Genomic DNA, 240,405 nt, shown 5'->3' with positions numbered 1-240,405 from the left:
CGCCAAGTGTCAACGCAGCCCTGCTGCTAACCCCGGCTTTGCCTGCCGCCTGAAGCCTCAGTCAGTAGGTCTGCTCCAATCTGGGTCGGACGGGTTTGCTGGGTCGGATGGGTTTGCTGGGTGGGTTTGCTGGGTGGGTTTGCTGGGTGGGTTTGCTGGGTCGGATGGGTTTGCTGGGTGGGTTTGCTGGGTCGGATGGGTTTGCTGGGTGGGTTTGCTGGGTCGGATGGGTTTGCTGGGTTGGATGGGTTTGCTGGGTTGGTTTGCTGGATGGGTTTGCTGGGTCGGATGGGTTTGCTGGGTTGGATGGGTTTGCTGGGTGGGTTTGCTGGGTGGGTTTGCTGGGTCGGATGGGTTTGCTGGGTTGGATGGGTTTGCTGGGTGGGTTTGCTGGGTGGGTTTGCTGGGTCAGATGGGTTTGCTGGGTCAGATGGGTTTGCTGGGTTGGTTTGCTGGGTTGGATGGGTTTGCTGGGTTGGATGACTTTGCCGGGTGGGTTTGCTGGGTCAGATGGGTCGGATAGGTTTGCTGGGTTGGTTTGCTGGGTTTGCTGGGTTGGTTTGCTGGGTTGGATGGGTTTGCTGGGTCAGATGGGTTTGCTGGGTCGGATGGGTTTGCTGGGTCGGATGGGTTTGCTGGGTCGGATGGGTTTGCTGGGTTGGATGGGTTTGCTGGGTGGGTTTGCTGGGTGGGTTTGCTGGGTCAGATGGGTTTGCTGGGTCAGATGGGTTTGCTGGGTTGGTTTGCTGGGTTGGATGGGTTTGCTGGGTTGGATGACTTTGCCGGGTGGGTTTGCTGGGTCAGATGGGTCGGATAGGTTTGCTGGGTTGGTTTGCTGGGTTTGCTGGGTTGGTTTGCTGGGTTGGATGGGTTTGCTGGGTCAGATGGGTTTGCTGGGTCGGATGGGTTTGCTGGGTCGGATGGGTTTGCTGGGTCGGATGGGTTTGCTGGGTGGGTTTGCTGGGCTGGATGGGTTTGCTGGGTTGGTTTGCTGGGTGGGTTTGCTGGGTTGGTTTGCTGGGTTGGATGGGTTTGCTGGGTCGGATGGGTTTGCTGGGTGGGTTTGCTGGGCTGGATGGGTTTGCTGGGTTGGTTTGCTGGGTCGGATGGGTTGGTTTGCTGGGTCAGATGGGTTTGCTCGGTTGGTTTGCTGGGTGGGATGTGCACCGTCAGCCAGAAGCGCAGCTTCGAAACAGCGAAGGGCAAACGGTCCCGGTGCTGCCTCGCGGAGAGGTTTCACAGGCTTGGCTTCGCCGCTGCCGGCTCTGCGGAGGAAAGCCGGCGTAGGCAAGCAGAGTATCTTCACCCTTGTCATTTATTCTCAGTTTCGCAACAGTAATTAAAAGCAAACAATGCAAATGTCAGCTCTCGAGCAAAAATATGTTCAAATATTTTCTTTACAGCTTACAAGAAGAAACAATTCCCCTGGGCGTGCAAATTGAGCGTTTTTCCCTTTTGCTGGCTTCCAGCGGTGTGTTTCGAAGCGGAGGTCACCTCCCGGGCTCTGGAAATTGCCTTCCCGTTAGGAAGCCCTGGCAGATCTATAGCTCCAGGTTCGCAGCGGGGCTGGAGGCGACCTGTCTGCGGGGGCCGCTGGGGGCCGGTGACGGTGGAGGAGGTGCACCTGGCAGCTGCCCCCTCGGCTGCCCCTGCCCAGCCCCGCGCCCGGCCGCTCGCCCACGCGCCCCTCTCTGCTCGACACCGGCCAGCGTCCGGAAGCCTTCTTGGGATGCCTTGGGCGATTCACCTCTACTCAGCAAACAAGAGCAAGTCTCAGCACGCCCGTACTGCTGAGGAGGAGCGGTTGCTGAAATTTGGCCATGTATTTGATGCCGGTAAATCAGCTTAAGAAACGCGAGCTCCAGAGCTGCAATTTGTGAGGCAGACGGCGGGGGGGACCCCCGGGAGACCCCGGGCCCTCGCGCTCTGCGTTTGCACGGCGGGGGCCGCCAGACCTGCCCTGCTGCAGCAGGAGCCGGTTCCTGCGGCTCAGCCTCCCTGTTCCTGGGCATCGCCAAGTGCGTTGCCAGCCGGCTCGTGACAGCCTCCGAGCTGGCGGCCAAGGAGCGAGACCAGCTCCCGGGCAGTTGTGCTGCTTGCGGCGATCTGCGGCACATCAGGAGGCAAGGCATCGGCGAGCGCAGAGCGGCGCGCGCCCAGAGCTCTGCGACGCGGCCGCCGCGCGGCGCCGTCCTCGAAACGCCCTGCCTGGCGCCCAGCTGGGCAGGCACCTTGGGTGGGAGCCCAGACGCTGTCTCTCCACCAAACACAGACGTTCCCGATTTTCCCTAGCACTCGCATGTTGTAATAGCAAAATGAACGCCCGGCATAAGCGAAGGGTCCCTTGACCTAGCTGGCAAGGTCAAACCAGAAAAGCCAGCAGTAGGACAGCAATATTGAAAAAACAAAAAACAAAAATTAGATGATCCAATTATCAGGACTTTCAGTAACAAAGTATTGACTTTGTAATGGCAAACTCTCTTGTCCTGGCATGAAAATAAGTCTGTGGTAAGCAGAATTATGTTCCTCGGACAGAGTCGGCAGGAAAACAAACCTTTGCTCAGCTCTGGTCTGGGTTTCGTGTCCTACAGCAGTTTCCCATCACCAGGAAGGTTTCTGCTGTGGCACAGCCCGGACTTCTTTCCTCCACGGTGAGGAGTCTCCCCGATGCGGGGACGATCCTGTGGCCAGAGCATCGGTCTGAGGCTCTTGAGGCAGAGCTGAGTTTCCTGTTTATCCCAAACGCCTGGGGCAAGGGATTCAGCAGCTTTGTGTTTCAAAATCACTATGTGAAACAGGAAATTCTTCCTAACTCCAGAGTGTGGGTACAGGAGGATAAACTCTAAAGTGTCATGATAGGTGGGAAATGTAATAACCTTTGGGTAGGTTTTACAGGCAGGCAATCACGTGTCGACAGTCCCGTCTCTTTGGTTTCCTCTCATTCATCGATCCCTTCCGAAATCCAGACCTCGTCTGCGGCCACCCAGAGATGCTGCTGCAGACGTGGAAGAGACGTGCTGCCTTCCTATCGCTCCTCTGCCTCCTGCCATTCCCAAGAGTCGGGAGCCTCTCCAGAGGATGCACAGCTTAGGGTTTACTTCCTTTTCTTGAGGGAAACACCCTGAATTCGCTGCTAACACACCAGACCAGAGCTGGCTTAATTTGAGCAGCAGCTGTGACGTTCGTTGCTCAGTTCGTGCCGCAGCAGCAGCCTTGGGAGCTGATCTGGGCTGTTGGGAAGGTTTCAGTTACTCCTCTTTCAGCCTTGCAGCAAAACAGACAGGGTGAAAAGGAGGAGAGGTCACAAATTCGCTTTTCTTTTCGTTCCCTTCTTTCAGCACAGCCTGCCAGCAGCTGTCCTCGGCTCCAAGACCACTGCGGTCGTGCGGGTGCTTGATACTGGTTTGCTGGCCTGAAAACATGTAGAAAACATCTTACACGTTCCCTTCTTTGTGCCATCCCTGCTGGCTGTGGCACCATGCTGTTATTTGTTTTTTATAAATTTATTGGGAATTTTGCCGTTTCTGAAAGGGTCAGCCAAATCAAGCGTGAAGCTTGCTTTGCACAAGACCAAACAAAATTCCAATAAACAAAAAGTCAGTCTCTCCTAGGACAAGATCGACTTCCTAGCAGAAGAGTCTCAATGGGGAACAGAGCGAAGCACCACTGACGGAGTGATGCTTGGAAATTGGTCTGGACAAAGAGGTACAATTTACCCCGGAGAGAAAGAAAGGTGACCTACCAGGCCTCTTCGTTCATAGTACCTAGCAGTCTTGAACTACTGAGAAGATGCAGAGGGAAAACCCCCAGAGGATGAGGCAAGTAATACCAGGCGAGAAACACTATGTTATAAATGGCCCCACCAGATCTCCTTTTGTAGGTTTGGTATTTGGAAGAAGCAGCAAAGGCCTGTGAGAGAGCTCTTCCCCCCCGACCCAGCTGCATCGGTTTCCCTCTGACAGAAGGAGACCTTTGGTCAACGCAGTGGACTATTGGCCAGGAAGCAAAAGCTATAGTTTGTGCTACACCCCAGCGTATATAAATGCTGACACAGAAGGGTTGGGACAGCGTAGGGCAGTTTGAAACCCGCTGCCCATTAACCTTGCCAAGGTTACTAGGAGGACAGTTAAATCAATCTTCTAATTATACATATATATATGTTTAAAAAACCCACCCAAACCTGAACAGAGCCTACCGCCAAGTAGCTGGACTCCTCTGCTTGCCCTGGCGCAATGAAGTCCCATGTGGACGCTTAGCACCAGTTACGGGAGCAGGGGCAGCGCAGGACCTTCCCCTGGGCACGTCTGACCCAGGAGGGGGACTGGGACCTCGGAGTTACTCCACGCAGCGACCCAGTAACTTTCAGAAGAGTCTGAATCACTTTTGGCTTGTCAGTACCTTTTGGTGTTTTGCCTCTTGGGACTACAACCGATGGCTAAGCTATTGGGTCACAGTATCCTTTGCAGGTGCAAGACCATGAAAAGAGAAAATAAACAACCAGGATTAATAATGGCTGTGAAAATTTAACTTTTATTATCTGTTCACTGTATACAAAACACCATTCTGCATAGTGATAACTCATTTGTTGTACAGTTGACAGTGCACATCAACAAACAAGTGTTAGAGAGGTATACACTTAATGACAGGGCAGTGATGGCCAGTGTACATCACACGCTAAGGACCTGCAACGCCAGCTATATGCTTTAGAATGGAGAAGTACCTTATCACCACTCAATACTCGAGTAATATAATGGGATAACAAGCATCTACCAACGAACCAAATTAAGAATGAGGATGAGGAGAGGAAGCAGAACCAATGCATCTGATGATACACAATTTCCAGAATGATGAAGAACGTTTACAGAGGAAGCGGAGAAGGATCCATATTTTTTCCAACATTTCAATCTTTAAAATTGTTAAAATTTAATGATAAATAACAGAATCTCACAAATCTTTAGGGGCAAAATGCTCCACATTTATTTACATATGAAATGTGTTTAATACAGTTATAATGGACGTAGTGTATAATAACTTCTGACAGCAGCAAGACTTTTAAGGAACCAAACAATTACTACTGTATTTCATGCAGCTATCTATATATACACAATTTGTTTTAAAAAAAAGTACAAAATTTGTTTAGGGATACATACAAGGTATAAAATGCAAAAACAAACCAAAAATATAACTCTCACAGAGAACTATATATGAAAGGGACAGTATGGTACCATTTCTGCTCTTTGTGAAAGCATAACTAGCGATATCAGATAGTCTTTTGAAATGGCTGAACTAGCTTCATATGGTCTGTGCTGAAGTCGAAAGGCCCAACCAGACCTACCCAGGCTGGTGTGGTAGCTTCTTGACAGTTGTGGTTGTACGTAACACTGAGCACCAGAACATTTGGCATTCACATACCGAGCTGGGAAATATCAACCCCTGCAGCAAGGGTTACCTGTTTTCTTTCCAGAACCAGAAAAAAAAAAGGAAAATACATAATGCTGCGTACTCACTTCTATATAATGTTTAATAAATTACATGACATAAAACATCATAATTATAAACCTAGTCCTCTAGTTACATCTTATTTGTTTAATCCAGAGCAGCCCAGCCCTTTTGTAACAACTTCAGCTTCATCACGAGCACCGGATGGCAAAGCCTAAAAAATCACTTCCTGACGGAGAGTTGTGCAATTACACTTCTCAGAAGTACGTCGTCGTTCCAAGGGGTCTGCCCCTGCTCTGTTGCTGCTGCCTAAAACCAGCACTGCACTCTACGCATGCAGTGACAATTTTTTAGAGAGAGTTTAAAAGCTTCCTTAGACATGTGGAAGCAAAGGTCTGCTGGAATTCAAAACCGCCCCTTCGGCTTGCTGGCCTTTTTCTGCCCCCCGCGCTGCCTTGCGACGCGCTCTCGCGACCTAACCGTTCCTCCCGAAGCGCTCGTGTAAGAAACGGTTTAACGGATCCCACGAACTGCCCCAGCATTAAGAACTCCGTTTCAAAGAAACTTACTACAAAAAACAGAAACAAAACAAAAACAGATTTCCCACTAGATACCAATACAAACACGTAACAAAGAGTATAAAAGTTATTAGTTTAAATATATACAAACTCTTTTCAACTCAAATACTGCTTCAATGGTTTTGAGGGTATAGACAATGAGGTGAAGAGGACACATTTATGCAGAATATATTGCAACAGCCTGAACAGTACTGTTAACGCTATTATATTGTGAACTTTCTGTAACAAAAATGTCATTAATATTCCAATGTGGAGAGAGATTTCTGCGTCCCAAATAATCTGATCACTTTTCAGCTGAACTCATTCTTTTTGACTTAATGAAGGCCATGCCATGGGTTCTCATGTGAGTATTTAAGGCCGCTTCAGTTTCAAAAGTCTTTGCGCACACTTTGCATCTTCTGTCCGATACCGTATTGTCAGATGATTCATCCTCATGATTGGGTTTGTTTTCTTGCTGATTATCTTCCCCAGACCCGTTTTGTTTTGATACTGGTTGAGGCTCCTTCAGCTTATGTACGATGAAGAGATGTCTGGAGAGAGACACGTGAGATGTGTAGCAGAGTCCACATTCCCTGCACTGGTACGAAGAGCCATCAGACTTATGCTGAGGAATATGTTCATGAAACTGGAGAAGATTTTCTGTTGTAAAGCCACACACAGCACACTTGTGAACTTTAAAAACATTTATCTTTAGCTTCTTCAATGGCTGAGTGATTGCACCTCGCGGAGGCCTGAACTCCAGTACGGGTTCTTCCAATTTACGCTTTGGACTAGGAACCTAAAGAAGACGTATAGAGTATTTCATGTAACCTTAAATATAGGGTTCATTTCATAACTGTTTGTGACTTGCAAACTTCAAAAACCTTCCCAGGGGAGATGCCAGTAAAACTTCGATAAAGGTAGTATTTGAAATCATACAAGCAACTACATATTGTAGATATTAGAAAAATAGTTGGGGTTTTTTTACTATAAATTATAGGTAAAATTTGTTTTGTCAGCTCTGATTGAGTTACGGTATCCAACGCACTGGATGAACGTGAATAAACGTTTGCCAGTGTAACTTCATCCAGCTACACGCCGAGACCGCAATTGCGTACATAACGCAGCATATCAGTTCTCCCAGACTATGAGAACTCTTTAGCACTGCCTTCAGAAACTACATTTTAATTGTATTTTTATGTCATGCAGAAAGTTTCACATGGCAAATCATCTCCTGATTGTTAGCAGCTAGACTGACATATTGCCAAAGAATGACTCAACATGTGCAATCTTTATTACTAATTAAACTGATTGTTTTCTATTCTCCTTGTTTCTGCTCTGACATGAATATTTCTCAGGAATCCTCTGCATCCTCTTTAGGGCACATATGCCCTATGACGTTTCAAAAAGACAATGTATATAGCCATATTTTTAACACTTAAATAAGCAGACAATATGTTGCGTTGAAAAACAGTCATGTAAAAGACAACAAACAGTGTATTTTTAAAAACGGCTGCGCTTGTGCCTCTCCCGTCAGCTTTGGCTATGACATCACAGGTGAAAGTTTTCACCATACAGAGCCTGGAACCCTTGAAAAACACTGTTAACAATCTCCCCACGTAACAAGTTTTTGCACAGTGCTGTCTTTTTACAACACTCCCCTAACACGCTTCCTCCTAACGAGCCTCGTCAGATTGAAAGCAATTTCCCCGTACGGTTTGCGTCCAGTAAACTGGATGCTGAGGCACACGTTCTGCGTCTCTGGAAGAAACTCACGTTGCTTATACGTAACCTGCAGCTTCCTACAGCTATGAGAGGACTTGGTTGCAGAGGTTTTGAAAGATGGTCTTAAAACAAATCACCAGCAGAAAAGTTATATACTCCCTCATTCAGTGACTAAAAATCAAACAATGTCTTTCCCAAACATGCTCGAGTTCAAGCATGACAGAACTTCTTGCAGCAACCTCTGAGATTTTGCAGGGCTGCACTTCACAGGAGATGAGACTTCTGCAGGATCAAAATATCTGTATCTATTTTGAAATCCTCAACGTGTACCTACAAATAACTTCACTCTTTGTGCCTGAAAGAATTTTCTAAGTGATTACCTTTGTATCTTCTTTTACTTCCCTTTCTTCCATATTGGTTGATTCAGTCATTTCTTTTACATCAGGGTCTTTAATGCCATGCATTAGCTGAATATGTTTTTCCAACATCAAACGTTTGGTAAAAGTACGTCTTGAATCTGGGCAGTGCCTACATAAACACAAAGCAAACTGATTCAAATGCCTTCCTTAAAGAAAAGGAACAGCGTTCTGACGAATGTAAATAGGATCTGTAAATAAGTCCAGACAAGAGTACAATCTATTAAAGACAGCACCAATCTTTTTCCAATCAATTGCACAGATAAGTATTATATACAAATGAGCATAATTGCAAAATAAATTTAAAATGTTTGAGCAACTGAAACTTAGAGCAAATGAGAAATTCTTTTGAGGTAATATCCAAAATTGCACGTTGTGTGGGTCAGAACAAAAGCTGGGAGCACCCGAGCTTCTTTTCGGCACATCACCAAATTGTGCATTTCTGCTAAACCCTTTCCAGAGTTCTCCTTAATCTAAATCTCAGTGGAAAAACAATCATCATCCATGCAGGATGAATGCTAGCTTCAAACGTCACCTAATTCTGCATTCATGTCTGAGCTCTTTATCTGCTTGGGACTAACAATCCCTTCTCAGCTCCCTTTCCAACCTCAAACTAACCAGCAGAACAAACTTATCTTTCACAATCTGATTTGTTCTCCCACACAGAACCAGCTGCAGCAGTTCTAAACCTCTCACATGATTTTGGAGGGTATGTGGTTTCTCCTGGGCTCTAACAATGCTACAACATACTGGGTAGGAGGTATCGTGCAAGTGTCTGGAAGAGGGATGGCCAAAAATAACTAAAAAAAAAATGCAGGGAAGAAGTCAAACTGCAGTACTCTCTTTCCGACTTTCTCTCCTGAGGTTTTAAGTTAAACAAAACAGTAAGCATTACAAAAGATAAAAAAGTCAGTGTCTTCAGTTGTGTGAAACAAACTGCGGGGATTCTGAAATGAAAACAGAGAACTACAATACGCTTTCGACTAGGCTCTTGCTACTCGCCATACGCCAAGTGAAGACGACGGCGTCTCGGCTAGCCAGCGCAGGCAGGGCCAAGCGCAACTTAAGGGGACAACAGAAACGAACGGATACAGAGGCTGCGTAAAGCAAAGACGGTGCTGGGAGAAAGGCGGTTATGTTGCGCTGTGTTTGAACACTAGGCATGGCAGCGCTTCAAGTTTCCACACCACCGGGTCTTTTGCCTTCCATAATAAAGCAGAGCTGTACGGAGGCAGAGGAGGGATTGTCAAGATCTCAGCCACAGCGAACGGCTGCAGCTTGCAGCCCCGTTTTCATACCTTCAGACAGTTCCGCTACGTGCAAATACACACAAGACTAAGAAGGAAGAGATACAATAGAAAGTTTACATTATCTATCTCAACTGATTGACGTATCCTTCTGCCAAATTATGCATCACCTCTCCAGGCACTTAAATTTGATTAAGCATTTTTAGACGTTACAAATTGTTTTATGTTAATACTGGCTTCTGTAGACTAGCAGAGAAGGTTGTGCATCTGAGAGAAACCTAATAAACAAATTCACCACTGTAAAACTATGAGCCATGGAAACTCTCAATTCAGTTAAATTTCTCATTTGCTTGTGAAAGCACCTGAAAGACAGTAAACTTTATTTTATGTACATGCATTCTGAGTAGCTTGCTATGCCTAATGCATGCAGAACAGCCCAAATATTTTGGCCCATCTGTGTATCTGTAAATAACTGACTCATCTGAATGAGTGACAAGCTTTTATACAATCAAGAGGAGAAATTCAACGAAGAACATTTTATGGTGGTTTCTTCTCTGTCTCTATGGATCTTTACAAAATAAATAAAAGTAGAACTTACGAGCATGTATAAACCTTCCTAATGCCTTTGTGTTTGATACGATTGTGACGACATAAACTATGGGATGAACTGAAAGATTTGTCACATTGTCGACATGGATGTTTCTTCATTTGCTTTAAAGAGGGGGGGAAAAAAGAAGAAAAATATATTAATTAAAAAAGGTAAGTGAAAGTAGCACAAGTGTTCAACCCTTTAGTAACAGGAAGGAAGCATCACTTACCAATACCTGGCATTGTATCTTCAAGCACATATCCTCCCTACAGCGACACTGTAGGAATCGGGTCTCAGACCACTTTCAGAGCAACAGGAGTCACGCACACACCTTCCACCAATGGTAAACCAGTACCACAAAGTGTGGACGAAGGGACTTTTTTCCACCAAGGAAGCAGCGAAGATCAGTGCACTATTTTTGGATCAGTAAAGGCTGTATAGTGAGCGATCTGCTCTCACTGTAAAGTAACCTCTTCTTTCCCATTGCCAAACTAGTTCTGCACGTGCTGAGAGGGTACCAGTCACCCACAAGAGGAGGGTGAAGGCACCTATTCAATAGGGACTAAAGCACAACACTAACGGGGCTCAGAAAAGTCAGGAGGAAACGAGAGATACGGTCTGTTGTCAACTTGTGAGCTATCTGTTTGGGGAAATCTACTGGTTTTATATTGCAGTTTATTAAGCGGAAGGAGAAAGAAAAGAAGGGGTGAAAAAGATGAGTGGTCTCTATCTACGGCATTTCAGCTGGAACAGGCCACAGGAGCTCTAGAGTCTCAAGAAGTAACACGTCTGCAGAAACGTGGCCCATAAAAGCCTCAAGAACAAATGACACGGTCCTATCCTTTAAATCACTAGCGCATCCTCAGTCGGAGATCTCAGAACTGAGTTCAGACGGCCTGTCCCATCAACCTGAGCAGCTGCAGTAAAGAACTGAAATATCTCCTATCACATTTCCTGCTTCCTTTCACACACAAGTAGATTTTTCAAGCTCAGATCTGTAATTTTCTGCTGTTTTGGACCTACTATGGGAATAAGCAAATCCAAACAGTAATCAAAAAAAAAAAAAATCAAACTTGGACCTTTCAAAATTACTTTTCAACAATCTGGTCAGGGCCAAGATCCTGCACTCACCATTCAGCATAATGATTCCTGCCAGACTCAAGGCTTCCTGGGTCTGAAGAAGAAGAAATGGATTTTACTGGAAATCCCTGCGAGAAATTCAGATCACTCAGACCCAGATTTCAAGTATTCTAGTCTGAGGGAGGGCTTATGCTTGCTACTCAGGTTCAAGTGAAGGAATAGCACAGTCTCATGCAACCAGTCAAGTGTCTAGAAGGAAAATCAAATTTCTTGGATTGCTTTTTCCTGTTCTAGCAGACATGGTATTTCTTCCTTCATAGTGTCAATAACCTTCTCTTTCCTGTGTTTATTGGAAAATTAGAAAAATAAATCATATAATTTTGTTTCACTATTCCAGCTGAGGTCACTGAGCAAAAGACTTAGATCAACGTTTAAAACCGGACCCATCCTGACTCTTCTAGAGAATCCATCCAACATCTGCCCCTATGCTACAGCTCCAAGGCACTCGATAGCAAAGGTTTTCCTCAGAGAACAACATTTAAGGTTTGGCTCATTTATTCTTGGCCTCTGAAGAAGTGACCGATTCCTAAACAATGGAGATGTACAATAACCCACATGGACGTTTTAATATGACATGAGTCAGTCTCTGTGCCTAATCTAAATTAATAGCAACAATAAAATCCTCATTTCTGAATACTAATAAGCTCAAGCCCTATAGGAATGTTTAAGGAACTGAAAAAAACTTTTCTTGTACTTGTTGTCTGAATGCTGCATTTTATGTTGATGTTCATATTCTCCATAAGGGCTACACGGCTCATGAATAGCTACAGCATCTATGAGGCAACAGAGATCCGTAGTGATGACCTCATTTCTGAAAACCATCATTTACTTCCAAGTCTGGAGTGAATGGTGGAAGGTTTGTACAAGCAAAAAGTGATCGCTGGAATGACTAAAGGAGTAAATGTAAAAGCAGTTGCGGTGAGCCCTCTTATTACGAAGACCAAAATCGTATGGGAAGAAAGGTAGTTTTGAAGGCTCTTTTATGCAAATATGAAGCATCCCAGTTATTAAGAACCGTGATACGGCAAACTTACCGGAAATAAGTGGGGACAGTCCTTACCTTTTAGAAGCACAGTACTGCTCAACCTAGACGTCCCTTTTATGTTTATAGGCCAATTAAATAAAGAAGGAAAATCAACATATTTCTTCCTTCAATTGTTAAAGGTGAAAACCTGATACTGTGTACACAGAGCACATACTCATTAATGTGAATGCATTAATCAGTACGCTTTGCAGTACGATTTTGAAGTATGCTCACGACTGCAATTCTTTGGGAAGAACTTATAAAAGATTAAATTAATATCTAAAGGCATATGAGGGCTTCTCTCAAGAAATAGCACAAATGAGGGAGAAAAACGACTTATGCTTAACATACTTAATGAAAAAGTACAGCATCTTTTAGAAAGTCTCTATTTAACAATAGTTCCTCTTTCCTAACAAGGAGCTAGACTGAGGCACAGAGGATACAATACTGGCACAACAGAGCATGCAACGCTGCCCACTGCAGCATTCCCAAGCTAGCTCTGAAGCTGGAAGCAGTACACCTCTGCCACCACTATCCTATGCCAGAGCTGCATGGTTTTTTAACACGGTAATGATCAGCACGTGGCCCTGCACTATACTGTACAATCATACCAGCTCACCCAAAGCAGCTCAGGTATCTTTGCCAAGGCCGTTGTACAGTGTAGACGCATCCTCAACCACTTAATCAGAACAGCAGCGGGAGGGAGGTCTGTGCTCTGCAGGACACAGCCCCTCTCAGAAGATCAGGAACGCTACCTGGGGACACCATCCATGACACTACCCTTTTTTTAAATTTGCTGGAACGATTCTGGGTAACAACCCAAATAGGACTCTGGACACTTCACTTTCTGCAATGGCAGCCAAAAACAAAAGAACAAAAAAAATAGCTAAAAACAAGCGAAAATATTAGTATTTGAAATTAAATGAAAACAGTGAAGAGAGATACTACCATCCTAGCTTGTATAGAGAACTAGGATGCACTTCATCTTTCCACTGATGCACTTTACCTCCAAGAAACTCTCTATAAAAATAGGTATAAGAGAAAGAAAGGTTTCAGGAATGGACAATGAGAATGACCAGTGTCATGAAAATAAGTGGATTATGAAGATAAATCAGAAAGATGGGCTTTCTAGGAATGAGTAAGAGGGAATATCATAAATAACAGTTCTTGTGTTTTAACATGGAAAGACTGCTCTCTCAAATAAGCCAGACAGAATCCAAGGTCGGGGAATAACCTCGGGAGAGAGGAACCAGAAGCGGGGGAACCAAGAGGTAGTCTGAGCGGGGAAGGAGTACAGGGGAATAGATACCTCTGTTTACTCATAAATATGTAACACGCGACATTGCTAGTAGGCAAGCATTTGATTTTTTTTAATAAGAAACCCTGCATGTTTTCTGCGTGAAGATACAGGTGTTGCTATTCATAATGAAACCCTCTCATAAAAGGGCTCAGGACACTAAACAACAAGAATAACTTTTCACAACGTGAAAGCATTTCACTCTCAAAACTACTGCACAGAGATGAGCACAGATAAACAAAGAAGTCCAACCGAACAGCAGTTAGCCATACTTTGAATATTTGTTTCTCTGCTTTAATCAGGGAAAGGTGAAATAAACGGGATTTCCGGTGGACAGCAAGACCCACAGAGTTAGTGGTGCTGTAGCAAATTCCCAAATTCTTACATGCATGATGGGAGGGACCTTAAACACTGGTTGGTATCTGAGCACAAAACAGGTCTTGAGGATGATTAGGCTGCTCCTGTTCACAGTGTCACGCACCAAGACAGTTAATTTAAATGTGCCTTGCCGCTTACTAGGTCCCCAGCACAAAGAGAACAAAATAGGCTAAATATCATACCAACAGGTCACACTTGTGATCAGTCATGCTGCTGCACTTTGAAGAAGCTGCGAGCAACAGATACGCCTTGCTGACAACCCAGCCAAAAGCAAACTGAAAGTAACTGAGCAATTCCCTAAAGGGTGATTCCAGGCGCCGGTGAGGCAGGCAGGCAGGCTGGGAACCTCCGCTCTCCCTGGGGATACTCAGAGAAAGCGAAAAGCAGAACATGCAAGAGGCAAAGGGAGGGAACGCCTTCCTACTCGAAGCACAACTCAGCTGGTCTGTGCATCTCACTGACAGGAGTCCACTGGCACCAAGAGCTCAGCAGAATTCAAACTGAGATGCAACGTTTTATGTCTGGCAAAAAACCCACAGAGTTATACTACTAAGTATTTAACTCTTGGAGTGTTACATAAATTCACATGCTATTATAGGCTGGCATGCTAAAATGTTACTAGGGGAGTTAGTTAGATGTTGAGCACAAATCTATTAAACTTCTTTAAAAATGTCCTTGAGACATAAGGAAATCTGTAACTGATGAGCAGCCCTCCCTGTAGGTAAAGTATTCTGTAACTAGGTGCAGCAGGACCTCTTGTACAGCATCACGTCTTAGCTACACGAAGAAAGAGGTTAAATTAGATGAACTGCAAGTATGAATCCGCAGGGCAATTCCTACGTAGAAAACATCTGCCCTTTCACAGAAACACACCTATGCACAAGTCCTAAGGAACTAAGCGTATTTCTGCCCAGCTGAGTGCAGACAGACATGAACCAGTTTCAAGCCAGGAGTCGTACAGCCCTTGTTAGCACCACCCTTTGTGTGGGCTAATAACTTGTTTTCTTTTTTTCTTTTTTTTTTTTTTTTTTTAAGGAAAATAGGGCTTTTACCACCAGGTAGAGTGACACCAAGGTGGCTACAGGTCTTCCTACCCTGCAGCTGGCTTCTCTTCCTGAGCTGGTGGAAGGTAACAGAGCAAACGCCAATCTCTCTGTACCCGTCTGCGTAGGCATTTCCCAGTAAGGTCTGGAAACTCAAGAATCTGTCCAAAGAGGATATACATGGCAATACCTCTCCTGTGTCTCAATAATCCAGCCTGGGATCAGCTAAAAAGGGTTACAGCTCCAGACTTTTACTGTGGACCTGCAAGAGCAGCAATTAAAAGCGTGAAACTAGTATCTTCCGATACCTTACAGGGCAACGGATTCTGCAAACAGCTCGTGAGTTGCTTAATTAAAAGTTTTCAACAAACCTTCCCCACAGACCCACTGAGTGCACTTACCCAACCCCTAGCATACTGAAGAGAACCAGTCTATCAATTCATCCCATAATTTATTGGACCCGTATCACATATTTTGTTATCTTATCTAGTCTCTCTACAGTAAAATGTATCCTTGAAAGTTTAATTATTGAATACAGTCATTAAAAAAAGCCAACAATTACTGACAATTTCAAGAGGTCTGGAAGAAATGTAGCAGCTGGTCTTTTGCCAACGGTCTCTGAAAGACATGGAGTTGTATCTCTATTCACTTATATATATATATATATATATGCCTCCCACTTTACCCGAAGAACAATTTTAAGAGCGATAAAAAAAGTAAGTACGTAAATATAAGCACTGAAACAGTCCTTCAGACCAACACCTGAGCAACAATAATTATCTAATGTTCCATAATAAGGGCTGTTCTTGAGGCAATATTGCACATTCCTCACTAAACATCAGGTTATTAAAAGACTAGTATTCAAAGCTAGTATTGGAAAAGCATTGTCAGCACGGTACTAGCCTTGCTCTACTGCCTGCTGCCGTTCTGACGTGGGTTGATGAGACTGGCTGTGATTCTCGCTCGCTCTCCAGTGACAGTATCACCGGGACGTTGTTTTGCTTTGTTTTGTTTTGTTTTGAAGAACTGCATCAGCGTAAACCGTAAGCGTATCTGGGCTTAAACCTACTTCTGTTTGCCAGTGAAAGCATCGGGGAGTCACCATCCGAACTCGCAGACTAAACAGAAGGGGTCAGTATTTTACATGCTGCTAAGGAGACTGGCTTTGGCAGAGAGTTAGGCTAGGCTTGGGCGGGCGCTGCAGCAGGGGACGTAGGCATCCACGTCGCAGGCACGCTGCAGCGGCTCCGTCGCGTTTGGCCCAGTTTCTCTACAGGCCCCAGCGTAGCAGAAGGGTCATGATCGAACCTCTCCGGCTCGCAACCAAAACAACCAGCAGTTCCTTAGGAACTTCAAGGGATGCAAGCGCAGAAACGGGCTTCTAAAGCAACAGGAAAAAGAAAAAGGGGATCACGTGATCTCAGCCGGCTGGGCTCATTTTCATGCCCTCAAGCTGTAAAATGAGAACCAGGTGAAAGAAAACGTAGTTCTGAGAGTCATAATCGTGGTTTGCTTTTGGGTATTCCTTCCCAAGGGGACTGGGAACGTGGCTGCGCAGCCTGAACAACAAGCGACTCCTTACAGCAGGAAGGCAATGCGGCACAGGCACAGCTGGGCAAGAAGGGACAGGGAAACAGCCTCCTTTCAGACGGGCTTGGATGCTCTTCGCTTGTAGTTGTCATAAGAAAATTAGAGATGACACTCAGTAGTCTGGTATTTTCAGCTTTTTGAAAAAATGTTTAGAAACAGAATAAAATAATTTGCCCAACTGGGAGTTTCAGAGATAAGCACTGTAATTTGAAGGGACACAGAAACCTCTGAAAACATTCTGTCATTTATTATATCATATTAGCATCCTGAAAATTACAGATTTTCACTCAGGATGAGTCTTTTCCACCTAGACAAAATGAGTCTGTTCTCCCTTCCAGTTCTGCTCTTTTTCCTCGGCGCGGCACAGAGCTTTAGCCTGCTTAGTTCCCTGCTTCTCAGCGGAGGAAAGCATCAGAGCGCTCCTGCTAGCGCGGAGGGAAGGACAGGACGGCAAAGCAGACAACTGCTGCGAGTCAGCGTCCGCCCAGAGCCGGCTGCAGTCTGCCTCGTCAGCGGCTGAGGATCCCAAGAGCCAGGGCCCGGCCAGGGGAGCGGTGAACCGGTGCGATCCCCCCGTGGCCTCCCTCCATCCTCCCCTCGACCTGAATCCTGCCTGTAATACCGACGCTGCGAACGCTGCCTGTAATACCAACGCTTGGCATCTTTTTCTTCCACGCAGCCTCTAGTCGTTCTAAATGCTTGGGTCAAGACAACCTTCAGCTCTCCTGGGTCCTAATCCTGGCTCACCTCGACTTTGAAAACCGCCTCCTGGCTCCAACCCTGCTTCTAGGCGGGCACAACATTGCTAACACCGGCAGGAGCTCCAATGTAGATAAGGCAACAGGAAGCAAAAAACAAAACACAGTAAGGGAACTGAAATCTAAGCCTGTTATTCAGTCCTTCATTTTAACTATTGTGTCCTGTTTGCGCGACAGTTAAGTATTTTGGCCTCACTCATGCACTTGAGTGACCTCACATACACAAATCACTAGCGTTTGCTAGGAACAGCAACAGAGGGCCTGATTCAAACTGAATCAACCCAAAGAGTCTCACTGACTGCACCGAACTTTGGACCCAAATCCAGCATGATGTTATAGGCAAGTATAAAGTCTGAACTGAAGATGGATAGCTCCTCCTAAATGACAAAATTGCTCGCTTTTTTGCTTTGCTCTAGCTTGCAGCAGCGCAGTGTATGAACGCGGACTCCTCAGGCTCCGTCACTGTAAAACACTGAATGTGCTCTTGTTGTAAAACAAATTGAATTGCTTCTGTAAAATTCAGATAGTAGCATCTTTGAACAGACATACAACCATAAAAGACTTACTGCACAAAGTTCTCTGTTAAGCAATGCTCTTCTTGGTAGCATCTCAAAAGGTATATGCTTATTGTATCAGGCTGTAAAAACTGGCTTGTCCATGATGAACATCATCTACTTAGGCATCTGTCTTCAAATATTTAAGCTGGAAGTCAAGGAAAGTGTAAGGAAAGGCTCCCCCTGGAGATTTAGAACAGGAGTCTAAATTAAGTACTTCAAATTGGGCTCTGGAGGAGCCTGTTCCTCACCCTTCTCCAGAAAAACAGTCTAGGGAGACAAGCCTTCTAATTTTAGGAACCTACAGCTAAATGCCTAATGAAAATGGTACAAACACACCTCAAAATCTGATATATACTCCACTTTCCCATGCTATACTTTCTTCATCCTAATTTCCAATACCTAATACCTTTGTATGGCAAGCTTTCTATTCCTCTGCCCTACTTCTGAAAATTATTTTTTACTTCTTACCTGTATGACAGAGGTAACACACAACTGTGCAATTTTTTTTCAGTTCTGAGGAGTTTTGTTTGAAAAATAAAACCAAATAATAAACTCATGTGCTATACTGCTAAAATTGGCTTTGCCTGCCATTTAAGGCACCACAATGCTATCCTGATTCTCTGTTTTCCAGCTTCTTTATAGAAAAATTCTTTTAACTGTTTCCTACTTTGCTGTCTATGCTACTCCCCTTCAAGAGCAGCAGACTCATGCTGAAATTACAAACTCATCTTAAAAAGCACAGAAACAGTTTGCTCTGTAACATAATTGATATTGTACTTTTACAAGCACATATGTTTTGTTAAATGTGTGATATCCTAAAGCGTTTTCTAACTCTCTTTAGAAAATCTTTCATATTCATTCACTGGAAGAGAATAAAATTTGGTGAAAAGTTTTGACAAAAATCTGTTCACAGTTCCTGTCTACGATCATCAGGAATTTGTTACAGATTTCACACAGAACCCCAAAAGATTACTCATGCAGTTTCTGGCATTCACTTCCCTGTTCTTACATTTTAACACCAGGTATCACGGAAAAATGAATGGTTTTTAACGCTCACAAAGAACTTACGGAGCTGCTAAGGGCCACTGCCCAAAGACTGTAGACATTTGGGAAACAATACCAAAGTTGAACATTTTGCTAATAACCCGGCACACACTGTTTTCCCCTTTGTTTTTAAAGAGCTGCAGTTGTTTCAGACATATTAACACTCTCCAGGTGCCTCCTCACTAGAAGACCAAATTTTACCAGGGACTGATTAAAAAAAGAGCATTCACAGGGATCAGAGGCCATTATCATTCTGTGTCTTATCTCCATCAATCTACTTCCACCTATAAGGAGAGGAGAGGAGGCTGGATACCTATCAGGATAATCTGCTAAATGATGAAAAAGGGAAGAAGACTGAATCAGCTATGAGGTTATATTTTTTTTACTATTCTTTTCTTTTTGAAGCCAAATTTAACAAGTCAGCGTTGCAGCGCTCTTTCCGGCAAGCAGTAACAGAGGAAAATTGTTCCGTTCCGTTATTGCTCACCTGTCCGTCTTTTTAAAAAATTTCACTTACTTGGAAAAGCTGTGAGCCGCAGCAAGGCCATCAAACTGTCTTTGCTGACTTGAGAATACAGCAGTCCCATGTTTTACTTTGAATTAATTTAAAGAAAGTTATCTCAAATCTAGCTCATTTAAGTACAATTTCAACTTGTTCAGCTAAGCTGACTTGTTGACAGAACCTGCAAATGTAAGAATTAGAACAATGAACTGACCTTAGAATGAGTCTACATTTTAAAATGAAATTCTATTTGCCACTCATTGGGCCAGTAAAACAAGATTTCAGTCCCTGGATCAAAGAGTTAATGAATTTTCAAGAGAGAAAAGGAACTAATGAAGGCACAAAGGAAGAAAAAGAACCTGGATCCGATTAGATGACTCAGAAGAAACGCTGGAACATCTTTCCCTCTTGAAGAAATTTTTGTACCAGATGAACAAGCCTACAATTAACAGAGAACGTGTGGATTTTCTCCCTATGTAGAAAAGGACAAAAGCTAAGCAGCGTAAAAGAGAAAGATGAAATAGATATGAGAAAAGAGAAGAATAATGATGGAATGTACAGGAACATCTGCAAATACACAACTAAATTGGAAGAAAAATGACTTCATATTTCAGGTTTAATTCACTTTTCTGTAATTTAAAATTACTCATTTACCTTTCCATGTTCTTTCCTCATGTGGGAGATGTAAACGTCCCTCTGAGTGAAGAGCCTATCACACTCCCAGCACGTCCAGCCGGGATTAGTAACTTTTTTAGGCTCTGCTTTCTTTATGGGAGAAGGAGATTTCTTCTCTAACTTTTCTGTTCCGTTGACAGATTTTGCGTCCTCTTTGTTGTGACTGGCTGAGTTCTGAGTTGTAGGTTTAGTACTAAGAGGCAAATTTATCCCCAGGTTTGGTGGCCCCTCAACACTTTTCAGAGTTCCATGCATAGACTACAATAAAAAATAAATGTAAAAAAATTAGCATAGATGTCAATAGTTGCATTGACAAAGTGCAGACCTCCATTTCAAAGTGCAAATTCAGACCTCTGAACCAAAAGCCTTCACTTACTTCATCATTATACTACAACGCAAGATCACATTCTTAAGTTAAAGAAACGATTAAGTAAAAGCAAGCTCTAACATCAACAGAAACTAGCAACAGTAACAGACACCAGACACAGCCGGAGAGCGGTTTTCTTCAGTGATTTGGTATTTTTACAAAAAATGAGACTGTTTATGTGAAGTTTAAACGGCTGTTTAATAGAGAGGGGGGAAAAAAAGGGCTAAAGCCCTTTATGTTAAGTTTAATTTCTCACTTTAGTTGCCTAATCTAGTTAATTGAGCATCCTCATTTCAAACTATGCTCTTAGAGATTTCCAGAGAGCAGGGTTTTTTCTAATGACAAACTTTGACTTAGCACATCATGAAACGAGACAAGAAAAGGCAACTCTGAAAAGATCAGGCAACTATCTTTACCAGGGCATATTAATGCTTTATGTCAAGCCTGGGTTAAGCCCTACCTTACTGCACACAGGGTGCGAACGCACACGGCCAACACAGTCCTCAGGATCGGAGGTCGGCAGGGCGGACGGGGGCCCCGAGACGGGGACGTCCAGGAGGTGGCTAACAAGCTGTTCTCAACAGCCTGCAGCTGTTAGCTAGCGCTCCATCCTCCCTGCTTTACTTCTCGAATTTAAGGTTAGGTAAACAACCAGTCAGGCGGGAAGCTCTCTTCTGCCTCCTTCCCCTCCCGACTCGGAGCGCGGTATCACACGGCGCTGCGATACCTGCGCCTACAAGAGACATGACCGGTTGGGGCAGAGCCGGGGGCTTCACCTGAGATTCAGGTCTGATCGCAGACCCAACAGGAGTAAGTCAGCATGATTCCGGGCCAACACGGGTGACTGACGCCAGGGAAACTTAACGGGTTGCTGAACGCACAGGCTCACGGTCAAGGAGTCTCTTCCACCCCAGAAGACGTGCCCGTCGCGGTGGCAGCGTTCTGACGGTCTCCTGCGCTGCCCTTCACTACCGCTCTCCCGACTGCCTGTGCAGGCCTCCCCCCAAGCACTAGTATTCTTCCCACAAGCGACCTCAGGCACCAACAACATGCTGCACAGGCTTCATTCAGGGAATGTAAGAATACTGTAAAGTCCTTTAAATATAATCCTTGAAATTTAATTTCTTACTTCAACAAAAAAGATTGAAACATAACATGTATGACTGGTAGAACTGGGAGCGTTACATCCGCAGTCCAGACCGTCCCCACTTGCTCTAACTAGCTGTTAGCAAGTCTCTGGTAGCTAGTGGCCATTAGAGGAAAACGAGACATACTTTTTGCCAAGAAGATACACTCCCGTCTACAGGAATTATTCTAGGTTATTTGTGTAGCTTTACGTAACCTGCTCCCGAGCACCTCTCCATCCCTTTCTGTTCTGTTTCCACGCAGGTCTTGGCCCTGCTGGTTTCTGCCTAGCCACGTCAGACGGCTCCTCCTGCAGCTGGGCTGAGCTCTGCCCTCACCCCCCGTCCTCCTCCGCTCTCACCCGCAGCCTGTTACTGCTGTTTGCTTCCCTCCCGCCCGCTCCGATTTACAGGTTGTCCCTGCTCCCGTACGCACATCCTAAACGCCAAGACACTAGCATTTCTGAGTAAAAGCAGTACTTCTGATTCTCTAATTTTGTCCTCACAAACGCCTGAATCAGCTGCAGTGAAACACGCTAAAAAGAATACGGGGCAAAAGTACAAATGCTGCCATGGAAAACTACAGCCAGCACAGGTAAAAGGCACCCAAGCTGTAAGAAACTGAGAGTAATCTTATAAGGGAAGATGCTGACGAGCCCTAACTTGCGTAAGCCCAGCTCCTAGCTCTACCTACAGCCAGATCACACTCCTGAAAACAGCTGTTTTCTGGTCTTAAAGAAATAAGTATATACAGATATAACAATAATGTTACCTCCGAATCAAAAAAACTAACCACACAAATAAGGCATACATCGCAATACATGGAATTTGCCTAATTACTTAAAAAAAAAAAAAAAGAAGCAGCAATTACAAGTAGATCAAAGGAAACTGAAAATAGGACTTTGCACTGCTGTATGAGAGGGCCAATTAAGGTATCTAAGCAGAAATTAAAGAAGATTCTTCAAGTAAATAGGAACTAGTTCAAAACCAAAGAAAATATCTGACCACTGTATTTCCGAACAGCTTGGGTCTGCCCTCCCCTACCCCTTCCCAGTCTTTAAAATCAGCCAGGACTTCTGGTCTTGTTTTCAGTGTAGCCTCAAAAATCACGGAGGTTGCAAGTGCCACCGCTGAGGCTAAAATGCACAACTCTGGTTTTAACAAACAAGAAGAGGAGTCTGATTTTCTAGTATGTTGCATATTCTACTAAGCCTTTTATGTCACTGCAAGAGAATCCAACTCAATTAAGCGCTACCATTCTGGATTATCATACTTTGCCATGGTGTCAATAACTTCAACTGTTACCCAGCGTCTCTTGATCAAGCTAATAAGGTATAAGAAATTTCAGCACTGCTAACAGATTTGATGTTTTTAAAACAAGGTTATCAGAGTATATTTAAAAATATATAGCTAACCAGTTATAGCCGTGGGGACTGATGATTCTTAATAACATAATTTGCAAGGAAGACTGAAAATGTTCCCCAGTAAATCCATTCATTCGGTTACAAGGATATTTATGAGATAATCCATTAAGTTTTTTTTCAAAGCATGCATGTGTTCAGCCGTGTGCACACACACACACACACGCGCGCACACACACACACACACACACATATATATAATTTCTCTTTCTGTTCCAGAAGCATACTTGTTCCCACCACTGAGTTCTGAAAATCCAAGGCTTTATTTTTGTAAGGTACTCAGCATCATCAGCTCCTAACAACTGCAATAATGATACTCAGAATACTGTAAATAAGGCTCAGTACTTACTAGGATCGGACTAAATTACTTCACGATACCTAATATTATTTTTGATAAAATGACATACTGAATGCAATGCACTGAGCTATTACTACTGTATCAAAATCGATATTCATATAGAAAAACTTCTGTGCCTTTTTACAGTATTTTCTGAAAGCACGTGATACATGACAAATGGCATCTACGAATCAAACGAGAAAACGCCTACAAACCTTTATATGATCCATCATAAGCTGCTTCTGTGCATATAGCAGGGAACAGTCTGGACACTTGAAAACAGACACCTTCTGGTTTTCAATGTGCTGATCAAAGTGGCGATAGAGTAAAGGTTGTAGAGTAAACACAGTGTCACACATAGAGCATTTATATATTATTCTAAAAACAGAAGTACAATAAATAACGTCAGTTGTGTTGATGATCTATTTGCAAGAATAACGTTAACTTTTTTCTCAGCAGAGATAAGATTTGACATGTTTAAGTAACCATTTCACATTGTCTGGAAAAATGTTAAAATGAAACTAATTCAAAACATCCTCAGATTTCAAAACAAAGGAGCAATCAAAAACAACAACAACAACAAAATCACTAAGCAGTGCAAACAAGAAACCAAAAAACACCAGTATATGCCAGTTACATAAACAAAGCCACCAACCGCTGAAGCGGCTGTGAAAGTGGAACATCTTCAGTTCCTGAGCTCACATTGTAACTACAGGACAAACACCACAACCGTTTCAGGTGGCAAGGGCAATATTTTGAAGGAGTTCTTGATTTGATCATAATCAGCAGAATACTTCAAGATGAATTTATTTTCGGAAATACTCATGGTTTTGAACTTCCTGAATGCCAAGTCTAGACTCTCTCTCAGCCGTCTGAAGCTGCAACTTCACAGGATGATAGTTCCCTGTTTTGCAACTACAATCCTTTAAGAATCTGGCTGTTTCTATCAAAGCAAAGCAGAAACACCACAAAACCACAATTTCCTCTCTCAGAGCTTATGCAGCTTTTGAAATTAGCTACCTACATCTCCCATTCTGATTGACAACACTCTAATACAATTTGTAACAAAATTTATTTCTGTTCTAGTTGCTGAGTAAAGGCTGGAGCAGTGCATTAATCTAATTTTAAGTGCTTTAGAAACAAATATGCTAGTTAACAAAGAACTAGGTAAGTACTGGACATTAACAGCACAGTCCCTGCAAGCGAAAAACGATAGCCAAATTTCTGTATCACAAAGTCATAAGAAATTAATTAAACAATCTGAAAATAGTTGTATTTTTAGCACATCTTGGTCAAGTGTCTGACCAACAGATAAAAAACAGATTGAAACCAGAAACTTGGTTAGTCATCTGATCTAAACGCCGTAACAGCTACCAAGTAACAACAGTTTGAAACTTATTTCATTTTGCTGATGATTTTATAACGGAAAGTTAGTTTAAATTGTACTCTAGGCAACAATCTACTTGATATACTGCTTGTTGATTTTGCTTATCTGTATGTTTGATTCTGTTAGGAATTATTTCACTGCCAGTTTCATGGCCGCTGCCATGGGACGAGAGGTAAGTCTAAGCCACCAGCCACCAGCTCAGGTAGCACCCAAGGACAGCCCGGCTGCTTCCTCTGCGGAAGCGCTCTTCCTAATCTCCTCGGTCAGGCCGATCTCTGTCCTGAAGAACGCCTTTGTATTTAAAAAAAAAAGAAAAAAAAGAAAAAAAGATCCTGCTTGTTACAATACTGAATTTTCTCATTATTCACCTAAATACTCAAAATCCTTTCTATATCCTTCTAAGCAGTTGTCTTCCAAGGTATATTGTCCAAAAGAGCTCTAAAGACCACTGTGCACTGGGCTTTGAGAGAACCAGGAGGACAGGGACCGTGCCTCAATTTCCAAGCTATTCGGCGTTTTCAAATATTTCAACGTTCTTATACTCCTAAAACGTAGCTTCACCTCACATATCTCACGTCAACAAAAACTCACTTATGCCTTGCTAGTAGTCGTAAGAGACAGCTCATGGGGGGGAGGAAGGATCACCGCCCGGGCAGATCAGCTGAGAAGAGCAGAGACAGAACCGGAGAGTGAGCCTTCGCCAAGCGCGGCGCTAGTAGGGGCTCGCTCTACGGGAGCGCCCGTTAAGCTCTAAGGTACAGAAAGAGCCCAAATATTCACTTTGCAGTGGATCATTTCCCTTGGCCACACAGAGCGACTGAGCAACTACACACACTCCACCAACATCTTGGTCACACCTCCGCAAAGCGGCTAAAGGCAACTTAAAGCAGCGATTTTACTCACAGCCGCCTTCACTCCATCCAAGAAAAGACAAAATTCCCTCAGAAAAGCACCTGATACAGTTCTGTAGCCAATCTGTAACGTCCCAAACTAATGAAAACCTGGAAGACTTCTCTTTCCACAGAGAGCTGCTATCAACTGCAAATATTCCCAAGTTCTGCAGTACCAAATATTTGCATTTTGTGACTTGACCGCTGTCTCTTAGAACGCTGCCTTACATCTCCATGACCAACTCTGTCCAAAAGTCAGCAAGTGTCCAAACCGATTAATACTATCCAAAAAACTGTGGCACAAAACTCTGTATCAAGACCTTGCCCTTGGCAGAGGGATTTTCACCCTTCTGGTTCATCACGCACACGCCACCGCTAACAAGCGGTACTCCGGACTTCTGGTGCCTGCTGCTAAGTGCTACAGCCCACGGTTAGGCTCCAAAGACAGAGGAGTAACACGACATCGTTCCAAGTCAGCGAGCTGTGAATAAACCCCGTCAGAATTCCAAATAGTTCTTTGATTATTTGATATATTTGATTATTTATACTGCTATTAGAATCCTATCTTGGAAATAATTTAGACACCTAAGAAATCAGAAAACCTGTTTTATCATCTGTGGTGGAACTAGACTGTGATCTCAGTTGGAACTACTTCAGGTCTATAGTATACGCATTTATTGTCATAAGCTTACATAATTTATCAAACAAACTATGGCATATTATTTGCTTCGGCTTCTTCTCATTGTATCTGAACTAAATCAATCCCTAAACGATCACACTGATCCTTGAGTAATGCAGCACTCATTATTGATAACAGCAGCTACTGACAGGAGAAGGTGAATTTGCTACAAAGAAATCTGACATCATTCCAAATTTATTGCAAATAAAATTTTATCTTAAAAAAAAAAAGTTGCTGTATATTCCTATTTCTATGTAAGCTACAAAGTCATTACTCTGCTTTCACAGAAGCACAAGAACTGCCTGATAGAGACCCAAGTTTCAGAGTTAGCTCTCTGAGAAGAAACTGTATTAATTTACATTTATACCAACATGCCTAATAGTATGTGCTATGGCTATAACCACTTCATTACAAAGTATTACTTTCAACCACAGTTAAAAGCATGATTTTCAATGCTAAACACGTGCAACTGAGTGTGCTGGTCTGCTTTACAACTGTGGTAATTAGTATTTAATGTGTAACAGCTTAAAATCTTGTCCAAATTCTAAAGGCAGTTGTGCTCACTCAGGACAAAATTTATGACGGCCTCAATTCAACAAGCCACTAGCGTAAGGCAGCTAGTCCCACGGTAATCACAGCACCGCGGCTCGCGAGCTGTTCCCCCTCCGACAGTACACGCCAAAGTAGGCACGGTGCAGGCACTTTTCCACTTTTCAAAAATATGGTTAATATACCTTTATGTGTTATCTTGGAATAAATACACAGGTATTGCAGGGGGAGATACTTTCATATAACATTAAAGACGTTAAGCATTTTAAAGGCTTCTCCACTAGAGCATGGTATTTCTCCTTCCTACAATTTATTTAAAGAAATGGTACCTGTGGGATAATACACTGTGCACCAACAGTACAGCATAATCTGACTTCATAAACAAGAATTTCTCCAATATCCAAAAAGAGAATAGCCATGAAAAATATCTTAAAGCTGTTCCTAAGAACTTAAACTATTTACTAAAAAAACAACAAAAAAAACCCCCTGTAAGCTCTGGTTTCCCATTGAAACATTTTATGTATGCTACAGGAGAGAGCTGAAAAAGTTGAAAGAGAAGATAGTCATCCATTTCCATACATTAAAATAATCTAATTCCATCCCATTGAGATTCACTGCTCATAACTTCATTTTTTTGTAAGGCTAATTATTTACTGTATCTATTTTGACAAACAACCACTTGTAATATCATCATAAATCGTACTATTCCAGTAAATGCCAGGGGCACGCAGCCATTTACCAGCCAGCCTAATTCCTGTAAACAACCATGATATGAACAAGTAAAGAGACCCTCGGGACCGGGCTGGCCCCAGCCTGTTTACAAGACAGAGCTAATACATCTTCCCCAGCTGCCCTGAGCTGGTCGTCCCACTGACACCTTACGTCCCGAGGCGTCGCTGTGACCTCCAGAGGAACATCTAGGCCACCCGGTTCCTGGTTACCAGGTTCCACGGTCATGCAGGAGTTGAAAAGCGTTTGCTTTTGGGGGTAAGCTTTAAAATTCATGTTTAAAAATGTGAGTGTTTAAGTCTTCCTTCTATACACCCAGTGTGTATAAATCTCATCAAAGGCGTCACATTTTCAAACATAAAAGGCTACTGTGCACTTCTTGGATTTGTTTTAAAATTTTTACTTCAGAAAAATAAACATTCAGCCCAACTTATATAATCATATCTACTATGTTATATACTTGCTTCTCTTCAATTGTGAATTTGTTAATTTTTTAGAACATATGCCAGCCATATGCAACAAGACAGACAGGTAATACGACAGAGAGAAATCAGTGGTGGCAGACTCTTCAGCTGTGCACATAGTTCTGCAAATATAAATACAGAACATTATAGCTGATGAAGCAGAATTTGAGCTATGTCACAAACACCTGATGTCACTCAATCAATATATTTTAGAGAGATCCTCAGAAACGAACTAATGTAAATAACATAGATCACTTCCTTTTTAATTCGCTACTGAGTAGCATGAATGCTTTTAGTTAATTCTGAGGAAAATCACAGATCCTGATAGCTTGAAATAAACTTTATTAAAACGGTGAAACAGCAGTCAGTGCACGCAACTTGAGTGTTGGCAGTGACACTGTACCGCCTACACGTGCTCCTGAACGGGAACCAAGTCACTCCAAATGACGTGTAGGCTGGGAAAAACATACTAGTCATTCAGCATGAGTTTAAGAGAGCAACTTGGTTAAAACTGGTAAATTTGAAGAAAATCATCGTATCTTAAGAAGAGCACTCAACTGCGAATTCTGTCTGTAATTTACTACAATACAATAATATTTCTTAAAATGTTTAGTCTTTTATAAACAAAACAGATTTCCAGAAGTTCGTAAAATAATGTAATTACAAGCACATCTATATGAAAAGGAAACTAATGCAAAATATTTAATACACAAAGTCGACCTCAAAAAGTTCAAAAGATCCAAATACAAGTCAAGAAATCTTCTGCACTTCTCCTATGCGAAATACCTTATACAACTGACGATTTTAATGTTCTGTTTTTTATATGATGAAAATTGTGGAAATCTGAAACAAGTTTTAGATTAAATGGTGGTATTTCTGAGCCTACTACTGAAGATACCACCCTGAAGTAAAAGGTACCATTTGTCATCACTGAAAATATGTTAATTTAGCGTCAGAAACGGTAAGTTTGTTGCTATTTTGCTTTGATGTAGGTTTAAACATCCTGGAGAATGAAACCCCTGTTAATATGCTAGAAGAAACACTGGTAAGCCAAAACTTTGTGAAACCTCGTGTTCCAGCACATGGCTACCCTGTCTCTCTCGCCTGCCTCTTATTTTCTTGAGTCTCCTAGCTGGTAAAACGTGCTAGCGTGTTCTGTGCACTTCAGAGAAACAAAATGGAACAAAATATTTGAGTATTTACTCTCAGTACTGCATTTGTACCAGGCAGAGGAGAAACAAGACAGAAGAAAAGGGCCTGGATTAGAAGGCACTGGGCTATGGCTGATGAGATTTGAAGCCTAATTTTCACATATATCTGCACCTGCAGCTCCCACTGACTTCAACCGAGAATCCGAGCGTTCAGCATTTCTTACGCTTAGACCCTGAAACTGAATTCCTAATTGCCATAAGATTCTTTTACCTGCTTCAGTAAACCGTTTACTGCGTTTATGCCTAATGCCCTAATTGCAGGACGGGAACAGTTCTGCCTTAACCCAGGCTGGAAAAGGTTTAATGGCAGGCACCTCACTTCATAACATACTAAAATAGTCGTCTGGAGTCATGAGAGTCTTGGGGAAGCAAAAACCTGGTCCCCAGCCTCAAAACTTGTGGCTATCACTGAAGAAAAAAAAGTAGGCAGCGGGAGGAGAACAGGTCCTGCAGGGTGAACGCCACTGGCAAGACAGCAGCTACCTAATCAAAAGAGCGCGCGCGGCCGAGAGCTCGACCCCGAGAGAACCGCCGGAGGCCGGCCCAGAGGAAACAGCGGGTACTTCTAAAACGGTCTGCCGCAAGCACATACCCTCCCTCGCGCCGGTGAACTGAGGGCACTGAGAGAACCACGTTTTTGCTGTTCACCTAAGTAACTCTCTGTAAGCGTGTAACAGAGGAAACCATTCTTTCCTGCCTTTTCAACCAGATGTTATGAACATCTCTACCTAAGTGCTGAGGAGTCCTAGCAGGTCCTTTTGGAATCACTTTATCTTAATTCACAGGAAAATGCAGGTGAGTTAATTAGATTAAAAATAAGAACGAGCAACACAGACCAGGAGCTTTCCTGAAACGTTTTTTGTAGTTACTGTATTACTGCCCTGTAGCGCTGTGTTTAAAGAACTGTCATCACTATGCTCATGGAAACCAAACCTTCGCCAAACACATTGCCAGCTAAAAACTCATGACTATACAACACGGACTTCCACACATTACCAACAGGATGACAGTAAGCACAGTATGTGACTTCTGAGATCATTAAATACAGGAGAGAATGCAATTTCACAAGTTATTAAAAGACAGGCAAGTGCAGTAAAAGATTAGTTTTGCTTACTTTGGTTCGCCTATCTTGATACCCGGGTGTTGTGTATAGGCATGGGAGTGTGTGCTGGGAGCAGATTTAAACGCCATGGGACAGATAGGACACTTGTAAAACACTTCACAGTGAGAACCTTGAATGTGAGACTTGAGAGCCGCCACATCAGAGTACACGACATTGCAATGTACGCAGCTGCAAAAGAGCGGAAAAGAGTCAGTTCAGCCTCGCAAAACACAGCATTAAAAGAAATGGAATCAACACTGATTTTCAAGCAAGTGGAAGAGGTAAACCTATATATACAAATGGATAAAACTACACGATTCTGTCAATTTAAAAGTATAGACAACATAGTAAGAATCAACCACAGATTTGTATATCAAAAAGGAGGAGAACAGAAGTTACCCAAAGACAATTTGAAAATCGAAGAGATATAAAGTCAGAGGTCGTTTTTATGGCATTACAACAAACAGATTAAAGGGTCAACAGAGGAATAGTGCATTGATTGTAAAAAGAAGGCTTAAATCCTCTGCAGATTTGTAAAGAGATTTTACCAAATGCATTTTTGTCACATGCAACGGATTGCGTAAAGTACACCACAGTAATTTAGAAACTACCACCAAAATGGAGAACCAGTCAGCCAAACATTCCTACCATTTCCCTTACTTAGGTTTTCGGAAAACATACTGATAACGATTTTATGGACAAGTGATCAAATCAGTGCTTGGATTTGAAACAAAAGACAGTACATTTTAATTCAGGACAAGTAAACTGGAGCTCTATGATCACATTAACATATCAGGTTGGATTTCTGAAAATATTTTTCAAAAACATACTTCTGCAATGTCGAAAATTTGTGACCTTTCCGCATCTATTCTAAAATAAAACAATTAAAAATGGAATTAATATTAGAACGTAGAAATTTCTATACACAATGGCCCCTTTTATGCCACCCATCTCCAGTGCTACACGCTACCAAAAAAAGCCCCAAAATACACTGCAATAAGCAATTACAAGATAGTCTGTCAAATGAAAAAAATTCTTATTGACCAGTGTTTTTCAGTAAGAGATTTACAGCTTAAACCTAAAGGGCTTCTACCCTTCAAAAAACTGTAATTTTGGCTTATATCATGGTAGTATTCTTGTTGTCATATAAACATCGAGTCATTTTGGGTGTCCTGTTCTAATGCCTCGATAATGGCCATAAAGCATGAAACCCAATTATATACTGCACACCGGAATCCTGTTTTTCTTTCACACAGTGTATCACCTTTGATGTTTGTGAAATGTCACCCCCTTTTTTTAAGCACTTGATTTACATTCTTAATACCATCGTCTTATACACAAACCCCCACACACTCGACTACCTTGTATCCACTTACCAATACATGCTCTAAGGTAAACGGCTGTCATCTTTTCCGGATCTGATACAATTTTCTCTGCACATACAGAGACGAACACTTCTTCACAGTGGTACAAAGCGTGATCTTCTCTTCACAGCGGGTCTTTACCAGTTCTGCGCCTCCCCTATCACCTCAAGAGAGCTGGGCTCCACCGCCTCTCCCTCCCCCAGGCCAAATCCCATCTGGATCTTAGTCTCTAGTGACGTTATATAATAAATGACCCTCGGCATCCGCAATCCACTTGTATATTAACTCAGCTCTTAATGCCCGAGCCTTCCTTTCCCGGACTGTTACAACAGCTTTCTTGCTCCCAACTAGCGAGGATGCAGCTAAACTTAAGGTTCAAATTTTCAGCTGAGTTAGTTCAAACAACTAGCCTGAACCACTGAAATCAAACTGGCCTCACACAGGCCCTCTGGAAAGGCAAGAAGGGCTAAGCTTTTCCTCAGAAGTATGCTCCCACAGTGATAAGAAAATGAGGAGGCGTCCAGGAAGTAAGAAAATAATTTTTCTGGATATTGCTTTTCCTTGCCTATGCATTTTTGGTTTAGTTTTGCCATATAAAGAAATTTTGACTTAGTGTGGCGTGAACTTTTTTAAAATAAATCTTGAAAAGTTTAGTAACACTATCATGATTCACAGTGCGAGGTTTATGAGTCTTCCGGTGTTACCGGTACAGGCCAGGAGTCCCCAAACCCAAGAGATGACACAGGCTAGAGGGAAGGGGTGGTGGAAGGGAGGTAACAGAGACGTAAGAAATTTAGGACAAGGAAGATTATTGCTTGAGAAAAGAATGAAGAGAAGAATCCAAAGAAACACTGAAAGAGCTCAAAGTTGAATCCATAGCCTGATACAATCTGAAAACAGACTGCCAGGGCAGCTGGCTCGGTGCAGTAAAAACGCTTTCTTCCCTCAGCAGAAGATTTCACAGCCGTCCTAGTAAATGAACTGCAGCGCCTTGAAGGGCAAGGATTTGCCTACACCCCGTTCCAGTCAGATAAGATGAAATGGAAGTGTTTGAGGAGCGTGAGCGAAGCCCAGCTCTACAGGTTGCTCTTCTGGACTGCTGCTGGGCTGCCATTCAGTGCCAGTAGCATTCGCAGATAAAACAGTCTTTCAAGCCTTTCAAAACTTAAAACTTCCATGAAACGTCTCCTATCCCCATTTTCTCAGGAAGTGGCCATGGGGGGGGAAATGCAAGACTAAAAGAGGAACTGATGAGTAACAATGAAGAACCAAAACAGCAGCCTGTTTGAATGAGAAAGGGTAACGGGCAGGGCAGTAGCCTAGAGCTGAGGAATCTTGACTTCCAACATCAAAAAGAGAGCAAAAAGGACTCAAACCGAGTTGCTTTAGCGATGCTAACAACAGAAGGTGCAATATACCCATCAGTATCTTGATAGGAAGTTCTACTAGCAGTACCTACTGAAAACAACTGTTCTACCAGAGAGAGAACAGTCTAAAATTCAGTGGACGAAAAAAGTTTTAAGAACCTGAAATTAGGACAATACATCTGAATTCTCTAGCTTAGAAACTGTGAAGTCCTGAATCTGACATTTTATGGCTGGGTGAGATTAGCTAATACTCTGATTTGGTAACTCAGCGAGAGCAGATGCCCAAAACAAAGCTGAATTCGAATGCAGGATTTATTCCAAAATTTGTAGTACTAATAGCACTGTTGCCATGACAACTTTAAACCACTGAAGCCATATTCTACAAACAATGCTTATGAAAATGGGAAATTACTTTTGAGAGCATAAATTATATATAAATTGACAACGAAAGTAATCATTATACTGACCGAAAACCAACTCTTCGTGTATAATGCAGGCAGTTCTTAGTGACATGAGTCTGGAAGTGGACAGATCTGCAGATTGCTCCACATTCAGGACACGTGTATGGAGATTTATGCTGATGAATTCTCTGGTGTGATGCAAAACTGCACTGGTTAGGAAGCAGCATCTGGCAGATATTGCATGTCTTCTAAACGATAAACCAAAATAGATGAAACAAAAGGTTTGGTTCAGCTACATATAATTTCTTGTAATATATTAAATAAAAGGTTAAATGTTATGACTGTGGCATGAACCAGAAGAAGTAGGCAAATTCTAAATGCAGGCTCTACCGACAAATCTTGTAGGACAGAGGTGGCATATCAGACATACTGGCATTCGAGGCCCAATTCTGATACAACAAAGCTCTTTCATGAACACTGGTCACAGAAGATGCCATATGGTTAATGTAAATTCTATTTAGGCCCCCCATAAGATTACCTTACTAGTGTAAAAATCCTACATACAACCTGCAAATCAAACCGTATGGTTTTAACTCAGTGCACCATAAGAAAAAAAAAAATCACCAAATATATTATATTATATTTACTTTCTTTGATCCTTGCCCCTGATGAATTCTAATGATAATATCCATAAAACCAGTGAACAAGAATATTATCAGGCAGAAAGTGCATAGATAATATATTTCTTAGGCAAGACTACATCAAAACATTGTATATTTAAATAGTAACTATAGATATGTAAAACAACTACAAAACGTTTCTTTGAAAATGTGTAAGTTATTTCCTAAACTATTCTTTTCTAGGATTTTGTTACACAAAAATAATAAAAAAAGTCTTCTACAACATGACCATCATTTGCCAAATCAGACACACTGAAATTTTTAGGGTGCTTTGTGCCATTCTTGGGATGAAATGCAAATGATGCAACCCAGTGTAAACACAGGCTTCAGTTCAGCTCACAGTTGCTTTCCATCACTGGAGGGCACAAACAGACAAAGAGTACCTGTAAAACTGTTCCAGAAAATGTTTCATTTAGGGTAATGCATCTCTAAGATCTCTAAGCAGATAGTTGACATCCTGTATGGAGCTATGCTTCTGTTTAACTTTGATCATGGAAGCTGCTTCATTAATGGAAACAGTCAGTCTAAAAGTCAAGCACACATACAAGTCTTTGCAGAACAGGTCTTTAACTCAACTTCATTTCAAACGTATATTCCACTGTCGGGTTTTTAAATTATTTTTTATATATGGGAAACAGATTACAAGCAAAAAGTAGTATTTTAGAGTTATCTAGGGCCAGAAGTGTAAGCCCCAAATCAATGCCTAAAATAAAAACTAAACCAGCAAATCTTATATGTCCTAAACAGTAATTCAAGATCAAATAGAGTTTTGGTGTTTTTTAGCATTTTTTTAATAAACTTAGAGGAGTTCATTTCCTACGAGAAATTAGAATGTCACTGGCTGAAAAAAATGTGAGACTTTTAAAATCATTATTATCGCTTTTAGTTTGGGCTTATGAATCTCTTTAGTGACTTACAAACACTTAGAAACAAGACTGAGGCTCCTTCATGACATGGGCATTTCTGATCATGAGATCTGCACGTACTTAGAAATGTTATACTTAAGAGTCTTGCACACGTAGCGAGGCATACGTTTTGCCAGAATATGGAACAAAACAAAATCTCCAGAGCTGTATTATAAATGTTTTACTGAGCTACGTAGAAAGAAAATATGATATAAATAATTAGGACATAATGCTTTTTCTCATGATAAAACAGTTTCTTTTTTTAAAGATGGGAACTTCATGACAAGTTGCCTCCTCCTTCCAATTTAGGCTACCCCTTTAAATCTCCTTTGAAAAGCAGCAAGATTCAAAGCATGTAATACCAGAATCAAAACTACCGCTGTCAAAGAACTAGTAGCGTCACGAACAGATTTCATAGGAGCCTGGCTTACCAGTCCTGGCAACGACGCCAGTCCATGCCTACAAAAACTAACCTGTTCCCATTTAATCAACAGGAGACAGATATTGACTCCAAAGGCAGAAAGAAAAAACCTTTACTAGTCACCATAAAAAAGGATTTTTTCCCCCAAACAGAACTCTCTCTAATAAAGACCTAAAACGAATTCTTAAACAGCTTAGTAGTTTGACAATATTGCCGATATTCTAAGAACCAGGATATTTTTCTCTCAGGCTCTGCACGCTTTGTTTTTTTCTCAAAATATCTTGATCTCAATGCTTTTTTGAGGCTGTGTGCAAACACTCTCAAAAAAAGTGAATAATTTCAAGCAGAAAAAAAAACACTAAACACCTTGAGGTCCCTTGAGGTCACACATACTGAAGCAAGAAGTGTATTTTTATACAGTTCACTTTTAATGTTTCTTTTGTGATCACGATGGCCTGATGTGTTTGAACACAGCCTCCACCCAAACGCACTCCTCAAATGTCCTCCCAACAGCAAGATGGTAAAATACAAAGCATTAAAATAGAGACGTTAAGCAAAGAAAAACCTATCATCACTCAAATTCAGATTCAATATTAGCACTACAGCCAGCTTAAAATAGTAGATGGCATGACTATATCTACCACCCTTGTGGAAGGCTTTGTTTGAGGGTAATGATCCGTGGGGATTTCGGACCGTCACCCTGATTAGAGCCTTTGTGACACAGTCCAAGTCCGAGACTGTGCTCACACACATATAATATTCACTTTGAAATGCCAAATATTTATCCTCAATTGACCAAACAACTATGGCCTGAAGCACTGACTCATGATTTTCAACACTAAACAGACCTGGTTTGTGGTGTTAACTTGGTGTTCAGCACAGGCTTAAGGGCAAAAGCCTCACTAACCATAACTCCATTTAAAATGCGCTTACCACATCTATTTGGCTTCAGTACCATTGCCATAATTTATCTTTTGCCACCTATGAATTAATAAGCAGTAAGACAATACTGGAGAATCTGGAGCGCTCTTTCATTACCTAAGAAAAGGGCAAAACAAAACGCCTTATTCTAACAACAGAAACGTAGGGGTCTCCAGCACCACAAACAAAACCTGGATGCTATGCCGCAGAAAGGCCGAACGCCATGCCAACCCCAGCCAGGTTTGCAACTAGCAGTCTGCAAGATCCATCCACAGGGCTCGTAATTCAGACTGACACAAAATGAAACTATTCGTTAAGGTCACCCGCTTGCTACTTCGACAAGTAGAGTAAAATGTTTATTTGTAACTGATTACAGGAGAACAAGAGCAATCTACTGTGAAATCCTACAATTCAGCACTTTGGCTTACCATTTTGGGCTTTACGTGGCATTAACTTCCAGTTCTCTCATTCCGACCCAGACCAAAATAAAACAGTGAATTTATGAAAATCATCACCTGCCTCCATTTAAAGTCCAAGTGCCAGAAAAAAGAGGGTTAGAAGAAAACAAATAGTGGAAGTGGAAAACAAAGATATACAAGAATTATGAATATGAAGGGAAATGAGCTAGGTAGGCTCTATGAGATATACCCTTATACCTGCAAATAAGACTAACAGCAATATGAATTAGCCCAGGTTCACTGCTTTTTCTCCCCTAAGAAGTAGGTGAGGCTTCAGCCAACGAAACCTGTCAGTGAGCAGGTCCAGTCCTTTCAATAAGACTATTAACACAAGTAAAATTATTTTGCAGTATCTGAGCATTCGTTATCATTATTTTTATGGCAGATATTACAAAAAGGTAATAATTTTGTAGGGGACATCTTTCAGCTGCTAGGGCTGTTTTAATGTTGTTTATTTTAAAGAAAACATTCTACCTTTACAAGAGCTTAAAAAGAACAAGAAAGTAACAGCTACTTACTGCTTAGACTCAACGAAGTCACCAAACTCTATGCAATGGCTCTCTCAAGAACAATTTGGAGGGCACTAGGAAGAACGGTCAGCTGCTGCAAATAACACCTAGCTATATTTTCTACTATTTGTCTGCAAAATCAAAAAATGTATCTCTTCCTTCCTTCCTCCCCAAATAAACCCCTCGATTTTATCTAACCTTCCAGCCTCCTTCCCCGCAAAATAACGGCAGTTTTACAACAAAAAGCCAGTGTGAAGCACTAAGAATCACAAGAGAAATCAAAGAAGGTGCTTCTCCTTCAAGCTGAGAAGTAACATAGAAGGAAAAAATATTGAAACGTTTATTAATAAAGCGCCTATCCAGAGTCTTTCTTCAGCAAACAGTATTCTCATAGCAATGCTTATGCTGACTGACGATGGGACAAAATGATAGCTTGGCAGGAAAGTAGGATGTACGGCTCTCACTAAAGCAACTGCTCAGTTAACCTGCTTCCATGATGGGCGTTTTGCTATGGCTACAACACTACAGTAGGTAACATGACATAAAAAACAGCAGTACAGAAGTGAAAACTGATTCTTGACATGTGAAAAGGACAAAGAAAAAAATGTAATTCATTTTTAAAAGGATATTGCAACAAAGGAGTTTCAGAACATTCACAACTGTATTTATTAGCAGAGGTCTTTTAAAATGAAACAACATGAAAGTTGCTTCCCCTCCCTGAGTGCTTTGCAGCAACCTGGTGCTTCCCCCCCCCCCCCCCCCCCAATCTGGAAATCTTTGGCCTAATTAGCAGATATTAAGGCTTTGTGGACACTTCAACTCTTAAAAGACTGTAAGCATCCAGTACGAGATAAAGACACATTGGTAGGCAGCGGCAGCGCAGCCTTTCTCCGGACGCTCACAAACTCTCCTCCCTTAAACAGCAGGACCCGCGTCTCCGCACTTCCCCTCCTACCTCCTCGCTGCCACGTTCTGGCAGTCTGTGAAGCTCTCACTTCCCTTCCCATAGTAAGTCACCGGGGTAAAGGACATCTAAAAGGACATGCATACAGAATAAAAAAAGCAGCAACAGGGCAAAAGCACAAGGAAGTGGTAGGAGGAAAGGGCAAAAGCGGTTCCTACAAACCCGGCGAGTTTACCTATCCACACTGGGGCCGGGGCCGGGGCCGGGGCCGGGGGGAGCCCCACCAACAACCCCCCGCCAGAAAGCTAGCACAGCACTTTTTATCTTTGTGCTTCTCTGTTCAGTTTTGTTCACTTTGTCCTTACCTCGTCGTCCCAGCCTATTCTCACTGCATTTGTCTGCCTCCTCCGCTTGCTCTGCCCTGTAAACTCTCTGCTTTCGGACTGCGGTCTTAAGTAGTTGTTTTTACAGTGACAAGCGTGACAGGGTTTTCACATGGACAACTGGACCTTATCATAACACACATGAAAATTATGGACCTATTACAAAAAAAAAAAAAACCAATCTAACACACCCGGATAGGAGTTGGCTAAAAAACCAACTACTGGGTATCAAGCAACCTGGGTGTTGGCGCAGAACGTGTTCACGGCCAGCCGTCAGAAACCGTTTAAAACTGCAGCGAGCTCTAAGGATGGAATATATTGCACTAACTTCTTTCCGACACAAAGCTTAAACAAACTGTCTTTATGAAGGCGTTATCTATAGTTTTCCAAACAGCGGTTCACTCACACGGCATTTCACTGTGAGCCCCGGCTACTTCAGCCTGGATCTGCCAGCCAGCTGGCGAAGCAGGAGCCGAGGCAGAGGCACACCACGGACACGGCCAGCGTTACTCCACTTCCAAAGCTCTTTAGACACGTGACTACGCGCGGCGCTGGCACAACGTGTCCGCCTCAAGGCTCCGCAGAAGCGCAGAAAACTGTCTGCACTTCTACTAACCAGTGGTCTTCCTCCTGGACTAGAGGAAACGGTCGTCCTGCTCCCTGCTGGGACGTTTCCAAGAATACTTCTGGGACGTCCCCTCTCCTGACCGGCCTGAGCACGTTGGCAGGCTTTCAGCTTCCCACCGAGCAAGAAGCTGCAACGTCTAGCTCAACTGAATGCTTTGAAATACGTCAGAATCCCTTTTAATTGGCACGCCCCAGTGGAAATAAATCCAAGTATACCGTTTAATTAACGATCTTAGCTCTGACAGGATAATAAAATAAATTGCACACTGATTAATATTTATTTTTATTGAAAGATGTATTTCTTTCAGATTAGGCAGCATACAAACCATTTTAAAATTCTTTATCAAAGTAAGTTTAACTCATTAGCAATCGTCAAGGGGAAAAGACAGCCAAAACAAATAAACAAACGGTCACACAGCAAGAAATGCATGCTAGTGAACACCACTTTTCACTTCTATTTAAGAAGGACCTGCAGAAAACAGCATGCATATCCTTTCCATAGGATCAGTGTGCCATTTATTCCTTGCCTGGAGTCCCTGTAGCTACAGCAGAAATGCCTAGCTCATGTATGGTGCTGTATAAAAATAATAGAAATTAAAAGTCAAATCAAGAATGAATCACTTAAAACTATCATTCAGATTAAATAGGTGTGCTGTTAATGAGGGTGCCAATTAAGCGGATTCCACTGTATATTCAAATTCCAAAGCACAGAACAAACCATTAAAAATTCTTACTAAAGACCGTTATTAACTTCAATATTATAAAGTTCAGCTGCAAGAGCTGATGTTCAATCTTAATTAAAAATATGCATCAGTGTAAATTTTAGACTTCAGGGCCTAAAAAAAATTCTAAGAAAACTCTTAATTTAAAAAATGTTGACATTCGCTATGTAAGTGCTTGCAAGACTTTTTGTGGTTTTAGTTTATAATTTTAATCATGGAGGTTCAGACAATTAACATCTATATGAAAGAAAAAACATCCAAAGTCCCCTAGGCTTATAGATGAAACATTGGAATTTAAACGTATGATACTCTACTTGTCCACTTGTGTCTGCAGCCTGCTGGAAATGTGTAGCAAGCGATGTCTCATCTTGGAAAACTTCATTACACTCCAAACACTTTAGACTATGTCTACAAAGTTTTGAAGGATCTTCGTCTAGTGGCATAGCTGGAATGATAGGTGTACTCGCTGGGGCTGATATTACTGTCCCGGTTATGCCAGACTGTATCTTTGTTACAGTATGCGTGCCAACTCCCACAGGGCTTTGAAGCAGAGAGGATGTGGCAGTATTGCTTGAAGGAGATGCTATCATTTGATCTGCTGGGACTGGTTTCAAAATCAAGTGGGAACACTGCATTACAACTCCTTTTTCCTTGTGTCCACGAGCATGCGAAAGAAGACTGCACTTATTGTAGAAAACTAAATTCTTTGTACAATGATTACACGTCACTTCAATTCGCACACTCCTCCTGTCATAGTGCTGGGTCAGGCTCTTCTCGAGAGCAAACGAGTCGCCGCACTCCAAACACTTGTAACCTCGAGTTGGTAACGTTATGCCGGCATTGGCAGGGGGGCTGAGGTTTGGGATGTAAACTGGGACAGGATTGACACTGCTCAGCACCTTATTGAATGCTTCCACTACAGAACTCTGTAGAGATGACACCACCTGGACTCGAGACACTTTTTTAGAAGGCTGAGTAGCTGCTGCGGAAATTATTGCCTGCTTTATTTGTTGCTGAGGTTTTGTTAGCACTTGACGGAGTTCAGAGGTGGTTTGAGCACCTTGAGGCAGAAGATTAAGGTTGGCAAGATGGACCGTCTTTGGCACAAGTTTAGCACTGGCAAGGCTTGATGCTGGCACCACAACAGTCTGCTGCTGTATAGCGTTGGCAGCCTTTATAATGGCGCTACTGGCACTCTGCACTGAAGCAGCAGATATTACAGTGGCTTTCACTGTAGTATTGTTAGCAAGCTTCAAATTAATAACTTGTGATCCTGCTGTTTTAACCGCTGAAACTGGGAGAAAGGCAGTAGCCACAGGTTTGATAGTGACCTGTTTCGGTGCAAGTTCTGCAGACGCAACTGCATTGGTGACAACCGCGGACTGGAGAGGAGCTCTGGGAGGGGAAGAAAGAACAGCAGCAGAAGTTGATGAGGACAGGAGAGATGTCATGGAAGTTACCATAGAAGCAGTCTGCTCTAGCTTTTTACCAGAGTCCAAATCAACTTCTGGCAACACTCTAGTAACAGTTCTCTTGATCTCCCCAGAGGAAGTCTTGATGGTTTTTATTCGAACTTTAGGAATTGCTGGTGTCGACCCTGCAGGAGAAGATGGAGACCCTTTGCTACTGTTTTCACTTGATACACTCCTGGGACTATCAGGTTGTTTGATAGATGGTTTTTTAGCACCATCAATGAGACTCTGAGGTTCAGGTGATTTTTCAATAGCCCGGGGACTTTCACTCATGTCTTTTGGTAATGGAGAAGACTCTCCAGAATTAGACTGTAAATCCTTACCGGTGTCTGTAGCTGCCTTTTTAGCACTCAGTGCTGCAATTGCAGCAATGCACGAAGAAAGCTTTGCTGATGACTTGGCTTTGGACTGTGAAATGCTAGCAAGATTTGCTTCACTTTTTTCAGCACTCAGTTTTCCATCAAGTACCCTGTTTTCAAGTAGCTTGTCAGAACTGTCTTTCAACAATTTGTCCTCTACCTTTCGAGGTTTAAAAGGCTCATAGACACTTAAATTCACAGAGTTTGTCTCTGTCTCTCGTTTACCAACTTTACTTTTATCCATATTACTTGAAACTGGGATTCCAGCTTTAATCAAGTTCTCCCCTCCAAGTGTCTTTAGTTTCTCATATTCCTGCTGAGATACAGATCCCGTCAAGACATTTGCCCTGAAATTTCCACGCATCTCTTCTTTATCCGGAGGATCATCTACCTCAATTTTTTCATCATCATCAAATTCTTCAGCACTAGAGATTGGGCTAAACTGATTGAAAGCCGAGTCTTTCAATGTAGTCTCAGAAGCACACCCATCGTCTTTGAGACACTTCCCTTCATCTTTACTGTAGCTATCAAGAGCTGATGATGTTAGAAAACCATTATGCAAGCCATTGCCTGTGGAATGGTGGCCATCCTTGTCCACTCCTTCAGAAGAATCAATAGTACGCACGTTTTTCACAATGACGCTCACACCAACATCAGATGATGATGGCGCATGAGAATCTTCATCTGCGTGAGCATTTTGTTTTATGTGGCTTTCATGATCATCATGTCCAGACTCAATAGCTGCTTTTGGATCTACCATGTCTGGTATGTCAAAGGCTGCAAGAAGGTCATCAAAGTCTGGGGTCTTCATATCCCCCATGGTCATGAATTTGATTGTAAGCAAATCTGTAAAATAAGCAGAAAGTCATCTCAGTATTTAAAGCTCTAATACCACTTTTATACAACATAAACTCATGCTCGCGTTTGTTATGTAAAAAGGTGTTAATGCACTCTTCAATTCTGAAGCAACATTTTCAGAAACATATATTACAGAACAGCAGTTCAAGTGCAAGTGTACAGTCAAATCACTACAGCAAGAGCTATAAGATCCACCAGCTTTCAGAGGTTGCATCTACACTATTCCTAAGAGATGTCTCACCTGCTTCTGAAGAACCCCGTAACAGACTCTACAACCTCCAATGTAATTTATTCCAGTCTTTCACAATTTTTTGTGTGTCTTGCATAATGTGACTCCTTCCTGATGCTATCTGAATGAATTGCACGTTGTTCTCACCTGTCCTCTTTGCAACAGCACTTTAAGCCGAGACCACTATCTCCCTTCAGTCTTCTTTTTAGGTTAAACACCACCAAGCCTTTAGGTTTTTCTTCACAGATAACATTTTCCACATCTTATTCTTTTTGCTCTCCACTGACCTCTACCATGTGCTCTTCCCCCCCACCCCCCCAATTCCAAACCCAAACAGATAACTCAAACTTAAAACCTTACCAATGCTGTGTAAAAAGGAAAACTAACTGTGAGCATACTTTTAGTTTATAAATCCCACTATGATATTTGCCTTTTCCACAGACGCTTCAATAATATGCAAGGGTGTGCTCATAAATCCAGGTGAATCACTTATCTAAAAAAAAAAACCAGTAAGAAACAGCCCAGATGGACAATTTTCAATTCTCTTTCATAAACATGCACAAGTATGATTTGTACTGTTGTGACAGAGCTGATTTTAATGTATTTCGACTGTTCAGAATTTGTAAGGCCTAAGTCAGTGCTCAACGTGAAAAGGTATGTCCCCAATTCAATTTTATTGTTAGAAAGTGCCCATTGAGGGAACACGCTGTCTGTCGTCCTGCTTTTGTACCGCTACTAAAGGACTGAAAAACATTCCTATCATACAGCTCCATGTTTTGTCTTCAGTATCACTTAACACAGCATGGGCTATCAGAGACCCAGCGTTACTATCTGCGGCAGCGCCCTCTAAGCTCCAAAAACAAGTTCAAGTAATTGAGAAAATACTACAACATACTATCCATGGCAAAAGGTTCACTGGAACCCACTTGCCAATGGAAATACCTCCTACGACTTCAGTAGCTCACTTCCTCCTTCTCTTAGCGCGTCCTTTTGAGCTCTGGAGAGAAATTACTCGCTGACTGTTCAATTCAGCTGTATCAACACCAAGAAAAACTAATTAAAACGCATATAGGTATGTTTAAATATGTATTTTATGCAAATTACCATGGACAGCATTAGCTCTTCCACAGAAAGATGCAGTATATTACAGCGGCATAATCCCTTCACTTGAGAAAAATCTGTAAAACTTATGTTTGTATCAATACCGGCTACCTGGAAGTAATTATGGATTCTAACTCATTTCAGATAACTGAGGAAAAATTCTCAAGGATGGGACAAAGATGTAGGAACACATAATGACATTTCATATAACAGCTTCTATAGCACAGGTTTGAAAATTGCTTACACGACCCACTTAATGGTTGTCTTGCTTTGTTTAACGTATTAACTCATTCTCATTACAGTATGCCTGCTAACATACTTAAGACATGCCAAGTCCTTCCGCAGAGCCGAACTCACAATGTTAGTCTTGGAAAACATGAAAACACCATTGCAACTGATGAATTTCCTCTCTTTAATTAACTCATAATTCCTTTACTCAATAGACAACATTGATTATCAGAGCAAATGCTCACTATCAAGACTTACTTTTGTAAAGCATATAGTGTGCTACAGAATATCAATCAATTAAAACCATACTTATCAGACAGAAGATTGTTTTGTAATGCTGACAATTCTGGTTTTAGTGTGTATTTGGTGAATTATAAATTTTAAAAATTCATTCATTCAAAATAAAGCTTCCAGCCCTTACGCATTTAAAATTGGTGATCAGGATAAAATCTTTATTGTAAAATAATAAAGATTTAAGGAAAGTAACTAGACAAGTTACCAATACAGCTCAATTCTTTTTAGTATAATTAGAACCCAACCCATTGCGTTCAGCACATGACATGGCCGCTGCCATCTTCCTATACCAAAGCGTGATGATCAGCACACTTATCCACAATGCCAGAGACCTGGATTTTATTCTACCCTCCGCCTGAAGGATTTCGGGTTCCTGAGAGAGGGCCGTAATTACAAAGGCAGTTATCTAATAAATATGACAAGTCACTGGAGCAAAGACAGGCAGTCAATATGGCTGTGGCGTAGACCTGCTAAGATTATTAATTCACTTCTGGAGCCATCTTAACAGTGAAACAGAACTGCTATAGGAAGTTCAAAGAACATAAAAAATGAGAGCTTTGGGAACACAATAAACCTACCACAAACAAGAACCAAGACTTCACAAGGCAGGCAGAAATGGCCAGGATCACACGTGTGCGCAGCTGAAGATTTTTCGTCTGCCCCTTGACCATGCCTGCCAATTCAGTTACCGTAAAAGGAACGTTCCGGGCAGAGCTCTCCTGCATAACGTTATATCCTCATATAAAAATCATTTTGATAATGATATCAAGGCTCATTTTTTGATTAAACTTTTAAGAGCGCTTTTGGCTTTGCAGTCACCCATCACAGTATTTAAAAATCACTAGCTATCAAAAATAGAGAATGCTATATTTATAAGTCCACAACAACACCGTAAAAAGATACCTTCCTGTATTGCTGGTTATGTCCCAAGATCTTCAGATAAACTAGGCTTTAAAAATGCACGCTACTAATTACTTATATAGGTTACTGGTAAGATACAGAGACTAATTCACTAGGCTGCTAAATTTCTTCAGAAGTATTTTGTTTCGGTAGCAAGCTCCATTCTGTACAGGTCAGGACTCACCATTCTTCCCCGGCCGAGTTCACAGGATATGGGCAGGGCAGGGAAAGAACAGTAAGTGGGAAGTTATGACAATTTATTTTTTGATGACTCCAGTTGGCAAGAACCACCGCTGTCGATTCTCAGGTCACCTAGGTGAGTGGCATTTAATGCTGCAGCCAACAAAGGACGTCAGTGGAAGGCAACAACACACTACCTGATGGTTCGTTTCATTTACTGCCTCCTGAAAGCTCCCAGTGGGTAGTTTTAAGAAACTATTTGTGTGATCCAAGAACTCTTTTACCACAAATATCCATTTCCTTTCTGCACGCAGCATGTATGGGGCCACGAGGGTTAACATGGAGTCCTACGCAGCCGTGACTTCAGCAGTTCTCGCGTCCCATTTCAAATCTCCTTTTCGCCTATGTTATCCCTGACCAGTAAAACGGATGCGCTACTATTTAGATAAAACTCAGGAGTTCGATAAGAGGGAACAGATACTTATCCAGGCAATATCAAAATAAAGAGAAACAAAACAAAAAAAACCAGGAAGACTATGCATGTTCCCAGCTCAGGTATCAGGCTAAATTTACGCTGTTCAAATAGCAGCAATAGCTAGAAGTTTCCATCTTGCTACATTAAAACTACTGGGTTTTTCTTTCACTTGAAACCATTCTCTACACAATTTCAGAACAAATTAACAGGCTGAATTCTAAAATGAGGATAAATCAAAAATCACATGGAAACAACCCAAACCCGTATGCAGCTACTCATTTACTACAAATTTCTTATGTAAAGCATAAAATACCAGTGCACAGGGATGCGGTTTAGTTAGGTGCTTTTCTTAAAACGGTCAATGATTTAGAAAATACTTGCATCAGAAAAGGTAAACCTCACTGAACTTTATGCATCTATCATATCTGCATCTACGTTCCCAAGCTCTCCTTACGGAAGTGTGAAAGAAACAGGCATTCACGCGGCCTGCTTCAGAAATCTACTTCAGGACACGGGGAATCACACGTTACAACGGCCTATTTCTCCTCCTTTCTTACAAATCAAGTCCTGTAAAAGGAACCTAGCTCAGATGAAGATGGTTATCTACAGCCTTGGCAACATAACTTGCAATTTTTTATCACTTAGAAATGCGGAAAGCCCGCTTGATATAAAGAAAGAAAGAAAAGGACAAGCGTTCTGCCAAAAAAATGTTTCTGAAGCCACCATGATGATAGGCCTCGTTTAATTTGGTTTACTAAAGCCCAGATGATGAAATCCACCTTTCTGACTGAAATGCTGCATTTGAACTTATTACTGGTAAAGCTGGAAGTATTTTCCCATGAATCTGATTAATCATGAAATGATTATGAACGTTCTCCCCTGAACGGTGTACTTTCATGCCCAGCCATCAGATTATTGCTTAACAGATAAATAATTTCAAAAGTTCACGTGGCCTCCTTCTCCCTTAGCTCCCTCGAGAATGAGATGCAACGACGTGAATCTGAGCTCCTATAACTCCATCTCTGATGCAGTAAGTAATACATTTACAGACTCAGTTCAAAAAGCTTTCATGGAGTGAGCAGCAGAATGGAGAGGAAAAGTACATGGGAAAAGACAAAAACGAAGTCTATGTTATTGGCATACATTTTTATCTGTTTACATGTTTACATGTCGTCATGATTTCTGTCACAAAGCTCCAACAGAACATACAGGTGTGATACAGAAGTTATCGCGTGGGATTATTCGGCTCGACTTTTGCAGAAAGTAACTAAACATAAAGCTAAAATGGCTTTAAAAGCTATTAGGTTATTCCCTCTAAGACAAAAAGAGACAGATCAACATTTCTGAGATGCAAAGATCTTTATATAAACCATGGATTAAAAACTGTAATAATCACTTGCCTTACATCAGCAAGGGTATTAGCAGAAAGTGAAAAGAAAGAAACTGAAACCCTTTGCAGAATGTCTTCTCTTAATTGTCTATAAAGCGTGACGGGGGAAAACCGCCTTCCTACGCTGATGTCACAGAAGAGTAAGTTAGCCTAACCGTACAGTCGTGGCGCTGTTACTGGGACACAAACCAGCTCACGTGCAGCTGGCTCAGGTATCTCTGTGTCATGATGTCACCAGCAACCGCCGTTTAGCCCGAAGCCAGGGCAGCACGGCAGCAGGTCGGCTGCACTCACCTTGAGCAGCACGACCGCGAGGAACACCCTGCAAGGCAGAGCGCCGCCGGGCCGCTCGCAAGGAACCTGCCCTCGGCACAGCTCGGGAAAGGCACAGCCCGGCTGCTCGGCTCCGCTCGCGTTTCAGCCTTGTAAAGGCGCTATAAGAAGAGCTCTCTCCAGACACAGGGACAAACTCCTAAAAGAATAATATCTGAAAGGTGAGAAAAGTCATTCTGCTGGTTTGAAAAAGGGGAATAAAGGGTTACAAGTAAAATACTAAGCTACAGTGACCGCCAGAGATCAAAACATTACGGGCTTTGGAGACACGGTCCAGCAAAACAGCCAAGGATGCCGGATTATCTAGAACCAACAGCCTGATTTTTATCCCTCGTTTCCCTGTGGACGCACACCTTATCATACACAGAATGTAAAATAAGGAAACTTACTGAATGCACCACAAGGGAAATAACCTTAAAGATAATATGTCTAAAATGTCTTTTTTCTGCCCCAGCTATGTTTTATTTACAGCACAGATAATCAGAACCCACGGTAACATAACCCACGCACCGGAACAAGTCAGCGTTCAAGCTGCTACCCAGATTAGGGGAAAATACAGTGGATGTTTCAGTAACAGTTCACTTTGAATTACAGTTTCAATACCGTACTTTTAAATTACTGAGCAGAGGCTGTCTGCTGGGTTACAAGGTACCAGTTAACATCCTTGCAAATTTACATTTTTACAAGCAGTAAGAAGACTCACATACATAATACGGAAGTCATACAGGAAATTCTTTTAAAAATTAAACGGAAAAGATTCTAGACACCAACGCGTATCAAATCCATATAAAACCGCACAAACAAAACAACTTAATTGATAGAGTTTTTCACCGCTCAATATACTAATCGGACAATGACTGCAAGTCTGCCACGATAGCGAAGGAAATTGTAGCTGACTTAGCTTCAGCTTAGCATAAGTCTGACTCTCGCTTAGCATAAGTGCCTAAAGTAGATGAAGCCTGCAGGCCTTAAGGCCGAACTGTCCATGGTCTCGAGAAGCACTGCTGGCGATGTAACCAAAAAAAGCCAGCTAATGAGGATATGAAACTAGCTAATAAGGATTCGGAACAGGATGCAGAAGACAAATGGGATACAGTTGACCCTGGGTTGCAGTTGACCCTCGAGAAGATTAGGGGCTGTGGGAAACAAGGACATGGCAACCAGCCTGGGATGCAGGCCAGGACCTGTCAGAAGGAGAGAGACACCAATCAGAAGGAGAGGGATCGCCGACTCAGTAAAAAAGACTGGAGGAGACCTTCACTGGCAGGTGGGGAAAGAAGACTCTAAAGGGTATAATTACCCCCAAATTTCTTTGTTTGGGGTCCCTACCTGGAGGCACCCAGCTTGAGCTGTTAGTACGCTGTACCATCATTTAAATAAATAATTAATTTTGCTGCTATACGTGCGTGAGACTCTGCTCCTCGGAAACCTAGGCTCGAGCTCTTCCCGTAACAGCCGCCAGGAGTCTTCCCCCAGTTATTATACACATTCTAAAAGAACTAGAAGATACTCCTAGTCTAAAACGTCCTTCAGTTACATGTATTGGTGTTTAACACTGATCAACAGCAATGAATTAAGTAAAGGCCACTTATACAGTACTTTATCTAAATGACAGGACTGCAACTCTGCATAACAGAGGAGATACATTTGTCCCTTACCGAGTAACTCAACTAACGCCAATGCCAAAGTAGGAAAACTGCTTAAAAGAATCCAGAAATCGGTAGCTTTGAGCTAAGATCATAGATTTCTCCATAGAGCACACACTGCATAAAGTTGCCACGGCCTTTCAAGCTGCGCACAGAACAACTCCCATGCTCTAGCACAGCGTAAGAGCGGAACGGTTTCTTTCACACGGGGCGCCCGGAAATGCTACTCCCCTTACAAAGAATATCTCTCCCATTCTTCAAACTTCCAAAATAATCTAAGTTTAAAAAAAGGTGGGGGGGGGGGGGGGGAGGAGGGACAAAAAGCGGCCAGTCTTGTTGAACAAGTAAACAAAGTTGCAGCCTGGTCATTTTATTCAACTCTTCTTCTCTCTTCTAGACTACCACTTTTAGATTCAGTGTTTAGATTCACATGTTTCCACCACATCTGCCAGGACTCCACATTCCTCCCTTTTTTCTCCAGACACCATTCAATAACCCTTTCCCTTAAAGATAAAACTCTGCCTTTCACCCAAGATCAAAATCAGCTGGAGCCTCGACTGCCAGACATGGTGCTAGCCCATTCCTTCTGTGGGCCAACACGAAGCCTGTAAATACTTCAGAAAAGGAAACGAGGCAACTTCCTGGTTCACTAGGAAATTGTGACTTTCCAGAAACTGAAACTTGAGAACTGCTTTTAGGACTGCTGAAAGCAAAGCTCGTTGTTTCCAATGAGACACACACAGCTGTGCAAAACCTAGCATCGGAGGACTTGCCATTAAAATTACCCGTTTTATTGGTAACGGCTTTTAAGTCCACTTAACAAAGGAAGATTATCTGCAGACTTATTCTGAGATACAGTTTGCAACATGTGCAACCAAGGATACGCTCCTCAGAATAAACAACAACAACAAATATGTCATGAAACAAGCAGCAAAAACTCCATCTCCTCAAACATTTTTTTATGAAATGTGATTTTTAGTTAAGAAACTAAAGACTGCTGCTATTTCTACCTAAAAGAAACAAAACTAACCTCAGAACGGGGGACTGCTAACTTGAAGTATGTATTATGAAGCACACTGTCTAGATTAGACCATAAATTAAACATCTCTAATTTGGGGAGTACTGATATACAAAGTCAGTTCTTGGATTTATTGAAATCCACCTGTCCAAAGCATTATTTCATTTTCAGACGATGGAGAGCCTTACTTCATAAGACACCTCTTACGTCTGTGGACTAGCTTCGTTTCCTTTTTTTCTGCCTGGCTGTCTACTGACGTTTACTGGAAAAATGTCCTGGAAACAGCCGTCACTTTTGTCTGAAGATTTACATCTTTCAGGCTGCTGGAAGTACTTAAGAAAAGTTGAAAAAATTTTTAAGTTTCTTTAAAAATTTAGATGTTACTTTGCTAACTCATTACTCAGTGACAACAGTAGTAGGAAAAAAAAGAAAAAAAAATCTTAGATATGACCAATAGAAACTACACAACTAGAGAATCACAGTAAAGCGAAGACCAACACTTCTGGGTTCTTCTTTTTGGTGGTGGGTGATAGGACTTCTGGTAAGTCTACCTGTGAGTCTTACAAACTCAGCATAGTGGATTCTGAAACATCTACGGATAAACTTCATGTTTTCTATTTATCTCTTTGGGGATAAAGTCCACCCCTACATGCATATCAGTATCTTACTGAAGCATAAGGTCTGGATTAAATTCTGGAAGAGAAATTAAGATTGCTCCGCTTTTCTTTTCAAAGTATGTGATCATAACTTCCTACGTTTTTCTTTCTTTGGAAATGCATCTCCTGAAATGAGTGCTTCCTATAAATCGCATGAAGATGACAACCCAGGTTTCAGCCAAAGGAAGACACTGCTTCATTGTTCCACTGCCTTATTTTCCCCGTTGCCCTCTTTACTCCAGTTCATCTGATAACGCATTCCAGTGAATCATTCACTTGGATATTTATGTCAAAACAGGAACCAGTCCCAGAGAACTCTCTAGTGATACTGGAAGAAGCAAGCAGGACAAGAATTTTGTGCTATACCCCCGAAAAACAGTTAATCTCCTTTAAATCTTTTGGGGCCTTCATACCCTTGCTGTTAGATGGAAAGCCTAAGGAGGTATTCAAAAGTTTTAAAAGGCTGACCTCCAGAAAGAGGGGAAAAATTCTGCAAAATGGAGTATATCTGGGAGCTTCTACCCCATTATCAGAGATTCCAGAGACCATTTTGAAATACTACCGTCTTACATCAGTTGTTTGCTTAGATGGGAGGAAAGCTCAAATATGTCCTGACGTTAAGTAGCAAGTGAAGAAACATCCGGGCTTAGAAGCAAATAGTTGCTGCTGAACAATTAATGAAGGCTGTTTTGTTTACTAATAAAGGAAATGTTTGTCACTCCTCCTCAGGCCCTGTATCTGTATGGGCTCCAGGTGGAAGGACTCTAGCCATATGAGAAAAAAAACCAACCAACCAACCTACCCTTTCATATACTCTATCAAGGGGAATAAAAAACCCCCACAGAAGAAAACATTTTTCCCATCTTTTCAAATATAATCCATCCATCTTGTAGTTTTGGCTTTAGGACTACTGCAGATGGGGCACGTTATTCTCTAGAAGGAAGACCACGCTGCTTATAAATTGCTGCTGAAATTAAAAGGCACTTTTTGGTCTAAAGCAATTGTAAAGCACCCAGACGTTTTGGGGAAGCCCAACAGCTGACTGAAGACAAGAGAACAGAATGCTCTGGCAGCTCCCAGACATGTTACGCCTCCAAACCGGTAGCTCTAAAGCCTGACTGCGTCTGTCAGGCACAAGACCAGCTTCAAGTTCTCCAGACCCAGGAGTGACAGATAATCCTCCTTCCTTGCCAGTACTTTGCCAATTAACGTTCTCTATGCCTAAAGGTTTCTAACAACCGTTTCCTGACCCCAAGCATGGCCTTGCACGCTCAATTTTTACTCTTTTATTTCATCATTTGCCTTTAAAGAACTGACCACCTTATCCTCTGAGAAACTCACGCTCCTGCCCATCCAAATCTTTATCCCTCAACCGCACGTCTGGTGACAGTAGGCAATCACTTGACCTTAACACAGCAGAAAAAAGGGGGCCAGCAAAGACAGCTAAACTTCCTCACCTTCGCCTTCAAATCCCACCTGCCTATACCTTCTATACGTATCTCCATGTTCTCGTTCAAATAACTACTCAAATTAAGCTTCTTTCAGCAGCATGCCTGTTCATTATTTAAGTAAACAGGAAAAAAAATCAACACGTTAATTTGCACGTACCAATGGAATTCGCATTGACTGCAGCCCTTTATCTTCCCTAAACCCTTCCTAAGGTTTCTTACCTCAAATTGTATTACATACTGTTGTAGACTACATATTTTAGGACAGAGATCATTTCTTTCTGTATGTTCTCCAAAGGACTTCAGCAGCCTTTTGGTACTGTATAAACAATAGCACTGAGACAATATTTTTCAATTTCTGGCACGGCTATACATAACAATGCTATAGTTAGACTGGCATAAATTCCCAGGTAGATATTTTATTCCGGAATAAAATTCTGATAATCTGGTATAATTACAATTACCAAACACAGGTAATTACACCTAAGTAACCTCACATTCAGTCAGGAACAAAATACCTACGCAAGGAGTAACACCAGCCTTACAAGCGTAATAGCTTTTTTTTTTTTTTAATTTCTGTATTGTTATGCCAAGAAATGTCATCATGTACAGAAGACTAAAGTATCTCAATCAGAATGAGAGTTATATATCCTAACATTAGGCAAATGTCAGCCTAAAACATAGTTTATAAGCAGTTTATTAGCCATTCAACATATGTGAGTAATGATGTCTGATAAACACTTCTGATTATTTACTTTAAACGCTAAGTATCTCCAGAAAGGCAAAAGCAATATGCTGGTTCAACTACCAAAAGTTCTCCAGGAAATAAGAACCACATCTCAAATCATGACTCAGTGTGGTTTGAAATACTCAGTAAGCAAGGAGGACATGCAAAGGCCACTTGAACCACAATCAGCAACGCAATGCCTATCATGCTCCATTAAAATACAGGCTCCTTTTGGTTCATCAAAGATCCCACGATCTGTTACTGTTGAAAAATTCAGAAAGACTTCCGCTTCCGGAAATACAGCTTTCATAATAGGCAACATTTTGATTTCTTAGGATAAAGGTCTTATTTACCATCTACAGTATCAATAAAGTCATGGCAGTCCTTAGATTTGTACACATCTTTGTCAAGTACGCAGGTGTTCTACAGCTTAAATTTATACCAAACAACCTGATAATTCAACATTGTACAACAACATTGTACTAATTGACTTAAAAACCAAACAAAAAAATCAGAATCAAATTTGTCTCTATGTACAAACTTCAATGAGTGACGGAAATCTGAATTTGCGTCTCTGGTTTCCAGAGAGAACGTCCTACCAATTTTCTTCCCTCCTCACTGTCCTCCAGGGGAAAAAAAAAAAAAAAACTTAGGAAGGAAAGTATTAAAGAATCTTTCAAATGTTAACCTTTTAAAGCTTTTTTTCTTTTACAGTGAATGCTAATAAAAGTATTCAATGCAATAATCCTACTGTTGACAGTCTGGGAATAATTTCAAGACCTATTCTTTACCGGCCCCCCAAAACTTTTCAAGAGACATTCTACCGAATTTCCTGTCCAGGCAATCACTAAAAAACTAGATGAAGTGGACAGGAACCTCGGGAGATCATCTAGTCCAACACCCCTGCACAAAGCAGGGTCAAACAGAGCAGGCTGTTCAGGACATTGTAGCGTCAGGGTTTTTAATATTTCCAGAAACGGAATTAAAATTAAATTAAGCATTTTGGTTTTCAGCATAAGTTATTTGCATCAGCTTAGACAAATGCAGATGTTACCATACAGTACCAAAAACCTAGATACAGAAGCAGATAGCACACACCAGTATATTACAATAGCTTTCTTATTCTGAGACTAAAGTTACCTGTATGCAGGTGGACGCTACACGAAAGAGCTTTAGAAAATTTCCATTCTCCTCTATTTTTAACTAAAAAAACAACGGACAACTTGAGATACCTGGTCTCAAAGCTGACTATAAAAGTCATGCACAGCAATACACTAGGAGAACTCGAAGTACCAACATGAGCTAGCTCAGGCTTCTTGCATTTGTTTCTCAAAACCTTTGGCCACAATTTATTAAATAAATAAATACACAAAAGGACTTCATATTCAGTAATTTCTTTCAAGGGAATTCTAAAATTTGAAGAGTGAAAAGAAAACGTTTCCATTACAAGTAGGCCTAAGTCGACTTAGACCTACTTTTAAGCCATCTGTACAATTAAGATTCTAAAAGCAAATCTAGATGCCTTAAGGAGGAAGAGCCCTACAACGTCAGTTTTTCTCAACTGTTAATCTAAAATAGTATTGTTAGGTATTATAAACACAAGACAGCACGAATTTTAAATAATTGCTAAAACATTTATGAAAGGATAAAACCTGATTGAACAAACTCATTCCCTCCATCCATTCTGCTTTTATTCATCTAGTTCTAGGTCACTACGGAACCTTGTTGAGCCACATACCGGCTGCCAGCCTTGGTCATTCTCAGCATTTGTGAATTTACAACAAGTAATAAAAACACCAAAGTCAGCGCGTCATGAAGTGTGTTCTGTTAGATCTGAACAAAAGTGCAGTTTGGATGTAATTATTTACAATCTTTTTAACCAATCAATACGGAGGTGGATTTTGTAAACATTTTTTAAGTTCAAAATCACATACGATGAAAGCAGTTGTAGCAACTTCTGTTTGGGATGGCAGAAGATGAAGTCACGGAAACATCTCAAAGACACTGCACGGCACATGCTGTACTGCTATAATCTGGCATAGAGGCTGACCTAGAGCGCATGAGTACGCACGTCACCTTTTTCCCGGGAAAGAAAATAGTTTGGGAGTCCCCAGAGGCTGTTAAGAACGATATCTATTTCTACACACAGAATGCAGATGAAGTTGCAGTTTGGAAATTTACTTTTCCCAGTTTGCTATAATTCCTACAGGCAAAACAACTTCTTCCAGTCAGTTGGCTCGCGGATTCAAGTTTTGAGCCTTAGAAATATAGAAATCGCTGCAGAGAATTCTCTTTACCGTGTCATTAATGTGAGGCATGGCCAAGTGCTATTCGCGTTTATTGCTTAGCTGAGTTTTGCAGTTAGGGGTTACCAAGCCATATCAAGCCAACAAGTAAGACATTTATCTCTGAAATAAGTTATTTTACAGTTGTAAGGAAGTTACCACGGTTTTCAAAAAAAAAAAAAAAAATCCATTCCTATAACAGATTATAAGAGAGCAAGTAGTTGCCATTGTTCTTTTTTCCTACTATATCCTGCCTCTGGTTACGGACCTTACATATCTGACCCGTTAAAAGACTGGCCTTTTTTCTTTGCAATGGGTATTATTAAGTAAAAACAGTTTGTGAGAGTTTTTGTTTGTTTTCTTAAGCAAATTTCCACCAGCAATTTTCCACCACAGCAATAAAATTACTTGTAATATATGGCTGCTCAGAAAGCTGATCTTGCAAGCTAACTCCTTCTCAAATTTTGAATTTTTTTTTTTTTTTTTGGCAAAACAGGCATGTCAAGTTAGTTCACTTCTTTGGGGAGAACAGCACAGAAGGGAAAAAGAAAGGAGGGTTATCTTTTCAAGTCCGTCCGTTTCCTCTTCTCACACCACTGCTGAACTACCTCCAGTCCATTTTAAAAAGCACCAGATGCAACCGGTTCAAAGTTCACTGCTACCAGCCTCTGGTTGGCAGGAAGAAAGAGGATATTTCAGCACTGACACAGAGTATCCCCTCTTCCACGCCATATGGAGCTGAACAGACCATCTCTTATCTACAGCTGGCCAACGGAAAACTGCCTACCTTTGCCAAGAGATCCAGTTAAAAGTTTTGGGCCTAGTAGTTTCCTAAAATTCTCTTAAAACGAAGACGAATGAAGCAGGTAAAGCCCCAAAGCACTCTTTTTGCATGCTAGTTAAGAACGAATTATAAAAATGGCTTTCCTGGTTTTGTATTTTTACACGTAAAAACGCCTGGGACAGTAACATACGAACGACTCGGACGCGCAGAGCAATAACGAACAGACTGCAGAGATTCCCAACTGAATGCAAATTTGAACCACTTTCTACTAAATGACACTTTCTTCCTGTCTATTTTCTCTACTCAGGTTAATACGTTCTTTTTTCAAAGTGAATGGCAATCCTTTCTTGAAAACAGCATGAAGCAGCTGCAGACAATCTCAGCGAGAGCACTCCAAGTCAGGCAGGGCCTGCCTGCGCAGCTCCAGCGACAGACAGGCCCTAAAACATTAGGGTCAACGTTTCTTTTACGTTCACTCCCAGGAATCAGGGTGCATATTTATATTTTATCATACAGCTACACTTCCAAAAAAATAAAACTACTTATTTCACTCAAAAACGACTTGGAACTTGATAAATCATTACCCTTATTTTCAAGATCAAATACCCGAGACAAGCCTCAATGCAAGATGAGATCATGAGATTACTGATACAGAGGACCAACCCTCCAACATTAAGCAGCATTTTCCGTTGGAAAGCCGGCCTACGTGCAAAATCAAAATCTGGTAAAGAGAGTTTATGAATATTATTAATCTAAAAAAAATAAAACTCACCAAGAATACTGCAGACTCCAGCATCTATTCAGGTTTCTCATCTTACAGCCTAAAAAATCCCTGCAAAGGCAAAACCTCCTTTGCTAAAAATAAAAATTTCATAGTACAGATCTTGTTCCATAATCCAAATAAAACAGATACATTGAATTTTGTGACAATTCGAGTACTTACAATTTTAAAGCAGCTTACTATTCTGGTAGAGGAAAAAAAAAATTCTAAAAGGTGCTCTCATGGAACATATGAATTTTAGCTCACACTTGGAAAAGAGCATGCATCATCAGCAGCAATAGATACTATTCCTATCATGCACCATGAATTCATGTTTGCAAGCATAATTCTGCTACAGATGCCTATAGTCAAATATAGAACCTCTGCATTCAAATTATGAAAAATATGAACAGAAATAAGCACAGTGATCTGCTAGACATTTTGTTCCACCACACATGCTATTTACTGCCCTATAAAATCTGAGAAACAATACATTCTATCTGCATTAAAAGCGACACAAATACATTTTCAGGCTAAACATTAGCATGCTATTTTCACTCAGCTACAATTCATTTCTAAATACCTTATGTAATCTACTGCAGTCAGAATAAAAAGGTTCCCTTTTATCTGTCACTCTCTGATGCAGACACCCTACCTATCATCAGCTACCATACAACTTACCAAATATCCACAATCTCTCAAGGCTTTTAATGCTGCCTACTTTATTTTGCTGAGCACAGAGGAAAAGACCCTCACTGCACACCAGCCTAAAACACTTCAATGTTTTTCCTCCATATTTCTCTTGATTGTAGATTACCAAACCAGCTAACAGCCAGGACTGGTTAGATTTTTTTTTTAAATCGTACTGGATACAATTCTAGAGTTGCTGATTTCCTGTTATAGGAAGTAACAGTTCTAGCAAAAGAATCCCCAAGGCAAAATGTTTAGTGCTCCAGTGTGTAAGCTCTAACAGCCTTTGTTCTTCCCTTTGCTATATTCATTACTGCTTTCTTCCCTCTCCCCCTCTCCCTCTCTCCGAGTCCTCCAGCTTTCAGTATAAGATGCAAATGCCAGCTCAAATCTTAGTACACATTTATTTTTCAGATGAAGTTAAAAAAAAAAAAAAATCCTATCCATTATCCGTTGCTGTGAAGCTTTGAGTTAAAAGTAGCCATCCCTCAGGAGCTGATGCACTGCCCATCCGGTTTCCTATTCTTACTTCATTACTGCACAATATTATAATTCATGCCACTAATAATCCGCTGGAGCTCCATCAAACCTCTAAAACGCATCTTTGCACTTGGCTGCAAAAATCCTCCCTGGGTTAAAACAGCTTACGAAACATCATCCACACTACTCCTTTCATGCGTTTTCCTGTGTGGCATATATGAAGTACATGTTTAACGTTAAGGACCTGAATTCAGAAATAAGCACCAGGTCACTTAGATGCGGCCAAACAATCGACCTTTAAACAAGCAGACAGCAAATTCCGAGCGCCTAACGCTGCAACGCAACACGGAGCGGTTCGCTGCCATGTGGTCCACGATTTATGATTGTCACTCAGAGGCCTATTCTTTATGACTGCATTGTGATAAAAATGTATATCTGGGCTATTTTAAATAAAGATACTGTATTTAGCCAAGATATCAGTAAGTCTTTACACATAACAGCTTTAATCCCATTAAACCTGGAGGAGGTTAACAGCATTTCTTTGCTAACATTTAAACCATTGTCTCTCTACTAACGTGCCAAGCGCGCAATCAGGAGCCACGTTTACTTTTCACATACATGTACCTTCATGCTATCATTACAGTCATACCCAAAACACCGCGTCTCACCTTGTGAACCTTGACCTTTGAAAGATTTTTTAGCCAATGCTCAGTTACTGTCACAGATGCATTACCTCTGCAAATATGAAAGGGTTAAAGGCAGCCCCAATCAATAGGCCTACAAGGAAAAAAAAGGGGAAAAAAAAGAGAGTATGCCTTACAGCATCTTTGCAATGCTTTTATGCACAATTCTACAACAATATTGTTTCCTTTTGGCCTTTCAGCAACACACAGCCGCCCCCCCCCCACGTCTCCTAAGGAAGAAAGCGACAAGACAGCAGCCTGTAAATAAAACAGCATGCAAAGCAGCATTCTCCAGTCACAAGCAGAACTACAATTACAAATCATTCAATCAATTTTATTTAGTTTAGCTTAAAATAGACTGCATAACCAGTGTCCCACCCTTGCAAAGCAAAAATATTTTAATAAGGGTCATAAATCTCAGCTCTTGCCCATTCCTTAAGCATAAAAAGGCATGAAAAGCCCAAGTAATCTCAGTTACTGCAAATATGTACATTCATACACAGAACCCTTTATGACTACATTAGCCACATACCAGTGCTGTGTGTCTAAAGTGTGCATTCACATACTGTTTTGGGATGGTATCTTTCTGCAAGCTCCTCTGCTTTTGGCTGCCATGAAGGGAGGAAGCTATCCCCGTGCAGCAGCTCAGTGACTGCATTGTGTTCAGGAGCTGATCTGCCTCAAACCGGTTCCAGCCGGTTCTGGTCACCCTACATAAAAAGCTATGGCAACCCTGGCTGAGTTGCCAACGAGCCCCTGAAAACGGCCGGGGCCGCGTCCGCCGCGGCCGTGGGGCGCCGTCCCCGCCGGGCCGGGGCCGGGGCCGGGGCCGGGGCCGGGGCCGTCCCCGTCCCACCCCGCACGCGCGCGCGCGCCCTTCTCCTCCCCCACTTACCTCCCACAACCTGGCGGGAGCTGGGGCTCTGCGCGCCCGCCCGCCCGCCCAACCGCCTGCCTGCCTGCCTGCAGCTAACAAAGAGACCGCAATAAAAATCCTCCCGGGATGGGCCCGGCCGCGCGCGGGGAGCGGGGCCGCCAGGCGCGCTCGCCCTCTCCCCGCGCTCCCCACGGGCCGAGGGTGGCCGCGGAGCGACGTCACGCCGGCCCCCTCGTGCCGCCGCCGCCGCCGCCGCCGTGGGGCCCGGGCCCAGCGCCGCGCCCGCCGCCCTCCCCGCTCCTCGCCGGCCCGGGGCCGCGCCGTCTCCCCTCGCCGCAGCCCTCGCTGCCCACACCATCCACACGCGCGCCTCCCTCCCCTGGAGAAAGCCATTTCCGCACAGCGACATGCCGGCAGAACCCTTCCCTTACCCGCTCCTCACAGACCCGACTTGGCGGCTCGACGGGATTTTCCCCGCCGCCGTTCGGCTGCCCTTGAGGCGCTCCGGGCAGGCAGCCGGCGGCGGGGCGCCGGGCGAGAGGGCCCCGCCGCGCCGGCCCGCCCCACAAAATGGCTCCTGGCCCAGGCGCCCGCTCGGCCCCGCGGCGAGGCCGCGTCCCTCCGAGACCCCCGAGCCCTTCCGCACCAGCCCGACCCGCGGCCCATCCGCGCCTGCTTCGGCCCCGCCGCCGCTGCCCTTGCGCCCTCCGCCAGCCACGGCCTGCTCCGGCCCCTCGCCCCGGCACTGCCAGCACGCTGCACCGTGCTGCGACTGGCCGAGCGCGGCCATACCGTGCTGCGCTGTCCCATGCCGTGCCACGCTGCACCATGCAGTCCCATGCTGTGCTGGGCTGTGCCACGCCGTACTGTGCCGTGCTGAGTAATGCCATGCTGTGCCGTGCTGCGCCATGCCGTGCCGCACTGCACCATGCAGTGCCATGCAGCGCCCCACTCCGCCACGCTGTGCTTTGAAGTGCCACACCATGCCATGCAGAGCCACACAGAGCTGTGCCTGAAGCCCATGCTTGGACACGCTGCCTGCCCCAGGAGCCCGCTCTCGGGCTCGGGCTCAGGCACGCCGGCCCCAGCACGGCCCATCGCCGGGGACCCAGGAGCCCGCTCTCGGGCTCGGGCTCAGGCACGCCGGCCCCAGCACGGCCCATCACCGGGGACCCAGGAGCCCGCTCCCGGGCTCGGGCTCAGGCACGCCGGCCCCAGCACGGCCCATCGCCGGGGACCCAGGAGCCCGCTCTCGGGCTCGGGCTCAGGCACGCCGGCCCCAGCACGGCCCATCACTAGTGACCCAGGAGCCCGCTCCCGGGCTCGGGCTCAGGCACGCCGGCCCCAGCACGGCCCATCGCCGGGGACCCAGGAGCCCGCTCTCGGGCTCAGGCTCAGGCACGCCGGCCCCAGCACGGCCCATCGCCGGGGACCCAGGAGCCCGCTCCCGGGCGCGAGCTCAGGCACGCCGGCCCCAGCACGGCCCATCGCCGGGGACCCAGGAGCCCGCTCTCGGGCTCGGGCTCAGGCACGCCGGCCCCAGCACGGCCCATCGCCGGGGACCCAGGAGCCCGCTCTCGGGCGCGAGCTCAGGCACGCCGGCCCCAGCACGGCCCATCGCCGGGGACCCAGGAGCCCGCTCTCGGGCTCGGGCTCAGGCACGCCGGCCCCAGCACGGCCCATCGCCGGGGACCCAGGAGCCCGCTCTCGGGCTCGGGCTCAGGCACGCCGGCCCCAGCACGGCCCATCACTAGGGACCCAGGAGCCCGCTCTCGGGCTCGGGCTCAGGCACGCCGGCCCCAGCACGGCCCATCGCCGGGGACCCAGGAGCCCGCTCCCGGGCGCGAGCTCAGGCACGCCGGCCCCAGCACGGCCCATCGCCGGGGACCCAGGAGCCCGCTCTCGGGCTCGGGCTCAGGCACGCCGGCCCCAGCACGGCCCATCACTAGGGACCCAGGAGCCCGCTCTCGGGCTCGGGCTCAGGCACGCCGGCCCCAGCACGGCCCATCGCCGGGGACCCAGGAGCCCGCTCCCGGGCTCGGGCTCAGGCACGCCGGCCCCAGCACGGCCCATCGCCGGGGACCCAGGAGCCCGCTCCCGGGTTCGGGCTCAGGCACACCGGCCCCAGCACGGCCCATCACTAGGACCCCAAGAGCCCGCTCTCGGGCTCGGGCTCAGGCACGCCGGCCCCAGCACGGCCCATCGCCGGGGACCCAGGAGCCCGCTCCCGAGCTCGGGCTCAGGCACGCCGGTCCCAGCACGGCCCATCAGTAGGGACCCAGGAGCCCGCTCCCGGGCTCGGGCTCAGGCACGCCGGCCCCAGCACGGCCCATCACTAGGGACCCAGGAGCCCGCTCTCGGGCTCGGGCTCAGGCACGCCGGCCCCAGCACGGCCCATCGCCGGGGACCCAGGAGCCCGCTCTCGGGCTCGGGCTCAGGCACGCCGGCCCCAGCACGGCCCATCGCCGGGGACCCAGGAGCCCGCTCCCGGGCTCGGGCTCAGGCACGCCGGCCCCAGCACGGCCCATCACCGGGGACCCCAAGAGCCCGCTCTCGGGCTCGGGCTCAGGCACGCCGGCCCCAGCACGGCCCATCGCCGGGGACCCAGGAGCCCGCTCTCGGGCTCGGGCTCAGGCACGCCGGCCCCAGCACGGCCCATCACCGGGGACCCAGGAGCCCGCTCCCGGGCTCGGGCTCAGGCACGCCGGCCCCAGCACGGCCCATCACTAGGGACCCAGGAGCCCGCTCTCGGGCTCGGGCTCAGGCACGCCGGCCCCAGCACGGCCCATCGCCGGGGACCCAGGAGCCCGCTCTCGGGCTCGGGCTCAGGCACGCCGGCCCCAGCACGGCCCATCGCCGGGGACCCAGGAGCCCGCTCCCGGGCTCAGGCTCAGGCACGCCGGCCCCAGCACAGCCCATCACCGGGGACCCAGGAGCCCGCTCTCGGGCTCGGGCTCAGGCACGCCGGCCCCAGCACGGCCCATCACTAGGGACCCAGGAGCCCGCTCTCGGGCTCGGGCTCAGGCACGCCGGCCCCAGCACGGCCCATCACTAGCGACCCAGGAGCCCGCTCTCGGGCTCGGGCTCAGGCACGCCGGCCCCAGCACAGCCCATCACTGGGGACCCAGGAGCCCGCTCCCGGGCTCGGGCTCAGGCACGCCGGCCCCAGCACGGCCCATCGCCGGGGACCCAGGAGCCCGCTCTCGGGCTCGGGCTCAGGCACGCCGGCCCCAGCACAGCCCATCACCGGGGACCCAGGAGCCCGCTCCCGGGCTCGGGCTCAGGCACGCCGGCCCCAGCACAGCCCATCACCGGGGACCCAGGAGCCCGCTCTCGGGCTCAGGCACGCTGGCCCCAGCACGGCCCATCGCCGGGGACCCAGGAGCCCGCTCTCGGGCTCGGGCTCAGGCACGCCGGCCCCAGCACGGCCCATCGCTGGGGACCCAGGAGCCCGCTCTCGGGCTCGGGCTCAGGCACGCCGGCCCCAGCACGGCCCATCGCCGGGGACCCAGGAGCCCGCTCTCGGGCTCGGGCTCAGGCACGCCGGCCCCAGCACGGCCCATCGCCGGGGACCCAGGAGCCCGCTCCTGGGCTCGGGCTCAGGCACGCCGGCCCCAGCACGGCCCATCGCCGGGGACCCAGGAGCCCGCTCCTGGGCTTGGGCTCAGGCACGCCGGCCCCAGCACGGCCCATCACTAGGACCCCAAGAGCCCGCTCTCGGGCTCGGGCTCAGGCACGCCGGCCCCAGCACGGCCCATCGCCGGGGACCCAGGAGCCCGCTCCCGAGCTCGGGCTCAGGCACGCCGGTCCCAGCACGGCCCATCACCGGGGACCCAGGAGCCCGCTCTCGGGCTCGGGCTCAGGCACGCCGGCCCCAGCACGGCCCATCACCGGGGACCCAGGAGCCCGCTCTCGGGCTCGGGCTCAGGCACGCCGGCCCCAGCACGGCCCATCAGTAGGGACCCAGGAGCCCGCTCCCGGGCTCGGGCTCAGGCACGCCGGCCCCAGCACGGCCCATCGCCGGGGACCCAGGAGCCCGCTCCCGGGCTCGGGCTCAGGCACGCCGGCCCCAGCACGGCCCATCACCGGGGACCCAGGAGCCCGCTCTCGGGCTCGGGCTCAGGCACGCCGGCCCCAGCACGGCCCATCACCGGGGACCCAGGAGCCCGCTCCCGGGCTCGGGCTCAGGCACGCCGGCCCCAGCACGGCCCATCACTAGGGACCCAGGAGCCCGCTCTCGGGCTCGGGCTCAGGCACGCCGGCCCCAGCACGGCCCATCACCGGGGACCCAGGAGCCCGCTCCCGGGCTCGGGCTCAGGCACGCCGGCCCCAGCACGGCCCATCACTAGCGACCCAGGAGCCCGCTCCCGGGCTCGGGCTCAGGCACGCCGGCCCCAGCACGGCCCATCACTGGGGACCCAGGAGCCCACTCTCGGGCTCGGGCTCAGGCACGCCGGCCCCAGCACGGCCCATCGCCGGGGACCCAGGAGCCCACTCTCGGGCTCGGGCTCAGGCACGCCGGCCCCAGCACGGCCCATCGCCGGGGACCCAGGAGCCCGCTCTCGGGCTCGGGCTCAGGCACGCCGGCCCCAGCACGGCCCATCGCCGGGGACCCAGGAGCCCGCTCTCGGGCTCGGGCTCAGGCACGCCGGCCCCAGCACGGCCCATCACCGGGGACCCAGGAGCCCGCTCCCGGGTTCGGGCTCAGGCACGCCGGCCCCAGCACGGCCCATCACTGGGGACCCAGGAGCCCGCTCTCGGGCTCGGGCTCAGGCACGCCGGCCCCAGCACAGCCCATCACTGGGGACCCAGGAGCCCGCTCCCGGGCTCGGGCTCAGGCACGCCGGCCCCAGCACAGCCCATCACCGGGGACCCAGGAGCCCGCTCTCGGGCTCGGGCTCAGGCACGCCGGCCCCAGCACGGCCCATCGCCGGGGACCCAGGAGCCCGCTCTCGGGCTCGGGCTCAGGCACGCCGGCCCCAGCACGGCCCATCACTAGCGACCCAGGAGCCCGCTCTCGGGCTCGGGCTCAGGCACGCCGGCCCCAGCACAGCCCATCACTGGGGACCCAGGAGCCCGCTCCCGGGCTCGGGCTCAGGCACGCCGGCCCCAGCACGGCCCATCGCCGGGGACCCAGGAGCCCGCTCTCGGGCTCGGGCTCAGGCACGCCGGCCCCAGCACGGCCCATCACCGGGGACCCAGGAGCCCGCTCCCGGGCTCGGGCTCAGGCACGCCGGCCCCAGCACAGCCCATCACCGGGGACCCAGGAGCCCGCTCTCGGGCTCGGGCTCAGGCACGCCGGCCCCAGCACGGCCCATCACTAGGGACCCAGGAGCCCGCTCTCGGGCTCGGGCTCAGGCACGCCGGCCCCAGCACGGCCCATCGCCGGGGACCCAGGAGCCCGCTCTCGGGCGCGAGCTCAGGCACGCCGGCCCCAGCACGGCCCATCGCCGGGGACCCAGGAGCCCGCTCTCGGGCTCGGGCTCAGGCACGCCGGCCCCAGCACGGCCCATCGCCGGGGACCCAGGAGCCCGCTCTCGGGCTCGGGCTCAGGCACGCCGGCCCCAGCACGGCCCATCGCCGGGGACCCAGGAGCCCGCTCTCGGGCTCGGGCTCAGGCACGCCGGCCCCAGCACTGCCCATCGCCGGGGACCCAGGAGCCCGCTCCCGGGCTCGGGCTCAGGCACGCCGGCCCCAGCACGGCCCATCACTGGGGACCCAGGAGCCCGCTCTCGGGCTCGGGCTCAGGCACGCCGGCCCCAGCACGGCCCATCAGTAGGGACCCAGGAGCCCGCTCCCGGGCTCGGGCTCAGGCACGCCGGCCCCAGCACGGCCCATCGCCGGGGACCCAGGAGCCCGCTCTCGGGCTCGGGCTCAGGCACGCCGGCCCCAGCACGGCCCATCGCCGGGGACCCAGGAGCCCGCTCTCGGGCTCGGGCTCAGGCACGCCGGCCCCAGCACGGCCCATCGCCGGGGACCCAGGAGCCCGCTCTCGGGCTCGGGCTCAGGCACGCCGGCCCCAGCACGGCCCATCACTGGGGACCCAGGAGCGCGCTCCCGGGCTCGGGCTCAGGCACGCCGGCCCCAGCACGGCCCATCACCGGGGACCCAGGAGCCCGCTCCCGGGTTCGGGCTCAGGCACGCCGGCCCCAGCACGGCCCATCACTAGGGACCCAGGAGCCCGCTCTCGGGCTCGGGCTCAGGCACGCCGGCCCCAGCACAGCCCATCACTGGGGACCCAGGAGCCCGCTCCCGGGCTCGGGCTCAGGCACGCCGGCCCCAGCACGGCCCATCGCCGGGGACCCAGGAGCCCGCTCTCGGGCTCGGGCTCAGGCACGCCGGCCCCAGCACGGCCCATCACTAGGGACCCAGGAGCCCGCTCTCGGGCTCGGGCTCAGGCACGCCGGCCCCAGCACGGCCCATCACCGGGGACCCAGGAGCCCGCTCCCGGGCTTGGGCTCAGGCACGCCGGCCCCAGCACGGCCCATCACTAGCGACCCAGGAGCCCGCTCCCGGGCTCGGGCTCAGGCACGCCGGCCCCAGCACGGCCCATCACCGGGGACCCAGGAGCCCGCTCTCGAGCTCGGGCTCAGGCACGCCGGCCCCAGCACGGCCCATCACCGGGGACCCAGGAGCCCGCTCTCGAGCTCGGGCTCAGGCACGCCGGCCCCAGCACGGCCCATCACTGGGGACCCAGGAGCCCGCTCTCGGGCTCGGGCTCAGGCACGCCGGCCCCAGCACGGCCCATCGCCGGGGACCCAGGAGCCCGCTCTCGGGCTCGGGCTCAGGCACGCCGGCCCCAGCACGGCCCATCGCCGGGGACCCAGGAGCCCGCTCTCGGGCTCGGGCTCAGGCACGCCGGCCCCAGCACGGCCCATCGCCGGGGACCCAGGAGCCCGCTCCTGGGCTCGGGCTCAGGCACGCCGGCCCCAGCACGGCCCATCACCGGGGACCCAGGAGCCCGCTCCCGGGCTCGGGCTCAGGCACGCCGGCCCCAGCACAGCCCATCACCGGGGACCCAGGAGCCCGCTCTCGGGCTCAGGCACGCTGGCCCCAGCACGGCCCATCGCCGGGGACCCAGGAGCCCGCTCTCGGGCTCGGGCTCAGGCACGCCGGCCCCAGCACGGCCCATCGCCGGGGACGCAGGAGCCCGCTCTCGGGCTCGGGCTCAGGCACGCCGGCCCCAGCACGGCCCATCGCCGGGGACCCAGGAGCCCGCTCCTGGGCTTGGGCTCAGGCACGCCGGCCCCAGCACGGCCCATCGCCGGGGACCCAGGAGCCTGCTCTCGGGCTCAGGCTCAGGCACGCCGGCCCCAGCACGGCCCATCGCCGGGGACCCAGGAGCCCACTCTCGGGCTCAGGCACGCCGGCCCCAGCACGGCCCATCACTAGCGACCCAGGAGCCCGCTCCTGGGCTCGGGCTCAGGCACGCCGGCCCCAGCACGGCCCATCACTAGCGACCCAGGAGCCCGCTCTCGGGCTCGGGCTCAGGCACGCCGGCCCCAGCACGGCCCATCACCGGGGACCCAGGAGCCCGCTCCCGGGCTCGGGCTCAGGCACGCCGGCCCCAGCACGGCCCATCGCCGGGGACCCAGGAGCCCGCTCTCGGGCTCGGGCTCAGGCACGCCGGCCCCAGCACGGCCCATCGCTGGGGACCCAGGAGCCCGCTCCCGGGCTCGGGCTCAGGCACGCCGGCCCCAGCACGGCCCATCGCCGGGGACCCAGGAGCCCGCTCTCGGGCTCGGGCTCAGGCACGCCGGCCCCAGCACGGCCCATCGCCGGGGACCCAGGAGCCCGCTCCCGGGCTCGGGCTCAGGTACGCCGGCCCCAGCACGGCCCATCGCCGGGGACCCAGGAGCCCACTCTCGGGCTCGGGCTCAGGCACGCCGGCCCCAGCACGGCCCATCACCGGGGACCCAGGAGCCCGCTCTCGGGCTCGGGCTCGGGCACGCCGGCCCCAGCACGGCCCATCACCGGGGACCCAGGAGCCCGCTCTCGGGCTCGGGCTCGGGCACGCCGGCCCCAGCACGGCCCATCACTGGGGACCCAGGAGCCCGCTCTCGGGCTCGGGCTCGGGCACGCCGGCCCCAGCACGGCCCATCGCCGGGGACCCAGGAGCCCGCTCCCGGGCTCGGGCTCAGGCACGCCGGCCCCAGCACGGCCCATCGCCGGGGACCCAGGAGCCCGCTCCCGGGCTCGGGCTCAGGCACGCCGGCCCCAGCACAGCCCATCACCGGGGACCCAGGAGCCCGCTCTCGGGCTCGGGCTCAGGCACGCCGGCCCCAGCACGGCCCATCGCCGGGGACCCAGGAGCCCGCTCCCGGGCTCGGGCTCAGGCACGCCGGCCCCAGCACAGCCCATCACCGGGGACCCAGGAGCCCGCTCTCGGGCTCGGGCTCAGGCACGCCGGCCCCAGCACGGCCCATCGCCGGGGACCCAGGAGCCCGCTCTCGGGCTCGGGCTCAGGCACGCCGGCCCCAGCACGGCCCATCGCCGGGGACCCAGGAGCCCGCTCTCGGGCTCGGGCTCAGGCACGCCGGCCCCAGCACGGCCCATCACCGGGGACCCAGGAGCCCGCTCCCGGGCTCGGGCTCAGGCACGCCGGCCCCAGCACGGCCCATCACTAGCGACCCAGGAGCCCGCTCTCGGGCTCGGGCTCAGGCACGCCGGCCCCAGCACGGCCCATCGCCGGGGACCCAGGAGCCCGCTCTCGGGCTCGGGCTCAGGCACGCCGGCCCCAGCACGGCCCATCGCCGGGGACCCAGGAGCCCGCTCCCGGGCTCGGGCTCAGGCACGCCGGCCCCAGCACGGCCCATCACCGGGGACCCAGGAGCCCGCTCCCGGGCTCGGGCTCAGGCACGCCGGCCCCAGCACGGCCCATCACCGGGGACCCAGGAGCCCGCTCCCGGGCTCGGGCTCAGGCACGCCGGCCCCAGCACGGCCCATTGCCGGGGACCCAGGAGCCCGCTCTCGGGCTCGGGCTCAGGCACGCCGGCCCCAGCACGGCCCATCACTAGGGACCCAGGAGCCCGCTCTCGGGCTCGGGCTCAGGCACGCCGGCCCCAGCACGGCCCATCACTAGCGACCCAGGAGCCCGCTCTCGGGCTCGGGCTCAGGCACGCCGGCCCCAGCACGGCCCATCGCCGGGGACCCAGGAGCCCGCTCTCGGGCTCGGGCTCAGGCACGCCGGCCCCAGCACGGCCCATCGCCGGGGACCCAGGAGCCCGCTCTCGGGCTCGGGCTCAGGCACGCCGGCCCCAGCACGGCCCATCGCCGGGGACCCAGGAGCCCGCTCCTGGGCTCGGGCTCAGGAACGCCGGCCCCAGCACGGCCCATCGCCGGGGACCCAGGAGCCCGCTCCTGGGCTTGGGCTCAGGCACGCCGGCCCCAGCACGGCCCATCGCCGGGGACCCAGGAGCCCACTCTCGGGCTCAGGCACGCTGGCCCCAGCACGGCCCATCACTAGCGACCCAGGAGCCCGCTCTCGGGCTCGGGCTCAGGCACGCCGGCCCCAGCACGGCCCATCACTAGCGACCCAGGAGCCCGCTCTCGGGCTCGGGCTCAGGCACGCCGGCCCCAGCACGGCCCATCACCGGGGACCCAGGAGCCCGCTCCCGGGCTCGGGCTCAGGCACGCCGGCCCCAGCACGGCCCATCGCCGGGGACCCAGGAGCCCGCTCTCGGGCTCGGGCTCAGGCACGCCGGCCCCAGCACGGCCCATCGCCGGGGACCCAGGAGCCCGCTCCCGGGCTCGGGCTCAGGCACGCCGGCCCCAGCACGGCCCATCACTAGCGACCCAGGAGCCCGCTCTCGGGCTCGGGCTCAGGCACGCCGGCCCCAGCACGGCCCATCACCGGGGACCCAGGAGCCCGCTCCCGGGCTCGGGCTCAGGCACGCCGGCCCCAGCACGGCCCATCACTAGGGACCCAGGAGCCCGCTCTCGGGCTCGGGCTCAGGCACGCCGGCCCCAGCACGGCCCATCACCGGGGACCCAGGAGCCCGCTCCCGGGCTCGGGCTCAGGCACGCCGGCCCCAGCACGGCCCATCACTAGCGACCCAGGAGCCCGCTCTCGGGCTCGGGCTCAGGCACGCCGGCCCCAGCACGGCCCATCGCCGGGGACCCAGGAGCCCGCTCTCGGGCTCGGGCTCAGGCACGCCGGCCCCAGCACGGCCCATCGCCGGGGACCCCGGAGCCCGCTCTCGGGCTCGGGCTCAGGCACGCCGGCCCCAGCACGGCCCATCACCGGGGACCCAGGAGCCCGCTCCCGGGCTCGGGCTCAGGCACGCCGGCCCCAGCACGGCCCATTGCCGGGGACCCAGGAGCCCGCTTCCGGGCTCGGGCTCAGGCACGCCGGCCCCAGCACGGCCCATCGCCGGGGACCCAGGAGCCCGCTCTCGGGCTCGGGCTCAGGCACGCCGGCCCCAGCACGGCCCATCACTAGGGACCCAGGAGCCCGCTCTCGGGCTCGGGCTCAGGCACGCCGGCCCCAGCACGGCCCATCACTAGCGACCCAGGAGCCCGCTCTCGGGCTCGGGCTCAGGCACGCCGGCCCCAGCACGGCCCATCGCCGGGGACCCAGGAGCCCGCTCTCGGGCTCGGGCTCAGGCACGCCGGCCCCAGCACGGCCCATCGCCGGGGACCCAGGAGCCCGCTCTCGGGCTCGGGCTCAGGCACGCCGGCCCCAGCACGGCCCATCGCCGGGGACCCAGGAGCCCGCTCCTGGGCTCGGGCTCAGGAACGCCGGCCCCAGCACGGCCCATCGCCGGGGACCCAGGAGCCCGCTCCTGGGCTCGGGCTCAGGCACGCCGGCCCCAGCACGGCCCATCGCCGGGGACCCAGGAGCCCACTCTCGGGCTCAGGCACGCTGGCCCCAGCACGGCCCATCACTAGGGACCCAGGAGCCCGCTCTCGGGCTCGGGCTCAGGCACGCCGGCCCCAGCACGGCCCATCACTAGCGACCCAGGAGCCCGCTCTCGGGCTCGGGCTCAGGCACGCCGGCCCCAGCACGGCCCATCACCGGGGACCCAGGAGCCCGCTCCCGGGCTCGGGCTCAGGCACGCCGGCCCCAGCACGGCCCATCGCCGGGGACCCAGGAGCCCGCTCTCGGGCTCGGGCTCAGGCACGCCGGCCCCAGCACGGCCCATCGCCGGGGACCCAGGAGCCCGCTCCCGGGCTCGGGCTCAGGCACGCCGGCCCCAGCACGGCCCATCACTAGCGACCCAGGAGCCCGCTCTCGGGCTCGGGCTCAGGCACGCCGGCCCCAGCACGGCCCATCACCGGGGACCCAGGAGCCCGCTCCCGGGCTCGGGCTCAGGCACGCCGGCCCCAGCACAGCCCATCACCGGGGACCCAGGAGCCCGCTCTCGGGCTCGGGCTCAGGCACGCCGGCCCCAGCACGGCCCATCACCGGGGACCCAGGAGCCCGCTCTCGGGCTTGGGCTCAGGCACGCCGGCCCCAGCACGGCCCATCACTAGGGACCCAGCAGCCCGCTCTCGGGCTCAGGCACGCCGGCCCCAGCACGGCCCATCGCCGGGGACCCAGGAGCCCGCTCCCGGGCTCGGGCTCAGGCACGCCGGCCCCAGCACAGCCCATCACCGGGGACCCAGGAGCCCGCTCTCGGGCTCGGGCTCAGGCACGCCGGCCCCAGCACGGCCCATCACCGGGGACCCAGGAGCCCGCTCTCGGGCTCGGGCTCAGGCACGCCGGCCCCAGCACGGCCCATCACCGGGGACCCAGGAGCCCGCTCTCGGGCTCGGGCTCAGGCACGCCGGCCCCAGCACGGCCCATCACCGGGGACCCAGGAGCCCGCTCCCGGGCTCGGGCTCAGGCACGCCGGCCCCAGCACGGCCCATCGCCGGGGACCCAGGAGCCCGCTCTCGGGCTCGGGCTCAGGCACGCCGGCCCCAGCACGGCCCATCACTGGGGACCCAGGAGCCCGCTCCCGGGCTCGGGCTCAGGCACGCCGGCCCCAGCACGGCCCATCACTAGCGACCCAGGAGCCCGCTCTCGGGCTCGGGCTCAGGCACGCCGGCCCCAGCACAGCCCATCGCCGGGGACCCAGGAGCCCGCTCCCGGGCTCGGGCTCAGGCACGCCGGCCCCAGCACGGCCCATCACCGGGGACCCAGGAGCCCGCTCTCGGGCTCGGGCTCAGGCACGCCGGCCCCAGCACGGCCCATCGCCGGGGACCCAGGAGCCCGCTCTCGGGCTCGGGCTCAGGCACGCTGGCCGCAGCACGGCCCATCACCGGGGACCCAGGAGCCCGCTCCCGGGCTCGGGCTCAGGCACGCCGGACCCAGCACGGCCCATTGCCGGGGACCCAGGAGCCCGCTTCCGGGCTCGGGCTCAGGCACGCCGGCCCCAGCACGGCCCATCGCCGGGGACCCAGGAGCCCGCTCTCGGGCTCGGGCTCAGGCACGCCGGCCCCAGCACGGCCCATCACTAGGGACCCAGGAGCCCGCTCTCGGGCTCGGGCTCAGGCACGCCGGCCCCAGCACGGCCCATCACTAGCGACCCAGGAGCCCGCTCTCGGGCTCGGGCTCAGGCACGCCGGCCCCAGCACGGCCCATCGCCGGGGACCCAGGAGCCCGCTCTCGGGCTCGGGCTCAGGCACGCCGGCCCCAGCACGGCCCATCGCCGGGGACCCAGGAGCCCGCTCCCGGGCTCGGGCTCAGGCACGCCGGCCCCAGCACGGCCCATCGCCGGGGACCCAGGAGCCCGCTCTCGGGCTCGGGCTCAGGCACGCTGGCCCCAGCACGGCCCATCGCCGGGGACCCAGGAGCCCACTCTCGGGCTCGGGCTCAGGCACGCCGGCCCCAGCACGGCCCATCGCTGGGGACCCAGGAGCCCGCTCCCGGGCTCGGGCTCAGGCACGCCGGCCCCAGCACGGCCCATCACTGGGGACCCAGGAGCCCGCTCCCGGGTTCGGGCTCAGGCACGCCGGCCCCAGCACGGCCCATCACTGGGGACCCAGGAGCCCGCTCTCGGGCTCGGGCTCAGGCACGCCGGCCCCAGCACGGCCCATCACTGGGGACCCAGGAGCCCGCTCTCGGGCTCGGGCTCAGGCACGCCGGCCCCAGCACGGCCCATCACTAGGGACCCAGGAGCCCGCTCTCGGGCTCGGGCTCAGGCACGCCGGCCCCAGCACGGCCCATCGCCGGGGACCCAGGAGCCCGCTCCCGGGCTCGGGCTCAGGCACGCCGGCCCCAGCACGGCCCATCACCGGGGACCCAGGAGCCCGCTCTCGGGCTCGGGCTCAGGCACGCCGGCCCCAGCACGGCCCATCGCCGGGGACCCAGGAGCCCGCTCTCGGGCTCGGGCTCAGGCACGCCGGCCCCAGCACGGCCCATCACTAGGGACCCAGGAGCCCGCTCTCGGGCTCGGGCTCAGGCACGCCGGCCCCAGCACGGCCCATCACCGGGGACCCAGGAGCCTGCTCTCGGGCTCGGGCTCAGGCACGCCGGCCCCAGCACGGCCCATCGCCGGGGACCCAGGAGCCCGCTCTCGGGCTCGGGCTCAGGCACGCCGGCCCCAGCACGGCCCATCACTAGGGACCCAGGAGCCCGCTCTCGGGCTCGGGCTCAGGCACGCTGGCCCCAGCACGGCCCATCACTGGGGACCCAGGAGCCCGCTCCCGGGCTCGGGCTCAGGCACGCCGGCCCCAGCACGGCCCATCACTAGGGACCCAGCAGCCCGCTCTCGGGCTCAGGCACGCCGGCCCCAGCACGGCCCATCACTGGGGACCCAGGAGCCCGCTCTCGGGCTCGGGCTCAGGCACGCCGGCCCCAGCACGGCCCATCACTAGGGACCCAGTAGCCCGCTCTCGGGCTCGGGCTCAGGCACGCCGGCCCCAGCACGGCCCATCGCCGGGGACCCAGGAGCCCGCTCTCGGGCTCGGGCTCAGGCACGCCGGCCCCAGCACGGCCCATCGCCGGGGACCCAGGAGCCCGCTCTCGGGCTCGGGCTCAGGCATGCCGGCCCCAGCACGGCCCATCACCGGGGACCCAGGAGCCCGCTCTCGGGCTCGGGCTCAGGCACGCTGGCCCCAGCACGGCCCATCGCCGGGGACCCAGGAGCCCACTCTCGGGCTCGGGCTCAGGCACGCCGGCCCCAGCACGGCCCATCGCCGGGGACCCAGGAGCCCGCTCCCGGGCTCGGGCTCAGGCACGCCGGCCCCAGCACGGCCCATCACCGGGGACCCAGGAGCCCGCTCTCGGGCTCGGGCTCAGGCACGCCGGCCCCAGCACGGCCCATCACTAGGGACCCAGGAGCCCGCTCTCGGGCTCGGGCTCAGGCACGCCGGCCCCAGCACGGCCCATCACTGGGGACCCAGGAGCCCGCTCCCGGGTTCGGGCTCAGGCACGCCGGCCCCAGCACGGCCCATCACTGGGGACCCAGGAGCCCGCTCTCGGGCTCGGGCTCAGGCACGCCGGCCCCAGCACGGCCCATCACTGGGGACCCAGGAGCCCGCTCCCGAGCTCGGGCTCAGGCACGCCGGCCCCAGCACGGCCCATCACTAGGGACCCAGGAGCCCGCTCCCGGGCTCGGGCTCAGGCACGCCGGCCCCAGCACGGCCCATCGCCGGGGACCCAGGAGCCCGCTCTCGGGCTCGGGCTCAGGCACGCCGGCCCCAGCACGGCCCATCGCCGGGGACCCAGGAGCCCGCTCCCGGGCTCGGGCTCAGGCACGCCGGCCCCAGCACAGCCCATCACTAGGGACCCAGGAGCCCGCTCTCGGGCTCGGGCTCAGGCACGCCGGCCCCAGCACGGCCCATCACCGGGGACCCAGGAGCCCGCTCTCGGGCTCGGGCTCAGGCACGCCGGCCCCAGCACGGCCCATCACTAGGGACCCAGGAGCCCGCTCTCGGGCTCGGGCTCAGGCACGCCGGCCCCAGCACGGCCCATCACCGGGGACCCAGGAGCCTGCTCTCGGGCTCGGGCTCAGGCACGCCGGCCCCAGCACGGCCCATCGCCGGGGACCCAGGAGCCCGCTCTCGGGCTCGGGCTCAGGCACGCCGGCCCCAGCACGGCCCATCACTAGGGACCCAGGAGCCCGCTCTCGGGCTCGGGCTCAGGCACGCTGGCCCCAGCACGGCCCATCACTGGGGACCCAGGAGCCCGCTCCCGGGCTCGGGCTCAGGCACGCCGGCCCCAGCACGGCCCATCACTAGGGACCCAGCAGCCCGCTCTCGGGCTCAGGCACGCCGGCCCCAGCACGGCCCATCGCCGGGGACCCAGGAGCCCGCTCCCGGGCTCGGGCTCAGGCACGCCGGCCCCAGCACGGCCCATCACCGGGGACCCAGGAGCCCGCTCTCGGGCTCGGGCTCAGGCACGCTGGCCCCAGCACGGCCCATCACTAGGGACCCAGTAGCCCGCTCTCGGGCTCGGGCTCAGGCACGCCGGCCCCAGCACGGCCCATCGCCGGGGACCCAGGAGCCCGCTCTCGGGCTCGGGCTCAGGCACGCCGGCCCCAGCACGGCCCATCACTGGGGACCCAGGAGCCCGCTCTCGGGCTCGGGCTCAGGCACGCCGGCCCCAGCACAGCCCATCACCGGGGACCCAGGAGCCCGCTCTCAGGCTTGGGCTCAGGCACGCCGGCCCCAGCACGGCCCATCACCGGGGACCCAGGAGCCCGCTCTCGGGCTCGGGCTCAGGCACGCCGGCCCCAGCACGGCCCATCACTGGGGACCCAGGAGCCCGCTCTCGGGCTCGGGCTCAGGCACGCCGGCCCCAGCACAGCCCATCACCGGGGACCCAGGAGCCCGCTCTCAGGCTTGGGCTCAGGCACGCCGGCCCCAGCACGGCCCATCGCCGGCCACCCCAGAAGCCCATGCTTGTACAGCACGGCTGCCCCAGGAGGCCACGGTTAGGCTCTCTGGTCGCCCTAGGAGCCAATGCTCAGGCTACGGCTCCTTGGCCATACCGGAGGTGACGCTTGAGCAGGCCGGCTGTCCGTGTAGCCCACGCTTGGACACCCTGGCCACCCCCGGAGCCCACGCTTGGGCACCCCAGCTGCCCCTGAGCCCACGCTCGGACACCCCCGCCGCCCCTGGAGCCCATGCTCGGGCACCCCAGCTGCTCTGGAGCCCACGCTCCCGCACCCCGGCCGCCGTGAGGGCCGCGGCTGAGAGCCGGCACCCCCTGCGCCCGCACCGCCGCCCCCGCCGGGGCCCGGTGCCCTCCGCCCCCCCCCCCCCCCCGCCGCGCTCCGCGGGAAGGGGCCGCGGCCGCCCGGGCCCTGCGCGGCGGCGGGGGGAGGCCGAGGGGCGGCGGCGGGGGCTCGGCGGTGTCCGGCCGCCGGGCTGGGGGGCCGGGCGGGGCGGGGGGCGGGGGGCGGGGGGCGGGCAGGCCCCCAGGGCATGCAGACGGCGCCCCCCCATGCAAACACACCTGCTGCGGCCGCCTCCGCCGGGCGTCGGGCGGGCCCGGCCGCGGTCTGCGCTGCCTCGGCGGCCTGCGGAGGGGCCTGGGTGCAAGATGGTTGAACATAACGGCAGAGAGCGCGATGAGCGAGGCGGAGGGGAGGGGGCGCCTCGGGCTGGCACGGACGCCGGGCAGGGCGGGGGTCGCGGCCTCCTGCGCCCGGCCGCCCGGGGAAGAGCGGCCGCGGGGGCTGGAGCGCGGCAGCCCCCCGCCCGCCGCCCCCTGCCGCCCGACCGGCCCCCCCCCCGCCCCGGGGCCCCGGCAGCGCGGCTCCTGGCGGCCCCCCCCGGCTCCGGCCCCCCCCGCGGGGTCCTGCCCCCCCCCGGTCTCCGGCCCCCCCCGCCCCCCCCGGTCTCCGGCCCCCCCACCGGGGTCCTGCCTCCCCCCCGGCTCCGGCCCCCCCACCGGGGTCCTGCCTGCCCCCCCCGGCTCCGGCCCCCCCCGCGGGGTCCTGCCCCCCCGGCTCCGGCCCCCCCCGCCGGGGTCCTGCCCCCCCGTATCCGCCCCCCCCGCGGGGTCCTGCCCCCCCCGTCTCCGGCCCCCCCCCCCCGGGGTCCTGCCTGCCCCCCCCGTCTCCGCCCCCCCACCGGGGTCCTGCCCCCCCGGCTTCGGTCCCCCCGCCGGGGTCCTGTCTCCTCCACCCCGTCTCCGCCCCCCCCCCGGGGTCCTGCCCCCCCCCGGGCTCCGGCCCCCCACACCGAGGTCCTGCCTCCCCCCCCCGGGGTCATGCCCCCCCCCAGACCCTGCCCTCCCCTCAGGGATCCTGCCCCCCCGCCGAGTCCTGCCCCCCCCAGATCCTGCCCTCCCCTCAGGGATCCTGCCCCCCCCCCCGGGTCCTGCCCCCCCCAGATCCTGCCCTCCCCTCAGGGATCCTGCCCCCCCCGGGGTCCTGCCCCCCCCAGATCCTGCCCTCCCCTCAGGGATCCTGCCCCCCCGGGGTCCTGCCCCCCCCAGATCCTGCCCTCCCCTCAGGGATCCTGCCCCCCCCCGGGGTCCTGCCCCCCCCCCAGATCCTGCCCTCCCCTCAGGGATCCTGCCCCCCCCGGGGTCCTGCCCCCCCCAGATCCTGCCCTCCCCTCAGGGATCCTGCCCCCCCCCGCCGGGGTCCTGCCCCCCCCGGGTCCTGCCCTCCCCTCAGGGATCCTGCCCCCCCCCGGGGTCCTGCCCCCCCCAGATCCTGCCCTCCCCTCAGGGATCCTGCCCCCCCCCGCCGGGGTCCTGCCCCCCCCAGATCCTGCCCTCCCCTCAGGGATCCTGCCCCCCCCCGGGGTCATGCCCCCCCCGGGTCCTGCCCTCCCCTCAGGGATCCTGCCCCCCCCCGGGGTCCTGCCCCCCCCAGATCCTGCCCTCCCCTCAGGGATCCTGCCCCCCCCCGCCGGGGTCCTGCCCCCCCCAGTTCCTGCCCTCCCCTCAGGGATCCTGCCCCCCCCCGCCGGGGTCCTGCCCCCCCCAGGTCCTGCCCTCCCCTCAGGGATCCTGCCCCCCCCCGCCGGGGTCCTGCCCCCCCCGGGTCCTGCCCTCCCCTCAGGGATCCTGCCCCCCCCCGGGGTCATGCCCCCCCCGGGTCCTGCCCTCCCCTCAGGGATCCTGCCCCCCCCCGGGGTCCTGCCCCCCCCAGATCCTGCCCTCCCCTCAGGGATCCTGCCCCCCCCCGCCGGGGTCCTGCCCCCCCCAGTTCCTGCCCTCCCCTCAGGGATCCTGCCCCCCCCCGCCGGGGTCCTGCCCCCCCCAGGTCCTGCCCTCCCCTCAGGGATCCTGCCCCCCCCCGGGGTTCTGCCCCCCCCAGGTCCTGCCCTCCCCTCAGGGATCCTGCCCCCCCCGCCGGGGTCCTGCCCCCCCCAGGTCCTGCCCTCCCCTCAGGGATCCTGCCCCCCCCCGGGGTCCTGCCCCCCCCAGACCCTGCCCTCCCCTCAGGGATCCTGCCCCCCCCCGCCGGGGTCCTGCCCCCCCCAGGTCCTGCCCTCCCCTCAGGGATCCTGCCCCCCCCGCCGGGGTCCTGCCCCCCCCCAGATCCTGCCCTCCCCTCAGGGATCCTGCCCCCCCCCGGGGTCCTGCCCCCCCCAGATCCTGCCCTCCCCTCAGGGATCCTGCCCCCCCCCCCCCGGGGTTCTGCCCCCCCCAGATCCTGCCCTCCCCTCAGGGATCCTGCCCCCCCCCGCCGGGGTCCTGCCCCCCCCCAGATCCTGCCCTCCCCTCAGGGATCCTGCCCCCCCCCGGGGTCCTGCCCCCCCCAGGTCCTGCCCTCCCCTCAGGGATCCTGCCCCCCCCCGGGGTCCTGCCCCCCCAGATGCCACTACCGTGGCATATCATCCTTAGAACCAGTGGTAGAAGGAATTCTTATTTTTCGAGATTACTCTGTTTTCTCCATCGGCTTCTTCGCAGGGGCTGGGAACTAGCTCTGACCCTGTTGTCCCTGCTATGGAGAGCCCCTACAGCGACTAATGAAACCTCGAGCGTATGCCGGTTAGACTCCAGGACAGCACTGAGACGGGGAATGTTTTGTCACCTGCACTGATGAAGTGCACTTTGCTATTAGGTCACATACTATAAATTTAATTCTCCCAGGAACTGTCAATTTTTAACCTTTCCTTTTTCCTGAAAAAAGACCAACGCAGCCTGCTATTCTCAGCGGCCTGCAGGAAGGAGTGCTCCAGTTCAAGACATTCTCCCTTTGATGGTGCAGTAAATGCTGTATTTGTGCGCAATAATAACTTCTTAATGATTTATTTTTAAAAAGATTTTAAGACTCTCGCAATCCAGATCTCCAAAGCCTGGTGTATTCTTCCTACTTTCTGTATTGAAATCAGTTTTAGTTGCATCAAATAGAAACAACTGAAAACATAGCTTTTACAAATCAAAAATATGCTAGGGCCAAAAATGGTTTTGCAAGTGCATTTACACAATTAAAAATGAAGCCAATTTACATTTAATTTCTTTGCTTTCAGAATAAGTGATATCCTTTTTGTGCTCTCCCATTTTTGTTTGTTCTGTTACTCAATAAAATAACATTTCCCTCCTGGCTGGTGAAACATCCTTAGTTTAAGCAAAAAGGATAAAACATATATTCTGTATTTGCAATCCTAAATTTCTTTTCTGAGCAATAACTACAACTTCTGGCAAATACTTAATAGTATCTGTCAAATTCAGTTGCTTTTTTAGATTTTCACCTGAAAATTTCTTGTATCATGCTATCCACAAGAGCACAGTGGAAGCCTGCAGTTCTTTTTCTATAATACTTCTATTTTTCCTTTAATCATCATTAAGAATGCAAGGATACTTTTCTTTAACACTATACTTAAAAAGTCAGTATTTTAAAAAAATGCTTAAAACTAAACTTCCCTGTTTCAGATGCCCAAATGATTGTTCTCTAGGTATTTTCCTGGCAAACTAGTTTCCTTTCTTGCTTACTAAAGTAATTGTCATGTTATATTTTGAGCGGGAAGCTCTGGGATCGCTTCTAGAAGAAGTACGAGACTTATTCAAAGACATGAACAAATGTATGACGGACACACACAAACTTGCCTCTACATTGACAAATTTTAGATTGTGAATAACTTCTTTTAAGATAGCTTAAGATAGCACAAGAGCACCCTGAAACCTAAAAATTTTTCATGCAACGTGTTTATCAAAGTGCTTTAGCATTTTGGCACCTGGCCACCTTGTAGACTCCAGGGCTCTGATTTACAGCCAAGACTAGCCCCGCAGGAGGACACAGGAGTTAAATATCACCTAATTCTCACTCTAGATGCCTGAATCTAATCTGTAATTCTCTGAACTCCTACACAACCATCAGCTAACCCTAGGGGGTTGTATTAATTCCTGTCTCACTCCTGAGCTTTGGCACTGTTCAGAAGCAGCGCTGGCCTGTAGCTGAGCTGAAGGGACCACCACTCCAGCTGGCATCCTTGCAGCATGGCAACAGCAGCAGCTGCACACACACAAAGCATCGTTAGAAGTCATTCTCCCAAATACTCCGTAGCTAGGGGTATTCCCAGGATTCAGGGGAGTCAGGTTTGCTCCCTTGCAATATTCAAACTTGCATTTCCTAGCTCCTACAACATACTAGACAGGAAAGATACTCTGGCAGGTGTGCTTTGCTTTTGTGCTTGTATTGCTGTGTCAAATGGAGCAAGGAGAGAAAGAAACCATGACCCCAGCACCTCCCAGTGCAAGCGAGGCGTGGGTTTTGGGTCCACGCCACTGAATGCTTCATATCAGTAATGTAACAAGTGTTAGTGTAGTCTGGACACCGTGAGTGACTGCCCGTCTGTGGCCCAAGGAATATTGCACTGCTCCATGGGGCCGTGTTCTCAGGAGCGGGTGAGAGCCCGCTATCGCCTGCTGGCTAACACACCCTCCTGAGGTGTGCAGGCATGAGCCGTGTGCTCTTCTACTCCATCTGCAGCCTGTCGCCTCGGGTGTCTTCACAGACATCCGTGCCTCAGGAATTCAGGCTCCCTGTTAGGACTGTGAGGCATTTTTCCGTCTGCCTTTAGTCTCCCTCCCCTGCTGCAAGTTAAATCCATTATAAGTCATGTGCACTGCAGAGAACAGATGATGCCTGCCCAGGATCTACCTTTCATTTTTCAGAAGGAGGCTTAGCAACATTTTCAAGGATGCTATGCAGATTTAGGCAGCTAAACTAAGCCCTTTGTTGGGCCTAGATCCAGAAAGTGGTTTAGACACCTTATATGTAGATATAAATGAGGTCCCATTGCTTAACGCTGGCCCCACACCTTTCCAACATTCAATTTTTTTTTTTTTTTGGTTAATGGACGTCTGAGTTGTTTGTATCATTTCAACCAAGGAAAAGCCAGAAAAAGTAGCTCTGCTTCCAGTGCCAAGGTGAGGACTTTGCAGGCTCCCTGCGCCAGTGTTACAAGCTGCCCATGGAACAACTGCAGCATCTGTGGCACAACATCTGCTGCAAGGTGCCTGGGGTCACCCTAGCAGAGTCAGCATGTGGAGCTGAACTGGGGAGAATTTGGGTAGGATCGGGAACCTCAGTGAAGACAGCGTTTTAGAGAAGCTAATCGTGTAAGGAACTGTTTTCCATGGCTACAATACCCTATCCCTTTTGCACCTATTAGAATAAGATGCACAGTTGCTGACCTTTGACAGAATTGGAAACAGAAAAGTACATCAGCCAAATCTGTTTAAGCAGAACAAATACAAAATACAGTGAGATTGGTCTTCCAATATATAAATAAATAAACAGAAGACTAATTACTTGGTTTTTAAACTTTCATTTTTAAACAAAAATTATTCAAATATACGCCAATTCTACGGGACCTTTGAAGCATAATTTGGTAATCCTTGCCAAGAATATACTGCAAAAGCAATTGAGCTTGGGGCCCATTTGAATTATCTCAGAAAAAGAGCAGGGAATTTTCAGTACTCGCAAAAATATGGTAATAGAAAATGCGCAGAATGTGTACAAATGTATTCTGTCTCCTAAGCCTTGAAGCGTAAGCTATGGTCTTATCAGAGAGGTCTTACTATTTAATAGATACGGTTTACAATTTGGTTTTAAACTGGTGGGTAGTCAAATGGCTTTTATCCCACTCATTAGGGATTAACAAATATCACACTTATGTAAATGTATGAATAGCTGCTTGATTTAGGAAGCAAGATGATATTTAACCTGCAAATTGTCCAACTACCTGCTAATTTTGTGGTAATACCTACGTTACAACATGAAAAGTAGAGCCATTTTTCCTTTAGAGATGATAAATCACTGGATTCATTGCTGATCTCTTCAAGCCCAGCAGATTTTGTCTAGGGTCTGGTCACGCTATGAAAACTACCAAGTATGACTGTTCATGACTTTCTCCTGGTTACTGAAAAGCCATCAGCTATTTTCAGGACCAGCAGCTGTTAGTCACCGCTGACTCAGAGTGGAAAGGCACAAAAGCAGGCAGAACAGGGGAACGCACAGCTGGGGGAGGTCCTCTTGTCTCCCCTGTCTGAGAGGGACACTTCCGCCCCTTCGGCAGTTACCTCTCTCAAGGGTCCCTCTTGCTGCCTTCACAGGTCGGGGTGTATACTGAGCAGCTAGCAGGCTTACAGGACTTAAGCATATTTGCACCCAACTTATCTCTATTGCTTCTAATAAGGGCAGTTACTGACCAAACTAGCACCTGGCTCAGAAGTTTTGCACATAGTTTAAATGTAAGTGCAGACCACAACAAACGGTGGTGAAACCTGCACAGGGAAAATATAACCTATAAATATATTTGAAATATATTTGTATTTGAAAATGATACTGAATGAGAATTATGGTCAGAAAGTGAGAAATATATTGAAACCCCTTCTTAACTACATTGTACATTAACTACGTTTGTCTTGGCCTTCTCCCTGCATTACAACTGGTTTGGAGAATCCTCTGTCTTTCAAAGAAACAGGAGGAGGAGGAGGAAAGGAAGAAAGCACAGTAAGGAGACACAAACTAAAAGAAGTGGACACAGTCTCAGGGCAGGGGAGAATGTGAGGATAGAAATATTAGGGCACTCTACACAGGTGGACCACCTTCAAGTCATTCCATAACCGCTGCATAACCTGTACTTCTGCCCTCCAGCAAACACTGCCCATAGCTATGGAACAAAACGTCCGCAACAGGCAATCTCCCCAAAGTTTAAAGAAAACACAGGACAAAAGCTAATGACTATGTAGAAGTCATTAACTCTTATCACTCATTTGCAGAAAAAAAAATCACTAGCTACAAAGTGAAAATGTACAATGCCAAAAATAGTATGAAGAGTGAGAAATCCTAATAATTCTCAGGATGTTAAGTCCTGGAAAACAACAGAATAAGATAAAGTCTTGCACAATAAGAGACGCAGAAGATTTTTAATTGTCTATAGAAGAGATGTTGAATTCAGATATAACACAAAGCCCGGAGGATTTGACAGGGCTTAATAATTCTTTTTTTCTGGTTGTTAACAAGGCTGAGCAAACTAGCCATTATTCAAAGACATCACACTTGCTTAGCAAAGAGTGTGGCCTTAAAATGGTTCCATAAGTAAAGGATTTATAGACAATACTCTGCTTTTCAAAAGCATACTGAGAGATATTAGCATAATGCCACGCTAAAGAGGTCACAGCATCTCTGAAATAGGTCTTTGAACTATCAGCAGTCACAGACCTGGTAAGTGACAACTGTGAAAGGCAGCCTGCTTTTCGCCCGCGTACAAAGGCAGTTAAACCATGTTACTCAGGGGACAGGCTGAAAACAGCGGCAGCCTTCATCCGCAAGGCTTCAGGAGGGGCTGGAGCCGAGGCAGAGAGGGGAACTGGCCTGGATGGGAACGGGGCTGGCCGGGAGGCCTCGGCTGGCACGCAGCGAGGCAGTCCTTGGCCGAAGGGAGCTGGCAGCGCTGCGGCCGGCTGCCCTGCCAGGGTGGGCCCAGGATTCCCAGTGCTGCTGCCGCTGTGTGCAACCTGCTCTTCCTGTGCGTTCACTGTAACTGAAGTGGACTCTGCCACAGAAACACTTCTCAGCTCTCATCTCTTTCTGTATCTCCTTTATTTCTGCAGCTACAAACCAGTCTGTAAGGCCCTAAACATCAACTAGCAAAAACAGCCGAGGAGACTGCAATGGTGTAACTCACGCCTGTACTAGGGACGTCTCCCTGGGAGAGCCATGCCATGGACAGGAAAATAGCCTCTGTCTAGGGAATCACCCAGAGCAGATGTGAGAAGGCCCCTTAAGTCATTCTACCAGCAGTATGAAATTGCTATGGTTTTCTGAGCACGTCCTTCGTTCGCTTTTCCTGATGCACTATTTATAGAAGTGAGGTTTGCGTTCACCCTGGTGACAGACAGACTAGCTGAGCTATTTTAGCAGATCTCCATTGCAGACTTCTTGGCAAAATTCACCCAGGCTGAAACTGAAGTTGCCGTGCCCTGGCCGGGCTTTCCTGGCCTAGCCACAGTTGAAAGGCCTCCACTGAGGGCTGCATGCATAAGGCATCCTGCGTGCCCGCTGCCACCGTAGCCAAGGACTGCAGGCAGGGACGCAGACACAAGCTGTGTGAGCCGCTGACCTCGCTGCAGCCCTGGGCTCCGGAAGGACTCCTCAGCCGCAGGGCACCCATGGCAGTTAGGGGGGAAGAGCCTTGCAGCTCTTCCAGAGACCAAACCAGAGGATCTGTGTCCTCCTGTGGTGAGGGCAGGCCCACATCAGGCTCTACAGCATGCAAATGACAAAAAGCTGAGCAGCAGAGATGGTTTCTGGAGCCCATACATGCCTTGATCCAGACCTCAGTTCAGCCATACCTGCAATTCTTGGCAGAAGTGTGGATCTCATCCTGTCAGGAGCATCCAGCTGAACCATGTCTGTGTCTGCAACATGATGGGAAGGGTAGCAATGGCATCCTTTTTCATTCCTTAGTACTGCATGGTCACTGCATATATAGATAAGAGGGCATGTTTATGGAGGAATTTAAGCCCCAGTAGTATCTATACAGGGGGAATGCTCTTTTGCTTGAAAAAGAGGAAAAAGAAGAAATTGGGTATCTGAAAAGTGCTGAGTCCTCAGAAAGGAAGTAGAGAAAATAAGACAGGTATTCATCATTGGGAAGGTACCTAATACAGGACACCCACACCTCCAGATCCACACAGCACCTTTCCAGTAGTGCTGCCTGGATGGCTGGATATCACACTTGGCAGCATCAGTATCTTTACAGTGAGTTTTTAAGCACGACTCTGGCTCATTATCTGCTACTGAGGTTTTAATGCAGTCAAAAAAATCCATATGGGTTACGTCAGTGCTAGACATAGAGCTCTGACCAACAGTGATCTGGGGACAGTCAGGTTTCCAGCCCAGAATGTGCTATTTTTAGAACAGAATTTTATAATGAATAATAGAACTTTACAAATGAACTTTACAGTCTTTGTCAAAACTTGGAAAGACATTTATTCTGTGCTGGAATACTACTTCTGAAGAACACAAGATTGAGACAGGAAAAGGGGAGGCACAGACCCTGCTGGAAGCAACCCTTGCTCCAGCTCCTCTCACACCACTCTGTGGCTCCCTTACTTGAGCACATCATGAAGGACTTTCCTTTGCTGCCACGCTGGTTTGCATCAGCCACGCTTTGTCCACACCTGCAGACTGTTCTTGTTTTGTACTAAAACACTCTCAAACAACTGGAATTGTTTATAACATCTGTATCAGCCGCACAGAGGCCCCACTGAAAAATTAGCTTGCCAATCAGCATTGCTGACGTGCCACACCATGCACTCCAGCAGAACAATTAGGTTAGATTAAAGCACTGCTTAACTCCAACGAAAGGGGTGCAGGTGCGTGTGTGTGGAAAGGAGCTGGGTGAGGGACAGCACACGCTGATCAAAGTGACTTGCCCAGCAACCCAGAAGAGCACTACAGAAGGCCAGACCGGGACCAGTCCCTAGCCATCACTTCACAAATTCAGCCCTCTGCCTGTGTCAACAGCAAATTGCACAGCAGGGCTACGTACAGATTACAAAATGCGGAGCTAATGGACCTACTTATGAGCTATGGTCTTTTCTGCTTACTAACACCTTCCAAATGCTGGGCTAGAAACCTCTCACTCAGCTTTCTCTGCAGGCATTAGCCACCTGCATGATTAACATCCAGTATAACGAAGCTCATCAGCCTAGGACATTGAAAAATGCCTGTTTTGTTCCCTTAATATGCCATATGTATGGGGTTTTTTCCTTCCTTCTCTTGATATTTATTCAAAGATACGAGAATTATTTCTGAATTATTCATCATACAATATCTGATTAGACTGTGGCTCCCACTGCTTAATGAATGAGCCATTAGCCTTTTGCAGATGGTGCTATCAACAGCTATTTGAATGCTGCATGTTCACCTGCATTTACACAGTAATGGGAGGAAAAGGCTGGAGCTGAACCTTGCACAAGGTTATGGGATGATTTCTTTACTGTAACGTCCGTTAGGTGTCAGGTACTGTATCCTCTGGTTCACTCACCGTCAGACTGTCCTCTGCATGGCACTGCCTTGCTAGGTGCTCCCTATAGGAGCAGCCTTCCAACTGCTGAATGTCTGTTCTCTCGGGCTAGAATCCTATAATCAGGACAAGAAGGAGAAAAAGTATTTTTACAATGCATATATTTTGTTTTAAAAAATACCTGATACAATTTTCTCAGACTAGAAAATCTTTGTGCAGTCAAGCATATATCCTACTAACTACCCATTACATCACTTCAAGCAGTGAAGCAAGTACGTAACAATAAATTGCCCACAGATATGACTACTTACACATACACTGTCTCTCTACCCACAAGGGTGCTGCAAGGCTTGGTCTCTGTTGCCGTTTCTGAGCCACGGCTTGCCTGCATGAGCAGAGGCAGATGCTGTCAGTGACCCCCCTGCTGCTGCCCTGCCACAAGTAGGTGAAGGACAGGGCTTTGGGCCACCCACGCTGCTCTCTACTCGCCTAGATGTCAGCTGTGCTGGAGGCTAGTTCGGAGGAATATGGCCTGGCCCCTTTCCCATGGGTCTGGGAAGGTGCAGCAAGTCCAGGTGCGCTGACCCCTCCGTGTCTCGGTCTTGCGGACAGAAATGAGCTAGGTCACTAACCATGGCTGCGGCTGTCACCACTGCACTCCCCTCAGGGTGCACTGGCCCTTTACCTGCACAGTTTACTTGCCACTCACAGCTGAAAAGGTGCAGTGACATCCTGGGTGGAAAACGGTACCAAAACCAGGACAGCTTAGAGGCACAACGTCCCCGGTGCTTGTGGCTGCTGAGCATTGCTGGGCACTGGGCCCAGGGCAGGCCATGGTGCAGGGGGACAGCTGCAGCTACCACCTCTGCGTTTTGAAGGGAAAAAAATCGAGGAACAGCAGTTAATGAGCAGTCAGGCAGGAAAAAGGGAGTTTGTCTCTTTCTCACTAAAAGCAGGTGCAAAAAACCTACACTTAATTGGAACCACATAGTAGTAATTCGGATACCAGGTGGGAGCGGGAGAGCAGGGCTGAACCCTCCCTGTTCCTGCAGAGCATTTCATGGAAACCTCAATAACTGTGTGAGATCCCGGCCCTCACTGAAGGTACCAGCTCTAGCAAGTCCCCTGCAACGCACTAGGTGCAAAATCGAAATGGTTAATCCCACTCAATAGCTTAAAGCTAATTTAGCAAAACTCAGACCTGTGATAACGCACGAAGTAGTACCGAGCTGGTGCGTGGGGCCTGCTGAAAGGCTGCTTCTTGCAGTAAGGTGATCAGCGCTTGCTTTGAGGTGGAGCAGGAAAAGCAACTGCTGAGCAGAAGAGCCAAAGAGAAAAGTAAAATGAATCCTAGAAATGAAAACAAACAGACCCCAACCCTTCAGCTTTGTGGAGAGTTGTTTTTATCGCAGCTATTTCTCTTTTTTCTTTTTTAATTTTTTCTTTCTAAGAAGCTGCTTCTCACAAATCTGCAGCAGTGAAGGGACTTAGCAAACTTAGAGCTAGGGAGTGGTTTTGAAGCCGTGGGATTATGCAAGGAACAGCATGGACAGATTGTGCAGCGCGCAGCTGATTTTCCCCTTTTTGTTGAGCCTTCTCTAGCTGGAGGCAGGTACACAAATAGGGGGCTGAAGCTGTAACTTCGAATTCTTTTTTTCCCTCCTCCCTGTCATGCTTTCTTGCAAACTCTGGGCATGTGTACGTTGGTGCCCATGAGTATTTCTTTCACTTTTCAACGCAGAGCAGGTGAGGTCTCGTCCCCTGTGTGAACCCCCAGCGCTCTTGATAAGACACAGCACTGAGAAAGGGGGAATACACTTGTCATTTCCAGCTCAGCAGCAAATAAACCAGTTAGGCACTGGCCACCTGGCCCGGCGGCGTTTGCCTGCTCTTAGTGACACGCCACACAGCTTCTCCAGCTGAAGACCCCTGCTGTTCCCCAGCGCCTGCTGATTTGAGGGAACATCTGCTGCTCTCAGCCATAGGTTCACCGCAGGAACAGGAACTCATTGTACATGACTCTGTCCTCCTGGTACGTCTTTCTCCTGACGTTAGAAGTGAAAGAAGACACTAGACTACATAACCCAACCAGGGGACTGAGAACAGGCATACTGGTACAGGCGCATCTGTCTTTTGGGAAGATCTGTGACAGATGTTAGAAGAATGTTTCTTTCTTTATTGCGTCTTGGAACACCACATAGCTCATGACGCCAATGAGCTCGTGACGTTCAACGTAGAATTTACCGTGTGTTGTACACCCCTTTCTGCAGGGTTCCCGTTACTGCCCAGAAGGCCAGCTGGCAATCTGGCGCAGAAACAACCGGAGAACGGGGTACCTGAAAGGTGACAACTGGCAGTCAAGCTTGGCGCTACGCAGGTGTCTAGTGTCACCTAAAGCAATATGTGCACAGCCTCTGGAGGCAAGTTCAAGGAGGTGTTAGACAGCAGCAGCAGGAGTGTTTTTACTTCTGCCTTCCAGAGCCTGCCCGGTAAAATGGCAGCAAGTCCAGGTGCGCTGACCCCTCTGTGTCTCGGTCTTGTGGACAGAAATGAGCTATTCCGGTAAAACGGAATAAACACAAAATGAAATAAGGATAAAATAAAATCCCCAACATCCAGAGCTGGGCTCTGAGCAAGTCATCAGAAGAATTAAGTGTGAAAAGAAAGCCCACGGTAGCCAGTCAGGAAACCTTTAGAGCTGGAAGAAGCTGAATTAGGTGCAGCGTTGTTTCCAACAGGAGTGACTTTTCCTGCTATCTTTCTATTGTGTTTACCTCCGGAAACCCGCTGTCCTCACAGAGGAAGGTACCTCTAGCAGCCTTGCCTGTCTGCGGTTGCTGATTTTGGGCTCTCCGTTGCGTTGTTTGTACAGTTGAAGCCAAAATGAAAATAAAGGAGGCTTGCTGATTTGCAGCCGGCACAGCCTGCGGATCTTTCCAGCAGTCTCAAAAGTTCTCTGCTGGTTCTTGGCGTCTCCTGCTGGAGGAAGGACATCTGACTCATCACCTCCAAAGGTTATACAAGATGAGTCAGGATTATAGAAATTCCATGCAGCTTGTGTAATAACACTATTTTCTGTACTCGAGGCCTTCCTTTGCTGCTGCTGTGGAGAGCTCTACTGAACAAAATCCTAAGCAGACGGGGACCGGGGAACCGCCGGCCCACCTGGCTGCCGCGCTCGCGCGGCTGTGTCTCGGCATCCGCGGGGCTCAGCTGCGAGGCGGCAGCAGGGCCGCCGGCTGCAGCGGCGGGGAGGGCTGATCCTGAGGAGAGCGCAGCGAGCCCCGCTGCTGACAAAGCTTCCTGGCGGCCGCGTCCATCAGGGTGCGGGAGCGGGAAAAGCCTTCTGAGGGCAGGAGTAGGCATCCAGACCCTGTGAGGTTTCAGACCGAGAAGAGGGGTGGCCGGATAACGTAGGGAATAACCGTCCTCGAACAGGAGAGGAGGGGTGGGATCCGGCCTCACCCAGCTCCTCTGCCCGGCGCCGAGGCGCGCTGCGCTCGCGGGCGTGGGGCTCGGGCGGGCGCGCAGGGTGGCGCTCCTTGCCTTGGCGCCCTCGACCGCGGCCCCACGCCGCCTCGGAGCGGGGGCGCTGGCGAGGCCGCCGGCCATGGCGAGGCCACGCGTGGTGAGGTGAGGCAACGTGGGGCGAGGCAAGGCTCAGCTCGGCGATGCGCAGCAAGGTGACGAGAGGCGAGGCAGGCGAGGTGACACACAGCGAGGCGACGAGAGGCGAGGCAGGCGAGGTGACACACAGCGAGGCGACGAGAGGCGAGGCAGGAGAGGTGACACACAGCGAGGCGACGAGAGGCGAGGCAGGCGAGGCGATGTGCAGCGAGGCAACGCATGGCGAAGCGATGAGAGGCGAGGCGATGCGAGGCCAGCGAGGCGATGCGCAGCAAGGCGACGAGAGGCGAGGCAGGTGAGGCAACATGCAGCGAGGGGATGCTCAGTGAGGCGACATGCAGTGAGGCAGGTGAGGCGACGCACAGCGAGGCGACGCACAGTGAGGCAACACGCAGCAAGGCGACGAGAGGCGAGGTGATGTGCGGCAAGGCAAGGCGAGGTGAGGGGAGGCGAGGCGGCGTGAGGCGACGTGACACGCAGTGAGGTGACTCACGGCGAGGGGAGGCAGGCGAGGCGCCATGCTGCGAGGCGACATGAGGCGAGGCGAGGCGAAGCAAGGCTGGTGCGGCAGGGCGGCGGGAGGCGGCAGGAGGCAAGGTGAGATGGCGTGAGGCGGCGCGAGGGGAGGTGAGGCGGCGCGAGGCGACGCGAGGCGGCGCGAGGCGGCGGTGGCTGGCGCAGCTGGGCGCCCCTCGGGCCATGGCCCCGCGGGGGCCCGCAACCGACTCGGGGCCGGAGCGACAGTGAACGCTCCAGTCCTTAATTTTGATGGAGCCAGGCAGGGCAAAAATGAAAGAATAAATAAGAAAAATATTTTCCTGTAGATTTTGCCAACACTCACCCCCCCCTCCTTTTTTTCCCAGTCAAAAATTCTAACTAAAGAGAAAGAGAAGAGACAGGGTTGGTCACAGATCCAGTTCCCTGAAGGCATCTGTTCCCAGGGGTGCCACTACACAAGCTGCTCACAGGTTGACAACAACAAACATAACTATGCTGTGATAAATGTATGGGCATTCTCTCCTAAAGTATATGTAAAGGAGGTTTTAATTGTGCTTATCAGCTAGTATCTACGTACGCAATCAATATAACGGAAAAAATATGAGAACTCCTACAATAAATGACACTTCCTATTACATCCCAAAGCCAGTCAAGTAGAAGGTAGCAATGGCTTTGATCAAACATTTTGATAAGATTGGGGAAAAACATATATGTAGTTTGCAGCTGAGTATTACATTTGGTATATATTGATTTAGAACCCTGGATTCAATCTAGAATATTCAAAATATTGGCAAGTTCATATTTATGTTAAACAGTTAACCAAACCCCGCACACACCAAAATCCACGCTGCAAAACCCCTTACAAGCTTTCCTATTACACACATCATTTTTCTCTAGTGATCATTTTAAGAAAATATGATTTTTACAGAAGGTTAGGAGACATCTAAAGTCCTCAGTTTGTTGCTGTATTGACTGTTGAGAGCTCCATTTCATTCACCTCCTGTGCTACAAAGATGGAAAATGGTCTCTCCTTGGGAAAAACAGGTGCCATCATCACCATTTCCATTTCTTTAAGATTTCAAATATTGCTACCTCTTCTGTGATTCTTCCATGCAACAGTATTTAATGACATTCACGCTTGACAGCTGAGCTGGCTACTGTGCTAAAGGTTGTTTGTTTGGGGAATAAGTCAAGAATGAATGTAGGCCTGAGAAGTTGATTAACATCTGCTTTTGTCCTGTAAAATTATCAATATTGTGAGGGTACAATAAAAAATTTAAAAATCTGTCTATACAATTGCCATTTAATTAATGGTGAGCTCTTCACCAAACATAATTCACAGATGTTTGTGTTATATATCATTTAGAGTGTTAATAAGCATAACTTCCTGGTTATGAAGCCCCCCCCGGAGTGATGCTATGTCCAGTTTCCATACCCAAACAGCAAAGCATAGAAAGCTGAGGTGTGCAGATTTAATAGTGCTGTATGATTTCTTCCTTGGATAATGTCTCTTAAGGAAAAAAATTTCAAAATTAAGAAAACCTGAATACTGCCAAAATTGAGAATTCTAAACCACCAACTACCAGAAGATAACAGCCCAGTCAGGAATGTCTTTGCAGCATTAGGAGCTATGAGGGATTTTATTGAAATGAATAAAAATCATCACAAAAAGTTACCTCCCCTTTCCTCTAGGACCCACAGATGTCCCTAGGCTGGTTCCTGAATTGCTTTATGGGGAACATCCAGCACAGCTTGTGGAGGAGGACAAGGACAAGGACAACAGGGACATTATATTTGTCATGCCCAGGTTTTGAGCCATGGAGCAGAGAGACAGTGAGCCCCGGCTGCGGGGCTGCTGCTGCATCCTGTCACCAAGAGCTGTCCCTGTGGTGGGAAATGGGGGGCTCTGATGCACACTGCTACCACAAAACCAGCTATACTTGAGAAACCAAGTGCACAAAGCAAGTTTGGAAAAACATGCCCTGAAGAGCTTGTCTGCACAGGGAGCTCTAGCAAGGCCCTGTTGCCTGCACCAGGAGACAGGCAGGAAGAGGCTTCCACAGACCGGGCTGTGGAAGAGGTGCTAGCGCCTGGCCAGCCCACCACCATTATTTTCAAACTGATTTTGAGAGCAGTTGGTACCTTTCTGACCTCAGCCACTGGATGCGCTGTCTCTGTGCAGAGCTGATGTTCATCCTGCCCAAGAGCAGGACCGTTAAGTCCATACCTGTGCAAGCACTGCCATCCCGTGGAAGGGCAGGCTGGGCACAAACAAGGTCAGCTTTCCTTGCTGCTCCCTCAGGCGATGCCAGCGCCCTGGGCAGCCCCCTTTAGAGGAGCTGCGGATGTACTGGGGTCAGCCTGACCTGCTGCCACAAAAGAGGGGCCTGGTGCTGGCATTTTGGTATGAAGTCTCAAATCATCTGTGCAATCAGGCAACAAAATAATCTGACAAAGATCTCCTGCTTTGTTCAAAAGTCCTTGGGGGACATATGTCAGCTGTGGAGAATCAAAACAAAACAAACACTGGGAAAGTAAGTGGGGAGGATGTTCTTCTGGTTTTGAGAATGATCTTATTCACATACAGCACTGAAAACCAGATCTCTGATGGCGTCCCAGCTTCCTAAGCAGTCAGAAAAAGCCACACAAAAGGTGAAGAAGAGAAAAACAAGCAGAGCACCATCTGGGGACACTTTGTATCACTGAAGCAGCTGAGATGTCCCCAGCTTTCAGGTGCCCAATGCCCAGAGGAAGCTATGTCTCCACACAGGATCGAAATAACCAGCATGATGAACAAGGAGTGCCTGCAGTCAGCAAACATCTGCCTAAAACTCATCAGCAAGACACTCAGCATATGCAGAAGGGTCTTCAGGTACCACGTGCCTGGTGTCAAGGGACCACTGTTCCTTCAGGACTCCCATTGTCAGCCTCTGGAGGGTATTTTTCATGCATGCTCTTTTCTCCAGTGAATCAAGTCAATATGTGGTGCTGCATGGTATTGCTTCCTTTTTCTAGAGGAGCTTCCCTAGGCAAGAGGACAGACAAGACTTGGTTTCCTCCAGTAGCAGGAGTCCAACCTCGAGTTTTCCAGGGCCCAAAGACAGCCCCAATTGTCAGACTACTGGGAGACAGGGGACCTCTCTGCTTCTCCTCTATGTTTGTACCAGTGCAGGAAAAACAGGAGTCTCCCCGGCGCCATGGCAAGGGCAAGACTCCTGTGCAGCACTGAGTGTGCTGACATGTGGGGTGAGACCTGGAATGGCCACAGAATTTGAGTGACCTCCAGCAAAGACCCCCAATACCGCTGTGAAAGAAATGGAGCTGCTTCTGCATTTCCTGGGGAGCCCAAGCCTGCCAGCACGGTGCGCGCTGGAGCCCTGCCCCGCTGAACGTCTCGTAGGAACACAAAACAGTGCTCCCAGGCTCGGCTGGAGGGAGAAGCCCACCACCTGGCTCTGCCAGCTCAGCCATGCTGCTGAGCATATGTGATGATCAGCTTTCACATGTCCAAAGGGCTTCCAATGTCCCAGAATGCAGTTATTCCCATGGCATGCAGCTGCTGATCCGACAACCCCGCACCACTTGGGAGCCAGCTGGTCTCACCCTGCACCCTCAAATGTGGGCAATGAGGAGGAAAACAGCCCTTTGCCTCTGCCTTCCTCACGCTCTGACAGCAGCACTTGAGGACCCAGCATTAAGGGAACAGATGTATATTCCTCATGTGTATACATACGTATACAAGTATGAAGGACAGACAAATCTAAAACCATAGATTCACTAATCCTTACGTACGTACCCACGGCAAGTTCTTAAACCTTCTCTGAGGAATTTGCTAGAACCAGAAGATAGGCCAGGGAACAGACCTGCCCCCCAAACACAGCCCTGCAGAGGGTTTTAGAAGTCCATTTAGGAGTTAAATGGCTAACTACAAATGAAAACAAGGCAAGTTTATAAATATCGGCATAAAATCTTCTGAGGAAAATGAAGCGTCTGAAGCCATCGTCCAGAAGAAAGTTACAAAAGGTAGCATGTTTGCAGACTTAAACAAAAGGAAACCAATGGCATTAATAGACGGTTGGCCTTCCTCTACCATCAACGTGAGAATCCAAGTGTCTGTTCCAAAACTCCTCTCGTTCAGGTAACATCTGCGGTCCTTACCAGATAGCTTAATTCATTACTGGGCTTTGGCATTACCTGCGGCTGCACACTCTGCCCTAGATAACTTTGCATATATTCGCATGGTGACGGGGAGGGAATTGCTCCGCATCAGAATCACCTGCTTCCCTGTCTTGTGCAACCTTCGAGTGTTCTAAAGTGTTACTAAAGTCTTAAAAACACCCAACAACCTAAACACCAAAAATATTTAAGAATACATCCAGTAGTCATTTCTGAGAGGGTAGGGAGGCATTTCTGCTTGCATAACGCATCACCATGTAGCATGCAAAGTGGCTAATTCGATGTGCCCAGCACTGGAAATACCCCTCTCCTGTTTGACGTAAAAGGAGGCAGAAGGATCAGGTCCTACAGAAGAGGGAGGGGATGAACTAGGGGATCATCCAGCCTAAGCACAGACTCAGCCCAGAGGGTTTCAATGTCCAGGGGCAGCGCATGTTTACAGTTTTATCAGCCTTCTTTGAGACAGTCTCTGGTGGCTTTCGCTTCTTTTGTACAAAAGGGCAGGTGGTGAGCGTCTTTTGGTTTGTCTCTCACAAAAGGAACAAATATAGGATAGTTATCTTGCTGGAAGGGGTCCCCAGGTGATGGAGTGGTCCCTGTAGGATGGCGAGGTGGGTCAGCAGCATGTCCCCACCCCCAGCTGCTCTGGCCCAGTTACCTCCCAATAAAACACATGTGTTTTCCCATGCCACATGATGGCAAACAGTTATTCCCTGGCAAGACATCCGTTGCTGTCAGTGGTGACAATGCCTGAATCTCTCTGCACCTGCTGCGGCCCTGATTAGATTGTGTTTAATGTCAGCCTGCTCGGGGAGATTGCGAGCACATCGTGAGCATTGGCTCCTCCAGGACGTGCACATATTGTCCGCGGGGGATAATCCACTGTTTCAGATGTGGAGTATCTTGCCTCTTTGTCCCTTCTCCCCCTCAGAAACTACTCTCCCACGCAGCTGCTGCTCCCTTCCCAGTGCCTGCCTACACCATGGGGCTTAGCATCTGCGGTTTCTTTCCAGCCTGGACCTCACTGCACCACTGTCATCCCTTAGGGTCGTGTCCCGTCCCCCTGCCAGCACGTCCTGAGGTGGCAGGTGCGGCCTGGGGCAGGTGAGGAATGTTGTCACCCCTGGGCAGCAATCCTAAGGAGACTCTCTGAGGTTCTGGTTCCACAGAAAGATCTTTTTTTCACTACTTTTGAGTGGAACTGAAGTTCTCAAAAACACTTCTCACATAGCATAACCTTAATAGTTCAGTACTAAAAATCCACGTTGTTACCCAAATGCCTGCTAGGAAAAGAAGATTAGCAGCTCAGTTAACCAAAGAAGGCCAGGACAGACCGAAATGCAGCCCAATGCAGAAGTGTGTCTCTGCAGAAGAACGTTGACATCTGGTGGCTGATTCAGCCAACTGCTCAGGTTTAACCTTTGGTAGAGTATCAGACTTTGCATCAAACGAATTTTAGCAATGGAACAAAATAATTAAAGAAAAAAATTAAAGTTTTACTGGCATTAACCATCTGTTAACCTGTGTGTGCCTGTGTGCACATGGGAGGGGGCTGCATAGTCTTGGAGGAACATGAGAAACAGAGTTCCTGTTGCTGAGCCTCGACGAAGCTGTCTGCAACCACAACAAACTCAACCTGCTCAACAAAACCTGCACACACATTAGAGCCTTCGGCCTAAAAACCCTCCTCCAGGGCTGAACTACTCACCACCAAAAATACCACTTTAGGTTTCCTTCATGACAGAGAGTAGCGTTTATTCCTTTTCAGCTACTCTGCTACGTTTCCCCATTAGTGACCTTACCCGTAGTGTTCGGCACCAACAGAAGATATAGAAACAACAGTTAGACTCATGGACAACAAACCACACTGGTTAACCAAGCAGGGCCAGGCCAGGGCCAGACTCTGGTCCTGAGCCCAGCTGGCACATGCTGGCCAAGTTCACGCAATTCAATCAGCTTCGCTTTCAGAACGGGGTGGCTGCATCCCAGCTACCTTAGTCAGGAGTCTCTGGGAGGGCACAAAACATGCTCTGGGAGACAGGATCTTACTAACACGTTAAAAGCACGTGAAAGAAAGTTATGGGGGTCATTATGACCCCTTTGTCTTTGTTTGCAGATATTCACATATAGCCATATACACCCAGGGACAATGTGAAATTTCAGGTTCTGTTTGTAAAAAAAAATCTTTTATGTAAGAAGGGATTTGAAAGTGGCTTTTTTATTAGTACCACACCTCTTTCCCTCAAAGGCTCCAAAAATGAATCCACTCAGACTAGATGCTGATGAAATCCAAAGAAGAATATGGTATAGGTGAGATGAGAATTAACAACGTGAAGGGAATGGCTGTTATTTCTCTAGAACTGGAGCTCAGAGAACAACACATCCGTGCGACTTGGTGGCGAACTGAAAAATACTGTTTTTTTTCTGGGTTATTTAAATCTCTTTCCTTATTAATGAAGAAATGTATTTAAGATAGTCTCAAAGCAAAGGCATTATGCCAGGAACAGTATAAAAGCAAAGTATCTTGGTTCTATTGAAACAGTTCCCCTCCCCTTTTTTTTTCTGTTAAAACTGTTCCTTAAACAGTAGCCACGGCTTGGCACGTTGCTGACATCCTCCCTCCCTTCCAACCTGCGTGAGGGATGCAAGAAAGGAAGGAACAAACTTCTGACAATAAAACTGGCGCCTGGGTTATAACTCCAGTTATAGCAACACTTAGAAACCCAGAACAAGACTGAAAAAGTCGGGGATTCGCGATCTGAACCTCAGGCATTAAAAGCCAGCCCAGAGGCAGAGGCAGACGGAGGAGCAGAGGGAGGGCTCCCAAGGCCCCCTCACCGGCGCCGAACCCAGCACATTGCCTTCAGTTCACGGCACAGGAGTGACGGACCTTGCCGAGGCCAGCGCGACAGGCCGGGAGCCGAGCACGCGGACCTTCGCCCTGGCAGCCCCTCAAGGAGGGTTTTTGCCCCAGTGTCCAGGGTGCAACCGTGCCTGATGGCCAACCTTTGAAAAGTTAGCTCATTTAAAAGGCAAAAATCAAGTTTAGGTTCCCTTATAATTTGGGAAGAGAAAATAACAACCTCACAATGTGTTTTTTAACACTTTGTCTATTAAAGCTAGGTAATAATTATTTAATTAGCAAGTGTTTCAGTTGCCATAACAAAAGAAAGGTAAACAGCAAAAAGCTGCTCTAAACCCTGCTTAGTCTGTCATACCCACGAGACCAGTGTCAATGCCGTAACGTAGCCTTTGCAGGCAGAGGAGCTGGATTCACCCCTTCTGCAAGCCTTTCCCGACCCCCTTCCAAGGGAACAACACAAATAACTACAAGGCCTAGTGTACAAGAACTGCCTTGGCTTCAGATAAGGCAAAAAATTACATTTTGCGCTGCATGCGTGCAAGCAATAACCAAAGTGCCAAAATTAGCAATCAGCACCATATCTCTGCGTAGCGTATCACTACTCTTTTTATGCCCTCTCTTCTAAAAGCTGTACAAAAAAAGCCGTCCATCTTACATGTTGAAACCAACACCAGTTTGTGTTACATCAAAATTCTAATTATACCTTTTGCACCCTTATACGTACACCACAGTTTCAGATGCAACAGGCAGATGGAGTTTAACAGGAAATATTACATCAACAGATGCTACTACCTAGTTATCTTTATTCAGTCTGGGAATAAATTGAGGGGTAAAGCACGAAAACATGTTTTCTTCTAGGGCCACCATCTGCTAATTTCAGAAGTAGCTGTCACTGATGACTCAGTATCATTTGTATATGTACAAATATTACTAACACCATTCTCAAGATAGCTATTATTATATGTTCATTACAACAATTGACTAGCACCAAGATGACAGCATTAAAAAACTATTGTAACTAATGATTCTAAAAGGAAAATAACTTTGAATAGGGTTATTTGAGGAAGGGCAGGGGTTTTTCATGGGAAACTTTAGAAAATAAAGCTTGTTTTTATCCTTTTTTTCCATCGTATTCTGTTAAGAAACAAAAATGTTTGTTGTTTGACATCAGACAGAGCTTTTCCAGTTTGGGGAATGTACAGTCTTCACAAGAAAAGTGTTTGGTTATCAGAGTTTATAAAAAAAGAGTTATTAGATTGCCAGCAGCAGCGACGACAAGTTCCAGTTGCCTCTTTTGTAAAAGGAGGAGATGGGAGACAGCGAGGGGCAGCGGCATCCCAGCCCGCTGGGGCTGCCATGCAGCTCATCCCCCTCCCAGCGGCATTATAAGGAGAAAAGGGAAGCGGATGCAAGGATCGCTCCCGAGCGGACGGGTTCGCTCCCCCCGCTGAAACCGAAAAGCTCTGCAGGTTGGCTACACCCCGTCCCAGCTGAACGGCAGCCGGGCCTGGGACCGGCGAGGAGCGTGCTGTGGCCCGGGTGAACCCCGCGCGACGGACGGGGAACTCGGGCCTCCGGCTCGCCAGCAGCTCCCTCACCAGCCGCAAGCCGGCTCCGCGCCACGCCGGAGAAGAGGATCTCCGTCACGTGCGTGACGGGGGGACACCGAACTTGTAGCCTGCGGCTTGAAGTTGTCAGCTTCCAGGCAGGCACTGTCTGTCGCTCGGGTGGTAAAAAACTGGCAACCCCCCCCCCCCAACACCTTTGCATCGATTAAACAAGTAAACACAAAACCACAGTCCGGGGAGGCTGGCATTGTTTGAACTCTGCGGTGAACACGTATGCAGCGAAACTGCAAGCCAAACCCAGGGACCCATCTGACTTCAAGCTGTAGATAGATAAATAATGAATCATCTTTAAAAAAAACACTTTTCTTTCCACTGCCTGGTGCACTGTGCCCGTGCTGCCTCACACAAAGCACATTCGCTGGTCTTCCCTCTGCACTGGCTGGATTCGATCTTGCTCCACTGGTCCAGCAAAGCATCAGCCTCTCTCCAGCCTAGCGATTCAGCGCCTGGACTCGCGTGACTGGGACCCAGCGTTCAGCTGGACCATGCCGGCTGCACATGGCCGGGCGCCAGTCAAAGCCATGTTCGGAAAGCCGCACTACATAAGGACAAGGGAGCAGCAAGGCCCAACTTATAGCAGGAAAACCGTGCCATAGTGCACACCAGCACCTTCGAGAAAACACATGTGTTGGCCACATCACAGGAGTGACTGCATCTCCCTTCTGAGTAGACTGATATCAAAACGGCACTTATGGTTGTGCTCTTGCCTAACACTACTGATGGCAGAAACCATGTAATAAGCTAGACCAGCAAAATGTTCTGAAAATAAATTCAATTCCCTTTGGTCCCCAAGAGCATTTTTAGCTTCTCTTCTAACACCACTGTGATAGACGGCGCAGATCCTATACTGCTCAGCATGTGCAGAAAGCCAGTGGTAGGACTACACATTACAGAATCACAGAAAGGTTTAGGTTGGAAGGGGCCTCTGGAGATCATTTAGTCCAACCTCCCTGCTCAAGCAGGGTCCTCTAGAGCATATTGCCCAGGATCACATCCAGGCGGGTTGTGAACATCTCCAGGGAAGGAGACTCCACCACCTCTCTGGGCAACCTGCTCCAGTGCTCACTCACCCTCACAGTGAAGAAGTTTTTTCTCAGGTTCAGACGGACCTTCCTGTGGTTCAGTTTCTGCCCATTGCCTCTTGTCCTGTCGCTGGGCACCACGGAGAAGAGACTGGCCTCATCCTCTTGACACTCCCCCCTTCAGATACTTACACACATTGATCAGCTCGCCTCTCAGTCTTCTCTTCTCCAGGCTGAACAGGCCCAGCTCCCTCCGCCTTTCTTCAGAGGAGAGATGCTCCAGTCCCCTCGTCCGCTGGTCTCTCTCCAGTAGCGCCATGTCTCTCTTGTGCTGGGGAGCCCAGAAGTGGACACAGTCCTCCAGGTGAGGCCTCCCCAGGGCTGAGCGGAGGGGCAGGATCACCTCCCTCGACCTGCTGGCAACACTCTGCCTAATGCAGCCCAGGAGACCATTGGCCTTCTTGGCCACAAGGGCACACTGCTGGATCATGGTCAACTTGTTGTCCACCAGGACTCCCAGGTCCTTCTCTGCAGAGCTGCTCTCCAGCAGGGCAGCCCCCAGCCCATACTGGTGCATGGGGTTATTCCTGCCTAGGTGCAGGATCCTGCACTTGCCTTTGTTGAATTTCAGGAGGTTCCTCTCCAATGGAGGATGCTGCTAATCTGTTGTCTTGCAGTTCTGGGCTTTATAAATGGATGCAAGAGCCTTCTGTGACTGGTTTAACTGCTTTACCCACTAAATTCAGAAGTATCTAAGTTCATATTTTGGCATTTAACATAGGATTTTCAATAGATCTTTGAGCTGAGTGGAGCCCCTGGGAGCCAATCCCTGCTGAAAGTGTTATTTGGGCTCCAAAACCCTGACAAATTCCAGTTGCAAAGAAAAAAAAGAAATAAAAAGGATGCTCTGATAGTTCTGGGCCTTATTTTCCTTCCAAAAACTTTTGAATTGGGAATTTTATTAAAGCTGAGCCTTCTTTGTATGGATTTGGTTTCAGTGAATCTGTATTTTGGGGAGCCAGGGCAGGGGGAAGGGGTTGATCGGGGGGGAAAAAAAACCCTCCCAAATCCAGGCACCATATGACGTTCACGTTTTGGAACATTAAATAAGGACTTACTTTCAGCATTAAAACATACAGGCATTTCAAACTATAGGTTTGATTTTCTTGCAAAGTTGTTTGTGATCAAATAAGCAGCCGCCTCCTCAGATCTTTTTTTTGGAAGGATGAGGGTTTGTGTAAGTTTTGGCTGAATTAGTGATGTACCTGATAAAATTGTTTCATTCCAGTACAGCACAGAGCCTACATAACTGAATGTGATATTTGTTTTTGATTTCAGTGCTTCATATTTAGTTGTTTCTTTACTGTAATTTGAGTGGCTATATTTGTTGAGGTTTATTTTTCTGTAATGTAACTGTACCTATAAATGATGTTCTGTCACACTGCTTTCAGTGAGCAAAAGCGATTCCAAAACGCAGCTTCTGTAGAAGCTCATTAACCTAGGAGCTCATTAACCTAGGAGCTCAGCCACCTTTTGGTAGTTACTTAATTCTTGCACCTTCCACTGCCAAAAGGGAAAGAGAGCTTGCAGCTCTCAGGAGACCACTAACTGTCCATCCCAGGCAGCTACTCGCCTGCCATCCACAAAGGGCCAGGACACCCCAACGGTACGCCCGCGCGCCCTCTGACTTTTCCCCAAGAACAGGACGATTTCCCAGCAGCCCTGAGACTCCTCAGAAGTCGTCAGATCAGCCTCTGCTGTCAGACCGCGCGAGCTGGTGTCACGAACGGCGACAGCGACGTTCCCCGCTCTTCAGCTGTGCCTCGCCTGAGACCAGGCGCGCCGGCCCGCCGCCCTCACCCTTCCCCAACCGGCTTGTCCCGTGCTTCCAGTGGCGTGCCTGCAAGCAGCGCACTTCGCTTTCACCTCTTTTCTTTTTTGGCCTTTTCTGTTCACTCCCCGCTCCTGCCAGTCACTCCGTCCTCCGCATTGCATCCTCATCTTCAACAGCAGCAACATCCAGCCTTGTACCCTCCACAGAGCAGGGTGCCGAGATGCCTGGCAGCCCTCCACAGGTGACGGGAGCTGCCGAACGCGGGTGCAGCCCCGCCGCAGGGATGGGACAGCTTCCTTCACCCACTAGAGCGCGTCCGACTGCACAGAGCTAACACAGCAGCACTGCCCGGCTAATAAAATATCATATTTTTCCAGAGAAAGAAACCCCAAATTTGCAGGTCAGAACCTTCTAGCATAGTTCTGCCACACAGTGGATGGAGAGTGGCATCTTAAGCTAGCATGCAGCTGCCTTTGCTATGTATACCAGGTATACATGTATACCATGTGTGCATGGTACTCATACCATCTATTTGCATTTTAATTTGCAATTAGGCACAGAAATAATTAGCACTTCACTGACATCAAAAGCAATGGCAGTTTGTAAAAGCTTGTTTTGATGGCAAGTACTGGTAAGAACGGTGGACTGCTAGATTACATGTTCCCAGACACAGTATAAAACAAGTCATTTTAAATGTTGATTTAAATAAAGCACACCAGGCAAAAAGGAAAAAGATAACGTTCAGGTTAGTTTCTTTGCAGATTGGTTGTAGCAGCATGATCTGCCTCATACTGGCCGTTTTCGGTGCCCCTGCTCTCCGACCCAAGGGCCACAGGGGGGCACGGCCTTCTCCGTGTCCTTTCTGATGCTTTCCTTCATTTCAGCCTGCCTGTTGGGATGCTAGCTGTGGACTCTGAGCTACTCTCTCCCCTCCAGAAATTTGCTTTTGGGTTTAAATTGCTGTGACAAGTTTTTCATCACAAACAGCATATTTGTTGCAGAACATAGCTGTAGGCAGAAACATCTTTTTGGATGGAAAAGCTTTTTGTTAAATGCTTTTGTACTAGCTCTTGTCTTCATTATAAATGACTTTGGAACCAGCATGGTGACCAGTCTCAACCTCGGTGATACAGTCTGGATCTGACAGATCCACGGGCATGGTTTAGGGGAGTTTTTTAATGGCAATAGCTTTCTCACATGAGAAATCTTTCAAGATGGCAAATAAAAATTGGATGTTCTGTTAAACATTTGATTTACAATCTGCTATTATGGAAGTTCATCATTGCTTCAGTTACATTTTGTACATCACAATAAGCACCAACCTAAAAGATTATGGGCCTGATATAAAAACTGCTGCATGCCAAGTAGTATTTGCGTTCCTCAGAAATTATCTTTTTGCAACTCGGAGAATGACTGACCTCTCAATATGGTTGCGAAGTTACGTGGAAGCCAAAAAACTAAGAGATCCAGTTGTGAAACATCAGTCTAAAGGTAGAGGCCAAGCTTGGAGGAGCACTAATGAAGGGAAACCTATGGATCCAGACAAATTCGATAGCTGAACTCGCTGTAGATTCTGTAGTGTTAAAGATCTGAGCTGAGTATGACCAAATCCAAAGCAACAGACATCTGATTATCTTTATGTAAAGCAGCGTTTCAGTTGAGAGAGGATGTTAAAGAATAAGGTGCACGTGCGCTATAACCTTCTCTATGCACCGAACAGCCAAGGTTTAGGGAAAATACCTGCTTCGGTCACGTGCCTCCTTCATATAGTGTTAACAGGAGTGACGGAAGACGGGAGGCATAACGAACTTCCCCGGCCAAGGCTTATACAGCCAAGCCTTGTGCAAAAAGTAATCTACTAAATCATGCTTACTGCCATTCACTGTGAAATTAAGTGGCAGAGTTCAATACTAACATTAAAAACTAAACAGACTGAGAAGTTATGTAACTCTTCAGTAGTTGCAGAACAGGGTAGATGCAACTCTCTGTCTCCAGACCAGCCTCAGAACAAGGGGCTGCGCCCCCAAACGCTCGCACGCACACTAGAAACGGAGGATGGCGTGCAAGCTCTCAAGCAGGCATTGGAAGCAGTCCCTGCAACGGGAGCCCAGCGCGCAGGATTCAAAGAGTTATAGCTGGGGAAATAACGTCAACAAGAATTTGGATACTCCATGGATAACCAGATCACCTAAAGATGTCCCGGTGTCACCTAAAGCTTCTCAAAAGGAGCTGTGTTGGCTGTTGCCAAATCAGCCAACGCACAGGCAGTAGCGACAGACTCAAGTGCATAGATGTGGATTATGTAAGTTGGTATCAATGCAAAAACAGGTCATGACGGAAAGGAAGATGAAAACTCTGTTGTTCACCATATATTTCTAATACTCTATTCCCACTACGCCTTTAATGCTTTCATTAAGAGAAAACACTGCATTGTATTAAGGCCTGTTTAAAACAATGAAAATCATATACACATGCACATAAACTTCATATTTTTAGAAGCAACACACTATGTAGTACCTAAGAGTTATAATGCAAAAATATTTCTATGATTTTTAAATTAAACTTATTAACATTGTACAGAGATCTTCAAAAAGCATCCTTAGAATTTACTGCTTGAGGTGGTATCAGGAAGCTTAATTTATCACTTTGGCTCATTGGGTGAAAGAGTTCATGACTTAATTACTTATTATTATTCACTTACATTTCTCTATTACTTATGCACTTCTGCAGGCATTTTTCTCCCACTGCATTTGCATGGCGAAAGGTAGCTTCCAGCAAGCGTGCGAGTTAGTAGCACTTGCAGTTTTTGCCTCTGAGGTCCTTCACTGAATGACAGCACTTACAGTGGGAAATTGTATTAAGTACCTGTTTCTCTACCATCCTGAAGGCCTCCTCAGGAAAAGCACAGGAGGAGTACGGAGAGCTGGCTGTGGCGTGCTGATCTCGGCCTACCGAAGCTCGGAGCACCTTACAGGGGAAGGCAGCAACAGAGAGGTCAAGGGCAGCAGCTGGCGCTGCTCTGATTTCCCCGCCAGGTTTTCTCCCAACTGGGAGATGCCGTCATTTCTAACAGACTACAGAAACAGATTTTTCGCTCTTTTCTGTACCTTAGACAATACCAAATAGTTAGTTTTAACATGGGTTTCACTGACATTTATCGAACTGTTGTCTGTTGGGCTGCCCCATTGTCTTATCCGACTCCCCGGGACAAGCAGCACTCCTCAGAAAATAAAAGCCAAAGAAAAGATATTGCTCTATTACTTTAAGAAAATCTGCAGAGAGAAAAAAAATCTAGCTACTTCCCTTATCATCCATCAAGAATGCAAAGGGACTGCCAACGCTTGGACCGCACAGGGAACAAAAACACTGGATGAATTTAGTTTAACAGAGATCCCTTGGAAAGAAGAAATGATCTCTTCATTTCTGAACGGTAAGGGAGGTGTCCTGAGAAATGAGAGATATTAAGCAACTTATTCATTGCAGGCGTGATTACAAGAGCATCATAATGGTATGTACAGTCAAAGCATCCTGCCTGCGTAATCAAATATCACATTCTTGACTCCAGCACCTGTGATCATGGATCAAGTCTTGTTATCTGGCAATTACCCCTGTGGAGCTTGAAATACAATTTTAAGCATCTCCTAGTATGATATATCCCTGAAAAGAACAAACTGAAGGGTACCTACACTGCACGCATCATGTGTCTTCTCTCTGACTAATCTCTGGCAGCTGCCTGTCAGAGCCTCAAGTCTAATTTTACCAAATACTTGGGGTGGCACATTACCCAATTATTTGGCTTTTCAGTGAAAATTCATGTGCTTCCAAGGGCTAGAAGCAGTATCAGCACCATTCTGTAATAAATCAACATCTGCAGTGACTTTGACCCTTGTTATTCTGCCGCTCACACACTTTCGGCAGCAGGAATACGACCCTAGTCCTTCTCTTCCAAGACGTACGTACGCCCAACCTCCCGAGCAAGACCCGCAGTGTCACTATCTGTAACATCATTCAGTATTTTTGACTCCTTCTGAGCAGTTCAAGCCAATAAGGAAAGTGCATTTAAAAATATTTAGAAAGCGAGGCAGGATTTCTTTTCAACTCACCAGTTCAACACAGGTTTCCTGTGGCTTTGGTATTGCTCTGCCAGGACAAGCTTTCTAATTCAACCCTTTTTTTTTTTTTTTTTTTGGTTAGGTTCCCACGCCTGAAAACCTTTCAGGGGAGCACACTGGCAGCCCTTCCTCTCTTCCAGCTGTTTGGCAAAGCCAATGCTACACTCACTAGAGCATCTCTCGTTCCCAAAGAGAGGAATGCCCACGCTGCTCTCTTTACCTTGCCTTTGTTTAAGAACAATTCTCCCCAGGAGGGGTGGCATAGCACAACCATACAGAGACTGCTTGCATCAGAGAAGTTTCTAAGCATCTTTTTTCTAGACAGCGTCACTGACAAAAGCAGTCGCAAGCAGCGCTCCCAGCAGCAGGAGCGGCCGGTGCACTAACAGCATGTGTTGAAGGTGGCCCAGATCCCGCTTTGAAGAGAGCACCCGATTGCAGACGCATCGATGCACTCTGCTATGCAGGTGATACTGCGCAGAGAGGACAGAACCAACCTCTCTGTGGTTGGGCACAGGGGGCCCGGCCTCCTGCGACTATAACACAGGGTTACTGCGCGCATGCACGCCCCGTGCCGCGGGCTGCAGGAAGGCAACGAGAGGCACCAGGCTGGCATCAACAGCTGGACCACGCACAGGTTTGAGGTGGAAACACTGGTCCCAACACAGCAGTTCTCGCCTCGAGCGGCACTGGTCTGTGGCCTGTTTTTCAAGAGCCCACAAAAGAAACTTTTTTATTGTCAAAAATCTTTCACTCCTTCTGCAACATCTGCATTTCCATTGTAAGATCTTAGATGAACGTGATTATTTTAAAGCTCTTTGGGCTGACAGAGTACATCAGGATACAGGGTGGATATACGACAAGACATTCTGATTCACGTTTCCTAGGTATACTGGAGTAAGGACAATGCCATCTTCCCTTAAGTGTCAGAAACACTGTCAACATGGCGGCAATCACAACAAAACAACGTGCGCTGTAGCTAACGCCAAGTTGTACCATGCAAGTACAACGCAGTGGCGGCTCATTTCTAATAACAACCCTTTTAGGGTATGGTGGAGGTCTTACGTTACTAAGTCATGCTACAGCCACACTAAAGACCGGTGCTACCGCTTCAGAAGCGCAGCTAGCAACTGCTTTGCTCCCATATGTCCCACCACAGGAAAGTGTGTTTTAGCACATCAGGGGCCACCATGTTATGACAAGGACTATGGCAGTGAAGGCAGTATGACAGGAGCGAGCAGGGGGTCTGCCACTGTAGTGCATAGCAAGAGCCCTACCCCAACTTACGTACCACAAAACCCACGCCACTACTAAGCAGAAAACTATTTCTGTGATTACAATGCAGTGTGCAAACAGCTGTGGTTCTCCACCTGCTAGGACAGGTAAAGAGCTTGGCATGAAGCACATCTATTTCCTGATGAAAATGACCCCATTATTTCCATTAAAAGCACAGCTGATAATCTAATAGGTTTTTCAAGCAAAATATCTTCTTTGCAGCTGCAGTATTAAAACAAACTCTGCAGCAGGTTCTTTTTTATCACTAAGACAGGCATAAAGTAAAACCCACAAGCCTTTGAGAATCAGCAAGTCAAAATTTCATGGTTACTCTCTACTTCCTTCCAAGGATGTAACAGTTCTTACTGCAAAAACACTTGGTACTTTCTGACAATCTCAAAGCAGTTCTTAAAGACTACTGGACCGATCTTCAGTTGGTCCTGTGAGGCAGGTGTCATGGGTACGACTGGCATTCAACAGAAGGGAAAAGAAAGGAGAAAAGTTAAGAAAGGCATAAAGAAGATAGGAAGTGAACTGAGGAGAATCCTGGGATGAGCAGAAGACTTCAAGCAGACAGCAGGGGAGAGTCAGAGGTGTGAAAAGGAAGGTGAGTTTCCTCTCTTCCATCACTGCTTTCTGGTTTTCCTGCCCACTGTTCATCTTGAGAGCATCTTTCAGAGCTGAGAAAACTGTCCATTTCCTCCTGGGAGGAACTGGCAGAGACCTTTCCACTCTGCATGGTGGACACTGGGAGAAACAGAGGCAAGAGGAGCACAGGAGCTTGGGGAGCAAGAGAATTCGTCTTCCCCATTTCACTCTGCTTTTAGAGGCAGGGAGAGACAGTCTCATCCATCCTTCCAGAACTAAATCAGAAGGGCATCTCTTCAGGGGGAACTGGGCATTATCTCAGCATCCTCTTATCAGCATCCCTCATTCGTACATATACAAATTTATTGCTTCATACACACAGAAGCATGAGCATTCTCCCCAGATTAAAATATCTGCCATTAATTTAGGAGTACGGTTACTATATGATCTCTCCCCCTTTCCCCCTTCCCAACTGAGGGAGATTAGTGTAACCGTGTTACTGACTAAGGGACCATGGATAAATACCTCCAGACCAATTTGGGATCGCATTTCATATTAACTTGAAGAAAATGAATCCATTTTCAGTTCACTCCCGTGATAAAATATAATGATTATAATTTCATGTTTAAACATGAAAATGGTTTACTAGTTTGTAAATTACTAGTTGGAAAGTGAAATAGGACATCACTTAACCACTCCATGCCTGTCCTCATCCACCTGTAAAATAGTTATAATGAGAAGTTTTGTCCAGCTAAAGGTTCAGATACAAGGTAGGATGAAGCGCAAACATTTTTGCTGTGACTTAAAAGACAGCCGATCTAGCATTACACTGACGCTATTTCATTACCCACCTACTCCCACACTAAGCCAGCCTCTAATATTTTTCTCTCATTTTGCAAGTTACAGAGTCCAGCGAAAGCTTTTGTTGACCCCACATCAGCACAAAAATAAAAGGACATATGGTAGAAGGGAGACTCAGGGAGGAGGGGAGAAGAGAGGCAATAATCACAGAATCACAGAATCGTTTAGGTTGGAAGGGACCTCTGGAGATCATCTAGTCCAACCTCCCTGCTCAAGCAGGGTCACCTAGAGCATATTGCCCAGGATCACATCCAGACGGGTTTTGAATATCTCCAGGGAAGGAGACTCCACCACCTCTCTGGGCAACCTGTTCCAATGCTCTGTCACCCTCACAGTGAAGAAGTTTTTTCTCAGGTTCATAACCAAACTTTGCATTTAAAGATTGCAGAGATAAAATATTTTAACATTTACAAAATTTTTCTTTTGCTTAAAATCACAGCAGCAAATTGTCAAAACAAGATCTTTTCCTCATTAGTGATTTTTGATGTCAGTAAGCCAGCAGTTTCCAATACAAAATATCCAAAGCATGTTTGAGACTAGCAGGTGGTTCACCAGTCACATATGAGGTTCTCTTCTACTGCAGGAGAACCCAAGTGGGAGGACCTTTGTCAAGGTATGGATGATGTGCTCCATCTAGCTTACATCAGATATGGAGGCACAGATATATTGCAGTAATTAAATATAATCTAATATCTAAGATGATCTTGTTTTTCAGAGGTTCCCACTCATTTTGAGCTAATTTTCACAATGGAGAAACCAGCCTCTTATACTTTATTTGAACATGCGCTTTAAATACAGTCATGCACTTCCTGCAAGTGAAATTCATTTAAGTCAACATCATGTAACGACCCACACAAACCGAATACTTAAAAGAGCTATTCCTTTAACAAATGTCCATGAAGTCATTAAAAACCCTGATGTACTTCACTGGAGACTGTTACTTGGCCCTTAATTTGTAAAACTCTGCAGGCAAGGTTACTCATTTAATGATTTGTATAAAAGGCACTAGCAATGACAAAGTGGTTTAAAAATCCATAAAACGGAACAAACTGCAAGTTCTTTGTGGCCTCTACTTTTTTAAGGAGGAGGAAATGGATAGAAAGGAAGGGGAGAATACTTCCTGTGACCTTGTGCCAATCTGTCTGGCTACTAAGTCAGAGTCCAGGACATCTTTCCTTCCTAAGGAGAGGAAAAGAAGGAAAAGCTTTACCACAGCTACCTTGGCATGGCCATACCAGTGAATTCTTAAGCACAGATCCACGCTCACACCAGCAAAGCGAATCAGAACGCTTGTATTTCTCAGCTGCATGTGTACTCTGCTACTGCTCTTTGTGTAAACCAAGCCTAGCTTTCCAAAATTAGTCATAGCTCTGCCTGAGCTATGACTGTGTGAGCAAAAAGAAGCTGTGTGAATAACAGATACAGCACTATAATTTTTACATAACAGGAAGTAATAACGATTGTGTTGATTATTATACACTGTTAAAGAAAGTTTTGTCAGAAAATTTCAGAGCACAAACTTCACCTATGAATTTCTCCTGTGGGAACCATAAACACAACTCAGCTGCGGCAGAGCCGCGCAGAACCCAGGAATTCTGTAAGATATTGCATCAAAACCAGCTGGACCTTGCAGGCTGCTCTTTCACGCGTTACCTGCTGTTACATGCCTTTATGACCCAAGTTCTTCTGCGCTGAAGCTGGAAGGAATTTTACCATCAGATCTGAAAACAGTTTAAGTGTCATCCATACTTCCATGATACACGTATCACTACACATCTACAGCACAGAATAACAGCACGCTCAGGGGTTATTATTGGACCAGTTTTTGCTCTGTAGAAGTGGGGCAAATAGGCTTATCTAGCACGCTAGGCGGCCTGATCATAATCAGAGAGAGAGGTGCCCTACCTCCAAAAGGTAATTTTTGCTGTCCTACATCACTTACCCAGGGTAGGTGGAGTGAACTGTATCCTCCTATAGGGTGGCATGACAGGATGACAAGAAAGTACGGCTGCCTAACCTTTAGAGAGGTGGGATGGATCCTAACCACCGGGTTAAGTCATAAGAGAGCCTAGGAAATGTATCTTGGGGCTGTTGGAGCTCAGGTGGCGCTGGGTAGTGAGATCATCTGCACACCAGGTTGATGACTTTTCAGACTAATTTCAATTGACTTTGAGAAATGAAAGCAGAGGTGCTAGCAAGATGACTAAAACGCTTTCTACCTAAAAAACAGACGAGGAAGTCCTAGTCATTTCCTCCTGCGTTCGCTGTAACGCTTCTGAGTGACAAAAGTATGTGCGGAGGCTGGTTGCTGTGGTAACACTACTCCACATGAATTGTGGTCTCTCGTGCTCACTACGCGTGGCAACAAAAGTGATGGCAGATAGCGGGGTTTTTTTTTTTAGCCTTTAAAATAAGCCTGGTATGACTAAATTTCAACAGTGATACCTTAGGAATTAAAGAATTGGAAAATTTCCATAACATGGAGGCGTTCTAACTCCATTCCTAAACTACTGCAATTGCTAAATTAAAATGATGAATTAAAAAAAAAACCCAAAACAAAAAAACCCCAGCCCTTTCCTCTTACACCTCTTTTTCTAAACCTATCAGCAATTCATAGCAAACACATTGGATCTCAAAATGTTATATCTGAAAAAATGGGTGGAGTAGTAGTGAGTTTAGTTCTTACTCTGAACTAAAATTCTGTGCAGGGAGAGGCTAATACTGAAATGCGTTATACTTACAGTAGACTGTAATACATGTCAAGATGAACGTAGACCTGAGGCTTAACGTATGAGAGAACTGCCAAAGCTATCCAGTAGCTGACAGGGAACGTGCAAGAGCAGTTAATGCACGAACAAAAGCAACATCTACAGAGACAGCAAAATCTGCCTTGAAACCTCTTCGTGATTACTTAGTGCAGAGTTACATAGCACAGATGGTCTTCTGGGACAGTCTAAGGACTCTCACAATAAAAGGTTGTTTTCCTGATATGGTGACCTGCAGAGCTTTATGTAAATATAGAAGGTACATGCACTGGTACCATTTCTGTGGAAGATCTAGATATTTCTCCAATTCAACGGTAACAGTGCTTTGCTCCAGGATAATACTCGAGTGCAGCAGGAAAGGGATCCAGTGGTTGAAAAGATGGCCTGATTCCCTCTGATCCAGGACTGTCCAAATACCTCCTGCTGTTAAACTAGTTGCATTTTGAGAGAACTAACAGTGTTTCACACGGTCCAAAGAAAACATTACAAAATCCATTAGGTCAATGCTCTAAGCGAGCTAAAATAAGGATAAAACTTAACCCATCGTATTCGGCTACTTTCTTCCCACAATCTCAACATCAGGTATGAAACTAACTGTTTTCCATGAGCTCTGGTGTTAGATGGAAGAATCCAGGGAAAACCAGCTAACAATCTCTAACACAAGACGGTTCCAGATCTCAGTTGTACCAAAGACAAGGTCAGAGAATCACTTCAGTCAATACTTGTAACCAGGGTGGACTTGAATTCCAATTAAATATTTTGGCCATTTCACGGATCCACAACATAACAACTGTTCTGACATTCTCCTAGCATGTGACAAACGATTAAAAGCACGCTGGGGTAGATTTATGCAGGACTGTACGAATTCTCCCTACTAAACCTACCAACTACATTTTAATTCTACAGTGTTGATGCATTTTCAGCGAGACATCTTCTGCCCTATGGAACTTATCCACAAGTGGAGAAAACAGAAAATGAAGTGCAATGACAGAGAAAGAGGCTCACATAGCACAACAGGAGGTGTTGCACTGTTTTTAACCGCATGGATTTCCTTTGGTAGTTTGCCTCTACACAGAGATGACAAGAGGATGCCTACCCAAAGCCAGTGGCAGTTGGCGCAGTGTGAACTCCTCGCACCTTCTTCTGTGGATCAGAGAAGGGCACGGCCAGCACAGTGAGCAAAGGCCAAGGACATGAAGTTTAAAAGGCCAAACCAAAGGCCAAATGAATCCCAAGCCATTAATTTTGGAAAGGTCTTTCTTTATATGCCTCTCATACTCCCCTGTTCCTATCTCTTGCCAAGAAAAAAAAAAAAGGGAACAGTCTCAGAATTTTAATGCTGCATTAACACTAGCTTCTTGCATTTACATTATCCTGATTTACTGCAGAGTGAGGAGGAAGAATGAAAGGAGGGCAACGGCCTTCCTGAGGTGCAGGAACGCTTCTTTTGCCAGAGAAGCCTGAGCTTGAAGCATTTCTTCCAAATCTATGCGACTTCCAAAAATAAATCACATGCACAAATAAATCACACAAAAATCTAAAGCTATGAGTAAAGCAGCCAACAAATTAACTCAGTCTAGCAGATATTTCAAGTCAAAAATAAACATTATCCACACACAACCACATTTCAGTTCAGAAGAAAACCCCAAGGCCTCTGTTCAGAAAGGGCATCCCAAGCCAGACAGAGAGCTTGAACAAATGCCTAAGTTTAGTCATGTATTTTAATCCCACTGACTTCACTAGGATTTAAACGTTGGCTTAATTTATGCATGCTTAACTTTTAAAGTGCTTTGCTGGGTATGGGCCAAAGGAAACGGATGCCTCTTGGAACTTGTCCTAAAGAGTCAAAACATTTCACCCTAACACCAACGACCAGAACAGTTAAAGCAGGTCCCAAAGGCAACGACGCACTAAGAAAACGCCTTCCCATGCGCATTCCCTTTCTACCTGGGGTCGGAGCCACAAAGCTCTCCCCCACAGATCCTACCGGCATGGGTGGGAGTTCTGCCAGTAACTAGCTCCAAACCTAAAAACGGGTAAAACAATTCTGGTGAGGGTCTAGCAGAACTGACTCTGACTCTAGACGCAGCGTGCAGTCCCGGGCAGGATTGTCTCCCGTATTTTACAGGGGATCTTGTGCTCCTTTCCGCTCTCCTGGTGTGCTCGGCTGGAGAGTAGCTGCACCCTGTCGCTGTGATCCTTCCCTGAGAAGGAGAGAAGGCAGACAGACATCGGAGCATGAGCAAGGCCCCTGCTGCCACTTACTGACATCAGATCTCACGGATTATAGTTTGCTGAGGAACTTAGTGCATCTCAAACTCAGTCAGCATGAATCCTAGGTCTCTATAACTCAAAAGGCCTATTGCTTAAAATGCCCTACCTCTTTTCAGCACTCCAGCTGAGGCTGAGGGCAAACTCATAAACAACGTCATCAGAAGTGCCTGCAGCTTAAATCTTAATGACTTCAGCACATTCTCCCTGGATTTCAACCATGCTGGGCCCTAAGGAGCAAAAGAAATCACTGCCCCAAGCAGCTCGTTAACGTGACAGACATTCGCAGTGACTAAGTGCTTAGCACTGGAGAAGGGGAAGGAGCGATCTCAGAAGCACCGTGGGCAATGCTTTCAGAAGCACCTATAGGTGACCGTCTTTCACTCCTAAGGATTCAGTTCTAAAAGTCACTGAGCCAATCTAACAGCTTCCTGCTCATGCCCAGGGGTGGCCCTGCTCCCACCTTTCCTCCTCACCCCATCCAGTGGTCCCATCCTCCATCATACTGATCTTAACTCATGTGACCGCTCAAGTGAGCCAATTCAGAGCTCAGCTGGTTCACACCTGGGCCAGGTGAGCCCTACAGCCCGCACAGTGGAAGGCATGGGACCATCCCTCCAGCAGCATGGTATTAATTCAGTCGTCTTCTCTTTGCCATGTTCAAACATAGTTACGTTTCAAGCATTTTAGGTGTATGTCCTCAAAGATCAACCAGTTCCTATGCAGGTCAATAAAGATGGTTTTAAATTCATGTTTCAGACCACGTACTAAAACTTGGAAACTAATCAACATACGCTAGGCCCCTCTAGCAGTGGAAAATTCCCAGAACATTGACTAGCTGTTCTCCATAACGCCCTGGCTGACTGCCCACAGTTAGTATTAACTCCTGCCAGGAGACAGTTACACACACACGTACCGTCACTGCTCCTGGAAACCCTTCCTGTCTCATGAAGTATACCTGCAGATAAGCATGCAAATAAGAGTCAGCGATTCCCCTTGCCTTTCTTCAGACACCTTTTAAGGTTTAATAATTACATTTTCTTGATCAACATTTCTCAAGCAACTCGACAACATATTATTGAAACCAGTTTGGACACGTTTGTGAGACAATGGAGAAATATCACTTAGGCTTAACCAGCAAGAAAATTGGGATATCAGAAGTTAGAAGACAAATAAATTTGTAAAAACTATCCTCCACCATTGAGAGTTCAGTTTGAAAAGTATGTACAGGTCCAGAGTACAGATGTGGTTACCTTCAGCTGAAGCTCACGGTTCAGATCTCCCCTTCTTTTTTCTTAAGGAAAGGGAACTTTACTCTTACTATAAGCATTGTTTTAATCCTTTTTTTTTTTTTTTAAACTAGGAGGAACACAAAAATACAGCAAGTACATATGCACAGACATATCTTTTTGCGGACCATAATTTATTTCAATAGTAAGAAAAGGAATAAGTCTCCGTACAAATTAGAAAACTGTTGACAAAGTGTCAGCTAATTACAGTACTAGATCATTTCTCCAGCTATAATTTTGATTTATAAGTCAATTACCCAGGATAATTAATGCATAGGTACATCTCATGCATTAAAAAGTATCTCACTAATACCCTCCAAAGAATAAAATTAGAAAATCAAGCTCATTTGCAGATCACTTCAATCATGTCTGTCATTATAGAAATAAATACATTAATATCCATGTATACCTGCTAGCAAGGAACATCCATCTCTCAGCACAGACAAACTTGAAGATCCACAGATCTAGTCAACAATTCTGCTAATACTCCAGGCTGGTTTAGACTTGTTATGACCACAAATAGCACCTCCCTAGGTGTCCAGCCAAAATGCCATAAGGCTGTATAAGACTAGATCCTACCAGAAGGCAGCATGCTCAGCTGAACGAGTTTGGTTTCTCAATCGTATCAATGAGAATCAAATATTCTCTTACTCCTTTTTTATTACTATTTTTTGCTACCTATTTAATGTAAAGCACTACAATGATTTTTCCAAATGTCAAAAATTATTTCAAGGAAGGGTAAACAATTTAAGGGAAAAATAAGTTTTAATCTAAGCAATGCTGCTTATGAGTATTATCAGGGCATGCGAGGCTGCTGCCCATACAACTCCCTTGAACAGTAGTTACCTCACACACTACTAATATTTATCCTTTCCAAGCACCAAGACTTTTAAAGACCAAATAAAACATCTCCAAATGTTCTCAAACCAATTACCAAATACACATATGTGAATAACAGATTTTTCATTATTTTGAAGCAAACCCAAACATTTAACAAGTTAATGCGTGTTTTTTGTATGGAATTATTCAATCTGAATATGCAAAGCAGTTTGAAAGCAAGAACTGCCCTTTCCTGAAAACAGATCAAAAAATTTTGACAGCTTCCTTTCCCTAGACAAGTACCTATTAGAAGCGAGTCACCTCAGATGGACTCCTTCATCGCATCTAATCTTAGCCATCTCCAAAGTCAAGCAGCTAGCCCAAGCTAGCTCCGTACGCTCTCTTTGGTCAACCAAGTAATGAAGCATCGCATGCAAGCAGTTCATTTATCTCTCAGCACGGGATCAATTACCTGCTGAAGGTGCCTGTGCCTCCGCATTGAATAGTGAAATTCTGGGTCCTAGAGCCTGGAGGTCCTAGAAGACTAGCTTACTTTTGACATCTAGTCCAAGGAGAGATGAACTCCACTTTTGAGCTCCAGAGCCAATGCACATAGGTAGAAGAAGCTGCAATATGATATACAGTAAGTTGCAGGCAGTGAAAGGAAGCAAGTGCCCTTCACCTTCTGCAGACTGCATTTAAAGCAGTTTTAGCATTTATCCATTTGTGTGTGCTGGAATAATTACCTTGGGTTTTCACAGTTGTGGGTAAAAGACTCTTCCTGCTCTTCCTTCAACATTTTCATTTGAAAGAATATGCATTAATTTGGCCTGGAAAGGAACTGAGTAGGATTTTTTTTTTCTTTTTACATCACCACAAAAAAGCAAGGGCTGATGCCCAGAAACATCATCCCTGCACTTAAGATGGACGAACCTCAAAGTTTTCATTCATCTTGCCCAAATAGCTTTAGTCTTCAGCATGTCTTACTGTGAGATTGACCACACATCACTTCACTTGTTATGGACAGAGAGGCACTTTTAACAAGCACGAACCCTGTATTTAATCGCATCTCACATTTCAATTTATCGTTCATCCTGAACAGAAGACCACCTTTCCATAAATCAGATCAATAAATATCTTAAAATATGTGACACAGAAGAAAGATTTTCATGAGAGCAATCCACCACAGGATGAATCTGTGACTTTGTTCCTTCTGATAATTTGCAATCTAATGCCCTTGAAAAGTGATAGTGCCAGTTTATTGTCCCAGTTCCTCTTTCCACCTCACATGTTTTGTTTTCCCTGCACTGCTCTTCATCCATCTGTCAGCTTCTACCAAATATTGGACATCTGACCAGAGAGGAGAAAGCAGAATGCAATAGAAGCTGATTATTAGCTACCTCCAAGGGAGCAGAGTGTCGATGACTGATCGTCATACATGCATGAGGAGGAAAGGAAACTGAGGATTGCAAGAGACATGATTTTTTACACTGGAATATTAAAACGCTCACCAAATCTTCACTTCTGGAAAAACTCCTTCTCTGCTCAGGTAATTTACATTAGGTATTATCTTATATGCTCAACAGGAGGCAATTATAACATACACTAATACAGAAAATCTTATTTTAATGCAGTATGTATGAAAATACCTGGATATCAAACAACTGAAACTGAAAGGCAGAAGAGAAATGTGTATTTATCATTTTGTGGCTAACAGATTTTTAAAAATCAAGTTAAAGCATACAGAACATGGAAATTCCTTTTCCTGCTTACTTGTGTCAATGTTTTCCCTCTGACTACTAACACACGGTCATTTTGTTTTTGTGTAGGATGAGCCATTCCTCTGTCAACTGAAAACACAGGTTTCAGGAAACATAGGTTTACAGTAAATCTTATAATGCCAATAGGTACTGTAGGAGAAGCAGCGGTGAAGATCCAAGGCTTTACCCTCTCAGGAGAGACTCTGACACTAGCACCAGGGTAATGTGCATTCTCTCCCTAACAGAGACAGGCAGCTTCCTCCCAGGGATGCATGCTTGCCTCTCTGTGCTTCAGCTGTTTGCCTCCCAGTTCATGGAATGGGGAACTCGGAGGGGTTCAGGTTTTTACCTGCATCAAACTTCAAATGGTAGGAGAAAATATATAAGTCATGCTTTTTTATTCCTAAATCTATCAGTCTAGTTTTGTCTCTTTGGATCTGAGAAGTTTTCCCTGAGAGTAAAACAGACCAACCTACATCACACCCTCAACCTCAGTACCATCTCTAGACACTCTAATCCCTTTGTCACAAAGACCCCAAACTCTAGAAGATAGATAAAGCGTGGCTGTTCACCAGTTCAAGAATGAAACTGATCCATTCCGCACACATTACAGCTATTGCTGTTTAGAGAATCTGAGGCTGTCAGAAAGAAGGAATTCTAGTTCAACGGTGTCATCAGTTGTCTCTATCGGTATGTTACTCCTTTCCACAGGGGATGAGTAATTCTGTACTTTGTGTCTTGAAGTTAACATGCTTGAAGTCCCGTTGCAAGAACATGCCTCTGGTTGTCTCATGCTGTCTGAACAAACAGTGTTCGGATGATAAACCCCCGGACAGGAATTTGGTCTGTGGTGACTAGGTAAGTAGTATTTAGTTGTCACTGGACTTGATTCCACTTGTTTATGAAAAGGGTTATTGGCTACGCAACAGGTCTGAAGACAGCTATTATTTTTGAATCCATGATGAAGGCCTAATTTAGCAATAAGGGGCTTCCCAACATTAACTTCCTTCCTTTCATCCATTGTTTCTTCTATTCCCGGATACTCATAGTGCAGACAAACAGTGAAAATCAAGTGCTCCTGCAATAGGGGGGGGGTGGAGGGGAAGAAAAAAAAAAAAAAAAAGAGGTTATACTTCCTCCGAATAACCAACACAGTAAACTTCTCTAGAGGGATAATTTACTGGAGAAGGAAATCAACCTTTTTAGGAGCTAAAGACACACACTAAGCAAGACTGTTAACCTCTTCAACTACATACATACGATGAGAAAGGCGGAGGTTCTGGACTGATGCTGCTTAATACACCTGAGAACTCAGTGGGATAGCAAAAGGAGTCTATTCATCATAAAGTTCCTGCGAACTCTGCTTACACTACAAAAGTAGTCAGCTATCTCCAATGGTCTCTCACCCTGACGCACTTTTCCTGGTCTTTTTAAGGTTATTTTCCCCATTTTCCTCCTTGACCCACGTGACAGACATTAGATGCTTCTGCCAGACCGTACTGTTCTTATAGCTCTTCAGGCTAGTCACCATAAGCTATGAAGGAATTAGGTGCATTCTATGCTTATTCAAGGTCCAATTTCCTTCTACTGCTTCAAATTCCACTTAAAACTTAGGTAATCCAAATCAACCTATCCCTGTACAGGAGATGCAAGTAGGAGACTTGAATCTCGTTTCAGTCTAAGCGCACAAGGTATCTCACTCGCTAGAAAATCTGGTATCCTACTACTGCAGGCAAGGACAGCAAGAGAACCCCCTCACAAACGTACCTGTTTGTCAGGGATGACAGTAAAATTAATCTAATGCCCCCTTTACTATCTGGAAGTACCTCAGAACTTGTTTATCTGAGTATCTCTTTTGGTTAATACTTGCTTACCCGACAGTTTTATTTCTAGAAGCATTTATATTTCACCATCTGCCAGAAATGTTGGGGATGACATACCAAGTGATGTCCAGCACAGATGTTCACAACATAGCGATACAGAAATAAACTTACGGTGCCATGGTATGCTAAAGTGAGAAGCCTTTAAAAACTATATGCCCAAGGGCACACGTTGGAATTGAAGGAGATGATGTAGGTCATTTTCATCTCCTACTGATGACTTCCTCAGACACAACTCTAAATTCTCATTGAGCTACAGGACATAAAAACATCCCCACAATGTGCACAAAGCGATCTTCACAAATATATTAACCTTTAGCTTTTGCAGTGAACTTAGCCTGGTGTAGAGACAGTGTTTGGGAAGGTCCTTTGATACTAAATAGCTTCCAGTTTCCTCAGGAGTTCCCTTATTGGCCTCTTTAGGATCCACATCCAGGTCCTATTCCAAGAAAGGAGAGAGAATTGAATTGAGTTCAGTTCTAAAATGGTTAGGAGCATTTCCTTTATCGATGTCAGCATTTTCTTCTTGTTAAAAGGAAGGAAAACACCAGTCTTGAATAACCTGGAAAAGCTGCTAAAACCGTCGTTAATCACAGGCAAAAGAGGTTATATTTGTTTAGGTTACCCTCTTTTGCTGATGCTTCCTTTCGAAGTTGCTGTGCTTCCTTAAAGGTTGGTTTCTGTTACCTAAATCCTACTATGAAATAAAGTACCATACCAGTAATTCTCTGGGCTATAAATACATACATTTATTATTCACATTAACTCAGATATTTTATTTATCAAGCATCAGATTTTATTTATAAAGCATCAGCAGTGTACTAAGCGCTTTACAGAAAGAACGTTTTCCGCCCCTTTCTTTCGGTTTTACTCTCATCCTTCACTTCACACTGCTCAGCTGAGTAATGTCAGTGGAACTGGAGAGGGGTCTACCCAGGTGCAAAGAACTGTAAAACTAAAGCCTAATAAACCTTGTCCTGCAAGAGATATTTGTTCTCAGCTCCCATAGGGACTACTGACACTAAACTTGTTTAATTACACATAAGTACTGGATATTAGATGGTGAAAAGCAAAGGAGACTGAAAAAGATCATCAGAGATTCATTTTTACATATTGATATAGATATTCATATATACAGATGTATACACATGCGCACCTGGTTTTAACATTTTACACTAATTTTATTATGAAAGGTGCCGTCTGACATGGACAGACCAGACTCTTGTCAACTAGACAACAAGTGGGCAGAGATCACTGAAACGCCAATAGGAAGCACTTACGAGCGCGAAGTCTGTAACATAGGCTCTGCAAACTACTATTTCAGGTGGCTTCTTTACTATCCGCGTGTAGATTATCATAACATTGGAAAACTCTGCAGCAAAACCCAACTGAATCTGAACTCCACATTTGAATTCAAGATACATGCTTTCTGGAAGCTCTGCAAATAAATAACACATTATTACAATTCAAATGCAACTTAACATATGTGGTTTTTAAATTTTTTTTTTTGAAATATTCAAACGTTTTAAAGGTATAGACCTCTTCTTCCTGCCCTCCTCTATCTATCACTTAGGTATTTGTACTGAAGCAACTACTAGAAGCTAACCAGGCAGCAATACTGCTTTCTACGTGCAGTATCACACGCCAACTGACTGACACTACTTTGGAGAGCCGACTCCTCAAATTCCACTTCACAGGTTTTCTTCCAATCTCTGTGCAACTAGCACAGCAACGTTTAAGGTGGCTAGAATATAGCTTATTGCCCCAAGAATTTGTTCATGTTGCATCTTTAATCAAACTAGCAAGGTTGATGAAGTATACTTCCAACATACAATAGTCACAGTTATAACATTTTACGAACCTTTGAATTTGACAGCAGAACAAAAAAATTCAGGTTCACTCTTTTTCCTTCCATAGCCTCTGTACACATTCACAAATCCTAGTCCACAGCACTTCTTTATAATTTGTATCTTGCTCAAACCATAGGAAGATGTCTACGAGTGCTCAACGATCAACACTTTGTGACTGTATGCTCTGTACTGATTTTCTACTCCCACGTGAAGTGTATATTTTTAGAGGAATTGTTATACTGCAACAACATTAACATAGATATACCTTATACCTGTTTCACTTGTATTTATCTAAAAACTCCACTTCCATCACTGTAGAGGCCATTTTTTACTGCACAGGTCACCTAGTGATTTTAGGTGCTTTAGAATGAGATTATTAATGTCCTAGAAACGTCACAAAATCACCTAGAAACGTCACAAATATAAACAGAGCATAGGGTGACTATCCCAGAGGCGGACATCATAAGTGTCCCCTATTGTGTTTGTTGGTCTTAAACTCTGGATGTCATGTTTTTCATTACAATCTCATGTAGAGGTAACCCCCAACCCAAGAACGTTTGAGATCTGAAAATACTAATGAAAATTCAGATATGAACCTGAATTTCTTCTATTTCTATTCAGCATTACAGCCCACAAAAAAAAATATTTCTATGAACTAGAGATTAGTAAGAAGTACATCCTCATATTTTTGAGAGAACCGTTTTAGTTCAAGTGATGTAACATCCTAGTATGAAATTCCCACCTTGCAAGTAGGATCATCTAAAAGTAGACTGTACTGTACCATGAGCTTTGGCCCACTGTAGATTCCGTGCCAGGGACTCTGCAGAAGATACCGTTTGTTGAATGGCATCAGTTAATGCCCTTTTCTCAGACAAACTGCTGCGGATCTCCAAAGCTTGCTTGCCTTTGGTAAGGTGACACTTGCCCATATCTAAAAATAAGATGGAAATAACTTCTCTCAAAATCAATGCTGTGGAAATTCTAACCAAATTAACTATATCACTACAAAGCTGCCTGCTCACTACGATGACGACAGAGTCAGGACTTCCACGTAAATGTGCATTTTCAGAAGTATTCCTTTCTCGGTTGTTCATTCATTCAAGGCTAAAGCAGTATGCGGATATCTCACAAGAATTCTGAGGGTTTTGCTTGTGCGCTTTTCAGGACGCTCACACATTTTTCAAAATTGCTTCAAGCAATATTATGGCTCTGATTCAGCAAGCTTGTAATTTATATGACTACTTATAAGCATGTGAATAATATCATCGGAGGTGATTTCTAAAGAATGCAATAAGCTGGAGGCCAGTAACAAGTGCAGTACCCCAGGGGTTGATACTGTTCAATACCTTCATTAAGGAGCTGGGAGGAGAGGCTAATACACCACACAGTTGCACCGCAATTCAGAGGGACCTTGACAGGCTGGAGAGATGGCCAGAGAGGAACCTCATGAAGTTCAATAAAGGCAAGTGCAAAATCCTGGACCTGGGGAGGAATAAACCCATGCACCAATACAGGCTGGGGGCCAACCAGCTGGAAGACTGCTCTGCAAAAAAGTCCCCGGGGGTCCTGGCGGACAACAGTTTGGACATGGACCAACAACGCACCCTCACCACAAAGAAGGCCAACAGCATCCTGGGCTGCATTAGGAGAAGCATCGCCAACAGGTCAAGGGAGGTAATCTGTCCCCTCAGCCCTGGTAAGGCCACACCTGGAGTGCTGCGTCCAGTGCTGGGCTCCCAATATAAGAGACGGAGTTACTGGAACGAGTCCAGTGAAGGGCCACAAAGATGATTAAAGGATTGAAGCATCTGACATAGTGAGGGGAGGCTGGGATTGTTTAGCCTGAAGAGAAGGCTTAGGGGCAATGTGTATAAATATCTGAAGGGAGGGTGTAAAGAAGAGAGTCAGACTGTTTTCAGTGGTGCTCCACGATGGGACAAGAGGCAATGGGCACAAGCTGAAACACAGGAAGCTCTGTCTGAATCCAAGGAAAAACTTTTTTACAGTGAGGATGACTGAGCACTGGAACAGGTTGCCTAGACAGGCCGTAGAGTCTCTGTCCCTGAAGATACTCAAAACCTGATTGGACATGGTCCTGGGCAACCTGTTTTCTAGGTGACTCTGCCTGAGCTTTCTGAGTCTGAACATTCCTTTGGAACACGTTCACACGTTAGCACTGTACCAACGTACTTGCTAAAACCCAATCCCTGGTAATACTGACAACAGTGATACCATCCCTGTTGCCTGATCTAATTTGTCCTCATACTTACAAATGCACACACACAAGCTGACTGCAGCAACTGCTGCAGACCCTCTTTCTCCATTTGATTACGTGGAACCCTCACACAGCTGGAGCGCTACGCATCGCCTCTGAATTTCGTTCAGCACAGTCCTCAACTGTCCCCTGCCTCCTACATGATCTCCCTCCTTCTTCCCTTGTCTCGCTGTTGGGACACTAACTTCCGTTCCAAATCCCAACAGATGCTGCCTTCATACTCTCCCCCATGGCAAATCAATCTTTCTCTCTACTGTGAGTCCAAGAAGAATGAGGTAATTAAGTAATGGGTCATGTGCTGGGCTATCTAGAGCATGTGACGTTAATGTGATAGTACAGACTAAACAATAAAGGATGCTCAATCATATTTTGCATGACGTTTGAGGAAGTTTAGGGAGCGTGGCTACAGGCAGGACTGTGTCACGTTCTAACAGAGAAGCCATGAACAAAAAAGAAAGAGGAAAAAACCTCAGACGATACTGATCCACTTAAGAATACTCAAAAACAGTGACAAAAAGGGAGAGAGGGGAAAGAGGGTGAGGAGAATGTTTTTGCATGCTTGTCCAGTATACAATTTGTAAACTTCTTATACTAGTGGAAACAGTGATTGGTCTGTGGCCACTACAAAAATGTCAGTAGGTGTCCGTTTCTGCTCCTACTCCTGCCTTGAACAGGCTGATGATTGGAGAATGTAGGGCATTCATGTTTAAATACCTAACGACAGCATTGATGCTGGTTTGGGTGGATTATGAGGTTCACTTTCCACAAAAAGTGACTAGTCAGAATGTCTCAAAAGGCAAGAAAGATGGAGGAAACGAACGATGGGGCCTACTTCAACACAGAGTTTCAGTAATGCTGGCCTAATGCATCTGGGCCTAGGTACAGCTAGTGAGCATCTAGCAGGTGGAGCTTTACTAGAGCTTTGGGAAGGCTTCAAGGAAACACAGCTACAGCTAGCTCTAGTTTCTACTACTGCAAAGGAGAGGAAAGCAATTCCTCCAATTCTTCCTTTGCATTTAGGTAATGGCAAAAGTGCGTGCTACTATAAGCAAACGAAAAGTACAACTCTTAATGCAAAAAGCACTCTGCTTGACTGCATTGCAGGACAGCAGTCTTGCAAAAGAAAAACATATCTCCCCATGCAAAAAAAAATCAATTTCAACTCTAAGTTTTGAGATAAATATTTTAGTCTTAACATCTACAGATCTCATTTATTTTTCTTCAGAATAATTTTGACATCTTCTTCTGAAGAAAATAAGCTTTATTAAACTTTTCACAGAAAATTCATGAAAAGTTTAATAGGTAACACTGAAAATATGAACAGTAAGGTTTTGTTTTTTTTTTTTTTTTTTAAATGAGATCTAGTCAAGCAACATATCAACAAAAAGGAAAAAGACAAGGAAGAAAAGCCAGACAAACAAAGAAATGGTGACTAAGAAGCACCATTGCAGTTCACATCCTGCTGGTATGCTGGATTCCTACTGCTATTCGTTTGATACAGATTGCATGCTTATATTTTAGCTAGTCAACTTTTCCTCGCTAGAGCACTGACAGAAGTTCTATCGTTTTAATCTTTGCCTCCCATTTTCAGCAGTCTGTCCAGCTGACAACTCTGCTGTGCATTTAGGAGCCTTTTGTATTTTCTTCTGCTTTTTGGAGCCAAAAGACAGATTAGGCCAAATTCTGGCTTCCGCTACAGACCTGTCGTCCCACCAAGTATATTGGAAGCCACAGCAGAACTCGGTTGATTATGTAGATCTGAACTCCCTAATGTTAGGAAGCCAGACAGTGCCTTTATTCAAAAGGACAATGATTTACCTGCAAATAATGGGATAACATACAGATAGCTCTTTGTTAATGGCTGCATCTATTCTTCTGTGCTCTGAGGAAATGCTTGCACAGAAGCAATACGTTTTCTTTCAGTAGTTTTCATTTTGCTGCTTCTCATGTCAATTATAGGAGACAATAACTGAACAGAGTCCACGAAAACAGTGGATTGCCCTTTGTAGTACACTTACACTCTTTGATAAAGAGCAAATAATTATCATCACGGTAACATACTTTGAGGTAGGTAGCACTCAGCTGATCATTGAAATGAACATGGAAATGAGTGGACCACCAGAAGCATCAGATACCACAAGACAGAAGAGTAGTTTTAGTGGATGGACAATTCAAAGCTCCATGCGGAAAAACACTTCAGAGCAAGCAGTTTGTCATGCAGAGAGGTATACCAGAAAGAAGAGTATAATATTGATCTATCACTATCTTAAAGAAGCTCAGATCTCTTCACAAACGGTAAACTGTTCATCTGCTGCCTAACAGCACCCCCCTCTAGGTAAAGCTGACGTTTTAACAAAATGCAATAAGGCAGAGCTTAAAGCAGAGTAACACGTTTCCTGTACAAGAAAAACGACAGTTAAGCAAGGAAGTGTTTAAATAATGCAGGCTGAGAAGACAGTTAATGCATTAAGCTAGAGTTCACCTTCCGCAACTTCATCCAGCAGTACAGTAATCTTCTTGTCTTCTAACAAACGCTCCTTCAAGAACTTCATGAAAATTCCATTGGCTAACCCAGACTGCTGAATTTCAAAAGCTTCTGCTCCTTGGCACCTATGATATCACCAATATCAGACAGAGAAAGACATTATAAATGTTGTATGACTTAAGATCAACATGAGGACAAATGGAGTAAAGTTATGTTTGGGAACGTGGAAATCCTACGGTTAGAAAACCTTGCCCAGACTGACTGCAGCTGGCCTGCTCTTTGTAGCATTGCAATGTTCATTTGCAAACAATTCATGTGGGAAGATTTCACACTTACAACAAAACCATGCCAGAGATGATATCAAATTCAGTTTATATGAGGAGCTTAAACTGCTCATAGAAAACTATTAAAGCTCTGGACTATTTCTAGGAAATAGCTTTTGCATTTCATTTGAAAACTAATAGTGAAAGGTTATTTAAATTTCAGCATAAGTAACCTCTCCAAATAATTTCAATTGCAGTTGCAGCTTTTTTTCTTTATACCTAGAAAAGGAAAAGCAGCAGTCAATCTATAAGCCCCTCTTCCAATAATTTCTTTGGATTTTTAACACCTACGTGTTCGAGAAATTTAATTTGTATTAACACAGGAGGCACATGACCACATAGCGTGCAGCATGTAGGTTACAGCTCAACTGCTCCACAGTACTGGACCTTGGGCACAGCTACAGACTGGTAAATACCATTAGCAACATACAGGACATAATGAGAGAGACACCCCACAAATTAGCATTATGGGTGTGTGGGTAAACTCTGTTTTTTCCTCCTCTGTGATTTTCAATCCCTGATACATAGTATTTAGATTATAATTAGAGCATTCCTACAATTAACTATTAAAATAAAAATCAGAAACACTGTTCAGCAACTTCTGAGCTGCTGACACAGTTCTATCGCTGGCGTTAGACTATATCCGAACGAGAGTACCATTTAATGGAAATCAGCAAACACGCATTTCTAGTCGGCTGGCTTCTAGATGCCTCCCTGACATTCCAGGGCGACTTGAATGATTCGAGGAATGAAGTCAAAAAGACAGTGAGAGATACATACAAGGATAAGTTATTGCCCCTTTAACACCATAATCTGCATTTTTCTCTAAAAGATTAGCTATACAATCTTGGTGGTCTCTTCTGGCTTCAAAATCCCTGTGACGCAGCAAGAAAAAAGGTTTCCTTACGTTGCATATCCAAAAACAATGTTGGCTGTAACCTTCAGAGCATCTAAGATGAGAATTGTGTCATCAAATTCATTTCTGTAATAAATAGAAACATAAAAAAAGCTTTGAGAAATAATAACAGTAACAAACTCTACAGTTGTTCAAAATACCAACAGCTTAGTTCAGAAACACAGTATTTTGTCCCTTTTACAACTCTGAAAGAATCCTGACAGCTAAAGACAAAAAAACCAGCATCATCAAAACTCTTCATGAAAAGACTGCAAAGACACAGCCAGGCATTCATGCATTATCCAGACGAGGGCACACTAACGAGGGCATGCTGCATTAACCAGTATTGAATTTGGCAACAGTCTCTGCAAAAACGTCTCTGACGACTAGCCGTTTTAGGCCACAATGAAAAGTATTTGAATTCTTTCCTTGAAAACCTGGTGTCTGCAAAGTTGACACATGGGTTCTGCGGCAATATTTTCTATTCGCACAGCAGATTGTGAAGCTGAATTGGATCACGGGCATTTCATTAGCAGTGAAGTTTACAGGCTCTGCAAATACGAAGGCACTAGCAATTTTCTATTACGAAACATAGATGGTCCTTAGAGACCGACTTTCAGAAGCGCTGACTGAAGAGCTGATTTCAAGTGCAAGCTGAATCAGGCACAACATTTATCTTCTCTTAATAGTGAAAGAAAACAGTACTTTGTTTAGAAAAATCTGCTGAACCAGTTCAATTTTAAGCTCTAAATAAACACACAATTTCCCCAGCATAAAAGCAGTCCACAAAATCCATGCCTCTTAAGAGTTCTAAAATAAGTACTTCACTTCAGGCCTTCTGTCAAACTAACATGCCTTTGATCATATGGATTCTCCTTCCTCCCTGTAATGATAAAGATGGTTAAAAAGACAAGGTAAAATATTCATTTTTCTTCTGTAAGATGCCTAACTTCACTTTTAACTAACAAGGCTGACACTTTGTAACTTTTAAGGAAACAAACAATTAAAAACAAGAAGCAGAAATAAATCTCATTCAAATCAAGAGGCAAGTATCTGCATGTGGAAACAGAAAGCAGGATCACTAGCTTCACGTTTCCATCTGGGGCCAAAGGCAACGTAAGCCTACGAATGCCTCCTATGGACTTTAGAGGGTCCAGGCTGTGAATTCTCAGAACCATGAGCTTTCAAGGACGCTGAATTCTCAGTCTAGATGAAAGTCCTCTCCTCAGCTTGAAGATCAGCTTTCTCCCAAGCTTCCCTGCTATTTTCCCAAAGTAGCCGGTTATTTTTCCTTTTTTAAAGTAGATCCAGATCTATTGCTTGGGTGAATAAACTGAACTTCACAGTTTGTTCCCAAAACTACAGTCACTATACCTCCTCTCTACCTCATGAAGCAAAAATGCCTCTCAAACATGTAATGTTAGTTTTCACTATTCATGAACGATCAGATTGGATTAGTTCTACCTTTTCCGACACATATCCAGTAGGAATACATTGAGTCCTGTCTCTTTTTCCTGCATCAGCTTGAGGACGTTCTGCACACACAGACAGTTTGCAGACCGGTAGGGATTTGGAGCATCAATAGGGACCATGAAACTGTTTCCATAGTTTTCGTAGCCATGGCCAGCGTAGTATAACAAACCTGAGAGGTCAAAATAGATGGGATTGAAAACACAGTTCCAAAAGTATATTAGAACATTTCCAACACGTTAGCACGGCCATGGTTGCACACGCTGTGTCCACAGCATGCGCCTGTGGGAGAGGAAGATCATTTAAGCTACTCTAAGCAGTTTTTCTGTATTGATATGCCTTTGCTAATACAGGAAGGAAGGAAGGAAAAATACAAGGATAACATCAACCTCATAATACACAGACATAAAAATAAAAGTTTTTGCTCATGAAATAAGATCATTCAAATACTTACTGTATAATGGCACATGTAATCAAAGACAGCTAAACAGAACAACTCTTAAAAATGCTTTAAGTAGTTACAGCCTCTAACAGAAATAACCAATTGTGTTCTACATGCCAGAACTCCCAGCTATGAGCAAGGGACTGCGCCTACTGGAAACAGCTTCTCCACGTGTGCAATTACAAAGCTGTGAGTAGTAGCGAGTTAGTGCAGATTTTATAGAGAGAAAAAGATAACCCCAAACAGTGTTACCGGAATTTTTTTTTTTGCTTGAAAGATGCTGTAATCTCCTCTGAAAATTTTTACCTACTGTTACCACTGACAATTCTTAGAATTACTGTAACTAGAAAATCAGAGGAAAATCTTGCTTACGCTATGACAGCGAGTTTTCAGTTTTGCCGTTTCTTCTGTACAGTCAGTTTCTCCATTTGTTTTTATCTTTTGTATAGGAAGGGCTAAGAAATATTTTTACATTTAGAGAAAGGAATGATTATTCCATGATCATATCTAGTAGCACTCCAGAGCACATTCCTATTATTCAAACTACCCGCAATTCACTTGTAGTTGATCACATCTACATCTCTTCAGTTTCATGATCCATAACTGCTAGACAAGCAACTTCTTTCAGTGCTCACCTAGATATAACAGATTATCCTAAAATAATCTCCCTCACATGTCAATACATAATGGTCTACAAGAGCTTTAAGACTTAAGAACTTCAAACAAACATGCAATAATTTTCTATGGGAGAAAATATATTATACAATAAAAAAAAATAAAGCTTCTCTTAACCCTAAAAAAGGGAACAGCAACTTAAGATTTAGATTCTACTTTTATGAATAAATACATCAAATATTAAATCCACATCAATTTTCTGTAAAATTAGATGATCTCAGCATTAATTTTCATTGCCATAAAATACAGTTACCAGAAGCTTATATGATTCAACAGAATTTTCCTTCTGTCTGTTCCTCATACTGCTTTTGCTTGTCTATGGCAAGTTCCAGCTTCTAAAAATAATTTTTAGTTATCTGTACATAGCTGTCTATGGGTCAGATCTTCAATTAGTGTAAAGTGCTGCCGCTGAATCAAAGTCAACAGAGATATGATTCTTATATCATTATTCTGACTAAACGCAGCCATGAAAGTTGTCGCTATAAAACTTAAATATTCAGTAATGCAAAACAACCCTTGCCCTAACATACTAAAACGATGTATCTTTAAGTCAGTCTGCGTAGTTAGGTATGCTAGATGATTTTTCCCTTTACATTACAGATAAAGGCAACAAATGAAAATACTTCTCTCATGTAGCCCTGGATACCCTGTGAAGGAACACCAAGAGATGGTCACAGACCTTCAGACAAAGTCCTGGGTTCTCTTTTACTTGTAAGCTCTCAAGTCATTAGCAATATGCCAAGACCTTGCAATCTGCTCCATTCAGTCAGCATAGCTCAACAACTTCTCACGGGAAACATGCATAGGAAAGATAAGCACCCAGCAAGCGCATGCAAGGTAAACCACAGGATGTAAGGATTCACTTGAAACAACAGCCTAACGGTGGCTTGCTTGCTAGAGTCGTGCAAACCGACAACAATTTATTCAATTAAAAAATTAAAGTTCTAAAGGGCACAGAGTTAACTGTGTGTGATTAAAAACTTCAACGTATAGAGTTTAATGGGCCAAGTATAAGATTCCTATGGTTTTCTGAGATCAGGAAGTTTCAAAAGAGTTAAAAAAGGAAGTTAAGTGCCAAGTGCCTGAGTTCATGTCAGGTTCTAAGTTAAACTACTAAATTTGATTTCTACAGTGTTTGGATCTGGACCTAAATTGAGATTATATGTTGGAGAAGTGATAAAAATCTGTGTTAAAGTTAAAAAAAAAAAAAAAGTGCAGAATAAAATCAGAAAAAAAGATATGAGCTTTGATAATACTTTCATTTAAATTTTTCAACGTCAAATTAATGAGTTATAGCCATGTTAGAACATTAATCATGCTCCCGCCACCCTCTCATTACCTTGTTTTACTTCATAACCCTAAAGCTAACTAACAACTTGCTGTCTTTGAATTGACTCATCAATTAGAAAGTGAAACAGTGGACGCAGACTATTTTAAGATATTATACAGGAAGCAATACAGTCCTTAGACACACCAAACGCTTACCTAACAGCGTCATCTCCGATAGCTAAAAGTTACCTTTTTGCAGACTGCTCGACACAGATCATGCTAAATGAGGGCAAATCAGAATCTACTGCCAAATGGCTTCCTGCCAACAGACCACACCACCACTTTGAATGCAGATAGTAAACAACATATAAACATCCATCCATCCTAAATAAGGAAATAACTGCTAAAGGAATAGAAGATAACAAGGAAAACCAACAACAACGCTGTCTGAGTCAATCACACACAGAGTCAGCTCACCCAAGAAGAAAATATTGGCCAAGACTTCTCTAGCACACAGCCCGGTTACTGCTCTGCTGGTGACCTCCAACTTTCCTCTGCTTTTTGCCTGCTACCAAGGGAACCTGCACTGCAGCAAATGCCGACGGTTGTTTCCGCTGGCCCTGGGCGACAGTACTGGGTCAGCCCTGACACTGCTACAGTTGCACTACAGGGAAAGCTAGAGGGAGAGAAAGAGCAACCGGCTTGATGTTCGTTAATGATGTGCCAACTGGACTTTTGGAATTTATGAAGCTTCCCCCATGGTGACTATCAGCACACCCTGAACGCTGCTTCTTAACGTGCCAGGCTGGCAATAGGTGTCTTGCAGCAAACTAGAAACTGCAAATAAGAACTCATCAGCCAGCCAAAAGGCATTCATGAGCCACAACAAGCACCCACAGCTACAAAATATCTCTACAACGTACCACAGAGTAATGACATTTACATTCTCAGTTTTGAGATAACTGTCCTTGACACCCTTCATGCTGGGGAGACTTTTCCATGTCAGAGAACACTAAGAACAGAGGCAGTGAACAGACACAGCAGTTTGCGCAGCAGTGTCTGGGCCCTGCCTGGGCCTTGTTGAAAGTTGTGGAGACTTTCTGGGGACCCCCGAGGAACTAGACGGTGCTTGCTGCTAGCAGGAAGGGAGAGCTGGGCAAGGACTCCTGCAGGGGACCTTGACTTCACTTCTCCTGGGAAGTCCTAGCTAGGTGGGGCTGCTGCTAACGAGCTCTCTGGGCTGCCCTGGTCAGAGGGAGTTGGGGCTTTTGTTTCAGGTGGCTCCTGATTGGGTGGGTCAAGCACCCTTGTGAGTCACTGCTAGGCAGAGGCCTAGATAAGAGCCAGGCCTAGAGCGCAGCAAACAGAGGCAGCGGTTTGTGCAGCAGGCAAAGAAGGCACCTCTCCATTTTGCACAGCGGTGTGTCCTTCCCCGGGGCATGGTCATGACACCCCGCAGAGCACGTTCCCCAGTGGCTGCTGGAGGTGCTGCATCAGCTGTGTCTGAGGCTTCAACCCAGACAGACCCTCAGACAGCAGATGCAGCTCTGCAGGTGTCAGGCTGCAGGGAGTGCCTGGGGCCTCTCCGTGGGGCCTGGGCTGATAGTCAGCTCTCCTGCGCGAGGTGTGCTGTGGTTGACCAGTTGTATCGCCAGATAAAGGAGTTATGGGAGGAGGTTAGTAGGCTGCGTAGCATCTGAGATGAGCAGGTGATTGACAGGGTATTCTCGGAGACTGTGCAGCTCCAGGAGTCCCCACCCTGCACTGCAGCGGAGTTGCCAGAGGCTGTGTAACAGTACAGCCTAATACTGTTGAAGATGGCTGGAAACTGGTGACCTCTCATAGAAGGAGAAATGCTCTTCCTCCTCCTCAAGACGTACCCTTGAAGAACAAGTGTAGTGCCCTCCAAGCTCAGGAGGAGCTGGGCATGGCTCCAAGGGAAGCAACTGGCCTGGCAGACCCTGTGCCGTGCAGGAACCCCCGGAAGAAGCAGCGAGTGATTGTTGTGGGTGACTGCCTGCTGCAGGGGACAGAGGCACCTATCTGCTGACCTGACCTCTTGTCCAGAGAGGTTTGCTGCCTGCCAGGGGCTCGAATAAGAGACGTCGTGGAAAGACTGCCAAGGCTTGTCCATGCATCAGGCTACTACCCTCTGCTGCTCTTCCACGTGGGCATAATGACATGAAAGGCAAACTGGAAACCATCAAACGGGACTTCAGAGCTCTGGGAATGGTGGTGAAGGCTCTGGGAGCCCAGATCGTTTTCTCCTCAATCTTGCCTGTGAGGGGAAAGGACGGGAGGAGGAGTAGATGAGTTGTCCAACTTAACAACTGGCTGCGCTGCTGGTGTTGGCAGCAGGGCTTTGGTTTCTAGGACCATGGGACCCTGTCTGAAGATCAACAGCTGATGGGGAGCGATGGGATCCAGCTTACCAAGCGGGGCACACGCGTCTTTGCCAACAGGTTGGCCAGCCTGGTAAGGAGGGCTTTAAACTAGGCAAGATGGGGGAAGGGGAGCAGTACAGTGACAGGGTAGTCAGTAAAACACTGCTCAAGTCAGGATGCCTCCAGCAGGTGCATGCAGCCAGGGCAGACAGCATGGGACATGCCTATGGAGGATCCTCTTGCACCTCTCCTGAGAAGCTTGCATGCTTGACTGGCTCTCTGAAATGCCTGTATACCAATGCGCGCAGCACGGGGAATAAACAGATAGAGATCTGTGTGCAGTTGCAGGGTCATGATCTCATTGCAGTGACAGAGACATGGTGGGATAGTTCACATGACTGGAATGCTGTCATGGATGGCTACGTGCTTTTTAGGAAAGACAGGCCAGGAAGGCGAGGTGGTGGAGTTGCTCTTTATGTGAGGGAGCTACTAGAATGTCTGGAGCTCTGCAAGTTGAGAGCCTATGGGTAAGGATTAAAGGGCAGGCTAACGTGGGTGACACTGTTGTGGGGGTTTACTACAGGCCACCTGATCAGGAAGAGGAAGTCAATGAGGCCTTCTACAGAGAGCTGGAAGTAGCCTCACGATCACAGGCCCTGGTTCTCATGGGGGACTTCAACCACCCTGACATCTGTTGGCAAGACAGCACAGCTAGGCACAAACAGTCAAAGAGGTTCCTGCAGAGGACTGATGATAATTTCTTGACTCGGGTGGTGGAGACGCCAACGAGGAGAGTTGTGCTGCTAGACCTTGTACTAACAAACAAAGAAGGTCTAGTTGGAGAGGTGAAGGTTGGGGGCTGCCTTGGCTGCAGTGACCATGAGATGGTGGAGTTCAGGATTCTCCGAGGAGGGAGCAGGGCAATGAGTAGGATTGCAACCCTGGACTTCAGGAGAGCTGACTTTGGCCTCTTCAGGGACCTACTTAGGGGAATCTCGTGGGGTAGGGCCCTAGAAGGAAGAGGGGTCCAAGGAAGCTGGTTAATATTCAAGCGTCACCTCCTCCAGACTCAAGATCGGTGCATTCCTCTGAGTGGGAAGTCCAGCAAAGCGGGCAGGAGACCTGCATGGATGAGCAAGGAACTCCTGACAAAACTCCAACAGAAGAAGGAAGTACACAGAATCTGGAAAAGGGGACAGGCCACTTGGGAGGAATACAGGGACGTTGTCAGAGTGTGCAGGGATGCGACAAGGAAGGCTAAGGCCCAGTTGGAATTAAATCTGGCAAGAGATGGCAAGGACAACAAGAAGGCCTTCTTCAAATACATCAATAGCAAAAGGAAGACTAGGGAAAACGTGGGTCCGCTGCTGAATGGGGCGGGTGCCCTGGTAACAAAGGATATAGAGAAGGCAGAGTTATTGAATGCTGCCTTTGCTTCAGTCTTCACTGCTAAGGCCAGTCCTCAGGAATTCCAGGCCTTGGAGACAAGAGAGGAAGGCTGGAGAAAGGAAGACTCTCCCTTGGTGGAGGAGGATCGGGTTAGAGATCTTTTGTCCAAACTTGACATCCACAAATCCACGGGCCCTGACGGGATACACCCACGAGTGCTGAGGGAGCTGGCGGATGTTATCGCTAGGCCACTCTCCATCATCTTTGAAAGGTCCTGGAGATCAGGAGAGGTGCCTGAGGACCGGAAGAAAGCCAATGTCACCCCAGTCTTCACAAAGGGCAAGAAGGAGGAGCCAGGAAACTACAGGCCTGTCAGCCTCCCCTCCATGCCTGGAAAGGTGATGGAACAGCTCCTCCTCGAGGTCATCACTAAGCATCTGGAGGACCAGAAGGTGATCAGGAGTAGTCAGCATGGATTCACCAAAGGGAAAGCATGCTTGACCAATCTGAGAGCCTTCTAGGATGGGACGACTGGCTGGGTAGATGAGGGCAGAGCAGTGGATGCTGTCCACCTGGACTTCAGCAAGGCTTTGGACACTCTCTCCCATCACATCCTCCCAGGTGAACTCAGGAAGCGCGGGCTAGATGAGTGGACGGTGAGGTGGATTGAGAACTGGCTAGATGGCAGAGTTCAGAGGGTTGTGGTCAGTGGTGCAGAGTCTAGCTGGAGGCCTGTAGCTAGCGGTGTCCCCCAGGGCTCAGTCCTGAGTCCAGTCCTGTTCAATGTATTCATCAATGACCTGGAGGAAGGCACCCTCAGCAAGTTTGCTGATACTAAACTGGGGGGAGTGGCTGACACACCAGTGTGTGCCTTTAACCTATGGCAACGTGCCTCTGGGAAGAAAATAAAAAGGGGGGGGGGGGCAGAAGAGATGCAAGCCATCTTTTTTCCAGTAGAAAATATAATGAAGAGAGTCAGAACACTATTTAGCAGAGTGTTTTCTCAGTGAACAGAAATATTTCAGAAACAGCAACTGCACCACTTCTCCATCCTTGAGCAAACAACTGTTACGCTTACCTGGTGAGCGTCTGCAACAATCAATATGTTGAACTCAAGGTCAGACACAAGCCTCTCTATACCCGGAGTAAGCAAACCTGTTTGGAGGGCCTCATTAGACACTTTGGCACAGCAGTTTTGAGTGGGCTCAAGTTCCTCATAAACATCAGCATTTAAGTGATGTTCAGAGCTTAGTTTAGAAAAACAGCGTAATTATTTTCAGCCTTTAATATGTATGGGTCTATGCTTTTATCCTTTGCAAAACACAGTATTGATCGCACACGGCATCTAATACAACATAGACTGAGGTATTAAAGGAGAAAATCATCATCACACTGTTTATTACTCCTTCTTTTAAAGAACAGTATCTGAAATGCCACTTTCCTGGCAGTAAGCAGCAATTACACAGTGTCATATTAGACACCATGAGTATGTGTCACAAGAACCAAACAGGAATAGCCACTGTGCCTCTTATATTTGGAGCTATGCCCACTAAAAATGCAATAAATCATCAGCCATTTCTGCATTCACAGGATCTTTGATATGCTTTGAGATATTAATAGCCACTACCCAGAAAGAATAAAATGACCATTTAAATCACAAAGCAGTTTACTGCCAAACACTACTGAAAGAACTCTCTGCTTAGCTTTCAGAAATATCAGCTTGCTTGAAAAACACAACTCTAAAAACATGCCTTAAAAATGCCCTCAGATAGTGCTGATGAGAAACTCATTATAGCCTTTCAGTACTTTGTTTTCTAAATTTGTTTCAGCGACTATAAAAAAATTAAGAAGGTGCAAGAGTTCACTCAAATGTATAACAAAGTATATCTAAAAGAAAGCAGCTATCAGAAAGTCTGCTAAACTTTACTGCCATAATCAGTCTTCATATCATTTGAGTTTTGGCTCTGACTTAAATGCTGAAATGTCAGACCAGCCAGTTCTGCGCAGACAGAGCATCAGGTATCACATCAGTAAAAAAAAACATGCTAAGAGATAATCTGACCTTGGGTTCCGAAAAGAATCAAACAGTGATTTCTTGGGTGAATGATGCTATGGGAAATTCTGCAATTCAAATGGGACAACTGGCTCAGCTTTTTGGTCTGTCCTAAATCATTTCTAGAGTCATTTACACAAACTCAGCTTTTAGAAAAAAGCCAAAAATAATGACAGTCAGCAGCAAACTGCTCAAAGCCTACAGAAGAAATTTCCTTATGCTCCAAGTCAGGTGGCCTGCTCTGCATAAGACACAAAGGTTTTCGCTCAGTGGATCAGTTCCACTACACCCTGCCCCAGCTGCCACAGCCACCAGTTCTGCCTTGCCCTTTGTCCTCAAAATCAAGTTTAAGAAAGACAAAGAATCCAAACATGTGAAAAATGATTTGGCTGGCTATTCATTATGCCAGTAGAAGGCATCTCCTGAGCAGTATGTGGGGGGTAGCTTAAAACCATAATTAAAATTATATTACAGATACCTTATAAATGAAAGTGTGACTCAAATAAAAACTTAGGAGATGAGAGAAGCATGTTAAACATATCTTTCCGTATGCATGCTGGATATTCATTTGTATCTACAACATAAGCTTATACTGCGACGTGCCACAGCACAATCATTAAGGTGATGTTGCCATTTTACAGGTGTGGGCCTTGGGTTTTATTTCAAGTCTAAAGTGTTTAAAAAAAAAAAAAAGTTAGATCTGCTGTCTCCTTAAGCAATGAACTCCAACAAACTTATACTCCCTGAAAAATGTGCAAAGACATGAGAAAAGGACAAATCCTTTACTCTATATTCAGAGCTTCCACAGCTCTGTGGAAGCAATAGCTGTATCTGAGTTCTGCCCAAACAGGCGTCTTCGGAAAGTCCTTTATTATTCATAACTGCAGAAAGCAAAAAACCTGAATTCCATAGCTCATTAAATTCTCAGTTTATGCCTCTCCATTTGTAAGGTACATCCTACAAATGATTTTTTCTGTTTTATTTTTAACTTCTTTGTAGTGCATAGCCATAGCTTAAGAGAATTAGGTTCTCTTAAAAAAACAAAAACCAAAAAGCTTCTTTTCAAATTGTTTTTTAAAGTAGAAATTTAGGCTTTCAGATTTTTTTCACTCCTTGTCGAGACCATAATGAAAAACTGTATTTGTGAGGCCAGTATCCTGACAACTGAAAGGAACCCAGCAACTCAAAAGAAGGCTGTCTACTGAACCTGAAAACCTCGGTGGAAAGAGAGACAAAGACTGCATCCAAGCTGTTCATCATTACGCCCTAACTATAAAGTGAAATCAATGTTATTCTCTTGTTTTTGTAATGTGTATTTTAGGTTGCAACAACTTCAGGAGATAAAGGCTTTGCTACTATGTCCCACTCCTCCCTTCCTTCCCCCCAGCCCCCATATCAGAGTGCAGCTTACTGTCACGGCTCTGAAAGCACCCCTCTTCCTCAGTTCGTTAAGAATGTCTGGTGTGCAAGGACTAAGAGAGCGTAGCAGCAGCTCTTCCCAAAGAGCTCCTGAGGGATGGAAATCCAGAAGGAAAGACCATTCTGCAGACATCTAGTAGAAAGACAGGGAATGACAGAAACGGTCCAAAAGCAAACTTAGAACATATTCAGTGTTATATTTATGGCTGTTCCCCTCTTCCCCCCCCCCCCCCCAACAACATGCAAAGTAGCAATTTCTATATATACCTAGGGACTGGTCAACCCTAATCAAAAGTAGTAGCTTGCAGACATGGGGGAGGGCAGAGGACAGAAAAGATGTTTAAGAAGGTGTTTAAGAGGTATCTTATGAGCAGCAAGGACTGCTACTCAAGATTACACGTAGTCTTGCATTCTACAGTACTCTCGCAAAAGCACAAAAATAGCTATCTAGAGTAGACAGTGGGCTATTCTCACTACCTAGATAAACTGGAGTTAGAATGAGATTTTTACTAATTTAGCAGACTAGGTGACAGGCTATCGACCGACACAGACCCTGAACGAGTCACTGTCTGCTTCACACTTCCCACAGCAGCTGCCCCACAAGGAAATCGGAGAAGACTCAATTCCAATTTCTGCTGTACCTTGAGAAAGAAATCGTTTAGTGCCTGTTAATCTCCTAGTAGTCCTTTTCTTTTCACTCTTCAGCAGACTGTTTTAGTAAGCCGTTTCATCCATCATTTGTGAGTGAGACGTACCCAGACAGTTCAGTTCTGATTTTGCAGTCTCTGGACCCAGGGTCAATCCTGTGTCTCAGTAACCCCTAAAAATTGGGCTTGATGCTTATTGCACAATTAAAACCTAGAAAAAGGTTCAGGTTTGATATTGCAGGGAAATCCTTGACATGAAGTAGTAGAAACAAGTATTTTCCATATAAATAAGTGTGCGGGGAAAGGATTTCAGGGAAAAATAGTCTAATTTTCTTTATAAATTTTGAAGAAGGGAGAACAAAATGTATTTCTATCTTTGCATATATCAAAGGAAAGAGTATATACAAGTTGTAAAGCAGCTGAAATATATAGCGCACTTAACACACTCATGGCTCAAAGAGCTCTCTTACAATTAACTACAACTGAGATTTGTAACCAATTAACTGATCAAATCTTTAATCTGTTGCAAGTAATATCTTCTTCTTAGAGCAGCTTTTGAAATAGTGTGATTTAGTTTGTATGCTTTTTTTTGCTATTCTGCTACTAGCTCTTTCCCATAATACACAGATACAGACATAACGGACTGTTTGTGCTTTTACTTAAATGATTAGTACAAGTTGTTACTAATGACCTCCTAGTATAAACATGCAACTTCTGCACAGCATGCTGCTATACAGATGCATCAGCTTTTAGCAGATAAACACACTAGCACCATCAAACACAGAAGTACTCTGCAGTGAAAAGCCAAGGACTAAACATTTAGGTGTGGTTAAAGACAAGAGTTCAAAGATTTTATCTCTTCCAATAATAAAGCAACAATAACCTTTTTAGTCAAAGTCAAAGGATATGCTGGTAGGTGTTTCTAACTTACCTTTCCCGTTCTACATACATACTATTACACTGAAGTTTGCTTTAGTATTACGTGACAGTGACCTGACAGAGGTAAACATCCGATGTTTGTGTACTTGATACATCACAAAATCTACCCACTCCACTAGGAATAACCACATGTTCTTACCATATACTCCTTTGTCCAGGAGAAGTAAAAATTCATTCACCGCATTTCGCATCTCAGACTCAGTAAGATCCAGCAAAGAAACAACTTTGAAATCCAGTTGTCTTAGCAAATTGGTCAGTTCATAGACATCTACCATGGGAGCCTTGAGTTGGGGGTGATTCCAGTAGCTCATATTTCCTATCAAGAGAGCTACCTTATCTGTTGCTGCAAAGACAAAGGAAAAACAAAGCCACAGCACATTTCTTTATTTCTAGGGTTCAATACCTTTAAATTTAATTTCTTCTAAAGCTAAAATAGTACTAAATCTCAATATTTTACACAATTTTCTAAAGTCATCTTATATCAACTCTAGAACTCAACTCACTTCTCATCCAAGAAAGCAAAGAAACATTGCAGCACGTTCTGACAGTCAACATATTGGAACTGGGAGGAACCCAGAGGTTCTCAGACCAGCTAATCTGTCAGTAAGTCACTAAGGGAAGCACTTACACTCACTCATACTGGCAGACCTGGGAGGGGTTAACATTTTGGAAGAGGCAAGCAGCCTTTCCACCTGGTCCAGCTCAGTCAGGACAATGCACCTGACCACAGGCTATTCTTCACAACATACGTACAGTATCCATCCACCTTGGTGGTTAGTCCAGCTGCAGCTCAGGATCAAAGCATCTGCACTACGCTAGGCTTGCAGGCATAGCATACTCTCTTAGCAGAGAGCCTACCACTTTTTTTTTTTTTTTTTTTTTTTGAAATCATCCTAGCACCACTATCTCCAACTATCAAAGTACTCAAAAGTAATGGGGTAACATACTTGTTAAGGTCACAGTCAGAAGAATTTGAAATTGTAAACTGGAAGAGGTAAGAAGTTACACACATTCCACCGAGTCATTAAAATACTGGTGTTCTTGCCCAAGTTTCCTAGTGAAAGGGCAACCAAGTTTTATAAAGGACTATAAAAATACACACAAGTCTACCTCCTGCATCTATTTACAAGCACTGCAGAGTTATTCCACTAGCATTGGCAGAAGCCACATTCAGACCGAGATCTATTTCCCAGATAAGATATACATATGTTCATCAGTTACAGAACTACTCACCAAAAGGTCTGTCATGTGACTGTTCTTGTAGGTCTGCTTGAAATAAATTAAAAGAATAGATGATCAGTAATAGCAATCACAGTTGTTAACATAAGAAAGTGAACTGCATGTTCCATAAAGCAACAGTCCATCCGTGCTACTTTGCTTAGTAAATTGTTTCCTTCCTAGCTTTAAATAAAAATAAAAGTGCTTGGCTTTTGTTGTTATTTACCTAATTTCCTTCTCTCTCTTTCAGTTAACACAGCCTCGTAGCATATGAATAACACTATTTAGAAGTTAAGAAATAACGGATGCTTATGGTGTAATTTTGAGTCTTACAAACTGCACATCAGCATATTCAGTAACATCTGAAACACTTGGTTTCAGATGTTCAGCTCCAATTTGAATTTACAAAATGTACCAACTCAACATTTCATGGGTGACACCCAGACACTTTACATGAGTAAGGCTCCCTTCTGTCTGCAGACAGCCATCGGAAAGAGCAGCAAAATACTCAAACCTAAGAGTGCAAGTAAGCCACAGATAAAGAAAGCAAGAGATAGGCATATAGTATAAAAAAAAGAAGCTTTTATGTGATTTTGCAAAGAGAATAGCCACCCTATGGTTCACTCTGGATCTTTAACTTAATTTATTGGAACCAAGTAAGCTGCACTGCCCATTACATGATATATACCCCTATTAAATCTCCAGCTATGAATACATCCAAATAAGTTACGTACTCCAACCCACTCAGCCTTAAGTGATTTGTATTGTGAAATGAAGATCTGAAGTTAAAGTTTTTCAAAATGTATCACTTACCAGGTTTTTGAAGACCACTTAGATCTTCTGTGAAGAAATATACCAATAAGATCATAGTTTATCAAAGAAACGAATAATAACTTTTTATTAATAGAAGTATCAGGCCATATGAGTTGAAGCCCAAAACTAGAAAATAAAATATCTTTCTAAAATATGCCAAAAGTTATCTTTAAATTTCTGTAAATCTAACCTTTCATGCGTTTCTTCCAGAGGTGCAGAAGAGAAAATCCTACATCAAAATACTAAGTTATGCAAGACACAGCATTACAAGACAATAGATCTCAAAACAATCAAATACAAAGGGAAAACATATACTACCCTAAGTCCCACAGGCATGCAAGCAGCTTGAACAAATAGGGAAAAAGAACACAATCACCCACGTGAATGACAGATTTCCTAAGGACTGCTAAAAAGGCAACATCCTGAGCAAGAAAGCTTGCTTCATAAACCTGCACATATTCAGAGTGACTTCTGATTTTATTTTCAAACATTCCAAACTACCGAAAGTTTCACCTATTTCTTTTGAGAACACTGGAAACTATGGAAAGAGAAAAATCATTTATTCGAAGCACCGGAGATCTCCTACAGCAGGCTTGTTCCAGGCAATGGAACACGAGGCAGATATCTCAAGCCAGATCAGATAGGTCAGTTGATTTATCAAAGCAGACTCATACATCCACATGGGAAACTATGGCGACCTAAACTCATACCAGTGTGGGTTCTGATGTAGCTTAGCGGAAAAATGGTGTTTGCACCCAAACTACAGTTCACTTGAGTGCATACAGACAATACAGTGATTATCTTCCACTTCAAAGGCTACTCGAGTTACAGAAAACTAGGAGGCTTCTGTATGCAATGTAGACACACCCCAAGCAGAAACGGATGTGAAAGGCTCAAAGAGACAATCAGTCTCAGAAGCTGTTCTGTGGAAGTGAGGCTGACACTGCAAATGCTTAGTACTTGCACGTTCCAGGGAGTCACAGGTCATGACCCCCTCACAATGCCAAACCTTTAACAAAACGGCTCTTGTCCAACTTTGAACAAGAAATGCTGCAGAGCAGCTTAGCTTAACTCCAAAACAAACAGGGTAGGGAACCATTTATTGTACCCTGGGAATACATTTGTTTTTCCTTTGCTGGTAGCTAAGGTCAGGGAACAAAAAAATAAAATAAAATAAAGCAGCTGTACATCTTCATATATGGTCTCCTTCTAGTAGTAAATTTTACATACTTGGAGATGCTCAGTAATCAAGGGATGGTATCAACGTTAAGGTCACAGTATGTCTTCCACTCACACTGAAGTAACGAAAAAGAGGATGAAAATCGTCTTAATAAGGTTGCTGGAAACACTCTCTTACAGGCACAGAGCTGACAGAATCACTTGAACTACCTCTACCCAGTTCTCTAAGGTCACCCAGGTCCCTAAACAACTCCAGCTTTCTTGCAAGGATGTTGCCTCCTAAGTCCAGCTGAAGGAATCAAGATCTTCATATTTCACTAGAATCTGTAAGTGCAGGACATGCAAACGATGCAAAAAATCAAATCACTTTTAATACTGAGGATGAAGAAAGCAGTTTGGCTTTTTTCATGTGCTCTAGATCACGGTATCAAGGCAAAGAAGGGAGAAGTACATGCAGAAGTAACAATACACCACACGTCAGTGTTTTAAAGCACAGCGAAACCCTTAACCCACTCATGCTTCTCAGCAACACAAACTATCAGCCCCATCATTAATTTTTGAAAATTGATTCACAACTTAAAAGTTTATTTTACCTTCTGTGCACTCCACTGCCATAGCTTTCCTTCCTTGTGTTTTAAAGGGGGAAAAAATTGGAAGACAATTCATGCTTTCAGTTATAAGAGTTAGCACAAAGCAGAAGACAAAGGTCACTGCCAAGCTTCTCCGCAATCTGGTTCATTTTATAGCAGTATAAGTCCGTCAGCAGTGACTGCATTATTGCAAGGCAACTATTGCCAAAACTGAGGAATACCAAACTAGCATATTTCTCATGAGAGGAAACAACTTTTCACATGGATTAAGTGATAGTATTCCCAAACGTATCTGGAAGCTACACAAACAGAGCTCCCCCTCCTAAGATTACTGTAAACCTAGGCAGATCCACTAAACCCTGTTATACCTCTTTGTTCTACTTTCTGTGGATAATCTCACCTGCCCTGGTTGCAAAAGGACTCAAACAATATAACACAGTTGGTATCACTAACAAGATCTTAATGAAACCTCAAAAGTTAAACTGTTGTCAAAGAAAGCACGAAGATAAAGCAATCAGCCCACCATCTGCTGACAAGCCATATATATACTAGCATTGTCAAAAAGTGGTAGCATGTCTATGCAGGCCACCATGAAAATCCAAAGCACTTTATAACTGATAAGGCTCTAAACTTTCCTTTGATGCCAGCAAGGATAGTTATTTTAACAAATGGATAAACTAAAAATACAGAAAGTTATGTGCTTGGCGTAAGACTGAAAGCTTCAAAAATAAATTCTAACGATAGGTCAGTTGATTTATCAATTTCTTCCCTATGTCAAACTGAAAGACCCCTTACCTACAACAACTTCTATCTTCTTGCTGTCTTGATCTTCCTGGTCATTGAATACATGACACCAGTATGTCCCCTGATGTTCCATGCCCACGTTGGTTACCTAGGTAAGCATCACAGTCATCCCACAATGCCCCAGAGAATACATGTATCAGCTTCATTTAAGCCCCCACGATGGGCTTGAACAAAGCCTACGCAAATCTAAAAGCTGTAGATGCTCTCATTCTACGGTATGATGCATAGTGTTTGTATTCTAGAAACGCTATCAAGAATTCAAGAAAGAATGCCACACTGCAAATCCACCTCACAGGCTTAAGCTGCACTAAGCATTGAATACAACAGCTCTTACAAATCACACTGCTTGGCAGCATGGGATAGAAAGAGCAGCTTTCACTTTTACTGATAGTTCATCTTTGTTATGTCAATATGCCATTCTGATCCAATATATGCTTAAGTCACTTCCATAGCCTTCCACCCGAAACACAGTGCCAGTGTTCAGGATTACATCTCTGCAGCTTAGGAGTCCCAAAATACTGTGAGCACATGAGGAACACAACACAAGAGCAACTAGTATAAAGTGCACCTGCATAAGACGTTATTGGGACATGAAAAAGTTATTTTCTTCAAGGAAGCTTTACACGTAAGCTAAAGACCAGGTTAGAGATCTTTTGTCCAAACTTGACATCCACAAATCCACGGGCCCTGACGGGATACACCCACGAGTGCTGAGGGAGCTGGCGGATGTTATCGCTAGGCCACTCTCCATCATCTTTGAAAGGTCCTGGAGATCAGGAGAGGTGCCTGAGGACCGGAAGAAAGCCAATGTCACCCCAGTCTTCACAAAGGGCAAGAAGGAGGAGCCAGGAAACTACAGGCCTGTCAGCCTCCCCTCCATGCCTGGAAAGGTGATGGAACAGCTCCTCCTCGAGGTCATCACTAAGCATCTGGAGGACCAGAAGGTGATCAGGAGTAGTCAGCATGGATTCACCAAAGGGAAATCATGCTTGACCAATCTGAGAGCCTTCTAGGATGGGACGACTGGCTGGGTAGATGAGGGGAGAGCAGTGGATGCTGTCCACCTGGACTTCAGCAAGGCTTTGGACACTCTCTCCCATCACATCCTCCCAGGTGAACTCAGGAAGCGCGGGCTAGATGAGTGGACGGTGAGGTGGATTGAGAACTGGCTAGATGGCAGAGTTCAGAGGGTTGTGGTCAGTGGTGCAGAGTCTAGCTGGAGGCCTGTAGCTAGCGGTGTCCCCCAGGGCTCAGTCCTGAGTCCAGTCCTGTTCAATGTATTCATCAATGACCTGGAGGAAGGCACCCTCAGCAAGTTTGCTGATGATACTAAACTGGGGGGAGAGGCTAACACACCAGAAGGCTGTGCTGCCATTCAGAGGGACATGGACAGGCTGGAGAGCTGGGCGGAGAGGAACCTCCTGAAATTCAACAAAGGCAAGTGCAGGATCCTGCACCTAGGCAGGAATAACCCCACGCACCAGTACGGGCTGGGGGCTGCCCTGCTGGAGAGCAGCTCTGCAGAGAAGGACCTGGGAGTCCTGGTGGACAACAAGTTGACCATGATCCAGCAGTGTGCCCTTGTGGCCAAGAAGGCCAATGGTCTCCTGGGCTGCATTAGGCAGAGTGTTGCCAGCAGGTCGAGGGAGGTGATCCTGCCCCTCCGCTCAGCCCTGGGGAGGCCTCACCTGGAGGACTGTGTCCACTTCTGGGCTCCCCAGGACAAGAGAGACATGGCGCTACTGGAGGGAGTCCAGCGGAGGGCTACAAAGATGACGAGGGGACTGGAGCATCTCTCCTCTGAAGAAAGGCGGAGGGAGCTGGGCCTGTTCAGCCTGGAGAAGAGAAGACTGAGAGGCGATCTGATCAATGTGTGTAAGTATCTGAAGGGGGAGTGTCAAGAGGATGAGGCCAGTCTCTTCTCCTTGGTGCCCAGCGACAGGACAAGAGGCAATGGGCAGAAACTGAACCACAGGAAGGTCCGTCTGAACCTGAGAAAAAACTTCTTCACTGTGAGGGTGAGTGAGCACTGGAGCAGGTTGCCCAGAGAGGTGGTGGAGTCTCCTTCCCTGGAGATGTTCACAACCCGCCTGGATGTGATCCTGGGCAATATGCTCTAGAGGACCCTGCTTGAGCAGGGAGGTTGGACTAGACGATCTCCAGAGGTCCCTTCCAACCTAAACCATTCTGTGATTCTGTGTGATTCTGCGACGGTTACATATTAACTGCCTGATGCTGGCACTCTGCAGTAACTTACCATGTAGAGGTTTTTGCTCCCATTTGCCAAGGGAAATCCATTTCTGAACCACTGGTAATGAGGAATTGGGTTTCCAACAGCTCCACATTCTATTACCAAAGCATCCCCCACTGTCAGGTTTTGTGGCTGAGGCTGAATACAAATTCGTAATTTGTTTTCAGGCAAACCAATCAAACTCCCTGGGAGGTATGGGGGAAAAAAAAGCGAGAATTAATCTAACTTAACATATATCAGTAAGAATTAACCTAGCAGAGGCATATCATCCTATCATTTCAGCAGACTAACTAGCAATGAAATTGAGTTTATTTTGTATTTCCTTCAAAGAGTACGCTAAAAAGGAGCAGCAACTGTTTTCTGGTTTTTCAACTGAAAAGTAAAAAAACATTAAAGGTACCCCACAAGCAAACAAATGCAGAGCCCTCTTTGCATCATTTATTCCTGCCAATGGGATTACAAAGGCGCACAGCTCTAAAATACAGAGCAGTTAAAGAAAGGCTCCAGAGAAAAAGACAAATAGGAAGAACAGCGGCTACCAAAGGATGGACTGAGGACCCAACCTGTGTGCAGGTGTGTATGCAGGAATGAGAATTCCTTTAGATCATTTTGTTTGCTTCCCTGTAGAAAAATCAAGATACAACTTTGGTGACTACAACAAATCTTACAATCAGTTAGTTTTAGCATACTCGTATTCTTCTCACTCCAAACTTAGCATCAATTTTTACAGCAAATATATGAGAAAAATCCAAAGCTAAAAATACTTTACAAACACCAGCTGCTGCATGTCTCCATGTTGAAATGTCTTTAGGTAAGAAATCTACCCAGAAAACCCAAAATGCATTAAAGGGCAGTCCAGCTGATAAAAGTTTCTGCGTATGCTAAAACATACTGAAACGCTGAAATTCATTTTTAATACAGCCACTATACACACAACAGTACTCCACTGAAAAGGCTTATGATCTGTATATGCTGAAGAGCTTGATTAACTGAGACATAATACAGCAAGCTCAGACCTACCTGTAAAGGCCAGACCAGTGATCTTTTATCTCAGCTGCAAGGTCACTCTTTATTTTTAGACTAAGTATGCAGACACATATTTTGTCATCAGAACTATTCATGACTGATGATTAAGGGCTGATGACACTATCCTTGACATATTAAATGCAGAGTGATATGGATAACTGTTCTACTAGTATCTGGGCTTCCTAGCACACTACACTAGCTTATATTTCAGGGATTTTACAACAGATGTACTCCGAATCCACTAGAAGCTACAGCTAAGTTTTATATTTAAGGAATTGCAGTACTATGTCTTTTTCCTAAAAGATGTTCCGAAAAGGGAAAGAAAAGTTGCTTTCCTTGAAGAGTGGTTTGAGAATCGGGTATCCCAGAAACAAAAATTGAGAAGTACTTTACAAAGACAGCCTCAAATACTAATTTGCCAGAAAGCTACAGAGAGGCAGGCTGGTATCGTCACAAGAACCTCACAGGAGGTAGGAAGCTGTAGACCTGGTGCAACGTGAGTCTGCTTAAAAACAAACAAACAAAAAACCCCCCACACAGACAAATTCCACTAAGATCTAGCTACTTCATTGGAATGAATCATTTTAATCAAAATGGTCTAAATATATACATTCAATTTCACATCCTTTCAGCTTCTGATTATAGCACAAACTTAGAATACAAAGAAAATTAAGTTGGGAAATACTCAACTTTTAAATCTTTACACCTACTAGAGGAAAAAAAAAAAACATACTATTCTCTAGCTAGAAAAAAAGGGAGGCCAAGTCTAATGAAAGGAAAAGGATTCATTTCAGATCGCAAAAATGACAAAAATCAAACTTTTTGGATGAGTAGTGTATGTACTCAAAGGCAAATAAAGTCCCCCCTGCACAGCTTGAGCACTAGTAACACATGGGAAGATCTGCTGTTTCTGGAAGGGAAAAACAAGCTTTTCATTAAGCTGCTACCTATGACTTTAGCAGCAACAGATACAAATCAGTATTTTCTGGTTTTGGAAATCACCTTTGTATGCCAAAGGTTACAAGGGCTATCCAGTCCCTCGTGGATGTCAAATCCAGCCTCCTTTCTGGCCAGGAGGGGGGAACAAAAATTCATGGATAATCAGCAGGCAAGCAGAAACACTGTTTTTATCATAACACCCATAACCTTTTGCTGCTCATTACATCGCATGCAAGCCTCAGCAGGGCAGCTAATAAGCAAAGAAAATCAGCTACCATAAAGCTTAACAGACATAACACAGAATCAGAGGAAATAAGGTCACCTTACTCCACTAACCACGTGACTCCTGGCAGATGCTCATTTGGTGGTGATTCTGTGCTCTCTTCAGATAACTCATTCCAGTGTTTATTATTCCTGTCATTAGAAAATACTTCCTAACGTCTAGCAGAAATCTCTCTTGCTGAAATATGAACTCTTCACTTCATGCCTGTAAACAATTAGTGTGAAGAAGATATCCTGCCATCCTGCAGCAACTTTTTTAGGAAGTAAATGTTTTGAAGATGTTTTGCATTTCCCATCCAGCCTCATCTTCTCAAACCTCAACAATTTCAATTTCATGAATCTTACATTATGTCCCACTGCCTATGAATCTGAAAAAAATCTGGTGACACAAGAGAACATGCCCTAAACTCACGCATGTAATCTGAAATATCTAGCACCCTGCCACACCCAGGACTTCCCTGTGCACGTGTTTATTACCAGTGCTGACCAGCCTTTTTAAAAGACGACTGTTTTCTCTAATGCAGACTACACAGTAAAGGAAACTGATAGAAATCTGCCAATACATGCTGCAGCAGTGCTGTACAGCATTTCAAATAGAGACACCTTGCCTTACCAAGTCTTCTAGTAACCTTTTTAAAGGTTTTTGTTCGTTTCTTAGGAAAAACTTTCTTTTCTGCATCTCTTACCATATAAAAGATTTTTATATGCCAAAATAAACTCTAGCCCCTTTCACTCAACTGTTCAGAGCCTTCTCACTCCATCTGTCTCAATCCCTCAGTTTGATATCAGGATCTTTGATAAAATGGTAAGAATTAATTTCCCTCTAGGGTAGAAAGACAGAAGTAAGGTGAGAGGAAGAGGAACTGCTGTTGTAGTCAACTTGAGCAGGATTAATCTTTAAGACAGAAGAACACACATACACGTTACAGATGGCGAAATAGAACAGGAGACTGAAAAAATACATGGCTTCTGTCTTTGGTGTGACCTCTTGAAGTCTCATTTATGGGTCATCGTTGGTATAGCATGTTGTCTTATCACTCATGCAATACACGGACAAATCTGTACCAGTCTCGGGATGTTTCTGAAATTGTTTCTGGCTGCCTCACTGGTCACAAGCTGACAGCAGAGCTATGAAAAGCAGCTTTGACAGAGTAGGTCAAGCTCTTATTAAATAGAAAGCAATGAAAAGATAGGATGTAAAAGAGAGATCTGGAAAAGGAAAGCAACCCAAGGGAACATGAAAGAAAGAAAAGAAAAAGAGGGGAGGACAAGGGGGAAAAGACAGCCCAAGTTGAAATAGGAGACTTCAGAGCTAGTCAGCATTTGCAGAGATGATGCTGCCTGCGCCATCTATTCCGATTCAATCACAAGGGATCCCAGCCCAAACGCTGCAGGAAAGAGAGAGCATTCATTCAGTGCATGCACTGCATCCCTCAGTTTATGTTTCTTTGCAAGAACCTTAAGAAAGTAAGTTATAGGAAGGAGGAAGCCATCCTTCCCCTCTCATCCTCTCCCACTCATCCTTTTGTCCATCACCAAGGTCTAATTTTGACTCATCTACAGCTAGTTTTTCCTATTTACAATTCAAAACTTTTTGTGCCTTCTTTTCACATTATTCATTACATGTTAATATCATGGAGTTCATAACTAGTCAAAGCATATTACAATTCCCTTCCACTTATGGCCCATGACTCTTGGGCAACCAGGAACCTTAAGCAATGCACTACTAGCCTGTGGCTACCCAGTGCCCTTTGGTCAGCAAAGCTTCTGCAACAAGTGTGAAATTATATTTTATTTCTCTCAAATTCTTTTAAAGTAGCCATTATGCACCTAAACAGCTCAGTTTCCTGGTGTAATCGGCAAGATCTAAACCTGCAGCTTTCCGACTGAATAAAACCTGAAGTAGGAGCAAGGGAAAAGGAGAAGAAGTCTCCTTTTGATCTTTTGATCAAAAAAAAAGATCTTTTGATCTTTTACTGGAAGATCAGTGCTCTCTATCTCTTTTTCCTCCCAGGAATAAAGTTTATAGGCAGGATGCAAGTGGGACACACCACTGACTGGTGACATAAGGCAAAATAAGCACTCTCCAGTCTGAAGACAGGACAGTTGATTTCAATCTCACTTATCTTTAGGGTCAGCGGCAAGCCAAGGCTAAGTATTTAATCCAAAAGTTAAAAAGGCAAACATAATGCACATGTTCATGTAATGCTATTGACTATTCTACAAAACAACAGCAAAAACGCAGACGAACACTGACAACTTCTGAAACCGGAAATAAGTGCGTGGTATTTGTATACTAGGTCCAAGAAGTAAATTTCCAAACATGGGATTTACTTTACTACTCTAAGAGATGCCAGTACTATGTGGATACTGTTGAGTAGGCAGCTGTTTATCTTATTTGCTTTCTCCTATTTATTCTATTTATCTCCTATTTATTCTTCTCAAACTACTAATTCTTCCACATTTTCATCATATATGTTGCAGATGGAGATTATCCCATCATTGAAGCAGAGGTACCTTAATGTAAGTGCCACAATTTCATATGGATTTACGTAGGTACGTTTGAGTTACCATGGCTTTTTCTTATGCAGGTAATAACTGATAACTAACACCCAAATATGAAGATGCAGCTCACACCAAAAAGACTCCTTTCAACTCATACGTTTCTTGCTTTCATTCTATTTGTGGTCAGGAAAGCAAAAAAACACTCCTTAAGATTCTTATTTACCCAGACTGACAACAAACAGATAGAGGCCAAACAGTCCTGAATATTAGGCCAGTGGGGCAGGCTTTCTGAAAAGACTTTTCATGTCCAGTCACTAACAAGTTACAGGCTTCAGCTAAACAGCAAGACAGTTAAAGAATTATTCTTCTGGTCCAAGGCTCCTCTAAAAATTAAGAGGATTCTGAGTCTGTGCTTATTTTCAATCTATTCCTATCCACCACTCAGCAGAAATTCCTTTCTCTTCTGCTTTCATGGCCAGCACAAGAGAGCAAGAATTGGATACCACCTTTTAAAATCATAAAATCAATCTTTCATATCTGTGCAAGACAGCAACTGGGACCTGAGTTCCTCTAACAAGCAGGAAGACAGACTTTCAGAAGATCACGTTTGTTAGATAAGCGTTTACTCAAGGGCTGGAGAAAAACAGATTTAATAGGCTTCAAGATGCAACCAGGCAGAGGGGTCCCATTGTACTAGGCTTTTGCTGCTCACCGTGAGACATATCTTGGAGATCGCAAACTTCTAGTCGGGCCCACCGACTGAACACAAAGGAAGATTCATTGTTCACTCGACAGATGTAAAATCCAGAATCATTTAGTTTTACCGGATTCAAAACCAGCTCTGGAGAATTACCATGGGGAACCTGAATGACATATGAACCGAGAAATATTTAAGTTTAGACTGCTTTAAGCTAAACTAGGATCAAACATTAGAATATTTGTTTCAGTGTCAGAAACATCAGCCTCAACTCCTCCCTTTACTTGAAGCTTTTGGATGAGAAAGTCTTCTTTCAAGTACTCAGCAGCTCAGAAACAGGTTGCCTCACAAGAACAGTGCGTATGCCTATCTTTAAAACAATTCTGAGCTCTTAAAACAGTTGAAAAGCTCTTCCTGAAATTCTTAATCTTAATCTTTCCACACAAAAAAGTTGGAATAATTTCTGGAGTTACATTCAGTTCTTGTCTTAAGGTATATTCAGCTATGACCAGGAAACTGCAACATTTTCAGTATCAGAAAGCCTACACAGAAAGGTAATTTTTTTTACTCCATCTATAGCGAGAAATGTATTTAAGCGTAATGAGCAGGAATTGACTGTAATCATGTTTTTATTTTAAGCCATGTTGGGAGTGAGCTAGATAAACCTTTAGAAAGGTGGAGGAAAAGGAGCTAAATTTTTCAGTCCTAACAGTAATTTTAATATTTAAAATACTATAAGCTTAGTGCCTTTTTAAGAACTGTACTTATAACAACATTAAGATAATATGCATTCACCGTGTAGGAAGATAACCAGGACAAGAAATATGGGCATAAGTGCTACTATTCAGACGCTCCCGAGATACCGCTTCCTTTCACTCCAGTATTTTATCAAGAAGTCTGTGACATCACTGAGTTCAGGCCTTCAACCGTTGATTCTTAGGAAACGGGTTCCCCTCTGTCCTAGACCTATAGTGACTGGAATTTGTTTCTCTGAGGCAGTTTCTCACTGGCCTGTGTGACACCAGTTGGTAGACAGAGACAATGTCTCCCAACTGGCACGCTCTAGGATTAGTCTCCAAGGATGAGATAGTCTGCATATATTAAACCATCTTATTGTTTTAGCAATTGACAGAGTCACATTGCTGCAATTATTGAACTTCTATTTCTATTAGTAGACAGAGTGAGCTTCTCTCCTTGAAACTGAAAATCATAGCTTTCAAAAAAAAAAAAAACCAGTATCATCTGAAATCTCCAAACAAATACCCAGAAAGAGAAATAAAAGTATTAACTTTCACCATTAAAAAAAATACATATATGCGTGTGTGTGTGTACACATATACACACACACACACACACACACATATTCTGTATCTACTATTACCTCTTTTTCCTGTTTGAACCACTGGTAATGCACAAACGGGTGTCCCGTTGCCCAGCAACACAGCTTGACGACCTGGCCAGGGAGCACTGCTTGAGAGTCTGGCTGTACAACAATCTTTACGCCTTAAAAAAAGATTTACATATAGGAAAGTTTATTAATAACCACACCTCAACAATTTAAATTTGCATTTAAATTGTACTCTGAACAAAGAGAGTTTCTGCCATTAAATCCACTTGAAAATAATCAGTTTGGTTGGATTTACACAGTTACAATTCGTTATATAACTTCAGAATACATCATTCCCTCTTGCTCTCTATTCACTAAAGCAAATGGTATTTCCAATGGCATATGTTCCTTCTGGGAAAAGTATTCCCCGGTTTTTAAGGGTTTGCTAAGTCCCAAGGATTTCTTTGGGTTTTTAATCTTAAGATATGAGAGAAGACACAGCCCGAGGGAGGGTTCAGACTAGTAAAAGCTAGTTTAACTAGCTGCATTCTTCTACTATTGCTCAGGCAACCCTATTAACTAAGATCGGTTACAGCTTCATGCCTTTGACTTCTATAGAACACACAGCTAGGGTTTTCTTCTGCCAATTAGCAAGGGAAGATTTGCCATTTCAGATTGTAACTGCCAGGAAATACCATGAGCTAAATTTTGACATTGGTCTGACAATGATCTAGTTGTTTTTTAACCTGGATCATTCCAGAGATCTAGTTACAGCATGACCCCCAAAACAAATCCATTAGCATAGCCAAGGTGATGGTGAGAAAGGGAGGGGGAAAAAAGATCAACTGCAGAACAGAAAGTTTAACCTGATTTGCTGCCAAAGAAAGCATATATGGACCTAAGACGTGTTCAACAATGCTGAACCGATACACCACCAGAAATCATTAGCTTAAAGTAGTACTTGCTACGGATGGTAAAATACATTTAATAACCCACGGATGGGGGGCCCATAACCCATATGGTGGGACCATATCCAATACTAATTGCTACCAATAATACTAGTAACAGAAAAAGCACAGAAATAACAAATGTTAGGGGCGCTTCTTCATCTTTTCACTACACTCCGAAATTAGGAATCAGATGAAAAATAGGTACTCATACTAAAGATTTTGTTTTGTTTGGATTCAGTCCGATTTCCCTGTTGTGGGAGAAGGTAGGTTTTTTCATTACAGTTTAATGAAACCACACTGCAGAAGCTGAATGCGTAGTTTGGTACAGAAGCAGCATTCAAGATTGGGCAGGGGAGTGAACTTACAGACTATATATAGAGTAAGACAGAAGCTGTGTGCAAAAATAGCTGCAAAGAGATCACAAACATCCTGGTAACGAGACTCAAGATTATCACTTGCTCCAACCCTTTTTACTATACTCTGCCAGGAGTTTTCCTTTTGTCTGCTTTTTTCCTCATTTAGTTTAATAGCTAAGTATATACATCAGAACTTTTTCCTAAGCGAGAGGGCATGAGGAGAGAAACTGTATCTATCTGTAATGATGTGGTCAGTAGGCTGAAACTTGGGCAGAAACAGGTCTGATCAGTAGACTGAAACAGAGATTATATGACATTGGGAAATCACACAGTGTTTGACAAGCAGGGAAGTGGGCTATACCAGCTTCCTCCGCACACAGCTGACCGCACAGGGAGCTACCCCAGGGTAGCTGCAGCACTTGAAAATTCCCTGCCTATCTTCTAGAATAGTTTTCCTCTATAGTCAAGCCCTGAAGACTGCTACCTCGGTTCCTCATTTAACACTTCCTCCCATGCTTTTTTGAAATAAAGGGAGCATGTTAAACACAATTTTTGAGCATCACAATCACCTAACATTAACCAAGACAAACAGGAAGCGTACTACTTAATTTTTCTTCCTTGGGCATTTGTTTAAGATTTGCTCATTCCAAAAGACTTTTTTACTTTTATTTTTCAATCTCTCCTGATCCGCATCACTAACCTCTCTTATAAGAAAGTATTTGAGAAAAACAAATTCTCTGAAAAATTAGTATCTTGTACTCCACAGAGGTGTTGCAAACAAGTTCTAAGAAAAATGATTCATAATTTCTTCAATGTTTCATTTATTTTCCTGCCAGATCTTTATAAATTCACTCTGAAGTCATTCATTTAGCATCGTACAGCTACTTCCTGCAAGCATCACAGAATTTAATAGGTTACAAAGAAAACCTTCTGGATCAGCTTTTGGAATGATTACAAAGATATGCTAATGCTTCTTCAATTTTCCTTGGAACATGAATGCACAAGGTATACCCTTAAGGACAGGAAAGTGACATTTCATGGTTATCAGAGATTCCAACATGCAGCATAAACTCAGTACTTAACTGTAACCCAACTGTTATCTTCTTAGCTTACACATTAGTAAAAAAGTTTAATCATTTCTGCAAACCCAGCCTCAATCATTGACATTCAGATTGAAGTGCCTACACTGCTGCAATAAGAGAACTGTCTGGGGAAAGGAAATACCTCGTTCCTCCTTTCAACCAGCACAAATCAGTGAGGCTGCACAAGGACCGGACTAACACCACAAACTGCACGCTGAGCTTTTTGCTTCTTAGCTTGGGAGAAAGGTCTTTGCATTTCAATCATTTCCAGAGGGTTCACAATATGACAAGACTAAACAATGGAAGAAAGGACAGAAAGGTGACCCAAGGAGCAGGATGTCTAGGCTTTCTTATTACCAAAAAGGAGAGCTTTAAAAATTATTAGTATTGCTAGTTTTCGTGTTTGGTTAGAGGAGCTCTTCTATGCAGTTAATCCAGTGTGACAGGCAAGTCTGTAAGCTTGCAGACACAACATTTCTGGGACTCTGCAACTCTCTGAGATCCTTACTGCAAAACAAAGCCATGTCTCAGCTATAACAATACACCTGTGACATAAAGGCACTGAAGTAGTATCACTGTCAAAACAGACCACTCATCAGCATTAAAACTGTACGCATGTTACCCTATACACTAAGAGGCTCAAAAAGCTTTTTATCTTTGTAATTGCGTAAATTAGGCTGGCAGAAAACAGTCTAACAAACTACTAAGACGAGGTGCTACATTAAACAATCCCACTACTAAAGGAGCTTGAGCAACATTCATGCTTCTTTTAGTTATTAGAACTAATGGGCAGTTATGAACAAGCACTGTGACTTCAAGTGTAGGCACAGACTAAATTTCTAAAAGTAAAAACAACCCACTGCCCCCAAATATTCAAACAAACTCACCCCAAATAGCAAGGGCTATTACTTTTTAAATGATTCAAAAGCCCTTTTAGAACCAAACTGTCTTCAAATACCTTTTGCTTTGGTTTCTCCTGGTTCCAAGTTTTCAGGCACTCTAAAGCTAGCTAGTCCTCCTTATAGGAGACCAAATCAAAGTTGTGGTCCAATCCATCATGTCTCATACAGTTCCATAAGAGATTTATAACATATAATATATACATAAAAAATAATAATAATTTATAACAAGCAAGAGCATCTTTGTAATTCAAAGGGGTCTTGGCAGAAGTATACTGATTGGCTTGTTTCCTCAACATACAGGTATCTTAACCATCTACCCAGTTTCCTAACTTCATTATCTCACAATTTTGTGATCTAGCAGGTTCCAATGTTTATCCAGGATTTAGTCTTCATTACATATTTCAAAATGCAACTTGACTGTCAGTCACACAAAAATCCTTAACTCAACTAGGGCAATACTTGAGACAGTTACAGCTCAAGCAGGCACAATGTTTTGGCTGTCAATGCTGCCACTCTGAGTGCAAACGTGAACTAGGACCATTCTGTATTTTCAGTACTCCGCCATCAACCATCATACAGAGACCAATAAAAGATGAACAAGCTTTCCTGCCTGCAGTAGTAGTAGTGCAGGATAGCATCGTACCGCATATTCCTTCACCCCAACTGTCTTACCCCTATGAGCAAAATCCACTCGCATTGACATAACACCAATTCTCCTTTTCTCCCCAGTCTACAGCGGAGCATTTCAGCGAGGCTAAATTATCACGTAGCTCAACTACATCTCATTCAACCCAACACGGCATATCTAGTACAGTAAGAAGTAGCAGCCTTAACTAGATGAAATAGTTGCAGAATATTGCTATAGCAGGTCACTTGAAAAATTCCAGGGTTGTTTTAGCAATTGCTCTCAGTCCATGGCTTCTTTTTTCATACTTCCAAAGAAAAGGACAGCTATGAGTACGGCAAATAGCTTGCTAGTCTCATTCCCACTCCTCATTTGAAGAGGAGCTTTTGTAACTCCCAAGTAGACTGAATGTCACCATATTCTGCAGAAGGAGGGCATTAAAAAAAGGGGGCCAGGCTGTGTACTAAGGTAGGAAGCAGCTTCAGATGCTACTGCATTCTAAAAGCTTTCTGACTCAAGGGCATGTCCACAGGATACCTGCGTGTATTTAGCTGCCGTTCCAAACACACAAAATTAGGCATTTTAGTGGCTGCAGCAAGTAACCTAGCAAAGGGAAGAACACAGACAGTCCTGTATTCCTGTTTTTCCTCTTATCAAGATATTTCCAGATGCAGTAAACGTACTGCATGTTGTTTCTACAGCAATTACTCATATGGCCAGATCTGAAATTCATTTTCAAATACATTTTCAGTCACTGAAGGATTTAAATCCCCCCTCCTTGCCTCTTTTCACTCAAAAAAAAAGCCCTAGCAAAGTCAACCTGTGCACACTCCTAAGTAGCCTTCCACAGGTTCACAGTTATTTCCACACGGACAGCTCAAGCACTTAGAAGGATTCCTGCCTTACCTGCAGCTTATTTTATATAACTTTTTAAAAATCCTAACCATTTTTTATATCTTGTCTCATTCAGCTGACAGCAGCCACTGGATTCAAAACAGGTTTTGAGATATACCATATAAGCTTCGTTTCCCAGCAGAAACAAAACTAACACTCTCACTGGATCATACTACTATGAAGAATGAGGGCAGTTATCCTAACTTACAGTGGTACAAAATTGCTTTCATAACCATGCCTGCAACACTCCAAACTAAACCTGTAGAGAAATGTGAAGTAAGGAGGACTTTGAAGCACAGAGCCATTCGCAACAGACACTGCTATATCATTTATCAGGTCTAAAGCAGATAGTCTCTCAAGAGTATTGGCTTAAAACACTTTTGTTTTAACTGCCATACTGAATGCTTATACCTTTGGGCACAGCACTAAGACATCTTTCAGCACAGCAATTCTGCAGTCATGATACCGGCAAAAAGCAAAAATCTGCTTGTAAAAATCTAGACCAAGAGAAGCCAGAAGCCGAAAACATTGTCGTTATCCCCTTAGAGCTGATTTGGGCATGCTGCAGGATAACTATGCTACTGACCATTTCTTCTCAAACAGCATTATAGCTCTAATAAAAAAGTTGTTACTTACATTTAGCTCTCATTTTAATAGCCTGCAACATATCAGGTTACATAAACTAACAAAACCTGGTCCAGGTCATATAAACTAATAAAAAGTGTCCCAGAACGCATTACAGGTTGTAATGGGAATTCATTTACACTTGCCAGTTAAAGATAGGAAGTGCAAGACTAAGCCACACCTTTGTGACTATTATGGTGTATCAGTATTTGTAGATTCTAAAGTTCAGAACCAAGTACTGAACAAACTCTGAAGTTCACCGAGGTTGGGGTTTTTTTTGGACTCCTTATTAATCTCCCTCAACTTTTGCCATTTTAACTATAACAAAAACTTTTTAAAGTTTGCTATTTACATAGAAGCAATGGACATAATTTAAAGATTAATGCCCACTGTTTTAGACAAATAAGACAAACTCTGCATAGAGTTCACAATCTGCATATAATCCAGGACAAAAAAAAAAGATAACGGAGTAAAGAAGAAGGATGTGGGTTTGTAGGATAAAAAACAGTTGAAAGAATTGAAGAATTTTAGGCAATAGCGTAAGTTTGTGGCTCATTTGCTCAACAATGAAAACTGAAAACTGCTCTTCATAGCGGTTCTCAAAGAGGAATCTGAGAAGCTGCAGCACACTTCCTGAAGTTGCTAGACATCCTCCATGTAACGAAGACTAAACATACCTGAGACAAGCTATAATCTTAAGTACTTAAGCAACAGGTGAAGATGAAGCTTAGTAACACCAGGTTTTGGTGTTATGCTAGAAGGCATTAATAGCTGGTATCAGCAAAGAGGGCCCCAGACAGGATTAAAACCTATGTACATCCCAGCACCATTCTTCAAACTTGAAAAATGAGCCTTTCAAGACCCATGATGCCTGGAAGACAGCCACACTGTGATTGCCAGACTTCAGGAAGAAGGATTTGATTTAAGGCCTGATGAGAGCGTTAATGCTACAGGGTGCAGGGCAAAGAAGACAACAAGGTGCAGTAGGAGCCCCAGGGAACATACAAGGTCAGTCAAGAAGCACCCTCTTTCTCCAGTTACCTTGATATAGTGAGGGACAGCATCTCAGAACTGCAGTACCTTATGCGCCTGTACCCCAGGGCCATACTCTTCAATCCAGTATACATCCATGCTGCCACAAGAAGGGGCAGTTTTGGCCCTAGCTACCCAGAAACTCTCTCATGACTCTACTCTTGCATGAGCACTGCCACTCATAGTAGAATTTACCACCCAGCCAGATGAATCTCAAAGGGGAAAGGACCCCTCCTGTTGTTAGCTTGACTCAGGTTGGATTAGAGGGACGTTTTGGGCCCTCAGATCGCACACTGTTTTCAGTTGCCACAATACGCACCAATGAATCATACGAATGATACCAATCATGAAAGTTTGAACAACAGAAGGGTTTTTAAACCACTGTAGAAAATTCACATACTTTACTGTTTCCTGTGTAAAACATACAGTTGCAGTGAAAGCACAAACCAGAACTGACCTGAATGACTGAGACACTGGAGAGCCTCCGTATGCTCCAAGGCCTGCAAGAACTCCACCAGTTCCACCACAGTGCAACCCCTATCACCCAGCAGTTTCAGGAGACTCCAGCTTGGACTTCCTTCTGGCTCCAGTACTTTGAGAGAACATTGTTCTAAATCCAGAGAGCTACAAAATAACATGACAAGGACATGGCATAGGCCTTTTTAATACATTTTTCTCACAAAGGAGCTAGGTTAAAAACCAGTCGTAGAAGACAAAAAAAAAAAAAAAGCCCTCAAACCAAGAAAACGTAGAGCTGGGAAATTCCTAGCTAATTTGGGCATACTTGCAGTACTTCTTTAAAGTTTTAGGAGTCCAGAGGCTAAACAGTGGCACCTCCATGGACAGACAGCAGTATTAGTGAACTGCCTACTACAAAACAAGGTATGCAAGTACCTAATGATTCTGACCAAATGCACTGAGAAGTCTTCTACGCTTGACTTTTCAAAGTCTCTGCAGGAAAACAGAGTACAGCACCTTTCATTTTCACATGCCTACTTCAGAAGCAGCAAAGAATGAGTCAGGATCTAACTTGAAGGTCCAGGAAGATTTTGATTTTCAGTGTGAGTATTCAAATAAGGCACTGCTGCAGCTTAACTATACGTATAACCACAGCACGTTTACCGCTACAGTTAACTGCTCCTGCAAATTCATCACCAGGTATAAACGTTCATACTTTTAAACTTCGTTTTTAAGGCTTCATGCCCTTTCACATCACAGCAGATTAAAAGAAAGTATTTGGATAGTATTCAAACACAGATAACAAGGGTACGGACAGAGTTATGGAAAGGGAACGCAAGTTTATATATTACCACTAAAAAGATTCATCAGTATTTCTTTCATTAAATCACAATGCCACACAAATCTGCAGGCAAGACGTCTTCCCTTACCTGAGGTCAAGCAGACCTTCAGATACCACACAATTTTATAGCATTTTACTGGATAATACAGAGAAAGAAATGTTGCCACAGGCCTTACAAGGGGGTCACATTATAGTCCCCAGGTTCAGTCTCCCTCTATTAAGGGATACAATCATGATAGAGAAGGAAGGGCAAATCTTAATAGTATACATTTAGTGCTGCACTTGAAATGCCTCTTTTTTTTTGAGATACTAACTACCCTTTAAGCAAAAACTGGAAGGGCCACAGAAAATTAACACGAACAGGAAGGGGTCTAGAGAACATGACGAAGGAGGAAAAAGGTGAAGAAAATGAATGTATTTAGCCTAACACAGGCAAGATGAACTGGTGAAAGGCGATCAAACGTTTTCCACGTTCTCTGGGATCACTCAGGACAAACGAACGGGTGGCTAAAAGAGCGCTAAGGAAAGTCAGTTAAGTGCTGGGGCATACTTCCCAAGCAGAGAAGCTGAAAAGCAAAAAGCACACTACTATTTCTTCTTCACGAGAAGCATTCACACGGGGCTAAGCACACATCTCCTGGAGACGGTCTGCCTGCTCTTCGTCTCGCCCGCCTCAGGCCAGAGCATCCTCCTTGCCAGGAACCTGTATTTCACTTAAGCGGAGGAAAGGAGAAGCACGGCCAAGGCGGCTCAGGCAGCTCAAATCAGCCGCTGGATTCAGCGGCAGACCAACCGCAGCGCTCGGCTGCGATTCCTCCCTCGCGCGCGAGGGAACAAACCTGCCTCTGCTTCGTCTTCGCTGCCGCGCGTCCTCCAGGCGCCTCCGGAGCGAGCGGCCGTGGCGGGGGGCTCCCGCCGGGCCCCTCCGCGCTCGCCCCGCCGACGCGCCCAGGGCCCCTCGGCCCAGGGGCACCGCCGGCTCCCCTGCCGCGGGGGGCCCCCTGCCCCACGGGGACCCCAAACCCCACGGGGGCCTCTCCATACCCCAAAGGAGCTCCGCCACGGAGCCCCCCACGCGAGCTCCCCCACGCCCCACGGGAGCTCTCTCACGCCCCGCGGGCCCCCACGCGAGCCCCCCGTGCCCCACGGAGCCCCCCACGTCCCACGGGAGCTCCCTCACGCCCCACGGGCCCCCACGCGAGCCCCCCGCGCCCCACGGAGCCCTCCACGCCCCACCGGAGCTCCCTCACGCCCCCCGTGCCCCACGGAGCCCTCCACGCCCCACGGGAGCTCCCCCCCCGGCCGCCTCCCGCCCCGCTGCGCTCTCACCTCAGCCGGACCCTGCCGCGGCTCCCCGCGCGCTGCGCCAGGTCCCGCCAGCCCTTGCCGGGCGCTGCCCGGTCCAGCAGCTCGCTGAGCCGGCGGAGCAGCGGCTCGGCCAGGCGGCTGAGGGGAAGCGACCCCGGCGAGCTGCGCGGCGGGGCCGACATCGCCGCTCGCCCTTCGCCCGCCCGCCTCCCCAGCGGCAGCGCGCCCCGGGCTGCGCGGGGCGGTGCTCCGGCCCGGAAGGACGCGGCGGGCGCAGCCGCGCCGCCAGAGCACGCCCCGCCGCCGCCCGATCCTGTCTGCAGCGGCCCGGCCCGGCCCGCCTTGGCCGTACCCGCCGCTTCCCGCGCGCGCCGCCGCCTCAGGCGGGACGGGCTGCGCCATGTCGCTGCCCCTGAGGGGCGAGACCGGCCCCGGCGGCGCCCGCGGGTTCCCGGCGATCAGAGGCGGCGGTTGCGCAGGCGCCCGGGCCTGGACCTGGGGCTTGGCTTCGTGTCGCCAGCGGGGAACCGGGGGCCAAGTCGCGGCGTGCCGGGGCGGCCGGCAGGACCCCGAGAAAGAGCAGCCTTTTGCTGTAACAGGGCAGGGGGGATAAAGGCGATGAGCGCCCACGGGTTGTCTCAGACGGGGGCCTTTCTTAAGGGAGGGACGGTTCTTTAAACCGCAGCTGGCGCCGGGGCCTCCTCGGCCATCGGTGTCCCCGGTCACCGGGCTGGCTTCGCCTTGAGAAATTCACCTCCGGTCGCCCTGCTGATCTGTCTGGAACAGGTCGCTTCTCCTGGTGACCTCTGGGTCTCAGGTTTGCTCTCTGGTTTGAAGCTCGGGTAGGCCGAAGATAACGGCTCACCCGAGAAAGCTGAAGATAGCATCTTTCTGGTCTTCCCAGTGCTTTTCTGTGTCTACGTGAAGCTGTCGGTTGTTTCTTCAAACTCATTCATCATCAGGACAGCAGTGAATTTTTGCCCAGCCGAAGCTGCTTCAGACATTGGACCTGTACTTTGTGCAAATCGTATTTTATCCAAGTTTTTGCCTTTCTTCTGTTATTAGGAAGAATGTCTGTTGATTGTTACGCTACTAACCACCAGATTGTGATCACTCTTGATTGGCTTTCTTGGAGAACGTTCTTGTCCTGGCACCTGCGTGTAATTGCTGCTGGGCCAAAAATGATCTGCCTGACTGTAGTACTCCCAAGGCATATTGCTTCTCCGTGATACTGTGACTGCGGTCTGCTGTCAGGTCACAGCAAGCCATGCCAGTCTAAAGGTTGAGACCTTTAGACTGCACATTTTTGTAGCGTGGGAGATGAGATCCCACTTGGGACAAGGAATCTCTCCGGGGCAGACGTTCCTGTGGCTGCTTTCCATCGCTGTTAACGGAGAGATGAGCATGGCCATGATCTAAGTGGAATTCTGAACCTGTTGATTTAGAAGTTGCTCACAAGGGGCTGGAAGTGTCTCAAGAAGTGAATTTTACCGTTACTTTTAATCAGCCATCAAATGTAATCAGCACTCAAATGTAACTGCCTGAATTTCTGCAGTATTTTTCCATGTAGTTGCAAGCTTGCCTTGCCCTCCTTGCGAGCAAGCTGGAAGCCCCATGGTTGCAGTAGCACAACATGGAGACCAAACTAATAAGCAGCGTTGTTCAGTGAGTTCAACGTCTCGAGCTCTGTGCAGTGCTAGTCAGAGCTGGCTAAGTCATACCTGCCTGGAGATGCACGTCTGCTTGCAGAGCTGGTGACAGCGTAGCATCTCTCCTTGGCTTCTTTGGGGGTCCAGCATCTCTGAAAACCAAGATATTTAGTAAGTCTTAAAGAAATTGCGTTCAGTGGCTTTTTCCCTTACCATTAACCAAGAGTCTTTCTCCCAAGTTAGGTCCAAAACCAATCTCTGCATGGCAAAATGGTCTAGGTAAGACAATTAATTTGGCTTTCTGATGGCATGTCATTATCCACAGCTGCGCATGACTTGGCTCCCTAGAAAACGGGGCAGGTGCCTTTCATTTCCCTCAACCTGTAGTCATACACTTGTTGGGCATCCTCCCAAAACGTCAGGCAGTCCAGCTAAATTGTCTCAGGTTGAAGAGGGTTTAGAATCCTGGTCTATTTAGTGGTTATTTTGGCCATTAGACTATTATATAAAAGATAGATATCCCTGCTGCTATTCCTGAAAGAAGGTAGTTGTAGTTGCTGTATTTTTTGCTGATCTCACCAGTTTTATATCCCTTGGACTAGGTCCAGAAAACAGTGAGAGTTATATAGTACCTTAGTTTCTGATAAGCAGAGATTCAGTTGGACTTTCAGCAGAATAATCAAGAGTAAATTTGGCACAAAACTAGCTTCTGAGCCTTTTCTGGACCCCTCAAGTTCAGGTCAGTATGCGCAATTCTTACACGTTCTTCATGTGTGAGAGTTGGCTTCCTGGGGAAGAGAAGTGGGAATACTTTCTGATGTCAGGATTCATGTAAATATATGTTAGATGAATATTGCCTTTAAGGAATTGTTATATAGTAATTATTAAAAGTTCACGATCCACCTTTGGTTTCCTCAGCCTACTTTTTGGGGATAATTGTGCAGATTTTCTCAGTGGTAGCAGAACTTTTGTATGCTTAACTTTAAGCAAGTAAGAAATTTCAAACATGCCTAGCAAAGGAGTTGAGCATGTTCTTTAAAAAGCAACCCAGTGCTTTATTATGAAAAACTAAGGCCAGTATTTCTTCTCTATCAAGCCCACGAGGAAATTGCTGTGGACTTCTACGGAAGTAGGCTCTACCCTCTCATCACTGCCAAATCTCACTGTCGGTCTCTCTGGCTGAGATTTTCCCAGGAAGAGCCATCTGCTGCATGTAATGAAATAGTCTCTCTTAAAAGAGATACTGTTCTGTGATTAGACTCGCTATACTAAGGTTGCACCAGCAAAACAACACTGAAACTTTCAACTGGCTTCTTAGCTCTTAAACAAAATGCATAAATTAAATGTCTTTTGTTTTGCAAAACAGAATCAAACCACAGGCCTGGCCCACTTCTAGAACTTTACAAGAGAACAGTCAAGGGTAAGTGCACATGTTTATGCTTTCGGAGGTCAAATTGTTTATACTTTTAAAATTACTTGGCTGCTTGTTCCTCCTATGTGCAAATAGAATGCATGATCATAAAAGATAAAGAAATGAAAAAGCATAAGCTATTTTTTCTTAATGCACTACATGTTCATAGTGATTTATTCTGTTTATGTAACAGGAAATGTGTTTTGTTATTTGCTTCTGCTATTGTTTAGTCATTTTTACTTATCTTGATCAATTTTGTTACTGTATTGCATGTAGAATGTTTCTGAAATTACAGCTTAGATGATATTTCCACTAAGTTTCAATAAGAGAAACTGAACTGCAAAGAACATGTGAGAGCAAACTTCCTTCTTCTCTAAAAAAATATATAAATGATACTAGTTATATAGAGATACTCAATTTGTTCTTTCTAAATATGTATTATGTGGCCTAGTAGTCAAAATTCCCTCCACCCCCTCCCCCCCCCCCCCAAAATCTGGTCGTTTCGTAGCATGTAGATGATTATGAAGCTAGATACACAAATTGCTTATGCTGACTGTCAGATATGACAGATGTTAAAAATAGGTTAAGACAGATCAGTGTCAAGAGTTGTGCTGTGATTGCTTATTTTAATTACTCTATATTAATCTCTTCATTAGAAGCACAGCCAGTCACTTATTCTCCTTAGGTTTAACCAATGAATCATAGCTGTGGTGATTTCTTTATACTGTAGTGCTGTTTACCATAGGCAGTGCGCTAGAGTAAGAAGTTGTCAAAAAGCCTGCAATGTCAGAAACTGAGGAACCACAGTGTCTCACAGTATATTAGTTAAGGACATATTTTCCAGACATCTGCTTTTTGAACAGCTGAAATTTCACTAATGTTTTTCTTATCTAAGCCTTGTTAATACAATAGACATACCATAATTGTTTCAAATAAGGCATTTTGCTAGTTTGATTTCTGACATTAGAGGCTTTTGACAAGTATTCTGCAGCAAATGTTGGATTTGATCACAGTGTCTTGAAGGATTCATAGAAGAATAGTATGATTGTAGTTATTTGTATTCCAGCATTAGGCATTCCAGTCAGAACTACTCAGTCAGACAGACCTACTGTGAGATACAGAAACAAATAGAAAACACAGTCATTGTAAATCCTTGTGTGCATGGGCTCTCACAACTCTTAACCCATCAAACATCAGACTCTACAGTAAACAATTGCTATGTAAATACTTACCGTGGCCCTAATGTGAATGTGGATAGAATTCACAAAGTTGTAAGTGAATTCTAGAGTTCCAGTTTTTGTTGTCTGTGAGATTTTAACTTGTCTGTTCTGTTATGGAAGAAGGCAAATGTTAAGCTTCTGAAATTTGCTGCAAAATGAAAAATCTCTGTTGATAGATGCCTTGGGTGAGGAAGTGAAAAAACGCATGTCCCAAATGCAAAACACTTGGCAGGCTGGAACAAGGAGTGCATGGAATTATGACATTTATTAGAGGAATGTTATAGAAGGCTATACAGACTCCTTACTCTTGGCAAGAAAGCCAAGACACAGATTTGAGAAATGTTTCCGGAGAGAATGTAAAGGGAACTAGTATTAACTTTGGAACATAATTGCATTTAAGTAGGAGACTTAAATATTCACCGATGAATGGATGGCAGGATATGTATTATACGTGCAGTGCCATAGTTAGTCCTTCTGGAAAGGAAATGGAAGGTTTTTCGAGTGATTAGGCTTATGACATCTTTGTGTATCTCTGCAACCCAAGAGTCAGGATCATAAAAACGTGAGCTTTCTTAACAGTGATATTTTATGTTATGGTGCATTTATTTCCTACTGCAAGTTATTTGCTATTGCAAGTTATTGTAATGACTATTTAAGTTGTTTCTCCTGCCTTTCAGTTCTTATATGCATATGCTGGAGTCATCATGACTGATGACAGTTCACTTTGTCTGTTGGATATGGCCCGTAATGCCTATTCTTGAAGAGTACAGTCATTTATTGACAAAAATGTATATAAAGCCCTGTTTCCCCGAGCACCGTAGAAATCAATAATCACAGTCACAAGCCTTCCTGCGGCCAGCATTTCAGCCCAAACTTTTCCTCTGTTCATGTGTTAGACCAAAGGGCTCTTGCATTCCTCAGTGTTTCCTAAAGTACTCATCCCTTGATCGTGCAGACTGAGAACCTGGCCAGGCTGTGGCCGGCTTCCTTTCTATCCTGCATGCTTGTGTTTTTTCTGTGTCAAACGTGGAAAAAGGAATGTGGTGCCAGCACGAGGCTGGGGCTTGGATGGAGATGGGAAGTTCTGCCTTGTCTTACAGTTTAGACATTGCTCCTTTTAGATTTGCGCTACTAGCGTTTCAGTGGTTTGGAGATTCATTTCTGCTTTCTGGTTTTTTTTTTTTTTGATTCTTTTTTTCTGTTCCGCTTTTGCTGCTTTCTCTCACTTTAATCAATATAATATTTATTAAATCCCTTTGTCCACACCAGCTAGCTCTCTGATAGGATCTGCCTGATAGATGATCATTTCCATTCACCATAAAGGATTGGTTTTGGTTATTAGTGTTTTGATTTGGGTTCTTTTCGTGTTCATCCTCAGTGAAGTCTGGTTATACCTACCATCTTTCTTTGTGGTTAAACTACATGGAAACATAATATCTCTAAAAAGGGAGGCATGAAAATGTGTATAGTATGCCCAGGCAGGTGGAGGAGCCATTGATACATGTACAGTTTAGTACAATAGTCTAGGGGATTACAATCATTTTTTCAAACGGTCAAGTCCAGGTCCCAATGTTTTGCCTATGGAGTACGGATGATAGTAGGGAACTATGCGGGAACTTTGGAAATGAGGCATCTCGGGACGCCAAGTTTCTCAGGATAAACAATGAAGCACAAGCAAAAGCTCCACTGACTTTCTAAGTGAGATCTGTCTAATGGAAAAGGGTTAACAGAGAGGACAAGCAGACTGTATTATGTATGCATCCACATCCTCCTCATATGCATGTATGTGCTCAGGAGAAAGATTATGCTTTCCATATGTTAGAGATTCTCCCCAAGCTTATTTGGAGAAGCGTAGTTCTATTTTCCTATCACAGTGATGACAGCACTGCTATCTCTTTCTACCTCTAAGCTCCTGCTTTTTTAAAAAAAAAAAAAAAAAAGGCACTTCCCAAGACAGCATTTGATCCTGATCTGGGAGGAAGTCCCTCAACCCATGGACGCAGGTTGGGTCTGTGCTATTGCCCTAACTAGTTCCCAAAAGGATTGCCTACACAGGTACCTGGGTGATCTGAATCCCGCCTGAGGAAAGAATTTGGGACGGAGGGGTCCTGCTAAGGCTGTTATTGCCAGGCTGCCTGCAACCAGGGTGGCCTTGGCTCAGCTCTTCCTTCTTCCACAGAAGGGTGGGAGGCTCCACAGAGCCATCACCTGTTCTTGCTCATGAACAACTGCCAGAGCCTGGATCTCTGAGGCGGGTGAGGTGTATCCTATGGCTCCAAGCTGTGTGAAGATTTTGGTAAAGGGGCAAGCTACCACTGCTCTCTGCCATTTATGGTCTTTATATTTGGTAATTATTTTTAAAAAAATTAATCAGAAGCTTCTTGGAGCATTAGTTGCAGACTCTTCAGATGTGAGCAACAGTTCTAGTTGGCGTTTGTTCACTGTGGATGAAAACAGAAAAATGTTTCGGAGGTTTTACTGTTATGTAAAAATGTTTCTTTAGGCCAAGTAGAATAGTGGCAGGTCTGCACTTAGAATTTTCTCTTTGTTCATTCATGGCTATGCAGATGATGCTGGGGGAAATTTCAAAAAATGTAAATACAGCTATTGTGGGGGCATCAGAAACAGGAGTTTCTTATACCCAATTCTGTTTTTTATTTGCATAGTATTGTTTATTATTAATCATTTTGGTAGAGTGGACTGCTCCATGAAGAGGAGATTCTTGATTTTGCTGTCAAAATCAGATCTAGTATTTTGTCATATATAATATTTAAATAAAAACTATGTTTAAAAAAATACTAAATATATGAGAAAAACCTTTTTTCAAAGAAAGAACCTAAAAGTAGAAATTGAACTGCCCCTAGCCCTAGGTTGTTTTTCCATCTGAGAAGACTCTTAAGAGATTAGAGACGTCATAGAAGGCCCAGAGAAATTGAAGGGAAGAGTTTCACCATTGTCAAAGACAGTAGCATTGGCTTGGATTAGACCCTGAAAGATGCCAGTATACATTGTCAGTTTGGTACAAAAATAACCATACCATACCCTTCAGACAACACTGTTAGTTTGTTCCCCTGTCCATGTAACGTTTATCTTCTTCCAAGGCCCTACATATCATTTATAACATGCTTTCCAGGTTCTACAGTTTAGTGACACATCTTCAGTCAGTCCTTGTTTTAAAACGTTTCATCAGGTCTATCAAATTTAAAATGATCTTTGTAATAATAAGAGAAATAATAACACCCAGCAGGCCTATAAATGCTAATCTGCTCAAGTTCCCTTGTTTTACAGGATGGATTTTAATCCAGAACCTATAATGTAACTGACTTCACCGTGAAAAACTTTTACCTGTGGCCCATTTGGTGTGCGTTTATCATTCAAATCCATTTCTGTAAAACATGTATGTCTGAATAGTTTCTTTGAAGGCAGGAGAATTCTCCCCAGGGTAGAGTTAAAACATTTGGGCCCAAAACCAAGTTACTCAAAAGAGAGACTTTGGATCAAACTGGTGTTATCCAGTCACCTGCTGCCTTTCTTGTTTTGATTATAAACTGCTGATGTATGGACTAGCAGTTTGCATCTATCTTACTGTTGCTAGAAAAATAACTGTAATTCTTGGCACTTTAATTAAGTAAATATGCAAAAAAGGCAGCAAGCACTTTGAACCACGTCATTTGATTACTGTCAAGAGGAAACCTGTCTGCTTCATTTTGCAAAATGATCTTTTGACCCAGAGGTAGAGTATGTGCTGAGTCACATATTTTTATTTGATGTAATTATAGATGTAGTCATCCAAATAAATAATAACTGTGCTTGGATATACCCAAATAAATATAATTATCTGAATAATGCTTCTTCTTAGGTAATATGAAATAAATAAATAACTGAAACATTATTTACATGCAGCATTCTATTAGTAAGCAAATGTCCATTGATAATGAAAGAATAATTGAGTGGAAGCGTTACTGACTTAGGGTGGTTTAATGCGCAGCTTAAATACTCTTTCATTATATACAAAATAAAAGCACTTTGCCCGTGACATTTCATAGTTGTTCATGTGTTATTTAATTTTGCATTCAAGTTTATTTCATAAAAGTTTCGGTAGAAATTGTATGAAATTGACTTTTCTGCAAAATTTCATTATGACAGCTCGCCAATTTTTTGTCTATTCTGTCTTCCTAGAAGAAGACCTTTCATATGGTTTTAGATGATAGACTGAGAATCGTTAAACAGTTTCACTCTGGTACTCTGACATCAGCTCTCTGTGCAAGAGGGGACAAATCACACAATGTCTTAATTATTCCAGTTTTACGAACAAGGTATTAAACTTCTCTACACCTCTCTTCAGTTGGTATATTATTCTCTTATTGTACATTTGTAGGAGAAAGCTCTGCCATAGTACGAATAATAATAAAACCTTTACCTTGCAAAAAATACTTTCTATGTACACAGAAAATAGTAGGTACATTAATTTAAGTAGATCCTTTATATAAAAGTTGTTTTCCGAAATAAAGTTACAGAATTAACAAACAGAACAGACAGGTCTTTCTGTTGTTTAAATTCTCTGTTTCAGAAAGTCATTATTCATTAAGTGCCTCACAGTAGCAAAGATACAACAAAGCACATACATTTTAGGCTTAAGCAATTTCATGTTTTCTCTTTACAGTATTTGTCATCTTACGAAATGATAGAGGAAGAAAGAAAACAGCTATATAGAAATAGCAGACAGTAGAAGAGGTAAAGTGGTTTGATTTCATATTTTCAGAACTGTATAGCACAGAATTCAGATAGGCCTAGATGTATTTCTGAGAAGCTCACCTTACTCTTTGTCCATTTTGATTTCCCAATTTGTACCAGAAAACGATGACAAGAAACTTGCCTCTCAGATATCTGGTAATCATCATAGCTGAGTCGACTAATAAACATCTTTGACCTGATGCACTAAGAATGCTATGATCTTTGCATACACCTGAGAGCTGCATTTGATTTTGAAAGATACTGCTTCTCAGATGTTCTATTTCAGAGGGATATGTGTGGAACTATTTGGTGATCTCTTCTTTCTGAACAGAATGTATTTTGCAATACCTGAGTAGACAGTTGTGGTAGGATTAATATACAAATTACTGGCAAGTTTAGAGGCAGGACAAGCACATGACAGTGACAAGCACATTATTTAGGTACTTATGCATGGGTTTTTTGTTTTTTGGTTTTTTTTTTGTATTTTCAAGTATCCCAGGCCCAGTGTGAACTTGGTATAAGGAGGCCAGAATATTAGTTAACTGAAGGATATTTCTTAATATGAAACATTGGAGGATTACCAGCTTCATTCCTTCCGTGTGTTTAGCTAAGATAATCTTTCGTGTGGGCTAATGCAGCTTCTTCTTTCCCACTCCTTTGCATTGATGTGGGTGTAAAGAAAGGCATTTGTAAAAAAACGTACAGCCATATGGAGGTATTTATGCAGTCATATGGTGGGTTTTAATGTAGCTAGACAATGCTTTGGTTGTCAAAGCATGTTTACATATATTATTTGTACTGCAGTATTATAAAAAAGTTAGGCATCGATCAGGTGCCCATTGTGCCGGGCGGCATGTGAGTACATAGAATGGTCCCTGCTCCAAAAAGCTTGTATCCTAAAGATAAGGAAAGGGACAATGCATGGATATAGAATGACAGGTCACGTGGAAGAGGGGGAGGAGCACGTGCATCTGAAAGATAGGAATAAATCCTGTTGAAAAAGGGTGTGGGCTGAGTAGGACTGCACAGAACAGAGTGATTACACGACGACTAGATATAAAACAAGAGAAAACAAACTTCAGAGAGGTAGTAAAGAGGGCACTTCTTCCATTGGCTCAGGAGGAACCGAGCCCTGCAGGAAGACTCCAATTTCCCCCTAAACGTATAAAACAAATGAGCTTCCAGTACAAATAACTTGAGTGAAAGACAAATTGCTTGCAAAGGAAAATTTTTATTTTGAAAATAACTAAATAAAGTAGAAAAGAAGAGTGATACAAGAGAGGAAAACTAATTGACACTGCATGGGTTTAACCAAATTTGTATATTTTTGTCAGTAAAAAAATTTTTTTGCCAACATTGGGATTAAGCCTACAGTTTCCACTGAAATCGGCAGAAGCAGCTTTGGGTCCAAAACCATCCCTCAAACTGCTATTTTTAAAAACAGTTAAAATGTCATTCCTTTCCTGTTAACCTTCTTTCCTGGTAGTTTTTCAAAAATATTTTAGTCTTAATTGGAATAAGTGATCAACAACTGAAAAATTCTAGATTTTATAAATAAATTTCAAATTGAAATAAGTTGACATAATAAATATGTTTACAGATCACTAAAGAAACAACATAGGAACCTTTCTTTCCAGTGCCTCACCAGTTTCCAGAGCAAGACTTCAGACAAGCAGCCAGAACACCCTTATGCGTTTGAAGTTCTCTGCTCTCGTCACCTTTTGACCAAGTGTTCAGTGCCTGGTATATTAGGAAATTGAGTTTCATTTTCAGTCTATTAGTCAATAGCTGATGATAAGTTATCACGATCTCCAATTCATCCCTCCTCAGTGAATTTCATTATGCATTTTCTATCACAAGTTTTCTTTAGGAGCTGAGAGTGTGTTATACTAACAGTTCTTTTCCCAATTTCAGTCTAAATTCAGCAATTGAAATTATGATTATATCTAATATCTTCCATTTCCTCCCCAATTTAAAAAAAATCATATCTTTTCATCTTGGGTGGAAAAAGAATATTTATTGCAGTTTTCCTCATGGAAAATAATTTTGCTTTAACTTCCATTGTTAGGTCTGGCAAAATGCACATTGATGTAATCTAACTTTCATAACAGGAAGTCTGACAGCTCTTTTTCCCTTGATGTCAAAATGCAGCTGAACTAAGATAATGATAACTGTATAGTATAATGACTTCGGTAAAGAGTATTCATGAGTTCAATCTGCATTTAAAAAAAATGTTGCCAAGGCTCTTTTCAGCTGGGAAAATTACCAGCTTTTTACATAACTGAAACCCTCCAAAAAAGAGGAAAGATGCATCTAATCTTCTGAAAAGCAAGGATGAAAGCAGATTTGAAAGAATGTAACAGGAACGTTAGATAAATACGTATTAAGAGGAGATGGGTGAATGTTGCGAGTAATTCCATGGCACTGTATGAAAATGGATGAGGAAAAGATTAATCTTTACGGTCCCATTTTTCCTGTTAAACATTCATGCTTCGTGGAGTTGAAATAGAAAAACACGGTCATAGATCTGGAAGGCTGCAGACAGTGGAATCTGATGCCTTTTTCTCCCTAGGCTCTTGTTGCAACTGTGGTCTTGATCGTTGTTCAAAAGCCCACATGAACCAAGTGTAGATTATTGGGCTAAAGTCCAGTTGGCAGGTGTCCACATTAGTAGAAACTACCACAATAGGCACTAACTGTTCTTGTCATCTTCAGCAGGGAAGCCCACAGTCTGATGGCTTTTTGAATAGACTGCTTTTCAGGCTCAAAGGTGGAAGTCTGAAGAAGTTTGCACCCCAACTTTCTGCCCTGTACCTAGTGTGTGGATAACCTGAAACCTTCCATATGTCAGCAGTACTGTATAGAGCAAGGCATTTTTTCCCCCCTCTTACTCTTCTGCTGCAGAGCATCTCCAGCCAAGCCACTGTGACCAGGCTGACTTCTACTACTTTGAAGCTGTTTTGTCTTCCTCTGTGCCTGGCAACTTCCCAGCTACTGCTCCATGCTGACAGATCCCTTTATGGCAGCTTTGACTCACTCTTCAAATCATCCTTTCCTGTTGGCCGTCACTTCCTCGTATGTTGGATCTTTGTCAATTTATTCCAAGACTAGTTTGACAAAACATGTCATGTCTTTGCTGCCATTTCACTACCTCCTCTCATACCCCCTTCTTCCCTCTGTCACAGATGCAGATTCTCATCTGCTCTCCTCTGATTCCTTCTGGATACACTCCAGAAGCCCCGTTCTGACGTGTCTTGTCTTTCAGGAATTGCTGAATCCAGTAGCCTGATAGAGGTGAGGCTGCTGCTGCTCCATGCCCCCAGGTCCCACCAGCAGTGAGAATGAGCATGTACTCCCAAAAAGCACACACATAAATACATGTATACAACACATGTACATAAATATGCATGGCTGGCACAGCCCAGCTGGCTGACACAGACCAGCACAGACAGACACACTCAGCACTCACACAAACACCACCAACGGCCTCGTCCTGTTCCCCTCTGGCCAATCAGGACCAAGGCTCGTTAGTGGGAAATACTCATACGTGCAATGTGGATCCCCCAGTGGCTGGCCTCAGACGTTCTCCCCGTCCAGTAGCTGCCCTGGATCCCTGGTCTCCCCAGCTGCTGGCACATGGACTTATGAGCCCCCGAGGCCTGCAGCCCCATGCCAGCTGCTGGAACAGACCCCCTCCCGCTCCCCATGTTGTGGATCTGCAGTAGCTGGCCTTGGCATCTAGCAGCTGCCCCAGGATCTGCAGTTGCCGCAGGATCTGCAGTCTCCCCAGCTGCTGGCACCTAAGCATGTGTGCCCCTGAGGCCTGCAGCCCCACTCAAATTGCTGGTGCAGATCCCCCTTATATACGCACACATGCATGTGTGCACATGCACAGACACACGCAACGGATCATCCAGTAGCAGGCCTTGGACACTCAGTCTACCCAGTAACTGGCCCTTGGATCCTCTTGTCTTCAGTTTCCTCATGCGCAGACACACACATGCAAACAGGTGTCTTGGTCAACTCTGAGACCCCATGGTCTCTCCAGCAGTTGGCCTGGACCTCCTGGTCCCTCCAGTAGCCAACTGCTCCTGTTGTCTCACTCACAGAGACACATGCATGTCCAGTCCAGAGTTAGGAACCAGTTGTTGAAGCAACCCTAAGCTACTTAACCTGCTCACCAGCTAGTATGGCCTGATATTTGCCAGCAACCATGTACTTACATGCCCTCATTTACTCTAGTTGCTGAAATCACAGGCACACAAGCAGCTGTGACCCATGGTCTGACGGCGGCTGCTGGCACTCAGGCAGACAGACAGACAGACACCCTTCCCCCCCACCACACGCGAGTCCCTCACCAAGGAAAACTGTTAGAATTTTAAGGCTTGGATGCTTTTTCTTCATAGCCCGTCTTTGAGGTTTATGTAGGTCTTTCACAGGCCTTGGTCTTTTCTTCTTCTTTACACGTTATTTTTGGATAATCTCATCCACAAACACAAATTCAGCTACCATCAACAACAACATGGACAACTCATGGATTCACTTTTTAACTGCAGAGTTACGTGCTACAGACCAAACTAAAGTCTCAGTAGATCTCTCTGATCTTTTTTTGGCTGTTGAGCTCCAAATGGCTAAAAGAGAACTTCATCTAATCCCTCACTGATCACTTTTCCCTTGCTTCCTTAGTTTCAGTGGGAAACATGCTGCCATCCTGCCTGCTACTCAATCCTGTAACCCATGCAACATCTTTGACTTTGGCCCCTCTGTGAATCCTCTTACTAAAGCTCTGCTTGTGCTTTGTTTTTTCCACAACGTCTAAACATACAGAAAAGCTTTCATAGTGACTTAAAATCTGCAGTTTTGATGACCGCAGTATTCTTCTCTGTAGTCTTGACAAAAACAATCTTAATGCATTCCTGCTAATAAGCTGTTAATGGTATTGTTGCAATCATTTCATAGTGTATTGCTTTGGTCACATCTTCTCACACAATCACAGAATGGATAAATTTGGAAGGAGCCTCTGGAGGTCGTCTAGTCCAACCTCCCTCCTCAAAGCAGAGTCAACCACAGCAGGTTACTCTGGGCTGTGCCCAGTTGGGATTTGAGTATCTCCAAGAACGGAGACCCAGTCTCTCAAACTTCTCTCTCTCCCTGACCAGTTTCCCATCATTCCTGCATCAAAGATAAACTACTTTTCTTACTCATGGTCAGTGATCTTTAGTTAGTGGGGTTAGTGGGGTGCCTACAGCCTCTGATAAGCCGATAATGCAGGTGTCGCTGCCCATGTGGTAAAATTTCAAATGCCTTTATGGTTTCTTTAGTGCTTCTCTTCAGACCTGGAAGAAGCTCTGCACAGTCATTCAGATCCCTCGTTGATATCTTCCTTTGCAATCAGTCCTACAAATGTCAAGTGTCAAACTGCTACTATGCTAGGACTACTCTCTCTTACAACAGCTAGTATTACCTCATTTATTATTTCCTTGTATTCTCCTCATCGATCTACCTATTTGTTGTCTTGTATCAGATTGTAAAGTGTCTGGGACAGAGACCATCTTTTAACTTGTGCTTGAAAAATACTAGCACAGTGGAACACTGGTCCATGTTAGCAAGTAATACTGTAAAGAAATAGTAAGTCTAGGAAAGAGGACGTGTGTTCTGAGTCACAAAGGTGTCATGATATTTGAAATGGCTTTGTAAAATTTAGAAAACAAAAAGCTGTCAAGTTGTCAAGATGCTTTTCACGTCAACCAGCAATGCTGTATCATGAATTAGAGAGATGAGGTGGGCAATTCTGCTCTGTTCAGGTTCTAATTTAAGTCTCTCACTGTGGTCTCCTGTCACCCTCTGGTAGTGTTTTGCCATCATCATATGTTGTACGTGGTGCATTCACCTCCCCTCCTTCCCGTTCCTAGTTAATCCATGCATCTTAGGAATCACAGAATCAGAGAATCACAGAATGGCCAAGGTTGGAAGGGACCTCTGGAGATCATCTAGTCCAACCCCCCTGCTCCATCATTTGTGGAGTGTGAGATGTTGGGAATTTTTACATTTCAGATAAATACCTAAATCTCTGGCTGGTCTTTTCCCAGCTTTACACCCTGCTTTACTGTCATATGGGTCTGTGGAACACTCAAAAAGCATGTAATATGTACAGACCTAGATAAAATTAAACTTAGCTTTATAAAAATTGCTCTGAATTCCTACAGTAGTTACTAGGGAATTAGCTGCCTTTTGATCAGTTTTAGAAATGTGTTACAGAAACTATTAGCTTCTCTGTAACATTATCAAAGAATTTGCAGAACAGCCAATGCGCTGTTAAATACTTTAAGGGCTTTTTCCATAAAGAGCGTAGTGGTTTCCTTGCGTAAAGGTAACCATGTGGAAAGGTGTTTGTGTCAGGGTTTGTCCCAAGGAAATGAAAATACACCCAGCTGCCTTGTGCTGTTTACACGAGAGACAGGTTCCAAACAAGCCCATACAAGCCCCTTGCTATCTAGCCATTAAGCTTTAATCTGGCTCCTTGCTTATTTTCTTACTAAGTGACTTTGATCAGTGTCTGCAGTGGGCTGCGACACACAGCTGGCTGCTGACAGCTCCAATGTCTGCTCTGCTTGAGGCCCTGCAGAAAGCAGATAGAGCGCTACCGAGTGCTTGAAAGGGCGTCAGGAAAGGTTGCTGTGCTAGGATACTAGATGGCTTGGGATCTTGCAGCCAGGAGAGAGAGATTGAAAAGAAGGTCACAGTGGGGAAGCAGAGGGAAGGAAGAGGAGGATGAAGAGAGGTGTCTTTACAGTGCTTCATGAGATTAGCAGGGCAGCAAGGAAGTTTTTTCTGCTGTTCTTCGTGCCATACAAGTTCTGTGAATAAATATAGGACATTATTTTTCAGAGCTATTAATCTAGCATCTTTCAGGAGACCAAATTTACTTGAAACTGAGTTCTCTTACTTTATTTTTCCCTGACAAGTGAATCCCTGGACTGTTGAATAGGTCTGTGATTAGCAGGGATATGCTGTAGTAAAGAATGATCCAGAAAGCCTCTAGTAGTATACAAAGACAGAGCCCAAGGTATCTAAAACCCTAAGATTTGGAGATTTTTTAGAAAGCAAAAGTTTTTTACAAAAAAAAAAAAAAGAGATGGTTCCATATTTCTTCAGGTTCAGCTGATGGAAGCCTTTTGGTGTGTTTCAGTTTGTTTTACAAAAGTTCTGCATTGCAACACCATTTTAATACTGCACAACTGTTTGAAAGTAAGACTTAATATATAAATGGGAAGCGGAAGCTGACCAGCCTCATTCTATTGTTCACTCACTACAGAAATGGCAAACATCTAGCCAACATATAGTAGAATTGCTTTTAACAAAAATGGCCCCATAAAATCTAACCCCCCTAACTGATTATTCCACATATTGCTACAAAAGGATATTTGGAATTTATGTCTCTGTGCTGCCAATTCAAAAAGTAGCCTACTGTTGTGCCAGAGTGACTAACTATCCAAATAGCAGGCACTTGGTACCTGTAGAAGTAATGCACGTTTGAAAATTTACATGAGCCTGCAGATTTCTATCTGCAATTAGAAATAGCTAAATGATATGCACTCAAGCATATTTTTTACTGCTAAATGCACATGCGGATATGCTTAAGAATTTGTTTTCCTAGAAAAAATCACTCTGGACATCTACAACTGTTCCCCCTAAGTGGCTCTGTATAGATAGCAGGTTTTCTAGTTGCTGCTGATAAATGTTTGTCATTTTAAATCTTGATTTTTTTTTTAGCTCTTGCAACCACGTGTCAACTTACCATCTTTTAGAAAATAGTAAACCTGCTTTTTTGATTGTTATAAAGTTCAATTTTCTTTTATTTGCAGGTGTACAGAGCAAGATGCTGCACTTAATTGGACGTGGAAACCCTTTGGCAGCCACAATGACCCGCTGGTACAGCTTTTGTTGAACTGGGATCAGATACAAAATTCAAAAGTGGGTTGCTAACTTAAATGACAGTGTGGGAAACTTCAGAGCAAAATGAGCAGAATGAGAAATGTTTTGCACAATGCAAGAGTTGTCCCTCTGATCTGACCCTTCAAAAAGCGTGGTTTATTGCTTGCGAAGATCAGAAAACCAGAAGCATTGTCCCCATGTGAGAAACGCCACAGACATATGCCTAGCATGGAAGGCAACAGGGATGTAAAAAACACATTTAAAACCCAGGAAAATATTTCCTGCCTAAGAGATATGTCAGAGAACGGTGGTGATCTAATTCATTTTAACACAACAGTTAGCGTCACTGCTGCAGAAGCAGAGAAATACTGCAGCAGACAGGTGCATTCCAGCCTCACAAATCTGATCACTTATCACACCAACAACTGTTGCCTTAACACAGAAGACACTGTTTCTAGTCAGTCTCCTGAAGATGCCCAGACATGTGAAAAGAATGGGCTAGGTAAACCTCTAACCGTGAATACTTTGTTCAGTGAGCAGGCAAATATTCCTGTAAATAACCATTATTTTGTAAAAGAAGATTCTGAAAATTCTGACGCTCTTCTGGAGATTTATCCAAAGAAAAGTCTAAGCATAAGCAATGACTTTTCTGATGATGACCTGGAGTATTTTGAACGTTCAGATGTGCTGCCAACCCATGAAAATGAAATCTGGGAAAAGAAACTGCAGTTTTTATTAGAAAGTGATGATGAAGGTGATTTAAAACTGAGTAAGGATTGTGATGGGTGTGCTTACTTCCTCCGTGAAACGCCTTGTCTGTTTGAAGTGTCAGATAACAGTGTGCCTATGGATACCACCATTGGCTTCTGCGGTCATCACTCAAAATTCGAAGGAGTAAATGTAAGGAGAGATCCCTCTACCAGCCAGTCAACTTTGCAGTCGGAGATGACTCTCACTGTTGGACACCATCAAGATAAAGCTACCGGTTTGAAAGACAAAGAGAAATACAAACTGCCTGTTGCTTCTGCAGCCATTGAAAATGACTATCCCAGAATTGAAGAAGAAAATAATGGAAGTGGTCACTCAGCTGCAGATTTTTCAGTTGATAAATCGCAGGACATGGATAGTGTACTTGCAAAGGTGGACTCCTCTACTAGTGGTATAGGTACTTCTGTGACAAATCAGGCTTCAGAGATAATGTCAGAAGATAATACGGACAAGGACTTACCAGGTGACAGCTCATTGCAACTAGAGGAGGGGAGAAGAAATTTGTCAGAGGAAAAATCAAGGCATGCTGTCTGTACCTTAACAGAAAATCTAAGAAGAAACCTTTTAAAGTTGCTAAATCCTAAAGAGCTTTGCAGATATGTAAGTAATATAGGACAATCTTTTCAGACTGCAGCTGAGGTTGGGGAATCCAGTGCTCTGTTTCCTGGTCAGGAAGGTGTCATTTCAGCACAAATCCACGAGGAGACAGAAAGCTTGCAAATGCAGGCTGGTTTGCGTCAAACAGAAGAGGCAGATAAAGACTGTCATTGGGAGTGGAAAAGGACTTGGGGCCTGTCTGAGCAAAATCAGGTGCCAGATGAAAATGTCTCACTCAGGGTAAGTACAGTGTTTATCATTTAATAGAAAGAGCTGTTCTGCTGATTTGAATGCACTTTATTCCTGTTTGTCACAAAACAGTGTACAATGTAAATTACTTCAAAAGATACTATTCATACACTTCTGAATGACAGCTACGGCTGGGAAGGAAATCTGGTTTTGAAAAAGGCCTGAATAAACCGTAAGCTGTTCTAATTATAGAGTGAGAGTGATAATAGTAAGAGGCACTAATGGGACTCTGGACAGCTGGATAGGGAAATCTGATATTTAGGCTCTTGCGTAGGTCTTACCCAGGGAATGTCTCTTTCAACCCAGAAAGTTTCTCAAATCCCTATTGTGAACAGAAAATATTTTGATTTACTTTCTTTTCAGTTTGTACTCAAAAAAACAAGTTGTCATCCACCTATGCTACTGGAAATATAAAATAAATCAACAGAGGTTTGCTCTGAATTTATACCAGGAAGGGGAATTCAATCCGGAGAGTTCATATTAGAGAGGTGAACAGGGTTTTGCTTTTTTAAAATAGAACAAGGAAAGATTCAGATAGTCCAATGAAAATGTAAAAAATAGTTAAAAATAAAACCCGAAGTGATACTCTCCTAATACTTATCTTATGCTGTTGGCTAGGAAATCAGCTAGGGAAATCAGTGCGGTTGCAGTGACTGATAAGACACTACACCAGTTCTCGCAAGCGGGAGAGTAGGATCATACTTTTTATTTCACATAGTAAAGATGGAATATATATTAAAGCGTATTAAATCATGAATAATCTTATTCTTTATCATCCACTTACTGATTTTAAAATGCATAATGCACAGAAAAAATATTTATGAGAAATAAACACACACTTTTTCCAGTTCCACATGCTTTTCTTCATCTATGTTATTTAAGCAAAAATGTTTCCCTATTCTGAATAATAGTCTAACTTTGAATCTGACCACTGGGGTGTCTTAAGCAATCAAAAATCACTGACTTCTTCTGCCTGAAAAGCACCCATAGGGCCTGTCTCACGTTTTGGGTTTTCTCCGTTTCTGTACTGCATAAAATTCCAATCACATTTTAGCAGCACATCATGTTCTTATGATGGAGAATACTCCCTATTGAAATTAGCCTACTGAGAATTTCTTGATGGTGTGTATTACCTTGGTTTGCACGAGGCATTTTTGCATGTTTTTCCAATGCAGTAAAATTGCAGGACCCTATTAGCAAAGAGTAGCTACAGTGCATTACTAGTAGTGCCCTGGCCAAATTTCAGATTGGCTAGACTCTTGCTAGCTGCAGTCAGTCTGCGTTTCTTCTCTGTATGTGCGTCCCTATCCAACACTTTGTCAGATTACAAATAAATAGGAAAAAAAACAGTATATAGAAAAGTGCTAGAGATGTGAATGAACAAAAGTCATGGTTTTAAACACTCATGAGTGAGGATGAAATTTAGGTTCAAAATTATGTGATCTTGAAAAGGAGCCAACAAAAAGTATCACATCTAGAAGCTACTGTTTATAGCGCAAGGAAAATGTGGGCAACTCCTCACCACTTCAGTCCCATATAGTGAGCCAGAAACTCCTCATCAATCTCCTAGTGTAACCTAAGAAAGGCAAGAAAGAATCAACCTTGTAATGCTACACATAAGCTTACGTAAAACTGCAATGTGGTATTAGCTGGAGCCCAGCAGCTGGGACAGCTCTGCCAGAAGCAAGGTGAGGAGCTTGTAGTGGAAAACACATCTAACCCTTCTTGACGAGTTTTGTGTATGCCCTCTCCTTGTGGTGGATCAGGTCTGCTGAGGGGCACACAGCAGCCACAGAAGTAATTAGCAGTGCTAATTACTCAAGGATTTACACTTCCTTTTCTCCCCATTGTCCTTTCTGCCGAGTTGCCTCTAACTGGAGCAACCTTTGCAGTCTGTCTGTGCAGCAACTGCTGCTCTGGGTGAATCTTCCTCCCATCAGACAGGCAAGGTGGAGGCTTGTGACTGCTCCTGTGACCTCAAGGTCTAGCCCCTAGTGACGTGTTGTATTTTTTTTTTTTATGTTTCAAAGCAGCTTAATTAGTAATCAGTCACAAAAGGCAACTGCAGTAGCTCTCTAGCTACATATTGGGTAGAGAGTCTACCTATTGTGTAGAGAGCCGGGAGGCTTCATGTCTGTGATGTGTTTGCATTCAAGAGCCAGTCTCTGTCCAGTGTTCAGTAGCCCCGGCATAGAGTAGTGCTGGTGACATTCCTAAACTACAGAGCCCGTTTCTAGGGCCAGCCAAATGTCAACAAAGTTAGTGAAGCCCTGTTGGAACTGGCAGGTTCAAAGGGTTTCTGGGGCACGAGCAAAACGCTTACTGTTTACACTGAATACCCCAGGAAGAGTAGCATCTGCTATTTGCCTGTTTCTAAAGTATTTTTCCTGCTGATTAGATCCACTGTTCATCCTGTCGGAGGATCCTCTGCATTCATTATTTTGTTCTCACTCAAGTCCAGAACAGTCTGTTCTCATAAAATTTGAGTGAGGCTTGGTTTGACCTTCCTCACATAAATTTACATCACTTCAGCTTTTACGTCAGTTTATTTTAAATTTTATTTTACAGAAGGGAAAGAAGCAGGACAGAGGCAGATCATCCAAGTAATTGGGAAATGTGGTTGTGAACAAAAAGTATTTTGCCTAGCGCGTCATACCTCTGCTTTGTCAGATTCCAGGGTAGCCCGAATGTCAAGGACTGCATCGGCCAATGAAGCTTTTGCCTGTGGGGCCAGTGGCCCTGTTCGTTATGTCGTGAGGGTAGCCCTCTGAACGTTTGTGTGGGATGTCCTAGAAATTGCTGCATTTCTACTCTAAACTACAGTTTAGAGTGTTTCATCGTTGGGGCACTGTTAAATGTAGTGCTCCCTGCTCTGCGGTTAATACAGAAATGCAGGTGCTACGCTCCACCACTGTGATGAGGGAGAGCGTGTGTGCTGGGAGCAGCGAGCAGACAGATGTAGGAAAAGGGTGGAAAGGCGAGAGGGGAAGGAGGAGTTGGGTTACACAGCAAAAGGAGAGTAGAAGGAAGCTGTTTAGAAGGGTGTCAGTGCAGCTGTGATGGGTTAACTCTGCCCATGAGGAATTAGATTGATACCCAGCAAGTGGTTTCATAGAGGCCAATAAACAGCTGTCAGATGGGAACTGATTTAATGGCTGGGTATGAATACAAAATAAGTGGGGATTTCTGTTCCAAAACAATAATAAGTAAGAATTACTGTGCATGCCCAACACAGCATTTTCTATCAGTTTATAGTTGTTTAGTTTTTCGTTCAAATGTTATTAAAGCACATCTCTGCCGCTTGTCATTTGAGTGAATAATAGCTGGAAAACATGAAGGTTTTCTGGTTATCTGAGCTCAAAATCAAGTCAGCTATAATTTTTAACAAGACATGTATTCTTGCTCCCTTTGCTTCAACTTGCTTTCACTCACCTCTGGTTCTTTTGTTAAAATCTTGAAAAAACGTTCACATAAATTTCTTTCCTGTGGTGCAGGAAGCTGAGATCCAAATCTTCTCCAGCTTTGAGTCTTAGCTTTTTTCCTCAAAAGTATGTCCCTTCATTGGAAGAATTTGCGCTCTGTATAGAATTCTTCAGTAGTCCCTGGGTGCAAAATAGCTCTCTGTCGAGTGGTAGCACGCTTTGGTTCTGAATATTGTATTCATACCATGTGCCACAAATTCAGCAGGAGAGTTTGAGAGGCTACACCTCGTGCTTTCTAATAGGCTAGAGTAGTTAGTACATTCCCTTGAAAAGGAGGTGGTGGTGGCGGCTCAGTCCTTTGCTCTGCGTCTGAGAAGAGATGAACGTTATCAGACGAATGTTTTCCCAGCTCATTCAGTAGGATCCATACGGGGGCTGCCAGGTAACATCCTATTTTGCTCACCTGCATTATATAGTTGGCTCCAGTGTTTCCCAGGACGCACACAAAGATCATTCATTGGAAAATTCTGACCTGGTTTGCAGCATAGTCCCGTCACAGCTGTGCATGGTCAGCTAATTGCTCTGTGTTGTTTTCGAAGGCCGAGAACTCAGCTTTCTGTCCTTTGAAATATTATAGTTCTCCCTCCTGAACTTCCTCTTTTCCTGCCTCTTCAGCAGAAATTTTAGTAAGCATCTGCAGGATAAAATATAGCTCATGTCTTTTCTACCACCTGTCTAGAGCAGTTGAAATAAGTACAGATACTGAGTTATTTTAGCTAATCCAAGACAGGCATGCCATTTACAGCAGAGTGTTATTTTAGGAAAGAGGAATTTGGGTAGCATTGCACAAACAGGGAAGGAGAAGGAGCCATCAAGCTACTGCTGGAGAGCAGTATAAACCAAAAGCAGTTCCAAACACGGTGAATTTGAGGGAGTTCTGATCCAGAGGCAGTTTTGTACTTATTGTGGGTGTTATAGGTATGTTTTGTTACAGTCCATTTGTATTAGCAGAGGTGTGTAAAAGTAACATGGAGATATTATTTATAGCAGAGAATTACCTTCCTACGCTATTTCCTCTTAAGAACTAGTGAGAAACAGTGAGGTGGAATTCATCATCCCATTTCAGGGATGAACTTCTTACTTTAATTTCATCAGCTGAACAGAAATGGTTCAGCTAATCAACTGAGAGACTGATGAATAAGTTATCCTTAAATTTTGTAGGGGGAGAAGATCCAGAATGGCCTTAACTGGTGCCTGCTGAGGTTATTGTGTTTGCACGTGAACGTGACAATTTCTCACTCAGTCCAGAAACAAACTTTGTTGCATTAGGTGAAGATGGTGCGTTGCTCAGATATGGCAAAGGGAGCAGAGGACAGCAGCTAAAAAGCCTCTTTACCTCATCTGTAAGATACCTTGGAAGAGTTGTCAGTGGAGCACCATGGGGGCTGGCTCCACGGTTGCAGGGGAGAGGCTGGAGGAAGGAATGGGCACCAGCTGGTCTGTGGAGCACAGTACCCCGATAATCTCTTAGATTTCCAAGAGGAAATCTCAGGAGGAATTCGTTCTATTTGCAGATTCCATTTCCGTTACTTTTTTCCTTTAGAAACTGCTCTTCCACAGCTCACACTAGCTTACACTAGGTTACTTACCAGTGTGTAATGCATACCAATCTTTTCTTCATCCCTCAACATGGACCATAATGTCGTTTGGTAATTTTTATTTACGTGTTAAGAACAGCTCTTAAAAACAGTGTAGGAAAACAATATTAGTGCACTGGGGAATTCAGGCAGCAATGAATCAGGCAAGTCTCGACCCAAAGTATATTGTAAGCAGCAGGTTTTGCTTTTGGAAAGCTGAAAAAAAACATATCTAGAGTAGTCTGAGTTTAAGGGAAAAAGCTAGAACTTTTGGTTATTTTATTTGATCCAAAGCATCAGACTGCTTACCACAGGCCAAATGTAGAGGCCAAAGAGGTGAGAAAACAGATATAAAAAAATCACTCAAGACCGTTCTATTGGTAATTACAAGGCATACTCTCTGATTCAGGAAGTCTCTAACCTTGATTGCCTCTGTCTAAGGTCTGTATGCGAGAGAAAGGATCCCCCTGTACATCCCTCATTCTTATATTCTTCCTTCGCATCCACCTTTGGCTTCAATTTAAGATAAGGTCCTAGGCTAAGTAGACCTTAGGTCTGTTTGCGCACAGTCATATTTGCATCACTGCTCTTAAAGAAAATAAAATCAGGTGAAAAAGGGGTATCAGTGGGATAGAATGGCCCCAATTTCCTACAGGTTTATGCTAATACAGCACCTATCCTCACAGTGTGTCAAAGCACTTTGACAAACTTACCAAGTCCTTGGAATAAGGAATGGAACATCCTTATTTTACAGATAGTAAAACTGAGCCATGGTGCCATAGTTACTCACCATTGCCAAGAAGGATAGACCTAAGAATGGAAATCATGAGGTCTGGCCATTTAAATCTTGGTCTTTTAAGCCTACCACCTGGCCACTCAAATGCATTTTATAATCTACTACAGTATATAAGGTCGTATGTGCGTATATCCTCTTGCTGATGTGTAGTGACGTCCTCTTTGGAACAGCTCTAGTTCTGTTAATCTCAGCTAACTGGACAAGGACTTAACGTAGATTATACTGCAAAAACTCTTGCAATGCTCTAATGGGCCTTCAAAAAATGACATGAGAAAGGGTAATGTTAACTGCATCTTTCCTCATACCTTTTGATTACACAGAAGTACAGAAGTAAGGTGGTTTAGCTAATGTATTTGGCTTTCTTCAATATTTTACCATATTCTGAATATCCTAGCTTTATGGATTTATTTAGGGGATAATTGCGATGTGCCTGTCAGTTATGGATAGGTAAAGATAGATAAAGATATCACTATTGACTCTCCCTAAAAACATGCAGTTTCTGAGGCGCAGAAACATTTTTTTTAATTTTCTGTTATTCCAAATCAGAGCACCTGTACTGACAATGCTGTGCAAACTCCACTCCATCTTAATATTTTGTTTGGAATTATATCAATTTATTCTTTTAATAAGTCTCTGAACATTATTTGTTGTGACACAAGAAACATCAAGAGTAGAAATGTTAGCCCTGTTTCTGTATCATATCACAACTTCCATTGACCTTATTATTACCTTCTGTGTTTAATTTTTCCTTTACCTGTTTCTTGTTCAGTAGTGTAGTTTACCTATGATATCTTTTGCTTTTGGCATGTGTGTATTTTATTCCCAAATGCATTGCTTTGCATTTGTCCAAGTCTAATCTTGTTTTATTTCCTGCTTAGATCCCTAGTCTTTTTGGTTTGTCTGTATGTGAGGTTAGTGTGGATGGTCTGCTGCAATACACCAGCTCTCCTTGCTTCCTTCCCTGAGTGGAAACCATGGTGAAGATGGGACCAGCAAGAGGCCAGACCTCATCTTGAAATGGTACTGGAATGTGGCCATAGGACACACTGGGACCCAGGAACTGGGAACACCCCCAGGGCCTTCATGTCTACGAAGCCTTTGAGTTCCTAGCCTTTGAGTTCGCTGTTCCAAAACCTAGCAGATGATGCTGTTTTCACAAATATGCTGACTGCTTCTCCTTCCAGATCAGTAATGAAATTAAATAGCACATCTTGCTCACGTGCTATATTCCCATGCCTCATGCACTGAAAAATCTCCTTACGAATCAAGTATTTACTTAAAGAACCTATACCAGATTTGGCACTAATTGCATTTTGTTCAAGTTCTTGAGCTGCTCCTGTTTCCTCAGTATCCTGTATCATTTGGCCTCTCTGTTGATGCTTTTATTAGAGAGCCTAGACAATGACTGATGAAGGTAATTACCTAAACTTCCCTTTAAACACCAGCAGTAATCATTCCCAGTCAGGTTTTCTGTGCTATTTTCCCTGATTTGTAAATGAGAATGTCAGAATCAATTCAGCACTTTCCAGAGGGAGAATAATTTGCTGTTAAAAATCATAAAAGAAGCTAAGAATGGAAAACAACCATACTATGGGCTGCATCAGACTGATGTTTACTTTATAAAACAAGTAACTGATGTTTCTGCGGGATCAGTTTTTCCAGCACAAGTCTGGGACCAGAGTACTTGTAGGATTACTCTTAATTGATCATGCTTCCTGCTTTTCCCAAGGTGTTCATGTCATGTTGATACAGTAATATATGTTGCAGCACAGCCCATCTGTATAATGTTGCTTAGAATGCCCCCCAAGTATTTGCTATTGCATGTTAATTCAGTATTATTTAAGGATAGTCACTGAACGGTGTAGCATTACTTCATTGTTGAACTGCTCACACAGCCTGCCAAGCTTAACAGTCAGCCAGATCAAAAAATTATCCCTTTTAACTTAGAGAAACCGTCATTCCCACCAAAAAGGAATCCACTGCAAATGATAAAAAAACAAGAGTGAATATGGTGTACCAAGTGCAAATAACAGAACATGAGGTAGGGTCCCAGAGAACTCGACAACATAAATGGACCTCTCTTTATCGCCACAAGAAAGTCAAGGGCTTTCAGGGCCGGAAAGCTTTGTTTTAAGGAAATTATGTCTTTGATCTAGTCCTGATTTAAACATACGCATATCCAGCATGCTTACTCAGCACTCTATTAGCACAGTATAGCAGTAAAACCATTAAAAGAAAGAAAGAAAAAGTAAAACGTTGACCACTAAGTTGGATTGCCACAGAGGATTGCATTGGAGATCTCTACATCTGAAAATGAAATTGGCCCAACTTAGGCTGAAGAGCCAGGTCAGGAGGTCAGTTTTACTATATCATAGGGAGGAAGAACTGCAGGGGAAGGAGGAAAGGGGAAAATCTTGGAACTAGTATCACGTATTCACTGATAAGTTACACTGTTTGAGGTACATGCTCATGCAGCTATACGAAACAGCTGTACTGGGTCACACCAGAGGTCCTTCAAGCATAATATGCAGGCAATGGTAGATACATAAGGAAAAATTTAAGAACAGAGCAAGAAGGTGTTGGTATTTCTCCAGGACATGCTGCCAGCCTCCAACAATTTGCAGCTTGGGGAATTCCTGTGGCAGAATTGGTGTCTTGTGTATTTAATGGCCTACAAAGGACTTTTCATTACATAAGAGCAGGTAATCATATGGCCCCCACACTTGAATCTTTGCCCTCATAGGAAGGTGTCTGAAGGAACACCTGAAGAAATATATGAATATAAATTTTCTGAAGAAAGTCTCATTTCAGTACGGCAAATCAGGCACTAGTTCACCAGTCTCTCCATAAGGAAGACGTGACCTTTCTTTTTAAATTCTGCTATATTATTCTATATATTCAGTGCTACTATTCAGTGCATTCTATATATTCAGTGCTACTGTTAGTCATAGAAGAGTCTATTGTATCTCCTTTCTTTTCTTACTTGCCTTGTAAAGGAGGGAAAAGGTACACATGAAATCATTCACAGCACTTCTAGCTATTTCTGATCAGTGGTCCTATACAACCCACCTTGATTTCGAGACTTTGCTCTCCCACTGGGCTGTGCAGAACACCTGCTGTAGGACTAGGTAGGCTCAGAGAGACTCTAGTATTAATTCAAAGCCGGTGTACTGCTTTAGCTGCCAAACTGCTCATCAGGCTGCAGAAGAGCTTGGTCTCAAAGATGTAGTCGCTACAGAACAAATTCAAGCTACGTGATCTTGAAAACAGGAGATGGTTAGCATTCTTGCTGTATCCCATCCAAATTTTGTGTGATCACCTTTATTACCGTAGGATGTTTGGGTTATTCTTATTCAAATATTTTGTTAAACTCGCTTGGAGACTGGTATAGGATTTGGTCCTGTGCTAGTGACAACAAAGCACAATTGCCTGTTTTGACAATCCAAATTATCCTTGAGGATAGTGGAAAACAATGAGAGCTGTTGCTTAGAATAGGAAATGAGTACAATAGAGACAAAACTGCAATATCTATTTAGAGGGAATCATAGGAAATAGGAGTATTGTCTAAGATGAGAAATTTGGGGTTTGGGAGCATTAATTTTTCTTAACGCTTATTTTGGACACTGTAGTCCATTTCTGGATCTAGCTTGACATCTTCAGAAAATGGAAGATTTCTTCCTCTCTCCAAAGAGGAAGAAATCAAACAGACACTCCCTTCAAAACTTGAACTGTTTGAGGGCTCCACTAAAGAAGTAATATTCCATTCCTGTAGCTCGTCACCTGATACATACAATACTTAGTCAGGACTGGAAGTTATTGCCGTGTTGGCTGCATTGTACCCTTTTTGAAATGACTAGAGCGTTTTCAAACCTTTTCCTAGTGCAGAGTTATCCTATTGATGAGCCTGGTATACAGGTATACCTAGGGTGAAAAATGATCCCTGTCCCACTTGGCGGTAACTGGCATTGATTTTTCATGCTCCTCGGGGGGTCAAGGACTTCAGAGGCTTTATCGGGTGCTGTTCCTTGGTTCCTGGGGAAGGTAACTTGAAATATTCTGGAGAAAGGCCACTCCACCTGTAAAATGTTTTGCAGGTGTGTAGGTCATCAGTTGGGTCATCCATATCTTCTAAAACAGAGATGGACAGATGAAAATGCTCCTGGTTTCAGGTTGTCATGAAGAAGTAGGATCCTTTTTAATTTCTTCTCTTCTTCGTGTTCTCCCCTGTTTCCTTCCATAACTCAGAGGTGACAAAAGTGCCCACTTATTCCCCACTGTCTTTCTTTGCTTTTCATTCAGTTGTTCTGGTCAGATTTTGGAACAGAATGGGTCGTGTTAGCAGATCCAAAAAAAAAAACCAAGGAAGGGTCCTGTTTACACCATGATTTTACAACAGATTAGAAAACAAGCTTTGGTTTTGAAGTGGGTGTTTCCATTTTCCTTTTGCACAACTATTAGATCACTAACTTGTCTATTTGTCACTCCTTTACTCACAGTAACCATGGCTTTATAATAAAGGTTATTTCTATTTCTTCTGTCTGCCATCACACAACAGGCAGTTTGTTACACATACACAAATTAAAATAACTTGTTCTACCGCATTGACATATTTAAAGATTGTACAGTTTGTTACCATTCTTTTTTTGCCCCTAGAGTCATGCAGACTGCCCAGCAATTGAAGCAATTGTTAAAATGTATGGCAGTAAACCCTAGAAAAGTTCTCCTCTGAGAGCAGGGAACAAGAAAGCAAATCAAGATGAATAGCTCTATCAAGGTGAATAGTTGCCTAGATAGTTCCAGAAACTCATCTGAGTGGATGAGATGATAATTACTCGTGTGTTCATTATGAATACCGGAAACAGTTAAGTTTAGAAATGACTAGGGATGTGTCAGAGCAGTATTTTATTCCCTTTTTTCCAGTAGGGGTTTTTGTAGTACTTCTGAAACACTTGCATCTTCCCACTCTAAACAGGCCATATTTTCCTTCCCTCTGTTTCTCACCCACACCTCAGTTTTCTTTCCCTATAAACTTTTTATTTCTCTTTCCATTATCCCTGCTGCTCGGCACTATCACAATAAATTTCAGTGAGTTTTTGGCTCTTTCCATGACTTTTTCATGACACCCTCTTTTTAGAGTAAAGTATGCTGGGACAGCCTGTCTGCTTTGCAAGGCATAGACATTGCTTTTTTATTTTATTGTATTTGTTTTTAACCAGCTGGACTGTATCAGTCATTGGTCTTCTCCTTGATGAAATTTTATATTGGATCCAGTCAAGCAGCAGTCCTATTGCATTTTATATTTCTCTTTTTCTCTTTTTTCTTCTTTATAGAATCAAGATGCCAGTCCTAAAATCTTTACCCAGAATTATGAAAGGCAATGTGGGAAGCCTGAAACAGAGAAGAAAGGTATCTTCATGACTTGTGGGAGTGCAGTCACCACCGATACACCTTCAGAAATGCTCTGTCCTGAAAAGACATTACACGCAAAAAATGCAGCTTTACAAACCTATTCTCAACACCATGCTCCATGTGATAAGAGTGAAAGTGGTCAGCAAAAATTCTTCTGGGAACAAGGAATTAATATTATTAGTAATGGCAACAAATCAAAGAATGAAATTTCAGCTTGTTTTTTTAGGGAAGCAGACTCTGTTCCTAATAGACAGGAACATTTATGTGCTGTTCTGTCTCCTGCAAAGCTATGTGATGAGCCAAGGGAGAGAGGGCAAAGGTGTAGTTTTGACTTACATGAGCGCAATGACACAGATACTCTCTGTGTTGTATCATGTGATAAATATCTGTTTGACGCTAATGACAAGACAGTCCAGGAATCTGGAGAACCTGGGTGCAAAGGAGATGCTGATTTATCGGCAGTGCATGACAAGCTGTGGAAGCTTCTTCATGATGTTGACTCGGACTGTCAGATCCCATTTGAGAACCGGGGGATCACAAGTTTAGAAATTAGGCCAACGGACGTCAAAGTCAGAGAACCGAGCTTTGTGCAGGAGGCTTGCCCTGATCATCCGTTGTCAATAAATTTGATAGAAGAGGAGGAACCTATTGTACGGCCACCTAGTAGACAGAGAACAGAGAAAGAAGATTGCAGTGTTTCTAATATCCTACTACAAACAGATGAAGCATGTAGCAGTGCACCCACAGGAAACATTTCCCTTGCACAAGTGGCAGAAACGGTTGGTATACATCAAGGTTCTAGCACTGGAAATAGAACAGAAGCACCATCCATTCGTATTTCAGCAAATAGTATATTAGATGGAGAGGAGTGCTTGGAGCAAAATTCAAATCAAACACTAACTGGCAATAATGGATCCATTCAAATGACTGCTGTCCAGGAAGGAAAGCTTGCTGTTGATAATGCTTTCCGAACATGTGATGCAGATTCTCCTCAAAGATTAAAAAATGCTCAGAGTAGTAATTTTGAATGTGACAAAGAAAACCCAGCTTACATGTCAGATAAGTCTATTGGACAATTACTTTGTGCTGATCAGAACATATCCTTAATGAATGAGACTGCAGCTAAGTGCACAGATGAAGATACTGGTAAACACTCTACTGTTAGAGACTGTTATTCATCAAGAAAAGAACTTGTTTATTTTCCTGAGCAGAAGAACCTTTTCCCCTGGAATTCCTCTGGTGAAAATGCCAATCAAAAACACTTTTCTGTTGAAGCTATACATAAAAGTACTGAAGAGGGTTTACAGGGAAAAGGAAACCACTCAGACTTGAATGCAGAGAATGCAGAGAATGGCACGAATTCTGGCCATTACCATCTTTCAAGAAAAGACTGTAAAGATTTTCACGTTGTTTCTAATGCACAGAAATGCAGTTACCTAATGCAATTGCCTAATTTAATTAAGACTCCTGAAACCGCAAGATGCAAGAATCTACCCCAAAACATACACCAAGCGACAGAGATAGAAAAGCAAGAAGAAGCATGCATTCCATCTTATGAGGATCATTTTTTAACTGATTTTTTGGTAGAGGTGCCCCAATACGAACAAAGTAGAACAAGAGAAGAACAGAGAGACAATGAACAAAAGGCTGAAACTTCCTGTGGCACAGGAGTGAAGCATGTTTCAGAAAGTCAGCCTGCAGTTTCCTCTCAGAATACAACAGAACAACATGTATTTTTTGTTGACCCCACTTTCGAGTCTCATAAAAAATTCAAAACAAATTCTTCAAAGAATCACACACATGCATCTGGGAGTGCAACACCACTTAGCACCCCACAGCCTGGAAGGCTTCACAATGACTACGCCAGCATAGCAAATGAAGATTATAAAGATACTAGTAATCAGGTGGATATCCAACAACTGACCATAAGAGAAACATTGCCATTCTTTATACCCATGGGCCAGCCAGAGGGCTCTATTACTAATGTGTCAGCAACAGGATGTTCCAGCGTAAGAAGTCAAGTGCAAACCGAAAGCACACAAACTGCAGTCAAAGTGGATGAAAATTTGAATAAATTGAAAACTTTTCCCAAAGCACTGCAGGGTCAGTTCCAAAAGAACAAGGAGGAAACAGTCTTGCAGGTGGAAGAACGAAGAATTCAGAGAGCTAAGGAATATAATCCGGATGAAGCCGAAATAAAGCCTCCTATGCATGCTTTAATTAGCTCTGAGGCTCGGGAACAGGTTATAAGTAATGGCATTAAGCAGCCCTGTCTTGACTTGATCTCTTCCAGCAAGCTAACTGGGGTTGAAAATCCAATTAAGTCTACCAAGTCTACTCAGTCTACTGATAAAACTGAAAAAATCCTGGCATCAGAGAGTGCAGTAAGTGGTTTAGTTAACTTACCACCAGTTGATTCAGGGAATGACCAGTATTTTCAAGAGCAGCTACCTCACAGCAGAGCTCAGCCCTACTCCTTAGCATTGACCACAGACGACGCATTCCTAGTCAAAGTGGAAAGGCTAAAGAATCAAGAAGGGTCAAAATCTTACCAGACAGCACCAACTGTTGCTGAGCTTGAGCCCATCAAGTGTAAGCAAGACACAGCAAAGAGTGGGCATTCAGCTACTGGGGCTAAGAAACTACCACCAACAGCACTGTCAAAGAAACCCAGACTGGAAGAGAGAAGAAATGTGAGCAAGAATCCTAGCTATATTAAAAAGTCTGTGAAAAGTGAGGCAGACATGATTCATAGAGAAGAGATAAAAGAGCAAAGGAAACTACTTTCCGAAAAGGACAACAAAGGTAAGAGAAAACTGATTCTCATTTCTGGTCTTTCCAGTCCTTCTGACTACAGTATGAAACTCAAATTCATTTCCAATACACTACAAACAAACATATATCAATCTAAATCGTATCAGCCAGAGATATCCTACCTTCACTGACATTACTTTCCAGTGAACTTGATAACTAGTGCTATCCCTGTTCCACAACGTCCCTCTCTAGCATCCTTCTCCTAGCTGACAAATATATTTATGAACTTTTCATGCTTTCTGAAATAGTTACTTCTTCTTCATTCATCTGTTCAAGTCAGTTTTCAGGGATGTATAGCAAGTTGTTACCGCATAACTACACAGGCTATAGCAACTGCAATCCCAGTAGTAGCATGTTATTATGTTCCCACCGGGTTATATTCCCAGTTACTCTCCTACACTGTGGCTCCCAAATGAAGTTACCCTATCTTGGTTACCAAATTATTTTATTACTAGCAAAGTATTATTGTTACTAGTAGGGTACCACTGATAAATGGAATGCTTTGCAGTTGTATCTGGTGACTTATGGCTGGTTCTGCATTCCTTTTCATCACTGTCAGTCATAAATGACAGTGATGAAATTGGCAATATTAAACTGACATAAAAAAACATGTATTTGAAATGAGAATCAGGTTGCTGGTCGCAGTCTCTAGGAAGTTACAAACTGATAAAACAAAGTGCAGACAAGAGTAGCTGTAGCGTACCATCTAAACAGGTGTATTTGTGGTTTCTGTGGATACGTTGCAAAGCCCAAGGCCTTATTTTCAGCTCTTTACATTACATTTTATATTTACATCATAAAATAAGTTTACAGATGAGAGCAGGACTGAACCGTGACTTAAGGTAAGCTAGGTAACTGTGAAGCTCTTCATAGAGTCTAAGTACAGTGCAGTCTTGCTGGTGTTCTACTTCCTCCAGCTGCATTAAAAAGAACTTTTTTCGTTCAAAGATGATGCCAGAGATGTCTCCTTTGCAATCATGTTTGTCCATAAGAAATGACTGTAAAAGGGAATAAAGGGAGGCAAGCTGTATGAAGCGAGACAAAGAACTAGACGTGATGGAAATTTGTTGTGGGGAGGTCTGCTGTACAACTGCAGCCCCCACAGTGGTAACAGAGAACATAGAGCCAGGTCAGAAATTACCAGAGAACCAAGCATGTGGGAGAAGGAGACACATACTCTTTCCTCAAAGGAGAGCATGGAAACTGCGATTACCAAGAAATGCTTCATCTTTTCCATGTAGTTGAACCTATGCTTGAAAAAATATTTTAAACATTGTTCGGGTTTGCATCAGATAAGGCTAAATTATCTTTACCTGCTCCTGATCTGCTTCAGTTTAGACTGAAAATAAATGTATGTTTGTACGTTAGAGAGTTTGCAAGGACCTTTGCCCAGTATGATGGGAAGGTTGGTATGTTCAGTCTGCTATATATTCAGTGCTCTCTTTTTGTTTTTTTCAACTCAAGGAGGAATGACTCTGTGGTTTAGGCAGGGAACCTGGAGCCTTTCGCTCTATTTTCAGTTCTCTCACATGCTTTCTACAAGTCATTTCAGCCCTGATTCAGCAAGATACTTAGCAGTAAGGACTTAAGTGACTACAAGTTAAACATAGCAGTGAATTCCAGGTGCCTGATCCTTAGAGTTAGATCCAGCATTCCTTAGGCATTAGATGGGGAAAGTTAGGCCGCTGGAATGGGATCCCCGAGGGAGATGTGTCATGCCAGCTCATTCAGAGTGCAGCAGCTCAGAATTAACACATTAGGAAACATGCTACATTCCCTCTAGCAGGGACATCTCGCTCAGGAGTGCCGGGATGTGCCATTATCGCAAAACCTTTGCTCTAAGTATGTGTCCATTCCTTTTCTTCCCAAAAATAGGCAGGTCTTGCTTGCTTTTTTTTTCCTCAAGAATAAATGATGATTCTCCCCCTTTCTATAAGGGCTTTGTGATTAGAGCCCTTGCCCAAGCATGACACAGAGGTGCACTGTCCTCCTCTTGCTGACAGGCTCTAAGCCTGCCGTCTCTTACCACCCTGGAGAGTGCCCAAGGCTCTAGGCTCCCACTTACATGAGATTGCTCTCCTGTCCTCCTGCTGATGCCATGCCCGCGTGCAAAAGACACTCATAAATTCTGTGTGCAGGAAAATAAGACTCAGCAAAGAAATGGATTAGCAGGGTCTTCCCCTGGCAGGGAGTCCTGGGTTCTGGTCATGGTTCTCAGGGTTACTCCAGTATCTTCTATAAAGTCATTCATTAAAATACAAAAATGATCTTTGGAGCAGGGACTGGAACCCAAGTTTCTTCTCTGTGTCTCCTAGACAGGACAGACTGCTGTTCTGGAACCTGAACAATTCTTGAATTTTCTCTGCGCAATGGTCAAGGTTTAGCAAAAGAGCTATGCTTGTATGGCTGGGAAAGCAGAGACTTTCCTTAGAGGCAGGAAATGAATCCTGTGAGACTGAGGAGGCAAGCGAAGGTCACTACCATTACTAAGTGGCCTTGCCATTGCTAGAGCAAATATGTAACCATTAGGTGTGAGTCGCTCCCTGCAGGTACGTTTTAAAATGAAATGGGTGCCTGGTCCTGGCAGCGTGTGTTAGGTATGTTCCAAGAACATCCTGGAGATGGAGCATCTCCTGGGACTTAGAGTCCTTTCTTTCAAATTAGTTTAAAAAGCCTACTAATTGCATGTATTTGCTTATTATCAATTCTGATTGTGTAACTGTATGATATGCTGTACCTTTATGGTGTCTTTTTTACCGATAAAACCAGCTGATCCTTTAATCAGAGAGAACGTGTTCTGAGTAAGAAATGATTTTGTGTTGATGCTTTTTCAGAGTAGAACTTCCGTTGGGTCTCATTCCATCAGTTCAAGATGTCTTTGCATGGAGAACATTTCCATTGACCGTTTGGGGCACTGGCTCAGTTTTTTAAGACCTCCGTATTTTAAAGCCTCAGTTTCTGCATCAGGAGGAATAGTATTGTCAGATTCATTTTACTAACATTTGTAAATTGTTCTGGGATTCCTTTAAAATGCCAAAACACTATCATTATCTTCTAACCCTTAACTGTGGCTGTTTCATTTCAAGCTCCCAAGCTGCTGAAGAAGATACAAGCAGAGTTATTCCCTGACTGCTCTGGAAATATTAAGTTATGCTGTCAATTTGGTGACATTCATGGCGACTCCACCATTACATGGACTAAAGATTCCAAGTTGCTAGCTCGATTGCAGAGAAGGTGAGTGAATGTTTCTGAAGGTAATTCTGATAATTTCTGAATAGCTTTTGGGAAAATATTAAATTTGCCAGTGATATATTCTTGTATAACTCTGTTAACTCTGTTAACTAAATTAGCATGGTTGGTGCAAAAAGAATCAATTTGAACAGGGTAATTAAGAAGAATATCCTCACATAATGCTATAATATTGGGCATAGTTAGCATTCCATCACCCGTAATTTCTTTCAGCCCATTCATAACCAGCCTCATCCAGCTGTCAAGTACTGTAAAAGATCATCTGAAGTTTCAACCTCAGCGCCCAGGCCAAATGATATAAACACGTCTGGTTAATATATGGAAGGCTGTCTCTGTAGGAGAGGTGAATTGCTGAGACCTAATAAAAGCAACTAAGATGCAATGTAGAGCCTGACGTGATCACTCCTTTGAACTTTATATTCTATTTCAAATGGAGCTTTAAGCTGATTGGATGAAAGGGAATTATATTTAAAGAAAAATGAAATCACTCCTCAGTCTAGCCAATTAAACTGAGTGGCTAGAGGCAGTGCAATGAGATGGGTGGAAAATAAAAGCTTCTGAAGCTCTTTCCTTAGCATCTTCTCTAAACTCCAGTTGTATGAAACAAAAGTTATTTCCCTCCATAGCAGTAATAACATTCTTAGCATGTAGCTCTTAAAATCCAATTATAATGTTTCAAAAATACAAAAGTACTCTTATCCAAAGCAAAAAAAAGAAAAGATATTTCTATCAGAAGACACAATTCTGCTGGAATTAAAAAGTTTTGTAGGAAGTCATCTGATAAGGTGATATTTTCAGTGGAGGAAAGAAATGAATTGGTTAGAGTTCCTGTGTCATTCTGATTATTGTTTTGACTGCACTGATTTTGATGACAGTCTTATAATATCTGTCGTATTATAGAATATATACCTGCTAAGTAATTTTGCAGTGTTTTAACATCCAAAATAAAGCTTAGTTATCAATAAAATAAAGCTCAGTAATAACAAAGAAAATATATGATAACAAAATATTTGAATTTTCACTTTGTGGAATAAATATGATAAATTTCAAAATGTTGAAATTAAAATGAGATATTTAACAAAGTTTTAGTGTGAGAGATTCTTACTTACTTTTTTTACTTCAAAAACGTTCAATAGAGTTCAGTGGAATTGTTCTAAATCTCACTTCTGTCAAGATCAAACTCTAACTTAGTAGTTTGGTGTGTACCCAAGCACTGTTTTTTCCTTTGGGAACGTACTAATATGTCAGTCTACAGAAGTGTATAGTCTGTACCGTGTGATGTGGCACATCTTAACTTGTGCTTTCGACAGGAGGCAATTACAGGAAATTATGCAACAAACCTTTGAATTGTTATGACTCATTAACACACAAAATCAACCATATTAAAACAGCATTGAAAAATACATATTGGTAGTAATATTAGTATTTGCTAGGTAATTACATTTAAAAACTGATGTTGAGTAAAATTAATTGTCCAGCATGCCAGACAGTCATGAAACATCATGTTGGCCTAATACCAACAAAAATGTGTGCACCTTCTCTAATTCCCTTCACAAAAACTTTAAAACGCAATAGCCAGGTCTTCATCGTCCCTGCATGGATTATACGGTTTGCTGGTAAATGCAGAGACACCCAGCGTCATGTATGTAGAGACCTTCATGGACTAAGAGGACTTTTCACTTAAGCATAGTACTGTTTCAGTGTGTTTTTATTCCGGGGCTGGCTTGAGTCTACAAGTAGTGTAACTGCGTTCCATGTGTCATTGCGGCCCTGCTGATAATGTCTAGCAACCATCCGTTCCTGAAGTTGCATACACAGCCAGCAGCAAATGCCTAGCTTGAAAAAAGCAAAGGAGCAGGGGAAAACTGAGTGAGAAGTTGCAAGGATACAATCAGGAGGGGCAGAGGGGAAAAGAGAAAGCAAAGCAACGGAACAGAGGTGATCAGAAAAATTGAGGAAGATCTGTAAACACAAGGAAGAGAGACTGAGAATTTCTGGTATTGGCTCCAGCTGAGAACAAGGAAACCAAAAGCTATTATTATATTGGTCCCACAATATAACAGTGTTCAACACGTTCTTAACTCAGATTAAATTAAATCAGCAAGTTCTTACACACATTTCCGCACAAGATGGATTGAAGTGTATACCTAAACCGAAGCATATATTTAGCTGAAGGGAAGTCTTTCTGACTTGCACAGAGCCGAGATCAGGCCTCAATATTAGTCAGCACAATGCCTATTGCTTTCAGTCATTTGAAACTGTGCTTCCTACTACTATGGGGTGTTCCCAAATGTTCTCATGCAGAGAACAGAGTTGTTCCAAATGTTCTAAATTTCAGCAGGAAAATATCCATTATATCTTCTTAGAATGCACTCGGAATCGAGGGAGAGCATACAACATTTTTATCTGTTTGTACTTTACATATTTGCCTGTGATTTTGATATGAATATTAGAATGCCTTTTGGTGTGATTTAATAATTTTTATGTGTATTTGATTGATACATTTTTCTCTTAGGATACAGCAGGAACATCTGTTGTGCTACACTTAATAGGCTGAATGCTTCTTACTGAGATGAAATAAAATACCTTTTCCACTCGCATCACATTTGAATCAGTCTTTACAGTGATGGGCAGAAACTCCAGGGACAGAGGGAGAGATGCATGGAATAATCAGGAAAGATGTTTTAAAAGCGTTAACGTGAAAAATTGGCATCTTCTATTCCAGTGCCCAGGATGACTCTCCCATCTCTTTGGCAATAGCTAAAGCTAGTAACAAAGACCAGGGAATGTATTATTGCTGCTTGAAGAATATTTATGGAAAGGTGACTGCTGAGTTTAATCTGACTTCTGAAGGTAAATCCCAGTTTATAATTTTAATAGATAGTAATAACAATGGCAGTTTCCATTCGTATTTTTTTGACTAGAAGGTCTCTTTGTTTTTGTTTCCTTGTAGTCTTGGAACATCTCTCAGGTTTTCAGAATCTTGAAGGTGAGTACACGTTTGCTTAAATGTAGCCTTAAATCTTTGTTCCTTCTGATTTCCGGATGGTACAAAGGATGGAAAATAAGACGAAAATAATTAGCACCTGAGATGTGCAGCCTTCTGAACTTTGAGCCTTGGTTTCCTGATAGAAACTATTTTCAAAACTTTTTTTTTTTTTTTTTTTACCACCCAGTGAAATTGGGTGTACAGTTGTTCACTGTTATCAAGGAGTTACTAAGCAGCTGCGTTTCCTTGGTGAATTTGACCCAAGGTGTTTTATTTCTATTGCAAAAATGGATGGATAAGTTTGCTGTATCAAAGACAGTCCTAATGATGGTCCATTAATTCTGAGGAGCATTTCAGACATGGAAGCCTGAACCCTCTAAATAAGAAAAGAGAATAGACCCACATAGACAGTTACAGTGAGCTCTGGTAAATCAGCAAATGACTACACTGTAGCAGTGTAATTAGTTTCACATTGGGTCACCTAACTTGCAGGGAATCATAACTCTTGTCTTTTTCTCCTGTCAGTTCAAAGGTTCATGGAATAATTCAGGTTGGAAGGGACCTCGGGGGGTCATCTCCTGCTCAAAGCAGGGTCAGTTATCGGGTCACCCCAGCTTGCTCAGGGCTTTATCCCATCAGCTGTTGAAAACTTCCAAGGATGGAGACTGCATAATATCTCTGGGCAACCTGTTCCACAGCTTGACTGTCCTTGTGAAAAAGTTTCTCCTTATATCCAGTCTGAACCTCTATTTTGTCAGCTTATGCCTATTGTTTCTCATCCTCCTGGCATGCACCACTGTGTAGAGCCTCCGTCCTCTTGATGACCTACTTGTAGATATGCCAGGAACCCCAAAAGCCTTCCCTTCTCCAGGCTAAACAAGCCCCAGTCCCTCACCATCTCCTCACAGGGCAAGTGCTCCAGTCCCCTGGCCATTTTTGTGGCCCCCCATGAGCTCACTTCAGCTGATTGATGTCTTTCCTATATTGGGGGACCCAAGGCTGCATGCAGTACTCTACATGCAGCCTAATGAAGGCTGAGTAGAAGATAATCACTTCCCTTGCTCTACTAGCTGTGCTTCTGTTGACACAGCCTGGGATGCTTTTGGCCTTCTTTGCTGTCAAGGTGTACTGCTGGCTCATGTTTGTCTTGTGTCTACCAAGGCCTCCACAGCCCTTTCAGCAGAGTTACTCCCCAGCCAGGCTGCATCATTGCAAGGGGCTCTTCCTTCCCAGGTGCAGCACTTTGCATTTGTCCCTGTTGAATTTCATAAGGTTCTTGTCAGCCCATTCCTCCAGCCTGTCCAGGTCCCTCTGGGAGGCAGCCCAGCACTTGAGCACGTTGACTGGTCCCCAGTTTGGTGTAATCTTCAAATTTGGTGAGCAAGCACTCTGTTGCCTCTTCTGGGTCGTTGATGAAGATGTTAAAGAGGAAAGGTCCAAGATTTGACCCCTATGATACGTGGCATTCAGGTGGAGCATGTCCTTATCTGGTCCCATGGACTTGCATGGGTCAAGTTCTCCTAAGTAATCCCTGATTCGTTCCTCATCCTCTGCTGGTAGTTTCTGCCTTCCTTAAACCGTGTCACGAAGCAGAGAGGCCTGAGAGACCTTGTTAGTAAAGACTGAGGCAAGAAGAGCACGGAGTACCTCAGCCTTGTCTGTGTCTGTAAAACACCCATCCCATTCAGCAACACACCCACGTTTTTCTTGTTTGGCCTTCCTTCTGCTACTGATAGAGCAGTAGAAGCTCTTTTTGTTGCCCTTGATGTTCTTTGGATGTCTCAACTCCATTTGCTGATGGGTGGGACACTGGTTGCTCTAGGGCTAGGAAAACATTTTTATGACACATTTTTTCAAAGATAATCCCGTCTGTCTTAAATGAAATCTGTGCATTCACAATGCTGGCACTGCCCTCAAAACACCTTGAGTTTATTACACTGTGTTTTTCACACAGCCAGATGCAACAGGAGAACATGTTTTAGCAGTTGCTCTATTTTCAGGCAGCTCTGAAAACAAGAGCCTTTTTCTCTGTCTACGTGAGGCGCATTTACACTTTAAACAAAAGATATGCTTCAGAGGAGAGAAGCAATTTAGGAAACATTGAGTTTGTTTCAGATCTGGGTTTGGATTTTTAATTTCTTTAAATCATAGAGATACTCACCTCTGGACTACAGCTGTAGTATCTCATCACTTTTTGTTTACTGGCAGAAGCCCAGTGACGAACATACCTCAAAGATTTGACTGGCCTACAAACTATAAGAGACATTTTGACAATTACCCCAATGAAAACTGTGGGACCCCCTCAAAGCTGTTGAATCAGCGCGGTATTTTTGCTAGATAACTTTCCCTTTTTGCGCTGAACTTTGCTGTGCCATCAAAGACGAAATTCCCTTTTAATTCATGGGACTTTTTGTAGATGAAATACCTTCCTGTAGGATAGAATAGTTTGTGCAGAGGGGTAGGGTGCGTGCTACCACAGCCTATTGATTGGAACTTGGCTGTCTGTGTAACTTTCCATTAACTTGATGCATTGGCACTTCCCATATAGTAAACAGTGAAATAGCATTGCATCACACAGACACAGACACACGCACACACACGCACACACACACCCCTCCATAAAGCTCTTTTGGCAGACAAACTTGCCAACACATGGTCTTTGCAAGTCATCTGCTATGTAACTTTACTCCAAAAGAAAGGCAGACATTAAGATTTGGAATACTTTCCCCATGTGTTATCTTGTCTTTAATCACACTCGGCATATGTCTTGCTGTGCTGCAGCTAAAGATAGTACGTTGCAAATGGGTTTATCATTTCTGAATGCACTATACTAGTCAAGTGCTTCATTCAGCCCATTGATTTTTCTTTCTTTTTCTTCAAGAATAAAATTAAACATTTAGTTCATCTGGAAAATAAAGACAAGACTTTTCATTTAGCAGCACTGTGTAGCTTTTGATCAACAGAGAATTGTAGGTGGAGGTAAAGAGCGTTCCGGTTCTAACTTTGTATTTGCACTCTTTGCTCTGTGCTTTGGAGAGAGGCAGTAGTTTACATAGTCTAAACCAGAGATTACTACAAAGGGGAAGTGGAAAGATTTCATTGCTGTGCAATGTACACCTTTTCCATTGGGAAAAGATAAGCAGGAGCAGAATAATTCAAATTATTATTGAATTCAAAAATTCCTTGAAGTGTTATGATTGGAGAGACTTGAAGTGCAGTTAGGATGTTTTAGTTCATTTTTCTCTCAGTGCTCAAGTTTAACCACTTTTTTTCCCTTTATTTTTGGTCTATTTGTACTTCGATAGTAATTTAAAGCTGTGAAATCCACAATCTTGCTTTATTTCAGCTGTGACAACATTAGGCACACATTCTTATGCTAGTGGTACATTCAAAATCCACACATGGGGATTAGAAAAAGATTACTGTACAAAATTATCCAGAATTTAAAGTTCACTCAAATTGATGCAGTTGCTCTATGAATGAATTTAGCTTGGTAATTTATAGAAATGTGGTTCTGATTCAAAACCACATACAAAATAAAAATCTTCCTCTTTTCATCTGCCTTTTCCAATGAATCTGTCCTTAGGCTAGTGCTTGCCAGATTGAAAAAAGATAACACTTTAACATGCAAGTCTGCAGCGCTGGAGCTGGTCTAATGAATGCAGTTTGTACTGAGAGGCATGTTTTCATTACGGTAGCATTAGGTAAGGACTGAGACCTCAGCTGAGTGCCTTGAAGACACATGTTGGCAGAATCCCTCCCTGAAACGGTTCCAAGCTGAAAGCTAAGACAAGCTCTGGCTGTATGGGCAGCATCCTTCTTTCTTCAGGCTTTTCTGAAAAACCAGGCTAACTTCAGAGAAGCTCTGTGAAATCGCCCTGTGCAAAGTGGTCACAGAGCTATATTTTACTTCTAGATTCATATCTATGCACACTGCTGCACATTAGCTTTATTACTGTCTCTGTCTTCCCAAAAATGCAGAGAGCTGGAAGGAGCTCTGTATTCCCTCAGTTCTTCTTTAGTTCTCAGTCAACTTGACTTGCTTCACATTCATCTGAAGCTCCAGTTTACAACTTTATTAATAGGTTTTAGAACAGCTCTTGTGACGTTTTCCTCCATTTTTTCTGATACCTTCTGTATTCTTGCCTTATGAACGTGGCCTGCCCCCTTTCTCCATGCTGACTTCAGACAATACAGACAGCAAGCTACACTGGGAGGGGCTGAACCCCAGCACTATATGAACACAAGTGAAGCCATGTATTCCATTTCCTGAAAGCCTGTTCATTAATCCTCAGTGGAGAGATCCATTTGTCCTCCCACGTCCACCCCTTTCCCTGCTGACTGCAGAAGGGTGGCGTGGAACATAGTGGCATTGTGTTTTAGGTCTGGAAGAAATTGAATTCATGCAGCTCATGTTCAGAGAAGATTTCATCAGTGATAGCTATTTTGGTGGGAACCTGCATGGAACAATCGCTACGGAAGAGCTTCACTTTGGTGAAGGCATGCACCGGAAAGCATTCCGCAGTAAGGTGATGCAAGGCCTGGTGCCGGTGTTCAGTCCTGGCCACCCTTGCGTTCTCAAAGTGCACAGTGCTATCATGTACGGGACCAAGAGCAAGGATGATCTAGTTCAAAAAAACTACAGACTGGCACTGCAGGTAAGGTTCCCCCGTCCTCTGCGAGCAAGGGTGTGGGGAAGAGCCATCTTTCAAATGTTCAAACAGCCAATTCATTACATGTTTTGAGTAATATTCCATAGGTATATCTGTTTGTAATATAGGAATGCTATGTCCAAAATACAGCAAGAGAGTATGCGAAGATATATGCAGCAGAAGCTGAACCTTTGGAAGGCTTCGGGGAAGTACCAGAGTGAGTATACACACAGACGCCCCCCCCCCCATCTATCTATCTATCTATCTGTCTATCTATCTATCTATTATCCTTGGCTACACCTGCCCCCTGACTGCTCGGAGTGATCTCTAGAGAAGAAAGAGGGATCCTAAGAATATAGATACAACTGGAATCATAACCTAAATAGTAGTGGGTATCAAGATGGCAAGAACAATTCCATTCCTATTAGAAAAAGAGAAAAAGGAGTAAAGAGTAAGTAGTAGATATGTAGGAGCAAAAGTCCTGATGTTGATGTACGTTGAGAGTAAATTATTCATATTAATAAAGTGATACCAGTAGGTGATACTGCTAGTATTACCTAATACAGTAGGTGATGTCAGGCCTTCCAACTTTCCATTCAAAATAAAATCTTGAGACAAGTCATGATCATTCTGAAGCTGGTATGAAGTCTCTTCTTAGACCTAAGTTTTTTAAGTAGAGAGAGGCTTAAGCCAGAAAGCTTGGCTCTGGTTCTGGATTTTCCAAAAGAGTGTTTTATTTCATATCGGAAGTTTTCCATTTCTCGCATATGGGTGCATCAGGCAAATAGCTGAATATGGTCTGATCTCTGCCCCTGAGGCTGGGAAACCTTGAGGGTTTGGTAATAGATCTTTTTCAAAGGATTTGCTGTTCCAGTGTCAGGCTACCACGTAGAGTTGGATTTGCAAAGGATGACTGAAATGCTGCCTGCCTTGCTTCAAGGATAAGACCTACATGCTTGACAGCAGACTAAATCTCCATCTCCTTCTAGATGACACAAGATCTTCCCAGCTGCACTGAATCACTGAAAAGAGGTTAGAAGTAACTGTGTTCTCAGCAGCCTCCATAAAAAATTCTAGTCAGTTGTCCTGGGGATCCTATCCACAGATGTTTAAATGAAACATTTCAATGCCTTGACTCAAGCTGCAAAAAGCTAAGCTTTTGCTAATCAAATATAGCATGTGATTTTGATATCTGCCCCATATCTTTCCCTCTTCACTAATGAGGAGAATTTATATCCATGCCATTCACAGTGGCAGCCATTTCTCTCAGCACCAGAAGGGAAGAGGAAGGCTGGAGCGAGTCCATTTGGGTATTTTGTATGCAGGGTGCGTGCTCAGCAAGGCTGCTTTATTTTCTTTGCAGCTCTTAGATAAAATTGGCAGTTTGGTGACATGGGGTTCACGAGAGGAAAAAAGGCAGTAGGAATAAAAGAGTTCTCATGTAAGGACTCTAATAAGTACTACATTCTCAGAACCGCATTTCATAGGGTTTTTCAGTGGGAGTTTTTGTAATTATGCAGTAAAAGGTGGGCAAAGACCTTGTGGCTGTGCTGCTTGTATACTGACGCTTATAAAGGTTTTCCAAATAAGTAATCTCAGCAGCCCTTAAAATTCAACCTCTGAAATGTTTCCTTAAAGAAGCCTTTTCAGGACTAGAACTAGTGGCAGGGATGGTGGTGAATTCTTTTAGGTAAATGTTTGTGGAAGTCAGACTTCCTTCTGGAAATAACGTTGCTTGTGGCCAAATTTCTATTTGAGAGGTTTTTCCACATACAGGTTATAACCTCTAATTTTGATGGGAGAGAGAGAGAGCACGCACGTTGCAAAAGCTAGAAGTCTGGTGCCAAGAGCAGGCGCATGGAGGCTTCAGATCTGGTTGCATTACTCTAAACAACTGCCTGGAAGACAGCAGCTAGGGGAGAAGAGATAGCGTGCATATGCATGTTTTGGTTTGCTTTTTAATTTCAAAATTTCAAAATTTCGAGGCTGGATTCCTTTCTTCTACCCAGCCCTTGTCAGAGCAAATTTGTATTTAAAGGAAGGTATATTCCTTGCAACATTTTATAAGGGAAATAGAGAGGCTTTCCTGAGCAAGAGGAGGGTCCTCCTCATTCTCAAGTGCTAATTTTAAGGCTGCAGCCCTAGGCTATCTGCTCATTTTTGTGAGCAGACTTATTATAAGAGAAAGGTGAGAAAAGGAAAGAGAAAGCACTGCCCTATAATAGTCACTGTCATGGCAGCTAGACATTTATAAAGGGGTGGAAGGGAGACGGAGACAGTCTATTACTGTTATACTTCCACCATTGTACTTCCACAACGGAGCACTACTAACACTTTTATTAACCAGTTGCCCATTTTTTTTCCTTTCAGTGTTCATAAATGTGAAACTATACAAAGCTTTGTCTGCTAATAAAAATTGATAACTTTAACGATACTGGTAGAGCTAAGGTGATATCATCCCTTGAGCGAGCAGGTTAGTTTAGTAGTAGACAAGTGCCTAGCCTTGCGCTGATTGTTACTTAGAAGAGACTGTCTCTACTGGTATAAAGGCCATTTGTACCAGTTTAACTGCTTCTCTGGGACAATAATGGTAAAATATCACAAACACAAACAGATTAATGATGACAATAAAGCTTGGCTGTGGACTAGGACTAGAAGACTTAGAAGGAAGTGTTCTGGTTATATGTGGTTCCCTGCTGCATGACTAAATCTTCTAGACTTCCTTTAAACGCATGTGTAGCACTTCTGTTCATTCATGACTCTGCTATATCCAGAATCCAGCTTCTCTGGTGTAAATGGCAGTAACTGTACCACCCCTTTGGCAGTGTTGCTGTAAGAGATAAGGCTGTTTGCAAGAAAAGAAGTAACTAGAAACCTGTTTCATATGAAACTGGTGACAGTCATTCCTCCGATTTGTTCTGAGGCAGTGCCAGGAGCTCTTATGAGCTAGTTGATAAAATATGGTGATGTTCTGTGACAAACTGCAGCTGACAGAAAGGCTTTCCAAATGACATTATCTCAGAGCACTATTTAATTCCACTCTCATGTACGCTGATGTCCCTTTTCTGCTTTCATTATTATGTCTAAGGTTTTAATTTGGGAGATTTATACTGTACTAGCAGTGCTGCCTTGTGAGAATGCTGAGTTATTCCAGTGTAAGTGTGAACAGGAGGAGACTGTTTGCAAGGTAGCACACTGCTTTCCGGTCAGCAAGAGTTCTCTTAACCACAAAGTTCATGTTACCAGTGGGACAAGTACTTCCTTCCAGACTATTGTCATTCTCACTTCACATTCAGTCTTTCTCTCTGGGAAGACCTTGAAACTCTAAGCAAAACTCACTTTTTTTTTTTATTTTGGGTATGAGTTTTTGGCATGGTGCATCGTTAGCCATAAATGGACCTAGCCTAGATTTCTAGAAAACTTAGCAAGTCTCTCTGGCTAAACTAGATCAATTTCTAAGTGAATAAAATTAGGTAAATTTTGTCCAGTTTGCAATTTCCTGAAAATTTCATTCAGAATTAGTTGAAGTTTTCTGACCTGGATCCAAGCTTTGACAGAGCCCAAGACTCTTCCAGTTCCAGTTCCCAAGACTCTTGCAAGATTCCAGTTCTTCCCTAGAGCAAATTTGTCCTGAGAATCCTATGATCTCTCCAGAGACATTCTTGTTTCCTCTTACCGCTGGGCAAAGTAGTTGCTTTGTATTTTCATTATAAAAGTGTTTGCTAATTTTGGATGTGTCCGGTTTGAGAAGTCTCTTCTGAGAAATCCTCCATTTACACTGGTCTTGGGCAAGGCTTTTTCTGCAGTGGATAGAATTTGCAAGTGCCTAGCACCTCTGAAAGACTGAGTCATATGTGAGTCCAACTGAACAGTTAATACCATGATACTCCAAAATGAGCAAGCAACTTCTATTGTGCAGAGTTTAGGTTTTGGGACATATTAGGACAACGTTAGAAATTACACTCTGAAAAATGTAAGTTTAGATCTGGCTAAATAATACAGAGAAATAAAACATAAAACAAAATGTGATTATGTTCTAGAGCTACCTGAAGATCAGAATCCTACTCAGATGTCTCCCAGCTTGGTTTAGACTTGGTAACTGTTTATTCAGTCTCTGAGATCACTGGCCAAACTGTCTCTTTCTTACTTTTTATTGACAGAGCTCAGTGAGGTTTAGGAGTTTTTATCCCTTGATTTCAGGATCATTCCTATTTTTCTTGTTCATCGCCCTGCAAATAACATCCCCTATGCCACAGTGGAGGAGGAGCTTGTTGGGGAGTTTGTGAAATACTCTGTCAAGGATGGCAAGGAAGTCAACTTCCTGAGAAGAGACTCAGAGGCTGGCCAAAAGTGTTGCACCTTCCAGCACTGGGTGTATGAGAAGACCAACGGGAGCTTGCTCATCACTGACCTGCAAGGTGAGCTGTCTGAATGGGGGCAACAAAACGGCTCTGCCGTGATACAGGCTGGTAGCCACTCATAGTCCCAGTAACTGCAGATTTTCCAGAGGCTTGTTCCGTAGAAATGTTATTCTTGGCTTTCAGTGGCCTGCTGGCCATGCTGAATGTTTACCTTCCATAACCCTGTATTTGGAAAAGTCTTTCCCAGATGGAGACCAATACCCTGGCCCACAACTGGTAAAGCAGGTAGGGCATCTCTGTGTGTAGGTGTGGACGTAAGGAGCTGCATGCAGAGGCAGTATCACTGTGTTCGTGTGGCTCACCTTGTACCCAAACTGATAAATCTGCCTTTTGCTACACTAAGTGTACTACTTATGGCTTGAGACTGTTAGCTTGGGAACCCTGAGTCATGTTTCATGAAGCATTGTATACATGCCGTTGCTGTACCTCTTGAGAAAAGCTTTCCGTTACTTTTAAATCCCTTGTGACTGATTCCGCATCTAGATTCTTGACCTGTTTGCCCCTCACCCTGGAGGGTCAAGGAGTTGTTTTGTGTCTAATCTTTACCCTGGTATGGCCTTGGATGATCTTACCAGGAACTGAGGAGTCTTCCAAGCGCACCAGAGAGCAGTCCCCAGCAAATTGTTACTGTTACATTACAACCTGATCCGGGAACAGCATATTCTATGCAATTTGAACAGGTCACTTATTTAGACGTCTAAGTGTAAACTCAGATGCCTTATCTACAAGCACCAAAATAAGCTTGAGCATTTGGGGCATGAAAATCCACTGGCCCCACCCTCTCAGTTTGTGAATGCACTGAGTACGTTCTCTAGCAACACAAGAGATACAATTGACCCTTACTGGACATTACCAACGGTTCTAGGAGTCACACAGTGAAATACTACCAAGTCTATTGTATTCTTAATATTTCTAAATAGGATTCAAATCGTGTATATCAGCCAGGTGTTTATCCACTGCATGAAGGTGAATTTTACCTACAGTAAGTTAATCTACAGATTTAGGACCGCATTCGACTCTCAGGTTGAGACCCTGCATTTTTTACAGGTCAGTTCTTCAGCTCTACTTTGTTTCTGGTAAGCCTAAGCAGTTTCTTTTTAGCAACTTTAATGATTTTAGCTTTTTTTTTTTTTTTTTTGATCACTTGCTAGCCTCAGGAGCTTCACCTTTCCCTCCACCTTCACATTTCCTTCCACCATCTTGTGGGCAAAAGGAGCTGGCACATTTCAGCTCTGTAATTCCTGTGGCCAAAGGAAGAACTGGTTACAGAAAAGGGCCACATCTGAGATATGTTTAGTCCCCTCTATTGCAGACGAGGATTAACCAGCAGATTAAGAGTGCTGTAACTTCCCACAGTCAGTATCGTCATAGTTGGTGCCTCATGGTGGGGAAACGGCTGTGCCACTCTGTGATTCGCTCTCCACCGTCACTGCGACTGCTTTAGCCATTAAATAACAAGAGGTTGGAAGCAGCATTGAAGTCTGAACCTGTTATGCGAACAAGAAAGTCTCATAACTGGAATTTCCAGTGAGCATGTTTGTGTAATGGCTGCCACAGCAAGGGTACAGGGCTGGGAGTGGGCTCCGAGGCAACGCAGCAACGCAACTGCGTAACAGTAACGTGACATCTTGTGATTAGTGTCATGGAAGCCATCCCTCAAGATTAGAAACAAACTGCTATACACAACTTTTTAGAGTTCTTAAAATTGTAGTTTAAGCTATTACAGTGCTAGAGGAGCCATAGACAAGTTACTGAATAGGGACATAAGTTTTATTTTCATTGAAATCCTCTTCAGTTTCATTTAAGCAGACCTCTGTGCTTAAAGTGGCTTTGGCACTTGCCAAAGTGCCTTTGGCAAAGTGAGTGGAGAAACAATACAAATATAGATTTTTAAACAATTCAAATAATGTATGCTCTTCTTATAGCATCTCATGCAGCTCAGAATAAAAGATAGGAGAGAGAGGTAGGATATTTTCTTTTCCATTTCTTATAAGTGCACTGTGTTTATCTGGTATGCATGTTACCTCTAGGGAATAGAAAGAAATTAATTAATTGCCTACTGTGGCAGCCGAGGCAAGCATTTATTGGCCCATACGATAGTATAATGCTTATATGAAAGCGCAGAGGAAGGAAATTCTTACCTAGCTTATGTTCTTAAAAGAAAGCAGTTTGAAAAGTGAAAAAAACAGATTTTACACTCTCAGCAGGAGAACTGGTCTTCCACGGATGTCCCCTTAGTAAATGAGCGAAGTCTGTCTGATTGTTGTCTCACCTCCCAGAGGTGAACGAAATGCCTTGTGAATTAGGCTTCAGTTATGAACAGCATCCTGCTCCTTTACTTTTTCTTATATTTAAACACTTACCAACAATCTCTCAACAGTGGAATGCTCCACACTTAGGGTCCTGGCTGTGTTTGTAGACACATATTTCTTCAAAAAAAAAGAAGAATGATAAGGAAATGCCCCCCCCCCTCCCAATTTACTAAATGCTGCCCGTATGCTCCTGTGGGTGCAGCTCTTTCTCACTGCAGAAATGCTGAGCCTGTATGCAACACGGTGTGCATGTATGTACTTGAAATAGAGAAAGGCAGAGCCTGCTTTAAGATCTCTAAGGAAAGACGGACTCTTAGAAAATAACCTGTACCCTTTAACATGAGAAGCCAGGAAAATTAGCAACAAACCATCTAAACAAGACCCCTGAAATAATTAAAAGGGAGAAGAATTGGCAAAATGCTCGCCTGAGGGAAACACAGCAGCAGATTTGGTATCTGAGCCTCTGTGATGATTGCTGCCACAAAGGACAATATAGCTCTGCTGTTGAGGAGAAACATGCTTCCTCTCTGATCGCCTTATCATTTGAGTGTCTAGGCTGCATTTTTCAGGCATCCTGGTTGAGATTTATTAGGGTATTGTCAAAGGAAAAACGGTATTGAGACCATAATTTTTCTGTACAGAAAAGCCACACAGTACAGGTCTGGATTTTGCCTATAAAACAAATGACTGAAGGGACAAGTTGCAGAAAATAAGTTTTTGGAAACAATGAATGAAGAAGGCTTTTGAATCTCTCCCCCCAAAAAGTAAATCCAAAGTTGATTAACCAAGCTGATTAGCAAAGCAAACTCTCTCACTGGTATATATTGTGGCCCAAGTTTGCAAAGCAGACACAACCACAAAACCCGTAAGTAATCATACACATCTCATGGCAGGTGCATATGCATAGATTTTGGATGTTCCCTTAAAATGCAGTCATCGGCATGTATCCCCCCAGTGACTGTCCAGCACAGGAGACAAATTATGCTCTATTTTTAGTGTAATGAGACTGACTTCTAGAAATTCTTCGTGATACAGAGCACAAAGGTCCTACTTTTAATTGAGATACGTTAAAACGTCCTGACAAAATGGTGGCAATTAACATGAAAAACATGAATCAATAGATAATATTTGAATACCTCTATCTATGGCTCTCTTAAATCTGAAGATATTCCTAGAAATGCTAGTGTAATGCCATCTCTCTATTTCCTTGATGTCTTGTAGGTGTAGGAATGAAGTTAACTGACGTTGGCATAGCAACATTGGCCAAAGGGTGAGTGAAAAATTGTTTCTCAACGGCATGGTTTTGCTTTACGCGTCAAACTCTTTGCTGTGTAAGTATGCTGGGGGAGGGTGCATTGGAAATCTGTTCTTGGTTTAACTGTGGAAGAAAGCAGTCCTCATCTGACTTCTTTTAACTTCTTTTTGTTCATATTTATGGGAACCCTCCTTCAAGGGAAACACATTCATTTAGTTCTAGAAGAAAGGGGATATGCTATAGATTTTGCTTTACTTTTCCTTTTTGCCTCCTTTAAAATAGGTTTATTCAAAGGGCATCTCAAGAGTGAAATCAAGGTCCCAGGTGACTTCCAAACAAGCCCCTTCACTTGTTGGTATATCAGCTAGAGGAAGGTAGGGCTGAAAAAGCAATGCCAGCGCTGGCTCCAGCTTGGCCTACTAGGGAAGACCTGTTGTTTGCGCTGTTGAGAGCTTCTGACCACAGAGGGAACGTCTCTGAATCCAGCATGCTCTAACAGATGTATACAGATACAGGCCTTTAGTGTTCTAACTTTCTTCCACTTACCTAAGTTTCTATGCATTAAAGCTTCTGGATACACCACAAACAGAGCCATTGCTAGAAATAGGCAATGTAGGCAGTCATTCAAAGTATCTAGTTGCTGGGGGCGGGCAGCAAAACAGCCATGGTCCTGATGTCCACCTCATCTGTACCACTGCCTAAAAAGCCAGGCCAGCTACTCTACTGAGAGAAGAGTCTGGATGTAGCACTGTCACCACTGCCCATCCCATCCCCTCTGTTGCAACACAAACAGCAAGTCCATCCTCTCTGGTCTGCCCCCCGGGTTTGCCTGTTCCCTATATTTCCTTCTTTCTGTGGCAAACGTTGATCTCCCCTTGGAATGGCAATATCAGTTTTGTCGGTGCTGCTGAGATGCTGCATAAACAACAATTAAAATGAACAGACTTTCTCTCTTCCTAGTGTAAGTAAGTTCTACTGTCAGGGAGTAGAATCACTGCGTGAAATCTTGGCTCCGTTCAAATCAGTGGAAGATTTGCTGGGAGCAGGATTTTTTGCACACAGAATCTGAATTAATCATGGTGAATTCTTGTGGCAGGTCTGGTATTACCCTATGCAGCTACAGAAGAATATTTTAAGTGTTTAGAGGCCTACTTTCTGTGCTTCGTGGGTTATGCCATGAAGCAGAGAAGCAGTCGGGCTGGCTCTGTCCCATTGCCTGATGATCTAATATATGAGACTCTGGCTGCTTCTAGGCACTTAACAGAACCCTGAAAATATGCATGATGAGCAATGTATGCAAAGCATTAGTGGAAATAAATCTATTTCATAGACAGTCTGGTATTATCTTGTGAATGCCCCCAGGTTTTTTTGGAGAAAAATGAGTAACGCTATTTCATCTTTACAAAAGAATACAAAAAAAATTACTCTCATTGATAGTCTTATTCAGACAGAGATCTAACGCTTATTTGAAACATGCTAAATTGTTTTCCCCAATAGTATCATGCTGCAGTGAGTCCCAGTGATTTAATGTGTCATGTAGTGATATACTTCCTTTTACCAATTGTATGTCATCGCAGAACATTCAGTAATTCAACCCTTCAATCGTAACAGCTACATTTTTTTTAACCAGAAAAAAGTACTTCTTCCAGTATGATTTTCCTTAAGCACGTTTTTTTTCCCCTGTGACTATATATTATTCTGCCCCTACATGCACACAAGCTGTGTTGTTGGTATTGTCACCTATTCTATTTCATGGCATCCTACACAGCTTTCCAGGTAGATTCCTGCAACAAGAGCTTTAAATTCATATTCTTTCATGAAAAACTGATAGAAAAAAGACAGATCTGATCACATGGATTCAGTCTTTGTGTACTGAATGTAAGTTTTTCTCTGTCCCAGTGGTACAGGGGAAAAAAATCCCTCACAACACCTTTTAAATTATTAAACATTTGATGCCAGAATATTCTGGGAAAATCCTTAACATTTTCAGGCTGGCACCCTTTCAAAACTTACATTTACTTTTTAGCTGTGGATCCAAAATGAAATTAGTTGAATTATTCCTGCATCATCCTATTAGAAAACAAAGAAGTTATAAAAATTTTATTTAGGCAACACTGTTCTCTGGAATTAGGAGATTTATAGAAAGGCTTTAATGGATGTTGTTATCTAGCTTACTGTAGGAAATTGCTCCTATAAAAACACATCTTGGACTAAGGAAGAGGAAGGTGAAGTGAGAAAATGAATATACAATGCAAGCTGCAGTAAAGATCACCTCAGTCAGACACTGCCTTCATGAATAACCTCTTAAAAATGTTGAGCATCATTCTGTTTGACATTTCGCTAATGATATTGCTACAAGGCAAGAGATTTTTTCTAGCCTGATATTTTCCTTTCATTTCTCATTTCCCAGAAAGGATACCTCTGCATTAATATCTTCAGTTTGATTTTTAATTCAGCAAGCCTGGATGGGGAAAGCAAACAAGTACACAGAATTCATCCATATTATGGGCTATTGCTACCTTTGGTAATATGCAACCATACCAATGAGAGACTGTAGATCTTACATGTTGGGGAGAACACATATAGTCATACTTGGCTAAAAATTATAGTGTGAGCCTTTTTTTTTTTTTACTGTATTGTTAGAGAAAATATAAAGACGATTTTTGAGTGTAATTGCCTGTACAAATTCTAATACTTACCTCGACCCCCCCCCCTTGCAGAGACAATGACCTCACTGGGCACGGATATGTCCTCTCTCTCAAGTTATTCTAAGCCTGTAGAAATATATAAAGGCAAAAAAAAAAATCCTTGGGAAAAGCTTCTATGATCCTTGGTGAATGGAAAAACATTCATATTGTTTCTGATCAAATTGGAAATTAAATGAAACGCTAACTTCACTCTGGCATTAAACTTGTGATCAGGGGAAAAAAGAAGCAGGAAAAAATATCCGCCACCCTCTGTGCTCATAGTATAATCAAGCTGCCAAATAATGTAATGTCATGGCACAAACTGTTAGTGATGATTTTACAAAAGCCAATATGGCAGCTGTCATGAATTATTCATGACCATTATTTTTCCCCGCAATGTTTCGTGTAAGCCAAGCACAAGAGACAGCACATGCTACGATTTGGTACATATATTCAACATTGCTCATTGCCGTTAATCTTTTCTTTTATTGGCCAGACTCATATTCCAAGTCTGCAGGAACATTTCTGAATGAGCGTTCATGTATCCAGTGTCTTTATTGTTCCTCTGTTTCCTGTGGAAGTTGTGGGGAGATTGGTGTTTTCGACAGTTAACACCCTTCAAATGAATTCTGATCTGTTATCCTTTCTGTGTCTGCGCACTGAAGAGCAGAGGACCTCGAAAGCAGAGGGCAGGTTGTTAACGCGCTGAAGTGGCTGCAAAAAAGTTGCCATCGCTAGGGGGCGAGGTTCACCTAGCATCACAAAAGCCTGAAAAGTGTTTTTAGTTCAGCCACTGGGGCGCACCAGAGTCAGGAAATCAATCCTTTAAAGACGATATTTCACATATTCTTTGCCGAACCTAAACAAACAGAAGAGAAGGCGGTGGTCGGCTTTTCAGTGCAAGCAGTGAGCCAGGTCAGCAGCTGTGCGCAAGTAGCCGGGGGCGGCAAGCGCAAGCACGAAGGAGTCGCGAACACGGCGCCCCGCAGACATTCTGGGTAGCAGGAGCATTGTTTGCCACGTGGATCTGCAGGTCTGGTTTCAGGGCACTGACAGGTTTGGTTTGGCCCAAGGTGGCAACAACAGGCGTTGTGGAGTTTAAACCTGGAGCTAAATTTGACACCCCCCTCCTCAGATTCAAGCACGATTTGGTTTGTGCCCACCCCCAGTTATTCAGATTTGCGAGACAGGAATTCGGTACTTGGTTTTATCTGGCGGTTATTTAATCAGTGAATTAATAACCCATGCTGTACAAAATAATAGCTTACTATTTTTCAAGGCCTAGACTGATGGGTAGTTCTACGTTACTGAACACAAAGCATATGAAAGCCATATATGGACCACTGAATTTAGACGCCATTCACTAACGCTGACCTCCTCCCTGTTGCACGTACCACCAGCTCGGGCAGCACAGAATGGTTTGAATTAAGCCCACAAGTCCTGCCAAACAAGAACAGCGCTATGGTCATTAGGCCCCTGCAGAACAAATGAAACAGTCTGGAAGTGCGTGGTAAGGAGGGCTCTGTGGGAGCAGTGACTAACAAAGCGCAAACAGCTGGGAGAACTCAGATGCAAAACTTTGCTCTCACATCTGTAGATTAATTTTTCTATGGCCCATTATAAGAGCTGGAGCTGTTTGCACAGTGCAGAGCCAAACTAGGCTCATTCGTGCCTCTCAGCTTCCAGAATGGACAAGGAGCATTGCCTGGGCCACATCTCTAGCCCCAAGAGCGAATGCAAGCCTGTTATTTTAAGGGAAGGGAAATGAGGATGGCTTGATTTATGAGCAGAGCTAGTGAAAGAAAAATAATGACATGTTTTTGATACTGATGTTCTGGTCTCTTGTTTTGCTCACAATGCATTTATGTTCTTACCTCTTTACTAAAAATGATTTTGGCATTTGCTGAATCCTAAAGCTAAAGTCAGTTAGCAAAGCCTTCAGATGTTTGTTTACAGTGACTCTTACAGTGTATTCTGAGCGCATGCTATTGTTTTTGCTCTTTGTTTAGATGTCCCTTTAAAGACATACAGCAAGTGACAGATACCAAATACAGCTATGAAAACAATGTGTGCAGTTTATGAATATTTGCTCTTTAACCAGTTCAGATGCTAGCGACTAGCTAAATTAAATTCATCCTTTCCAGTCTGGCCACTGATCTTCAGTACACAACTTTACAGATACTGCACTTGAGACATTTTGATTTTAAATTGTGCGCTGAGCGCACAAACTTACAACTGCAGTCAGACTGCCTTGCATGAGAAGAATGTGCGCACACTGGAATGACAGCAGTCTCCAGCTGTATCACTTAAATTTAAGGAACCAGGAATCAAGGACCCCTTATAAAAATTTGTGACTCAGCTAGTGAGTTTAGGTGTCCTTTATTCTACTAAGAAGTTCTGAGGGATCAATAGCTAATAGTACTGCAACAGTACAGATTGCTCACAAATATTACTAGATGTAAGAACTTGTAATTTAGCTGGTACACAGACTTCTCTTTAGCTCATAATAAAAGTGGACTTTTTGGGTGATTTTTTTTCATGCCAAGATTATTTCCAGAAATAAATGAATAATATCATAGCACTTAAACTTCCTGTAAGGGAGAAGAACACATGCAATTTCCATTAGCTGCAACAAAATGGCTACCTGGGGGAAAAAAAGCAAGAGAGAGAGGAAGAGAAAGAGTATGTGGTCATTTTGCAGCCACAAATTAAAGTAGCCATCAGTCACTGCAGTGAAACCTTTCGCTTAACTTATAGCCCTGGAGATTCCTTATCATTAATATTTCTGCCAGCTCAGTAGAGTACACCTACACAAAGGGCAGGAGAAACGAAGCCTTTCAATCGGTCTTGCAGCAGAAATGGAGAATTTCAGATACCAGGAGTGCACAGATGCTGCCCAAAGGCTGTCTGCACAGAGCCTCGTTATCTGTTCAGACACTGGCAACTGCATCTGTGTTGCATACAGTGCTGCAGCTTCCGGCGGTGACACACCATGACAGTGGAAGGTGTTTTAACGACAGCTGGTTGAATTATTTGTTGCCACTGGCATTCACAGGGAATTTAGCCTTTGTTTCCACGAAGACCCAATAGTTCATTGAATATTCATGATAAATTAATCAAAATCCTTCAGCCTAAGTTATTGCCCTTTGCTGGCAGTGTGTTACTCTGCTCCCACTAGTTTTTTGAATCAGGATCAATACATGATATAAAGAGAGTTTCTTGCTGAACAGCAGCAGGCTGGCCTGAGGGCATTATGTTCTGCTGATGTGTCTGGAGCACGACTCTAGGAGGGGAGCTGAGGTATAAAGTCTCAAGGTCTATTACTTGCCCAAAGGAGTGAGTCACCACTGGCTACCTAGTTTCTGTCACATCTCCATGGCTCAGTTTGATTATCTGTGAGAGAGAGTTAATGCTTCTCAACACAGCATGAGTGGAGGAGACTTACTTACTGTTTCCAAGTTACTTATGAGTCAACAGTCATACTCTTATCTCCCCTATGCTGACAATAAATCTTGAAATCCTATTTCAATTTTTTTTTTCCTTTGTTGCTACAGATACAAAGGTTTTAAAGGCAACTGCTCCGTTTCTTTCATTGAGCAGTTCAGAGTCCTTCACCAGTGCAATAAGTATTGTGAGATGCTGGGATTGAAATCTCTCCGATCCACTCATCAAAAACAGAGGAAGCCAACATCCACAAAAAGCAAAACTCTGCCAAACTCAACAACTGTAAAGAAAACAGTGCCCAGCGCCCAAGAAAGTAAGAGAACGGAGACTTCATTTCTTCGGAGCATTGAGTAGCGCTGGCCCGACTTGTGAAAACTTCTTGAGGACATGTAGTAGTGTGATAGGTGCTGATGACCTGTTGGGGGGGATAACTTGAGTCCTTTGCCTTCTGACATTGTTTTGAAGCCATGCTGATGCTAATGCCAGCAGCAAAGAAAGGAGCTGACTCTATGACCTAGCTAGGTAAGAGTTAACACCAGGTGAAGGTTTTGAAGACAAACTAAGCCGTCTGCCCGGATTATCTTGCAATTCTTCTATATGCTTATACCTGCACATTTTGAGTCTTAGACTTTGTGCACAACAAGGTCATTAGAGAACATCTTCCCTCATACGTGTTTATGCCAGTGACCCTGTGGGTTCAGCTGCTATGTAAACATCAATATATCTAAGATGCCACTTAGTAAAGGTTTTGCACTAATATTGTTATTCAGGCTGTTCTAGAACAATTGCTTTCTTGACTCTACAATTAACCCCGTGGTGGAGTACTTTTGCACTTGCACTGATACTGTTGTAGCATAGAGGTCAGGAGTCTCCAGGCTGCCAGAAAGCTACCATCTGAAATAAGCCATTAAGAGATGGAGGATATTTCAGTACCTTGCAATATTTACAATTAAAATACGCATGATGACTTTTCTGTGTAGCATAGAGATGTTTTTGAAGGAACATAGCAGGTGCCTTGGGCCAATACTTAACTGCTAAAGAGGCATGATTTACCCAGAATGCCTAGACAGTGCCAGAACTGGAAAAAGATGCTGTTTTCCATCATACTTAAGCGTAGCTTATGTGGAGATTGGAAGCCAAAGGAGGGAACTATGCATGTTGGAGCACTGCAACAAGTTTACTGGAGCTTGGCCGTTGAAAAGCCCATCCTGCAGTGCCAGACACACAGAATACAACCACTGAACAGTGTCAGACTTCTTAATTCCGAGTGATTATTAAATAAAATGTGGTGCCAAGAACCGACACCCTTATAGAAGCCGGGAGTGCAAGAGTCCTATCAGTGCTGAAAGAAGATAAAGAGATTTCAAAGTAGGTTCTGCTTTGTATTCATAAACTGTGGGTGCTAATAAGAGGGGAAGTGTAGGGGGCTAGCTGACACTAGGGATAGAAACTATCTGACTGCAGTATAGATGTGAAGACCTGGGCTAGTCATCCTGGGCCCCTCTTACAGTCAGTTGAGGTCTGGGCAGTGGGATCTAGAGCAAGATTCAGGTCATCTGAAAAACAGACATCTAAAACAGGTTAGATGAACTGAACCAAAAAGTGCCTATTTCTCTCCATTGAGTGTAAAGGAAGCACAGAGTGTCAGACAGACAACTACATTGTAAACATCTAATGTTTCATTGGATGAAGCCCTCCAGAACTGTGAGTTTTTAATAGTTTTCTACTAACTTAGGCAGAGGAGACTATTACAAAACATCATGGCAGAAATGTGAGTGGTATTGCAGTCCACATAAAATGAAATACATGAAAGACTATTTGAAAGATGAGTTTTTAAATAGAAAATGCAAAAAGAAGTTGAAAATTCAGGAGAGTCTGTGACTGATGTATGGATAAAGAGTCTATCTTTGAGTCTACAGAGCTGAATCCCTGCTCAGAGACCAGACTGTGACTGAAATCTGAGACAAAACATTAAGAATGAAAGCTTTACAAAACAGTTACAGTGTGCTGAGGATGGGCAATCATTCATTTTAAAATAAAGTTGAATGGCAATGTGTTGCTATTGTGGAGAATCTGAAGAGTCGCAAGAGACTGGAGGTAGAAAAGTAGATAGAGCAGAAGTTCTGGAAGAGTCAGCAAATACAACAGGCAGAGGGAGATGGGGCACAAATGAGACAGATGGTTTTATTGACACAGGCTATACAGTGAGGAAGGGATGTTCACAGGGAAGCCCCCTTGCTCTGGTTTCTCAGTTGTTCAAACTAGGAACCAGTCTGTTTACCTACACCTCTCTCCCAGCCCAAATGAAGTCAGTGCGTATGAGGGAATGAGAAACAGTATGTAGCCAGCCAAGGCCTCTAGAAATGAGGATTACAGCAAGCCGCTTTCCACTGCCGCCTGACAATAGTCAGTGCCTTGTTTATTTGTGCCTGGAATTCTGTTGTGTGTTGATGCTGATTGCTAAGTGCAGTTCTAGCTGGCTTTGTAGAGAAAGTAAGATGTTGGGAATGGGGCATATCGTGGGCTCTGGCACATTCCAACACTTGGGACAGTTGTGTCAGTTGGGGCACGCATGTCAGCGCCCAAGCAGTTAGCATGAAGCTGGCCCCCATCACATTTCTTATTAGCCCTTTACCTTTCTGTGGTGATCGCAGAGGCTTTGAGCAATGGTCTGCTCCAGACAGCTTTCCATCAAAAGAGAGTGCGAATATGGGAAGGCAAGTCTACCACAGGGCTTTCCAATTCTTCTGTAGCCGTGTGTGGGAGTGGTGTGCTGGACAACATAACACATCCTAGTGACTAGGCTGCTTGCGTGTCACAGCCCAGGGGACACTGTAAGAAACCTGCATAAAAGGGTGAGAGAGGCCTGGCATAGCCATTGAACTTGAATTCCCTCATGCCCTGCTAAGAATAGAAGGTTTACTCTGGGGCTGCTGCCTGATCTGGATGCTCTGTGTGTGTGTGTGCATCAGCATGCATATATGTTTGCAGGCCACCTTTACTTTGCCTAAGGCACTTTTCATGTACGAGCTGAAAAGTGATTCCCTAGCTTTATAGAGCAGATGGCTTCTGGCCGTTCAGGAAACAACAATTATGATTGTGCCTTGCAACATCTTTGGGAAGGAAATTTGCTTCCGTTTCCTTTCCACTTTTTAGCGTTTAGCTTCCTCATATTTCTGATCTCTAGGAGACAGGGCATTGGTAAACCAAACCCCACTGCAACCTTAGAGAACCTTAGTTTTGTTACTATTTCATGCCTGCCTAAAAATGTCACCTTATTGCATTTACTTTGTGTGTTCACTACTGATGACCGCACAGAGACTATGAATATCATCCTTGCCTGGAAAGAAGTAAGTCTTAATCCTGCAAGTGACTAAGCTCAGAGGGATTCTTGGAGCTCCCATCTGGGACCAGCGTTCCATCTCTGCAAAGTTATTTGCAGGACTGAGTCCTACCTTTCTTCCTTACTCATTCGTCAAAAACTTGGAGACAATGTTCTTCACACCTGTTGGCCAAAATAACCATAGTAGAATCCATAGAGCTGAATCATGATGTTTATGCTCCACATATCCATGGAACGCAGTACATTGCAAGGCTCTGTGCTACTTTCCAAAGAAAAGAAGATCACGTTCACGTCCTCCGGTAACAAACAAGAATGAATCTTTTATAATATTTTCCTCTGTGGAGAAGCCCATAGAGCGCGTCCCTGTACACCAAGCCCATTGATGGACCATATTAGTTAAGGACTCAGAGCACATTCTGGTTATGTTGCTATTTGGATGAATTTGCTATTTACTACTCAAAGGCTAATTGTGATTTTCTTATTATTAATCTTGTGAAGTAAATGTGTATGTATGTGGAGCATTATATAATAACAGGCCATCATATTTGAATTAAATAGACATATTTCCCAACTAAATTGGTTGCTTTTCCACTGCTCAGGAGTTTATTGAACATATTTTGTTTATTAATAGGCATATTATACTGCTGATGTATTACAACACTGAGCAAATCACAATTCCTGATTTTCTATCAGTGGAATTTCTGAGTGATGATAATAGGAAAACTTAGCAATACACTGTTTTAAAGCAGTCATTTACTTCTACTAGAACAAAAGCTTCAATTATAATAATGACACAAGATCCTGTTAAAATTCAGTCATTACCCTTGAGTTCAGCTACAAGTGAATTGCATTGAAATAATTACACATTAATAGCTGCCAAAAGGAGAAAAAGCTTAACTGCTTACCTCAGCTTAAAGCCAAGTTTTAATGCCTTGCTCAGTCATGGTACACACATATCATTGCTCTTTGATATATCTAAGGGAATTAGAGAATAGAGACTTTGCTTTTTATGTTTCCTTGTTACCTCTTCCTCTTTCAGCTGAGCGCTTGCTCAGGTTTCTTGTTCTGCCCTCCTAGCTGTCTGTCTGACACATAGGAACTCTGTGGCCATAATATCTTCTCTATATAGGAATATCTTCTTTATGTAGGACCCTCTCAAAAAAATCCCATTTCCTTGTTTAAATTTCCAGGTCTTACTATAGTATAAAGAATTTAGAATTCAAGTAGGCTGACAGGATACTAAGAGAGCTCCAGGGTGCGTGTCAAGAACAAGGGAAATGGTAATTAATGTGCCATATGTCTGCCCATGTCTAAATGTCCATGTCAGATTTAAAAAAAAAAGACTTTTTTAATAATTGCTCTCATTTGTAGACTGGTAACTAGCCACTCTACCCTCCTTAATCTTGCTGTTATACAAGATACTTATATACTATGTATCAGGAAGTATTTCCCAGCTCTTTGAAAAATAATGAAAATTGAGCGCATTTAATCTCAACTTTAAACAAAGGTCTAAGCTAAGAAGTTAGACTGGGAGGAGAAAGTTGGTCCTATTAATGGCAGTTGACTTCAATGGCACAGGAAAGATTCACGTACTAGAACCATGGTTTTACCCTGATGTACCTTTGTTTCCAATATGCATCAGCTGGATGTCTGCACAATCGGCAGTGAAATCACAGTTATCAGTAGGGTAAACAATATTCTCACTGGGCTTTAGATTTAATGGCCCATCGAGAAGAATGGGAGAAACATCTTACCTGTCTCGCAGCATTTTAATCTGAGCCAAATTCTGTTTTTCAGCTTTTCACAGAAAGGACCCATTCAAAGTTTTCATGAGCAAGTTTAATAAATCTGTTTTCTGATCACAGAAGATACATCAGCAAATCAGAAACTGGAACACTTCCAGGTTAATTCCTGTTGCTAGCAGTTGCGTTGTTATATTAATAGATGTTCATGAGCACACACAGAATGAATAAATTGCACCGTGTCCTAATAGCAATTTTAAAATGTTATGCTTTTCATAGGGCCACCACAGTAATTTAGGCTGATGAACTAATGCTTTGTGATTTAAGTTCTGTTACACAGACTAACAATGATAAAACACTCAAGAATGGAGAATCAATAAAGCTTCTACAGGATGTTTCTTGTTCAAAAGTAATCACATGAATGGCTTATAGGCATTGAGTTTTTAAAGGTATATGTCCCTCTAGATAAATTGATGATTTTTACCTGTTCTTTCCCAATTTTTAAGTGCACTACCCCAGCTCCACTGGTAATATTTTCCACAACACCTAAGGTATTTCAGGGCATAGGTCCACATCCACAAAATAGTGGGCGCTCAACGCTTAAGATGCTCTTTTTTCCAAAATGTGTCTTGAATACTTAGAACGTCATTGCTCAATAGAAATTGGCCTCCTCAGTCCGTTCCAAAGTGGAACCTCAGGTACTTCTGAAAGTTTCACCCAAACCTTCAGGAGTGTTCAGATGCATCAGTGAATGAATCAGAATACATCAGTCCTCCAAGGATTCAGGAAAAGAGCTGACCTTAAGCTTTTGGAAAAACAGTGCACAGTTGCTGGGAATCAGCTGCAGACTCTGGTTCCAGCTTTAGATCTTAAATAACAATGACCCTCACAAGAAGAAAGTCCTTGGCATAGAAAAAGGTCAGTCTGGCCCTGAAATATGGGTAGATAGGCCTGGAATGCAGAATAGTTGGCAAAACTTTTAACCAAAGTGACTGTAGCATTTTTTTCAACCTCTTCAGGAAGACAGATCCTTGCCATAAAACTTAGATTATTCTTCAGGTTCAAGTTTGGGGAAAAAACCAACCAAACAAAAACCGAAAGTGCTAAGTTTTAGCATTTGAATCTCTCTCCATGACTGACTAGCCTTGGGTGTACAGAGCATTGCAGCACTTTGGTACGTATTCCCAGCCGTTACGCACGCACTTGCTTTACAAACTGCTTGACCCAGGTCTCCAGAGGATGCAGCTTCAGAAGGGAGCTGATGTTATTTCAGATGTGCCTCTGAATGTTTATCCACTTGAAGGAGACTGCAAGATGGAGGACACCATCAGAAACCAGGCAGTATGTTCCCCAATCCATTCTTTATAGACTATGTAGCAAGAGAAAATTGACTGGGTTTTCTTTTGTATGCAGTTCTTATTGGGGGAACTTTTTAATATAACTCCCACAGCTCAACCTCACATAACCTAAGAGTAAACTGCAGGGATTCAGCTCCATTATGTCTTTTTTCTTCTCTCTCCTAAAGAAACTTCGGTGTATCTAATACTTGTGTGGGTGTTGTAAAGGTCATGTAGCTCTACAATAAAAGCCTCAATAAATGACTTTTCATTTTGAGTTTTAAAAGCACAGTAGTAAGAAAATAATAGGGAGAGAGGATTAATCTACACGGTTATCATCCTGCCACAGAGCACCAGGGGAAGGTTAGGAACTGTTTGCCCACATGGATATTTGACTGAATATTTTAAATGGGTTTCCTTTAATACATTGCAAATAGGACCCGGGGAGCCTGTACTGCCCTTGCCCCACTGAAGTACAAGGTTCATATTTTACATGTCTAAAAGCATGAATGCTGTGGAATAAGCTGTGATGACATTGCAAATGGTGGAGCTAGTCCAGAATGACAGCCTCAATCTCCTGCTAGTTCTGTTGATATCATATGGATATTACGCTCAGGCAAGCAACACATGAGGTTCACTGAGTGGGAGGAGAGAAACAGCGTAAGATGTTCTTCAAACAGGAAAAACTGCTTTATGAATAATCAGGAGAAGAGCAAGCAACAATGGTGCAAGCTCCCTAGACAGCACTGCAGGTATGAGGAGGGAGGGAAGGGACTCTTCATTTTTCTCTCAATCAGATGTTGAGAAGAGAAGTAGCTAGCTGCAAAAGCATTACCCAGAGGGCCATGCAGACAAAGTCGCTTTTGCTTGCTTGCTTGCTTCAGGGCCAGAGAAAAGAGAAAGAAGGATTTCCTGTTCTCCTCCCCCCACCAACTCACCTTCACAAAGGTTCCCAAAGATTCCTTCAGCTATTAGTTATTTCTCACCAAAGGCCTTCTGAAAAAGAAACCATAGTTATCTGCAGCTTTGCTGATTTTACTGTGAGGTCTGCCGTACGCTATTATGGGTGTGAAATTTCTGTGATTTGGTTAATCTTGTACGACAGGAGAATACTGGCTTTGGGAGCCTTTCTGCTGCTGCTGCTGCTGGATTCCAGCTATGTTGGTGGATGCCATCTGAGGTTGCTTGCTCTGAAACAGTGGCAGAATAATGCTTAGTGGCCTTACAGATGTCCAGTCTGTGCCAAATGTTTTCTGGCCCATCAGATCAGTCTTTCCAGCTCATCATCTGCTCCTTGCAGACACAAGACAGGATCTAACCTTATGCAATGCGGCAGCCCAGTCCTTACCTTCTCCTTCACAGAGACCTTGCAGCCCTTCTCTTCTTCACTAAAAGTGCACTTCATGAACCAAATTCATGTTCCCCCAAATACACAGTAGATGGGTATTTGGTCTTTTGACAGGTGCACATGTGGGATCAGATAATGACAGCTGCTTGTCTGCTGTGGCTAGATCTGTGCCATTTACATGGCACCAAGACGTAACTTTTGCACCCACAGTTTGGTGATATGACAGGTCCCTATCCAGTGACAATACAGGGACAGGCTCGTCCTCAGGAGCCAGCAGAAAACCTTAGTAGAACATCCCAAAAGGTCAACACTGCTGCTACAGAAAGGTGTCTGAATGAGCTTCCTGTGTAACATAAGAAACATCAGAAAGGAGGAAAAACACCAGGATATTTCTATCCATCCATCCGTGCTTATCTGGCAGCCAACATTAAGATGTATTGTTCCTGAAAGCAAAACCACAAAAGGGAAGAAGAGATCCACAGGTGCAGTATGTATTGGAAGGATGATGATAGAGAAGTGGGATAGCAATGGATCAGCCATTGGATCAGCATCTACCACAAGCGAAGAAACACGGGAAAAGAAGGAGAAGGAAATGGAGATGTACCAGAACCTGATACAAGTGAGTGTAGCTGAGAAAATGGGACTGAACCAGGGAAACATAGGAGGAAGATCTAAACATTAAAAAAATACTGAAAGAAGTATCAGAACAAACTACAGGGGCACAGGGCACAGGGCAAAGATAGTAGGACACGTTTCTTTTCACAGAAGTTAATGCTTCTGTTGATGCTACTATTGTATGGGCCATCAAGAGAGTGATCAAATCTATGAATGTGGAAATGACATCAGTAATTCTTTTCTTCTGACAGAGTGGTCACCAGAAGCAATTCAGTGTTCAAGACTGGCCACCTTGCTCAACTCTTAGGGGCATTCAGGACACAAGCTTCAGGATTCAGAAAGTAGCAGGGAGCCCCTGCTGCTCCCCAGTCAAACACAGCTCTTCTCTCCTGTGCCTATACAGCAGAGCCAAAGGGTGCAGGTCTGTCACACCCACAGGTGATGCCAGTTCCCCCATCACCTGAGCTTTCCAGTACTGTCTCAGTAGGAAGGGTCTTGTGCCGGAGCAAAATGCAAGACCTAAAATAGAGCTAATGAGGCCAGTTTACAGAGAGGCGGAGGAGGTTCCCTTTTCATATCTTCCACCTTCCATTCCATTTTGAAATATCTCAGAAAGGACTTTTTTTTTAAAGACATTGGCATCACTACCGAGTAACATAGTTCCTGCCAGTGGTTTCTGTCAGGACTCAGTTTTTTTCTAGACTTGTATAATGTTGGCCAGTGGACTAACCAGTATGAGCACACGGCTGGTCAGGGCACCGAACAAACAGAGGCAAGTGTGTGGTGGATGTGTTGCAGATGCAGGGCTTCAGGTGTGTTGCCATGTGAATGCAGCACATGTCCCTGCCTCCAGGGACAGACCAGCTCTGAAATCAGTACAGCTATGCTACTGAGCTAAACCTTACCCCACCTGAGTGGAATTTGTGCTGAACCATGTCAGGTGCTTCTGCATCATGTTCCCAGAAACTGGAGCACTGCTGACTTATCTACGTGACAAAATGGGGTAAAAATATCTTTGCCAACAGGCTGGCCAGCATGGTAAGGAGGGCTTTAAACTAGGAATTAGGGGGAGGGAGAGAATGACCAGCAGTCAAGGAAGGAAGTGGTAGATGGGGTTGGCAACCAAAGGGTCTGGGGTGATGTAAACAGAAGGGAACTCTTGACCAACAAAATGAGGCTGAAGCAGAATGACCCCAAGTGTATGCATGTAGATAACGGGGAGAAAACAGGAGGATTTAGAAGTCTGTGTGCAGCTACAAGGCTATGATCTCATTGGGATCACAGAGATGTGATGGGATAGCTCGTGACTGGAACGCTGTGATGGATGGATACAGGCACTTTAGGAAGGACAGGCTGGGAAGGTGAGGTGGGGAGTTGCCTTTCACATGAGAGAGCAACTGGAACATAAAAGTCAGGGGCAGCCATGAGGTGGTGGAGTTCAGTGTCTGCACTGACAGTTTTATGTCCTGTTTGAAGTCAACTGGTAAGTAGTTCTTTGCGGCCTTACTAAATAAAGCAATGAAGTCTCACGTTTGAACAGGTAGTGTTATTTCCAGAGCGTCACACGCTAACACAAAGCATCAGCAATGCCATCCTTTACCTTCATTTCTTCATAGATTTCCCTAGAACCCTGTTTTCAAACCTGTTGCTTGAGTCATGGGCATCCGAGTCAACTAATGTTTCAAATCTGTGTGTTTTAATTAGGTGCCAGATTTTGACTACATCAGCTGATTGGCTTCCATGTTCTACTGTAATGGTCAGTCCAGCAGGAATAGGATTATGCCAGGCTGGCCTTGTTTTTCAGAAGTGCTGAGTGCCCACAGCTCCCTTGATCCCAATGAAATCCACATTATATAATATATATATTTGCACAGAGTTTGCAGGACCGAACTTGGATCTCATTTCTGACAGTGAAACATTAACTTGATCATTTGACACCGCCATTCTTTATTCACTTTTAATCCTGATTCCACCGTTATATTAGTACAGAGCAACAATGCATGTCATAGAAGAATATATTTCAGACTAAAGCCTGTCAATTAATTTGTGTTAAATACTTACAAAGCAGCTTAAAATAATAGATTTTGCAATGTTAGCGTTAACTGAGTAGGAATCTCAGTTTAAGAAGACTAAAATAGTAAATTGCACTGCTAAGAAAAATTATAATCCCTGAGTATGGGCATGACTCATATATCTCCCAAGAAAGCAAATATGCAGCATTAAGATGACTCCTGTGTGCTTTACAATGGGAATTTGGAGATGCACATAGCAGAGTATTTATTTCTCGTGTATTACAGTAGTTTTGCTTATAAAAGAGAGGAGTCATCCTCTCTTACACATATACAAAGCTGCCATATTCCTCAGCATGGTGGGAAAAAGTATTGCTACAATTCACATTCTTTTCTGAATTGATGTCTTATCTACCAGTAGCTATTTAGTGTGATAATGGCGTTTGATAGATTGGACACAAACACCATTGTCACACTCCACAGCTCTGGTAGTAAATAGTTAGTCCGTGGAAGAAGTAATATGCACACGTGCAGGCTTCAGCATGGAGACTTCAAAGATCTGCAAAACACAGAAAAAAGACCATGTGTATGCATATTTATATGTGATACCTTGGTTAGGGATCTCACCAAGGAAGTGGGAGACAGGATTCAGCTTTTCCTTGAGAGGAATCACTCATCTCAGATAGCTGAACTCATCTAAAAGTGAAGTTTTATGGGTGCCTCTGCAGACAACGAAACTGGACAGGCACCTTGAGAAAGTGATCAGTCCTGTCCTAAGAGACAAATTTAAGATGGGAGGGATGAATCATTCTCTGCAAGGACCTGTGCCTTTCTTATTGATGGAGACAGCTCTGAAGCGCCTGCGAGCTATTATAACTAACGTTTGAACTGAGGTATCACCTTGCTACTGACTTCATTTGCTTTCCGTGTATTTGTTCTTGCCAGCTTTTTAGAGCCAGCCCCCTTAGGAGACCACAAGCTGGCCTGTGCTCCTCCTTCTGCTTCATCTTTTTATTCCATGTAGGTTCTTCTATGACACTTCAACACTGTGTCCAGCTGTGAATTAGGCAGTATAGCTAATTAGCATACGTGACTCTGTTCTTCCATCTTGTTCCCAGGACAGGTTTTTGGGTTGGTAGGGCAGAGTGTGTTTCTGTTTAACCTGAAAGTCTAATAACATTTCTGCGCATCCAGTGAGTGGATACATGATAAAAGATGCTATAAAAGATCCTATTCACCAGCAGTGGACTAAGAGCACACGAACCAGGAGGGTCACCTGATGCACAGTGATTTGTTAAGCCATGGTAATTGAGTTATGTGTTAGGCCCTACATTATCACATCCGAACAATGCAAAGAAGCAAAGAAAATACAGAAAGAGGAGCACAGGAAAAGGAGGAGAAGAGAAACCAAAGCTCTGTTAATAGCAGCCTCTGTATCTACCTCCTTCCACTTCTCCACTTTCTCTTGCTCAATAAAAAGACCGCCAATGAGTGTATTCATCTAGGCAAGAGGATATTGGGTATCGACTGGAAAAAACACAGATCTCTGAAGATAGAAGATAGCTTTGTGAAAGTGCAAGCTAGCTAGGGAATTAATATTAGTAAAATTATTAAATTAATATTAGTAAATTTATATTGCTATTAATTAACAGCAATAGCAAAAATGTTGCTAACTAATTAATAACAATAATGAAGCCAAAAGAAAAAAAGAAAAAAGAGAGCGAGACCATAGACTGGAGTTCCTTTAGTCCCCTAGAACTGGTAACAAGCTTTCAAGGAGAGCAGAGTACATTAAACATTAATTTTCCATTTTGCGTGAGCTTAGGAAGGTTTTATATCTGCTGCATACAGAAATGGCTTCCTGAAGTTAATGAAAACTTGAACTTTCTGACTCAAAAAAGAATGTTGTTCGACTGGTTAGAAGAACTCTTCTGATCTATTCATGGGAGAGGATGGGGTTGTCTAGCTGTGCCAGGAGACGAGAAAGGGAACATCTTGCTACAATTGTTGTAAAGTATCCATCTCATTTTTATATGCTCCTTAAATATATTAACATCTCTGTGTTTTCTGGAGCATGTACTACCCCTATTTAATAAAATTCGAATCTCTCATAGGCTACTGGATCTGGTAGCATTTGAGCAAAAGCTGATGTTAAGCAAGCTGACGAGCTCTAAGGGCAGAGTTCTCAGATCCTTAGAGAGCCCTTTCCCGGGCTTAGCCTTCCTGTCAGTCTCATTTGTTATCTTTCCTATTTCACTCCCCTGGTGAAGTGTCATTCCATCACATTAATAGCCTTAGTGCGTCTGCTTTAGTCTTGGTCTGCTGTCAGCACTCCCATCACGCATTCCAGCTGAGTAACCAAGGGGGAGGCACAAACCTCTATCATCAGCTGTTTGTAAAATATAAACATTTGATAGAACTGACGCATAGCTGATGACTGCAGTACGGCTATGGAGGAAAATCGTATTTCCATTCTTGTTCAGACCAAGCGGTCACCATTTTAAATATCAGTTCTTGTAAGAAGAAGTAGGAGTGTCAGTTCCTAGCTTGAATCAGGGCGTGCTGCAGCTTCTGAGAAGTTCCAGTGCAGCCCCGTGTGCCCCAAGACCACAGACTGTCAGCTGAAGCACAGGAACTACTGGGAAGTAGAACATGGCTCCACGCAAAGGAAATAATCCAGCACAAAAAGCTGCTGTCCAGGTGAGGTACGGATTGAGGGCTGCCAGTCCAGACAAACAGCAACCCTGGTTTGAGAAAGTGGAATGAACTGTAACAGGAAACGGGAGGTTGAGGGCATAGGGCTGGGGCTTCCAAATATTGATTTTTATATGCAGGTCATAGAGTCAAGGAAATGCAGCAAACTCCGTTTCAGAGCATCAAAGTTTAAACGTCAGCATAGGAGAAAGAACTCCAACACCGGCATGGACTACCTGTCTGCCTACGTTACTGAATAACCTTGAACCACCAGGATGAGCAAAAAACAATGTCACATATTTTCTCTAAAACCTTTACATTTTGATGTAACTTTGTGCCTTTTCTGGAACCTTTTCCGTAAACGTTACGCAGTTCAACCAGTGTTGATCACTGCAGACTTACTGGAGCTCTGGACCAGTTTGACTAGATGGATTTACAAGTACATATAATCAGACCTAAAAACATTTTTCTAATGTGGGCATGACTTGGCAATATTAGCTGAGTTGTGAGGTGGCCCTTGAAGCCCTGAAATGAACCTTGACCAGCTGTTACAGGGCAGATATTACTTTCTTTTTCAAATTTGGTTATTACAACTGCTCTGTCATTCCCACCCTTCCCAAGGGAGCAAGTCTGTAAATACTTGGGCAGGGCGGAAACCTTTCCAAGCTCTTCTCATCCTTCATTGGTTTCATCCGTGTTTTGCGTCTGTACATGCTGTTATGGGAAAGAGTTGTGCATTTGAATGCCTACACAGAAGTGTCAGGCAGATTTGCCTAGATCCACAGGTCAGGCCACTGTGAAATCACAGCTAAGAAAGAGCCACGTCTGAAAGAAGAAAAGGAGCTGCAGCATGTCCTGTGCATAAAGCTGGCACCGAATTTTCTGAATTAATGAATGGGAAATCCAAAGTCACACTCAAACACGTTCTGTCTAGCCAGGATGAAGCACTGACCTGAGGTCCATGAGGTTATTTCCGATGAACAGTGTTGTGAATGTGCCTTTACTCTAACTGTGATAATGAGGAATCAACACCAAAGGGACGTAACTGCTGTACGTTGCTTTCTAACTCATCACAGAATTTGCATTTTTTTCCCCCTTACCTTCTCCCATACACGTTTTATTCAGCTTTCTCTCTGTATCAGAACAAAAAGGTCAAGCTCCCTGCCTATCACTGTCGGGCACAGTGCCAAGAGCAGCAGGGCCCTGGCGCAGGTGCTTCTAGGCTTTACTGTGAAATGCGTATCACAGTAGATAGCCAGGCAAATGATGCAGCTGTAAAAAGGCAGTTTCAGAGCTCCACAACTACACAGAAACTGCCAGCAGTTCAGTAGGAATATTTCCAAGAACAAAAGGTAACGAAGGAAAGAGAAATGGTCAGCAGTTTTTAGTGCTGCAATGGGGCAGAGTCAAACAACAAGAAAGTTACAGGTCAGTACAGAGAGAAAGCAACATATAAACATCAAGGCAGAACAAAATCTCCACTTTTTCTGCTAGACATCGGGATAAAGAACATTATTAGAATCTTCCAGTTGAGAGCACCATTCTGAAGAGTCTTCATTTCAAGAAGTGTCTGAATATGCATCACAAAACCTCTCCTTTTCATATATACACATCTTATGCATTCCCATAAACCTGGTGAAGTGTAACTATACTTACCACCAGCCTCATTTTTCACAAAAAACGTTATGGTGGCTTGCCCACTGACAGTAGTAAAATACTCCTAATCACTTTCAAAGCTCAGGCTGAGATTATAGGTATAAGGCATTCAATCCCGTTATCCCATTAGATTCCACAGACAGGCCACAGGCTTATGTGGATATTTTGGTATGCTAAAGTGCTTACTATTCAAAATTCATTTGCACTATTTTATTTTTGCCAGTACATTTTATCATTTCCTTTTCCTCATTTGAAGCAAGCACAGGAAAGCACTTACCATCTCACACAACTGCCAAATGATCCTTTGATGTGTCGTTAGCACTTATCAGAACTGAGGTTCCACTGTATGACATTTTGCTGAATATCACTGTATTCTGACCTGTGCAGGTCTAGGCTTTCTTATTATGAATTCACAGCAGCAGCTAGCGCTGAAAGCCTCTGTTTCCAGGGGACACCTTTCCCTCGCCCTTTATGGGATCCTGAGGTTTTAAAGTAAACAATTCATTCTCTTTCTGATAAGTCATATTAAAATATTGATCTGGGGGGAGGGAGATGGCCCTCACAGCACAGAGCCAGAGTCACCTTTAGTCAAATGACTAAAGAAAGGAAAAAAAGTCCTGAAAGTTCAATTTTCTCTGTCCCTTCAGACAGAGCATAGGTGGGCAGGGAAAAAGGTGGGAAAGTGGGAAGTTATATTAACCTGGTCTGAATGAAGTCAAATGGTATGCCTTAAAAATGCTATTGCACTGGTATGTCAGCAAAATATGGGTTTTTTTTTTTCAGCTGCCTGTGTTTGTTTAACCCTGAGATGAAGAGCTTTTTTCAGTCTTCATGTTAATTGCTTATTTCTTTCAGTGAGAGTGACTGCATCAGTTCTTCGGATCATAGTGCTAATCTTACTGTTTACTGCTGGATCTTACCATTCTTTACTACTCTATTACTATTTATTTTCATTTACTCTCCTTTTTGCACAGGCATTTTCAGAACTCTCATCACTAAAGAACCTGCCAGTGTACATTTTTAATGTGTTTTATTTTCCAGCAAACCCATGAGATGGGGGAAATAAGTCTGATTTCAGTTAAGCCCATCTGAACACAGATGGCAAAATGAGGAATTAAAGACAAGTTTCAGGATCTTATCTAGATAATCAACAGCTTGCCCTCTCCTTGCTTTCAAGCTTTTGTATAAATGAGTCTTCAAGAGAACATAAATGCAACGTCTGTTCTTGTTAAGACACCTTCCCTGACCACAGCCAGAGCAGGACAACCAACAATTATACCACTGCATAAAACCCCACATTTAAGGTATGCTAAATTTCACCTCTTTTATAAAGGCTAGTGTGGGACTTGAACTTGAGCGTTCCCTCCATATAAATTAAAGTCACACCTTCAGGACAATAACCTTCCTGATAGTTAACCTGTTGCTACTTCATTGCTTGCTTCCTTACCATGCATTACCTCCATGCTTCTACTCCATTACCACATAAGCATTGTCTAACAGTTCATTCTTAAGTGAGAATACTGTTAAAAAATAAAAATAAAAACAAGGTGAAGTTCCCAGTATAATAACTCGCATAGGTGAGGAGCCAGGTGACTTTATTGGTTTTGCCCTGATGCCTTCATTTGGCAGTGGAAAAGCACTGGGAAATCAAACCTGAAAGAAATCATGTATCTTGCTCTCTCCTTGCTCTCTAGTTTTCATATAAATAGATCTTCAAGAGACCATAAATGCAAGTTTTGTCCTTGTTGAGACACATTCCCTAACCACAGCCAGAGCAAGATTAAATAGTCTAATGTATACGAACTCTAAGAATTAGAGCTCTCCTTTTGTGAGAATGGTCCTGCATCTTAACAGATCCAAACACATAATACAATACTGTATAACGGGGGAAAAAAACCCTGAACTACAAAGACACTAGAATGCCTTCATCTGTAGCAATTTATGGCACGTCTTTTCTCCTTTTAGTTGTCATGTATTTGGACTGTAAATTTGTCATGGCAATAACTATCTCCTACTGTTTCCTAACACGGTGCCTAATCACAGTCTCAGGTACTCCAGTACTACAAATAAGGGCAGCAGTGATGAATAAAGAAGGTGCTACGCTGCACTTCCTACATGAATGAAAGGAGCTCTATTTATAGGTTCTTAGCAGTCTTATTGCTGCATTGATAGGCCAAGAATAATTTTACTCTTACGGAAAACTCAAGAATACATAATTATGAGGAATTAATGACACATCTTTATGCCCTCCTCCCAGGAGAAGAGAAGGAACAAGCCAAAATTCTGCGGTCCTAAAAGTATTCACAGTATCTACTTCAGGAGCTTCTGCTTCTTGTGTAGCCAACAGGGAGAAATGAATATCTATAAAGAGATGATTAATACTGTCTAGGTTAATTGGCTAACTAGCCGGTCTGACTGCTTCACTGTATCCTTTTCTATTTGTTTTAAGAAAAAGATTTTATCCTCATTCGCACAGAGCACAAATGAATATGCTAACAGGTGACATTTTAGTAGGAAAGCAGAGAATGGAATGAGACGGGAAGAGAAAAAAAAAGCACATGGCTGAATTTTAGTTTGCATACGCTGTGTTATATGATAAGGGGTTGCAGAAACACACTGAAATTAAGAATTCTGTAACAACACTGTCTCAGTCACTTGCTTTTAGATTAAAAGTAGCCCCAGTCAATATGTTCTGCCTAACTTCAACTGCTGTACAGGAAGGAAAACCATAGCTACCTGTCCATGTCTGCTGACTACACAGCCACTTGGATGCACAGTCTTATTTTTTGTCCTTACAAAGACATTAACAGAAGATGACCAGGAAAATTCTGGAGTGAATCACACAATCTGGCCGATAACCAAACGTCAAACAAAACCAGGATCTATTGAAGTCAATAGAAACTTTCCCACTGATTTCTGAAAAGTCAGGCTAGCATCTACAGCATTTATATGTCTGGATATTCTTTGTGTATGCAGACATCTTGTGCAATAGGACCCTGATTCTGCTATGATTATTATTACTAATAGACTTGCTGTAATATGAGGAGAAATATATCCCCAGTTACAGGTATTTTTTTTAGCCTCCCAATGACTAGGTCAGACAGATTGTGACTCCAGGAATCAGGAGGGCTCTTAACCCAACTTTGCTACTTGCCATATGCAAAACCTAGCACTACTCTCAATCTTTGTGTTATCTTCTGCCCTTAGTCTATTTAGAAATTCTCCTGAAGCAGGGACTTTTTTTTTTTATTTGGTATTAGTATTGCTTCTATTCAATGAAAACTGTTTCCGTTGAGACTTCCATACACACACAATATAGAGAAGTTGAAATTACCAGTAGCAGCAGGGTAGTAGTTCCTAGTCTGTCCACAACGTTAAAACAAGGCTTGTGGAAAATATTTATTTAAAAGTAAATTGTGTTTCTGAATAAAAACTGTTTTCCCCAAAATGGAACTCTGCAATTGAAAGTAAAGTACTGCCCATGGAGTCACTGACGATAATCTGAAACAGCATTGCAACATCCGTTACTGTTGCAGACTTGTTTTGTTCCAATTCTTTGAAATTAAATGCCAAATTATTTGGAAATTCATGAAAAAAAAACTGAACCAGTTTGTTTAAATGTTGGTAAAGGTGACACAAGGACAAATAATGCAATACACATTGCACATTCATCCGAGGGCCAAATTCTCCCCTTGAAAATATGTAGCTATGACCCTGAGCAAAAGGATCTAACTCTGAAGCTCAATCTGACTTTGAAGCTGGCACTGCTCAGAACTGAGGGGTGGACCTTATGTCCTCCAAAGGTCCTAACCTACTAAATTATTCTGTGATTCTATGATTCGATCCTATGTGCATAGCTCCTGCTGACCGTGGTGTCACTATACAAAGGCTGAAATTTGGTCCGTGTAGGAGAATCTTTCCTATCATTTTTCTTATATAAAATGTGGGGGATATAAAGAATTAAATAGAAATTTGAAGGACAGAGCTTTTTCTCTGTGGAAAGAGTGAAAGAACATCCCCCAAATTGAAGGAATAACTTGTCACAGAGCCAAATAGGGCTTTTTACACTGGAAAGTTTTTAACAGTGAGAAAGTTTTTCAAACTGGGAAGATTTAACAAGGAGAAAGAAGCTAAGATTTGGCTCTATTGAAGAATTATGAAATTCTTCAATGAAGAAAAACAATTCGGGCAAAAAAGCATTCTGTGCATGAAGATCTTAGTGGTGTATTAGGAGAATCATGTCATGCTGTTTAGAAATGATATGGGTCTACAGGGGTTTGGGAGTGGCACAGTCCCTTTGGAAGAATAAAGCTTCTTTGCAGCTGGCTAATTTTGAGCATAAATCTATTATGGGTTCAACAAAACTCATTTCGAAAGCTTATTAGGAGCTTAAAAGAACACAATTACTTTTCCTATTTAGAGTAGATTTTGAAAAGCCAATGCCACCATTCAGTTCAAACTGAAGACTCTCAGATAAGGGTTAATTTACATGACCTGAAAGAGGCTTGCATGAATTGGTTTTCATTCTTCTTTTTTCCTACACTTACATGAAAGCTTTCTCTTCCTCATTTGTATGGTCTAACACCTCATGCTAGTCAGCTAATTTATCACAAACTCAGGCTGAGATCAGCTGCAGTTTTGTACGGGATGGACAAGTGGAGCCTCAGTCGAGGAGGGAGTTGGAGCAAAAGATTCTGATCTGAAAAGTCTGATGCTATAAGACAAAGGGGGTTAAAAGGAACAGCTGAGGCACCGGTTCACAGAGACCCCAATTCCGCAATGCACAGGCCTGTAGTTATTTAAAGACTTTTCTTTAGGTTCCAATTTCAGAATTTAACCATTGCACTAATGGGCACTCACTTATGGGAATTTGAGTCATGGCTTTATGGCTTTACTCCAGGTCTCTCTGTAATGAGCATGTGATCAATACGCTTAGAACTGAACTGACTTTGGGCTGCCTATTTCATCTGTGGAAAAATCTTGTTGCAACCTCCAAGTGCTGGACATGGCATACTTGATTTAAACATTTCACACAAATCTGTGTTGAAGTTATTGGCCAGCTCCTTTATAGGGTAAAATGACATATATCCAGTGATGTAACTGACTTTGTCCCTTTGCTATGACCCCTTAATTTCAGTGAAGCTATGCTTATTTATGTCAGTTTAGGATGTGACCGTGTTGTTTCGAGAGGAAATTGCTAGAGAAATCCTTGGGCTGCAAGTGGGCAACGCTCGTTCAAGGAAGCCCTATTTACCAGCTCTAATACCACAGGATAACAGACAAAGGTGAAGCGTATGTAGTACTAGGACACCTTAGATCGCAGAAGGGAAAACGTTATGGTCCTTCTTAGTCAATGGCTGGTGGTTAAAGAT

General features: G+C 45.1%; 3 protein-coding genes and 2 long non-coding RNA genes across 20 annotated transcripts; 1 reads left to right on the top strand and 4 right to left on the bottom strand.

The window, feature by feature from the left end:
* Window positions 1-4,512: 4,512 nt before the first annotated feature.
* LOC138064140 (zinc finger protein 532-like) lies at window positions 4,513-76,269 on the bottom strand. Of its 8 annotated transcripts, XM_068925361.1 has the most exons (10): window positions 59,432-59,709; window positions 58,885-58,993; window positions 40,218-42,580; window positions 33,440-33,621; window positions 30,254-30,430; window positions 23,446-23,608; window positions 19,961-20,239; window positions 9,983-10,095; window positions 8,102-8,249; window positions 4,513-6,795 (listed from the first exon to the last, which is right to left on the bottom strand). In XM_068925361.1, exons 3-10 carry the CDS (start codon window positions 42,558-42,560, stop codon window positions 6,301-6,303), a joined length of 3,900 nt encoding a protein of 1,299 aa, XP_068781462.1. In that variant the 5' UTR covers window positions 42,561-42,580; window positions 58,885-58,993; window positions 59,432-59,709; the 3' UTR covers window positions 4,513-6,300. The 8 variants fall into 8 exon arrangements, with proteins under 8 accessions (XP_068781462.1, XP_068781464.1, XP_068781463.1 ...); XM_068925363.1 differs by lacking the exons at window positions 58,885-58,993; window positions 59,432-59,709 and adding an exon at window positions 76,164-76,269; XM_068925362.1 differs by lacking the exons at window positions 58,885-58,993; window positions 59,432-59,709 and adding an exon at window positions 59,795-59,921.
* An 8,270-nt stretch (window positions 76,270-84,539) lies between these two features.
* LOC138064082 (uncharacterized) lies at window positions 84,540-110,675 on the bottom strand. The gene is made up of 4 exons (XR_011137327.1): window positions 110,579-110,675; window positions 87,354-87,462; window positions 86,174-86,268; window positions 84,540-84,601 (listed from the first exon to the last, which is right to left on the bottom strand). It is a non-coding gene; the product is annotated as an uncharacterized lncRNA (long non-coding RNA).
* A 4,401-nt stretch (window positions 110,676-115,076) lies between these two features.
* LOC104138469 (mucosa-associated lymphoid tissue lymphoma translocation protein 1) lies at window positions 115,077-162,897 on the bottom strand. 7 transcript variants are annotated; one of them, XM_068924918.1, is made up of 17 exons: window positions 162,661-162,897; window positions 160,489-160,655; window positions 153,621-153,742; window positions 152,255-152,405; window positions 146,797-146,975; window positions 144,531-144,627; window positions 143,739-143,771; window positions 141,967-141,993; window positions 141,169-141,204; window positions 140,075-140,278; window positions 128,713-128,890; window positions 127,261-127,335; window positions 126,028-126,155; window positions 122,052-122,201; window positions 120,701-120,858; window positions 119,734-119,859; window positions 115,077-118,618 (listed from the first exon to the last, which is right to left on the bottom strand). In XM_068924918.1, exons 1-17 carry the CDS (start codon window positions 162,819-162,821, stop codon window positions 118,154-118,156), a joined length of 2,457 nt encoding a protein of 818 aa, XP_068781019.1. In that variant the 5' UTR covers window positions 162,822-162,897; the 3' UTR covers window positions 115,077-118,153. The 7 variants fall into 7 exon arrangements, with proteins under 7 accessions (XP_068781019.1, XP_068781020.1, XP_068781021.1 ...); XM_068924919.1 differs by having other exon boundaries at window positions 141,169-141,201; window positions 162,661-162,894; XM_068924920.1 differs by lacking the exon at window positions 141,967-141,993 and having other exon boundaries at window positions 141,169-141,201; window positions 162,661-162,894.
* Window positions 162,898-163,024: 127 nt separating this feature from the next.
* Window positions 163,025-227,626, top strand: LOC138064164 (alpha-protein kinase 2-like). 3 transcript variants are annotated; one of them, XM_068925599.1, is made up of 13 exons: window positions 163,040-164,567; window positions 165,655-165,708; window positions 171,583-171,653; window positions 179,519-181,193; window positions 192,388-195,271; window positions 198,367-198,514; window positions 201,255-201,382; window positions 201,483-201,518; window positions 205,902-206,176; window positions 206,299-206,387; window positions 210,371-210,588; window positions 214,125-214,173; window positions 220,400-227,626. In XM_068925599.1, exons 4-13 carry the CDS (start codon window positions 179,808-179,810, stop codon window positions 220,641-220,643), a joined length of 5,457 nt encoding a protein of 1,818 aa, XP_068781700.1. In that variant the 5' UTR covers window positions 163,040-164,567; window positions 165,655-165,708; window positions 171,583-171,653; window positions 179,519-179,807; the 3' UTR covers window positions 220,644-227,626. The 3 variants fall into 3 exon arrangements, with proteins under 3 accessions (XP_068781701.1, XP_068781702.1, XP_068781700.1); XM_068925600.1 differs by lacking the exon at window positions 171,583-171,653 and having other exon boundaries at window positions 163,025-164,459; XM_068925601.1 differs by lacking the exons at window positions 210,371-210,588; window positions 214,125-214,173; window positions 220,400-227,626 and having other exon boundaries at window positions 163,039-164,459; window positions 206,278-206,383.
* On the bottom strand, window positions 226,563-235,819 carry LOC104138470 (uncharacterized). Its single transcript, XR_692925.2, has 3 exons — window positions 235,311-235,819; window positions 227,650-227,707; window positions 226,563-226,681 (listed from the first exon to the last, which is right to left on the bottom strand). It is a non-coding gene; the product is annotated as an uncharacterized lncRNA (long non-coding RNA).
* Window positions 235,820-240,405: the final 4,586 nt, after the last annotated feature.

The sequence above is a fragment of the Struthio camelus genome, chromosome W (assembly GCF_040807025.1).
Source record: "Struthio camelus isolate bStrCam1 chromosome W, bStrCam1.hap1, whole genome shotgun sequence".
NCBI classification, from domain to species: Eukaryota; Metazoa; Chordata; class Aves; order Struthioniformes; family Struthionidae; genus Struthio; species Struthio camelus.
Note: the sequence above shows the minus strand (reverse complement) of the source record. Positions and strands in the feature narration are given on the sequence as shown.

Coding starts and splice junctions, on each gene's coding strand:
- LOC104138469 (XM_068924918.1), bottom strand. CDS start 162,821: ATGTCGGCCCCGCCGCGCAGCTCGCCGGGGTCGCTTCCCCTCAGCCGC. Junction 127,336..128,712: donor CTGGATATGTGTCGGAAAAG/GTAGAACTAATC, acceptor TATTTATTACAG/AAATGAATTTGATGACACAA. Junction 126,156..127,260: donor ATTGTTTTTGGATATGCAAC/GTAAGGAAACCT, acceptor GTGATATCATAG/GTGCCAAGGAGCAGAAGCTT.
- LOC138064164 (XM_068925600.1), top strand. CDS start 179,808: ATGCCTAGCATGGAAGGCAACAGGGATGTAAAAAACACATTTAAAACC. Junction 201,383..201,482: donor GTTTAATCTGACTTCTGAAG/GTAAATCCCAGT, acceptor GTTTCCTTGTAG/TCTTGGAACATCTCTCAGGT. Junction 214,174..220,399: donor ATAGCAACATTGGCCAAAGG/GTGAGTGAAAAA, acceptor TTGTTGCTACAG/ATACAAAGGTTTTAAAGGCA.
- LOC138064140 (XM_068925359.1), bottom strand. CDS start 59,514: ATGGCAGCCAAAAGCAGAGGAGCTTGCAGAAAGATACCATCCCAAAAC. Junction 23,609..30,253: donor ATCAAGATAGGCGAACCAAA/GTAAGCAAAACT, acceptor TTCTGTTTTTAG/AATAATATATAAATGCTCTA. Junction 8,250..9,982: donor AGGAAGGTTTATACATGCTC/GTAAGTTCTACT, acceptor GTGTTTATGTAG/GCACTGCCCAGATTCAAGAC.